Source organism: Xiphophorus maculatus, chromosome 5 (assembly GCF_002775205.1).
Source record: "Xiphophorus maculatus strain JP 163 A chromosome 5, X_maculatus-5.0-male, whole genome shotgun sequence".
In the NCBI taxonomy this organism is placed as follows: Eukaryota; Metazoa; Chordata; class Actinopteri; order Cyprinodontiformes; family Poeciliidae; genus Xiphophorus; species Xiphophorus maculatus.
The window spans coordinates 32,605,798-32,854,079 of record NC_036447.1 but is presented as its reverse complement, the minus strand read 5'-3'; the positions used below and the strand labels follow the sequence as shown (position 1 = coordinate 32,854,079).

Genomic DNA, 248,282 nt, shown 5'->3' with positions numbered 1-248,282 from the left:
TGCTTCAATCTCCGCTCCACCTGCCTGTCATTGTGCCCTTGGGTTAGACACCTCACCCACCTTGCCTGCTGGCAGGGGTCAGAGGGCATGGAGGAACTTTACAAAAAAGCCACTTTAATTTGATTAAACATACATTCCAATTCATTTTAGTTATCAAACAGTATATTTAGTTTATTATTCAAATTTATTAGGTTAAATAGCTTGTTGGTGCTGAAAATGCAGTGAAAATCAGTGGTTGAATTAAGACAATTCTGCACAGAAAAGTGTCTCCTTTGGCCAACAGTATTGCTGTTTCAGCAATTGCTGCTTTTTCTGATCAAAATCAGCTCACAAAGTAGCTTCTGGTTCCAAACCTGTAGAAATCCCTTTCGGATGTTTCCAGGTGAATAAACCGATCAGCGGCTGTGTCTGTTTCTGGTGTGATGAGCTGCTTAACTTGCTGTCAGGCTCTCTGGCAGTTTGTGTGCTGCTTTGCAGTGGAGCTGCTGTTGGAGCAGCATCTTTTCCGGGATGATTTCCCCCCACTGGATCAGGCTTCCACTATCACAAGAGATATTTGCAGACACACGCTGCACTTCTGGAGCATTCTCTCACCAACCACAGTGGGCAGAGTTTTCTGCGGACCTTTAATGTAAGATTAGCTAAATGAGAATAGAATAGAATAGAATAGAATAGAATAGAATAGAATAGAATAGAATAGAAGTACTTTATTCATCCCAGCAGGGAAATTACTTCGCAGTTACAGCATAGAGACAAGACAAGAGACAAGACACAATAACAACGTCCGGGTGTTGAGTCTGGAGTTTGGCTGCGGTAGAGCTGATGACGTCACAGGCCACTGCTGCATCAGCTGATGGGGGAATGTAAACAGCGATCAAAATGGCGGACGTAAACTCCCTCGGTAAATAATACAGCCGCATTCCCACAGCCAGAAGTTCAATGTCCGGGCTACAAATCTGTTCCTTCACGTTAACATGACCGGGATTACACCACCTCTCACTCACATACAGTGCAATCCCGCCGCCCCTCTTCTTCCGACTCTTGGAAAAGTCCCTGTCCCCAGCACCAAGGAAAATCCAGGGACCTCCACGCTGTAGTCCGGAATAAGCGAGTGCAGCCAGGTTTCCGTGAAGCAGAAGATACTGCACTCCCAGTACTCCTTCTGGGTCCTAACCAGCGCCGTGAGTTTGTCTGTCCTATTTCCCAAAGACCTCACGTTCCCCACAATAATCGCCGGTACCGCTGGCCTGCACCGTCTCCTCTTCTCCCTCCGTTTAACTCCAGACCTGCAGCCCCGTCGTCTCCTCCGTAACTCCTCCGGGACCACAGGCCCGTCTCCGGGCAGCAGCAGAGGCCCACACAGCGCAATCAGCCGTTCACGCGAGCAAACAATGCCGCTACTCCGCTCGGCGAGGTTCTCCGCAACAAAGAGCAGAAAAAGCAGCAGAAGAACGCGGAGAACATCGACAGAACCACATCCAGCCACTGTGGAAAGCCCAACCGATGATCCATGGGTTCTTCAAGCACGGATCCTTAATTGGTTACAGCAAATATACACAGATTAACACACACGACGGGAGAAACTAGCTAAATAGTTGTCCAAATGGCTGTCTCTTTAAGGTTGCTGCTGCTGCTGACACAAAGCTTCTATAAGGGACAGATAAACCTTAATGAGATGATGATTATCATCTGGTCCAGTCACTGGTGGTTTTAACGGTGCTATGCCTGCAATATCAGAATTTCACCACAGGCTGAGATGTGGATTAAAAACAATCAGAAAGACAGATCAAATCTAGGATAAGTTTTTCCCTCTGAACGGGGAAACACTGTGCAGCAGCCTAATAGACACAAATCAAACATCTGTTTTACCTCACAATAACAGCAAACAACAAAGATGTATCTCAACGTTGTCTAAAATATCTGGGACAAATTTACCCACAGGAGGCTGCAGCAGCTAATGTCTCTCTCTCCATGTGGAGGCACTGTGCATATGGCTGTGTGTGTTCACGTGTGTGTCACTTGTCATCAGTTGTTGGATCTCCCTGGCTGCTTTTCATCTCCTACTTCTCCCTCCAGCAGCTTTTCTCATTCGATTCATACTTACTATCTTTGAGGAACTTATGCAGGACTTTCTGATCGACAGAAACATTTTGTGCATTTTTTACTTGCCCTAACACACGCACACGCACACACACACGTGCACCTCTGCATGCCTACACACACATATATGCACACACACAAGCCCACTTTTTCACTACTCTCTATACTTCACTAGGACACTGCGAGAAAGAAAGTGTTCATACAACTTTGACAGGAACATTTTCTGTCACACTGAGTGACACTCAGCAGAAGTGGAGGGAAAACATAAATAATCCCTGCATGACTCATTGGTCTTGATTTTAATCAGCCCAGACCCAGAACAGTATAAATGTCTCAAGTTCAATTATAAACATCACCCCTTGAAAAAAAGAAAAAATCAAAATGTCATATAAAAAATTTACAAAAGATAAATTTCAAGGAAATTGTTTTTTTGTGTCTAGGTTTTTTTTCAGTGGACATAAAAAAAATTAAAATAAAATTTTTTTTTGTCCAAATGAGTAAATGAGTAGGTTGTCATCATTGATCCTTTATTTTTGAGGAATAATAAAACACCATTGCACAAATATTGATTAAAAATGGTTAGTATTGGAGTTAATAATCAGATACAAAAATGTTTTGGAGGAATTTTTTAGTTTCTGATACTATTACATAATTAAACACTCCCCGGGTCAAGGTGACCCACGAACATTATTGCTGTACCTCAGAAACGAACATAACAGGAGGGTTAAAACAGAAGGCAAATGATTCTTTTCGAAGCTGCTTCATGTGATAAATATAAACCTGCGTAGCTGCTAATAATCATTAGCTGTGTCACCCAGCTAACCATATAATGTCATCTCCTAGATTAATTATGGTGATTAGCTGACGGAAGAATTGGCACTTTTATTTTAAAAAAAAAGTAAAGACCTTTGAAAACTAATAAATTGTTTAAATTATGATTTCTGGGCCAGTTTAATTTTCGTCTTGATTTTGTCAAATCATAATTTTTTTTAATTCTAAATTTTTATTTTTACTGCCCAGAGCGTATTTCCAAATGGGACCCATAAATGTTTGAAATATGATTAAAATGAGCTCCCATACAGGTGTTCAGGTCTGATGTATGTCAGCTTTGGTCACTATACTGTAAAACATTTGAAGGTGGTTAAACTTGAAAATGAAAGTCTGCCTTGAAAATTAAAGTACAGTACTTAAAGTTTATGAAGTTGATTTAACAACAAGATGCAAGTTGTCTAAATAGTTTTAGAAGTTGTGACAGTTCATTAATCTTTACTTGTGAGTTTTAACTTAGTGCTGCAATTTAAACCAAGTAAATAGACATAGACAAATTTTATTGTCCTTCAATTGTACATTTAAAAAATTACACATTGAAAGAAATTTTGTTGCAAGCAGGGCCATGCAGAGACCTTTGGAGGAGCGGGGGCTCAAATTTAAAATAGGGGCACATTGATCAAAGACTCCGTACAACAACATAGCAACAACCCATATTAATCAAGAATCTAATTGGATCCTACTATATCATTGCCATCATGTGGGGAAATGCAAAGCAAATCTAGTCTATATTTTCCCCAACAGGTATAAAGTTTCTGTTTCTGCTGCTGACAGTCCTGGAGGGCTGAGCTGATCTGACACTGTAGCTGTTAAACAGATCAGAGGAGAGAAGTTATGAAGTTATAAAATAAGCAAAATTGCTGCCATTTTAATAATTAAGCCCTAATAATATCTATTTAACCTCTAGAACAACCTGGCTGTAGACTGATTTATAGATCAAAACGCTCAAAGGGGTTAACTCTATATAATAGTTTGATGTTAGCACCTCTGAGACCTAGAATTATAAGACTGAGATATCAAGGCAAAGAAAACTCAGTAGCTACTGGTAGGGGCCACTCAGGGGCCTCCAGACATTCAGGGGCCTCCAGACATTCAGGGGCCTCCAGACATTCAGGGGCCTCCAGACATTCAGGGGCTTCCAGACACTCAGGGACCTCCAGACATTCAGGGGCCCCTAGAAATGGTTTAATTGTAACACAGACCATAGAGCTAAACCTGTAGCATCATTTATAGAGAATGACAACGTTATTACATTTTATTTAATGCATTCAGTTGAGAAAAATAAATAGTACATTAGGATGTAATTAGGAAGTTTACTTTGTAAAAGTTTAAAGAATCATCTTGATAGTTTGATTGTTGTGTTACCATGGCTACAATATGGTGTAATCTTTGTGTTTGAATTGGGTTTGTTCACAAATACATCACAGCAAATAACCAATAATCAGTGATTGATTTTAAACTCAGCCAATAAACCTGATCTCCCTCTCACAGACTTCACCTTATCTATATTTAAATATGTTAGTGATGCTGAAGTTCTTAGTAGGACGGGTTCCGGAGGGAGGGGGGTTCTGTCTAAGGCTCCATATTACCTTGGGCCCTGCATGAGCAGCCACTGCGATGCGCATCTCTGGAATCTGCTTGGAATCTACCTGGAATCTACCTGGAATCTACCTGGAATATACCTGGAACCCCCAGTGGCATTTTGATTCATTTAATTGTGGCATGTTTGGCTTTTTGCTGCGGTTTTAATTATTGCTACAATATTTTCTCTGATGTTTATTTTGTGAACTCTAAATGTTCTGGGCCGAATCTTCCTTTAACACTTGAGGTTCTACAATAACGTCTATTTACAGCCCAGAACCTCCAGCCCAGATTCTGTCAACAGCGGCTTTAACCCGCCTGGTAGAAACGTTAAGGAGAAGCAGAGCAAACAGAGAGCAGGTGGTACCGGGTGGTACCGGGGCTTTGATCTGCATTGCGACTCGCGGTGACAGTCGGTACCGTGTCTTATATCAGGATGTCTGATATAAAGACAGATATTCTTTACATCTGTCGGTGGACCGACTCAAGCTGCCTGTAGTGAACCGGGCTTTTAGCAGAATGATGAAGTTAAAGTCAGAAGTTTTCTCTGCAGCCGAAGCATTTCTGTGTTTAGGGGCGAGGCGGGTTTTGTCCTGCTATTGCAAGGACGATTATGAAAATATAAATAGAAACAGTTTTTCTAACGTCAGCTTCAGACCTACGTTTTTATTCACAAACCAGTGTATGAAAAAATATTCTTGCCCATAATTTGATAGTTAGAGGACACAGATCCGCCCCTTCCTATTCACCATGGACCTGGAGTCTAAACAACATAGAGGCTCTGAGAGTCATTATTAGACTGAGGGCAGCCAGACTAGTTAATTTTTACTAAATTATTATATTTAGCTAAATATTATTGCTGAGGGGCACAAACAGGCCTTCTGACATACAAATTAAAAATAAAAATACAATTTTTTTGAAAAAAAAAAAACAACAAAAAAACTCAGAAAGGGCACTAGGGGCATCAAGGATAAAAAGGGCAGGGGCTCAAGCCCCTCTCGGCCCCCCCTCTGCACGTGCCTGGTTGCAAGGCTCCAATATAATAAATAAATAAGTAGTAATAAAAGTATTGATATAAATATATGCAATGAAAGATTAAACTAATGGGAGTTTAGTATCCTTATGGCATGCGGGATGACGCTGTTGTGGAATCTGGTTGTTCTGCATTTGAAGCTGCTGAACTTTGTCCCAGAGGGCAGCATGGAGAACAAACTATACTGAGGATGGAAGGGGTCTTTTATAAATGCCCGAGCCCTGGACAGGTAGCGACTCTGAGCTGTGTCAACGATGGAAGGAAGCTCAGTCCCAATGATTTTCTCAGCTGTCCTCATCACTCTCTCCATACGTTGCAAGTCAGAGGTGTTGCATGATCCAAACCAGACAGAGATGCTGCTGGTCAGTATACTCTCTAGTCCCTCTGTAGAAAATGGTGAAGATGGGAGGAGGGAGGTTTGCTCTTCTTATCTGACGTAAAAAGTGCAGACGTTGCTGAGCGTTCTTCACCAGACCAGAGATTTGGTCTGGTGAAATTTCACCAGAAATGTAATGTGTCAGTAATCTGTATCCCCAGGAATTTAATGTTCCTGACTTGTTCCACTGCAGCATCATTGATAAGAAGGGGTGTGACTTGGCTGATTTTTCCGGAAATCAACAACAATTTATTTGGTTTTGTTGACATTCAGGATTAGATGGTTTGCATCACACCAGTCCACCAGATGTTTCACTTCCTCTCTGTTGTCGTCCCTGATGAGACCCAGCACTGTTGTGTTGTCCGCATACTTAATGATGTAGTTCATACTGAACCTGGCTTGGCAGTCATGGGTCATCAAGGTGAAGACCAGTGGACTCAGCATACAGCCTTGGGGGGAGACAGTGCTGAGGGAGATGACCCTTGAAGCTTTTTTACCAACCCTCACAAACTGGGGTCTGTCTGTGAGATAATCCAGCAGCCAGTTACACAGGGGGGTGTTGAGACCAAGAGGAGCTAGTTTTCTCACCAGGTGCTGGGGGATGATTGTGTTGAATGCTGAGTTGAAGTCCAGAAACAGCATTTGCACATGAGTATTCTTCTCCTCCAAGTGTTTTGGAAAATTAATAAAAAGTTAATGCAACTTACTATTGTATGTTTATCTTTCACAAACTCACATTTAGGTTCAAAATCTAAAACTCGCTAAATTTATTTGACTTATAGAGAATCTTGCCCTTCAGCTGCACTAAGCTCCAGCACCAGTGTATGTGTGAGGCTGTGAAGTGAAGTCTAAATCAGCCGGAGCCCAGAGGACGTTGTCATGGGATTCTCCATGATTGATCCGGGTCATCGATCACTAATCAAATTCTCCCTGAGTCCATGTGTGGCTGCTATGATGGCACTTCCCCATATATAAGGTCATGATGGTCACCACGGAAACGCATCCAATGTGCACCCACAACAGACTGATAACATTTGGCCTAGATACCCATCCTCAGCCGATAACACGGTGTGTGTGTGGGCGTGCTGGCGTGTGGGTGTGTGTGTGTGTGTGTGCATGTCTCTGTGTGTGTGTGTGAAATATGGTTCATAGCTGCAAGGAAACTTATAGAATTGGAAATTTTAAAAAAAATCTTTTTTTACCCTTCAACTTGACTGCCGGGTCAAATTGACCCGAACTGTATCTATATAATATGTAGACTGGGTGGGGTGGGGTGGGGGGGGGTGGGGGTGGGGAGGGGGGTTGCAAATGTGTAAAATGAATGCATTTTCAATTTATATGTAGATTGCACCTATTAAGATAAATGGACAGTTTCAAGCAACAAAAATAAAAAAATAAATAAACTTACAACTATTTAAAAAAAAAGATTTTTTTTTTTTTAAATAAGCTTCTCAGGGTTATGTTGACCCTCAACATAACAGGAGGGTTAAATGTTAGATTTTGAAACGAAACTTCCTGGGCAAACTCTTATTTTGACAGTAAGCCCCCTCTGCCCGTGTCTGCCTGGCTTGACGCAGCTCTCCTAAACTCCGGCACCTAAACGCCGCGTCGCGCGGACCCAGACTCACGGGGAGGAACACCCTCGCTTCTAACTACACTTTACAGTTTAAGTAAAACTTGTGCTTATTATACACCTGCTTCCTTTTTTCGCGTTCTGATTCATCTTTGTCATCCTGCTGACGGACTGAGTTTGGATACTGGCAGAGGGCGGGAGGAGGAGGCAAAGGAGGCTGACGGCTGTCAGATGGAGCACCGGGCTCCTGGATCTCAGGGCGCACGGCGAACCCGGAGTGAGTGAAGCCGGTGGGTGGACGCTGCTCCCCGGTAAGAAGCGCTGGCAAAGTTTTCATCATTTTTGCTGCTTTTATTTTCACTTTTCTTGCTGCGCTGCTCCGTGTTCAGCACAACAGAACATTTCTGGATGTGATGTCGCTCTTTGTCATTTGCGCTCTCAACAGAATGGATTTTTAGAAATTGCAAGTATATGCAATAAAATTAGTCCTTGATCTTATTACGGAGAGGGTGCGTTGGTGTGTTGACTGCCTGAATCATGGCAGTATTTAAAGATTTTGTTTTGAAATAATGACTTTAATTAGAACCAGAATCATCATTTCATTCCATTTGTTGCATCATAAATGTCAGGCTTTCAGAAAGATATGGATTCCTTTTTTTTTGGATATAAACATGTGTTGTTTTAGCAGATGTGGATATAATTTTGATTTTACTCAGCATGACACACTTTTCAGCTCCTGCTTTAAAATTTAAGGATAATAACTGATTGCAAAATTATTCCACATTCCTAAAATAAAACCACCTTCAGGGTGAGGTTTTGTTGATGGATAAATATACAGTATTGTGTTTTGGAGAGTTGTATCAGGAGAGAATTTAATTCCATCATGGCCAGACTGTCAGCAAGGGAGGCTTGTAATGTATTTCAAAAATAATTTTCAAGGCACATCAGCCCATTTTCAGGTAGAAGAAATTACTTCCTTTTTAAATTTTCTGTTTAATTGATGTTTACCCAACAGTCACTATTGAATAACAAAAAAGCTCTCAACTGTTCAGCCCTGGACTCCTTTCATTGTAAAAGCTTAGTTCTCATAACAAACTGAGTGAAAAAGGAGGGATAGTGGTGAATACAATCTCATTATTTTCATCAAAGATGCACACACAGAAGGACTCCTCTTTAAAGTCAGAGCTGGCTTGCCAGCTCTCCTGTTGGACTTTTTACACAGATGCCAGAGAATGCTGCCCTGTGCTGTTTTGTCCAAAATAGTTCAGATTTTTGTTCTAACTTCTTAAAGTCTTTGTATCTTTTGAAATGATTTCCCCCCCAGAATCTCAGGGGACCCATAAATGATGGAAAGAGCATTTGGCAGATCAAACATAGGCAGCGTTTGCTATGTGTGTAACCATGGCAATGTGGGTGTGTTGTAGCATGTTCCACCTTATATCTTCTCCCGCCTGATAAACATTTAAAGGGATATTAAAAGTAAATGATTCCCATGTCATTCAGTTTGACATTTCCTAGATTATTTCAGTGCTTAGTGGAATCAGTACATCTAAAAATTAACCATGGGCTGGAGTACCTCATCAATGTCAACGCAGTTCATTTTATCCTAAATTAGCAGTCAGTGAAAAATGATAACTCTCATCATCATCCTCATCATATGAGCAGATTTATGCAAAAGCTTTCAGTTTTTATTCATTCTTTCACTTCAGTGTATTTTGGGGGGATTTTATGTGATAGAGGAAGACAAAGTGCTACCTATTTGTGAAACAGAACTAAAATAAACTTGCTTAGGTCCAGCAAATAAATTAATTGTCCCAAAAATTATGGCAGTGAGTGATAATATATTGTTAACTAATAACATAAGAAAGCACACCCTGTCAAAGATCAATAAACACATTTCTAAAGAAGATTTAACAATGGAGCTGGAAGATTTTAGGTATCCAAAATAAATAAAACATAAGAAATAAAATGGATTATAAAGACTCTAAGTAATCATTAGGCTCAGACAGGGAAAACAGGCAAAACTGCCAGTTAGGACTTTAGTGAGAAAGTGTGGTGCAGGTTTTTCAAATTAATGTCTTTTAATAAAGCCTGACTTCTTTTTTAACGAACGTTTGATTTTAGTTAACAGAATACATGAATTAACAATTCAAATATTTTTGTGGTGCTAGTGGAATCTTTTTGACAGTACTCAGACAGGAAGTTAGCAGAGACAGAAGGATGGAAGATATGAAGCAGAGGTCTCAAGGTCAACCCCAGGACAGCAACTACTGTATACAGAGCACTGATTTACTGTAACGCCACGCTACAAAAAATAAATCCTGTGACAAAGTTAGCATCTAAAAATGAACACTAATCAGTGTTAGTAAGTGTTTTATAACTAAATATAGACAGATCAAGTATTGAATGCAAAATTGAAGTTAAGGTACTAACTTTCCTAAAATGATTGAAGTTAACAGCATGTGATGTAGAGCCAAATAGACTCTCGCATCCAACAGTGTTGCTGTGGCTATGCTGGTTTTGCTTTGAAAAACAGTTTCAGTTCCCAGTGCCAGCCTTTGTTCTCTTTTGACAGGAAAAAAAGTTGACAGATACATGATCTTTTTTATGTCCAGATTGTTTGGAGCTAGTCTGGATTAAAAGCCTCAGCAGTAATGGCCTGGTGTTTCACAGATGTGTACGAGATTACTATGAGTGCTTCCTGTTGTCATCTCTGACCCTGTTTGCACTCTTGCACATCATTTAGTTTACTTCTGTTTAGATCTGTGTATGTCCACGTTTCCTGGACCGGATTGCTGCTGGGTGGATGTGAGGGAAACACAGTCGAGTTTGGTGTGGAGACAGCAAAACAGATGAATAAAGCCTGCAGAGGAGGAACAGTCTGATGGTGCCCATTTGCCCCCTTTTGTAGGTTCATGCTGTTCACAGTGTGGCCATGACGGGCACCCAGGAGCCAGACCTGCGTGAGCAGCATGAAGGACCAGCGCAGGAGGCAGAGGATGAGGAGGAGGAAGGGGAAAAGATAAATGTGTCATTGGAGGAAGAGTTGGAGAACAAAGGGGAGGAGAAGGAAAAGGAAGAGCTGCCATACCCCTCCTTAGCACCAGTGGTTCTGTTGGCTCTGACCCAAACCAGCCCTCCCCGCTCCTGGTGCCTTCGTGTTGTCTGCCACCCATATCCTTTACTATTGGAAATACTCCTTAACATGCTCACAACTCTTTTTATGACTCCACTGTCTCTGTTTCCGCTCTGCACTTCCTCAGAACTGGTGTACATACAAGGTAACAAGCGCTGAGATGTTTATGTTCCCTTCAAACACAGCAGAGGTGGGAGAAAGGTCAGTGCCGTACATATGTGTGTGTTTGCATATAGATGTGTGTTTGGAGGAGCTCAGGTATTTCCCTGGGCCCATTACTTGTAGAAAGACACTGCTGGGATTTTGGTCCTGATTGCAGGTTTCCATAGTGACAAGCCCTAATGAATCTGCAGGGTTACAGCTACCTGTCAGTTGCATTGTTACTGTCCTCTATTTATATGGCAGAAGGGGTTACAAATGATGAAGAAAACTCATGCCAGCTCACAAACTTGACTCCACTGCTGTCTTTATCTTCTCACCTCCTGTTCCTTCTTGCTGTTTCTCTACCTCCATCCAGTTCCACCCATAAAGGTGCTAGAGTGTTTGGGCCCGGTTATCGGTGCTCAGGGGTGTGTGTGTGTGTGTGTGTGTGTGGGTGGGTGTGTGCGTGTGTGTGTGTGTGTGTGAGTGACCAGTAATACTGTGAAGCGTGTATACACGTCAGCAGGACCTCAGGGATTTGTTGAGGCTGTCCAAATTGAATATTTTCCACAGCTTATGACTTTATGAGCGCTTGTCGGGGTGTGTGGGCGTGTGTGTGTGTGTGTGTGTGTGTGTGTGTGGGTGTGTGTGTGTGTGTTGTTATACGGTTGTTGTGGCATGTCTGTGGGTTACTGCACCAGTCAGCACTTTGTGTTCTCCATAAAATATAGATAGATAATTGCTGAATAAATAAAATGTACACCAGGACTAAGAGGAAAAAGAATCACTTGCCATCATAGCATGGTTGGTGGCAGCAAGAATCACTGTGAATGAAATGACTCTCATGGTTGTAAGTTTTTTTCTGGTTCTAGTGATGCAGAACCAGAACCACAAGACCTGAGAGGTCTGGAAGGTTGATACAACAACAGCAGATCTTTAATGTATTGTGGTGCTAAGCTGTTCAGTGATTTATAAACTAACAACAGTTTTTCAAAGTCTATTCTCTGAGCTACAGGGAGCCAGTGAAGGACTTTAGAACTGGGTTGATGGGTTCTAACTTCCTGGTTTTAGTGAGAACATCAGCAGCAGCGTTCTGGATCAGCTGCAGCTGGACCATTGATTTGTTGGACAGACCTGTGAAGACGCTGTTGCAGTAATCAATGCAATAAATGCTTGGATGAGTTTCTCTAGATTTTGCTGAGACATTAATCCTTTTATCTTGGAAATGTTCTTTTGTGCATTGACTCTAGATCGTTCCTCTTTAGATCCAAACATAACTTCAGTTTTGTTTTTGTTCAGCTGGAGAAAGTTTTGGCACATCCTCAATTTTCTTGGCACTTATATCTATTCTAAGCATCTGTTCAGTGCTTGGATAGGTTTTGTCTTCTGGTGACATTGTAATGCAGAGCTAGGGATACATTTTTCCATGCACCTTCATCTTTCACCCAAATCCAAATACTATTGAAAATCTGATATTTTATAATTTAGCTGTATTACACACTGGCTCCATCAATAAATGGGCCAATTATCAAAATACCTTAAATGAGCGATAGTAGCTCATTTTATTATTTTAAGTTTCAAAACTATTTCCAAGTACAGTTTGTTAACTGAACCAGTAACATTTAATCAAAATTGCTCACTCTCAACAGATACAAGTACAAATGATCAACTGGGATGTACATTTTTACCATACACGTTTTTTTAAATTGTAAAAATGTATTTGTCAACTTCTTCAACTTGTTTTTCAAAAGAAATGTTTTAAACATTTTTGTGCAAAATTTGCAACAATATTGCGTTGCGTATATTCTATCCTGTCAGAAGAGAAGAAAATGCATAATATTTTACAATCACAGTAAATAGGCTATGTCCATGTCCTGGTCTTTTTCTGAGAGCTACAGTCACTTGCTTAAAATGAGTAGGGCCAGACTGAGTTTATTTTTTTATTTTTTTGCTTGTTTGTTTTAAATATGGCAGAATAGTTGTAATGATATAAGAATAAAGTCAAAATGTTATGAGAACGCAACACCATGCTGCATTAAAATGAGGAATACTGATTGTCTTGTAAAGTTGTTGGTATCGATCTTACAAATAAGGAAATATTTAATCTTTTAACACATCAGAATCAAATCATCAGCCTTTGAAGCCCGTAAGGGTGTATGGAGAAAAAAGAATCCCAACTTACTTTCTCAAGATCCCAAGAAACTTTATGAAACCTCTCAAATCAATCTTCACCAATCTTCATTTATGAAAAGGCTGTTTGTACAGTTTCTGCAGTGCTGGTAGTGGCAGTGGAGTCTAAGCGAGAGACACACAGGATGATCTATGTGTTCTATGGTCTAGAGATGTCCCAGATGAGGATATTATGCTAAGAGATATGAGGCTGAAGTTGGTTTCCGTTTGCAGCTTAAGATTCTGGAATAGCCTAAAGAGCAATTCCACCTCTTTTTTTCACTGCCTTCGGTATCTTTCATCTACTCTAGTTAAAAAACTTCAACACCTAGACTCTTCAAATCTGGATTAGATGATTCTGCTCTACTAGCAGAATATTAAAAACCTAGTGTGGGATTTGTGAAAGCTTTATTTGATTGCTCGTACAAATGACTCGATGTCTTCTGGAGAGAAATATTGAGAGCACAAATGTAGGTCCTCTGGAAGTTGCACTCTTCTTTTTTCTTGCGGGAAGCGATCCAGACCCACCTCACTATTTATTTATTTTTTTATTATAACCAACAGTGACACAGTGTGATATTGTCTAAACTTACACCAAACCCAATATGATAAACAACGACTTGCGTAATGTTAGTCTTCCTGTGTTTACCCTGTAGATTCCACTATAGAACAGACCCAAGCGTCTCATCATCCCAGCATGCATTATCCAGGGGAAAAAATAGAGAAATTCATGAGTGAAAACTAGGAATGCTCCGATCAGGTTTTTTGCTGCTGATTCCGATTCTGATCACCCATGATCATTGCCGATCATCTGGATTGACTGTTAATTTTTCACTTCAAGTATAAATGCTACTATGTGATCTGGCAAAATTAAAAATGATCTGGTAATAAATTCACCTAATTTAGAAATAAACAGGTAAAATATCTGCAGGTACAATAAAGCAGAAACTCAGTCAAAAGGACAAATGAAAAACTTGTAAAAAAACGAGTAATGAGTAAAATATTTAACACTAAGGTTCTCAGTACCATAAATTATACATGAGTCAAATTAATCTCACAACACTGCATATGTCAAATAAAATTAAGTAAAAAAGGAAACATTTGTTCAAAGTAAAATACAGGTTGCATCAAAATAAACAATCCTGAGTCTCATAGCAAACATTTTAATACATATGTAAGTATTACATGTTGCAGCTTTAAGCAGATGTTTGGTGGAGAGTTCACTGCCGGGTGGAGCAGAAACGGTGCTCCATCTGTGAAATATTACTACCAGTAGCACGTAGCAGCGGTCCAACAGCAAGAGCAGAACCAACATCTTACACAGCTAGATCATTGACTTTATTTATCGGTGTATTGGTTTAGCTTTCTGACCGTCATGCTCTTCCGGGTGTTGGTAGTTGTGCACTAGTTTACCTGCTATCTGGCCGCTCCAGATGTCTATTTTTCCTACAGTGAGCCTCAATATAGTCATGCTCGTTTAAGTGTTTGTTTTTTAAATGTCATATTAGATTCGTTGTGTTGATGCATTTCAACATGCTTCACCGCCGAGGTCATTTTCCGTCACATCACGCAAATGTCCCCATTCACTCTCATAGTGTTATAGTTCCTCATGACATTGCTTAGGATTTTTGCACAGGCAGGCTGCGAAGCGAGTAGCCTGATTGGTTTTGGTGATCGGCAACAAGATCGGAAATTGGCCAATTATGATTGGTGTCACCTCTAGTGAAAAATATAATTAAAGATATAAAATTTATGATGTAATTATGAGTTTTTACTCAACGTTTTGTTAACTAAAAAACAACAAATTTTCAGTTGGCAGGAAAATTACAACATATTTAGGCCAACATGTAAACTAATTGTGGATCCCTTTAAAAGTGGTCCAAGAAGAAACAGTGCTGGACCAGATCCGAGGCTAATGTGCCTCGAAAGAAGGCTCCCCACACGTATGTGGTCCAATCCAACAGATGAACAATTGTATCATTAAGAAGTGAATCAAAACACACAATTCATCAAAGTTTGTGTGTAGGGCTGCATATCTGCAGACGAGTTGGGGTGACACTGGTCACATGTTCTGTAAGGTGGATGTTCTTAGTTGGCACCTGTCAGTTAAAGCACCTGGATGACAAGCCAGTGCAGGGAGTGTGATGCTTTGGGAAATGTTCTCCTGAGAAGCTTTGAGTCCTGCCATCGCTCTGGATGTCTCTATGACATGTATCAACTTCAGAAGTATTGCTACAGACCATGTGCACTTCCACAGAGTCAATATTCCCTGAATGCTCTGGACTTTTTAAATTTCCATACCATGAAAAAAAAAATGGTTCAAAAATAGTTTGAAGTGTTCATCACTTGTTAACATGTTGATTTGTCATCTAACTTGGACACATAAGTTCTCTCCAACAGGCTTCACCTCACAACTTACAATGCCTAAAGGATTTATTTGCAAGTTTTACTTTTGACCACATCATCATGTTTATGCAGAGTTTCCAATTCCAAGCTGTGTAAACTTGAATGCTTATTGAATATAAGCATATCAGCTGATGTGGGGCCTAAGCAGATCAACACTCTATATCAAGTTGTGCGTAATTCTTCTTGTCAGGCGAAATGGGCCAGAAAAGAGACTCTGAAAAGTCCAAAGTTGTAGAAAGTCTTTCAGATGGATGCAGCACTCTTGAGATTACTAAGATATTGGGGCGTGATCACAAAACCATCAAACATTTTGCTTCAAATAGTCAACAGGGTCGCAAGAAACGTGTTGAGTAAAAAAGATGTAAATATTTGATGGACGATAAATTGTCCCAGAAGTTATTGCGATAAATGATAATATTCTTGTTTCAAATAATATAATGGTAACAATGGCATAATAACACAAGAACACATTCTCAAAGATCAATAAACTTTAAATTAATATGAACAATTGACACTGGAACTAGAAGATATTTTAAGTATCCAAAATAAACAAAACAGAAACAACAAATAAAATGATTTATGAAGCCTCTGTAAACAAAATTATCCTCCAAAGAGAGGGAGGCTAGAAACCAAAACACCAGACTGAAAACTTTGTCAACTAGTTGTTGGAAGAAGGAGAATGAGAAGAGAGAGAAACTATCAATCATGTAAGTGATTGAGTTTGTTTTAATTCATTATGTGATTAGTTGATATATTGCTTATTGTGACATTCCTACCTGTCCCTCACATTGTCGTTATTCAGATTCAGAAAGCTGACTGTCCCATTGTAACTGAGGGTGTTTTCACACCTGATAGTCCGGTAGACTCGGTTCGATTGAGGACCAAAATTGCAACATTTATTACATTTTCAGCTGCTGTAGTTCACATTTATACCGTAGTGTCAAGCGATTCAAACTAACTGAAAACCTGTCCCCCCCGTCGCCTGTGGTGACGCTGCACTAAGAACTACTGAAAGAATCGACACAAAGCCTCTGAAGACGTCCAGCGCAATTTCCTTCTTCACAAAATGTAAACAAAAATGGAGCAGTATCAGATTTGAGCAGTTCTAGGATTTCTCTATTGATATACATTACTGGTTTGCTAGCAAATTTGTCTTTATTAGTTAATAGTTTAGCAATAATTTTATAATTTGTGCACCACAGCAAAAAGGAAAATAAGCTGATAAACAGGAGTAAAACAACTTCTCACAACATTTGTTAACCGCAGAGCAGAGAGTAATATATTGACCAGAATGCCTTGCGCTGTAGTTAGCTTCCTGCTTTGGAACGGTCTCCAGTGCAGTTGCATTCTCACTGCCTTCCAACCCCATCAGAGTTGACTTCAGCCGACCGACACCTAGATTTTTAGGAGGATCAGGGTTCGCTTTTTTAGTCCGTTTTGGAATTCAAATTTGTACTCACACTCCCCAAACGAATCGGACTTTCTAGACAAACGGAATAGAGACTCATTAAAGTGGGCTAAACAGGGCTGGTGTGAATACACCCTAAGTCAGTGTTACAGATGAATGCAGTTATTGTTATAAAGATTTTCCCTACAGGGAAAATGTGTAATTCTCGGAGAGATTACGTTGCCTTGTTCGAAATTTCAGCTATGATTCTTTTAACATTTAATGTCTCCTGAATATTTTATTTTGAAAAATACCGAAATAACTTCTGCAGACTTCCTGGTCATATGTGGTTTAAAAGATAATTCACTAAATCTCGTTTAAATGATATTTATGCAGAACAGATGTGATTGTGTATTATGAAGGTTGGTCCAGTTGTGTTTGAAATTGTCAAATTTGAAGAAAGGGGTTGTTTCTTGCTTGGTACCCTCTTAACCCATGATGATGTTAAACTATTATTTTTTTTGATGTAACTCATAAGTGTGAACCTTTATGGTTCCTGAACAACCTAACCAATATTTACTTTCACTTGAGGAGGACAGCTAGTTGACCCTAACCCTGTATTGTTAATTTTTTTTTTTGTTACCATAACTGAGTTTTCTAACAAGAACTTCAAAATTTAGGGAATGTGCTTAAAAACCTGATTCCGTGCCCCAGTAAGCGGTCAATTTAAATGAATCTGACCATTTTTGCCATAAAGAGTGGTAAAACATACACTCAGAAATATGCCAGAAGATGCCACTTGTTAAGGGACATTGAAACAAACATTATTGGAGGTGTAGGTATATATTTTAGATATCGTGCATTTTGGCTCTATGTTGATGAAAGAAAATCCACAATAAATTCAAACTTGTACCCCCAGGTTTGTGTTTTAAAAATAATTCAAATTTTATGCAGTATTATCATTACACTCTAAAGAAGCATTTCAAATGCATCAGAAAAGGCCAGCCCTTCTACAAAACATGTCTTTCTGAGCGCCTGAAAGTGATGAAAATATCTCCACAGCACCCCGCTGAGTTGTTGCCATGGACGCATCCCAGGTCACTCTACTCTCACTGTGTCAGTACTAACTTACACACATTTGTAAGTTAGTACTTACAGTTGAGCAATGGTGCACTCCCTAGCAAGCGTGTGGATTCACAAGTGAGGAAATGCCTGCATATAAACAAGGGAATCTCCCCAGGAGAGGCTCTTCGGAGGAATCACCTGGTTGCTTGGAAACAGTGTAGCTCTGCCCAGACGACCCAATTGCTTCTGCTTGCAGCTTTATTTTCGTCAGATGTTGCCCAGCTCTCTCTGTCTTCACAGTGCAGTTAATGGAAACAGCCTCATTTTATTATGCATGCTAAACAGAGTTCTTTGCTTTACACCTTTTCTGTCTGCAAGCATAAATTACTGAGTGATGTGGAAGGAAACCAACGAGGCTGGAGTTTGTTCAACAGAGATAAAAATGTGTTTAGGCTCAGATAAAAGGTGGATTATCACTGATCAAAGTCCTATTTCTTCTTTCTTTCTCATACCTTGTTTTTCTTGCATATTAATCACCGGCCTCCTTGCTTTATTTCCCAAATAGCTACGCTACTTTGAATCCTGTCTGCATTTGAGTTTTTTGTATCACTTTTGTATCACTTTTGTTGGTGGTGAGGATAGACTTGGTCAGACCCAGGATGAATCGCAAAAGTGAATTTAATGATGAACTATTAGTAACGAAAACCAGGAGGCACAGGAGAGAGTGGTGGCACAGACTCTGTAGACACAGGGATGTGAAACAGACAACAAGGACAGGAACCACAATGACAGCGAAGACAAAACCATGACAAGGATCCGGTGGGAAACAAGAGACACAGGTGGGGTTAAATACATGAGGGATAAATCAGGGAAACGAGACATCTGGGATCAGTTAGGGGGTAGACAGGACAACACAGGGTCTAAATTAAGTAATAGAAAACGCATACAAAACCCAAATCCCACAACTATTATTTTTTTGTGATGTACCAAGTATTTTTTTCCTGAAACAAAACAAAGTTTATGATAAATATCAATGCCAATTTTATGAAATTCCCTTTGCTTAAAAACACTCCAGTGTCCAGTGAAATCAGTCAGACCAACTTGCCTTCTGACACAAAACCATCCTGATTAGGTCAAGGGAATCGAAGTTGGAGCTTTCCAAGGAAAAAAGTGACTTCCTGTTTTGAGGGGGCAATGCTTTGGTGATGTCACAGATGTAACCCCTCAGGTTATATATATATCACTCTTTTCTCCCCTTAAACAGTAGTAATCACGTTTTCTTAATTTGGTAAGTGTTTTACACTCACATATTGTTATTTACTACCGCCAGTAAATGCATCAGTTTTACTTGGCTCTACCTTACTGGTCAGTCAAGGGCAAAATCAAGTTTAAGCAATTTGATTGGTTGTGACGGACTGGGGTGAGAACGGTACTGGAGGTGTACGTGCCGCTGCTACGCACAGTCAGTCAGTCGGCCTGCGGCCGTTCATGGACGAGGTTGGACCTGTGCCGTTGTGGACTATTATATTTTTTTTATTGCTAACCTTTTGGAGCTACCAACTTTTCCTGAACGCTTTGCTTGGTTTTTCGAGCCACGGATCCGGACCACGCTCAACGTTTTGCTTGGATTTTGGAGCTGCAGATCCGAACCACGCTCGTGAGCCGGAACGGACGGTGGGACCGAAGTTGGAGCAGTTTTATTGCCGTTCGTTTAAAACTGGTAATCCATGGTGGGGTGAGTAACCCATTCCTCGTGGTTGTTCTGGGAGCCGCCATCATTGGAACTGCTATTCCGAGGACGAATGCTAACAGAGTCTCCTCAGGCCTGCAACGTTTGAAAAGCCAACGGACTGCTTTAATAACTCAAGAAACTGAATAGTGTGGTTGATGCCAACAGTATTTGTATTTCATACATTCAGCTTTATTGTTTTTGTTTATTGAATACCACTTGTTTAAAGGGGTTGTTTTGAACAGTTCTGGTTCTGAGACAGCACAGTTGCACTAAGTGTGCTTAAAATCTTATTACTAATCTATTGGGGTTGTAATATTGAGTGTAGCACTTCCTGCGATTAATATCTAATTAATGGGTGGGATACCTTCTGTGCTATTGTTCCATGGTGCTGAAAGTTATCTGTGCTCTGTTAATGTGCATTGCCCTTGGTTTATTACTGACCAGTACGGTTTATTAAACTGGTACATATTCAACTTTACCATCTTCCTTCCTTATTTTAGTATAAGGTCACAGTCACACTGCATTTAGATCTTACTTATAGCTATCTTAGTCTTGCTCTTGTGCTCAGTTACGCACTCTATTCACTACATATATTGTTGCCAATTAATACATTATTTTCTCATTGTGAGGTAGTTGATAGAGTGTAGGTCAGAGAATCTGGGCGCTGTTCATAGGGGAAAACTAGAACAGTGGTTACATAAATGGAGGCACCGCTGGGATATTAGACCGAGTAACTGTCCTACAATCAAGACTAGAAGAACTATAATCATACCACAATGGCCAACTCATCCCTCCCACTACCACCGTTAGAGCTTCAGACCTGGTGCAGCGAATCAAATGTAAATCCAGCTTATGCAGTTGTCGTGAGTGGAGTTCCCATGGACACCAGTATTGCGGATGTGGAAGAGTTACTGGAGACAGTTAAAGCCTTCGGCAGAGTACGTGTCCGAGCCCAAAAGTCTGTCCCTCAACTGAAAACTGACATACTGCTGTGTGAGTGTCGCAATCCAGTTGACCCTAGCAAAGCGCCTCCAGAAATATTCCCCCACACGGGTGAATTACCGTGGAAGCTAACTTTGCTTACTGAACCTGCGGAAGAACCAGACGAGTTTGCCATAAAACTAAAAAGACTGCTTGAAAGTGAAGGAAAAACATTAGCAGATATTGAGCCCTTGCTTTCCCAAGAGTCAAATCTGAAACAGGAGCACCCTTCATCTATTATTCGGGCTGTTGGAGAACTGTTGGAAAAAGTGAGACCCCCACAGGAGAACAATGCATTTCGCCGACTACGAGTTTTCTCTGGAGTTACTCCCACCCCTGCTGGTGAAGAGACACTTGAGAATTGGTTGGAGCAGGCACAATTAATGCTCGATGAATGTGATTGTTCTGCCAAAGAGAAGCGGAAGAGGATTGTTGAGAGTGTAAAGGGGCCAGCGCTTGAAATAATACAAGCTATACGCTGCAATGATCCAGACACACCCCCTCAAAAATTCTTGGAGGCAATTGAAAATGTATTTGGCACCACAGAATCAGGTGAAGACCTATATTTTGCCTTCAGATCTATGCAGCAAAACCCAAATGAAAGACTTTCAGATTTTGTTAGAAGGCTGGAGAAAGTTCTCACCAAGGCTGTTCAAAAGGGTGGTGTCCCTCCTGCCCTAAGAGACCGTGCACGAGCTGAGCAGCTGTTACGAGGTGCTGTTGAATCTGACATTATGCTGCTGCAGCTGCGGCTAAAAGAAAGACTTCACAATCCCCCATCCTTCATGGCACTGCTAAGTGAGGTACGTGCAGATGAGGATCAGAAAATGCTAAGGCGGCATACTACCAGTGTGCGACAAGTTGGCGCAGCAGACCTAAAGGCACCAAAGCTCTCTGAAATGGATGCCCTCAAGGATCAGATAAAGGAGCTTCGAAGCCAAGTACAGCAGCTAACAGTAAAAGGACAAGATAGCCCTCACCTAATTGGAGGAGTGCCACAAGCTGTGGCTGCACGTTCTAATCCTGAGATGCATGTGTTAAAAGAACAAGTTCTTAGTCTCCAACACCAGTTCAGCCAACAAGCTACACCACCCACGGCTCCCATACCTCAGCCAAGGAACCAAAGAAATTCTTGGCGTAAAGATAGAGAACCCACAAAGTTTGCCAGAGAGGGTTCCAATGTATTTTGTTACCGTTGTGGCGAAGATGGCCACATTGCCACCAATTGCACCTGTCCTGAAAACTCTTCCAAGGTCATCCGAAAACTAATTCAGTCAATGCAAAAACTGCAACAAAGTCAAAAGAGAACCAGCTCACGGTCTTCAGAGCCAGAAAGAAAAGGTGGCCAAGTCACTGTGAGCCAAATTGGTCCTCCCACACCCAACCAGATACCTACAGGTCTCATTGGGGCACCAACAGTAGGCCAAATTATTATTGAAGGCCAGCCTTGTGATGCCTTAATGGACAGTGGCTCCACTGTTTCTATTGTATTTGAGGGCTGGTATACCCAACACCTATCCCACTTACCATTACACCCCATTTCGAGTCTAGACCTTTGGGGCCTTGGCCAGAACAGTTACCCCTATAAAGGTTTTATCGCTGCTCAAATACAGTTTCCTGAGGATATTGTAAAAGGTGGGTCCCGGACAGTCTTGGCTTTAGTCTGTCCAGAACCGAATGGTCCCGAACAGCAGCCAGTGATTATTGGCACAAATGCACGGACTTTCATTCATGAGCCACAATCCAAAAGGGCATCAAAGAACAACAAGGTGGCACAAACTATGCGGGTGTGCACACAGTCCATCCAAAAGTCACCTGTGACCCCAAACAGAGCAGCAGCTTTTGTGAAATGGGTTGGACCTGGGCCTCTAACTATACCCCCTGGTTCTGGACTTACAGCTACATGTAAAGTGTCCTGCTCAGAATCTTTGGAGGACAGCATACTGGTGATTGAGACACCTGTTACCAGATCCCTTCCTGCAGGGGTGCTAATGCCCTCATGTGTGCTTTTGTCCATGGACATGGATGCAGAACAATTCCCTCTGTTCCTGAAAAATGAAACGGCCAAACCCAAGTCCCTTCCTAAAGGCACGGTCATAGCTCATGTCCATAAAGCTGACATAGTCACCCAGATACAGCCAAGCCAAGTACCCCACCAACGACTTGACCCGACAGTCTTCAATTTTGGTGACTCCCCCATTCCTGAAAACTGGAAAGTCCAACTATCACAAAAGTTGGCTGAGCGACCTGAAGTTTTCTCTCTGACCGAATGGGATGTTGGACTTGCAAAAGGGGTTGAACACCACATCCGACTAAATGATTCTAGACCATTTCGAGAACGGGTAAGACGCCTGGCTCCCGCAGACATTGATGATGTCCGTCGACACTTACAAGAGCTTCTTGCTGCTGGCATAATTAAAGAATCTCGTTCACCATACGCCTCCCCAATTGTAATCGCAAGAAAGAAAACTGGCAAAATTCGAATGTGCATTGATTACCGCACACTTAATTCCAGAACCATACCAGACCAATACACACTTCCGAGAATAGACGATGCCTTGGCCTGCCTCACTGGGAGTCGCTGGTTCTCTGTGCTCGACCTTCGCAGTGGCTATTACCAAATTGAAATGGCAGAAGAAGACAAAGAAAAAACTGCATTCATTTGCCCATTGGGTTTCTACCAATTCGAACGCATGCCTCAAGGGATCACAGGTGCCCCTGCGACATTTCAGAGATTAATGGAGAAGGCAGTAGGCGATATGAATCTCCTCCAGTGTCTAGTCTACCTCGATGATCTTATTGTGTTTGGTCGTACTCTGGAAGAGCATGAAGAGCGACTTCTGAAAGTGCTCGATCGCCTGAGAGAACAAGGGTTAAAACTGTCCATTGATAAGTGTCAATTTTGCCAACCCCAAGTCAAATACGTTGGTCACATCGTGTCTGCTGCTGGCGTCGCAACAGACCCTGACAAGATAAAGGCAGTGGCGAATTGGGAACCTCCAGTAAACCTAAAATCACTGCAGTCCTTTTTAGGGTTCTGCGGTTATTACCGCAAGTTCATTGCCAACTATTCTGCCATAGTCCGGCCCCTCACAGATCTTACAAAGGGTTACCCACCAACACAAAAGAAACAAAGGAAAAATGAGCGCATTGTCACACCATACTATCACCCTTCTGAGTCATTTGGAGAGCGATGGACGCTAGAATGCACTGAGGCGTTTCGAAAAATTATCCAGTGCCTCACCCATGCCCCAGTCTTGGCCTTTGCGGACCCTACCAAGCCGTACATCCTTCATGTGGATGCCAGTCTTGACGGGCTTGGAGCGGTCCTTAATCAGGAACACTCTGATGGCTTACGCCCTGTTGCATTTGCTAGTCGCAAGTTGAGTCAGTCAGAGAGAAACTACCCTGTTCACCAACTAGAATTCTTGGCGTTGAAGTGGGCAGTCGTGGATAAGTTCCATGATTATCTTTATGGGGCCCGCTTTACGGTGAGGACAGACAATAACCCCCTCACTTATGTACTTACAACCGCCAAGTTGAACGCAACTGGTCATAGGTGGCTAGCCGCACTTACCACTTACGACTTTGACATCCAATACAAACCCGGCCGGGATAATGTGGATGCTGATTGGTTGTCCAGAAATGCAATCGGTGATGAACTCGGTTGGAGAGTAATACCCCCCTCTGGAGTTAAAGCTCTTTTCCACCCTGTGGACAGTACCAAGTCCTCAGAGCACCCAGAACGGCTTATTGACCAACTGGGGGCCACACCGAGTGCTGTTCCTGATGCATATGCTTGTTTTACTCACCTGCAGTTAAGTCCTCTGGAGAGACTAAGCAAACTGGACCTGGCCAAAGCACAAGACCTAGATCCTGTAATAGGTCCTGCCAAGAAAGCAGTCCAGGATGCGGTCTGGCCCTCCAACAGACATCCTGACTTATTGCTTCTACAAAAGGAAAGTTCAAAACTCCTGATGAAAGATGGCCTGTTGCATCGAAAAGTTTCCAGGCCTGCCGGCCTCCAGAACTTACAACTCGTTCTCCCAATTCAGTTCAGACCACAAGTACTCAGGGCTCTTCATGATGAGTCAGGGCACCTTGGAGTTGATCGCACAGTTGAGCTACTGAGAGACAGATTTTTCTGGCCCAAGATGGTCTCCGATGTGACAGACTACATCAAGAATTGTGGCAGGTGTGTTGCCCGCAAGACCCTACCTCGACGGGCTGCACCATTACACCAAATCACAAGCAATGGCCCTCTCGACCTAGTCTGCATAGATTTTTTATCTATTGAGCCTGATTCGAAGGGAGTGGCCAATGTTCTCGTTGTTACAGACCATTTCACCCGATACGCCCAGGCCTACATCAGCAAAGATCAAAAAGCCTCAACCGTTGCCAAGATTTTGGTTGAAAAGTTCTTTGTTCACTACGGGCTGCCTGCAAGGATTCACTCTGATCAGGGGCGTGATTTTGAGAGCCGGTTAATCAAAGAACTTCTACAAATGTTGGGCATAAAGAAGTCTAGGACAACTCCTTATCACCCCCAGGGTGACCCCCAACCAGAGCGTTTTAACCGCACACTCCTATCTATGCTGGGCACGCTCAATCCCTCTCAAAAGCAAAAGTGGAGTCAACATATCAGTTTGCTGGTTCACGCTTACAATTGTACGCGGAACGACGCTACCAGTTACTCACCATACTACCTTATGTTTGGTCGTGAGGCTCGTCTGCCAGTTGACCTTTGCTTTGGTACATCTCCAGATGGCACAGACCACCAAAGTTACCTTCAGTATGTTGAAAAGCTAAGAGCAGAGTTGCAAAAGGCTTACAAACTGGCACAAGAAGTTGCAGACAAGAACCACCAGCGCAACAAAAGATACTATGACACAAGAGTAAGAAATCAAGTTCTAGGACCAGGAGACAGAGTACTTATTCGAGCTACAGGTGTACCTGGCAAGAATAAACTTGGAGACAAGTGGAGCTCAAGCCCCTATATAGTGGTTGAAAAATTGCCAAGCCTGCCGGTTTACAAGGTAAAGCCAGAAAGGGGCAGAGTCATTGTCAAAACCTTGCATCGTGACCATTTACTACCTATTGGGCACCTGGTTCGGTTTCCTGTTGATCATGAAAAGAAACCAGAGTGCCACCGACCAGAAACAAGGTCCTCAGCAGAGACCAAGACGAACAGACCTGATGACAGTGCAATGCAAAGAACTGACAAGGAGATCATGTCTGAGACGGAGGAAGACGATCTGTGGTACCTATCCACTGCTCAAAGAGAGTCTGTTTCCCAAGCACTAGATCTCCTTGCAGATCACTTCAACCGCAGAGAGTCTGCTGTCACTGCAGACCCAACACTAACTTCAAACAGTGCTTGTCCAACAGAGCCTATGAGTGCTATTACTGTCTCAGAGGCTGAGGAGGAACCAGAGGTTAGGCAGCTGCCTGACGACCCTGTGGCGGACGCAGGTCTAGCTGGGGGAGCGCTCCCTTTGGCTAGTCAGTCTGAAAGCAGTGCAGAGCCCCTCAGTGATCATCAGTCACGTCGAGAGATTAGACCAGTCATTCGGCTCAGTTATGACAAGCCTGGACATTCCATCGACAAGCCATTTGTGATAGTACACCGAGGAGTGAGAATCACCATTGGAAGAAGGAGCCATGCCCCTGTGTTCCAGTGTGTGCCTCCTGCAGTTTAGCTGGGGTTTTCTGACAAGTAATTTAGCCACCTAAGGGTAAATTGATTTGTTCTGCATAGATAGTCCGATGAGGGCATCTGGACTTTTAGAAGGGGGAGGATGTAACCCCTCAGGTTATATATATATCACTCTTTTCTCCCCTTAAACAGTAGTAATCACGTTTTCTTAATTTGGTAAGTGTTTTACACTCACATATTGTTATTTACTACCGCCAGTAAATGCATCAGTTTTACTTGGCTCTACCTTACTGGTCAGTCAAGGGCAAAATCAAGTTTAAGCAATTTGATTGGTTGTGACGGACTGGGGTGAGAACGGTACTGGAGGTGTACGTGCCGCTGCTACGCACAGTCAGTCAGTCGGCCTGCGGCCGTTCATGGACGAGGTTGGACCTGTGCCGTTGTGGACTATTATATTTTTTTTATTGCTAACCTTTTGGAGCTACCAACTTTTCCTGAACGCTTTGCTTGGTTTTTCGAGCCACGGATCCGGACCACGCTCAACGTTTTGCTTGGATTTTGGAGCTGCAGATCCGAACCACGCTCGTGAGCCGGAACGGACGGTGGGACCGAAGTTGGAGCAGTTTTATTGCCGTTCGTTTAAAACTGGTAATCCATGGTGGGGTGAGTAACCCATTCCTCGTGGTTGTTCTGGGAGCCGCCATCATTGGAACTGCTATTCCGAGGACGAATGCTAACAGAGTCTCCTCAGGCCTGCAACGTTTGAAAAGCCAACGGACTGCTTTAATAACTCAAGAAACTGAATAGTGTGGTTGATGCCAACAGTATTTGTATTTCATACATTCAGCTTTATTGTTTTTGTTTATTGAATACCACTTGTTTAAAGGGGTTGTTTTGAACAGTTCTGGTTCTGAGACAGCACAGTTGCACTAAGTGTGCTTAAAATCTTATTACTAATCTATTGGGGTTGTAATATTGAGTGTAGCACTTCCTGCGATTAATATCTAATTAATGGGTGGGATACCTTCTGTGCTATTGTTCCATGGTGCTGAAAGTTATCTGTGCTCTGTTAATGTGCATTGCCCTTGGTTTATTACTGACCAGTACGGTTTATTAAACTGGTACATATTCAACTTTACCATCTTCCTTCCTTATTTTAGTATAAGGTCACAGTCACACTGCATTTAGATCTTACTTATAGCTATCTTAGTCTTGCTCTTGTGCTCAGTTACGCACTCTATTCACTACATATATTGTTGCCAATTAATACATTATTTTCTCATTGTGAGGTAGTTGATAGAGTGTAGGTCAGAGAATCTGGGCGCTGTTCATAGGGGAAAACTAGAACAGTGGTTACACAGAGCTCGAGTTAACGGAATATTTTCTGTATTTGACCGTTTTTTTTTTTAAATGACAAGAAAAATTGTCGAGGCGGCTGATCGGAGCTGTGGCCGCAAGGTTGTCGGTGCCTGTCGCGGCGGCAACCCTCGAACCCGTTGGTGGACACCGTCGGTGAGGGATGCCGTCAGGCTGAAGAAGGAGTCCTATCGGGCCCTTTTGTCCTGTGGGACTCCGGAAGCAGCTGATGGGTACCGGCGGGCGAAGCGGCATGCGGCTCGGGCGATTGCTGAGGCAAAAACTCGGGCGTGGGAGGAGTTTGGAGAGGCCATGGAGAAAGACTTCCGTACGGCTTCGAGGCGATTCTGGTCCACCATCCGGCGTCTCAGGGGGGGAAGCGGTGCAGCACCAACACTGTTTATAGTGGGGATGGTGTGCTGCTGACCTCTACTCGGGACGTTGTGGGCCGGTGGGCAGAGTACTTCGAAGACCTCCTCAATCCCACCAACATGCCTTCCACTGAGGAAGCGGAGCCTGGGGACTCTGGGTTGGGCTCTCCAATCTCTGGGGACGAGGTCGCCGAGGTGGTTAAAAAGCTCCTCGGTGGCAAGGCTCCGGGGGTGGATGAGATCCGCCCGGAGTTCCTTAAGGCTCTGGATGTTGTAGGGTTGTGTTGGTTGACGCGACTCTGCAATATCGCATGGACATCGGGGGCAGTTCCCCTGGATTGGCAGACTGGAGTGGTGGTCCACCTGTTCAAAAAGGGGGACCGGAGGCTGTGCTCCAATTATAGAGGGGTCACACTCTTAAGCCTCCCTGGCAAGGTCTATTCGGGGGTACTGGAGAGGAGGGTCCGTCGGATAGTCGAACCTCGGATTCAGGAAGAGCAGTGTGGTTTTCGTCCTGGTCGTGGAACACTGGACCAGCTCTACACCCTTGGCAGGGTCCTGGAGGGTGCATGGGAGTTCACCCAACCAGTCTACATGTGTTTTGTGGACTTGGAGAAGGCGTTCGACTGTGCTCTGACTGGGAGATGTTCAAGGCAGCAGCCACTTACAACGACCAGATCAACATCGATGAGTACACCATGACTTTGTCAGCCTACATCAACAAGTGCACAGGGGACGTCAGCATCACTAAGAACATTATCACCCGGGCCAACCAAAAACCCTGGATGACTAAGGAGGTACGGGAAATGCTAAAAGCATGGAACTCAGCCTTCAAGTCTGAGGACAGCGAGAGCCAACTTGAACCGTGCTATCAGGTTAGCAAAGCGAACCCACAGTCGAAAAATACAGGAGTTCTTCCACGACACCAGCAACACCAGAAGTATGTGGCAAGGCATAAAGGCGATCACAGATTACAATCCATCCTCCCCCCCAGTGGGCGAAGTTGATGCTGACTTTCTCAATGGACTCAATAACTTCTTTGGGAGGTTCGAGGCACTGAACAGTACTCCGGCAAAGAAAACTGTTCCCCACCAGGAAGAGGAGGCACTCTGCCTGGACACAGCCGATGTGTTGAAGACTCTGAAAAGAGTCAACCCACGGAAGGCCCCAGGCCCTGACAACATACCTGGGCGGGTGTTCAGGGAATGCACAGGTCAGCTGGCTGGTGTCCTAACAGACATTTTTAACACCTTACTGGACAAAGCCACAGTGCCAGCCTGTCTCAAAACTGCCTCCATCATTCTGGTGCCGAAGAAACCTCAAGCCACCTCTTTCAACGATTACCGGCCTGTGGCACTGACTCCCATCATGATGAAGTGCTTTGAAAGGCTGGTAAAAGAACACATCGTCTCCAGACTCCCCCCCACATTCGACCCGTTCCAGTTTGCCTACCGCCGAAACCGCTCTACTGAGGACGCCATCTCCTCCGCCCTACACCTGAGCCTGGCTCACCTAGAGGAGAAGAACTCTCATGTGCGGATGTTGTTCCTGGACTTCAGCTCAGCGTTCAACACAATCATCCCACAGCATCTGGCAGGAAAACTGGGACACCTGGGCTTCAGCACCCCCCTGCGCAACTGGCTGCTAGACTTCCTCACCGACAGACCTCAGTCAGTCCGGATCGGACAACACACCTCCGATGTCGTCACCCTCAGCACAGGCTCCCCTCAGGGCTGCGTCCTGAGCCCTCTGCTGTTCACTCTGATGACACACGACTGCGCCCCCAGGTTCGCCACCAACCACATCGTGAAGTTCGCGGACGACACAACGGTGGTGGGCCTCATCAGAGACGACAACGACCTGGACTACAGAGAGGAGGTGGAGCAGCTGGTGGACTGGTGCAGAGACAACAGCCTGATCCTGAACGTTGACAAGACGAAGGAGATGATCGTCGACTTCAGGAAGAACCGGCCCAGCCACGCTCCACTGCTCATCAACAGCTCGGCTGTGGAGGTGGTCAGCAGCACCAAATTCCTGGGGGTGCACATCACAAACGACTTCACCTGGACTGTGAACACCACGTCTCTGGTCAAGAGGGCACAGAAACGCTTGTATTTCCTGCAGAGGATGAGAAGAGCACACCTGCCCCTGCCAACCTCAAGACGTTCTACAGAAGCACCATAGAGAGCATTCTGACCAGCTGCCTCTCTGTGTGGTGTGGAGGCTGCAGCGCTTCTGACTGGAAGAATGTGAGGAGAGTGGTGCGGACAGCAGAAAGGATCATCGGGGCCCCCCTGCCCTCCATTCAGGACATTTCATCCCAGCGCTGCGTGTCCCGAGGCCGAAACATTGTCAGTGACCCCTCACACCCCCACCATGGACTGTTCTCCCTGCTGCCCTCTGGAAAGAGGTTCCGCAGCATCCGGTGCAGGTCCACCAGGTTCCGAAACAGCTTTTTCCCACTTGCCATCAGACTGCTGAACTCTTAACTGGACTGCACTCAAAAACTGGTCTCCACTTTATACCTTGCACATGTACAGAGCTAAATAACTTCTATTTTACTGTCATTCCTGCACTTTATATTTTATATTTATATTTATATTCCGGAGTAACCTCATAACATTGGAACCTCAAAACATTATTCTGAGCCGTATGCAACGAAATTTCGTTCTGTATACACCCTGTGCATGCAAAATGATAATAAAGTCAGTCTAAGTCTAAGTCTAAATATTTTCTCACACACTCTCAAATTAAAATGGTTTATTTAACAAAGATTTGCCATGACCAAACAAGACGTTAAACGGCACTATGGAACAGTGAACATGTAAATGTAAACTCAGAGCCCAGAATATGACCAAAAACAAATTCTCAAAAATAAATAAATAAAACTGGCTCCAAATAGTAAACTGCAAGACAATACCACCAGAGCTGGCCAACATTACCCTGGTGGTATTTATAAAGGTTTGAGAAACACTGCTATGGTCAAATAAGCTTTGAATGGGAACAACATACTGCAAACTCAAAGCCAGGATACACTCAAGAGAGCATAATTCTCCGATTTTGGTGGGAAGAAGCAAAATGTTTTACAAAGTCATCCACGTTGAGGGTATGTGCCCTCCTTGACTCAACACTGAGAATGCCAAGATGATGCCAAGATTTTCCCCCAGGCTTTGAAAACAGCAGTAATCAAACCACTTATAAAAAAGAACAATCTGGACAAATCACTACTGTAGAACTACAGGCTGATCTCCAACCTCCCATTCATCAGCAAAGTTATTGAAAAAGCTGTGTGTAAACAATTAACTAGCTTCCTAACTATAACCAACCTCTTTGACTCCTTCCAGTCTGGTTTTCGTGCTCACCACAGCACAGAGACCGTCCTCGTAAAAGTGTTCAATGACATCCAGATAAATACAGACTGTGGCAGAACCACAGTGCTGGTTCTGTTGGACCTCAGTGCAGCTTTTGACACTGTTGACCATGACATATTACTGAATCGACTGGAGAGTTGGGTCGGACTCTCCGGTCCAGTGCTTAACTGGTTTGAATCCTACATAAAGAACAGGGGTTTCTTTGTTTCAATTGAAAACTTTTCATCAAAGAGGTCAAAGGTCACATGTGGGGTACCCCAAGGTTCAATCCTAGGACCCCTTTTATTCAATATTTATATGCTCCCACTAGCTCAGGTTATAACAGGAAATAATATTAGCTACCATAACTATGCAGATGACACACAGCTCTACATTACGATGTCACCAGGTGACTCAGAGCCCATCCAATCACTGAACAGATGCTTAGAACAGATAAATGTGTGGATGTGCCAAAACTTTCTCCAGCTGAACAGAAACAAAACTGAAGTTATTATTTTTGGACCTAAAGAGGAACGATTTAGAGTCATAGATCTAGAGTCAATGCACAGCTTCAGTTATTACAACTGAAAACCAGCGATCAGGCCTGAAACCTGGGAGTAGTGATGGACTCTGACCTGAACCTCCAGAGCCACATAAAGACAGTTACAAAGTCGGCCTTCTATCACCTGAAGAATATTTCCAGGATTAAAGGACTAATGTCTCAGCCAGATCTAGAGAAACTCATTCATGTGTTTATCTTCAGTCGTATTGATTATTGCAACAGCGTCTTCACAGGTCTGTCCAACAAATCAATCAAACAGCTTCAGCTGATCCAGATGCTGCTGCTCGCGTTCTCACTAAAACCAGGAAGATAGAGCACATCACAAGTTTTAAAGTCCCTCCACTGGCTCCCTGTAGCTCAAAGAATAGACTTTAAAATACTATTGTTAGTTTATAAATCACTGAACAGCTTAGCACCACAATACATTAAAGATCTGCTGTTATTGTATCAACCTTCCAGACCTCTCAGGTCTTCTGGTTCTGGTTCTGGTCTGCATCCCCAGAACCAGAACCAAACGAGGAGAAGCAGCTTTCAGCATCTATGCACCACAAATTTGGAACAAACTTCCAGAAAACTGTAAAACAGCTGAAACACTGACTTCTTTTAAATCTCGACTAAAAACCCACCTGTTTAGAATTGTATTTGAAATGTAATCAATTACAAATTTATGGATGGAACTTGACTTAATGCTTTGTTTTGATTATTGATTCTATATTGCATTGTGTTTCTGTGTTTGTAATGATGTAAAGCACTTTGAAATGCCTTGCTGCTGAAATGTGCTATACAAATAAAATTTGATTGATTGATTGATTGATTGATTGATGACTTAACCTGTCATCAGCCATAGTTGTTCTAAGGTGGTTTTTGATCAGTTTTAGAGCAGAAACACTTCGCTCACAGGACGCAGTACTGACTGGGATAACAACTGAAATCTTACAAAGTCTAAGCAGCTCATGAAAAACCTCTTTATAAGGTTCCAGGAACACAACAAAGTCAAGTAAAGTAGAGGGTCTCTCTAACCCACCTTTTTCTCTCCTCAGAAGAAGCCGTCTGGTTTGGTGAACCTCATGTTTAAGATCTTCTAGATCTGACTCAAATGTCTGTCCAAAAGCATACAGTGTTTCCTCTTTCAAGAATAATGGGCTTTTTGGGACTAGAGACTGAACCCCTAGCATTATCTCACAATTCTTCTGTGAAAAACGCCTCTCAAGCTCAGCTGTGAGACAGTCAAGTATCTGATAAAAGACACCTCTGTTAAAATCCTCATTACTTTGGTCACTGTGCCTCTGTCCTACAGTAGTCATTACCAGTGAGTCCAAAAACCTGGAACTGGCCTTAGGCTGTCTCTTGCTGAGTGGCAGGGTGCTTATTTTGCAGCTTTCTACTAGTTCTTGAGTGTCCCTCAGTAGTTCACCAAAGCAAGCTTCACTTCTGTAGCTTTTCAATGTGTCTGTCAGGGAGCCGACTAAATCTACGGCTTTTGATAAATCAAGATTGCTAGATTGAAGCATGTCAGACAGGATTTTGATATCCCCGAGCACTTTACAAAAAGTAACTAAAAGTGCTATAAACTGAAAATCAATCTGAGCCAAAAGACCCTTTGCTTCCACTTTTCTATCCCCACTGTTATTTTCAAGGGAAATATCTAGCAGAAGCCTCAAAACCGCTGGAAGCCTGTCTCTCACATTGCGACATGCCAGGTATCTACATGCCCACCTAACATCTATTAGTCTCTGGAGCTCCCTAGGCTTCTCTTGTGGATGCAGCTCTTTTTGGACAGCAAGCCACTTGGTGTGAACAGCAGAACCAGTTACAAATTTATAAATATTCTGAAGAAGAGAAAAATAGTCTTCAGCTTCAGGCACTGACTTTACCACATCAACAAGAACGAGATTCAAACAGTGTGCGTTACAGTGTACGTAAAATGCAAACTTGGCATAGTTTTTAATGCGTGCAGCAACACCTGAATGCTTCCCACTCATCACAGAGGCACCGTCATAACCCTGTCCTACAAGGTTTTTTCTGTAGTCCAGACCATGCTTCTCCAGACACCCCACTATCATTTTGGTCAGACCCTCAGTATCCAAGCTTTCTGCCGACTGAAAGTGAAGGAAGCTTTCATGTATGGCACCACTGTAATAGTAACGAACTACTAAAGATATTTGTTCTTTCTTTTGTAAATCTCTAGTCTCATCTGCCAACACACTGAACACCTCGCTTTGTTTAACTTCAGCTATGATTTCTTTTGGAACCATTTCAGCCAATCCCTGCAGAATCTCATTTTGGATTTGGTGGCTAGTATACTTTGCATTGCCATGTGCATCTAACCTTCTCTGCACAAAGGGGTCATGCTTTGCAATTTCATTCAAAATGGCTAAAAAATTGCCTTTATTGTCAGAGTCATCAGACTCTGTCGTTTAATTTAATTTATTCTAAGTTATTGGGGTCACAGTCAATGGTTTTTGCCACTACAGAGAAAAGGTTAGATGCATTTATCTGCTTTATGTGTGATGAAATCTGGATTCACAATTCAAGGTGAATATTAACTAAACCGCATTAAAATGTAGCTGAATAGCCTATGTTAATATGATTACAATTTGATGGGTAAAAATAGAACATGGGCATTTTTTTTGTGTTGTCGGTCGAGATGACGGATAACAGAAAGGTCAAATTGCACCAAAATTGGCATGACATCACCAGAGGTCGCACCAGACTTTTTATGTGAAAGTTATGGAGTTTGGTTTTCTTTGGTGTGTTCAAGTTTGCCGCTCAACCACGCCCCCTAAACATGCTCAAAAATCAGGGATGGTCAGGGTCCCTGCATACTGACCAAAGATGAAGCCGGTAGCTCAAAATCTCTTGGAGGAGTTTGTTACAGTTCAAGGTGTGTAAACATCAGATATTGTCAAAATTTGCCCATTGACCCGGAATGGCCAACTCCATGCATATTTTGAGGAATCCCTCCGAGAGACTTTTTTTTTTTACTTGGGGTACTCTACACAGCAAATCCAGCAGGTCTAAATTAACTCTGTCAGATTTGATTTCAACACTTTTAAAGTGTCTATATGGGTCCACACCAGAATGTGTTAATTTAACTCTTTTTGGAGAGTTGGTACCTTAACTCACCTTAGGGGGCGCTGAAGAGCAGTTTGGCCATGGACACTTTTGATTCCATTACAGTCCCTTAATTTCACGCAGTTGACAATTTTGGGTAAAGTCTGGTGAGTTTTTGAACATGTTTAGGTCCCCAAATTTGTGATTTTGGGCAGAAAAGAAAAAAAATCCTGCAATTACAATAGGCCTTTGCAGCGCTTTGCTGCTTGGGCCTAACTGAGTTTTTATATTTGAAATCTAATTTAGCCGAAGTTAGAATGATTTTACATTTTGTTTTTCAAAATAAATAATTAGATCCTGTTACATAACTCTTTTTATGTACAAAATAAAATAAAGTCATATTTTAGCTGGGATGCGAGTCTTGCTGAGACTCACATCCCAGCTGAGGACTCCCAAACTCACTAATTGAATGGAACTGATTTTGGAGAAGTTGCTAATTTCGGTTCAGTGGAATGACCAAACTAATTTAGATAATTGGTAACTGAGATGTATCGGAGAGACTTTAGGGAAGATTGAAATTTATAATCTACCCGACCTCAGACATTCTGTATCTGAATTGGCTTTCCCTGGCCTTGGAAGGCATATTTCCAATCTCATTGAAGATATGTAAACATAACGCTCCTTCCCACTTCAACCCCCATGTTATCCATGCAGCGGTGGAGCTGAGCGCTCCCAAGGACATTCCTCGATAACAACATCTTATCGGACTTCTGCCGGCCCATCATAGGGCCATGTTTTCACTCAGGTTGCTGACCCTTCACTCAGGTCTTTGTTTTGTCCTTGGTTTTGTCTGAATGTTGCCATGTGCCCTAATGTGTCCTTTCCTCTTTCTATTTATACTTCTCTACCAACCCTGAATAGGAGCATCTAGTTTATTTATTTTGGATCAACAATATTAGCTTTTTCTTCTTTTGCTCTTTCCTTTGGTTTGTTATTTTGTTTGTATTTCTTTTTAATTCATGTAAAGTACTTTGTATTGCCTTGTTGCTGAAAATGTGCTATATAAATAAAATTACCTTTACCTTTAGTGTTATGATAAAGGAAAAAGGAAGATAATGTTAAAATTACTCATCAATAATGAGCATTACTACTACTAGAGAAAACAAAAACAAACAGAAAAACAACTAATAATACAATAATAACAATGTTAAGTATAATAAATAGATGCTGTCTGCCCCTGAGCAGACCTCCAAAGATCAGATGGCACATCACAGTGAACCCAGACCACAACCAACCAAACCATCAGTCCAGAGGTCCCCACCCAGGACATGTCAGCCAAAGAATGATAGGTCCACCTTGTGTGCTGTGTTTTAAACCTTTTGACATTCTGTGCATCCCCAGTCTTGTGTAATGCAGTTAAAAGAAAGACAGGGCAAAATGGGATGTGATCCCGGCTTAGACCTTTCTTACCCTATTCTTTGTGTATTCTGCCTCTTTTTTTAAAATTGTATTTATTCATTAATTTATTTTTGTGTTTATCTCAAGTTTTATTTCATGATGTAATTGGAAAAAGAAATTAAATAAAGTAAAGAAAGAAAAAAGAAACTGTATGACTTTCCAGGGTGAAAAATGTGAAAATTCTGTTGTAGATGAGTTGATGGCATGCAGCTTTTACAGATTTATATTTACACCACACAGGACAGAACTTATTCAGCGCATAAAACATGTTTCAAGTTCAGGCACTCATTCACATGTACCAAACAACTGAGTTCCTTCTTTTTTATTTCTGATCACATGAAATCTCAAACTAAATCTTAAAAGCTCCCTATTGGGTATTTCAATGCCATAATTTGAGACATTACAGTTAAAAACTTGAATGTATTTCCCTGAATTTAGTTCCATCCATCATTCTATGAACTCTGACCAGTTTCTGCCTTGATAAAAATGATTCTGTGGTGAAGTAAATTTAACATAGCTGAATCTGTGAAATCAACAATAAGAATTCAAGTTAGACATTAAAATCTAGCATTGAAATCAAAAATATTTGTTCAACATACAAGAGATTGTAATTTTTTCAAAAAATTATTTGTTTAAATACTAAGAGAATATCTTTTTAAGTTCACCCACACAACAAAAAACAATCTTGTTTTCTTTACTGTGTTTCATTCGATATTTCAAAACACCAAATACTACCCATAAGCCATCAGAATTCCCAAGCACCAACAGACCTTATGATCTGAGCTAAGAAAAGTCATTAAGTTGCTTATTTGGTTTTGGTACAGTAACACAAAATTTAAGTTATTTTAGATTAGCAATACTGAAACCACAAAACATGTTTCTACATGTTGCATTAATTGATTTAAAAAAATACATTTGTTGATATATGACCATAGGGATTGGCCATCAAGGTTTCCCACAATGCATTGTACCATCAGCAGCAGCAGCTAATTAAACCACTTTTTTGTCACAAAGATTAGTGTTAAGACGTTGAAGGTGAAAAGGTAGTTCATCAAGAATGAGGCTACTTTTAGAGCAGTGGAGCGCTTAATAGCTAGTTTCTAGCATTTACATTTGTATGAAATTGCACAATGAGGGACTTTTTATGACACACCTGTTCTGCCTGATGGTGCAGCTTTGTATATGATTGTGTTTGATTTACTGAAAAAAATGAAACTACCACTGCTACCAGAAAAACTCTGTTTTCTGTCAAAGGTTGAGCAGCGAAACAACTGAGAAGCAGGACATAGGAACTGTTTCAATTTTATTTAAATAGTTTCTAGTTCAGAAAAACCAGGCTTTGGTTCAAGCCAAAGAAGAAAGTGCTGATTTTCATTTAGAACAAGCACATGCTAGCAGCAGGCAGGATTGAGACATGTTTTCAAACTCATTCCCCGTCATCATGGAAACCACATGAAGAAGTTCATATAATGCAGCTTTTAAGTTGAGGGATATCGATCTGGCAGTACAGATCGATAGCTGCTGCACGTAAGCTCGGCGTGAACTAATCCATGGTTCGGCGTTGGATTTGTTAATAATAGCAGATTTATTAACGAGATTTATTAAGGATGCAGCCCTCTGCTGCTTCCTAATGGAAAACCGAGAGTGGCGGATATACCACCGGCTTATATATCTAAGTTTCCAGTTTTGTATTTTATTTTGTGGGAGCGGCTTATAGTGAGGTGTGCTCTATAGTCCGGAAAATACGGTACAAGACAAAATTAAGTTCACTTTACTTGGATTTATTGTTTTCATGTAACAAAATAAGAAAGTACTTTAAACAAAGAACGGCCTTGCTTGATAAACATAAATAAATTTTGCAAATAGTTGCCTTAGTTTTTTTTAAGTATGTAGGGTACGATATTTTTTATCAGTGTGTGTCCCTGCAGCATCCTCCAGTATGATGCTGCCACCACCATAATTCACAATGGGAAAGGGATGTGTTTGCCTCCACACGCTGTGTGTAATTCAGTGGTCTCATCTGGCCAGAGCAGAATTACACTAGACATACATCCAAAGCTATCTGATGGAATAGTTTAGATCAAAGCGCATTCATGTGTTATAACTGCCTACTAAAATCCAAATTTCTTTCTTCCCACTTAACAATTATGCAGTACTGTGTGTTTTTCTATTATCCACGTTTGTTGTTGTGGGTGTGAATAATTTTGTAAGGCTCTGTTTGTAGGAAGAAGCCACAAATCCTAGCAAATCCTCCTCAAAGTAGGCTGAGCCAGTCCTGCCAGCCAATTAACCAGATTCCAGAGAGTGTTTCTATCGTTACCAGCTGTCACCCTCTCAGGAGGGAGGAGTCAGACGACTTATTCTGGCCCAACTTCATGTCATCATGTGTAACACACACACACGCACACACGCACACACGCACACACACACACACAAACACACACACACACACACACACACGCACACGCACACACACACACACACACACACATCCCTCCCTTCCCCCCAGACCCTCCACACACACACACACACACACACACACACACACACTGCACATGGAGGACTTTGAACTTAACTAGGTTATGTTTAATCAAGTCTGTGTGAGGCTGGGCAGAGATGAACATTAAACCCTACACATATCTTCATATCTTCTGACTGCCACACTGGAACCACTTTCTCCTTAGATTTCCACCTTATGGAATCCAATCCTAGGGTTAATAAACTTATGGAGGTTATTAATTTTACCAGTTGGCTTCATGTATGCTCTATGAATAATTCACAGTTTTATTATAGATTATAAGAGGTTGACTTGGAATTTGCTTCATGTTTAAGGGGTTAGTTTGTGCAAAAGTTCATCCTTAATAAAAAGAAAAAGTAACAAAAAAAGAATTACATGAAAAATGATTACATACTTCTTTTAGTGAGATACATCTATTTATGTTTTATTTGAAACAAGTTCTTTCTGCATAAGTTTTACAAGGATGCTTTCTTTTGTTTCATCAGTTTAGACAACTTGTTTTAAGAAAATAGCTTATTTTTCATAAGTGCTATAGTTAGTGTTGCACTCACTGAATTTTCTTCAAACTTCTGTATTTATTACATTGTGTTAGGATCAGATGTATAGTCAAGAGATGAAATACTAGTTTTTGGTCAACAAAGACAAAATATATATATTTAAAAGATTTTAGTCAATACATTTTACAAAAAGCATAGTTTTTAACATTTGAATTGTTTTATTATTATTATTTGTACACAAAATAAGTGAAAAACAGCTAAAGTCCAAAAGATGGAATTTCAAAGACCTTCAGAGAACCTGAAAAGCTACAAATGATGACACTTAAGATAATACTATAATAATAATAATAATAATAATAATACCACCATCGCTTCAAGATGTTTAATTGTAAGTAATAAAAATGAATGTAGTTTTAAACTTTTGCACAGAATTATAGGGAAAGTTGCATAAACATTAGAAATCATCTGGTTCTCATACTTCATGTGAGCTCAGTCATTTGGAGAGCCATTTCACAGACCTGTCTTCTTTGTGGTTAATGCACAGAAAGCACACGGTGTCACAAAAACAACCCAGTTCAGTGGAATTTAATTCACCCAATTTAACCAAGAGTGCTGGAAGATTATGTAATTGTTTTGAAACAGCAGCACAAGATTTTTCTTGCTAAATTGACTTCAGTGTTTCATGGTAAGACATATTTAACTCAGAGTAGCTACCACACTTCTTTCAGGTACACTTGTTAAAAAAGCATATAGGAAAAATAGGTACACATTTTCTAATTGAAAGACCTAATTTCACTGAGGTAAACAGATGATGAGAAACGGTAGCTAACAGAGATGTGCTGTAATGTTTGTTTTTGTGGACATTTTTCTAGATATTTGAAAAGAATAATTAATAGTGTAAGGAAAAAATACAATTTATTTTCTTGACAAAGAGCTGGAAACAAACAAAATCAGAAAATTTTGACATGCATTTTTGTTTCGATCCCTTTACTCTGACACTCCTAAGTCTAAGAGTAAAGGGTGGCTAGGTGGCCAAGTGTGGATTTAGGAAACACCTATTCAGTAGTCAGAGGTCACCTGTGTGTGGTTCTCTGAATCTTTCACTCTGGTTTGTATTAACTTTGGCCAAACATGATCATAGAGATAATAAATGCATGTTTTACGGTTTTTTCATGTAATGTTTGTATTAAAGCTCCACCACAGAATGACACTAAAACTACATTAGCACTTTTTAAATCTATCTGTCCTGTCATTGGGATGGAAACAAGTTTTTCTTTCGTGCATAATTTTCCACAAATACCAACATCCTTTAGAAACAATATACCCAATTTCTTTATATTGTTTTGCTAGTATTGTTTTTCTTTACTTTAGAATGTAAAAATCAAATCTTCTAAAAATTTAACAAATTTTCCACAGTAAATACTAAACAAAATTTCTAAGTTGTCTTTTGTTATTTTAACATTTGCAGCTCTAAATAAGGTTTGGAAGTTTGACATGTGCTGAACCTACAGAGGCTCTGAAAAAGACCAGCAGATCTGAGGGAGCAGAAGATTAGTGTTATGATGTTATTTCCATCATAACACTACTGCAGTTATAAATGGGTAGAAATCTGCATAACATTTCCCGTTTAAGGGTTTAAAGTGGTGTCAGTGGAAATGTCTATCTTCTAACCTGTGTTTCACATTCTGTTCTTGCTGCTCCATCCAGACGACCTTTCTGTCCCTTTGGATGATCCTTTTAACTTAATGAACATTGCACATGAAAACCATCCCACATGCTGGCCTTGGCATGTGTATCCAAGCCAAGGGAAGGGGATTATGTCAGAAATATCAGGTTGATGTGATCTGATTTGATTTATAATGTCTGCCTGACCTTTATTACCTGTGTTAGCACTCAACGAGAGGGAGTTCAGAGGCAGAGGAGAGCCAGCAGCAGTGGGAAAACAAAGGCCATGCTACATCTGCAGTTGTTTACAGTTAAAAGATTAAATTTGAAGCTTTTATAATCTTCTCTTCTGGAGTCTTAAACCCTTTTTGTTCACTTCATCTTCCCTGCCTCCTTCTTTCTTCACTGCTCTCGTATCTCTGACAGTCATCTTCTCCTCTTTGCCTTTTCATTCTCGCTGCTTATGTTAATTATAAAGTGTGGTTGTATTTTATCTATCACAGCCAGATTCAGGTTTCTGATAGAGATTAGAATTCAATCCAAGGGCGATAATATACAGAGATGCAAGAAGAGGACAAGGGTGGCACAGAACGGATGCTTTCTGGAAGGAAGGAGAGTGTAGATGGTGAAAGGAAATATATGCGGAAGTCATACGGAATAAAGATGGGAAATTATGCAGTGCTATATAAAGGAAGAGGGAGAGACGGGGAGCAAGAGGAGAAAAGCACAGAAAAAAAATTTGGCCAAAGACAGGAAAATGAGAAATGAAGGAGACAAAGATTGGGTGAAAGAAGAACTAAAGGAAAAGAAGCAGAGGGAGAGGATGTTTTCATTTCTCATTTGAAAACTCCCTTCTCATCTGTCACTCACACTTTGGCCTCATCTCGATCCTGGGTTTAACAATGCGAGCATGTCCACGCTGTGACATGTCGACGTCAGAGAAGGGAAACCGCCTATCGCCTGTTTGTGTTGTGTTTGGTTGGAGCGTGCGTTAATTGTGTTGTGTTCCAGACAGGATGCGAGCGGATCGTGAAACTCTGGAGTCAGTTCCCACGGTGAGACAGGGGTTCCCATGGCAACCAAAGCAAAGGGAGGACACTAGATTTACCCTCACTCTTCCCCTCTTTTCCATCTTTCCTTCTGTTTCTGTCACTCTGTCTCAAGGGTGATAAAGGATTGTAGTCTCATTAATTTTTTCTGCCCTCTTGGGAGCAAAGTGTCCTGGAAGGAGACTTTGTGTGTGTGTGAGATCACAAGTGTGGTCGAATGTGTGTATGCGTGTGTGTGTGCTGTGGGCTTTATGTACTGTATGTGTCCTTGCTTCTTGAACACATTCCTGCCATCCATTGAGTTAGTGCTCATATTTGTGTGTGTTCAGTCCAAACCCAACACATTATTTCTTTAACTTTCTTTTTTAGACTCATTTCAAACTTCACTGCCGTTCTCTTCTGATGCTCCTTCTGTCCTCCAGTTTGGCAGCAAACACTCAGCACTTCTGGGAAACTGACTTCCAAGTATGCCACCTTTTTCATTTTCTTTTGATAGTGGTGAATATTAAACATTTAACACTGTTCTGTGTGAATTTATGCTTCCTGAGTGAAGCTAACCATGAGAAATTTATATCAATTCATGATGACCATGAATCTCATCAGTTCTTGAATTTTATAGATTTTTCCTCCCTGTTTTGACAAAAGAGGAAACGTACATCTGCAGATGTTCTTTAAAGGAAGAATGAGATGCACATTTTGAATTTATTGTGGATATACTTTAAGCCATATGGTTCCAAGGCTCAGATGTAACATACGCAGCGAGTGACTGAGGGTCATTGCTCGTAACGGAAACCCTGTAAATTCTAGACACTAACAGGTACCATAGAATTGCACAAAAATCCGTGAGGGAGGACAGAGTCCGTGCTCGAAATTCCATGAAAGAGGTGTATGGAGCCTCGTGCCGGAAGCCCATTGAAAGGCTGTTTACATCGTTTTAAACTGTGATTGTGAGCATGAGTGGGAATAAAAATACCAATAGGTATTTCGTTCCATATAACACAGTAGAAGTGTAACAGGTAAACATTTTATGGATGCAAAAGCAAGAACCCACTCCTTGATGACATAGTGTTTCTGTGTTTGATATGATGTAAAGCACTTTGAAATGCCTTGCTGCTGAAATGTGCTATACAAATAAAGTTTGATTGATTGATTGATTGATTGATTGATTGATTGATTGATTGATTGATTGATTGATTGATTGATTGATTGATTGATTGATTGATTGATTGATTGATTGATTGATTGATTGATTGATACTCCCTCCACAAATATTTGTATACAATCAGAGGCACCGCCAGGACTCTTGGGCCCCATGACAAAAAATTAAATTGGGTCCCTCCTGCGCACCTACTGTTACAGTTTCTTGAGTCTATCTGACCCATCATAAGCGTCACAATTTTAAAGGCTTGCAACTGCCTTCTTTTCTTTGGTCCACTACTGATACTAGCACAATATTTACTGCTAGTGAATTTTACATGCAACAGTTCTGCATACAGTAAGCAAATAGGTTGCTTAATCTTTTATTATTATTAGCTATAATATGTCTCTCCATCAGCAACAGTCATAGGCAAGGTGCAAAATATACATAAAGCAATCCAGATTTCTCAAAAATGCTGTAAAGGTGCATTTTGTTCAAGCTGCAGTATATAACTTTAATAAAAAATGTTTCTCCATATCTGTTAAAACTGTCACCATGTTTTGTAGGATTATCTGGACTGACAGGAGGGTATTTTTATTGTTTATAAAGATTGTTTGAATTTCTGTCAGTAATAAATATATTTTTTGTTGTGTAATTCTAAAAAGAGCAGAGAGACAGGAAAAATCGCTATAGATTCCCTGGAATTATGCTAACTATCTTGTCATTGAACACAGTGTTCAATGACAAGATAGTTAGACATCCACAAGATAGACATCCAAGATAGTGGATGTCCAGATAGAAACTGCCTTTTCTGTTTTACGCATCTTTTCTCTACTTGTGTCGATAATAGACTTGCCTTTGGATGAACTTGTGACTGATAAAAGTCATACTGTTCTCTTTGTTAGTATAGTGGTCAGTATCCCCGCCTGTCACGCGGGAGACCGGGGTTCGATTCCCCGACGGGGAGTGAAGGTTATTTCAGGTCCCTCTTGAAAATGAGATCTACATCTCAACGGGGTTTACCTGATTAAATAAAGGGAAAAAAAAATTGTAACACAGGGGAAGAACCTGGATTGTGACAGAGGACGTGGCCCTAAAGCCAACTATTAGACTTCTCAAATATTACCAAGTAGCCTAGGGTCTTCCAATTAAAAGTACCCAGGTAAGTCTGGCTTAAAAAGATGAAACAGAAATAGTATACAAAATATATTTTATTTATACATTCTTTTACAATATTAAAAATATACTTTATTATTCTAATTTAAAACCCAATAAAGCACAGGAACCCAGGACAACACCAGAAGCAATCTGAGACATAAACAAAAACAACTGCAAACCAAATTAGTAGCAACGCAAATTAATGACACAAAATAACGTTAAACAAAAGACAAGTAAATCTCACATTGCATCAACCCAGTCCTATAAAGCTGTGCCCACTGAGCTAATTCATAAAAAAACAAAAGAACTGTTGTTCTGGTTCTGTAGTGCTTGTGCTACAACTCCAGCTCTAGAGGACGACCTATTAGCAAATTAACTGAGAGCATCAAAAAAATGCACCGTGGTTAGCGCATAATATGCAACAGCAGCAATCTGTAATACCCAAAAATGACAATAAAGTGTCTGCCGACAATAATAAAGCCATGTAAGGTAAAATGGAAAACTGATACCTTAATCAGCCACACAAACGGGTACATTCAGACACTGCAGTGAAAAGCCCCGAAAATTCTTCCTAAAAGGCAATTAGAAATCACGTCAGAAAAACCAGTAGCAACAATTTAAAAAGCAACCTGACATTACACAGAACTAGCCACAGGTGACATCAAAAATCCATTTAATCCATTAATAAAATTATTTTATTTTTAGATAGAACCAAGTTATTGTGGGCAATGGAGCATTACTGAAAGACTGCAGGGAGCTGATAGCTGTAGATAACTGCCCTGACAGCTGGAGAGCATGGAGCTAAGAGTAACATGGAAAACAGATCAGTTTGGATCTGAACTGAGATCAGCTTCATGCAGGTCAACAGGGATAGAAGAGCTGCTAGCTTACAATTACTTTTCTAACACAGCAATAACATGTCAGGAAGACATTTTTTCCCGTTTGTAGTCTTGTAAACTCCTCTGGCAGTTCAGGACATTAAATTGAAGTTAATGGACCTCTGAAGCCTGACTGGAGTCCTCTTTCTACAAGTCAGAGGCATTAGGATAAAATGTGTGCAGTTCCTCATTCTCAGCCCCCAAAATTCTTCCTAAAAGGCAATTAGAAATTTCGTCAGAAAAACCAGTAGCAACAATATAAAAAGCGACCTGACATTACACAGAACCAGCCACAGGTGACGTCAAAAATCCATTTACCCTACCAGAAGCACACATATCCTGGATCCAAATCCTGGTGCAGCAGCCCGACGAGCATGGCGCCAGCGCTCATCCGACAGAGATCCAACTGCACACCACAATCGACCTGACTCTCATAGCTTTCCGGGCACACTGCCCATAGCGGCCCATATACACTAAGGAGCCCGACAATGCTGTGAAACGGAAGTGAAGGTGGGGAAACGGGGCATTGGTGTATTCAAGGGCCCGAAACAGGTGGGAATTTACAGCCATTTCATGTATGCACTGTTCTCAACTAATACACCACCCGGTTACACAATGTATGTATTTCACACCCGAATGTATTTGCTTTTTGTGAAGGGGAGAAGGTGAGGTGAGAAGACACCAACGGTTGTACTTCATTTTATTTTTGGTTTTGATTGGAAGACATTGAGAAGAAGACTCAAGACTCAAATCATTTTTTCGCCTTTTTCTGCTGACTTCCACATTGGTGACCCCAAACATCTGAGAAGATTTGAACATGTTTTTTAACGAGAACTCACCAGATGCTGGTGCTTCTCCGCCAGCTGTGGTTTCGAACCCAGTTTCTTTCCTGGCAGCCGTTACTCTAACCGTTATCAAGCTTCCAGAGTTCTGGCAGCACAATCCAGAACAATGGTTCCAGGATGTGGAAGCCCAGTTCCATCTCTGTGGGGTATCCACAGATGAGAACAAGTACTTCTATGTAGTTGCTGCGATGGATTCCGTTTCCACCCGCCGTCTGATGGGTCTGCTGAGGAACCCACCAACTACTAACAAGTACAGCTGCTCAAGGAGAATCTGCTTCGGCTCTACCAACTGTCAGACGCGGAGCGGCTCTGAATCTCTCTGAATGGCTTCGGGGATTGCAAGCCCTCCGAGCTGGGTAGGGTTGGGTTAGCAATAGGGTTAGGATAAGGTTAGGGGCCAACCCTAACCCTACCCCATGCTGGCATTACTTTGCTCGGGAGATGCTTCCTTCCTTTTTACACATCTGTTTCTGCGCCAGCTTCCTCCATCTGTTCGCACCGCGCTGGCCAGCTCTCCGCTGATCCGGACAAAAGATTATCGCTCCCTGGCTGAAGAAGAGGACCAGATTTTGTTGGCTTCCAGGCACTACAGTATGAATGCATTTCTATCAGGTGTGACTCAAGGAGAGCCAGAGCCTGTCGATGCCGTGGCTGCGGTAACAGAGCGACGGAAGGACTTTTGGATTGAGGTTGGTGACTGTTTTTTTCAGCAGACATCAGTTTCAGTGGGACTTTGTAATAGCTTCTGTCTTTAACTATTTTGGGTACAGATTTTGTGTGTGCTTTTAGGTTATTAGCACATGTTGCTAATAGCTGCTTAATAGATGCTGTGTCTTTTGATACATACCCCTGTAAACTTGGCGGCCATCAACTCCTCACCAGCATGCTTGCCACAGGTGATGAGTATCAGCGTCTATTAGCAGAGTTCCCATCTTTAATGGTTTTTAATTTTCTGCTACCATGGCAAAGCATGGGGTGGAACATTGTATACCTATGGTTGGTCCACTGTTTTTTGCGCGAGCATGCTGCCTAGACACCGCTAAGTTAGCGATAGCACAAGAGGAGTTTGCAAACATGGAGCGTCTTGGCATTGTTCGGAGCTCCAAAAGTCCATGGGGATCTCCGTTGCGCATGGTTCCCAAAGCAGACGGGGGTTGGCAACCCTGTGGGGATTTTTCGGCGCCTTAACCCTTTCATGCATGAATTATGATCCTTTGTGTTAGAATTTTTTTTCCATTTTAAAAAAAAATTTTTCTTAAGGCATAAAAAAAGGTAGGAAAATGTTTTTGTAAAATATATATATATATATATATATATATATATATATATATATATATATATATTTTTTTTTTTATTTTTTATTTTTTACGTGATCAACTGTAATTTTGTCCAAATACAAAGTTGTTATTTGAAAAATACATTAGTAGTATTGTTCCTTAGGGGTTATCTGATGTCACAATATTTTCTTTTACTTGCAAGAGTCATCTACAGTAGAAGGAGGGACCGGGCCGGTTCTCATGCATTTTTGTCTGTCGGCCATATTGTATTTAACAGAAATAATTTCTTGCATTTGCAGCTGATGGCCAGTAGTTGATGGTATATTTTATGATGCATTAGTGTCCACTTCAGTGGTCTGTGTGCATTTATAACATAAAAATCCACAGGAAGCACAAGAAAATGGCTTTTAGATAGCTGTCCACTGTAGTGACCGCTATGCATGAAAGGGTTAACAACACAACCAGTAATGACAGGTACCCAAATCCTCACATTCAGGACTTTTCTGCCCTCCTGGCTGGAGCAACCATTTTCTCTAAGGTTAGGGTAGGGTAGGGTTAGGGTTAGGGTAACATGTTTCGAACATGTTACGAAAATGTTAGTAACATTTTCAGAATAAGTTGCAATCAAATTGTCATTACACCCAGTTCATATTATAACAGTCCAAGTAAAATAATGTACAGTTGACATTCATGCACCTAGTGAGTATATATGAAGTATGTTGTCATACTGAAATGCTACCATGGCGACGACCCTTAACTCTGTACCACGTGGTTCGAGCGAGTGAGCATTCTTGCCATTCTGCTGAACTGTGTGACTCTGGGGATGTTCCAGCCTTGTGGACACACTCCATACTTGCTACAGGTAAAACACAGAGTCCCACTCACACGCACACATGTACTTAAATGAAAAATAAATTACATACAGCTTTGTAACTTTATTAACAAACCTCGATTGTCCTTCCGCTAATCAGTTCACACTAATCCTCTGTGCGTGTATGTGTGTGTCTTGGTGAGTAGGCTCTAGACGATGGGATCTTTGCATTCTTTGCTGGAGAAATGGTGGTGAAAATGGTCGCTCTCGGGGTAATAGGTCAGAAAGGTTATCTAGGCGACACATGGAACAGATTGGACTTCTTCATAGTTATTGTGGGGTGAGTATCCTGCACACACACATACACACCCCCACACATCTTACCACACACCAACATACGCTTGACATTTAACTGGCATTAAACAAGTGTCTAAACTTTACACAAACACACACATACACACTTTTGGCTCTTTGTTAATGTCAGACGTGTGTGTGTGAGGGAGGGTGTGTGTGTGTGTGTGTGTGTGTACCATGTATTTAATACCTTGTGGGAACAATATTCTTGACACATTACGTTGTGAGGACCAATGTACCTTGTGGAGACCGTAGCCTGGTCCCCACAAGGGAAATGACAAGGGAAATGATGTTTTTGGGTTAGGGGTTAGGTTTAGGAATAAGGTGTGAATTGAGTTTTGGTTAGGGTTAAGTATGTAGAAATGAATGAAAGTCAATGGAAAGTCCCCACAAAGATAGCGTGACAAACATGTGTGAACATATTTGGAGATGTTTGCGAGTGTGTGATAGCTTCATTGAATGACAATTGCAGAACTTGGTCCTCATAGGGAAGCAGACCCTGATGAGTTGTTCTTTCAAGGCTGTGTATCCCAAAGAAAGAATTCCCTGTGGGCTTCCAGGGTTTGCCAAGGTCAGGCTGATCCAGATGCCAGTAATGATTTGGTTCCCCCGTTGCAGAATGCTGGAGTACTCTCTGGACGGACACAACGTCAGCCTATCAGCCATCAGAACTGTTCGGGTTCTCCGCCCACTGCGAGCCATCAACAGAGTTCCCAGTAAGCTTAACTCCTCCTTGTTTTTCTGGCATTCAGCTCATTCATAATGTGCAGTATATTTATTGCTTTTCTCTAAGTGAAACTGTTCCCCTGTGGCTGACAATAACCAGTGACCTTAGTTCGTCTTTTCTAAAGGTTGTATCATGATTTCTAAGCTTATTCTTTTCTTTCAGAGTGTAATATAGTTTTTTGTGCAACAATGCCCAAACCAAACAAAGCCATTCCACAACCTTAAGTACCTGCACTGTAAAATCTAATTAATTCACCTTACGTAATAAAAAATGTGCAAACTCATTGCCTCAAAAAATTAATCAAAAATTAACAAAGTAGGATTAAGGTTAGTGGGTACGTAAACCTCATTTATTTTAGGTAGGCAGTACTAAATCTTCTCTCATACACTTCTTTGACTTATTAAGGTTTTATTGGCTCTTGTGGTCTTAATTTGAAAATAGTCAGACAGGAAAGTGGGTATTGAGGGAGAAAACATGTGGCAAAGGTCATCAGGCCAGGACTCAAACCTGTGACAGCCGGGTCGATGACTAAGGCTTCCATATGTTGGTTGTGCTCTGCCCTGCACCACCACAGCACTCTTCTCTCCCATGTCACGGAATGACTAATTAGACTTAGACTTATTTTATTGTCATTGCACAAAGAAACATAAGTAAAATTGGCAATGAAATGTCATTGTTTGGCTACCGGAGCACACACAGAAACACAAGTGTGCCTATAATTACATAATAAACAAATAATAATGTATTACTAAATATATATAACTTAGTATTTTCAAGCAGTCTCAGACAGTTTTAGTGATGGGATTGTTGAGCAATCTGATGGCCAGTGGGAGACAGCTATTTCTGAGTCTGGCTGTTCTGCAACGGATGCTACGGACTCTCCTGCCAGATGCCAACCGGATGAACAGACCATGGAGAGGATGGGTGGAATCAGAGAGGATCTGGATTGCTCTGGCTAAGCAGCATCTGTGTGCAATGCTCTGGATAGGGAGGAGAGGAGTCCAAATGATCCTCTCCACTGTCTTCACCACTCTTTCCAGAGACTTCCAATCTGAGGCCTTGCAGCTCCCAGACCAAATGGAGATACTGCTGGTCAGCAGGCTCTCAATGGTTCCTCTGTAGAAGGTGGTGAGGATGGGAGGTTGGAGGGAAGCCCTTTTCATTCGTCTCAGAAAGTGCAGGCACTGCTGTGCCTTTTTCACCAGTGAAGTGATGTGAGTTGTCCAGCTGAGGTTGTCAGAAATGTGAACCCCGAGGAACTTAATGCTGCTAATGATCTCCACTGCTTTGTCGTTAATGAGGAGCGGTGTGTGGTTCGGTCGAGACCTTCTGAAGTCGACAATGATTTCTTTTGTCATGTCGACGTTCAGGAGCAGGTTGTTTATTCTGCACCAGTCCACAAATGTTGTACCTCTTTTCTGTAGTTCACTTCATCGTTGTCCTGAATTAATTCCACAATTGTTGTGTCATCTGCATATTTCATGATGTGGTTTGTGTTAAACCTGGGACGACAGTCGTGAGTCATCAGGGTAAACAGCAGCATAAAATATTTTATGCTAAATATTTTATTAGTAAGGTGTTTTTGCAAGGGTCAGTACAGCTTAATTCAGTAGCAGAAATGATCAAATAAGTAAAATCAATCATCTAGTCTATCTTTCCCTAATTCTGACACTGAGAACTAAAAAGGGAACCTTTAAGAGAGACGGACGGAGTTTGACGTTTCGAACCCCAGACCTGGCCTGATGATGAAGAAGGTATTGCAGCAGGAGGAGAAAGTTGATCGGCGAAGGCAGGGATCTCTGCAGGTCTGATGAGCTTCTTCTCCACATGGATGATGAGGTCACACAGGACTTGCAGGAAGGAAGGCACCAGTTCTTATTCTTTGCCTTGGTCTTTGTCTTTATCTTCATCTTTGTCTTTGGGGTCTGAACCCAGCCAATGAGAGAAGTGCGATTTGAAGCCACAGGTTGTGGGCCTGATGGGTTGGTCCCCATGCGCAGGACAGTCTTCGGCTCTGTGGCCCCAGCTCTTCTTCAGCTGCAGAGTTCTTTGTCCATCTCGATCTTGGCTCGAAGCTGCCTGGAGGATCCAACCAAAGGTTCCTCTTTTGCACCCACCTTTTATAGGGTTTATCCACCCTTTTGGTGCGTTTGCATTGGCTAGCACTGATGCTGTGCTTGTTTAATTGGCAGACTGCTTGGACAGATGATCTCATATCCATCACTGTCTTAGAGACATTATGTCCTGATATCTATGCTAATATCTCAGGGTTGTGTTAAGGAAGAATATTTAAAATTAACTTTGGACAAAACGTTTGGCTCTCTCTTCCTTAATCTTCCGGGTCCTCTCAGCAGGCGGCATGCAGGCACAAGAAAACAACAACACTGCGTGTTGACGTCACAGAATCACAGAGTTTAATCCCATACAAGGCAACGCATGAATCAACAACAAAGCTGCAGAGGAACAGAGATATGCATTCTTTACCTTATACAAACAAAGACAGACAAAAACAAAGACAAACAATAAACAAAACAAAGACGCGTCTTTGGAGAGAGCCGATGGAAAAAACAAAATGGTGGCAGCTCTCTGAATTTTTTACTCCTGACACTAAGTCTTATACTGAAGGTGTGTCTTGTCTTTTTAATATATTCACTTAAGGCGTTCCTCTAGTTGACCAACTGGAAGCTACCTTGGACACTCAAAGAAACTTAGAAACTCCCCCTAATTTACGCCAAAGATCAAAGGCCATTTGCTCTCTGGTAAAAACAAAAGAGCCAACAGCTGCCTCCTGACCCCCTGGGCTCCACAGTCATTTGGGTACAGAGAAGCATGAGATAAGATTTCACAGATACCTGTGAAATCCGAGGTCTCTCCCATTATCTCTCCTTACATAAATTCTCAAAGAGACTTACATCCAGTAATTTTGGTTCAATGAAAGGTTATCTTTACAAACCCCAGTTTTGCTCCTCTACAGTCAGCACCTCAAAAGACTGAGTCCTGCCAAAAATAACACATAAAATCAACAGAACAAAATGAGGTATAATTCCTGAGCAATTTTCTAATACTAAACAAAACATTTTCATTCAAACAATTTCCATTTGATTCTGATATAGTCACAGATAGTACAATTTTCAAATACATTCATCATTTACTAGATTAGTAGTTTTAAAATGAGATAATACAATCTTCTATGTTGTATTCTGTTTTTACACCATCCCAGATGTTAGTTTCTGGAAGGCTTTTGATCTGCTGTGAACAGAACAGACTTCTCTCCCCCAAGCTCCAGTGATTCTGCCCTGCAGGATATGCTAATTGTATGGCCTCCTGTGCTCTGGCCGCACAGCGGGAGGCCCCATTGAGAGATCTGCATTTGGCCCCTGTTATCTGAATGCTTGGTCATCTGGTTTAATTTTGAATGCTTAACACAAACCTGTTCAAAATAAAGAAATTTGTTCAAAATAAGAGTGTTCAATATACCTTTTACACATGCCGTAAGATTAACTGTATTAAGCACTAAAAATAATCATTTTTCCTCAACAGTTGCTCAACCTCCTATGTCCATTGCCTGCACGACCTTTTATCTGAAACGTTTACGTTGTTCAACAATCTGTTTCTAAATAAGGCGTTGATCATCTCTGCTCTCCTGTTAGTTCCCCTTTTCCCCTTAACCTTTCACCTTTCACCTACCATCTACCTCCAACATATCAGTGATGTTTAATTGCAGTTACACCTTTTTACACCATTTCAAGTTCAATGTCAAAATCACATTTATGTCACATTTATTTTCTTTAGCTTCTCTGACTTAGCTTTCATTTATGATTTTATAACCATAACTTATTAATTATCCTTATTATAATCTTAATGTGAGTTATTACAGATGTTTTTCTGAAAAGAAACCAAGAATAATCCATGATTCTAATTATTTGATACCAGTTACAGTTACAGTTACTTGTTTTTCTTGTAAGTGTTCCCACAAACGTAAATGTAAGTATTATTACAAGTAAACCAATATTAATATAAGTGTTTTACTTTGAATCTTATCCAATTACTCAAAATGTTTAGATTTTCTTCTTTAAAACTTTCATGCTTTGAAATAAGGAATAGTCTCAGCTATTTTTATAAATCTGCAGGCTGGAAACTTACTTCCTCTTTTTCCAGGAAACCTGCTCTTCCTGTTTCATGACTCGCTCTGACTGACTGACTGTGATTTATTATGATTAGATAGAAAAAAGTTGAATTAAAGCAAAGTTTGCAGGAGACAAAAACAACACACACAACCAGATTTATTTTATTGACATTTAAGTCTACTGTTGGGCCTAGATGTCACTTGAGTGATTCATTTTAAAGATAACTTTATTTATTATTACTGTTAAACTTGAATCTCCAGCATGGGGAAATGGGATGAGCTCGGGTTTTCTTGACACCCCCTCCACGAGGTCAGACCTTTCACATGCTGGGAGTCCATCACCCTCCTGCAGTTCGCCGTCCTCATCCCCTGGAAAGAGAAGATGTTCGTCTGGGATGTGAAGATGCAGATTCTTCATCCTCAGTTGTCACAAAGGGCTCAGTATAGTCATCAAAACTCCATTTCTCTTGAGAACATGCTCCGCTGGAAATTCTGCAACTTGTTCTTCGCTCTCAGCGGCACTGCAGCACCCCTGTTATGCGCCGGCTGCCAACCCAGTAAAGATACAACTCCGCTCTGGAACCACTGTTGGTTGTCACTGGCTCCTCCACCTGGATTCCGTGTCTCTTCAGCTCGTTGAAGGCTTCCCGAGCACTGGAATATGTGTGGGTTCCTGATTCCCAGTAGATCCTTGTGTTGGTAAACGGTGTTTCAAAGCGTATGCCTTTTACCTTGAGCACTTTCTTGATAGCGATATATTCTCTGCGCTTCTTCACTATCTCAGGTGCATAATCGTGGTTGTAGTGTATATTTGAAGAGCCCATCTGGACCTTGCCTTTTTTCCACACTTCTCTTGACATCTCTTCTTTTGTGGAAAATTCCGAAAAGTTGACATTAATAGCCCTTGGTGGTGAGTCGGGTGGGGGTTTACTTGCCAGAGTGCGATGTACGCGCTGCATTTTCAAGTCAAGGTCCTCCAGTAGTTGTAGCTGGCTTTTCAAAAGCGTCTCAATTAGGCCTGTCACGATAGCAAATTTTGCTGAGCGATTAATTGTCTCAAAAATTATTGCGATAAACGATAATATTGTTTGAAGACCTTTTTACACTGATTTAATGGAAATGACGTAATAATGCATGCGGTTTCTTGTCAAAGATAGATACACTTTATTTTCAAAAGAACACTTAAACACTGAAACTGATAAACAAAATAAACAAAACAACCAAAACAAAAAAAAAATGGATTCTCAGTCTCCATTAACAAAAAATGTACTGGAAAAAAAACTAAACATAAAGCCAAAGTGGAAATAAATACTGCATTCAACCAAAAGAGTGCAGATTATGAAGTCTGTATATTATGTTGCCCTTCAGTAATAATTAGATTTAAATAGAGAAGATGGGCACATCGACTACCTGATGCAATAGTTCACACTACACGATTTTTTGCTCCTATTTTTCCCCTTATGACAATCTTAAAACGTTGGTCTTTCTAAGATTGTGTGGTGTGTTATGGTAGATCTTCGTTGCCGCTCCGATCCAAATCAGGGGTTTTCCCCGACTGGGATCTTAACGCAGCCTGTTGAATGTGACAGGTAGCCAATCAGAAAGCGCGGATTCTCCTCCGTGTTTTCTGAGGGGAAATTATGTTGGGGAATCCCAAACAGCTGACATGGCCCAAACAGCTGACATGGCTCCAATGTCCAGCGGACATTGGAGATGATATGTGGAAACAACATTAATGTTTATTCAACATGCAAAGAATATAGAAATGACAAGGGGAGGAGTTGGAGCGAAATTGCTACCGCAGTTGATAAACCCGGTAACTTTTCAGCTGTTCTTCGTTACGTGACGGAAATAGGTTATAATGATTTTCATTCAGTCAGGACTTTACTCTGACACTAGCCACATGCATTGCAGGTAGATTGTAGTAAAGCATTGATTAATGCCTGGTTTTAAAATTAGTTGACTGAACTTGTAGCCATTATTTGTGCCCATTGTTGGACACCACATGGCAGGACCGAACCCGATCGAACCGTTATACCAAGGATTTCTGTCGGCTAATGTGTTGTCTGTCAGGTTTTAAAAATGGGCCGACAATCAGCCATGTGTGTGCGCTGGGCTTTACACTAAGGAAATGAGGAAGGGAGGAGTCAGTGGAGAGCACCGGAGTTGAGCCTTTTTTCATTCAGTCGCATTAGCTGAAAGAGAAAAAGGTCGGAAGAGATGATAATGCCGATAATTAAAATGACGTCGATAGCTTTAATTTATCGTACGATTAATCGATTTATCGTTTATCGCGACTGGCCTAGTCTCAATATACTGTGTGGTGGAGTTTCCCTCCTGACCCCAAAGCCACCTATGTTGTTTCTTCTCTGAAGGGACTCTAAATCAAGCACTGTAAGCTGTGTTTTCCTCTGTTGTTTGATGCAGAAGCACAGCGCCTTGGTTGCCTCCTATGCCCAGTTATCCATTTGATGAACGCGGGCCTCCGCCTCGTCAACCCGCTCTACCAGGCCCTGTACTCAGTGGCAATACTGTCCAGCTTACCGTTGATCTCATGTCCCAAATGGTCAATGTTTTGTTGTAGCTGTGCATTATCCCCCTTCAAGACAGTCTTCAAATCGTCAATAGCCTTAAGTATTCCTTCCAAGTCCATGTTCGTTCCAGTGCTCTCAGCTCCCGAACTAGCCACGTTGTCACTAACTTGATTCAGACGCGTGTTAGCTTTAGCGACCAGGGTGCTTTCATCCTGAGCTTTAGGTATCTTTATCGATGTTTTTTTTTTTTTTTTCCATTTTTTTCTCCGAAGAGTTTTTGCGGCGCTAGTGGCTCGTATTTTTTCGACAGTACAGTCATGGCCAAATGTTTTGAGAATGATTCAAATGTTAATATTTACAAAGTCTACTGCTTCAGTTTTTATAACGGCAATTTGCATCTCAATCTCGTTGTAACTTGTTGATGACAATGACAAATAAATCTTATCTCATCTTATCGTATCTATATACTCCAGAATGTTATAAAGAGTAATCAGCGTAACAGCAATTAATTGCAAAGTCAATATTTGCCTAGAAAATGAACTTTATCCCCCAAAGCACATTTCAACTTCATTGCAGCCCTGCCTTAAAAGGACCAGCTAACATTGTTTCAGTGATTGCTCCATTAACACAGGTGTGGGTGGTGATGAGGACAGGGCTGGAGATCAATCTGTCATGATTAAGTAAGAATGACACCACTGGACACTTTAAAAAGAGGCTGGTGCTTGGCATCATTGTTTCTCTTCTGTGAACCATGGTTACCTCGAAAGAAACACGTGCAGTCATCATTGCACTGCACAAAAATGGCCTAACAGGAAAGAGAATCACAGCTAGAAAGATTGCACCTCAGTCAACAATCTATCGCATCATCAAGAACTTCAAGGAGAGAGGTTCCATTGTTGCCAAAAAGGCTCCAGGGCGCCCAAGAAAGACCAGCAAGTGCCAGGACCGTCTCTTAAAAGTGTTTCAGCTGCGGGATCGGGCTACCAGCAGTGCAGAGCTTGCTCAGGAATGGCAGCAGGCAGGTGTGAGTGCATCTGCACGCACTGTGAGGCGGAGACTCTTGGAGCAAGGCCTGGTCTCAAGGAGGGCAGCAAAGAAGCCACTTCTCTCCAGGAAAAACATCAGGGACAGACTGATATTCTGCAAAAGGTACAGGGAGTGGACTGCTGAGGACTGGGGTAAAGCCATTTTCTCTGATCAATCCCCTTTCCGATTGTTTGGGACATCTGGAAAACGGCTTGTTCGGAGAAGACAAGGTGAGCGCTACCACCAGTCTTGTCTCATGCCAACTGTAAAGCATCCTGAAACCATTCATGTGTGGGGTTGCTTCTCAGCCAAGGGAGTCGGCTTTCTCATAGTCTTACCTAAAAACACAGCTATGAATAAAGAATGGTACCAGAATGTCCTCCGAGAGCAACTTCTCCCAACCGTCCAAGAGCAGTTTGGTGATGAACAATGCCTTTTCCAGCATGATGGAGCACCTTGCCATAAAGCAAAGGTGATATCTAACTGGCTCAGGGAACAAAACATAGAGATTTGGGTCCATGGCCTGGAAACTCCCCTGATCTTAATCCCATTGAAAACTTGTGGTCAATCATCAAGAGACGGGTGGACAAACGAAAACCTAGGAATTCTGACAAAATGCAAGCAATGATTGTGCAAGAATGGACTGCTATCAGTCAGGATTTGGTCCAGAAATTGATTGCGAGCATGCCAGGGAGAATTGCAGAGGTTCTGAAGAAGAGGGGTCAACACTGCAAATATTGACTTGCTGCATTAACTCATTCTAACTGTTATTAAAAGCTTTTGTTACTCATAATATGATTGCAGTTGTATTTCTGTATGTGATGACAACATCTGACATACACACATGAAAACCAGAGGGCAGCAGATCATGTGAAAATATAATATTTGTGCCATTCTCAATACTTTTGGCCATAACTGTAGGCAGACAGGAAAGAGGGTGAGGAGAGGGGGGGAAACATGCGTCAAAGGTCGTCGGGACCGGGAGTCGAACCCGCGACGTCCACCTCGAGGACTAAGGCCTCCAAACGTGGGGCGTGCTCACCCCCTGCACCACCACATCTCGCCCAATCAATGTTTTTTTTATGGCTTGACGTGTTTCTCCTCCCACTCATAAGTTATTTTGTCGAAACAGTGAGCAGATTAACGAGTTTTAAACGGGAGTTCTTGATATTAAGGTGGGAGAGAGGCTCTGACGCAACCGTCTGCTCCATTTGCTTCTGGAAGTCACTAGAAGATGAATGGTTTTACTACCCATGCCCTGAGCCACACCAACATACAGGTTCCACTCCTGAGAAGCACACTGATGTGTTGGCAGGCCCTGAACCCACAGCAGCAAGGAGAGGAACAAGGCAAGAAGAGGAACAAGAGACAGTGTTACACCTGGAGGAAGATCAAGTGATGCCTGACCTGCTAGTTGAAGATGGAGCACCTGAACAACTGGAAAATTGTGGAGATGGCGCTCTGCTACCACCCAGGTCAACTCCTTTATGTGAGAACCACAGTGGAGATGAGCAAGTACAAGATGGGCCTAGAAGAGAACAGTGACCACCACAGGGATTCACTTATGATGAACTTGGTTATCTAGCTTGTTACAGTTTGGGACTTTAAGCAAGGTCTACATATTGGCTTGACCCAGTGCACTATTATGCACCCCTTCAAACAAGGTCTATGTGGCCAGAGCAGGTCCAAATGTCCACATACCATCTTGTGTTTGTGTATGGATGACTCACCTTTTATGGAACGTGGAAGCAGCAGAGACTTGGCATCAGCACTTAAAGACATTGATCAGGCCTAGTGCCTATGTATGGACTAAGTAGATTTGGGTTTTATGGACTATGTTTGTCATCTTACTTCCTATTATTGAATGTTGAGGATGACATTTCTATTGAAGGGGAGTGGTTACAAAACTATTTCAGAGGTATTTCTACCTGTTGCTCATTGCACTTCTCCTCTCCCCAAGTCTGTAGATGCCAGGTGTAAAAGTGAAACAAAGACAACAGTCACTGTTCAACTTCACAATCAACCAGTATTTTATTCAATCAACCAAACACATAAAATCACACCAACACCTCAACATGATCATCAGATAACAAAATCACACAAAACAAACAAACAAAAATAAAACATTAATCATCTTTAGGAAAACACAAAGATGTGTCTTCAGAGAGCACTGTGTGGACACACGTCTCACATCAGCGATTTGACTAACTGTTGCAGCTCACATATATTTGTACCTGGCTATGTCCAGGTGATTCTTTTCTGTCTGGGATGTCCAGAAGTTCACTGTCAGGAAAAGGGCTCTTTCTGAGTCCAAGTAGGACGTGATGATGGGCTACTGCTGAACGCAGGCAGCGCATGATGATTTGCTGCCCAGAGACAATGTAGGTGTTATTTTACACAAAATATTCTACACAAGGACGTGGGACCGAGTTTATCAGCTGTCTGGTGCATTCCACTAAGCTATCCTCCCTATCTTCCTAAACTGCCTCAGACTGGTTTCTGAGACCGCACTGAGCTCTCCTCACCCCTTCTATGACCCTGCACGTTAATAATGATGCATTTTATTTTATCAGTGCCTTTCAAAACACCCAAGGACAATTTACAACATTAAAAACATAAACTAAGCAGTACAAATAACAATAAATAAATAAACAGTTAAAAATGGCTACAAAATACAAAGCCACAAAATAACTAAAAAAAGTGAGAAGGCTAGCTTGAAGAGATGAGTTGTGATTTGAAGGTCAGAAGAGAGTCAATATTAAAGATGTTACAGAGTTAAAACAGCAGATGTGATTACAAAGAATTAATACACATGCCATAATGAAAACATTATGGTATGTGGTCAGTTGGAACAACCATAGACCATTTATGATTAGTACGTATATCACGCTTGAAATTTTCTGATTTTTGTACACCAAAATGAATCTTAAGGTAAGTTTTATTTCCACAAACATTGCTGCCTTTACCCTCACAATAGCAACAGGTGGGGGAGTGCTAACATTACACTGTTCCTATTTTGAATAACATTTAGCAGGAAGTAAACAGAAACAAATTGATGTCTTCTTGCCTTGGTGTTGATGCTGTGTGTGTTTTTTAGGTATGCGCATCCTGGTGACCCTCCTCCTGGATACACTTCCAATGCTGGGCAATGTGTTGGCCCTCTGCTTCTTTGTCTTCTTCATCTTTGGCATCGTTGGCGTTCAGCTGTGGGCGGGGCTACTGAGGAACCGCTGTTTCATGGGAGAGGATGTCAGAATGTGAGTTTGTAGAAAAGCCAAGCAGACATCACAACAAAAAGAATGTACCAGTCTTATTGTCTTGAATGAATTGATACATTGTGCTAGAAAACACTTCCACTCTATTTCCGTGTTGATATCACAGACAATCTGATCATGTTTGTGCTCTAATCAAGTGTGTTTGAGAAGCATCTATATAAATAGAAAAATCTATAGATTTCTCTATTTCTCGGATGTTAAAAGCACCAGGAAGGGCAAATGAAAGGAGTAAGGAGGCCTAATTCATGTTTTGTTTCTGCTTAGTAAGAGGTTGAGTCTCAGTGTCTGTCTGTGGTGTGAATCACATTATCACCGTCATGCTCAAACACTGTTGGATTCCTTTACACCGCTACTCTGTCCTGTTATTACTCATAGGTTCAGAGACATGGTCACATAACATCCGGTAACATCATTTTCACCTCGTGCACTCTGATTTCCTCATCTGACTCACATAAAATCACTCATTGAGATGTATCTCTGCAGCTGCTAAAGCTGCACCTCAAGAATTAATTTGTGTCACAAACTGGCTCAAAGAAACTCAAAAATAATGGAGCCATGGTGAGGATTTCACATATTTTGACAATAAATGAAGACAAAACAGCCATTTAATTTTGGGAATCAGCAGGCTCATTGGGATTCTCCACTCAGGTGGTCCTGGTGCAAAGAGGATATTTAGGCTAAAGTTTATTTTAGAAGCTCATTCACATGTGTCACAGAGCAGGGAGAAAGTTTATCAACATAAATCCCATTGTTTTCCTCATTATTCCTGCAAAAAGATACCTTAACATTGGCAGCCCCTAGCCCAACATGTGAAGGGCTATTGTTGTGACTTGTTCAAATGTAAATTTAAACAAGTCAAAACATGCTTCATGAATGGGACCCACTTTTGTTGATTCAGTACAACCTGTGATGGCAAAACCAGCTTAGTTCCCCCTGTGGGTCTGATCAGTGTCTTCACTGAGCCCACTTGCATAACGCGATGCAAGTGGGCTCAAAGTGACACGACTGACAACACAATAGCAGTCATGCTATCAGGCTCATTAAAACTCATTACAATTAATCAGAGTAGCAACATATTTAAATAAAAATGTGTGAAGTATTTTATTTGATATAGGCTAAACAATACAAAGATTATTTACATTCATTTTTTACAATACAAAAATAACCTCAAACAGGCTCTGCTTGAGCATCATCCAACCAAGTCACCCAGGAAGAATCACTACTATTTTGTTGTAGTCATATAAAACATATCAAAGCATCATTTTACTTGCAGTTATTCACAATTGAAACAACAGCATGCTGTTTTGAACAAATTAAATACATGAAAAATGGTAAATACAAACACAACAGAGACGAGGAATGATCCCTTATTTAGCTTGTTACATCTGTCCTACTTCACAAAGGATTTACTTTGAACAGCGGTGTTGAAGGTGTCTTACTGAAGTAATTATATAACTTAATGTGAAAAAGGTCTGCAGACTTTTCTGGTTTCAATAAACTCCTACTAATTAATCGTCTTCAAGAAAACAAAAACTCATGCTTATGTGGCTCAGTTGTCTGTAAAGTCAGAGTTTTTAGATGTTTGCAACAAACAATTATTTTCATCCCTCTTTCTACTCTTCAGGGCCCAAATGCAAATATATTATAGAGGTCTTATTACTTAGAGGCAGAGGTGTGACCAAGTCACTGTGTTGCAAGTCTCAAGTAAGTCTCAAGTCTTTGTCCTCAAGTCCGAGGCAAGTCTCAAGTAAAGACAGGCAAAAGTCGAGTCAAGTCTCAAGTCAGGAACCTTTAATTTCAAGTCATTTCGAGTCGTTTTTATTGATTTATTTTTTTAAATTTGCAATTATACATAAAATTCCAATAATAGACCATTTGTTCGTTTTAAAATATGTATTTATCTCAAATGATAGAACATGTGTAGCTGAACACAAAGTATAAAAAACATTTTTAAATTGGACCACTTTATTGCCCAGTTCTGTTAAACTTGATATTCAATAAAAAAAGACAAAAATGCTGACATTTCCACAGCACAATACAAAGAACCATAACAGCAGTTTTTTCCTCTTTTCTCTGACCTGTCAAAACAATATATTGTCAATATAATTTCCCAACGTAGATGTCTTCAAATACACCAACCATCCTTAGATGATACTAGACCCGGCTCATCATCATGATGGGACAGAGAGACTCTGTTCCCTGTGTTCAGGTCCAGAATCTGCTTTCTGTTCCGGAGCCCCGCTCACTATCCACCGGCTTCCTGAGCTAACACGGTGCACATTATTTGTGGAGGCATTTGAAGGACCGGATTTATGGTAAATAATCACCAATTTAACCCGGAGTACACATGCTAACGCCAAGTTAGCTATAGTCAACTATCTTACAGCAAAAGAAAAGCGCCACCTACCGATCTTTGTGAAGCTTCAAATGCCGGACAAAGTTGGACGTCGTGGCATCTCCATCCGAAATTCTCTTCTTGCATGTTTTACAAGTTGCAGTTTGTTTTTTAGTCGAAAGTTCATAACCTACGTAGCCAAAAGAAATTACTCGCGGAAGCATATTCGAGCGGTTATTTCGTATTTCGTTCCCTGAGCTCTGTAGCTTTGCCGCGTTTTTTTAAACATCCAAATCCTGTTAATTTGATTGGTTGTGCTGCAGCTACGTACACATACATACATAAGGAGAGAGGAAAACCATAGTGACGGTCTGCGCATATTGATACGGAATGAGTGAAATGAATTAATGACGCCACTTTATAAATAATGTGTTTTAAATTTTAAGACTTTGAGTAAAAAATATCAAGTCTTTTCAAGTAAACAGCTTCAAGTCGAGTCAAGTCCCAAGTCAATGGCATGAAAGTCAAAGTCAAGTCCGAGTCTTTGAGCATTTTTTCAAGTCAAGTCTCAAGTTGTGATTTTAACGACTCGAGTCTGACTCGAGTCCAAGTCATGTGACTCGAGTCCCCACCTCTGCTTAGAGGTCCTGTGCTAAACATGAGCTAGCTTATCATTTCTAGCTCATGAAATTATAAAACTCAATTTAGTGGTTTATTAGAGTAATTTAGTCCAGATTTTCTTGGTCTATATAGTGCAATTTTAATGCTTTTCTAAATCTAAATTGTTCCTTTGAACCAAAAAAAACATATATAACACATTTTTTATTTTTAATGAACAGCATAAAGACTTCTAATAAGCCAAATAGAAAGTTTAGCATTATTAATGGTGGCAGTAAGTTGCCATGGAGTTGCCAAAATGCTGCCACATCAATGCTAAGTTAATGGAGAAGAAATCAATTCTTATATAATCCAGTGTTGTCAGGTTTTATAAGGTGGCTCTGCCATAATACAGGATCAAAACTCAAAAACTGCTATTTAATTTAGGAATTATAACAGGTCAGACTAAAACAACAACCACAGTTCACCCTCCTGACACAGACTGTCAGACACGACCCTGATCAACAGCACCATCATGTTTCTGGGTCATTTTTGGATCCACATGCAGAATGGAGTGAATGGACTTTATTTACATCAACATAATAAAGTGAAAAATTACCTAAGCCCAGTTTAGTTTTCAGTTTTCTGAATGGGTTACATCCAGAACCATAATAAATGGGACATTGACCAACACATTTGATCTTGATGATGGCACTCATCAAAATGTAAAGTTTGTATCTGGAAAAAATGGCATTTTTCCAGAAACAAAAGTTTCTGTATCTGAAAAAAATGATCTGGAATATGCTATAACAGTGTTTTTAGGAAAACCTCCAGGCACACTAGTTTTTCTCAATGTTTTACAAATAAGGATAACAACCTTGACAACATAGAATAAATAGCTCCTAATTTTAATAAACATTTTTTAAGTGTGGGGTCTAAATTGTGCCATGTGATGAACTGTCCAGGGTGACCCCACCTCTTGCCCATTGGCCACTGGACATAGGCACTAGCACCCCGCCAGACCCCACTAGGGATAAAGGTGTAAGAAAATGGATAGATTAGTCTAAATTGGCCAAAGAAATTGCAGAGCCCACAGTAACTGAAACACTAAATGATGCATTATTAAGTAGGAATCCAGATTGCAGATTGTTCTCACAGTAGTGGAAGGAAAAGAAAATATAGATATAGTAAATAGATGGAATAATAAAAGGTCAACTGACTTTGATGGTATTGACACGGTATTAATAAAGAAGGTGATTCAGAGTTTTGTAAATGAGAAAAGTGGTTTGATATTAAAATTTTCACTAGATTGAGACATAACCAAGTTTATATTATTTTGGAATTGTGAAGGGGATACATAGTAAAATTCACAGAGTAAATTTTACTTAATTTGAGGAAAATTTTACCCTAAAAAAGACATTTGGTCCAAGTCTAAATAGAGTAAAATTTTATTGTCATGGAAGAGTTGAAATTATGGAGTAAAATCAACTTTATTTAGTGCAAAAACTTTAATCAATGCGATGAGAATGTACTCAAAATTGATTAAAAGTGAAGCCGATCTACCATATTTTCACTCCAAGTAGGATATAATTTACTCTAAATAGAATTGCATTTTATTCTAAGTAGAGATAACTCTTAGTCTGACTAGAAGAGAATTTTACACTAAATAGAATCAAATTATATTCCAAATAATGTAAAATTGTGCTCTGAAAAATACAAAATTTTACTCCTAAGTTAATTGAAAGTTATTCCATGAAGTGCTAGACTAAAAAACAGTTAACACTAAATTAAATTCTAAATAGAACCAAATTTAACTTTATTTCACTCACTATGCAATTATATTACAGCTATTATACACTGCTAAGTTTGTAAGAGTATAATACATAGATCAGAAATCACCTGTTCTTATCCTTTAGTGTGGATAGGGAAGCTGGTCAAAGTATATAGATGTAGTGATCAAAACAGAGGACCCAAAATTTCAGCAAGACACAATAGAAAAGCAAATAATTTATTGAGAAAAAGAGTATGGGAGAGGAGACCACCAGCAGCCAAACTGGGAACTACTGAGGACAGAGAAACAGGTTAGTGACTTGTACTCTTGGTGTCAAAAGCTCAATAAGGAAAGCCACCAACTTTCTCAAAATGCTGTGGGAAACTGAGACATTCTTGGTTCCTCAGGAAGGTTGTGGTGAGAAAGCAGGGGGGAGAAGTCATCTCAAGGAGTGTTGGTTGTTGAGAACAGAACACTTCAGCAAGATGGTGGAGACTGATCCAGAGCATCAACACTGGTAGCTCAATGGTTAGGGTAGCAGCAGTGTTGTATAAAGTACTGAAATCTCAGAGTCAAGTAAAAGTACAAGTACCTCTCCAAAATATGACTTTGGTAAAAGTCGAAGTCACTGACTGAAATGTTACTTGAGTTAAAGTCTTAAAGTATCTGAAACTTCTTGTACTTAAGTATGGAAACTACTGTAAAAATGGATGTACTCAAGTAATGTAATGAAAAGTACAAGTAAAAAGTAAAACAAAGCAAATGCAGTTTGAATGACATTTTTTATATTTTGGTAAACTTGTCAAATACACTTAAAATAATGTACACAACCATGTGCAGGCAAAATTAAACCTGCTAATAGATATACCTGCAGGCATCATTTAGTTAAGAAAATTAGGTGCTTTACCTATAGCACAAGGTTAACTTAACCTGCTTTACAACTGAACCAGCTTCTTAGTATACCCTCCAGGACAGAAAATACAAAGTTTTTGTAAGCCTTAAGTTTTCCCTTCAAGTAAGGTCAGTGCTGAAAATGAGAAAAATAAATAGTACAGAAAATGTGGCCAACATGAAGAAAAAGAGCTGTTACGATTACTCTACTTCACAAATCAGTGAATCAGTCAATCCTACAGTCAGTAGGTGGTGCACACAACTGGTCATTATGCAAAAGAAAAAAAGAATTGGGAGGGAAATGCAGCTTATTGGCATCTGTAAACCTGGTTTTGAACTTGCATGCCTTTCCTATATTCGTTAAATTTAGTCTAAATTGCTATCGCTATGGCTTCTGTCCCCCCTTGAACAGAGGAGTCTAGGTAGCCTGCTACAGTCAACATTAAGCCTAAGCTAAATACACCACGTGTGGAACTGAAACAATGCCAAACAAAGTTCATTTATGGTCAAGATTTCACAATACAGTAGTGCCTAGTGACCAAGCTATAGTTACTGAAACAGGAGGATTATAACCATTTCATAAGACGTTACCTCGATGTGTTTCTTCAAGTTGGACGGGGAGTTTTTGTAAGATAGAATTTCCACATCTTCGGGCAGGAATAACATAAACTGCATGCGGCACGACGAATCTTTAACACCCACGAAAGAGTATATTGTGTTTAAATAAGGCCATGGGCTCTCATCACCAGCTGGTGGTTCCCCTGGAGCCGTGTCCGACGTAGTTGCAGTCGTTGTGGTCTCCGTCTCCTCCTCCATGTGGCTGCTGCTGATTGCGAGACTTGCTTTGTGTTTAATGGGAGAAGCGAAACAGGTGTATCCTATTGGAGGTGATGAACAAGCCCAGGCAAGTAGGATACCGACTTTGTTCGGTAGCCTACTTGCTACTTGCTAATCAGTAGGTGAGATCAAAACACTTTGTTTCTTTCTCTCGCTTTTTTGTAACGAGTAACTAAACCACACATTGAAAATGTATCGGAGTAAAAGTACGCAATTAAGTTCGGAAATATAGTGAAGTAAAAGTGAAAGTCATCAAAAATTTTCATACTCCAGGAAAGTATGAAGTACTCCAAAATATACTTAAGTAAAGTAGTGAAGTATTTTTACTTCGTTACTATACAACACTGGGTAGCAGGTTATAAACCCAGGTGAAATCAGAACTTGGAGGTCAAGAGGCCAATGCAGGGGATGGACCAGGGAGACAGAAGAAGGCAAACTTATCTGAGGGTCAGATGAGAATCAGGAGTCAGGGCAAAGAAACAGGTCAGGCATGTGAAGGCAATCTCATGCAGGAGGCAGAAGTTGAGAGGCAGAAACATGGTCGTGTCCAGAAAACAGAAGCCAGTGGAGTATCTGACGTGAGCCAGGCAAGAAATCCAAGAGACACAAACGTGGTAGTGATCGTGGTCAGGCAAAGGAGGAAACACTGGATATATACTCACACTAAAGTTTTTCAAAAACCTGGCACCGTCTGCCTGCAGGAAGCTGGCAGAGGGTGGATGACATCAGCCTGATTGTGCTGCAGCACAGCAGCATACAGGTGGACCTGATGAACTTGATTGTAGAGGTGAGAGCTGAGAAAGAAAACAGAGCAGGCAGACGGGCCAGAATCATAACAATATAGGGAATTAAATATGGGACAATCCTTTGAATGCCCCTCTGTACAAAGTATTGACCCAGGGGAGCTGAGTATGAATGTATGTCACACTTGCAGAATTATAAATGTAAGAAAAAAATGTCAGGAATCATGCAAAATTTTCATTTCACTTCACAAGTATACTCTACCTCTTCTCTAAAACTGGTCCATGTCTTTGTCTCCAGCCCACTTCTCATTGGGATTCCTAGCTAGAGACTCCAGTACCTCCAAAACTGCAGCTGGGATCCAGATGAGAATGTGCAAACATGAACATATTACTTCCATCCTCCACTCTCACCATTGACTTTCCATTTCCACCAAGATTTAAGTCAAGATTTCCCTCCTGAAGCATCAATGCATCTCCGGAAATGCCCCAACCTGTATCAAAAAACTACTTACCCCACAAAACACAACTTGCTCACTCCACTCCACCCACTCAAACCTTCTCCACATCCCCAAAACCAAACTGAGGACCATGTCGCTCCATGTCTATGGAACACCCCCTGACACTCTGAGGGTGCCTCAATCCACTGACTGTTTAAAAAAGACTCTTTTTTTCCCTTAGATATTAGTTTTAATCTATTTATTTAATTAATTAATTTTATCCATTACAATTGCCTGTTTTGCTTTTGTTTCCTTTCCTTTGAGATCTAAAGATATAAAGGACATTATAAATCAAATCTATTATTATTATTATTAATATTACATTGTATTGGTCTATCACATAAAATTCCAATAAAATACAGTTTTGTGGCTGTATTGTGAAAAAAAGTATGAAAGTCAAAGTTGTGTGAATACTTTTGCAGGGCTCTAATAACCCCACAAATGATAGATCCTGAGCTGCATGTTATTGCATTGTGCTCGCTGTCACTTTTGTATTATTTGCAGACTTTTGCTGTAAAAGTCAGCTTAAAAGAATGGTCAGAAAATGGGTGTAAAACCACCTGCCAATGTCCAAAGAAGAACTTATTCTTAAAGCTTGGAAAAAGTTGCTATAGATGAAAGCAATTTAGAAAGATTGAAAAAAAAATAGAAGTAGAGTTTGTCATTTAAAAGTTTTATATGGTAATGTTATGATATCCATTTTTTTTCAGGAGATACAACATCACCTTCCTGAATGGTTATTATCAGCCTGAAGGCACAGACGACCATCCGTTCATCTGCTCGATGGAGAGGGAAAACGGGATGCTTCGTTGCTCTGACGTGCCTCGTCGTCGTGTGGGTCGGACCTACTGCTCACTGGGGCCTGAGGAAGCCCACTCAGAGACAGGGCTGACAGTGGACGGACCAGTGTCATGTGTAAACTGGTACCAATACTACAACCAGTGTCAGGCAGGAGAAATAAACCCCCACAAAGGAGCTATTAACTTTGATAATATCGGATATGCATGGATTGCTATATTTCAGGTGAAATCTTTGAAGAATCTATCTGCAGAAATTGAATTTCATTTCTTATTAAAGCTGCACTATGTAACTTTTAAAGACAAATATTTTTTGCATATTTGTTGAAACTGTCACTATAACAGTATGTTGTAAGACAGACTGTCTGAGAAAAAAAAAGTAGCTTTCTGCCATCTCCCAGTGTTCCCAGTGCTATCTAGAAATAATTCATTTGAGTCAGGAGGAGGTTCTTAGTGCTGTCAATCACTCTCAGTGTTGCACTGCTCACACCCCCTCCTCTTTTCCCCCCTTCAACTCTGCTAGCTTCACCTAGAAAAGATTGTGTGAATGCTCAGTTACCATGGCTACCAATGATGACAAATAAAAGGTTTTGTAGGTTGTTTCACCACCATTAGCACATGGAGCAGCAAGTTGACTGACAGCACTAAGACCCTTAGCCTTGCTCTAATTGGTTGTTTTGTTTGGTACCAGTTGGAGTGGTGCATTTCTTCAGACAGCAATGTTATCTCAGGAAGATGGTGGAGGAATTCAAACTTTTCATACATTATTTGTCTCTTACTGTCAGAACATGATGACAGTTTTCACAGATATGTAAAAAAACATATTCTTTATATAAGTCACATACTGCTGCTTTAACTTAAACTGGTTACTTTTGACTTCAGGTAATTACCTTGGAGGGTTGGGTGGACATCATGTACTACGTAATGGATGCACACTCCTTCTATAACTTCATCTACTTCATTTTTCTCATCATTGTAAGTACTAAGAAAACCACAAACACATTGACAATGCTAAACTTGTCCAAAACAATTGTTTTCTGTGTTTCCCACACAGATGTTAAAATCCTAGGTGTAGTGTAAAATAAAAATTGTTTGTGTTGTTTTAACACCACACTGTCAGTGTAGCTTCTGACATATTTGGATTTTAAATTCGAGTGTTAATTGGTTTGTTAATTGTTGCTTAAGCCATGCCTTTGTGTAACGGCTGCAGAGTGCATTCTACTTTGTGTGTATTTAAAAAGCCAACATTGCAAACTGTACTCTAAAAAGTGTTTTTGGCAGTAGTTCATCTAATGGACTTTTTTACATTAATCTAAATTAGTTAATTTGGTTTTTTGATGACAACTTGATTTTTGTGTTCAGTTAACCTAAAATTTACAAATCTAAACGAACTTAAATTAACTTAAAGGATCTTTTTACTTTGACTTTACTTGAAACAATTGAGTTCAATGCCAGTTTCGTATCCCATGCCTGACCAACTCAATTAATTAAGAATCCAATCTGCGTCGGCCGCATTCATATCCTACATCTGATGTCATGACTCAAGTTTCATCAGGGACAGATCCTGTACCAACCAGGTGCTGCGGTGGTGCAGGGATAGAGCACAACATAACAGACATAAGGAGGCCTTAGACCTTAGATGCGGCTGACGCAGGTTGGATTCCCGGCATGATGACCTTTTTCCTCTCTTTCATTCCCCACTTTCTTGTCTAACTACTCTCAAATAAGGGCTACCTGAGCCAAAAAAAAAAAAAACCCTGGTAAAATAAAGAGATCATTTATTTATTTCCTTTTTTATTTGAGGTAAACTAAATGAATTGAACATGTTGGCCTAAATATGTTGCCATTTTCTTATTACCTAAAAAAAATGCTGTATGTGATACGTCAAAACTCATAATTACTTCAAAAATATACATCTTTTGTTATATTTTTCACCCATGGAGGTCGCCATTTTTTCTATGCAGGAAGGCTAACTTTACCCTAGTAGTTGTTTATCATATTGCGTTTGATTGGTATAATTTTAGATAATGCCACACTGTGTCACTGTTGGCTGTGATTTAAAATAAAAATAAAAATTTATGCGAATTTGGATAATTTCCCACATGAAAGAAAGGAGAGCGCAGTGCAAGAGCCAAGTGGAACACAATCTGGAGCCTGGACATTTCTCCAGAACACTTTCAGTCATTTATACCAGCAGAACTAAGGAAGGCTCGAACAGCTGAAAATTTTTTGAGATGCTAACAGGAGCTACACTATACTATACTATACTGCCTGCAGTACTGACATCACCGATCCAACCAGACCCATGGAGGTCTGGTGTCAGTGGTAACAAAGTCTGGTGTCACTGTTACCACCGACACCAGACCCTAAACAGCACAGTTGTTGCCGAACTGGACACAGCGCTACAGATGCTGGGAGAAACGTCAAAGACAAGTAGCGCTAAAGGAACTATTAGTACTGGAAATGCGAATGGAGCTAGAACACTAGCTAGAACGCTAGAACGGAGCTAGAGTACTGAATGTGAAAACACTACCAACACCAGAAGGAGTTCGGACCATAAGAACCGGACACAGAGCTATACAGTAGAAGTACTTATCAGATCACACAGTCCGACCAGAGGTAAGTGTTTTATTTATGAAGCTGAAGGCAGCAGCAGCAATCAACAGCTCCTAAGGCCAACTCTGTCCTGGGTCGTTCTCTGAATTTGGTGCATTTTTGTCTCACAGGTTTATCTCAAAGATTTTCATATAATACAAACCACAATTTTTGAGAAAATCAAGAAATGGAAATATCCATGTGTCTTGGTAATATAGCATGCAAATATATTTTTAAAATTATGTTTTGAAAAATGTTATGGGTTGTTGAAGCATAGAGGTCAGCCAAATGAGCATGTCCCCACTGACCAATGTTAATTTTTCATTGAATATAAAACAAATAAAAATAGCCAGTAACTGGAAGTTATTTCTACCATTATAAACATTTTTGGTATACTTTAATCTAAATAAAAGATATATGAGAAAAATACATGAATTATTTATAAAATAGTACTTTTTAATCATGTCCCTCTTACGGGGTTTTGTTCAACCCCATAACAGTATACCAATCCCTCCTTTTTATAAATAATTGTTCAGTTCAATTTCCTCAGCACCCCAGAAGTGACATCACTTAAGTCTTTTCCTGCTCACACTGTAAAGAGAGTTAAATGTTAGTATAGTATTTTACCTATATTTGATTATTTGTGTCCATAGATTGTTATCGTCAGGCTCAACCTTTCAACACCGTTATGCATGTAAATGATATCTATTGTTGTTTGGGAAAAAGGAAAGAATTGTCTTTGAAAAAATATATTAATTTCATTTTTCATCATATCATATGTTGCTCCATACCCCAGCTAATGTGGACTTAAGGAAACTTATAGCAAAAATCTTCAACCCCGTAACAAAAACAGTGGTTTTGTTACGGGGTTGAAGGTTGAACCTTTCTTAAGCTTCTTAAGTGTGTTCAACTCCGTTACAGTGTGGTCAACTGTTATAGTTGGTTCAACCCTGTTGCTTGATACATTATTATGATTTTTTTTACAACAGCAAATATCACACTAATATTTGTTGGATTGTATGCAAAGTTTAAAGAATGAAACATTAAAAAGTCTGATTTAATGTTTATTGAAAGTGTATTTTCATGATTTATGAAAAGCACTTTTACTTCAAGTTGCCATATTCTACTTATCAGTCTATTATTATTCAGAATCAAATAAAATATACTTACAATTAGTTATTTTAATAAAGGGACAGGTGATTACAAAGGAACTGGAATAATTAGTTTAATTATGTTATAGAGTTATACTCATAGAGGAATGAAATTGTCCCATTACGGGATTGAATTTAAAGCAACCTAAATAACAAAGAAATTCATAATTATGTTTAGGATTTCATGCGTAAAGTGGAAAACATATTTTCTTAGTGGTTCAAATAGTCCTTCAATAGATGCAGTGTTCAAAAACAATTTTTTGTGGTGTATGTATTGTGGTATACACCTCTAGACCCCAAAATGTACCAACTTCAGAGAATCACCCTCCTCTTCCTCTGTTTGGTCCTCCTCATCTTCATCACCTCTTGTTATTTCTATGTTCTGATTGATTTCAATGTGCTCCAGTTCAAATTAAAAAGGCTTAATAACTTTACTCATCACTGTTTTGACTGAAGTGAGTCAGGCAGTTGGACCATTACACATCATTTAGCATTCCTGTGACAATATTTTATTAAAAGCTATATATTAATCTATTATTTTTACATCTAAAATAAATATTTCCCAAATAAAGTCTAATTTTATAACTAATCAAGGATCCCTTTAAATTTGTCATTTTAAACAGACTTAATGAATTGAGTTTTTAAAAAAAAATTATTAAATTGAGTTGGATAAACTTAATTTACTTGTTACCAAATTAAGCAATTCAATTAAGTTGATTCAACTCATTTCTTTTTAGAGTGTGCTAATGTTAAGCCTAAAACAGAATGTGGGGATTTCTTTTTAATTCCCTCATACAAATTGTTTGTTGTCTTGAGAAAGCTGTACAATTTGTGTGAAATTACCCACAAAACAAAAGATTCGCCTTCTTAATTTGATTCAAGTCGAATGTCTTGAATAGGCAAATAGCCAGTTGGTAGCACTGTTGGCTAGCAGCAAGAAGGTTTGACTCCTGGTCTGGGTGTGGCATTTGCATGTTCTCTCTGTGCATGTTTGGGTTCTCTCCAGGTACTCTGGCTTCCCTCCCACAGTCCAAAAACATGACTGTCAGGCTGATTGATCTCTAAATTCTCTTTGGAGTAGGTATTACTTTTAACATTATATTTAACACCAACACCATTGCAATGTTAATGTGACACCCGGTGTTGTTGAATATTTACCAATGTCTTGTGTGAATTTAACAAAAAAAATGTGTGTCAATCTTTTAACACTTTCACAGACGTTATTTTAACTCCAGCTAGCGGACACATATAAACATTTGTTAGTGTTAAAATTAACACTGTGGGTGTTAGGGCTGTGTAATTATATTGATTCTACGATATTTATTTTTTTTTTCCTCGGAAGGTATCGATTGTTCGTCCTTGAGTATCCATACGCTATACGTCTTTTTTTTTTTTTTTCTTTTACCCCTCCAGGGGGTTTTTGTGGGCTCTAGTGTCTCTTAAATGACAGTAGGCTGACAGGAAACGGGGAAGGAGAGGGGGGAAGACATGTGGCAAACGTCGTCGGGTCCGGGAGCCAAACCCGCGACGGCCGCGTTGAGGACCCAAGGCCTCCAAATACGGGTCGCGCTAACCACTACGCCACCACGGCACGCCCAGCTATACGTCATTTTAACATGTCTAATTTGTGACGGCATAGCAGCAAGACTCCGCCTCCCTGAGTTTCACTTTCAACTTATGCTTAAAGTGCACATGATAAACTACACACGAGTTTTTAAGTTGTGTTAATAGGCCAAGTAAAACCGGAGTTATGCTAAAATATGTAAACCATATTTTTCCGAATGTTAGAGAAATGTCAAAAATCGGCTTTTCTGGCAGTGTGAAAGGGAATGAACTTCCAAATGTAAGAAATGAATCGCAACATTAGATTCCTTTATTATGGGAAATCTCAGATCTTCAACCAATAAATAAGGGCTGTATTTTGTTGCAAAGAAACAAAGTAAAGTTGTGCAAGTAACCGTGAAAGAGAAGCGGAATGGAGTAGCGGCACATATGGAGTAGCGGCAAAAGCAGTGAGATCGCAAAATCAATGCAAAGTTTGGATATTGGAACGATCGGTGGCATCCACTTAGTAATTTGTTTTTAGCTTAATGGTTGCACACTGTTATCCTTTGTTGTATTTTCTACAGCTACACTGTTATCCTTTGCTGTATTTTCTACAGCTAAATACCACAAAATGCCCAGTAAAACTACCATAAGACATCTTTACAAGTAGTTACTGTAATTTGCATTGCATTATGGGTATAGTACATAGTATTACAGTAACTTACTGTATGTTTTGAATTTGCAGTAATTTACTGTTTACACATTACAGTAGTGGTACTGTACTTATAATATACAGTAAGAATTATATTTGATTCCCAACGGTCATCATACACTGTTAGCCTTTGCTGTATTTTTTACAGTTAAATACCACAAAATGCCCAGTAAAACTACCATAAATAGGGTGACCATATTTTCAGTTGGGAAAACCAGGACACGTTGTAGCGAGGGGGGGGGGGGGGGGGGGGGGTCTGAAAGCGGGGAAACTCTTTTGTAAATAGTAGGTAAACATACATTTGCGCTTTCGTATGTTGTTGGCGCACTGACAGCCACGCTATCTATCTTCTGATTAAGAACAGGGCTGCCCGCACTGACTCGGCTCAGGGATTACGTCACACGCAGGGCCGTGCGCAGTGCCCTAGTGCCTGTAAATATACTGCTCAAAATAATAAAGGGAACACTTTAAGTGTTAAACACCTGTTTAAGTGTTCCCTTTATTTTTTTGAGCAGTGTATAATGGTCCAATGAAGGTAATTTAAAAAACAGGACATTTCCTCACTTTCTAAAAAAAACCCGGGACGCCCGGGACAGGACGTGAAATACGGACATGTCCCGGGAAATACGGACGTTTGGTCACCCTACCATAAGACATCTTTACAAGTAGTTATTGTAGTTTGCATTGCATTATGGTATTAAGGAGGAAATTTATTAGGTTAGCTTAAATTTTGAAAAAAGCATGGCTCTCTTTTCCTCCTGTTAGCCCGGATCGCAAGCGGATGCCGTCACGGCTGGAAAAAACAGACGGCGAGGCTCGATGACGTCACAGAGATACAGAGTTTAATTCAATAGAAAACACCGTATGAATTTAACAAGAAAACTTCAGAGTACAAAAATACATTCTTTACCTGAGACAAAAGAATTAAAAAGAACAAAGGATCCTTTGGAGACAGCTGTTGCTTAAAAGCATAACAGGACAGTTGTCTGAATTTTATTGTTGCGCATTCCCTTTTTCTAGGGAAGGCGTTTCTCTTTGTTAATATATGCAAATAGGGCGTACCTCTGTTTTGACCAACCAAGAGCGACCTTGGAAAAAAACTTAGACCTTCCCCTGAGTTTTAATGACAAATATCAAGAGTCATTTTAGTTATTAAAGTTATAAGTTATTTTCACAAAACCTATCTTGCTCCTCTGCAGTCAGCTTCTCCAAAGATTTGACCCTTTGCTTTATCACAAACAATAATGAGATAGAAGTCTTTTTAACCTGTAAAACATAACATTCAAATCATTCTCTTTTGATTCCGATATTGTCATAGTTAGTACATTTTCAAATACATTCGATTTACTAGATTAGTACTTGTAGCTTGGGTAATATACTTTAATCTAACACACTATTACTACCAATATTAAAAGGTATATCAGAAATTAAACCTTAAGTGTTCCCAAAATTCCTAAGTTGTGATCAACTCCAGATGCAGCTCTGAGCTCCTGGGAAACCCCTGACCTCTGACCTGTGAGCCGGGGAAGATATTCTTTATGGCCTACTAATTTAAAGCCTTTCAAGAGCTTTGTGTTTTATTGCTGCTCTAAGTTACAACCCTGCCAGGAGAATGTTTATCTCTGATCGTTTAGCTTGCCTCAGTTTGTCCAAATAGGAATGTTGATCTACTTAAACACACATGGCATTAGCTTAACTATATTAAACAATCAAAAATAGCCATATTTCCTTAACAATTCCCCCTGTTGAGGTCTGAGAATTATAGGAATCAGACCTCACAAACAAATCGATTATGCCTTCTAATAGAAGAACTAAAACTACGTAATATACTAAATGAAATACCAATTCCCCCTGGTCAAATAGAACCGCCCAGCTCCACAACCCCCCCATCAGCAGCTCCCCTAAAAAGCATCTGATAGGGCGGTGGCGGTGGTGGGCCGCTGCTCCCCTTCTCAATTGAAACTGCAATAAGCCTAATAATAAGCGAGCGTATACACGGAACACAGCAGCATCCGCACGTGACTATTACGGCCACAAACGTAGCCACAGAAACTAACAATGACATAACAATCCCTTTCCACTTACCAAACATAGTAGAGAACCACCTGTCCAAGCCGCCATCAATACCTGAATGTTCATGCATAGTGTTACTCAAAATTCTCAAACCTTCCAACGCTCGAGTGACAGATCCATCAGGGGCCGTATTGTTCGGAATGAAAGTACAGCAGCTCTCTTGGAACATAAAACAGACTCCACCCTTTTCGGCCAACAGCATGTCCAGCGCCATCCGATTTTGAATTGTCATTAAAGAAGTAGGAGCTAACTGCTCCTTCAAACCCCCAACAGCATCCCTGGTTAGATTCGCTAGCCTCAAAAGATTATAATGGACATAATTTATCCTATCAACATTTTTATTCGGCGTGATAGGAAAAAGAGCTGATAACACTGGTATATTTTCAAAACCTGCTGCAATTTGATCCGCCAATTTATATTGATCCGGGACCCCTCTCGGCACGCCGATGGCATCTACATAAGTGGGAGAATTAGTAGTCAAATCAAATGCAGTATCAGAACGTGTATTACGCACCTGTCTCTTGTGCCTCTGAGTCTGTAAGGTGAGCACCTGCTCCGGTCCTACAGGATCAAGTCTTTCTCCCACCACCATAAGTGGCACAGCCAGGCGAGTCATGGCACATACTCCAACAGTCTTAGGAGGAATACGCACATATAATCTATCACCCCCACAAAAATAATAAAGTCCAGCTCTTGCCCAACTCCCGATTCCGGCCGCTGTCAAAGTAACATTACACCAATCACTAGAAATCTGTCCTAGATTGAAATCGGGCTTAAGATGAGTAAAATTAAAACACACATACAACCCTTTACCCTTAACCGGAAGAAAAGTTCCCGTCTGAGTATAGTTATTAATAGGTGGATATATTTTGGCAAGCGCATCACAATTTACGGGATCTGCCTCAGTTGTTAACCTCAGCATGCAATTAAAACCCCAACTATCTCCCAAGTGTAATGGGGCAGGCTCAGTAAACAAATGAGGTCGAGCTGTAGCACATGCAATGCAGTTCCCAATATTAGTTTCCTTAGCCGTTTGAACCATCCAATTCAGCCATAAGTTTTTTTCCCTATACCCAGTCGCTGTTTGAATGATGTCCAATGGTGAAACTGCTGTGTAGTCAATCTTAGCCGCATGCTGATCCGGAATTTCCATATCCCTGTCTTCCTCCCCCTCAGGTCTGACCATATTAATTTTAATAACCCCAAGTGGATCTTTATCGTCCACTGAAGCACCTAGAGTCAAATAAACAGCTGAATCTGCCGGATACTGTTTAAAGAAAACATCGTGCATCGAGGAAATGGTTAACACCAAAGGATTTTTACCCGTCGCTGGAGAATGTCTTACAGTCCCTCTTCTTATGGTAACCTTGTCATATTCAGTGACAGATTTATGAGCATACGGTGGACTCCAACTTGATCCCACCCATCTGAGGGCCGATTTCCAAGTGGGACACAAGTGTCGAATCCCAGTTTCCTGAGTAATACAATGTCGCTGGAAGGTCAGATCACCACACAAATACACAGACGTCTTCTGCCAGGATTGAGGGGTCGACCAGCAGCGACGAATTACCTCACACAGATCAATTTGATAATTAGTTACAGTACCCAGAGTATAGTTCAACTCAATCCCACGATATTTAGTGAGGCACTTATCAACAGGAGGTCTCAAAGAACGCTCCACACGAACAGTCGCATTTCCGCAAGACACTCCGCACTCGACAAAACTCGGTCGGAGATTAAGTGTCTGTGAGGAAATGAGTCCACTCGTGGATCCTCCGCAAACCCACATTCCCAGCAAATTGAGTTCAAGAAACACACCCAGCAAAAACTTCCACTCCCAGTTCATGTATCTTAAGATGAACCCCATCCTGCAAACCTGTCAAATCTAATCCTGCGTTATTCAACAATTTTAATACTCACCTTTTAACCGCAAAGTTTCACCGGTAAAATTAAACATGAAAGGCACTTATCATTCTACAATTATGAAAAAATCATAAACTCAATTATCATAATGCAACTCAAAAACACAGTACACATAACACCCCAAAATGTAAAAAATGCAAAAATAAGACTAAGATATGCATATAACACTAACTAAAGAGTGTTCTGGAAACTTAAAAATACTCGCCACAAATCAAAAACATGCAGAGATAAAGAATTATACAATATTTTCTTCTTTTTTTTTTTTTTTTTTTTTGATAGTCTGTAAAAAACAAAATATGAAATCTTCTTCAAAAAATGATAAAAATTACGCGCAAAGACGAAAGTTTTTTTAAAGTTCGCAAAAACGAAAACTCGCAATAATATGAGTTAATGTGGATCTTCTTGTAGCCTGATCCTCCTCGGTTGGAAACCTCAAGTTTCCACCTTCACAGCCGTTGCTCACTGAAAATTGGATTATTATGCCAATATAACAGTGAGTTTTTAAGGAGAGTATAAAATCTCCTTCTTCCTCAATGTAAGGACATCGGAACAGGATTATTATGCCCGTCCGAGCCTTTTGAACTTTGAATTTCAGGAACCTGAAGTGGTTGTGGCAGGAATTCCTGCTACACTCCCTCCTGGAAGCGCCTGGCGTTGCTCCTCGTCCGAAGATTGAAGTCGAAGCTCGTCTTGTACGTCTCGGAGCGCACGCTGTGGCTCCTCGGCTGCTGTGCACTGACTCCAATGAAACCAGGTGTCTCCTTTCCCTTGTAGACGAACAGCATGGGACGTCCTCTCCACTACTCGGTGTGGTCCGGTGAAGCGAGGTTCAGACCACTTCCGTTTGATGACCTTCAGGCGCACCCAGTCGATTCCTGGAACTGGTCCTGAAGCTGGACGCTCCTGTGCCGTCTGGTATTTTGCAAATTCCGCAGCCAGACTCTGTAACTCAGTAAAGAAATCTTTATGAGATAAATGTGCAAGTTCACCTTTCCATCCAGGTACGCGACTCCCAGGTCCTGGAAAAATCCGCCCGGTCTGGAGCTCGAATGGAGAGAACCCTGTTGTTTGATTAATAGACATTCGAACAGACATCAAAGCAATAGGCAAGGCATCTACCCAATTTAATTTGGTATGTGCACATACTTTGGCCAATTTTTGTTTGATAGTTTGGTTCAACCTCTCAACCTTGCCTTGTGACTCAGGATGATATACTGTACCGAAAGAATGCTTCAACCCAAGCAGCTGCTCCACTCTCTGCAGATCTTGGTTCCTAAAATGAGTGCCGTTATCTGATCTCACCTTCTCTGGAAATCCATGGGTCGGAATGTAATGATTGATCAGACACTTTATGACAGTTTTGCTGTCCTCCTTTTTTGCTGGCCACGCCTCTGGCCAGCCCGAGTATGCATCCACGCACATTAATACATACCTGTATCCTCTGACGGGTGTTATCATGTCTGTGAAATCAATAATTATTTCCTTACCCGGTTGTGTAGTACAAGGGAAATGTCCCACTGGTGGCCTAATAGTTGGTTTTGCGTTGTGTTGTCCACAAATTTCACATGTTTTCACATATTCCTTGACCATGTCTCTCAAAAATGGATGCCACCAGTGCTCTAGATTTTTTAGCATCTGTGCAATACCCACATGTCCGAGTCCGTGAGCTTCCTGGAAAACCTGGAGTCTCATATTTGGAGGAAGAATTACTTTACCATTTGGTCCCCGCCAGAGTCCTTCATTGCAGACGGCACCTCTTGCTCTCCAGACTGATCGTTCCTCAGGTGACACGGTTTTCTGATGAGAAATAATTTTTTCAAAGTGATTTTGTTCGACCTGTTCAAGTTCAGTACTCACCATCACAAGAGATGTCAGGTATCCCGCTGCCCTCTTAGCGGCCTCGTCCGCGGCTGCGTTTCCTACTGCAACTCTGGTCTTGCTCTGATCATGTCCCTTGCATTTAATCACAGCCACAGACTGAGGCAACAGTAATGCCTCCGCCAATTCTTTCATTTCAGTTTCATGTTTTATGGGCTTCTGTGTTGCAGTCAAAAATCCTGCTCTGAGCCACTGAGGAAGTTCCACATGTACAGCGCTAGCCACATAAGCTGAATCACTGTAAAGATTCACCCTCATTCCCTCAGCCAGTTTCAGTGCTTCGACCATTGCTTTTACTTCTGCCCTCTGTGCCGATTGGGCACCCTGCAGCTTTTCTGCCTTCAAAACACGAAACTCACTGCCCAAGTCTTCCACTATCGCATATGCTGCTCTCAAACCGTCTGTGTCATGTTTAAAACAGCAACCGTCTGTATAAAAGTTTTTCACATCTTGACCTTCTAGAGGAGAAGCTTGTAGGTCCGGTCTTATCTTTTCTTCCTTCAGTACTAATTCATCACAGTTGTGTGGCTGTCCATCTTGCATCCTGTCAGCCATATTCGCTCCGATATGCACAAAAGTTATATTAGGTGATTCCAGAATTTTGCTCAGTTTTTGTTGTCTCAATGTAGTTAATGTGAAATGTTGTGAATTCACATATGCCACCACGCTGTGTGATGTCATAACCTGTAATGGATGACCCATCACAATGTGTGCTGTCTTTTGAATCATTTTTCCCACACCTGCTGCATGTCTTGTACATGTCGGATGTCTTTTTTCCATCGGATCCAACATTGCGCTGACATATTGGAGGATTCTCCTGTCTCCCCCTTTTTTCTGAAACAGAACTGCATTAACCGTCAGTTCTGTAACAGAAACATCCAAATAAAAGGGCGAAGCATAATCTGGGACAGCCAACTGGGCAGCAGCAGCCAATTGCTGTTTCAAAGAGATAAAAGCATCTTCCGCCTCCACAGTCCAAGTCAAAACCTGGTTGAGCTTACGAGTCCCATGCTCCCTGACTAATGCCCGTAAAGGGTCCGTCAAACCAGTATAGTTAGGAACATAGTTCCTACTATATCCAGTCAAACCAAGAAAGGACAGCATGTCTTTCACCGTGTGTGGTTTAGAGTGATCAAGAATAGCAGATTTGTGACTGGCAGACATCTGAGTGCCAGTCGCAGTGATAGACCGCCCCAAGAAAGAAACCTGCTTCCGTGCAATTTGCAATTTAGACCTGCTCACTTTAAAACCTCTGTCAGCAAGGTGTGACAGCAAACGTCGCGTGGCCTCAATGCAGGACTCCAACGACTGTGCTGCAAGCATGAGGTCATCCACATACTGAATCAGAGTCACACCGTCTGGTAACGAGCAGTCTGCTAACTGCTGTTTCAAAACCTGATTAAAAAGCCCTGGGGAGAGAGCAAAACCCTGAGGCAAACGTGTATATCTCAGCTGCTGACCCCCGTAGGTGAAAGAAAACACGTCCCGACATTCCTCAGCCAATGGGAGACAAAAGAAAGCGTTAGCAAGGTCCACACAGGAAAACCAAGTCTGAGAGGGATCAAGGTTAGTTAATGCAACATGAGGATTAGGGACTGGCACCGTAGGGGTCAATAAAACAGAATTAATCGCCCGGAGATCATGTGCCATGCGGTATTTACCCGTCCCTTTTTTCTCAACTGGTAAAATAGGAGTGTTCCAGGAAGAGGTGGAAGATTCTAACACACCAGCCTCCAGAAGACCCCCAATTGTTTCCGCCAGTCCCTCTTCTGCCGCCTGCTTATGAGGATACTGAGACCTCCAAATAGGAGGGCCCGGTCGCAAATCAAAAGTGACAGGTGTGACATCAACGAGCCCCACATCCGTAGGACCCGTTGCCCACAGACATTCAGGCAGAGAAGCCAACATTGCAGCTGCAGTTGGATGATCAGTCAACTCCCTGCCATGATGCCTAGGAAGTTGAAGATGTTCCAAAACTACAGTATCGACAGCAGAACACTTTATTCTGTAGGTGTTTGTAGAAGGAGAGAAAAAGAGGTCTGTATTAACAGTTGCCTGCCAGTCTGAAACCGCCAGGGAGCGCTTTACCACGCCCCCTAGTTCCATGGCCTGATGGCCAGGATGGAGAGCCAAAGAAATATGTGGAACAGCTTCGTCTTGCATTTTATACCAAAACGACTGATCTTGAGTCAGATTAACAGCTGCAGCCACCCCCTCCGGTGCCACATAAATGTCCTGTGAAAATACAGTCCAGTCAACACCGGCTAAATGTGTCTCAAACTGCTCCTGGAACCATTCAGTCTGGTCTCGGTCATAAAACAAAGTAACATGGGGCAGATCAGGGGTCGGACCATACGGAGCAAGCGCTTGAATCCAGGGCTTCCAAAGCAGAAAACAAGATAGTATTCCAGCATGGTCAGTCTTTTCCGGCTGTATACGCCCCCAGTATATGTCAGCCAGTTGCTCCTCAGCTTGTTGCAGCAAAAACTGTCCATGGGTATAAACCGGAGAACAGGCGTGAGACGATCCATCAGGAAAAGTGACAAGTAATCCATCAGGCCCACACAAAATAGTTGCCCCCAGAGCAATCAACAAGTCTCTCCCTATTAAATTAACGGGAGATGAGGGGGAGCATACAAAAGGATGTGTCACTTTCTGTCTGCCCACAGCCGTGTGCAGAGGCGTGGAGAGTGGCAGAGTCTGTTTCACCCCAGAAAAACCAACCACTGATATTGTCTGATCAGAAAGTTTATGTGAAGGTATGACAGCATTCATGGTGGAATATGTTGCCCCTGTATCCACCAAAAATGGTAATGTTTGTCCATCCACTGTCACATCAATCAGGGGATCTGCCAAAGCTCCCTGACATAGGTTCTTCACCGGGGTGTGTCAATATTGTCCAGCCTGAGAAACCTGTCCCGGGCGCTGCGGAAGCAATGCAGCATTCGGAGTTTGTTGTGATGTCAGGTCCGGCAACGCACCATCTGATATATAGTGAGGGCACTGTTGAACCCAGTGACCCTCCTCCCCACAATAGAAACACCTGTCTCTGCGTCCACCCCTTCCTCGCGCGACCGACACTGCAGGCCTACCCCGTCTGCCCCCACGCCACCCCGGAAGACCAGACCGAAAACGTGGAGCTGACACACCAGGACCAGTATGAAACACCGGAAGAGGAGCCCGTGCAACAGCTGCCAACATAGCTCTAACCTCCTGTCGTTCCTGTTTTGCAAGATTAATTTTCTGTTTAGCTTCTCCTATTTGAAGTTTCAATAATTGATTCTTAAGATCTTCCTGCTCTCTCTCCTTCTCTTTCTCCTTATCCTGAAAAATCTGCATATTATGCAACAAATGCAATTCCCACTTCGCATGGTCACAAGATCTCAACTCCGGGTTTGTCCCCATTGAAGCAGCGACAGAAGTAGGGACACCATTTAAAACAGCTTGACGAAAATGTTCCCTCATTAATGTAGCAACAGCTGGATGAACCCCAGACTGTCGCCTCCAGATATCTATGGCTTTATCTAAAAATACTTTTGGGTGTTCTTTGGAATCCCAGAAAAACTTTGGAATAAGTGACAGCGACAAAGGGGGAAATATATCCCTCAAGGCCGCACCCACAGGAGTCAGAACAGCTGTAAGAGGCGTCTCATCAGGGCAGTGCATAGTTCCCGCTGACAGCTCAACATCACGGCAATTTGTTGTCGTTGTTGAACGACTCAAAATTGCCCTGAAATCCCCCAATGCTAAGGTCAACCCCCCTGTCAGTGATTCTAATGCATGTAACCAAGGAGTAGCACCGTCCACCAAAGATGGTAATTTTTCAATAAGGGTCTGTAAATCTCCAAAAGAAAACGGCTTGTATCTGTGTCCTTGGTGGGAAACTATTAAAGGCATAGCATAATGGGAAGAACTGTCAGAACTTGCTGACAGAGCCTCAGAATGAACCGATCTATTTGAAAGGTCTGTGTCCCTATCATCCATACCCCCCTGTGATTTCCTGCCTAAACTTAAAAGTCGTTCCTGAAAAGCAACAGCATTAGAGGTGGCACCGCCTCTCCGTGGTGTGCTCATCTCACGAGGGGAGGGACTAACATCCCTTCTCTGCATGTCACACAGATTACGTCCGCTCCGAAGCTGCATCGGTGCGGAGGTAAACTTCACATCATCTTTCAAAACAGGAGGAGAAGACACTGAGTTTCCCCGAATGGGTGGGGGCTCCTCAACCAGACGGCCAACCAGTGACACATCTACATTCAACTGAACCTCCCCCTGCTCCCCCTCATCTGAGGGAGAGACTAAGGGAGGTGCAGGGCTGCTGAACTGACGTGAAACCTGAGCCACACCTGAAGAAGTCGCCAAAGGATATCTAGAAAAACAAAATTTTTCACGTTGAACCCGATCCGCCATAGGAAGACTATCAGAAACAGAGCGAACACCAAGAGGGGACGCCGGGCATGGCGTCATTAAATCGGGATCCTCCCGCGCCAGTGGAGCAGAAGAACTCTGAGGAGGAACCCTCAGAAGATCCCATTCCGCTGTGCCCCTCCGAACATCCAACACTGGATACAGCCCCGTGCAAGAGGGATTAGTGTCATTATATGGAGGCGGGAGCGAAGCAACAGATGGATTAAACTTCTGTTTCGGCCGGTCAGAGGAAACCCCCGAAAGATCAACCGGGGCGTGTAATGAGTCCGAAGCCTTCGTAACCGAACCCTTTCCATAAAGGTGATCCGTCCCCTGCCAACCCACCAGAAGTCTAGCCCACAACTGTCTCTCCTGTTCCACGTTCTCCAACTTCTTAATTAGTTTCTTTCTGCGAAACAGAGTAGCCCCATCCTGTTCACCACGCACCGCATCCCTATCAGCTGAAGCCTGATTTAGACAGGCATTCAAAATTAAACCTAACGGCTTTTCAGCACTTAGGAGTTCATTGTTCATGCTGACCGCATTTTCCAACCTGTCTTTCAATTCATCCGCCGTCACATGAAGCGAATCCAGACCAAGTTGTTTGTCATAAATATTAATGAAGTCAGCAATCTGTTCCCGTAGTGTCGTCCACGGACCTAAACCATACGAATGAGCAGTGTCATCTCTCCGCAACACCGTTGCCATATTTATATTAGAATAAATACAGCAGGAACAACGCAAATCAGCACACACACAGCGCTTTTCAAACAACTTAACACTCCGCTCAAACACACAGCCAGCCCGAACTCGCGCACGCGCACACACACGGCCACACAGACACACAAGCAGAGCTCTGCACAGTCAAACGGCCTCGTGTCGCGGCAACAAGCACAGATCGCCACACACAGGGAAACACAAAGAAACACAGAGAAACACATAGACACAGAACACAGTTTTTGAGAAAAAACAGGGGGGGAAATAAAATAGAAAATATAAACCCGGCGCCGGTTACAAAAATATAAGATGCATCATTTTACCCGGGTGCACTCAGTCCTTAATTCTACCACAGAAAAGGTGATTCAACCTGCTTTTAGTCCTTAATTCTACCACAGAAAAGGTGATTCAACCTGCTTTTAGTCCTTAATTCTACCACAGAAAAGGTGATTCAACCTGCTTTTAGTCCTTAATTCTACCACAGAAAAGGTGATTCAACCCAGACACAAACTTTCCCAATTTTTTCGAAGGGACAGAAATAAGCCTTCAGGAAAAATTCACTTAAAACCTAGCCTTATAACAGCGGTAACGTTAATCCGACTGCTTGGACCTGCCACGGTCCTCTGTTCCTGTGTCTATTCAAATCTATTAACAACAAAGTCTTTTAGAAGTACCTTCATACATCTGCAGTTTTCCATCCCTGTAGTCACACACCAAAACAGTCAGCACCGATCGTCCACGTGTCGCAGACACGGAAACAAATCAAAGAGTCTTACCCGACTGTAGCGTTCGAGCCGAACCGGGCCAGCGCGTGACGGAGCCGCTCGCTCAGAATCCGCAACCGAACGAGCCCCCAAATTATTAAGGAGGAAATTTATTAGGTTAGCTTAAATTTTGAAAAAAGCATGGCTCTCTTTTCCTCCTGTTAGCCCGGATCGCAAGCGGATGCCGTCACGGCTGGAAAAAACAGACGGCGAGGCTCGATGACGTCACAGAGATACAGAGTTTAATTCAATAGAAAACACCGTATGAATTTAACAAGAAAACTTCAGAGTACAAAAATACATTCTTTACCTGAGACAAAAGAATTAAAAAGAACAAAGGATCCTTTGGAGACAGCTGTTGCTTAAAAGCATAACAGGACAGTTGTCTGAATTTTATTGTTGCGCATTCCCTTTTTCTAGGGAAGGCGTTTCTCTTTGTTAATATATGCAAATAGGGCGTACCTCTGTTTTGACCAACCAAGAGCGACCTTGGAAAAAAACTTAGACCTTCCCCTGAGTTTTAATGACAAATATCAAGAGTCATTTTAGTTATTAAAGTTATAAGTTATTTTCACAAAACCTATCTTGCTCCTCTGCAGTCAGCTTCTCCAAAGATTTGACCCTTTGCTTTATCACAAACAATAATGAGATAGAAGTCTTTTTAACCTGTAAAACATAACATTCAAATCATTCTCTTTTGATTCCGATATTGTCATAGTTAGTACATTTTCAAATACATTCGATTTACTAGATTAGTACTTGTAGCTTGGGTAATATACTTTAATCTAACACACTATTACTACCAATATTAAAAGGTATATCAGAAATTAAACCTTAAGTGTTCCCAAAATTCCTAAGTTGTGATCAACTCCAGATGCAGCTCTGAGCTCCTGGGAAACCCCTGACCTCTGACCTGTGAGCCGGGGAAGATATTCTTTATGGCCTACTAATTTAAAGCCTTTCAAGAGCTTTGTGTTTTATTGCTGCTCTAAGTTACAACCCTGCCAGGAGAATGTTTATCTCTGATCGTTTAGCTTGCCTCAGTTTGTCCAAATAGGAATGTTGATCTACTTAAACACACATGGCATTAGCTTAACTATATTAAACAATCAAAAATAGCCATATTTCCTTAACAATGGGTATAGTACATAGTATTACAGTAACTTACTGTATGTTTTGAAGTTGCAGTAATTTACTGTTTACACATTACAGTAGTGGTTCTGTACTTATAATATACAGTAAGAATTATATTTGATTTCCAACCGTCATCATAGCTGCTTCATCGTGGTTCCCTGTTTCTGTATTTTTACTCCTTTAGTGGTTAACATATTTTTAAGGCAGAAAGAGAGAATGTACTTTTGTTTTTTTCACATCCTAGCTAACATTAACATGCAGTTTATCTAGCTACGTCATCAAGCGTGGCTTCGCTTCCAACTGTTTTCTGATGACGTTTGTTTTAAACTCCGAAGCTTTTTCTCTCCAAGTGCAAGTGCAGCTCTGTCTCCGTGCTGTGGGCTCACACTGCTTCAGCTCTTCAAGACAGGTAAAAAACCACTTCTTAGAAAACTGTTTGAAGCCAAAACCTAGTCTGGAAATGTACATTTTAGATGGAGTTAACGTAACTTATAGCATCATGCTATAACTTAGCATTATAGCATGAGCTCGTTTGTGCTGGTTAACCTGGTAAAATAACGCTACCTTTACGTTACTAACTCTGGTGTTTTATATAACTGGCATATTGCAACCTTATAAGTTACGTGTCTGTAAATGAGGTGAAAGAAAGGAAAATATGATGTTGTTATTTTTTGAGCTGGTTCGGAATTAACATTAGCTAATGTGCTAATTTTACCGTTGAAGGTTTAAGCTTGACTTTTGCCGCTTAATCTTCCTCGGGCGGCTTTGGGTTGAGATGAGCTCAGTGCTGAGCGTCTGTTAGCATTGTTGCTACATCCTTTGTCGAACAATATAACCTTAACTGATAATTGATCCTCCCCCCCTTTTCTTTATTTTACATGTAATGACTGTTCATTTGTTTAAACCATGATCTTGCAAATGTTAAAAGTGCAGATTAGCTACGTAGGTCAGCAAGGATGAATTTCTAACTTTGTTCTTTTTTTTCTTTTCTTCAGATGACTTTTTGTTTTAACTCCCAAGCTTTTTCCCTCCAAGTGGCTGTGCAGTTCTGTCCTGCTGACTGCTAACATAGCTTCATCTCTTCAAAAGACAAGACAAGAGGTAAAAAGCTCTTCAAACATATTTGAATCCACAAAATAGTCTGGAAATGTAGAGGAGCAGCTAACCTAATCTATAACTTTGAGCTTGCTACAGCTGGTTAGCCTGCTAAAGTACCATTACATCTCCAACATAGTGTATAAGAGTCTGTAAATGAGGACAAAGGTGAAAAAAATTAAAGTAGTTTCTGTTATTTTTTGAGTTTGTTCAGCCACAGTGGCAGGTGGACAAAAAAGTTAATTTCCAACCCTGGTTACACATAAGGACTGTTCACATGTTTAAACCATGCTCCTGCAAATTTAAAGTTAAGTCAGTACTAACAGGTGCAACTATGTACAGGTGTAAATTCTGCAGCATTTGTACTTCAGAATTTACAGAATTTTGTAGTCATGTGAAGAAACATCAAGACACAGCTAATTATCGGTTTGCATGTGGAATAGAGCAATGTCCTGCTTCCTTCAGAACATTTTCTGCATTCAGGTCCCACATGCACAGGAGTCACTGCCATAGCAGAAGTCAGACTGAACACTTGTGGAATGTAATGCTTTAAAAAATGCATTTAGCCCCACAAACTGTCATTCACATCCGCTGTTTCAGAGTGGTAGCAGGATGTAGGGGTAAAGTCTAGTCTAGTCTCCGGGATGAGGTTCTCAAAAACCTGTTGTAATCTGGGTGAACTGGCCCTTTAAATATAAATTACTACCAGTAATTCATATTTAAGAGAGTATTCCTTTTATGTTTTAAAGGTATCTTCCACCAAGATGTCTGTTGAAATGGAAATGACCTTACCCACTACACCAAGGGTAATCATGCTTGGTAAGAGGAATATTTTCTATCACTATAATTTTTTCGTAGCAATGTATGTAATTGTTATGGTAGTCTGTACTTTTACTCACTAGCGTTAGCCTGACAAGGGTTTGTCTATTTTAGGAAATAGCTTGATGTCTGCAACCCGGTGGATGGTCAGTATGGAGGAGAAGGTATTTTTCCAGCCTGAGCAACTACATGACTTTGCCAGCGTCCTTGCTGTCTTTTTTGGGTCATATTCTGTCTTCAATCTGGAGTATTAGGAGTCAGCATCCACCACGCTGGAGATGATACAATGGCAAGTACTCTACACCAAGCCATTTATGAATTAAATTTAATGACAGTTTGACTGATGATGAAGAACCATAGCTGATTGCTGTATTGTACGTCTTCATTAAAAAATACAATTAATATATTTTATTTCTGTTAAAAGATTCTTTGTGAGGATCAATCCAGATGTTGGTACCAAATGCACAGCCAAAGTCGGTACAAGCCGCAAGACGGGAAGTCTTGTCAAGAGGAAAGTAGTCAGTGTCAACTCCCAGATCACCACCTTCTTCCAACAACTTGCTGAATTTGAATGGAGGACTTCCAACTAGGTAAGTATTTTACCAAATGTAAATGTTTATTATTTTGTTGTCTTTTCCTCCTATCTTGCATGCTCTGACTTTACTTTAGCCTTTTTAATCTGATTTTAATGATTATTTATAAATGCCATGTGATTCCTACACAATAGCCCTTTAGAGTAGCCTGCATCTTTTCTGTGTCCGTGGTAAAAAGTGGATGTCGCTGCATCTCTTAATAAATCACAGAAATGTATAAGTGTGTAGTCGTTTAAGTGTGGTGTATTTTTATACTATGCAGTTTTCAGTTTATTAGGCACACCTTTGCAGTAATCCGTCAGCACCAACAAAATGACTAAAAAGATTGTTGTACTTCATCGTCCCCTTGGGGACATTTGTAGTACGCAATCTTTTGAATTACTGAAGACTGACTGACTGCTTTTGCCATAAACAATCCAAAAACCTGAAGTGAAGCCAGTCCTGCTCATTCTTTATGCAGCTTCTATTATCACTTCAGTCCAATTGATTTTTTTTAAACAAATTATCAACTTAATGCTGCTTTATGACAAAGATTTTATGCATGTGAACATTGTCACTTCAGCTAAATTTGTCAACTTCCTGTCGATTTGAAAATGTAGATAACTTCCTGACCATCTCATGACCTCCCACATTGTCTGTCTTATTCTTTACAGTTCAGCTTCCACAAGATGGATCCCACTGATTTTGTTTGACGAATGGAATAAAAGTTCTTCTGATGTAGGAAATGTGTTCTATGGTTTTGTTGTTTTACAGCACATTATATTGTATTGTGACATTGTTTTTTATGACATTGCGAATATGTAAATGGATTTTATTTCTACAAATCTGCTGAAAATAAATACCTGTTATTCACAGTACTTGGACTAAAATTTCTTTTATGAAATTTTTCGGTTTATGGTAAAATATTCTTATCTTAAAGAAATGTAAACTTTAATTTACAGTAAAACTCTGACATTATGTTGTGAAACAAGTTTACAGTAGACCAGCTTTACTATAAAATACAATTACTGTATTATACTAGAAACTACATTTACAGTAATGCAGTTATAACTGTAAAGCACATTCACAGTAAAAATTAACTGTGAAATATCATAACAGTAAAGGTACTGTAGAATGGTAATTACAGTAACTTACTGGCAACACTGTTGCCAGTAAGTTACTGTAAAATTACAATAAAAGGTCTAACAGTGCATGTTCATGCCAATAATGTTATAAAACTGTTACTTGCAACTTTTTATGTCAGTTTAAGAAATGTACAGTATATATTGTAATCCTAAATTATAAAAACCATTCGTTATGAATATTTGAGAGAATATTTTTTCACAATAAAAAAATTAAAATTTTTTGAAATCTGATTTTATGTTTTTCTGTTCATCTCTGCTCTCCTGTTAGTTCCCCTTTTTCCCTTAACCGTTCACCTTTCACCTACTATCTACCTACAACATATCAGTGATGTTTAATTGCAGTTACACCTTTTTACACCATTTCAAGTTCAATGTCAAAATCACATTTATTTTCTTTAGCTTCTCTGATTTACCATTCATTTATAATTTTATAACTTATTAATTACTCTTATTATAATCCTAATGTGAGTTATTACAGATGTTTTCTAAAATGAAACCAAGAATAATACATGATTCTAATTATTTAATACTAAAGTTACAGTTACTTGTTTTTCTTGTAAGTGTCCTCACAAATGTACGTGTAAATATTATTACAAGTAAACCAATATTAATATAAGTATTTTACTTTGAATCTTATCAAATTACTCAAAATGTTTAGATTTCATTCTTTAAAACTTTACCTTTAAAATAAGGAATAGTCTCAGCTATTTTTATAAATCTGCAGGCTGGAAACTTCCTCTTTTTCCAGGAAACCTGCTTTTCCTGTTTAATGACTCTTTCTGACTGACTATGATTTCTTATGATTAGATAGAAAAAAGTAGAATTAAAGCAAAGTTTGCATGAGACAAAAACAACACACACAACCAGATTTATTTTATTGACACCTAAGTCTACTGCTGGGCCTTGATGTCACTTGAGTGATTCATTTTAAAGATAACTTTATTTATTATTACTGTTAAACTAAAATCTCCAGCATGGGGAAGTGGGATGAGCTCGGATTTTCTTGACAGACTCAAGGTCCAAAATGCAACCACAATATGTCCAAAATAAAAAAAATAAGTGCAATCATTTGCATGTTGAGAGTCTACAGAAGCTGATAATTTCCTCACTCAGCTCCCAGATCACTGTCGAAACTTTGAGTTTTATGTCAAATCCACATGAATTAAATGACAAACTAATTTTCTCACCACATCTTTGTTTAATTTTGTCCAGCTGTAGACTCTAAGTCTCTGTCCAATCAGAGCCAGGTATTGTGTAATCGGTGATTTTAATCAGTTTTCAGTTAATACAATCCAAGTCTATAGAACAGTCACAAAATGTCACCAAAATCACTCTGTCCCTCTAAAATATTTCAGAAAAATCTCAAAAGCATATCGAATCGTAACATTTGCCTTGTATTGTGATATATATTGTATCCTGAGCAGAATATTGTGTATCATATTGTATTGTATTGTGAGGTTATTGTATCAATACAGCCCTAGTGGGTGTTAATTTTAACACAGATTTTTTTCCTGTGCAGGTGGGCTCCTTCTTTATGATCAACCTGTGCCTGGTTGTCATTGCCACCCAGTTTTCTGAAACAAAACAGAGAGAACATGCCTTAATGAAATCAGAGCAGCGCGCCCGGCAGCTCCACCAATCAGCTTCCACACTGGCCAGCGACAGTCAGCCCGGGAGTTGCTACGAGGAGATCATCCGCTATCTGGCCCACCTGGGTCGGAAGGCATGGCGCCGGCTGTCACGCTGGATTGTTTGGACTCGCCTGCGTCTCCGCTGCTCTTGTGTCTGCCAGAAAGAGGCCTGGTCGGCTGGAGGGAGCGGAGTTGGGGAGATGAATGGACTCGCCAACCGGCACTCAGGCCATGCCCCCAATGACTTGTCACACCTTCATCAAGTTTATCATCTCCATCACCAGCAGCATCACCATCATCAGCTGCAGCAGCCTCAGCCACAGCTGGCCATCAGCAACAGAGGGACTGGCCTTAATTATCCCTTCATATCGTCCCTTCTCAGTCACCTGGATGGAAAGGACCGGGACCAGAAGAGGGCGGTTGCTTTGGATACCATCAACAGACTGCCACAGCTGGTGCTCGAGCATGGTGAGTGGATTGAGTGTGTGTTTTTATGTTTGAGAGCTCTCGCATGATACTGAGGGACTTACAGAAGTGGAGGATTTCAAAAGAAAGAATGTTTATACCAATAATTTATTTACGTAACATAACTCATATTCATCTATTTTTGTTTGAGATAAATATGATAGCAAGTTTCAATATTCTTATTTTATAGGTTCTTATTAGTGGTTTTAGGTCAGTCTGGTTGCTGTTTGAATTTAGGTTGCACGATATCTCTGGTGGTTAGGAAGTTTGTCTCAGGTAGAAGGTCCTGGGTTTGTCTCAAAGTTTCAGGATGTAACTTTAACAAACATGTTTTTACATATTTGTTCAAATTATCATTATGTCACGTATCAAACATCCTCATCGCATAATTAACAGTCATGACATGATGACAGTCTTAATAAATATGGAAAAACATTTTTGTAAAAGTTACAAACTGACATTTTAACCTTTGTGTGAAATTTTCTATTTTTTCCTTGCACAATAGATAGATTATCCCCTGGTAATCAAGTAGCCATGGGCCAGTATGAGATTATTATTTTATAATAATGTAAACAAAAGTGTCACAGTTTTGGATTATTTGCACAAAACTTTTAATCAAAAATGTATATTTTGATGTAATTGCTTTCATTTAAAAGATAAAGACAAAATTATCCCTATTGCTGCAATTAAAATGAAAACATATTGACTGTTACAATAGTCAATATTGACTATTGAGTAGCATTTCATAATATTGAAATGCAGTTTTCAATAGCAGTTTAGATCAAATCATTGTCATATCTGCAACCATCCATCTCAAGGTAACTGAAGCTGAACATATCACTGAATATCTTCCAGAACTGGGAACTTACTGTTTAATCAACATTTCACTGAAATCCAACAGAACAAAGGAAAAACAACCTACATTCTTATGAAATAAAAAGGTTCTGGTTTTGACACAAATGAAGTTGAAGCATTGTGACAGTTTTGACCTCTACTTTCCCCCCTCTGCCTCACCACAGTGAAGTCCCTCACGACCTTGCAACAGGATTTTTTCATGGCCATGATCCGCTGATTCCTGTGAAATCCAGTCATGCTGCAGGTTATTAAAGCAGATCTTCAGCCTCCTTATTGTGGAACATTTTGAAATGCACTGAGAGGGCAAGCAGACTGCTTAACTCTCAGTAAGATATTCTAGCTCAGTGGTGCCCAAAGTGGGTCCTGGAGGGCCGGCATCCTGCATGTTTTAGTTCTCTCCCTGGTTTAACGCACCCGGATCAAATGGTGGCTCATTAGAAGGACTAAGAAGAACATTTACATGCTGAGGAGGTTGTTACTACCACCAGGGAGAGAACTAGAACATGCAGGATGCTGGCTCTCCAGGACCCACTTTGGGCACCACTGTTCTAGATGTTAGTCGCAAAGAAGCACAGACATATTCCTTTTGTACATGACTCTGAAGGGTATGCGAGTATGAGTCCTTAGTCTGTAATAAATGGAATGTTGGGATCTGGGCTTGTTTGAATTTGGCTTTGGATTTTGTCATTTTTGGTGTTCCTTAGTTCTATTAAGGCGCTTTTCCAGTAGCCCGTCTCTAAGCGGTTCGGTCGAGGTCCACATCGGTACTGTTCAGGTAGTGAGCTTTTCCATTTATATGGTCTGTTCCTTCTTGTTGTGGGCGGCCGTGGGCGCAGGAGCTGTGTTCAATTCTCTGCTGATGACCTGCAGCAACACTCAGCAAAGGAGGACCTCGAGGTTGTAGTTCTGGACTGAAATAAACCAAGATATTTAATTTTGTCTTAAAGACATGTAGTACTGTGGCCCAAACATAAAGATAAAGACTCAGATCAGTTTATTGTTTTGCAGTACAGGCTAATATAATTTCTTTCTCACACTATTTTTATATATGTGTTATACATACCTTTTGGATTTATGTAATGCAGTCATTACATAAACAAATAGCCACGCCTGAAAGTTTTTTTAATCCAAAGGAAAAATAAAATTCACATCACAAGCTACAATTAGTTCTGGTTCACATTGTCAGCAGGAAAATACAGTCCATCAGAAAGCTGACGAGTTCTGTTTCTCTCCTGTATTACTGCCCTTCTTAAGAGTCACGAGCTGCTAGCAGAGCTGCTAAATCAAGATAATTCAGCTGCAAAACTTATCGCATGTGTTCCTGGCACTGATTGCGATTAAACTCATAACTGTACCTCCGGTCTTAACAGCTCTCTGATAGCAAACTGCATGTCTGCGGTCCAGACAGGTGTTTTCAGTGATGTAAATAACAAGCCAATCAATTAATGTCAATCAAATGATTTTGGTGCCATACCCTGATCGGTCCTACTAGTACTACCCAGGGGCGATTCTAGGATCTGACCTTTAGGGGTGCTTAGCCCCCAGCAGGGCTAAGACCCATGAGAAGATATTCATTGGTGCAGTTTTCTAAATCTAACTGCTTATTTACATACATTCACAAACAAAATGAAGAGACATGTTGTCAGTAATTCTTATAATAAAAACATATACCTCTAAAGAGTAAAATCAGAGAAACTTTAAATTTTTTCCAGAGTTGTATAAACTCAGTTTGAAACAGAATCTGTAGACCACGTCATACCTGCCAACATCTGCTAACATTAATGAGACACAAGCAGCTGTGGAGTGACACAGTCCTAGTGGGGTCTGTTCCCCTGGAAATTAAAATAAAATCTACTCAAAACTATGCATTTCCAGTCATTTGAAGAACATTTTGCTAAATTCATAGGATTAAAAAACCTAAAACCAGTTTATTATCAAGGTAGAAGGTCAGATTAATGACCAGTTCTCACTAGTCATTAACCTGATGTTATGTTTTGCGTTTTTCTGTGTATTTATTTCGAGTTTCTGTCTCTGAGTCTCCCTGTTGTCCTGTCTTACTCTTTGATTTCTCCCAGGTGTGTCTCATTTCCTTGATTACTCCCTGTGTATTTAACCCTACCTGTGTTCCTTGTTCCTCGTAGTGTCCTTGTCTACCTACAGTCAGTTGTCGTCTGATGTGTTCTCAGTCCGTCGTCGTCCATTCGTTTAGCCTGTCGCCTCCTGTGTTGAGCCCAGGTCTTTCACTCAGCAATGCTGCCTGGCTTTTGGACATTTTGTACTGTTTATTCTTCATTGAATATCATTATCATCACTGCAACCTGGTTCCACCTCGTCTGCCTCACCATCCACCACCACAGCTTATGACACCTGAACTTTATTTGAAAATCATACTTATCCCAATGCCAACAAAACTCTTGGTATTGATGATAGATTTTTAGACAAATTGATGGGAGAGAGAGGATGCAATTGACAGAAGGAAAATACATCAGCACACCACATAGACAGCCCCGCTCATAAAAGATAATCAGTAAGACGTTAATCAAATAAATATTTCGCCTTTGCTTTATTCCGCGGTGTAAAGTTCCAACTAAAACACTGAATTAACTGCGAAGGACTGATAACTGAACGTTTCCTGCTCCCTTCACTCACACCTGCAACCTGTTTGCTCCCACCTCCTTTCTGCGTTTGGTCCATCCTCCAAACACACACAACCCGACAATAGGAACTGGCCATAGAAAGGACCATGCAGGACTTGCTTCTCCACTACCTACGTGCCAAATTTCAGATTTTTATGAGCTACAGTTTGTCCTGTCTCACATTAGGAGTGTTGTAGAGCAGTCTGGCCTCGCCCACTTGCAATTCCACTAGAATCCAAAATGCTTAGTGACAATTTTGGGGGAAGTTTGGTAAGTTTTTGAATATGATAAAGCCTCCAAAAACCATGTACCTTTTCAAATAAAAGGAAAAATAATAAGAAATCCTGCGATTAAATTAAGCCTTCGCAGCACTTCGCTGCTGGGGCTTAATAATAAATCTAACAAAAACAGAGTTGATGGGAATTGACGTAAGGATCCAGGGGATTGTGAGTGAGACTGAGGAGCTTAAATACTAGGGAGTTGTAAAAACCTGGGCTGATGCATTACTTGATTACAGGTGTGAGTAGTTAGTAGTGTTGGCCAAATGAAGCTTCATGAAGCAATGAAGCTTTCCAGCCCTTTGCTTTGCCCAAAGGTTCATTACTTGATGTCATAGGGACATCTGCTGCTGAAACTGTGACCGCCTTGTCACTCAGTTAGGTCATACTTTTAAAAAATTGTAAATGCAATATTGTCACAAAGTTTTTGTCAAGCTCATGTTTAGTAACAGGAGAGTCAGTTAAATCTTATTTAATTGTAATCTTTTTTATTTATTAAAATGACTTGTAGCCAAATTAATACTGTTGACTGTCAGTAATGTTTTAGTTTATCATAGACTGATCTGAGAATAAAGACATTTGCTGTTTTAGTGTCTTGGGAGTCCAGTGCTTGTTTGGGATTCCAGAATTTTTTTTTCTCTTTTTAGCAGATATCCAGTTGGCTCCAATCCCTTATATGTAGCTACACACAGAATTTTAAGTCTGTTTCTGCTGTTCAAGACTAATATATCTTTGCTGATAAAACTACAAATAATAGTGGAAATTTCCAGAAGGTGAGGATTTTGGAGGTGGAGCAGTCCATGCTGAAATAAAAATAAAATTAATGAAATTATTTTTATTTAAGCATCTTATTGTGAGCGATCATCTCAAAGTATTCCCAGATGTCAGAGATTTTCCTCTTGTTGGCTCCATTTCAGACAACCAATCAAGTTTATTTGTGTAGCACATTTCAGCAACAACAAAAACACAAAAATATAGTCATAATAACACATTACATTTTGATGAGTGAAATCAAAATCACCAATCTGTTGGTTGGTGTTCCTTTTATTTCAGCCACTGCTGATGACAAATCACGGCTGCTCGTGAACTTTTACAGGGCGACGATCAAGAGCATCCTCTGCCTCAACATGACTGTGTGGTATGGTAGCTGCACAGCACTGGAGAGGAAACAACTGACACGGGTGGTGAGAACAGCACAAGGCATTGTGGGATGCCCCCTCCCAGACCTGGATTCCATTTACACAGACCGGGTCAAGAAGAGAGCTGGATCCATAGCCATGGATCCCAGCCACCCGGGCCACAGACTGTTTGTGCCGCTGCCATCAGGCAAGCGGTACAGGAATATACGGACTACAACAAATAGACTGAGAAACAGTTTCTTCCCCACAGCCGTCAGAGCCATTACTCCCTGCCGCCCCCCCCTCCCACACATATCATAACCTCGCAGTCACACATACATATCCCCCACCCCCACACAGCCATGTTGTTCTGTACTTTGCACTGTCACATCATCTGTACTTTGCCATAATTGGACCTGCTGCTACTTCTTTGGTGTGGTTGAGTGCCTTTAGTTAATTTTAGTTGTATATATTGTTATTATTATTATTGTGTGTTTGTTTATTTTATTTATTGTATATATTTGACTTTTTGCACGGAAGTTGCAATAGAAATTTCGTTGAATCCTGTTCAATGACAATAAATGCTATCTAAATCTAAATACTCTCCTCTGATGCTCTGACGAGCGACCACATTACCTACAACAACCCATGAAACAGCTCGGCTCATTGTGCTTTTATTTTGAAAACCGACACGCAAAATGAAGCAGTTACAGTATGTATCCCATGTAATATGAGGCATCATTTGGTGTCAGTCACGTGGTTTTCAACAAGACAACACAAGCGTTAAAGTGGGGTTTCATCTGACATGGCCCCTTTTTACTCTGTACACGCCTCAAAGCCTGGATTCAGACATCCCACCTCTAGTCTCCATGCAGGAGCCATGAGGAGGAAGGAAAGAGAAAGTGGCACTGGGGAACAGGAAGTAATATAAACCTAATCAATAACTTTGACTAAAGCAACATGATAACCTGGAACAGAAAATAACTAGAAGCAAGAAAAATTATAACTAGAATCACTAAGTAAGAACAAAAGTAGAAAACAAGGCCACTAAATAGAAAAACCTAAGGAACACCAAAAATGACAAAAATCCAAAACCAAACTCAAAAACCCCACATCCCAACAACTTTACATGTTTTACAGGGCAAAGTAATGCTAGCTGTTGTAACAGACAGTACAAGACAGGTTAGATAACAAAGAAAATGTACATCATTTTTTTATCTAGTTCAGCAATAAATAATAAGTATTTCTGGGGTACTTTCCATATTTATGAAACAGCAGAAATTACTCAGTAGATCATGTAATGCACTACTGGTGCATCTCAAGATAGGGCTCTTCCCCTCAGCAAGAGTTCTAGAAGTCCTACTTCTGGAAGAGAAGTCAACATTATCTGTAGACACAGACCACTGAATGAGTATATTGGTTTCTCTATATCTGCCTTCAGTGAAACATGAATTTGTTAAAACTGCAAAGACAAGTGAAGCCCTTGTACTAGATAAGTGTTTGTTGTTATGTTATCAGAGCATTCCTCCCGAGCGGTTTCTTAATGAATTCTGCTAAAATCTTAGCCCACCCAGGAACTCACATGCTTATATATACACACACAAACATTGATGCGCACACACACACAGATACATGCCTGCAAACAACCCTTTTCTAATAAAACATCTCTCCCTCTGTGCAAACTGCCCAAACTCCACTTTGGATTTTCATGTTATTGTCTCTATAAAATGAAAAGACAGTTTTTGGGAGAATATGTTGAATGACTAAATGTCCCCATGAGAGACATTTAAATATGGCTTTTCTCCATGCTCTTACCACCTTTAATTAGGAGTTACATTTTCTTTGAATCTATCATTATGACTTGATCAGTTGTTCCTGAATTTTTTTGAATATTCCTTTGTGTTTTTTAGGGGGGGAAGGGGCTGCTTTTTTCTTGTTTTTTGTTTCTGTCCAGGCCTTCTACCAACATCTATGGAGTGAAAATAGTCTCAAAATATACCTGTGTGCGTGGGGGTGTGTGTGTAAAAACATCCTCTAATTAAGTCTTGAGCCGGAAAAGGGTAGAGTGCCTTCTCCGGGTCAGGGGGGGTGTCCTGCCCCAAGTGGAGGAGTTTAAGTATCTCGGAATCTTGTTCACGAATGGGGCAAGAAGGGAGCGGGAGGTCGACAGGCGGATTGGCGCAGCGTCTGGCGTCAAGCGGGCGCTGTACCGGTCCGTCGTGGTGAAGAGAGAGCTGAGCCAAAAAGCAAAGCTCTCGATTTACCGTTCGATCTACGTTCCCACCCTCATCTATGGTCATGAGCTTTGGGTCATGACCGAAAGAACAAGATCGCGGATACAAGCGGCCGAAATGGGTTTTCTCCGTAGGGTGGCTGGGCTCTCCCTTAGAGATAGGGTGAGAAGCTCAGTCATCCGGGAGGGACTCAGAGTAGAGCAGCTGCTCCTTCTCATCGAGAGGAGCCAGTTGAGGTGGCTCGGGCATCTGGTCAGGATGCCTCCTGGACGCCTCCCTGGTGAGGTGTTCCGGGCACGTCCCACCGGGAGGAGGCCCCGGGGAAGACCCAGGACACGGTGGAGGGACTATGTCTCTCGGCTGGCCTGGGAACACCTCGGGATTCCCCCGGAGGAGCTGGAAGAAGTGGCCGGGGAGAGGGAAGTCTGGGCCTCCTTTCTGAAGCTGCTACCCTCGCGACCCGACCTCGGATAAGCGGAAGAAGATGGATGGATGGATAATAATAATAATAATGAAGATTTACCTTCTGTGGTTTTTCTTTTCATCAACTATGACCAACTAGTTTCAGTCCCTGCTGATGAAAAACATTTACATAGCATGATGTTGCCACTATTGTACCCCAAGATTTAATCCCAGGATTCCACTTATTCAGCATCTACATGCTCCCATTAGCTCAGGTTATAACAGAAAATAAGATTAGCTACCATAACTATGCGAATGATACACAGCTCTACATTATGATGGCGACTGAGAGCCCATCCAATCACTGAACAGATGCTTAGAGCAGATAAATGTGTGGATGTGCCAAAACTTTCTCCAGCTGAACAAAAACAAAACTGAAGTTATTATTTTTGGACCTAAAGAGGAACGATCTAGAGTCATAGATCTAGAGTCAATGCACAGCTTTAGTTATTACAACTGAAAACCAGCGATCAGGCCTGAAACCTGGGAGTAGTGATGGACTCTGACCTGAACCTCCAGAGCCACATAAAGACAGTTACAAAGTCGGCCTTCTATCACCTGAAGAACATTTCCAGGATTAAAGGACTAATGTCTCAGCCAGATCTAGAGAAACTCATTCATGTGTTTATCTTCAGTCGTATTGATTATTGTAACAGCGTCTTCACAGGTCTGACCAACAAATCAATCAAACAGCTGCAGCTGATCCAGAATGCTGCTGCTTGCGTTCTCACTAAAACCAGGAAGATAGAGCACATCACAAGTTTTAAAGTCCCTCCACTGGCTCCCTGTAGCTCAAAGAATAGACTTTAAAATACTGTTGTTAGTTTATAAATCACTGAACAGCTTAGCACCACAATGCATTAAAGATCTGCTGTTGTTGTATCAACCTTCCAGACCTCTCAGGTCTTTCGGTTCTGGTCTGCTCTGCATCCCCAGAATCAGAGCAAAATGAGGAGAAGCAGCTTTCAGCATCTATGCACCACAAATTTGGAACAAAATTCCAGAAAACTGTAAAACAGCTGAAACACTGACTTCTTTTAAATCTCGACTAAAAACTCACCTGTTTAGAATTGCATTTGAAACGTAATCAATTACAATTTTATTGATGGAACCTGACTTAATGTCGTGTTTTGATTGTTGATTCTATGTTGCATTGCGTTTCTGTGTTTGACGTGTCAAACACAGAAACGCAATGCTTTACATCACATTGTAAAGCACTTTGAAATGCCTTGCTGCTGAAATGTGCTATTCAAATAAAATTTGATTAATTGATTTGATACAGACTGTGCATTTGTTTGTGAGTAAACTTAGTAAATCAGCAGAGGATCAAACACCTATTCCCCCATCCACAGAAGGAAACAGGGCCTGACTCATGACTTTTCAGCGTTACTGTACTAGTCTTATATCCTGTCCTCCCTGGTGTGTGCACAGGTGTGTCTGCTGGTTATCCCTCTCTACCTCTGCCTGGCGAAGCCTCTGGAGATTCCTCGGTGTGTCCTTACTGCGTCTACTACAACCAACTCAGAGAACATCCGGATGAGCAGCTGGAAGACCCTCTTCATGGAAACTTGTGTCACATCGACAACCTGTGTCACAATGACAGTCCATGCCAGTGTAACAGCCCGCAGCGATCTGAGTCAAAGACAAGCATCTGGAAATGCGGTTGGCTGAGACTCCGAAACAAGTTAGAACTTATTGTCTGCAGCAGATACTTCAGCAGAGGAATCATGATTGCCATCCTCATTAACACGCTGTCGATGGGCATAGAGTACCACGAGCAGGTGAGCCATTAGATTGCTAGCATGTTTGTGTTAATGTGCACGACTCAGTGCGTGGCTCCCTCAGACTGAATGTGACTCCTGTCTGACTGACGCGCTAATCGCCTTGTGTGGGAAAGTCAACAAATTTACCCTCCAATCAAAACTTACAGCACCAAGCATATGGGATCTGAACACCAGTGTGCATCCTTGGCTGCACACTGGTGTATGCAGGAGATGGGGAAACTCATAAGACCTCCAGTGTTAATTAAAGTGTGACCCTGGGAAAAGAGTGAGAGACTGAGTAGAGCGGAAATAGAGCTGAGTCGCAGGAGAAGGCAGGAGTGAAGGGAAGAGGACAGATCTGACATCCTGATTGGCTGAATGGCAGACTGTGGAAACGAGGGAAGATTTCATTTGCCATTCAGCCTGCTCCTCGACACATCTGGATGGCCATAGCATACTTAATGTTGAATATTTAACAATAACAGCTGCCTCATTTTATCCTGTTTCTATGCCTGGATAGTCAGTATAGAATAGAATAGAATAGAATAGAATAGAATAGAATAGAAGAACTTTATTCATCCCAGCAGGGAAATTACTTCGCAGTTACAGCATAGAGCCAAGACACAATAACAACTACCACTGAGTAGTAGTTGTAGATAAAATAAAAAATAAAATATAAAATGCTATAAATTGTAAAAATATAAAATACTGTTAATATAAAAAGCAACTTAGAGCAGTCCTTGCAAAGATTCAAAAAATGCAGATATGTATATGTAAATATATGTACAGCAAGTGTGCCACAGTGCAGTTGTGCAAAATTGGACTGATTAGTGCAGAACAATGATTTAGCTTTTATTGTACAGTGAGATGGCATGTGGCAGGAAGGATTTCCTGTATCTGTCCCTACGACAGCGGAGCTGGAGCAGCCTATGTGAGAAGGTGCTCCGCTGTCTGTCCACTATGTGGTGGACAGGGTGCTGTTTATTGTCCATCATAGACAGAACCTTCTTCAGTGTCCTCCTCTCCACCACAGTTTCCAGGGACTCCAGCCTTAGTCCCAGTACAGAGCCAGCTTTCCTGATGATTTTGTCCAGTCTATTAGAGTCGCTGGCTCTGATGCTGCTTCCCCAACACACAGCAGCAAAGAAGATGGCACCGGCAAGAACACTGTGATAAGAGGTCTCCAACATCTTGCTGCACACATTGAAGTATCTCAGCTTCCTTAAGTAATAGAGTCTGCTCATCCCCTTCTTGCACACAGCATCAGTGTTAGATGCCCAGTCCAGTCTGTTGCCGATTACAACTCCCAGGTATTTGTAATCCTCCACCTCCTCCACCACTTCCCCTTTGATCTTTAGTGGCCGTGAAGGTATCTTCTTGCTTCTGAAGTCAATCAACATCTCTCTGGTCTTACTAATGTTGAGCCTCAGGTGATTCTGCTCAGACCACTCCACAAAGCTGTCCACCAGTGTCCTGTACTCCCCCTCCCCTCCATCCCCTATACACCCAACAACCGCTGAGTCATCAGAAAACTTCTGTAGGTGACATGACTCAGAGTTGTACTGGAAATCAGTGGTGTACAGGGTGAAGAGAAAGGGAGAAAGCACAGTTCCCTGTGGAGCTTCTACATCACTGACCACCACACCAGACAGGACACTGCCCAGACGGACAAACTGTGGCCTGCCTGTCAAGTAGTCAGTAACCCAGGAGATCACTGAGTCGTTGACACCCATACTCGGCAGCTTCTCACCCAGTAGCAGAGACTGGATGGTGTTGAAGGCACTGGAGAAATCAAAGAATGTGATTCTCACAGTGTCTCCTCCACCATCCAGGTGCGAAAGTGCTCTTTGCAGCAGGAAGATGACGGCATCGTCAACTCCTAAGTGGGGCTGGTAGGCAAATTGCAGGGGGTCTAGAAACGTCCTCACCCGAGGCCTCAGCTGGGCCAGGACCAGTCTCTCCATGACCTTCATCACATGAGATGTGAGAGCAACTGGTCTGTAGTCCTCTGGGTCGGCTGGCCTTGGCTTCTTGGGAACAGGAACCACATGTGATGTCTTCCACTGCAGCAGGACTCTCTCCAGCCTCAAGCTCAGGTTGTACATGTGTGCCAGTACAGGGGACAGCTGGATGGAGCAGGTCTTCAGGATCTGTGTTGTAATGCCATCAGGTCCTGCAGCTTTCCCCTGGTGTAATCGCTCCAACTGTCTCTTAACCTGGCCTGTAGTCACCGTTAGCTGGGGGTAGGTGTTGTTGTCTGCAGTGGAGATGGGGGAGGGGGACGACGGGGGGGATGAAGGAGAGGTGGTGTGCAGGAGAATGCCGGTAGGTGGGTTGAACAACTTGGGGCAGTGTGGATGTGTAGGGGGATGGTGGTGGAAGGGGAGTAGCAGGAGGTGAGCTAAACCTGTTGAAAAACTGGTTGAACTGGTTTGCTCTATCCCGGCCCCCAGATGCCTGTGTGTCCTTCCCCTTCATCCCAGTGATGTGCTTCATTCCTTTCCACACATCTCTCACACTGTTCTGCTCGAGTTTGGACTCAAGCTTCCTCCTGTAGTTGTCCTTGCATGTCCTCAGTGTCTCTCTGAGTTCATGCTGGACTCTCCTGTGCTCCTCCTTATCTCCAGACCTGAAAGTCATCTTCTTTTTGTTTAGAAGTGCCTTCAGGTCACTGGTAATCCAGGGTTTGTTGTTGGAGAAGCAGCGCACGGTCCGGGCTGGCATGACAGTCTCCTCACAGAATCTGATGTATTCCGTGATGCAATCGGACATGTTGTCTATGTCCTCCCCATGAGGCCCACAGAGCACATCCCAGTCTGTCGACCCAAAGCAGTCCTGCAGTGCCTCAGCTGCCTCCTGTGTCCACCTCCTCACCGTCCTGATGCGCACAGGCTGCCTACTCACTAGAGGGACATACTTGGGAGTCATCCTTACCAAGATTTGGTCCGACCTGCCAAGGGGGGGCAGGGCTGTGGCGCTGTATGCATCTTTGGCATTAGCATACAGGAGATCCAGCATTTTGTTTTCCCTGGTGGGACAGTCAACATACTGCTGGAAGTTGTGTAGAGTTTTGTCCAATGAGGCATGGTTAAAGTCACCTGTGATGACCATGAAGGCGTCCGGGTGTTGAGTCTGGAGTTTGGCTGCGGTAGAGCTGATGACGTCACAGGCCACCGCTGCATCAGCTGATGGGGGAATGTAAACAGCGATCAAAATGGCGGACGTAAACTCCCTCGGTAAATAACACAGCCGCATTCCCACAGCCAGAAGTTCAATGTCCGGGCTACAAATCTGTTCCTTCACGTTAACATGACCGGGATTACACCACCTCTCACTCACATACAGTGCAATCCCGCCGCCCCTCTTCTTCCGACTCTTGGAAAAGTCCCTGTCCCCAGCACCAAGGAAAATCCAGGGACCTCCACGCTGTAGTCCGGAATAAGCAAGTGCAGCCAGGTTTCCGTGAAGCAGAAGATACTGCACTCCCAGTACTCCTTCTGGGTCCTAACCAGCGCCGTGAGTTTGTCCGCCTTATTCCCCAAAGACCTCACGTTCCCCACAATAATCGCCGGTACCACTGGTTTGTGCCGTCTCCTCTTCTCCCTCCGTTTAACTCCAGACCTGCAGCCCCGTCGTCTCCTCCGTAACTCCTATGGGACCACAGGCCCGTCTCCGGGCAGCAGCAGAGGCCCACACAGCGCAATCAGGTGTTCACGGGCGTAAACAATGCCGCTACTCCGTTCGGCGAGGTTCTCCGTAACAAAGAGTAGAAAAAGTAGCAGAAGAACGCGGAGAACAGCGACAAAACCACATCCAGCCACTGTGGAAAGCTTAACTGATGGTCTATGGGTTCTTTAAGCACGGATCCTTAATCGGTTACAGCAAATATACACAGACAAACACACACGACGGGAGCTGCATCTGCAAGCAGCCAGCTGTGCCGATTCCAAAAAAAAAAAGGCTTCACAGCTATGTGATGGAATAACTTCACTAAATGTATGAATAAAACCTGTTTTTCAGTTACTATTTAAAAACTTTACACTTCAAAATGTAAAAATGTCCATGTGTGAGTATTGCAGTTCAGGAAAACACCTCAGAGAAGTTTTAATCTTCTGTGAGCAGCTTTGTGTCAGGCCAGCATCACTGGGCACACTCAGAATCCAGCTGCATGTTTACACACCATTGCTGCTTTGCATAATCTGTGAGAAAAATCCATGGCTGTGTTCATAGAAATAAGGATGTGTTACTCAAGCCTGTGACATAAAGCATCCTACTCATGTGTCTGGTTTGAAATTGACACTTTTTCTCCTTCTTCAAGTTAATCATCATGATTAATTTTGAAAAAAAAAGACCAATGTGTGTCAATCACCGTCAGTGTTTTAATCATTTTTCAGTAATTATAAAGTTGACATCTTATTTTTTTACTTAGCAGCCTATTGGCAATTAGCATGATTACCATGATTAGTGTAACTGGCAATACAAAGCATTCATTTTCTGTGTTTCTTGGTAAACATGTACATTAACTGCAACATTTCTAAAAGGGTGCTGGCATTGCCATAGTTACCATGTTTCATAACAGTGAAAGGTTACAAGTTCAAAAGGATAAAGTACAGCAACTCTGCAGTTTCCAGCCTTCCTGTCAATTTTTTCATTTTTAAACAATTTTAGAAACAATGTCTTGGCCAAGATTGTTTGCTCCGTCAAGGAATTTGTGTTTGGTTTTCAAGCACTGACATCATAGAATCATTAAGTATAAAAACAAATTATTGTTTTTTTAACACTTCAGTGATACCTGTTCTGTGGCCAACAGGTATTTTCCTGGTAGATATTAATTATTCCTGGTAGATATTAATATAGCACATTAATTGGCCAGAAAAGCAACCAATTTGCTGGTCTGTGTTCTGGCCTCATTAAAGCTGAAATCAACAGATTCCAGTCACCAAACTATTTTTCTGTAGATCTCCAATATAAATCCCTTATAAATTATATACTGTACTTATCACAACTAATTAGAAAATGTGCATTTGGTCTTTTTAAAACAAACAAACAAACAAACAAAAACCCAATGCTTCTGGTCTATATTGCTTGTCGTCCTGTGTATTTTCTCATGAATGGTGCCACATTTGTAATGAAAATGCATTTATGACCTGACCAACAGAAGTGAATATGTGGGTTGCACCCAGAGGTCGCCTTTACGGAATATTTTTCGTATTTGACAGTTTTTGTTTGTTCGTTTGTTTGTTTGTTTTAACCACGGGAGAATTTAAAACCCGCCCATCATTTGACAGGTTATAATTAACACCTCTGACTGATGCACACGGACAGACATTATAGACTTTAAGTTTACTCAAAGATTTCACCGCAGAGGCAACTAAAATCAATCAATAAAAAAATCCTTTCTGAATATCTTCTCATGGACTCTGAATTAAATCGTCTTTCTGACCGGAGCTGACCGCGTGTTGAAGAGTTATGGACCGGACGCTTTGGAGCGTCTGGTTAGGAAGCGCGTTCCAAACCTTTGGTTGAAACGGCGCGTAATTCAAGTCTCCATTACAGACTAGAGAAAACTAAAGACAATGCAATGTTGTGTTAAACCATTTATAGTCTAAACAGAGGAGCCGGCAGTTTATCTTGAGGAAATAAATAAAAGTGCAGAAGTTAATTAGACCGTAACATGCGCAGTCTGCCGCTGCGAAGAATGAAACTGAACTCATCCTGCGGTTTTAACTAATGGAGCTGGAAGACGTTTCCCTCCCGCACCCATAAGGAGAGCGGCGTTCTGGAGGAGCGCGGCAGACGTAACATCTGTCTGTTTCGGTGAAGCGAAACCACGCAAAAAGATCCTCGTAAAAGCGCACGCCCGGACCGCACAGGGTAAAAGGCTCGCAGAATTCAATTGATCGGTTTGGATCAGACAGATCCTACTGACTGATGAACTAGCGCAGATTTCTCTGCAGATGCGGATCAGGAGGAATTTATGAAGCTGTGCGTTCAGACGTCAGCTGGTGAAGTGCTGGTAATTTAAGTGAAGTCGTTTAATTTAATTTATTCTAATGTAAGATTATTTATTTTTCCTTTTGAATTAATGTGGTTACATACAAGATCAGTTACTACAGTTGATCCAAAGCTAAGGAATTGTGCTGTGCCTTTAAGAGGAGCCGTTTCTTTCTTCTTCGTTGGTTGTTTTTAGGTGTGCCCGAGACCGGTTCTGTTCTGTTAAAATGGAGGTTGAATAAAAGTCTGGACAGCTACGCTATTCCCTCTCAGTGTTCTGCTCTTTCTCCACCCACGAGCTCTTATTCTATGGTAACACCGATTTAACTCACATCGTAGTGTTACTCTAAGAGAAAAGGTTAGATGCGTTTATCTGCTTTCTGTGTAATGGGATCTGGGTTCACGATTCAAGGTGAATATTAACTAAACCACATTAAAATGTAGCTGAATAGCCTATGTTAATATGATTATAATTTGATGGGTAAAAATAGAACATGAGCATTTTTTTTGTGTTGTCGGTCAAGATGACGGATAACAAAAGTCTAGTGCGACCTCTGGTTTCACCTGCCAAATCCCATCTGCTAACAGCTTATTATGCTGTTGCCCCTTGTTTAGTGTCACTTATTCAGTGACCAGCAGTTATGTTACTTGGGTTAATATTTTGTTGTTTTGAAAACCTTTAAAATTTGCACTGATTTATTCAGTAAATTTTTAAGTCTGACTATTTCGACCGGAGATGATTGCCACACATAAGAGTTATCCTGTGTCTGTGGGTCTGTCCTATTTCAATGTGCAGAAGAAGAATATGCAGCAGCATGCATCTGTTCCCTGTAGAGCCTGTAGGGGCTCAGCACTGCCCCCTACCAGTATGGCGTGGTACTTTCTACCTCACCATTCGCATTTTCACTGCACATCTAGGGCTGATTAGAAAGACTAAATGTCAGACGCATTCATTCACCAACTGCCTGCTTCATTCAGTGCATGTGACACAGCATCATCAGTAATGAGGCACAGATCATCACTGCCTCGCCTTGCCCTTCTTACATGTACTTGAACAGGTAATGTATACATTTTCCGATTTTGTTCACATAAGTTCTAAAATCAGAGAGAAAACGATCAAATTCAATTATATAACAGTCATGTGGACAAATTGAATCTCTTTTATCATTGTTAGTTACTCTTTATGATTAGGACAGGGCCTCCCCTGACTACATGTCACTGTTTTACTGGATTCCTCAAGTTCTCAGTAACTGCAGCAGTGTTAACACAGTCCTAAAGTATAATAATTCATCAAATATTCATTAGAGTTGATTGCTATTTTCCTTTTAAAATCCCTTGTATCTGCAAATAAATTATTGTATGTTTGCTGTTATTGAAAGAAAAAAAAAGGTTAAAAAAATATACGTGATTTAATTTCATTTACAGCCATTTCACAGTGACATTAGCACAGTTACATTCAGCCACAGCCATATACATATCTCTGAAGTCTCCCGTTTTGGCAGGAAACCACAGTATTTTACCCCTCTTTTCCACCGACCTTCCCTCTTTGTGTTTTCCTGTTAGTTTCCCATAGTATGGGCTCTATGCACTACACGCTTATGCGTTTGATTATTATAGTAGAAGAATTTCCGGTTCACCGGAGACAATAGCGGGCCACTGTAATTTCAAAAATAATGGCTAAAAAACCCCACAAAGTTGTTACTCAGTACCACTACTTAAATATTGTGTTGACAGTGAAGTTAAGCTGGTAAAATTATTAGTGGAGGGCAAAAACGATATTCTTTTACTTGCCATCCATTGCTGCTCTGCCACCGTCGAACAATTCTGCTAACACAATGAAACCTGAGATGTAGATATTTTTTATCTACTTTTTTCTCTGTATCGGCTACAATGCACACACACTCTTTGCCATAGCAACTGACTGACAAGTCACACCAGTAATTCACTTTGTTGCTCATCTCACTTGGATAAAACCTAATATCTTCAGAGGCAGCAAACCTTTCCAAACCAAACTTGTTACTGATGGCCAAGTCCTCCATCTGCCTCTGGAGTGAAACAATCTCAGATCGGAGTTCTTCAATTGCACTGAGGCCTAAATCCAGGGGCGCCGCCAGGAATCTTGGGCCCCATGATATAGAATAAAATTGGGCCCCCTTTTGCAGCTTCTGTGACAGACCCATCAACAGCGTCATAATTTTAAAGGCTTGCAACTGCCTTGCTTTCCTTGGCTACTGATACTAGCACAATATTCACTGCTAGTGAATTTTACATGCAACAGTCCACATACTGCATGCAAATAGGTTGCTTAAATTTTTATTATTAGTTTTAGCTTACCAAAATCTCTCTCTCCACCAGCAACAGTCATAAGCAACATGCAAAATATGCATGGAGCAATCCAGACTTCTAAAAAATGCTGTGTAGTTGTATTTTGTTCAAGCTGCAGTATATAACTTTAATAAAAAAATATGTTTTTTATATTTGTTAAAGCTGTCACCATGTCATGACAGTTTGCTATGAAACAGATAATCAGTGAAAAGATCAATCTTCTCCACCTCATCCCTGAACTGCTATTACTAGCTAAAGTAATGTAACGTTCCACCCAAAAACAACCACTCAGAACCAGGAGGAGGGTCTTAGTGCTGTCAATCTACCTCATTCAATCACTACTAAATGTGCTAATGGTGGAGAAACAACTTTCCATACAGGAAGGGGGTGTATACTGGTATGCTGGTTAGAGCTGCTGCTGACTGACTCATCTGTTGTTTAGTGTGATAAAAGGTACAGGGGCAAGTTAAATATATCAATATGTTGGTACACTTGTTCCTTCATTCATTATGTGAAATGGAGGCAAACAGTAGTCTGTAGCTAAGCTAACTATGCTAAATGGTTGATAATCTCACACAGTCTACCTACCTGTTTTGGAGGAAAAACTGGGCTACAAATTGACACTCTTGTCTTTTTCTCTCTTTATCTCTTTATTTATTTATTTCTTTTTTGAAAATCTGACTTTATTATTTTTCTTGGCAGCATAGTAACTACCACAGTCATTCTTGTCTTTTACCAACTGCTGTTGGACACGGTCCGTCACCTTCAAACCTCCAAGCAGGAACTTACCATTTCATACAGATCCAGGGGGGTTCAGGGCAAACATGGATATGTGCTTTTTGGTCTGGGAGGGGGAACATTAAATTTTACTGCTAAAAAATATTTTAAAAGCATGATATGATTAATTTTGTTAACAGGGCCCTCGATTTTTTTCTATTTCTTTAAACCCCAAAAAACAACAACAAAAAATAATAATTTGTGGGGAGGCCCTATTGACCAGGGGCTGTGGGAATTGTCCTAACCTTTCCCCCCTATATGGCGCCCATGCCTAGATCCAATCCACCTGGCACTGCAAAGGCAAGCAGTAGTTGTGGTCAGGACCTACAACTTCTACGTCCTTCTCCTTTGGGGAATCTGGACGCTGCCTTTGTTCCAAACACCACAGCGAGGGATCAGAAGAGAGAGATTATTCCATTCAAAAAGAACAAGAACAGCGCTGGTTAAAAACCCGCGCTGTCCTTGTGGGTTTGATGGCTCTCTCATTTAATGGCACAAAATGAGAGAGACCTTAGTTTGATTTGTAATCACAAAATTACCCTTTTGAATGTTGACAATCCATTTTTTCCTCAACTCATCCTCTTTAGGGAATAAAAAACCCTCAAAGTAGAGTTGCATTACATTGGCACTGTACACTTTGGGATGTAACAGTGGTAGATTAAAAAGCTATTCTATCTTATTTTTAATAAAACCTTTGTTTTTTCCATGTCATTCTCCAATCAAATAGCTAATATGCACAAAAAGAACAAGTCTAAAAGCCTACCACTTACCTTTTATGACACTCAAAAACCTAGATCGTACTATAACCAGAAGCTTGAAACGCATAATATTTTTATCCGGAAATTTGTCACGCTGCTCCATGCATATGTAGCCCATTATAAACATTTTAAATAAGACTTTCTGAGAAACTTTGATGAACACCTGTCTCGGACACTAATGGTGTGTTCCTGTTTATTTCTTCATTTTTGTTTCTCCCCATGTTCCTCACATCAGCCGCAGGAGCTGACAGACATTTTGGAGATCAGCAACATGGTGTTCACTAGCCTCTTCAGCCTGGAGATGCTTCTTAAGATGCTGGCTCTCGGCCTCTTTGGCTACATCAAGAACCCTTACAATAGCTTTGATAGTATCATTGTTATAATCAGGTAGGAGGAAATATTTGGTTGTGCATTTGCAGTGAAATGAAAAGTTTTATATTAAAACTTTGTCATGTTATTGGAAAATCATTTTGATCGTCACTTCACAGCTCCACAGCTGCCAGTACAGGGATTTTGACTGAGGTGGCTAAGCCAAATGGTTGAACATAGGCTCCAGAGGGCCTGTGTGCAATCCATTATGTAGTACGAGAAGATGAATTATGAATTTGTGTTTACTGCATTCTTTCACGCTTCTCTATTTCCTTATAGAGAAATGAGTGAATCAGTGTTGAAACAATGTTAGGCAGAAACATCGAATATATTGAAGCCTGACATTGAAACAACATTGAAAGTGGTCAGTGACGTACAGTACATGTTGAATCAATGTTAGGATTTCAACCATAACTGATACTATATCAATTTTGATTCAACCATAATTTGAATATGGAGCTATACACATTTGTGTTGATTTTATATTGAATCAAAGTTAAGTAATCAATATTGATTCATGTAAATGTTTTGGTCTGATAGGTCTAGATCATAACATACCATTAAAAGTTTCTTCAGTGGTGATGTACACAATTTTGGCAGACGATGGGTATTGTGTAATTCAAAATTATCTTACATTACATAATATATTTCCAAAAATGTGTGTATGCAAACTTAAAAAATGACATGGCATTAATATTACATTTTATTTAATAAAATAAGAATAGTTATTTTTTTAGTTTTAATAATAGGCATAGATATGTAAACATATTTAACTCTTTTTTGACTGTCAGAACAACAGTCTATTGTCCATGAAAGAAAAGCGTCCATGAGGTTAAGCCTTGTACTGTATGAACCAGGGAAACTGTAGGTGTTGTCACTTTGGTTTTGTGATGCCTTCCTCCCACTCTGGCACATACTGAAGCCACTTCTTTACAGTTTTGCTGTAGTCTTTCAGTCAATCTTTGATCAAACTGCAAAAGGTGATTTGTATTGTAGTATGGAAATATATATATATACAGAATAAACTTCAAATAAACTGATACAATTTTTTATTAACTACAAACATTTCCAAATAAGTTGATTAAATTTATTCAAAATTGTCCATATGCTGATAAAGATCCCGCAGAATTAGTAATGCCCCAGTTCTTTGTATCCAGTTACCAATCTAAGAATCAAAAGACTGAATCACTGATTAGCAGGTTTAGATCAGTGTTTATCGGTTCCGGTTCTCACCCCCCTCTGCCTTGCATGTTCCAGGCATTTCCCTTCTGCCACACGTGGATTGAATCTGTGGGTGATTACCAGCCTTCTGCAGTACTTGATGGCTGCAGAAGAGGTCATGCAATCATTTGAATCAGCTATTCTGGAACAGAGGCACATCTAGCTATATTAGTAAGCATTTCATAACAAAAAATGAAAAATAAGTGATTTAAAATTATTTAAAGCCCACCTGCAACAGCCAGCTCTACACTTCCTTGTCTATCACATGTTCTCCCTATAGAAAGCAAGTGATAGTAGCCATAAATTCAGTTTTTGAGTTATTATATGTTACACGGAAAATTATTTACTCTTTTGCCCCTGAATGAAGAGATTGTTTTTGAATCTGTGTTTGCCAGTGGTAGATATATATTCCAGTGTGAACTGTGTATTTCAGTGTGTGGGAGATTGTGGGTGAGGCCGAGGGAGGCCTATCAGTACTGCGTACCTTTCGCCTGCTGAGAGTTTTGAAGCTGGTGCGCTTCCTTCCTGCTCTGAGGAGGCAACTGGTGGTGCTCATGAAGACCATGGACAATGTAGCCACATTCTCCATGCTGTTAATGCTCTTCATCTTCATATTCAGGTATTTGAAAGTCTCTTTAGCTTTATTTATACATAATTAGGCCAGAGCAGCTAAGTGCTGTGAGGGCCTATTGTAATCATAGTGTTTCTTCTTATTATTACGATTCTTCCATCAAATGAATTGGCTTTTTGGGGTCTTTATCATATTCAAAAAGTCACCAAACTTCACAGAAAATTGTCCCCCAATAAAAATTTTCAGATTCTGGTGGAATCGCAAGTGGGCGTGGCCAAAGTGCCACAGTGAGTAGTCGGGCAATAACTTTTTAGTAATGGCAAAATAAACATTAAGGCTGTGTTGGAGATTTTCCGTTCTCCAGCTTGGTTCATAATGTATGAGGTTCAAGAAGAGTCGGCGAGTTTAAATCATTAGTCCAGTTTATTAAGGCCAAATTACAGTATTGGTCCACTGTCATGCCTCCTTATGGGAAATAGCAAATGGTGCCTGACAACAGGTCTGATTACTTTTCGAGAGCTTTATCTAAGCTGGGCCCTTAAGACGGCGTTCCCTTATGCTAGTGTTTTGTCAACCTTTTTTGGGCTAACCCCCCTATCCATTATTCAGGTTTCCTACTGCCCCCCACTCAAAGATTTTGTAGGCTACTTTGCCTACAAATATTTTATTATTAATATTACTATCATTATAATTGATGTTTTGATTTTTATGGTTGTTTCTGTGTTTATCATCAAAAATAATTTACCAGACAACAACAAAAAAAGCAATGTGAATAGAAATTATTTTTACAGGCATTTAGGAAAAATGCAATGAACAGCGCAGGATATGCTGGTCAATATATTACTCTCTGCTCTGCGGGTTAAGGGAGATGTTGTATTGGTTGTCATGGCAACGGCTCTGTATGCAGACACAGGAAGCGAGAAAACCCAGAATATAAATGGTTTAAAGTTGTTTCACCTGTTTATTAGCTTAAATCCCCATTGCTGTGGTGCTCTGCAGCTGCTGTCATTTTTAAACCTTTAATTAATGACAAAAACGGGACTAATTGCCTCATTTGTTTGAACATTTAATCATCAATTAGGATGACATATTTCATATGTCCCATATATGAAATATATGAGTTACGGTTTGTTACAGTTTGACAAACTAATAAAATTAACAGCAGGAACTATGTAATTATTCACCAATATAAAAGAGCAATTTGCTTAGTCCTCTCTTGCATCTTGATAGAAACCAAACTGCTTATAGATTTATATCAAGGGAGAATACTTACAAACATCAGCAATTTCCTCAGTTTTCATTTAAACCATGTTTATAGAAATCAGGTAGTAAATGAAGGCACTACAATCATTTTGTGACAGATTCCTGCTCATCCCACATTGGAACACCCTGGTTTAGTGGACAGACTCACCATGTAGTAATGGCGCCTGCAGGAGCGTCGCTAGCGTTAGCGGCTAACAGGCGATGTCCAAACCAGTAATGTATATCAATGAAGAAATCCTACAACAGCTAAATTCTGACACTGCTCTGTTTTCGTTTACTTTTTGTGAAGAAGGAAATTGCTCTGGTCTTTTTCAGAGATTTCGTGTTGATTTCTTCAGTAGTTCTTGGTGCAGCGCCCCCCACAGACGGGGGAAACAGGTTTTTCAGTTAGTTTTAGTCTTTTGACACAGTGCAGTGTGAATGCAAACTACAGTTCTAAAAATGTAACAAATGTTGCAATTTTAGTCCCCAATCGAACCGAGTCTACCGGTCTATCCGGTCTGAATGCACCCTAAGTTTATTTTGTTCTTCATTCATTTCCATTTAGTTTTCTTTTATTAGTATTGTTATTTTTTGGTTTATTGTTATCTCCCCGTTAGTTTCTTGTTACTAGTTTTATTTTATTGTTTATTGATTCTCACCACCAGTAATCTTCACTCATCATGCCATTCACTTGCTGCACCATTTAATCATGTGATTTACCAGATTTTCCACTCATAAGGTTTTGATTTTTCACTGTTCAGCACGGCATTGTTTGTGTTAACCTGTGTTAAACTCTATAAATGAACGCTCTCTATCATGGTATCATCCATGGAAGGATTTCTTTATTTAAATGGGTTCATTTTTCTGATGGACACACAGTGAGGGTATCATGATTTTAGTACACTTTTTAATATAAATAGCTACTTTGACATGATCACAGTACTACCAAAACATATGTACAAAATCCTCAATAAAACATAAAATATTTGAAAATCAGACACCAGACAAGTGAATCACAGCACCGTCATCAGCCGGTGTAACGCTGAACTGACGTGGTGAAGCTACCAGTAGCAGGAGAGGCTAACAAACACTGAAGAGAAGAAGAGCTGCCATCGATACAGTTGCAGCCAAGCATGTTTTATTGTTACACAATACCGTTTTAGTAAGTTGCTCAAAGTCTAAACTGGTATTGTTGTGCATTTAAGGGGTAAATTTGACCTTCGAGCAAACGCCCCCCAAAGGAATAGCAGCGCCCGCTTTTGTAAATGTGTCTGCCACGTTACCTTACGTAGTCATTTCCTTAATCATTCGTGTATATATGTGCCTACGTGTGCATGTATGTATGCGTGTGTGTATGCGATTATGCAAGCAGGTAAAAAAGATAGAATTATTTATTCCCAACATCTGAAAATACAAAAAAACATAAAACTGTAACGGACTGATTGTTCTGTTTTGGTGTACTTGCGTACTTTATTGTATGAGAAATGTGTTTGAGGTTTTTTATGTTAATTCCTGATACACTTGAATGTAATCTGTGCTCTATGGGGTCATGGAACTGTTGCTTGTTAGTTGCCATGGCAATGGGTCAGCGTGTGACGGTAAACTGACACAGACTGAGAAAAATAGAATATAACTGGTTTTAAGTTGTTCTCCACCTGTTTTTCTACATCCCTGGACTAAATGCCTCTTATCTTCATAGTACGTAGCAATACTCAAAGCAGTCATCAAACAGGATGAAATATTTTAATATAGCTTAGGAGCCAAAGTTTGTTCATGTTAAACCATGGCTCCTACAGCGGCAATGGCCTATATGCAGGGCCGGCCCAATGCATAAGCAAACTAAGCAGCCATTTAGGGCCCCAAGGCCACTAAGGGGCCCCCTCAGTGGAGCTGATTTTTTAAAAATAATTTCTATGTCATTATAATATCAAAAACACACAATTTCATTATGAAGTGATTTGTTTTAACAATAATATATATTTGATAATGTATGTAGAAATCATTATTTTATGGATAAAAAGAAAAAAAGTGCTCTTGGGGACCCCTGGTGGCCGCGGTAGATACCGCACGCTTAGCTGGTAAAATGAGCTGCTGTGCAGAGCATCCAAACGTCCAAAGCTGCGGTCAGAAGTTAAGAAAGCAAAACTATGTCTCAAAAAAGGACTTATCCTTCAGAGAGGGAGAAAAGAAAGAGGACAAATAGAAAAAAAGCCAAGATAAAGGTTTGTTTTAATGTGCCTTGGTAATGTAATGTGAAAGATAAGCTAAAGATGGCAGCGCCCAAAAAGGACTGCGGCTGCATGGGCTCTCAACAACTTGAGAGTATTTGAGCAAAATACGCCGCCTAAAACGCTACAAACTTTGCATCCACTCAGTAAGTTAGCATATGATCGCCAGCGTCTGCTGGAATTACGATCATCAAGTGATTTCAGACTCATAAATACGACCACTCTGGAGTGTTTACGTGACCTCGGAGTGCTACGGAAGCAAGATCCAGCGGCCCGCAGCGCAGCGGACTTGCCTAGCAGCACTAGCCGGAGGAGGAGAAAGCAAAGGCGGTGCGACCGGCAGCGGAAGCGCAGCTGTCGAAGTGGACTAACAGCTAAGCTAAACGCTAACCCCCACAGATCGCCGCTTCCGTCCATCTTCCTCTCCAACGTCCGCTCTCTGGACAACAAAATAGACCATCTGCAACTGGAACTGTCTTCAAAGAGAGAGTTGAGGAACTGCTGCGCTCTCATTCTGACGGAGACATGGCTCAACTCGACCATACTGGACAACATTGTTAGCCTGGAGGGGCTCGCTACATTCCGCGCAGACAGGAGCAGCGCTCTCAGCGGTAAAACCCGAGGAGGGGGGCTGTGTATTTACATCAACAACAACTGGTGTAAAAATGCCATGAATGTCGCCAGTTACTGCTCCCCGGACATTGAGCTTCTGACTGTTAACTGCAGACCATTCTACCTGCCCAGGGAGTTTACTGTTGTTAGCATCACTGCTGTGTATGTGCCCCCCAGTGCTAACACTAAAGAGGCTATGAGTGTTCTCTACCGGACCATCAGTGAGTTGCAATCCTCACACACAGAAGGCGTTTTCATCATTACTGGGGATTTTAACCAGGCCAACATGAAGACTGTTCTCCCTCACTTCAACCAGTATGTGGATTTTCCAACCAGGGGAGGAAATACTCTAGACTTGGCCTACACCAACATCAAAGAAGCATTCAGAGCAGCCCCCCGCCCCCACCTTGGCTCTTCAGATCACCTATCTGTTATGCTTGAAAAAATTCTGGATAATTGCAACAATGTAATGTTTTTAAAATGTTTACAGTAACAATAAAATTTTTCGAAAGAAAAAAAATCTGTTATGCTAATTCCTGCATACAAGCCCTTGCTGATCAGAACAAACCCTACAGTGAGGCAGGTGAGAGTGTGGACTGAGGGGGCCATGGAGGCACTTCAGGACTGTTTTGAGTGCTCTGACTGGGAGATGTTCAAGGCAGCAGCCACTTACAACGACCAGATCAACATCGATGAGTACGCCATGACTTTGTCAGCCTACATCAACAAGTGCACAGGGGACGTCAGCATCACTAAGAACATTATCACCCGGGCCAACCAAAAACCCTGGATGACTAAGGAGGTACGGGAAATGCTAAAAGCATGGAACTCAGCCTTCAAGTCTGAGGACAGCGAGAGCCAACTTGAACCGTGCTATCAGGTTAGCAAAGCGAACCCACAGTCGAAAAATACAGGAGTTCTTCCACGACACCAGCAACACCAGAAGTATGTGGCAAGGCATAAAGGCGATCACAGATTACAATCCATCCTCCCCCCCCAGTGGGCGAAGTTGATGCTGACTTTCTCAATGGACTCAATAACTTCTTTGGGAGGTTCGAGGCACTGAACAGTACTCCGGCAAAGAAACTGTTCCCCACCAGGAAGAGGAGGCACTCTGCCTGGACACAGCCGATGTGTTGAAGACTCTGAAAAGAGTCAACCCACGGAAGGCCCCAGGCCCTGACAACATACCTGGGCGGGTGTTCAGGGAATGCACAGGTCAGCTGGCTGGTGTCCTAACAGACATTTTTAACACCTTACTGGACAAAGCCACAGTGCCAGCCTGTCTCAAAACTGCCTCCATCATTCTGGTGCCGAAGAAACCTCAAGCCACCTCTTTCAACGATTACCGGCCTGTGGCACTGACTCCCATCATGATGAAGTGCTTTGAAAGGCTGGTAAAAGAACACATCGTCTCCAGACTCCCCCCCACATTCGACCCGTTCCAGTTTGCCTACCGCCGAAACCGCTCTACTGAGGACGCCATCTCCTCCGCCCTACACCTGAGCCTGGCTCACCTAGAGGAGAAGAACTCTCATGTTCGGATGTTGTTCCTGGACTTCAGCTCAGCGTTCAACACAATCATCCCACAGCATCTGGCAGGAAAACTGGGACACCTGGGCTTCAGCACCCCCCTGCGCAACTGGCTGCTAGACTTCCTCACCGACAGACCTCAGTCAGTCCGGATCGGACAACACACCTCCGATGTCGTCACCCTCAGCACAGGCTCCCCTCAGGGCTGCGTCCTGAGCCCTCTGCTGTTCACTCTGATGACACACGACTGCGCCCCCAGGTTCGCCACCAACCACATCGTGAAGTTCGCGGACGACACAACGGTGGTGGGCCTCATCAGAGACGACAACGACCTGGACTACAGAGAGGAGGTGGAGCAGCTGGTGGACTGGTGCAGAGACAACAGCCTGATCCTGAACGTTGACAAGACGAAGGAGATGATCGTCGACTTCAGGAAGAACCGGCCCAGCCACGCTCCACTGCTCATCAACAGCTCGGCTGTGGAGGTGGTCAGCAGCACCAAATTCCTGGGGGTGCACATCACAAACGACCTCACCTGGACTGTGAACACCACGTCTCTGGTCAAGAGGGCACAGAAACGTTTGTATTTCCTGTGGAGGATGAGCAGAGCATTCCTGCCCCCGCCCATCCTCAAGACGTTCTACAGAAGCACCATAGAGAGCATTCTAACCAGCTGCCTCTCTGTGTGGTGTGGAGGCTGCAGCGCCTCCGACTGGAAGAACGTGAGGAGAGTGGTGCGGACAACAGAAAGGATCATCGGGGCCCCCCTTCCCTCCATTCAGGACATTTCATCCCAGCGCTGCGTGTCCCGAGGCCGAAACATCATCAGTGACCCCTCACACCCCCACCATGGACTGTTCTCCCTGCTGCCCTCTGGAAAGAGGTTCCGCAGCATCCGGTGCAGGTCCACCAGGTTCCGAAACAGCTTTTTCCCACTTGCCATCAGACTGCTGAACTCTTAACTGGACTGCACTCAAAAACTGGTCTCCACTTTATACCTTGCACATGTACAGAGCTAAATAACTTATATTTTACTGTCAGTCCTGCACTTTATATTTTATATTTAGATTTATATTCATATTTTATACTGTATTTTATTTTATTCTGGAGTAACCTCACAACATTGGAAGCTCAAAACACTGTCCTGAGCCGTATGCAACGAAATTTCGTCCTGTATACAACCTGTGCATGCAAAATGACAATAAAGTCAGTTTAAGTCTAAGTCTAAGATTTGTAAAGCTGCTAATAGAAAATTAGCTTGAACGGTCCAGTTCAACAGCCAAGCATTTATGCTAGCATCTTTGTGTTTGTGTGAAACTGAATTTAAACTTTAAATGATTCTCCTGCTTGGCTCTGTATATTTCTGAGGTATTTTTGGCTTCAAAACATCGTGTTTAGACTTAGACTTAGACTGACTTTATTGTCATTTTTTATTGTTCTTCCTGAAGTCGACGATCATCTCCTTCATCTTGTTAACGTTCAGGATCAGGCTGTTGTCTCTGCACCAGTCCACCAGCTGCTCCACCTCCTCTCTGTAGTCCAGGTCGTTGTTGTCTCTGATGAGGCCCACCACCGTTGTGTTGTCCGCGAACTTTGATAACATTTGATAAGAATAATTAAAACTTGTCAATGTTTGACATTGTCTAGCAAAATGTTTTTATGTCAGGCTACATAGCTGCTACATCGATGAGCTGCTCTATGCTGTAATTTTCGGATATGTTGTTTGCTGCTGAGCCTAATCATTTGTGGCTAAAACAAACAATATTTTTACATTAACTAAGTTATGTGAAACTCCTGTTAAAGTCATTTGAAGGCTCAGAATCAGTCTGGTAGCAATCCACATTCTCAGGGGAGAAAGGCTCACCGGGTATAAATTAAATATTTAGCTATTGGAGTTATACTTAAGAGAAATTTATTTAACCAGAGAATGTCATAAATATGTGTGTAGAGCTGCACCGATTGCAGTTTTCTGGCCGATCCCTGGTTACCGATCTTTAAAAAGCCTGACCTGCTGATTTTCGCCGATAACGTTTTGTTTTTTTTTCTGAAATGTTGCAAAATATAGCAAGAAAATCACTGAGTTGGCAACAGTGAATATTGTTAACTGTAAACGTGCAGACCTGACCTGGTGGGCCGGTCTGTCAGTCAAACCTCTCACTGCAGAACAGAAGAGGACAGAGACTGATTTTTATACCTTTGCTGACGAAGATTAGGAGATAAGATGGGCTTCACTTGTAAGTTTTGACCGATCACGATCCCCCAAAATTAAGGAAATCGCTGCAGAGAAATCAACTGGTCGATAAATGTATCCTACATTATACATGCATAGAATATAATGTAAAACAGCACTGCCAGAGATGCAATAAGCTTATAGCAGGTGTGTGAATGATCTAATGATCGGACTACTGATTGCAGCCAGTCCACAATGTTAGCAGAACTAGAGGGCCCCATGCCACAGACTTCCTTTTTAGCACTTCCACATTTTCTCGCCACATACAACACTTCCGGTGCGCAGGCAATAGCATGTTAGTAATGGCTCCTCCGTTGCTGCAGGACTGTTAATGATGCTTATAGAATTATTCAGATGTCCTTAAACGCTCCAACAACAACAAAGGATTTAAACTGGATCTGTCAAAACTTCAAAGGTAAGTTAATTAATGATACTTTTACGGCTGGAAAGTGAAGGTTTTGGACTTTAATTTGACAGGCCAGTGAGGTTTGGATCGTGTTGCTCAGTGTTGGTAGAATAGAAAGATGGATTAATTTTCATAAATAGCTGTTATTAAACTACCGTGCTTGGTAACGAAGGGGCGCTCCAACTGCATGTTAAGTGTATTTTATATAGTTGCAATATAAACAAAAACTAAAGAGTTGCCACCGAGAATTTCATACTCGGTGTAACACAAACACATTCCTGACCACACATTGACTTACCTTGTGCCAAATCGCTGCCTCTGTTCTCAGCCTCTTCCCATAGCAGTGAATTTCCTAGCACATTATTTTCCTCCCACAAATTATTCCAGTGAACGAAGCACGAACAGCTCCCTTTTAACCACCGTCTTCCCATTTCTGACGATGGATCTTAAATATCCTCAAGTTTGAAATACCCGGCAGCTACAAACCGTGTGTTCACTTTAGTGGCTAAGTTTTGGATATGATCTGTTGTCACCTTGATATCAGCAGGAAAATGAAAAAACTAAGCACTGGATGGTACCGGCTAATTGCTGAACACAACGGCACACAACAAAACTCAGTTGTTATACCAGTAGCTCGCATGTACACTCAACAAAAATATAAATGCAACACTTTTGTTTTTGCTCCCATTTTTCATGAGATGGACTCAAAGATCTAAAATTCATTCCAGATAAACAATATTACCATTTCTTTCAAATGTTGTCCACAAATCTGTCTAAATGTTTGATAGTGAGCACTTCTGCTTTGCTGAGATAATCCATCCCACCTCACAGGTGTGCCACATCAAGATGCTGATCTGACATCATGATTAGTGCACAGGTGTACTTTATACTGCCCACAATAAAAGGCCACTCTGAAATGCGCAGTTTTGTCTCACAGCAAAATGCCACAGATGTCACAAGCATTAAGGGAGCGTGCAATTGGCATGCTGACAGCAGGAATGTCAACCAGATCTGTTGCTCGTGCATTGAATGTTCATTTCTCCACCTTAAGCCGTCTCCAAAGGTGTTTCAGAGAATATGGCAGTACATCCAACCGGTCTCACAACCGCAGACCACGTGTAACCACACCAGCCCAGGACCTCCACATCCAGCAGGTTCACCTCCAAGATCGTCTGAGACCAGCCACTCAGACAGCTGCTGAAACAATTGGTTTGCATAACCAAAGAATTTCTGCACAAACTGTCAGAAACCGTCTCAGGGAAGCTCAACTGAATGCTCGTCGTCCTCATCGGGGTCTTAACCTGACTCCAGATCGTCACCGTAACAGACTTGAGTGGGCAAATGCTCACATTCGATGGCGTCTAGCACGGTGGAGAGGTGTTCTCTTCACGGATGAATCTCTGTTTACATTGTTCAGGGCAGATGGCAGACGGCGTGTGTGGCATCGTGTGGGTGAGCGCTTTGCTGATGCCAGTGTTGTGGATCGAGTGGCCCATGGTGGGGTTATGGTATGGGCAGGCATCTGTTATGGATGAAGAACACAGGTGCATTTTATTGATGGCATTTTGAATGCACAGAGATACCGTGATGAGATCCTGAGGCCCATTGTTGTGCCATACATCCATGAACATCACCTCATGTTTCAGCAAGATAATGCACGGCCCCATGTTGCAAGGATCTGTACACAATTCTTGGAAGCTGAAAATGTCCCAGTTCTTGCATGGCCAGCATACTTCACCGGACATGTCACCCATTGAGCATGTTTGGGATGTGCTTGACCGGCGTATACGAAAGCGTATACCAGTTCCCACTAATATCCAGCAATGTTGCACAGCCATTGAAGAGGAGTGGACCAACATTCCACAGGCCACAATTGACAATCTGATAAACTCTATGCGAAGATGATGTGTTGCACTGCATGAGGCAAATGGTGGTCACCCCAGCTACTGACTGGTTCTGAGTCCCCAGACCCCCAATAAAGAGACCCGTGAAGAGAACACCTCTCCACCGTGCTAGACGCCATCGAATGTGAGCATTTGCCCACTCAAGTCTGTTACGGTGACGATCTGGAGTCAGGTTAAGACCCCGATGAGGACGACGAGCATTCAGTTGAGCTTCCCTGAGACGGTTTCTGACAGTTTGTGCAGAAATTCTTTGGTTATGCAAACCAATTGTTTCAGCAGCTGTCTGAGTGGCTGGTCTCAGACGATCTTGGAGGTGAACCTGCTGGATGTGGAGGTCCTGGGCTGGTGTGGTTACACGTGGTCTGCGGTTGTGAGACCGGTTGGATGTACTGCCATATTCTCTGAAACACCTTTGGAGACGGCTTAAGGTGGAGAAATGAACATTCAATGCACGAGCAACAGATCTGGTTGACATTCCTGCTGTCAGCATGCCAATTGCACGCTCCCTTAATGCTTGTGACATCTGTGGCATTTTGCTGTGAGACAAAACTGCGCATTTCAGAGTGGCCTTTTATTGTGGGCAGTATAAAGTACACCTGTGCACTAATCATGATGTCAGATCAGCATCTTGATGTGGCACACCTGTGAGGTGGGATGGATTATCTCAGCAAAGCAGAAGTGCTCACTATCAAACATTTAGACAGATTTGTGGACAACATTTGAAAGAAATGGTAATATTGTTTATCTGGAATGAATTTTAGATCTTTGAGTCCATCTCATGAAAAATGGGAGCAAAAACAAAAGTGTTGCGTTTATATTTTTGTTGAGTGTATAAAGCTACCCTGGATCAAAGTACCACTAGTTGGTTCCTAGCTGAAGCCATGAGTGGATGTTTCACTGCCCAACAGGTCATGGATGAGATTTTTTCAGGAGCCCAGGAGGAACAAGAAGATGAAGATGGGGAGGAATGCAACCCAGAGGATGATGCATCTTCAGATGAAGAAGAAGAGAAAATCCCTTAGGCTGATGGAGAGACATTTTTGTCAAAGAATGGCAAAATTGCATGGTCATCATCAAATTTAGACAGCAACCAGGGAAGAACAGCAGCATCAAACATCATGAAGATTACTCCAGGGCTAACAAGATATTCAGCTACCCATGCCCGGGACATTTCATCTACCTTTCTCCTGTTGATTACACCAGGTATTGAAAAAATAATCCTGAAGAATACGAATTTGGAAGGTTCCCAGAAATATGAAGAAAACTGGAAAAATATGGATGAGACTGACCTGTGTGGATACATAGGGCTTTTGAGAATAGCAGGTATGTATAGGTCCAGTGGCATTACATATAGTCTCTGGGATGCAGAGAGTGGAAGGGCAATTTTTCATGTCACAATGCCGCTGAAAATCTTTCACACTTGGTCAAGAATTCTGAGATTTGACAACCATGAGTCAAGACCAGCAAGGCGTGTGACGGACAAACTGGCAGCCATCAGAGAGGTCTGGGACAAGTGGGTTGAGCGTCTGCCATACCTCTACAACCCTGGGCCTGAAGTCACAGTAGATGAGCAGTTGGTTCCATTCAAAGGTAATTTTTTATTTTCACATATGCAATGTTACTTACCTGAAATGTTTTTTTTATTTTATTGTGATGTAACATCCTTCATTTATATAGTTTTCTGTGACATTCACACTCAGTGATTGTAATCTTTTTTTTCATCAATAGGTCGCTGTCCTTTCTGGCAGTATATGCCGAACAAGCCCGCAAAATATGGCATCAAAGTATGGGTGGCCTGTGATGCAAAATCCAGCTATGCATGGAATATGCAAGTGTACATGGGGAAGCTGCCGAGAGGAATACCAGAGAAGGACCAGGGGATGCGGGTTGTGCTTGACTTGACAGTTGGACTGAGGGAGCACAATGTCACATGTCACAATTTTTTCACCTTCTATGAACTTGACCATCAGCTCCTGAAAAGGAAGATGACCATGGTTGGCACTGTTCGGAAGAATAAGCCTGAACTCCCCCATGCACTCCTTTCAATAAGAGGCAGAGCTGTCTTCTCATCAAAGTTTGCCTTCACTCCCACCACCACTCTTGTTTCTTATCTTCCAAAAAGGAACAAGAACGTTTCCCTGCTGAGCACACTGCATAAGACAGCTGAAATCAGTGATCGTGAGGACAAGAAGCCAGACATCATCCTTGACTACAACTGCAATAAAGGAGGTGTGGACAACCTCGACAAGGTTATTGGAATGTACAACTGCAGAAGGATGACTGCACTCTGCCCCCTGGTCATCTTCCATAATATCATTGATGTGTCCTCATATAACAACTTTATGATATGGCAGGAGATCAACCCTGGATGTCAGGGAAGAAAAACAAGAGAAGCATGCCCCTTGAGCACTTGGGAAAGGCTCTTGCATTGAGAGAAGGGAGTGTCTGCCCCACACAGAAGCCTCTGCAGCCATTGTGGAAGCTGTTCAGGGAGCTGAATCTTGTCCTGAGCCACCGGAGGCTACAGCTGGGTCAGTCAAAAGAAAAAGGTGCCAGCTCTGCTCCTGAAAGAAGGACTGCAAGACACAAGCTGTGTGCTGCACATGTGGGAAATACATCTGCAAAGTCCATTCTCATGTTCGCAAATACTGTTCTGCATGTGCTAAATAGAGTTGATGTTAAAATGTTTTTGCAACATCAAGCATTTGTTGTTTTGTTATGAGAGAAGTATGTTTGAAATTCACTTCCTAAAAATTTAAAAGAATAAACTGTTGACAAAAAAGTCCCAGATTGTTGAATTTTTCCCCTTCCAATATATTTAATTCAAAAGTAACTCCTTCACATTTATATAATAGCACTAATAAACCTTTACTGTGTAAAAGAAAATTATGACGGTTTGTGTTAAAAAAAAAAAGTATAATACAGGTCACTGTTGGCCATGTTTTTGTATTGTGTAACAAAAAATATACAATGAAAAATTTATTAAATTGAGTTGAATTGATAAATAAGTTGTTTCATCATTCAAAATAGATATTGGTTTTAAAATTCAATTAAGCTGGTTTATTTTGGGGCTTTGGTAGGGCGGGTCATTTTTGACCCAGAGGACAAGGAAAGTTAACAGAATGTTAGGACCGCACGAGGGTTAACAGCCATTCCAGGCGATTGACAAAGACCGGTAATCAGCAGAGATTGGCCTCATGGATTATCGGTATCGGAATCGGCAGCAAAAAACCTGATCGGAGCATCCCTAGTTGGTACACACTGTAACTGGTATTTTAGCACATTTGTCCATGCAGATCTCCTCTAGAGCAGTGATGTTTTTGGGGCTGTCGCTGGGCAACGCAGACTTTCAGCTCCCTCCAAAGGGCTCTATGGGGTTGAGATCTAGAGACTGGCTAGGCCACTTCAGGACCTCGAAATACTTCTTATGAAGCCACTCCTTCATGGTGGTGTGTTTGGGATCATTATCATGCTGAGGTATGGTGTTCTTTGGATGCAACTCAGCATTCACTCTCTTCCAAACACTACGAGTTGTGGTTCTACCAAACAGTTCTGTATTGGTTTCATCTGACCATATGACAATTCTCCCAATACTCTGCTGGAACATCCAAATGTTCTCTAGCAAACTTAAGACGGCCTGGATATGTACTGGCTTAAGCAGGGGAACGTCTGGCACTGCAGCATCTGAGTCCCTGCTGGCATAGTGTGTTACTGACAGTCGCCTTTGTTACATTAATCCCAGCCTTCAACAGGTCATTCACTAGATTCCCCCGTGTGGTTCTGGGATTTTTGCTCACCGTTCTTGAGATCATTTTGACCCAATTTGAGATCTTGTGTGGAGCCCATGATTGAAGGAGATTATCAGCGGCCTTGTATGTCTTCTGCTTTCTAATTATTGCTCCCACAGTTGACTTCTTCACACCAAGCTGCTTGCCTATTGTAGATTAAGTTTTCCCAGCCTGGTGCAGGTCTACAATTTCGTTTCTGGTGTTCTTGCACAGCTCTTTGGTATTCACCATAGTGGAGTTTGGAGTGTGACTGAGGGTTGTGGACAGGTGTCTTTTATACTAATAAGTTCAAACAGGTGCCATTACCACAGTAATGAGTGGAGGACAGAGGAGCCTCTTAAGAAAGTTACAGGTCTGTGAGAGCCAGACCTGCTGGTCTGCTTGTTTGTTATCGATCAAATACTTATATACCAGTATAATTTGCAAATACATTCTTAAAAAACTCAGAAAATGTGATTTTCTGCATATGCTTTCTCATTTTGTCTCATAGTTGAGGTCTACCTATGATGTCAATTAAAGGCCTCTCTCAGCTTCACTGGGAGAACTTGGACAGCTGGTGGTTGACTACATACTTTTTACCTCCACTGTTTTTAGTTTTGGCTGTATTTTTTGCACAAAAAAGGCATTCCAGTCACATAACTGTGGGTGCATCAGCACTCTCCTCTTCCCCCCACCAACTTGTAACAAAGTTACATCCTTGAGTAAAATACTACAGTCCACAGTTTCATAGGCAGCTGAAAGTTCTAAAAGCACTAAAACAGCAGAGCTTCCTGAACCAGCAGTTAAAAGAAGATCATTACAAACTCTTATAAGGGGCTGTCTTTGTTCTATGGTGGGATTTAAAACCTGAGTGAAATTCATCAATCTTATAGGCTGCTAGAAATCTCCAAAGTTTGTGTGTATTTAACTCATGATATAACTGTGTGATGCAGGTGCTTTCTTGTCTGATTGTGGTTTGCAGCATTTTAGGAATGCATCTGTTTGGCTGTAAGTTTGGTTTGCGTCAAGAAAGCGGAGAAACTTTGGCAGACAGGAAAAACTTTGATTCTCTGCTTTGGGCAACTGTTACCGTGTTTCAGGTAAGACAAACTTTAATGTCTCACATGCAGACAGAGAGAACAAACACATCAAGTGCTTGTACATCTTTTTTCTCTTAATACATGAAGTCATCAGTTGAAAACTGAATGTTATATTTACTCAGGTTATATTTTTCTGATTCTAAAATTTGTGTGATATGTGAAACATGTGACAAAAAACAAAAATAGAAAAGATCTGTTAGGGAGCAAATACTTTGTCACAGCAGTGTATATTGTAGATATAATTTTGCAGTGGACATGAATAACATTCAAACTGTATCTGCTAATTACCTTCTCTGTTATTTCATTTGCTCTAGTGAGGGAGCAGTCATGCTCTTTTTTTCCTTGCAAAATATTAAAAAAACCTCCCGGTGGGCAGGTAAAAATTCCTTCACAGAGGCAGCAGTAAAACACACACTCCATAGGAGATTATTCTAACACTTTCAAAAACTCGTTACTGTTCAAATGAGAAGAATGCAAATATTTTCATGCTTCAACCCCCCAGATTTCAAATTAGCCTGTGTTTGAAGTAATTTAGCGTGTGCTTTTTTCCTTACCCTATGACTTCTGAAAGCTCTTCTCTAATCTGCAGATCCTCACCCAGGAGGATTGGAACGCTGTGCTGTACAACGGGATGGCCTCCACCTCTCCGCTGGCTGCCCTCTACTTCGTGGCCCTCATGACGTTCGGAAACTACGTACTCTTCAACCTGCTTGTTGCCATTTTAGTTGAGGGTTTTCAGGCTGAAGTAAGGGCAAAGATGCCGTTTTTATTAGAGCTACTTAGAGAAAATGAACCTAATTGCGCTCTGTTGTGCTAATGATACCAAAGCTTCCTGAGAGCTGTCTCTTTCATCACTCTACCCTCTCTTATTCTCTCCCTCCTCTCTCTGTGTATCTGTCTTTCTCACCAACATGCACACACGCTGACAATACTCTCCTGGTCAGGGTAGAAGACTGATATCGCTTGCCGTTCACAGCTGGTGTGCTTTTGTTGTTTAGTTTCCATCTTTTATGTCCATCATCCGAGAACACTTGCCCTCCATCATGCAAACACACATGCATAGATACCCTTTGCCAAAGCTGTCTGCCTCAATCTTTGTGGTGTGAATTTTTTTTTTTTTCCAAAATATTTTTATTAGAATTTTCTGCTTTATAAACATACAAGAAAAGAACATGAAAAAAGAGAAGAAAAAAAAAAAAATTAACACAATGCCGTCCCTCCCCCCACCCCAAAAATAATAATAAAGAAAAACACACAAAACCCTAGGGCTCACTCTCTACACAAAAAGAAAGGAAAAGTTGAGTTTACATGTCACATTGTTCGATAAAGTATAGGAAGGGGGACCAAATATCATCGAAGTCTTCAAGTTTTCCTTTTGTTATACAAGTCAGTTTTTCCATTGCCAGGTTGTTGCTCAGTAGTTTGATCCATTCACTTATCTTTGGTCTTTCTGGGTTCCTCCATTTCAGAGCAATCAAATGTTTAGCCTGCAAAAGGCAAAAACTCATAAGCTTCTTTCTCTTTATAGGTACTTTAAATCCATCTGGAAAAATATGCAGTATGCAAAGTTTACTGTCCATTGAAACATCCTGTTCAATCAAACGAGAGGTGAACACAATAACCTCCTTCCAGAAAGCTTGAAGTTCCATACATTGCCACATACAATGAAAAAGAGTACCCTTATCTATATTACATTTAACACACACATCAGGAATATTTGAGTTGAAATGGTGAAGTTTTATAGGAGTGATATATGTCCTAAACAACCACTTGTATTGTAATAGTCTAAACCTTGTGTTAATAATTTGCGTTTGTGCCAGTAGACAAGAGTTGTTCCATTCATCTTCAGAGATTTCAGTTTGCAGATCTCTTTTCCATGCTTGTAAATATGAGAGACTATTTTCTTTTAAGGCTAAAAGCAAGATATTATAAAATTTGGAAAGTAAACCCCTACTCTGATTGTGGTGAGTGGCTAAATATTCTATGGTAGAAAGTGGAGGTTCAGCAGTGGATTTCAGTGACGCAAAAACAAAACTTCTAATCTGTAAATACTTAAAAAAATGTTTTTGAGGCAGACTGTACTTATTTGCCAGCTGTTCAAAAGACATCAAAACTCCTTCACTATAAAGGTCCCCTATTTTATTTACGCCTTTATTCAACCATATTCTAAATCCTCTGTCTGCTCTTCCTGGTTTGAATCTATTATTTCCCCAAATAGGTGATAGACATGAGAGCTCGGACACCTCATCCAAAACTGAATGCGAGTGGTGCCAAACTGATATTGTGTTTTTGAGAAAAGGATTTTTGGTGTTTTTTAATAGATGTTTAAGATCTGCTGAGTAAAGATAGGATGTCAAAGATAATGTTAATAAGTTGTTGTGGTGTGAATTTTAATTAAATTCAGTAAAGCTATATTGGCGTGACTACAGGAGATTGCTGCCAAAGCAATGCACATAACTCAACTAGGGAACACTGGAGATTCCCTCTGTCTCCCTGTCTGTCTCCTGTTCTTTGTCTCTTAATCCCTCCCAAGTTTCTCTGATCTTTAGACAACTCAGAAGTGTGTGCAACAAAGGGTTGATGGTGATGGTGATAAAGATTGTGATGACAGGTGACATCTCGGTGGATGTGTGCCCCTGTGTGTTACAGGGTGATGCCAACAAGTCAGAGTCTGATGATGAGAGGCAGTCGCTGGGCTATCAGGAGGAGGAGAACCTCAGAGAGCTCTATGCTGCAGGTAAAAGATGGTTTTGACAATTTGCTTTTACAAGAAGTTTTGTCTGACCATTGAATTACAAGCACTACATAAGCTGTCCATTATGCAAGTTGGTTTGCAGATCAACTTCCTGGTGATGCAATTACATTACATAGATTATATTACATGATGTTTCATACAACAGGCAATCCTCAGTTAAATTGAAGAAGCATCTCTGGTCAGTTGATGTACTGTATGTGACCATCTAAATCAGCTGCATGTGTCACCTTCTCACAATCTGCAGATAAAAAAAAAGATTATAATGATGTTTTGTTTCTCCTCTGCTAGAGGTGGGTTTTTTTTAAATCCTCTATTATTTAATAGAATTTGTCTGTACACCAGTTTTCAGTGTGAAAACTGCACACTCTTTTATATATGAGGCCTCTGATGTATAAAGCCGTGTGTGCGTATGCACCTTTCCTTTGTACATCCTTATTGCTTACCCCTGCTGTAGGTGAACAAATTGAGTTTGTCAGTAATTATAAATATCTTAGCTTTATTCTAGATAAAGAGCTTTCTTTTAAAAATCACATAGCAAATTTGTTATGAACATTGAAAATGAAGATTGGGTTTTATTACCAAAATGGATCTTGTTTCTCTCTTAAAGCTAGAATAAAATTGGTATCTGCAAAGTTCCTGCCACTCCTGGATTATGGAGATGTTTTATATACATATAATGCCACGAAAAAATGCCTTCAATCATTGAATACTGTGTATCATTGTGCTTTAAGGTTAGTAACCGGTAGCAGGCATCTTTTGCATACAAATCACCTATGTGAGTTGTATGCAAAAGCTGGATGGCCTCCTTTAAGCGTATGGAGAAACCATGGGCGTAGGTTTGGGTATGGACGGTCGTGACATGTCACGACCAATATTCAAGGGATATAAAATAGTCCTGACCAATTTTTGCCATATTAATTAAAAGAACATATGTATTTTTTAACAAAAACAAAATAAATAAATGAAAATCTACATTGATTAGTTAATATTTCAATATACTACGCAGTGGTAGCATTCATTTTAAAATTCGCTGTTATGAACTATGACGACCCATGCCGCTATTGGCTCAAAGAACGTGGATCTACGTTCTTTGATTAGCTGCACCAGGCGGCGGCCAGCTGGCCACACGCGGAACGGAAGCTTGGTCCATGGTGCTGAAAGTGAACGCGTCTCCTTCTGAGTTTGACATTTATTATGAGTCTCCGAGACCATGTCGCCACCAAAAAAGAAAAGGACAACAGACATTAGAAGTTATTTTGCTACCTCGGCTGTAAGTACAGTGAGGGGACCCATAAGTTAGATATCTATCACGCAACGCATTTGTTGTAAGTCCGGTGTTCAGTAAGGTCAGCACTGAATGTGAGGTAGAATAGGTCTGTTAATTATGTAATATTTTTTCACATAGGATGCTCAGACAGCAGAGCAAGGGGCAGAGCAGAACGATGGAGAGGTGGCTGGAGCTTCAGGGGGTTATTAAGCCAATGTGGTGCCCCCCCCACTGGTCAAAAATGGTCGGTGCGGGGGGGCGGGGAGGGGTTGGTTGGTCAGTAAGTTGTAAGGTCCCACCAAAACTTAGACCAAACCTATGCCCTTGGGAGAAACAATCACTTGATGAGCCTGATTTATAAAACTCTACTCGGCATGGCTACAGCATACTTAGCCCTAGTGTGTGAGTCTGAAGCGATACAGTTGATGCTGACTCGGGGTCCGAGCAGACCCCGGCAAGGCAAAAACGAAACAGGAGCTCACACATCGCAAACAACAACAAAAAAAAATGTACTATGTATTTTGAACATTTTTATGGGTTGTTGAAGCATAGAGGGCAGCCAAATGAGCATGTTCCCACTGACCAATGTTAATTTTTCACTGAATATAAAGCAAATAAAAATAGCCAGTACATCAAGTTACTTCTACTAATATAAATATTTTTGTTTATATTATTACAGCTTTTTGTTTAGATATTTTTACCCAAATTAAAGAAATATGAGAAAAATACACAAATTATTTATAAAATAGCACTTTTTAATCCTGTTGCTCCAGTTTTGTTCAACCTGTAACTGAGGATTTGTTTTATTCCTGTGTGTTCAGTTTCTGTGTTCTGTTGAGTTTCTGTGTTGTCCCGTCTACCCTTGATTGATTCCAGCTGTGTCTCATTCCCCTGATTACCTTCTGTGTATTTAAATCCACCTGTGTCTCTTGTTTCCTTATCGGGTCCTTGTCTGTTCTGTCATGTTATTGTCATCAACAGTAGTAACCAGATATTGAGCCCCTAGCCTTTGCTCACCCTTTGCTGCCTGGATTTTGGATTTTCTGTTCTCCCTCGTGTTTATCATTAAAATCATTCTTTCATTCTACAAACCTGGGTCCACTGCATCTTCCTCACCAAGGACCGCAAATCATGACAGTAACAGCCTGTAACACAAAGAAAACACACTAGCTAGCTAGCCAGCTGGTGCAACCTGGCGCTGCTACAGTGATGTAGCTCAACACCAAACACAAACACCCTACCTAGCTAAAGCTAGATTCCGGCATGCAGCCAAGTGAACACAGTTAGCTAGCTCCACTGTCCTGTCCATAACACAGAGGAAGCCAACCAGATCCTTGTTATGAATTAACACCACCGACATAAATCTGTGATATATCTTCATCATTAGGAAGGAATGCCACTCTCAGCATGTATTTGAACTTCTCTCTTTTATTTACTTCAGCGCAGCTCTCTTTTTAACAAATTCTGTAGCTTTCTGTGTACTTCTAAACCTGCTCCTTAGTCGCATCTTTTCGGGCCTGATACTGCCTGTAGTGGCATGGGGGTGGTAAAACAACTAATATAATTACATCACTAAATCAGAATAGAAGAAAGACTTTATTATTTATTATTCATTTTTGGCATTACTGGAACCGTAAAAAATAAATTCTCTACTAAATAAAATTCTTAATTTTCTTCATGATATAGAGCTATTTAAATGACAAACAAGACCTTAATACATTATAAATAATATCTATATATCTTCATCAATTATGGGGGACAAAAGAAATTGTAAAATACCATTTACAATGTATATAAGAAACTTAATTAAGCAAAAGTCAATAACAAACAAATTACACTCAACAAAAATATAAACGCAACACTTTTGTTTTTGCTCCCATTTTTCATGAGATGGACTCAAAGATCTAAAATTCATTCCAGATAAACAATATTACAATTTCTTTCAAATGTTGTCCACAAATCTGTCTAAATGTTTGATAATGAGCACTTCTGCTTTGCTGAGATAATCCATCCCACCTCACAGGTGTGCCACATCAAGATGCTGATCTGACATCATGATTAGTGCACAGGTGTACCTTATACTTGCGGCTGCTGTATTATCAAACATGAAAATGAGCAGAGTCCAAACAACCCGTAACGTTACTACACTCAACAAAAATATAAACGCAACACTTTTGTTTTTGCTCCCATTTTTCATGAGATGGACTCAAAGATCTAAAATTCATTCCAACCTTACAACTGGGCTTTGTAAGGTTGGTGAAGAGAGTGTTTATTAAAGGACAACACTGTGGAATTCCCAGTACCAATGTGGGTGTGAGTTTTTGACCGTCCTGACAAGTCTGCTGCCTCCTCTCCTCCCTTAAACACAGCTGAAGCGTTACACCGTTCAGAGTAAGACATGACACTTCATGTTCTCAGTGGGCGTGGCTTAAGTGATATAATCTTTTGACCATTGCGTATTGTAGGGCACCCGATGATGATCAATCGCTGAAAGTTTGGTGCCTCTGTGAATTTTTGTGTAGGAGATACAATAGTTAATTTTTTGATGCTGAGTAGGCAAACTTTGACCCCAGGCAACCCCCCTTCAGCATGTACAAAAATGCAACACTTTGAAAACTTTTAATCGGCCATGCCTTATGAACAATCTGACCGAGTTTGAAGCCAATCGATTGAAATCCCTAGGAGGAGTTCGATTATATGCGAAGGCTGTAAACGGCCAAAATGGGGTCAAAATCAGAACTGGGCAGATGCAGAAAACTGACCAGTTCCAGAACTTGATCACAGATAAGAGTGGAAAGAACCATAGAATTTTGAAACAGTTTGAACTTGTATGTTTTTTATGGTGTGAAAACTACCAGTTTGCAAAAAACTTCCAAATACTGGCACATCTCCTCTGTAATTGTGTAGTTTACCCTTCTCAAGTTATGGGAACAAGAACAACAACTTAATTGTACTTAAGTTGTGACTTTAACTGGGCCCTTCTGACATGTTTTGATCAATATCATTCCAATGATGCTCTGGTTGGATGTTTGATGTTCATTTACATTTCTCTGCAAATCTCCTTTAGACTCTCCAAAAATAGCCTCCAACTGTGTGTGTACAGTACAGACCAAAAATTTGGACACACCTTCTAATTCAATGGGTTTTCTTTATTTTCATGACTATTTATAAGGCAAGAAATCCCACTTATTAACCTGACAGGGCACACCTATGAAGTGAAAACCATTTCAGGTGACGACTTCTTGAAGCTCATCAAGAAAATGCAGAGTGTGTGCAAAGCAGTAATCACAGCAAAAGGTTGCTACTTTGAAGAAACTAGAATATAAGGGCTATTTTCAGTTGTTTTACACTTTTTTGTTTAGTGCATATTTCCACATGTGTTATTCATAGTTTTGATGCCTTCAGTGTGAATCTACAATGTCAATAGTCATAAAAATAAAGGAAAGTCATTGAATTAAAAGGTGTGTCCAAACTTTTGGTCTGTACTGTATATATATATATATATAATAACTATATCTATCTATCTATCTATCTATCTATCTGTAAATTTCTTAATTGTGTGACAATTAAGAAATGGAAACTTCAAAAGCCTTAAAACTACAGAATTAGAATAAACAACCTGAATACCAGCTTGATTTTATAAAATTCAATCCATGAAATGTGACCCGTGTTGTTTGTGGATTTATGTATGTGGACAATTAATCTTTCTGTGATCTAGTTTTTGGATGTTTTCATGATAATTTTCCCTGTTTCTTTTCCTTTGTGAATGCAGAACTAAAGATCCAGGCTATGATGCTGAGCCCCAATGGTCTCCTGAACCCCAAAGCCTCCATGCCTCACCCCACTCCTCCTCCGCTGCCCATCATCACACACACTACAGCCACGCCCATCATAAACTCCAATCAGTCTCGCAGGCCAAGTGGAGTTTCCATGGAGGTCAACAGTTCGGAGCAAAGGTCGCTGGTAAGGTTGGACAAGATCATATTTAATATTTCTACACAGCAGTTCAGGTTTATTAAAACTGTACAAGAGATAATCCATTTTTAAAAAAACAAATAAAGTTCTGTTAATGTTAACATACATTTCTAAATTCTGCAATGAGTTTTTAGAAAAAACTAATTTCTTTTATTCCCCTAAAACTGTTATTTTTGTAAGTCTGGGGACATTTGAAACATTTGCCAATGTAAATATTTTGAAACCAGTCAAAGTCTTTTTGCTGGTTTTTTACTACCATCAAATATTGATTTAGTGAACCACGAAACCCTCGAGAAAGAACGGACACAATGTTCTCCTTAGTTAAATACCGCTTTTAATGGTTTGTGTCTCAGGTGAGTTCATGCACATGCCTTTTTCTAAATTCAAACCATAATTTCCAGTAAAGCTGAAATTCTTGCTGCAGATTCTTGCTCTTCTGGTCACAGAAAGATTAGCAAATATAAAGGCTGAACCCATCCTGAGTCACAGTAAACTGCATAGAGTTCAGTCTCTTTACAACTTTGTGTTTTCTGCCCTTCTAGGGTCTGGCTGTTAATCACTCAAATACAAGAAATGACTTTAACATGGATTTTTATCTACTTTGTCTGCTTAAGTAAACTTCTGACACATGTTTACGTACCATTACACCAGTGGTTCCCAACGATTTTCTGGGCCCCCCTATGGATTACAATAAAATCCATAGGGGGGGGGGGTTTATTGTCCCCCTATGGGGACAATAAAATCAACCGGGCACACACATCGTTCAACCAGACATAAACCTATACACATATTTTGTCTTCAAACTCCACTGAAGTTTATTTCACACTTCAAGTTGCAACAAAACAAACTACAAAACATCTTTACAGTGAAACACTTTTGTGTAACTGTTTTTGGGGTTTTTTTCATCCATACCGCTTTCCGCGCTCCCTCTGCAATGGCACTGCGCCCCACCCTAGGGGGCACTCCCCACACTTTAGGAACCACTGCATTACACTGCAGATAGCCTGCAGATACCCTAACCCACAGGTGTCAAACTCCAGTCCTCGAGGGCCGCTGTCCTACAGCTTTTAGATGTGCCACAGGTACAAAACACTGGAATGAAATGGCTTAATTACCTCCTCCTTGTGTAGATCAGTTCTCCCAGCCTTGCTAATGACCTAATTATTCTATTCAGGTGTGGTGCAGCAGAGGCACATCTAAAAGTTGGAGGACAGCGGCCCTTGAGGACTCGAGTTTGACACCCCTGCCCTAACCCTAAGCACAACAAATACCCTATCTGTGTCATGTCACCAAAGGGCTTTTTTTGTTGTTAAAAATTTGCCTAAGCAATGTTTAAATGATCCAAAGACATGAAGGCTAATTTTAGTGTTAATTTGGTCTAAATGTGATTTATTAAATTTAGTTTAGAAGAAGTACACTTGTTTTAACCAATATTGACAAACAAAAACAGCAGAAGCAGCTGTATGTAGCTCGGCTCATATCTGAGTGACATAATCATGCACCTTCACATGAAGGAATAAATGAGAAATGAGAAAATACAGTCTTTTTCCATGTATTGATATTATTACATCAATGTCACAACTAGAAGAAGGATTAAATGAGTTTATTACTGCTGAGTTGAGTGAATCTGTAGAGTTTCTGCTGATGCTTTCTGACAGATATTTTACATCTGATTATGAACCTGACCACTGTCAAACTAGGCAGTTTGCTTGGTCTAAACCAGTGCTTCTCAATTCTAGTCCTCAGTCCTGCTCTGCATGTTTTAGATGTGCCTCTATTCCAGAACAGCTGATTCAAATGATTGCATGACCATCAAGTGCTGCAGAAACCTGTTGATCACCCATAGATTCAATCCAGGTGTGTAGCAGAAGGGAAACATCTAAAACATGCAGGGCAGGGAGGCCTGAGGACCGGAATTGAGAAATACTGGTCTAAACCAAGATGAAATACAGTTGTTGCTTAGTGGATGTGTTGAATAATTACATTACCCAAAAATGTAACATAAACCTGAAAAATGAAAAAAAAAAAATCTAATTCTGTCCTGTTGTTTATTTCAATTTTGAAATATTTGATTTGATCTTGAAACTAAAAAACATAAAAACAAACCTCTTTATTGAATTATTATTTTTTATGTCAGGTGTATTTATGGCAATATTATATTTTCAATAATATGCATTGTCCCATTCAAATAAGAAATCAATTCAAATCAATTCATTCCATCCAGGAAACCGTGATGAAGACAAAAGGTGATAAAAACCAAATGTTTCCTCACCAGGTAAAAACTAGTTGATACACTGCCTGGCCAAAAACAAAGTCGCCACCTGGATTTAACTAAGCAAATAGGTACAAGACTCCTATTGGATAAGTACTGCATAGGCGATTATCTTTCAGCTGGCAACAAGTTATTTAACCCCAGCTGATGCAAGGAGTAACTCCTCATTTCTTAAACAACCATGGCAAAAGACACATCCTGTGGTCGTGGAAAAGACGTTAGTCTGTTTAAGAAGGGTCAAATCATTGGCATGCATCAAGCAGAGAAAACATCTAAGGAGATTGCAGAAACTAGTAGAATTGGGTTAAGAACTGGCCAATGCATCATTAAAAACTGGAAGGATGTTGGGGAAGCATCGTCTTCCAGGAAGAAATGTGGTCGGAAAAAAATCCTGAATGATCATGATCGGCGATTACTTAAACGTTTGGTCAAATCAAATCGAAGAAAAACAACAGCAGAACTCAGGAGTATGTTTAATTATGAACGCAAAAGCATTTCCACACGCACAATGCGAAGGGAACTCAAGGGGTTGGGATTGAACAGCTGTGTAGCCATAAGAAAACCTCTAATCAGTAAGGCTAACCAGAAAAAAAGGCTTCAGTTTGCTAAGGAGCATAAAGATTGGACTCTGGAGGAATGGAAGAGGGTCATGTGGTCTGATGAGTCCAGATTTTCCCTGTTCCAGAGTGATGGGCGTATCAGGGTAAGAAGAGAGGCAGGTGAAGTGATGCACCCACCATGCCTAGTGCCTACTGTACAAGCCTGTGGGGGCAGTGCTATGATCTGGGGTTGCTGCAGTTGGTCAGGTCTAGGTTCAGCAACATTGTGTGCCCAAAGAATGAGGTCAGCTGACTACCTGAATATACTGAATGACCAGGTTATTCCATCAATGGATTTTGTCTTCCCAAATGGAACGGGCATATTCCAAGATGACAATGCCAGGATTCATCGGGCTCACATTGGGAAAGAGTGGTTCAGGGAGCATGAGACATCTTTTTCATACATGGATTGGCCACCACAGAGTCCAGACCTTAACCCCATTGAGAATCTTTGGGATGTGCTGGAGAAGGCTTTGCGCAGTGGTCAGACTCTCCCATCATCAATACAAGATCTTGGTGAAAGATTAATGCAACACTGGATGGAAATAAATCTTGTGACACTGCAGAAGCTTATTGAAACAATGCCACAGCGAATGCGGGCTGTAATCAAAGCTAAAGGCGGTCCAACAAAATATTAGAGAGTGTGACCATTTTTTGGTGGCGACTTTTTTTTTGGCCAGGGAGTGTATGTATATATACACGCTAATACGCTAATAGACTGGACAAAATCATCAGGAAAGCTGGCTCTGTACTGGGACTAAGGCTGGAGTTCCCTGGAAACTGTGGTGGAGAGGAGGACACTGAAGAAGGTTCTGTCTATGATGGACAATAAACAGCACCCTCTCCACCACATAGTGGACAGACAGCGGAGCACCTTCTCACATAGGCTGCTCCAGCTCCGCTGTCGTAGGGACAGATACAGGAAATCCTTCCTGCCACATGCCATCTCACTGTACAATAAAAGCTAAATCATTGTTCTGCACTAATCAGTCCGATTTTGCACAACTGCACTATGGCACACTTGCTGTACATATATTTACATATACATATCTGCATTTTTTTTTATCTTTGCAAGGACTGCTCTTAAGTTGCTTTTATATTAACAGCATTTCATATTTTTACAATTTATAGCATTTTATATTTTATTTTATCTACAACTACTACTCAGTGGTAGTTGTTATTGTGTCTTGTCTCTATGCTGTAACTGCGAAGTAATTTCCCTGCTGGGATGAATAAAGTTCTTCTATTCACCTGCCTCTCTTCTTACCCTGATACGCCCATCACTCTAGAACAGGGTAAATCTGGACTCATCAGACCACATGACCCTCTTCCATTCCTCCAGAGTCCAATCTTTATGCTCCTTAGCAAACTGAAGCCTTTTTTTCTGGTTAGCCTTACTGATTAGAGGTTTTCTTATGGCTACACAGCTGTTCAATCCCAACCCCTTGAGTTCCCTTCGCATTGTGCGTGTGGAAATGCTTTTGCGTTCACAATTAAACATACTCCTGAGTTCTGCTGTTGTTTTTCTTTGATCTGATTTGACCAAATGTTTAAGTAATCGCCGATCATTCAAGATTTTTCTCCGACCACATTTCTTCCTGGAAGACGATGGTTCCCCACCATCCTTCCAGTTTTTAATGATGCGTTGGACAGTTCTTAACCCAATTCTAGTAGTTTCTGCAATCTCCTTAGATGTTTTCTCTGCTTGATGCATGCCAATGATTTGACCCTTCTTAAACAGACTAATGTCTTTTCTACGACCACAGGATGTGTCTTTTGCCATGGTTGTTTAAGAAATGAGGAGTTACTCATTGCATCAGCTGGGGTTAAATAACTTGTTGCCAGCTGAAAGATAATCGCCTATGCAGTACTTATCCAATAGGAGTCTTGTACCTATTTGCTTATTTAAATCCAGGTGGCGACTTTTTTTTGGCCAGGCAGTGTATATATTTTTTACCTGATCAATAGATAAAGGTCATTTCAAATATTTCAGCAGGGTTGGCTCTTTGGTATCAAATTACAAAAAAAAACTAGTGATGGTCTGAAATGTTTCTGGATAATTTGAATTTTTATCTGTATAGCCTTAGAACACTATATCCAGGAATCTATCTAGGGTAAAATGAAAATGCTGAGGGAGATATCTTCCAAGTTATTTTTCTGTCCCTGGAGACTCTGTGGGACGGCAGTGCGGAGAGCCGGCGCTCCAGTTGGACGAGCAGTGGCAGAGCTCCCAGCCTGCACCGGAGGAGCCAGTCGGGGGAGATGGAGTCCCTCCTGTCATGCTCCAGCCCCAGCAGCAGGGAGCAATCTCTGGACCAGTCGGACCACCTGCAGGTTCCCATGCTGCTCTCACCAGACTGCAATGGCACCACCTTTCACCTTCCAGAGCTGGGCTATGACAAGGCCACATCATATTTCCACAGTGATCTTGATGAGGAAGACACTGAAGAGGTGAAAGAAAAATAAGCAATTCCTTACACCAAATCAGAACATGTTAAACCACGTTTAAGCAGAAATATTGATTAAAAGTTGCATCCTGAGGTGAGTTGGGATTTTTAGCAACTTGAATATTAACATTTATTTGCAGCAAAAAACCTTTCAAGACAATGACCATTTAATGAATGTGTGCTATAAAATAACAAAACATATTCCATGTATTGGTGCATTAAGGCATGCAACCATTCTGTGACTGATGGTGTGTGTGTGTGTGTGTGTATTTGTGTGCTTTTTGCAGAGTTTATGTAAGAGGCTGAAGAAGATGCTGGAGCCATATGAACCTCTGTGGTGCAGAGAGCATGAAGAGTGGTCACTGTATCTGTTTGCTCCACAAAATGAGTAAATGAACAAAAAACAACAGAGAAAAGAAATACCGCACACACTCATGAAAACAAACATGCCACCGATAGTCTCCTGAGTAGTCTGAGTGGTTAAACTGCAGCAAGTATAAACATTCACAGTGAACTTATCAATCTTGTAGCTAACTCTTAGTAATTCAATTATCACTATTTTCAATTCAAGAAAGTGTGAGTGTACACTGTGTGTGGACACAGTGCTGTGAAAGAATTGATCCTTGTGTTTTGTGTAAAGCCTGGAGATATAGCTGATGTTGTTTTTCTTCTGATTGTCTCTCTTTAGGCTGAGGCTGTGGTGTCAGAAGGTCATAAGTCACAAGATGTTTGATCACATCATCCTGCTTTTCATTTTTCTGAACTGCATCACCGTAGCGCTAGAGAGGCCTGATATACATCCTAAGAGCATGGTAGAAAACACACACAGACACACACATTTGCACAATTAAATGTGAGTAATGTCAAAGGATCATCACAATTAACCTCAAAGTTCAACTTCCCATTAATGGCTGTAATCTACAGGTCATAGGAGCTGAGATGAATTCCACATTGTTCTGTAGTTTTTAATGACAACATTTGAGTTGTTCATTTTGCAGGGTGAACTCAACCTCAATGGTTTTATAATAATACTAATAATAATAATAATGAATTTAATTTGTAGCACACTTTTTATTGACAAAAAAAAGTGCTACATCCGTGTAATCACAGAGAATAACAGTCAAAGCATGTTTTAAAAAAATGATAAAAGTTAAAACCAATGATAAACTCATGCAGATATAGAATAGGCATGTTTAAAAAGAAAAGTCTTTAAGCTTCTTTTAAAGTGAGCCAAAGATTGTGGAGCTCTTATGGTCAGAGAGAGGTCCAGAGACGGAGGCAGCCACGCAGAATGGCCGATCTCCCATGGTCCTTCATTTAGTCTGTGAAAGGTGGAGAAAATTACTGTTCTGTGACCGTAATGAATGTGAAGATGAATATGGAACAAGAAGGCACTTCAAATAGTCTGGTGAAATTCCGTTTAAACATTGATGAGTGTAGTGGCGATTGTTTGTCAAACCAAACATCCAATAAAAGTTCCATCAGCCACTATAAGGCACTGGGGGTCCAGATTCTTCACGCAGGCCAAAGAAGTTTAATGTCCAAACTTGTTGATTATCTTGGTTGCTTTTATTTTTTCTTTTCAGCAAAAATTTACAACGTTCAAACTTTCCTTTGGTCTCCTGTCTACTTCTGTCGCTCTAATAAAAACCATAGGCCCCAAACCCAATGCCTGCTGGTCCTTTACCAGGCCCCTACACTTATAGAAAGTGGAATGACCCACCTTACTTCCTGTCTTCGAAAACAAACAAATAATAAAACAAAAGATAAATAGAATCAACAATTATTAACCTGCAAATGAACTCTGCAAATAAAACAAAAACTAGAAATTTAAGAATAAACTAACAAAATTCAAAAGGATAAAGAAATAAAGAATAACTAGCTCCAACAATGAGTAATGAGAGCAATCTTATATTTCTATAATTATAATTGTATTGATTACTGCAACAGTGTCTTCACAGGTCTGCCTAACAAATGAATCCTCCAGCTGCAGCTGATCCCAGAATGCTGCTGCTGATGTTCTCACTAAAATCAGGAAGATAGAACCCATCAACCCAGTTGTTCAGTACCGGGTTTTTAAATTTCCGCACTATAAGGCGCACCGCATTATAAGGCGCACCTTCAATGAATGGCCTATTTTAAAACTTTTTTCATATATAAGGCGCATAGAATAGACTCTACAGTAGAGGCTGGGGTTACATTATGCATCCATTAGATGGAACTGTGCTAAAAGGAATGTCAACAAAATAGTCAGATAGGTCAGTCAAACTTTATTAATAGATTACAAACCAGCGTTCTGACAACTCCGTTCATTCCTAAAATGAATAAACAGCTGTTTTATTATTTTCCCCAAGGTAAAGTAAGTGACGTGGTATTCGTTTGTGTGCGGATGAAGAGATTACGCCTTTTCATAAACCGAAAGCACCAAGAAGGACCGCCTCTAAATTCATTGATGTTAAGTTAGCATGCTAGCGCTGTTGCCTTCATTCGAATAGTGATTGTACTGACACTTCTACTTGCTGCTCTCTGCTCAACAACCCACTTTTCGAGTTTGTCCTCCAACTGTAGCCATCTCGCTTTGTTCCCTCGGAAACTCTGTTTAGTCTTCTTTACTTGGCGCAGGTCATCTGGTTGCTTCCTTAACTTCCGCACCATTGATTCGTTCATGTTAAATTCTCTCGTTGCTGCTCTATTCCCGTGTTCTGCTGCGTGACTGATTGCCTTGAGCTTAAACTCTGCGTCGTAAGCGTGTCTCTTAATAGGAGCCATTTTGGCTCTTTACACAAACACACAAATGGAAATGAAACGGCACGCTTCACGCAGACATATATCTTAGCGTGCACTGCGCGTTTCTTCTTCTACGGGGGAAAATGAAGTCGGCGGCTGCTTACCGTAGATGCGAGATCTGTTGTGGCTCAATATTGGTCCATATATAAGGCGCACCGGATTATAAGGTGCACTGTCGGCTTTTGGGAAAATTGAAGCATTTTAGGTGAGCCTTATAGTGCGGAAAATACAGTATCTTTGCAGGTCTTTAGGGGCTTGTTCAGCTCTGTATGAGTCTTTATGCATATGTATGGTTTTCACGGGTATTTACGGGTCTGCATTGGTCTGTATGGCTCTATATTGGTCTTTGCGGGTCTGTATGGGTCTGTACATGTCCCATATGGGTCAGAACCATATGGGTCTGTAAAGGTGTTTGTGGATCTTTACTGGTCTGTGTGGGCGTATGCGTGCATGTGTGTGTGTTTGTGTGCATGTCTGCGTGCGTGTTGTGGAGATTATCCTTTCTCCATTTAGATTTTAATGTATGAGGCTCAAGAAGAGTCAGTAAGTTGAATTCATGAATTCCATTTATTTTTCCTCTGTTGGAGAGAACAATTTCATTTTGCCTTGTGTGCTTCTGAAGTGCACAAGGTTTTACCACATACTGAAGATAATGGGGGGGAAAAAGACAAAATGTTTCCGTCTGCACAGACTGGGGATTACTTGATTGTAGCGGATGATCTTATTTTGAGACCAGCGATCACGTTTGTTCGCTTTTGTGTCCACTATATCGGCTATGGTAAGTAAGGTAAGGTAATTATATTTATATAGCATATTTTCAGCAATAAGGCAATTCAAAGTGCTTCACATGAATTAGAAGGAAATTAGACTTAGACTTAGACTTAGACTGACTTTATTGTCATTTTGCATGCACAGGGTGTATACAGAACGAAATTTCGTTGCATACGGCTCAGGACAGTGTTTTGAGCTTCCAATGTTGTGAGGTTATTCCAGAATAAAATAAAATACAGTATAAAATATGAATATAAATCTAAATATAAAATATAGAGTGCAGGACTGACAGTAAAATATAAGTTATTTAGCTCTGTACATGTGCAAGGTATAAAGTGGAGACCAGTTTATGAGTGCAGTCCAGTTAAGAGTTCAGCAGTCTGATGGCAAGTGGGAAAAAGCTGTTTCGGAACCTGGTGGACCTGCACCGGATGCTGCGGAACCTCTTTCCAGAGGGCAGCAGGGAGAACAGTCCATGGTGGGGGTGTGAGGGGTCACTGATGATGTTTCGGCCTCGGGACACGCAAATACAAGACACCTCGGGACACTGAGAAATACAACAAAACAACAAACCAAAAGAAGAGCAAAGAAATAATAAAACAAAAAACTATAACCCCATGTCTAAGAATAAGTAGTCTGTGATTTATAAACTGGTAGGGGTTTCTCTGGATTCTTGTTCTGATAATGTTGAGCAAAGGTAATGAGTAGTTTCGCTACATAAACTAAAGAGTTTCTCTGGATTCTAAGTTGGCCTTTCTTCAGCTCATTATGTATCTTGTTTCTGTCCAGGCTCAAAGCGAAATCTACTTTGACACATTACCTTTGAAATGTCAAATGCGTCACGCTTTGTGTCAGTGAATGCTCTCATACATGTGCCTGTGTGTGTATTTGTGACAGGAGCGAATGTTTCTCAGCGTGTCTAATTACATCTTTACCGTCATCTTTGTGGGCGAGATGATGATCAAGGTGACTATAACAGAACCCCTTTACTGCATAAGTATTTCACTCATACAACTTTTTCGCTCATAAAAAAAGTCAATTTTCCTCCTGGGTGGGGACCAGAGAAGCTTTTATGTCTCATACTTTTTTATTATTGTTTAAGTAATTCAGTTGGATTTGTGTATGTCACCAGGTTGTAGCAATGGGCCTGTACTTTGGAGAAGGTGTGTACCTGCAGAGCAGCTGGAATGTGCTGGATGGCGTACTGGTTTTTGTGTCCCTGGTGGACATTCTGGTCTCCATGGCATCAGCAGGTGGAAATCGAATCCTGGGCATGCTGCGAGTCCTTCGCTTGCTTCGCACCCTGCGGCCGCTCAGGTAGAGCGATGGAACAGTTCCTCGTGTGTCTACTACACTCACATCCTGAAGTACTTCTTCTATTTTACTACAAGCCTGTGGCAAAGTATTTGACCTTGGCAGACTTCTTTTGTTCTTGCCTTTTTTTTGTCTCACTTTAATATTTCGGCTCATCAAACACATTGAAACATCCATCCATGATAGTGTGAGTAAATACAAAACTAAGTTTTCAAATGATTGTTTAATGTATTAATAGAAAAAAGTGGTCCCTATGTGCCAAAAGGCATTTGAGATAGATGAGTGTGCCTACATCTTTGTTTTGAATGGTTTTTGACCGTTAGTTGCCAGTTAAAGGCTAAACTCGTTTGGGGCCACAACAGAAAACGTTCAGCCACTTTTTAATTTCCTCTGGGATTTAGGATCCACCAGCAGCATCTGGTCAGCTGACCTGAGGGACGACCAGGCTGCTGGCCAGATATACTGGTGCAAGGCCATTAAGAGACCTGAAAACAAATAACTTTCAAATTGATCCTGAAATAAATAGGCAGTCAGTCCAGAGATGCTATCGCTGGAGAAATGTGCTCTGGTTTCTTTGGACCTGTTAAAAATTATGCCGGTGCATTTTGGACTAGTGTAACAGTGTGACCTGGCTAATTCCTGTTAAAAAAGAGTTGAACTAATCCAACAAGGAGTTCATAAACATAGATTACTAATTCCCAGTCTCACCTAAGAAACAGAGAGATATCTTTGATGAAAAAAGGATGATTCTATAACATCCTTATAAAATCATGGGTGATAACCTTCTTGGTTATCAACCAGGAAGGTGGGTGCCTTTTCAAACACCTGAGATGCTGACAGAGTCAAGAGGTCAGTACAGAGGGAACTGGTGGGACATTTTGGACTAATTAAATCATTCGGTAATTATTCTTGCTGGAGTCCCAAAGTCTTAGATATATATTTTTTTAACTTGTTCCATACTGATATGTCATTGACTTTTCTTCTGAACAGTTCTTGAATTTCTTTAGTCCAGAGAGTGACCTGTCCTTTTTCAGATCTTATATCCTACTTCATGTTGTCTGATAGGTTTGATGTTAGTGATTTCTTAAATCAGGCAGTAACCGGGCCTGAATGTGGCTAAGGACATTGAAACCAAAACATGGGCTTAATCACAGATGACTCATGATTTGGTTGAAATAACTTTCTTCTCTTAGTCAATGAAAACATTTTAGAAATTTGCTTCCTGTATTTACTCATGCTATTTTTGCCTGATATTAGAATTAGCATATTAAAGTGACAAACAAAAGCAGAATAAATTTTTAGGAGGACAAATTTTTCTTCACAGCACTGTACACAAGTGTTGCTTTTGTGTTTTTTTCAGGGTGATAAGTCGGGCTCCAGGTTTGAAACTGGTTGTTGAGACCCTGATTACATCTCTTAGACCGATTGGGAACATTGTTCTCATCTGCTGTGCATTTTTCATCGTGTTTGGAATTCTGGGAGTGCAGGTAAATACATGTTGTTTATTCTTGTTCACCTTCTGTTTTGGATAAAACTTTGTCAAAATTACAAATGTAATAGTTTTTTATCCAAAAAGGCTGCTAGAAGAAAGATACTGTTTGAGGGGTTTAAAATAAATGAGGCACAGCTAAGAAAGGCTTCAGGTAATAAAAACTGAGACAGAAAATTGTGAGGAAATGCAAATGAGTTGCTGATTATGCAAAAGACTCTGAAGTAATTAAAAAAGCAGTGACTCTACAGAAGGATTGTGCTGAGAATGTTTTCTTTAAATTGGATTTTAACCATTTTAAGAAATCAATAATTTATCGAGTAAAGCTTTATTTCGAATTATTTCTCAAAAAATAAACTTATCACTAACATTTAATTTTTATATAAATATTATTTTAAACAAAAATAATTCAATCAATCAATCAATTTTATTTGTATAGCACAGTTCAGCAAAAAGGCAGTTAGCCCACCAACTGCTTTGAACAGTTAGCCCCGTGAAGGATATGAGGTTTTTCATGTTTACATCCTAAAATCACAAAATTAAAGTCAAAAATACATCATACAGTCACCAATTCTAGAAACTAGTATCAAACATAATATTTCGATGAGTACTATCATAAACATTATCAATGCACATCATACATATTCCTCAATGTTCCATTTATTATGATTTGTGGTGCATGGAAGCTCCTCCTTTGGTTCTGGCTCTGGATCCAGAGCAGAACAGAACCAGAAAACCTGAGAGGTCTGGAAGGTTACTACAACAACAGCAGATATTTAATATATTTGTACATATTTAATGTAATGAACTATTTTTGTTTATTTACAGGTTAAAGTAAAAGTTTTATTCTCTCTCAGTTTTCTTTTTCTTTGCTTCCTGGTGGATAAATGTTGTTTCTAATCCTTGAAGGAACCTAGATTAATAGCTTCGAGGAGTTGGAGCTGAATGTCTTTGACTTTGACTCGTTAATCATTAATTTTCCATCCAGTCTATCTGACCATTAAGCGTTTGTTCTAAAAGTGTGGAAAGTGGATGAGAGTTGGCACTTAAATCACTCTACTCAAAATTTCACAAGATTATAAAGTACTGAATTAGTTCTAGTTGTGTCTTGTTTGTCAAAACATTTATGAAATCTTTGGATCAGTAAAATGTAATGATTTCTTTACTTATTTAAAACTTTGAGATTTAACATCCTTAAAAAGAAACATTTAATGGGGTTAATTTGCTTTTGGAATTAAATGCTTTTATTGATATTCCATTTGTTAGATTGTTTCAGGCCATAGATGCTGGAAATAACTGATTTCTTCAGCATTTCTTCCACTCTGGTTTCTGCAACTTTTAAATGTGTGCTTTCTACTAAACATCTGATTCAGATAAATGAATTAAGTCAGCTTTTCATTTTGTTCAGCAGATGAGTGGTTCTGATAAATCAAGGTACACCTGGCTTGCTGAAACTACCGGCAGGACTGTGGACAGATTGACCTTGTATAACCATTTTCTAGTCACACTAGCAACTCAGATTACTTTTATACAACAGGTTATGTTCACCCATCCACACATATTCATACAATAGCAGAAGTTAACTTTAGATTCAGCTTCTTGCCCAAGGACACTTCAATAGTTGAACTCAACCTGCTTATTGCTACATAACTACTCATCCTCCTGATCCACAGCTCATGATTTAAGTTTTCTTGAAGAACCAGTACTTGGAAATACTGGGTCACTCCAATATTTTAACATATAAAGTCAAGGCAGACCAGAACTAGAACCATTACACCCGAAAGATCTGGAAGGTCAGCAACAGCAGATCTTTAATGTATTACAGTGCTAAATGTTGTGGAAAAAATTTATTTCCAAGCACTGTTAAATGAACTCACTTAGTCAGGTTTATTTGTATATTGTGCACAATACAGAGAGCTTGTAAGACAGTCAATAATGCAGAAGTTCCGAATGAAAAAGCTCCCCCAGACAGAGTCAATACATAGGTTTTATACCAGTGATAAGGAATCCAATACATGGGAAACAGTCTGGCTCCCATGCAGCTGCAGGAAAACAACTTCCAGTATTGTGTGTGTAGCCCAAATGGGTTCTTTTGGTGAGAGTTCACAAGCATTTAATATAACATGATCAGCAGATGTCAACTTATAACAATTTTCCCACCACAATATATCACCTGAATGACATTTCCAGGATTAGAGGACTAATGTCTCAGCAAGATCTAGAGAAACTCATTCATGGGTTTATCTGTAGTCATATCGATTAAGTAACAGTGTCTTCACAGGTCTGCAGCTGACCTGGAACGCTGCTGCTGATGCTCTCACTAAAACCAGAAAGATAGAGCATCACCTCTCACTACCTGTAGCTCAGAGAATAGGCTTCAACATACTGTTGTTAATTTATAAATCACTTAACGGCTTAGCACCACAATACATTAAAGACCTGCTCCAGACCTCTCAGGTCTTCTGGTTCTGCTCTGCATCCCCAGAACCAGAATCAAACATGGAGAAGCAGCAATCAGCTTCTATGCACCACAAATCTGGTACAAACGTCCAGAAAATTGCAAAACAACCAAAACACTGAGTGCCTTTAAATCTAGACTAAAAACCCACCTGTTTGGAGTTGCTTTTTAAATATAATTAATAAAATCCGATGTGTGTTGATGTCAATTGACAAAATATAATACCTAAATTGTTGACTGTGTGTTTTATGACTTCGCATTTTCGTGTTTTTATTATGTAAAGCACTATGAAATGCCTTGTTGCCTAAAGGTGCTATATAAATAAAATTTGATTGATTGATTGAGAGGAAGGGTCCTAGGATTGAACCTTGGGGTACCCCACATGAGATTTCTGTTTGCTTCAATGAGAACATATCCATTGAAACAATGAAATCTTTGTTCTTTATGTAAGATTCAAAGCAGTTGAGTACTGGATCAGAGAGTCCAACCCAACTAGAAGGTTGGGTTGGACTGAACTGGAGAGCTGAGTCCAACTCTCCAGTCTCTTGAACATGACAGTGTTCATGTCATGTTCAACAGTGCCAAAAGCTGCACTGACAGCCATCAGTGTGGCTGTGTTTTTTCCACAGATTGTATTCATGGATGTCATTGAACTCTTTGACCAGGTCAGTCTCAGTAATTTGGTGATCACAGAAACCAGACTGAAAGACATCAATGTGTTCAGTTATGGAAGGTATTTTACTATTAAAACAGTTTTGTCAATAATTTTGCTGATGAATGGAAAGTTGGAGATCAGCCGGTAATTCTGCAGTAGTTATTTATCCAGATTGTTCTTTTATATCAGTGGTTTGATAACTGCTATTTTTAAACCCTGGGGGAAAACACCTGATGAAAAAGATGAGTTTACTGTTTGAATCAGATCAGATGGAATGACAGACAGAACTTTTTTAAGGAAAGTTGTGGGTATGATATCAAGACACCAGGAAGAGGAGCTTAAGTGATTAAACCGTGCCTCATCACAGATGATCATAGAGCAAGCCACTGTTTATAAGGCCCTCCATCCATGGCTCCATCTGCTCACCAGCCGAGCTTCAACCCACCTCGGCCACTTCTCCACTTTTGTTCTTTTGGCTCCTTCAGGATTTCATCTGCTCTTTGGCCTCCACCACCAGTGTCCAGGTCGCCTCAGGAAGTCGTCTTTAATCCTCATTCTAATCAGCTCATCCAAGTTTACTGCCATTCACAGTTCCCATGTCTTCTGCCTGAGACAGAGCGCCAAATGTAACATCACAACTAGGGAATGAATGTGACATTCATTCATGTCAAATAAAACTTTCTAACTGCAACTCTTTCTTTGTGAGTCTCTTCAGGTTGAATTTTACTTTAGCTAAAAATTTACACTACTCACAAAGATTTTGAGATGTTTGGCTTTTTGGTGAAATTTATGGAAATGTTTAATGCGTCCACCACAATAATATATTGTGAAAATACAGCTTTTAAGACAAAAAATGTCATTGTCTCAGTAATGTGTCATGTGCCCATCGATTACAGCTTGACAATGTCTCATGCTGTTCAAGTTGATATTGTCTGCTGAGACATGTGGTATCCCACTTTTCTTGAAGGGCAACCCAAAGGTCACTAATATTCTGGTGTACAGAGTTACAAGCCTCACACGGCGATGCAGCAAATTCCAGAGGTTTTCTATAGGATTTAGGTCTGGAGAGAGTTCAGGCCACTAAGGTATCTTAGTCTCCAGTAGCCATTCCCTAATGATGCCACCTTGATAAAATGCAGGATTGTTGTCCATGTAGATGAAATTAGGCCTGTGTTGTTGATTCTGGGGCAGAAGGACTGAATTAATGACATTATTCAGGTTGTATGTGCTTGTCAGTGTATCATTCACAAAGGCAATGGCAGTTCTGTATTGATTAGACAAACCTGGCTACATTACACCAAAGGCTGATCTGGTGACAACAATTTGCATAGTGCTGTTCTTGACGTCTAGAACATCAGTGGCAGTGATCCTTTCTGGTCAGCATGAATCAACTTTCAGTGAACAGCACTGAGCACCACTGGTCTCTGGTCCAGTGTAAATGCTCCCTGGCCTATGGAAGACAATGATGCCTCTGTCTGGTGGTGAGGTCAGGTAACCTTGCAGGTCATGCAAGATTACCTGCAAAGGTAACCTTGCAGGTAACCCTTGAAACTGTTTACTGATGTAAACAGTTTCAAATGATCTAATGTGACACCTAGGTGCGTCTCACTTTATATATGGCTGGAGTTAATTGGCATTTATCATCTGCTTCATGATAAAACCAGCATCATTGTGGGATAAGGGTAAAGGACGTCCACTTCTATACCTCTCTGACTTTTCCAAACTCTCTGTTGCAACCTGCTGATGACGCTGACTCTAAGTTCAGTGGCCACTTCAGTCTGAGAACATCCTGCTTGAAGCCTTGTCATGGCGAGGTACTAATGCTCAAGTGTTAAGTCTTGTCTTGATGTGAACATGAGAACAACATGGTGAGGACTGTTTAAATACCTGTTCTGATGGGTCATTTATTGGTGAAGCCATGGATCATACACTTGTGAATTTTGTCCTGATGCTCCTTGTTAGAGAACAGGAAGTTGTGCACAAAGTACTAAAACATTCAACAGTTGGGCAAATTAATTCACAAGTTTAGAGAACATCACATCAAGGTTGCCTGAAAAGGTTTGAAGACAATGTAGGGTCATCCTAAAATTTTACCATGAAGCCTGGTTTCTGGATAAAAGTACAGAGCCCTTTAGGGGACATGGGGAAAAAGGTTTCTTTTGCGTTCCCTCGCAAAACTTTTGCGTTCCTTCGCAATATGCTTACTGTAATATTTGCTGGTCTATTTTGTATACAGTCATATATGTCAATTTAACATTTCAAATATATACACATTTACCCTCGGTGAAAAGAGTTTATTATTAACTGGTACAAAAAACTGATTGAAAATTGATGTATTCACTGCATGTTTATGTCTGTTTGCGCAAGGTTGAAATGGAACTGCACATGAAAATGGCCCTTTATTAACCATTCAGTGTTGGGAACTGGGATTTTTGCTCTTTGTGGGGATTTTCTGTTTGTTTGCTGCTTCCCTCGTCATCCACCAGATGGTGCCTAGAGGCTGCACTACCTGGAGGGCGTGTCTGCTGACTGGAGTCAGCGCACCTGTGATCTATGACATCATCATCTAAGTATATATGAGGAGCGGGCTGCCAGCACTTCGATGCCTGACTGTTTGCTAGTTATGGTACTCTGCACCCCTCTAAGTCAACTCTCTGACTTTCTCTGAGATTATTTCTAGTAATATTTTCCTGTTGCCTCTCTCTCAGGTGTTTCATCGTGGTGTCTTGGATTTTACCCACTGTGCAGCCCGAGTTCCTGACTTTCTGGTTTCCCCTCATGACACCGTGAATTTTCCTACTGGTTGCCCGAGTCCCTCTCCGCCTCTGCTGAAGAATCGTTGACAGTTCCTGGTTTCATGGCTGGCAGTCGGATTGCTCCTCGCCTCTCCTCTCAAGAACTCACCTGTCTGCCCTCCACCACAGCCTCTACCATCTACCTCCCAATAACTCCCTGTCTGGATCTCACACTGGAACCTGGATCATCTCAAGGACCCCTGTAAAGAGACCACAATCAAAGAGAACACAGTAATTCCCCCCTTGCGGAAACGCACCATCACACTGAGTAAGATCAGTCCATTTTTCCTCTGAAGTTCATTTGTCCGATACTTCTTCAACTCAACTCCCATTGTCTTCAGAGTACCAACGACCCCGACTTCCATCCACAGGACAAGAATCACCATCCATCCATCCATCAATCCATTTTCTTACACCCTTGTCCCTAGTGGGGTCGGGAGGTGCTGGTGCCTATCTCCAGCTAACGTTCCAGGCGAGATGCGGGGTCACTTTGGACAGGTCGCCAGTCTACCGCAGGGCAACACAAAGACAGACAGGACAAACAACCATACACACATACTCACAACTAGGGAGAATTTAGAAAGACCAATTTACCTTACAGTCATGTTTTTGGACTGTGGGAGGAAGCCAGAGAACCCGGAGAGAACCCACGCATTCACAGGGAGAACATGCAAACTCCATGCAGAAAGACTCCGGGCAAGGAATCGAACCCAGGACGACAAGAACCATACAGTTTCACATTTCATCATTGTCAAAATAGACTTTATCTGATTTCCTGTTCTCCTGATTGTGTTCTGTATGTGAGCAAAAAGATAACATGACATTCAGACTACCAACACAAAAATGACACAATCAAAACTGTCAGATGACTTATTACCCAGTGAAAATAACTCAAATAGTCCAAATAGTTTGGATATATTTTTTCCTTTCTTTCCTACTTACGAAAAGTTTCCGTTTATATCATAGTGCGTTTCTATCGTAAACAAAAAGATATAAAACTTCAGATATTAACATACATGAGAAAACCTTACAAAAACCCTATATAATTGAAGAAAGTACAATGGCCACCATAAGAATGGCTTACAGTATTCAGTTATGCCTCATGAACTGATCAGTACATTATTGTGAGAGAGTGCAAAATCTATTGCGAGAACGCAAAAGAAGAAAAAAATCCCCCATGTTCCCTGGGGGCTCCGTTTAAAAGCCTCTAGCTTTTTGTGAGTAGTATATATTCAGAAGAAATGATGCTGAATGCTCCACAGATTTATTCCTGACCTATCTGCCTTTTCTTAATGTGTGTTGTATAATAAATCTTTGAGGCTGATATTCATATGATTAAATTGGACACAGGTGGTGTTGGATTCTGGGGTTTTGGGGTTTTTTTTGTGTCTGGGTCCTTTTTTCGGCTAGTCACTAGCCTTCCACCAGATGGCGCCACAGTCTGCTTTTCCTGGCGGGGCGTGCCGACCTCCAACACACCTGTTCGGCATCTCCTCATCATCTCTGGAGCTCAAGAGGAGCTGACTGCCGGTTCTTCGATGCCTGAGTGTTTGCCAGCAATGGTAGTCAGAGCCCTCCAGCGAAAGCTCTTTGTTCACTTGCGTAACTCCCGAGTAATTCCTCTCGTTGTTCTCCTCCTCCAGGTGTCCTCCTCGAGACGCTGTGTTCCTTTATTAAGGGAATTTTTCCCCCTAGTTTTCCGGAACCCATTCCCTCATGACGCCGTGGAGATTACCCACTGGTTGCCCGAGTCCCCGCACCTTCCCTTGGAAACGCCGTTCGTCAGTTGGAACACTCCTCTGTCTCCAGCCCGCCAGAGCCTGCCTGTCCGCCTTCTGCTGCCAGCTCCTGGACCCAGCTGGTTCTCAGATAATCCCGGACCCATTGAGAAAACCCTTTGGACTAAACGACCTCGATCCAACAGTTAAACCCTCCCGGACTTTCACCATCTACTCTGCAAGTAAGATCAGTCCGTTTCTCATTCCCTCACTCCCTTTTCCGACGCCCTCGAACTCACCTTCTCTCTGTTGCCTCCATAGTGTGCCGCATTTCCTGAGAGCCGTATTTCCTGGAGCAGACGCACCTCTGCTGATTTTCTGATTATTCAATAAACCATTTTTACTGATTATCCGTTTCCCTGTGGTGTTCTGCATGTGGGCAAGAAAAGTAGACCCCAACATGACAGAACACTCAGGCCAAAATCCTAGCCCAGCAGACGCCATTAGGAAAACTCTTACAGAGCAACGTGCACTATTACAATCCCATGAATCAGCCCTCCAGGAACTTAATACCAGATCGAGACCAATCGACGGTTGAACGAATTAATGAATTTTTTGCAAAACTCTGTTCCACAGTCTCCAGCTCCCGAACCTACCCCGGCTCCAGATCCAGATCCTCCAGTCTGTTCCACGTTTTCGGAGATCCACCCACCGACGCCAGAAAGATTTTCTGGGGATTTGGACAAATGCAAAGGTTTTATTTTACAATGTTCCATAATTTTCAATCACTGTCCTCAAAGTTTGTCCATGATAGCGCCAAAATTGCCTACGTCCTTTCTCTCTTGTCGGGCCAAGCGCTGAGTTAGGCCGAGGCCAGGTTTCCCTCGCTCACCGATTATGGTTGCACCTTTGAGGAATTTTTAAGAGAGTTTAAGCAGGTGTTCAGCCACGATCATAAGAAAACTTTTCACTCCAGAGATTTATGGAGAATTAAACAGGGACAGCGAACGGTGGCCGACTTCGCCATCAAGTTCAGAATAAAAGCAGCAGCTTCTGGCTGGAATACCGCCTCTTTAAAGAGCGCGTATTTTCACGCTTTGAATAAGTCTATCAAAGACGAATTAGCCACGCTCGACGAACCAGCAACCCTAGAAGAGCTAATAAGTCTAACATTTCGCTTAGACTCAAGAATACGATCCAGAGCTAAAGAGAGAAATTGTAGAGACACTCCCGTAAGAGTTTCTGCCGCTTCCTTACCTCTCAGATCCGATTCAGCTCCTCCCGGCTCTTCAGAACCTGAGCCTATGCAAATCGGCCGAACTCGCCTCACCCCGCAGGAACGACATAAAAGAATGACCTCTCGCCTATGTCTTTATTGCGGGCTCCCCGGTCATTTTATCGCTCACTGTCCTGAGCGGTTAAACCCTCAGGTCCGCCAGTAGGGGCGAGGAGGGTGGCGGACCATCAACAGAATAACGACTCTCCTCGCTTGCTATTACCGGCAACCCTGATCCATGAGGACCAATCTCTCCAGTTGTCCGATTTAGTCGATTCAGGTTGTGAGCAGGACCTAATTCACCACTTTAGTTCAGCAGTTGGCCATCGAAACCATTCCCCTCACCGCTCCTCTTCGAGTCACCGCTATCGACGGCCAGGCCCTTCCTCAGATCACCCATCAGACCAAGCCTATACAATTAGTCATTTCCGGAAACCATAGAGAATTTATTTCCTTCTTTGTTTTTCCCTCAGCTAACTCCCCTATAATCCTCGGCTTCAATTGGCTTCAACGACATAATCCTCACATTAACTGGGCTAACCGTCATGTCGAATCGTGGTCCACGTTCTGTCACTCATCCTGCCTCTGTTCTGCAGTTCCACCAGGTCCGTCACCGGCTGAGCCGAAACAAGTGCATCCTCCCGATCTGTCCACAATTCCACCTGAATATCACGATTTAGCTCCAGTTTTCAGCAAGGCCAAAGCTCTGTCTCTTCCTCCTCACAGACCCTATGATTGCGCAATAGATCTCCTTCCTGGTGCACCTCTTCCTTCCAGCCACCTTTACAACATTTCCCGACCAGAACGCGAAACTATGGAGAAGTACATAAAAGACTCATTAGCTGCCGGCGTTATCCGCCCGTCCTCCTCTCCATTAGGGGGGGGTTCTTTTTTGTGGGCAAGAAGGACGGCTCTCTCCGCCCTTGCATTGATTATCGTGGGTTGAACCAGATCACTGTAAAAAACAAGTATCCCCTGCCCCTGTTGTCCTCCGCCTTTGAACCGGTCCATGGTGCTACCATTTTTTTCTATATTAGATCTCAGAAATGCCTATCACCTACTCCGTATTCGTCAGGGGGATGAGTGGTAGACGGCATTCAAGACACCCCTCGGTCACTTCGAATATCTAGTCATGCCTTTTGGCTTATCGAACGCCCCAGCATTTTTTCAAGCTCTCGTCAACGACGTTCTGAGAGATTTTCTGAATGTTTTCATTTTTGTGTACTTGGATGACATTCTCATTTATTCCAAGAACCTCGCAGAACACAGACAACATGTCCGGCGCGTCCTCCGACGTCTACTGGAGAATAAACTTTTTATTAAAGCGGAGAAGTGGGAGTTCCATAAAGCATCTGTCTCCTTCCTGGGGTTCGTTCTAGAAGGCGGACAGGTAAGGCCCACGGAGGAGAAGATCAAGGCGGTTTTGGACTGGCCCATTCCCGAGACGCGGAAGCAACTTCAGAGGTTTCTAGGCTTCGCTAACTTCTATCGCAGATTTATCCGCAACTACAGTCAAACTGCCCAACCGTTAACAGCTCTAACGTCCTCCAAGATCCACTTCAATTGGACCCCAGAAGCAGATAAAGCATTTGTGAAACTCAAGAGTCTTTTTTCCAGAGCACCTGTGCTAGTCCAACCAGACCCCACGAAGCAATTTATTGTTGAGGTTGATGCTTCTGATTCTGGGGTCAGGGCAGTGCTCTCTCAAATTTCTGCTTCTGACAACAAGACTCACCCGTGTGCTTTTTTCTCCCATAGACTATCCCCCCCGGAGCGCAACTATGACGTGGGTGACCGCGAATTGTTGGCCATAAAGCTGGCCTTGGAGGAGTGGCGGCACTGGCTGGAGGGGGCGGAACACCCAGTACTAGTTTGGACTGATCATAAAAATTTGTCCTACCTCCTATCTGCTAAGAGGCTCAATCCACATCAGTCCCGCTGGTCACTTTTTTTCTCTAGATTCAACCTAGCCATTTCCTTTCGTCCCGGTTCCCGCAACATCAAACCCGACGCTTTGTCCTGAGTCCACTCTCCAGACGACACTGATAAGGTTCCTGCCTCTATTCTTCCCCCCAGTTGCACTGTAGCCGCAGTGACTTGGGAAATAGAGGATTTAATTAAACAAGCCCAACAATCTGAACCTACCCCAGAGTCATGTCCGTCTAACAGGATCTACGTTCCCTCCACGATTAGAGCCCGGTTTATTAATTGGATTCACTCCTCCAAATTTTCAGCACACCCAGGTATAAGCCACACCATTGCCCTTATTAACCGCCGGTTCTGGTGGCCGTCAATACACAAGGATGTCAAAGAATACATCCTGGCCTGCTCCATCTGTTCAAGGAACAAACCGTCCCATCGACCTCCTTCGGGCTACCTCCAACCTCTACATATTCCCAGCCGTCCCTGGTCCCATATATCCATAGACTTCATCACTGGCTTACCTCCCTCCAAAGGTATGACAACCATACTCACCATCATTGATCGTTTTTCGAAAGCCTGTCATTTAGTTCCTCTCAGGAGGTTACCCAATGCATTTCAGACCGCCCAGTTGCTCGTGAAACACGTTTTCTGTTTGCATGGAACCCCGCAGGAGATCCTGTCGGACCGCGGGCCTCAGTTCATCTCCCGGGTCTGGAGGAGTTTCTGTTCTGCGCTTGAGGCTAAAGTCTCTTTAACTTCAGGTTTTCACCCTCAAACTAATGGCCAGACAGAGCGCATGAACCAGGAATTAGAGTCGACCCTCCACTGCTTCACATCTACTAACCCGTCTGACTGGAGTCAATTCCTTCCATGGGTGGAGTATGCTCATAACAGTCACACCTCCGCTGCCACAGGTTTTTCACCGTTTGAAGTTTCCTTAGGATACCAACCACCGATGCTCTCCTCTGAGGAAAAGTACATTTCTGTGACTTCTGTGCAACATCACATCTGTCACTGCCGAAGGGTTTGGAGAAGTACGGTCCATGCCCTCAACCACAAAGCGGAGCAAAACAAGCGCCAAGCGGATCGCAAAAGGATCCCGGCCCCCGTCTACACTTCAGGTCAGAGAGTATGGTTATCCTCACGTAACACACCGCTGAAATCCATGTCGAAAAAACTATCTCCCAGGTTTATCGGCCCATTTGAGATCACATCGGTAATCAGCCCGTCTGTGGTTCGTCTTCACCTCCCTTCTACCATGCGCATACATCCAACCTTTCACGTTTCACAGATTAAGCCCGTACAGGCCAACAAGCTGTGCCCTCCTTCCGAGCCCCCTCCTCCCGCCCGAGACGTTGATGGCCATCCGGCCTATTCTGTCCGCCGGATCGTGGACTCCCGTCGGCGGGGTCGTGGTTGGCAGTACCTCGTTGACTGGGAGGGCTACGGTCCGGAGGATCGTTCCTGGGTCCCCGGTTCATTCCTTTTGGACCCGTCGCTTATTGCTGATTACCGTTGTTCTCTCCCTTCTTGTTCGTCTTGGCCGCCAGGTGGCGACCGTTGAGGGGGGGTACTGTTGGATTCCGGGGTTTTTTGGGGTTTTTCGTGTCTGGGTCCTTTTTTTGGCTAGTCACTAGCCTTCCACCAGATGGTGCCACAGACTGCTTTTCCTGGCGGGCGTGCTGACCTCCAACACACCTGTTCGGCATCTCCTCATCATCTCTGGAGCTCAAGAGGAGCTGACTGCCGGTTCTTCGATGCCTGAGTGTTTGCCAGCAATGGTAGTCAGAGCCCTCCAGTGAAAGCTCTTTGTTCACTTGAGTAACTTCCCGAGTAATTCCTCTCGTTGTTCTCCTCCTCCAGGTGTCCTCCTCGAGACGCTGAGTTCCTTTGTTAAGGGAATTTTTCCCCCTAGTTTTCCGGAACCCATTCCCTCGTGACGCCGTGGAGATTACCCACTGGTTGCCCGAGTCCCCGCACCTTCCCTTGGAAACGCCGTTCGTCAGTCGGAACACTCCTCTGTCTCGAGCCTGCCTGTCCGCCTTCCACCGCCAGCTTCTGGACCCAGCTTGTTCTCAGATAAGCCCGGACCCATTGAGAAAACCCTTTGGACTAAACGACCTCGATCCAACAGTTAAACCCTCCCGGACTTTCACCATCTACTCTGCAAGTAAGATCAGTCCGTTTCTCATTCCCTCACTCCCTTTTCCGACGCCCTCAAACTCACCTTCTCTCTGTTGCCTCCATAGTGTGCCGCATTTCCGGAGAGCCGTATTTCCTGGAGCAGAAGCACCTCTGCTGATTTTCTGATTATTCAATAAACCATTTTTACTGATTATCCGTTTCCCTGTGGTGTTCTGCATGTGGGCAAGAAAAGTAAACCCCAACATGACAGGTGGACTTAGTCAAGATTTTATTTAATCTGATAGTAGAAAAGTGTTTGAATAAAATGTACAGATTTTACAGATTTTCCTTTGTAAAAAAATTTAAAAACCGCATTTCATTTTTCTTACTCTAAGCTAATTTGAGTTAGTCTGTGACATAAGCTTTCATTTAAAATACACTGAAAGTTGTTATTGTGATATGACAAAATGTGAAAAGGTTCAAAGGAGTATACATTAGTTTATATTTTTAAGGATCCTTACATTATGCAAATATTCTCATTTAATGTTTACTGTGAAATGAATTCTTGATACGCTAATGCTGACATTTAGTGTCTTATTTCTAGGAATACAGTTTACTCTGTAATAAGAGCAGATTCTGCAGTGAATGTGCAGAGAGCCTTTGTAACAAAATGTGAATCTATGAGACATTGCTTTGCATTTTGCTGTAGCCCAACCAAACTGATCCTGGAATCAGAGTTACAGTACATGTTTCTTTGTGCACTCTCACCTTTGTGGGTGCAGCTTTTTAAAGGCAAATTCTTCTACTGTGATGGGCTAAATGTCAGCAATATCACCAACAAAACCGAGTGTCTGGAGGCGGGTTATCACTGGATACGACGGAAATACAACTTTGACAACCTTGGACAGGTTTGTCATACCTCCACACATCTTTGCTTTGACACATGCAAGTGTAAAACTGATGGCACTGATTTCTATTCACCTCACTCATCCAGGCACTGATGTCGCTCTTCGTGCTGTCTTGTAAGGACGGCTGGGTGAGCATTATGTATGACGGCCTGGATGCTGTTGGGGTGGACCAGCAGGTGAGGAGAACACTGGCTGATACAGAGGTATTCAGAGATTTTTGACAGTTAATCTTTTTTTAGTCTTTCACTCCTTTGAATCTGAGTGTTTGACTGAAAGGAAGTAGAAATGTTTCAGAAGAGATCTGAGGATGTGTGAGGGGGAAAAGGAAAAGACAAATACATGTGACAGTGCTGGCAGTTTCACTGCTGAGTCAGGGCTTACATTGTCTTGTTTACACTTCCCCAATCTCCTTCTCTCCTCCTCTCCCCACTTTACTCACTCGTTTGTCCTCCTGTTCAATTGAACTCCTCTCCTTTCTTCTCTTACTCTGTGTTTCTTTTTGCAGCCAAAAAGAAACAATAACCCCTGGATGCTGCTATTCTTCATCTCGTTCCTCCTCATTGTGAGCTTTTTCGTGCTCAACATGTTTGTGGGTGTGGTGGTGGAAAACTTTCACAAGTGTCGGCAGCAGCAGGAGGAGGAGGAAGCCAGGCTGAGAGAGGAGAAACGACAGAAGCGGCTGGAGAAAAAGAGGAGAAGTGAGAAAGCATTAGGGTGGTGGGTTTATATGAATTAAAAATATAATGTCAGGTATAACTTAGTGATACATGCTATTAAAATCTTTTAAAATAAAGATCTCAAAAGTATGTGTTTAGCTTTCTCTGTTATGTCTACCAGCTCACAAATCTAAAGGCTTAAATGTTTACACATTCTTCTTCTGCCAACAGCATGAGGTATGTCAGATTGGATAGACAGCATCTGTGCACTTTATTTTTCTACTGTTGTCCCAGATTCACAAGTAGAATTTAGGTCAAGACTTTTGACTAGGCCATTTAAATTTAAACATTTAAACATCATATTTCCATATGATGTAATGCTTTTTACAGGGTGTGATGGCCTTGTTGTTTTCAGGAGACATCACTGATATGATTTCCTACACATTTGACCTTAAAAACTTAATTGAATGGATATGTAGTGCTCTGTGTGCAAAATCTTTTTATTTCTCTACACACTAATTACTACATTACTACTCAGAACTGACACACACTTATTTTTATTTATTTATTTCTCCCCCTCACTACCACATTGGTGACTCACTCTGTCCACTCTTTCTCTGCAGTGCCTTCCTTTCAGTCAGTGAACTGTCTGGCAGCAGATAGCAAGGGGTTTCTGCCCAAAGACACCTTGAGGTGCCACAAAGAATGTGTGTGTTTGATGGATAGGATTAAATTCCTAAGGAGGCACTTTTAGTAGGCACACTCACACAGGCAGCGGAGTGCCACTTGGCACCTGTTTCATCAGTGACTTCATATCCCATATAATATTTTTCTTCCAGAAACATTTTAATGTCTGTGTGTGTGTGTGCGTGTGTGTGTGTGTGCGTGTGTGTGTGTGGGCGCGGGGGCGTGTGTGTGTGCATGCACATCACAGGAGCCCTGGAGAAGCCATATTATGCTGACTACTCCCCACTGCGGCGATCCATACACACAGTGTGCACCAGCCATTACCTGGATCTGTTCATCACCATCATCATCTTCACAAACCTCCTAACTATGAGCATGGAGCACTACAACCAACCTCGGGTAGTCATGGCAACTCCTACCACTATCTGTCCTGGAACCATAGTAATTAGAAGTACAGGTACAGCAGACCCACATTGGTCTTTCTTCTTTACAGTGTTGCTTTTTCTGTGTCTGCAGTACTTGGAGGAGATCCTGAAGTACTGCAATTATGTCTTCACTCTGGTGTTTGTTATTGAGGCAATTCTGAAGCTTATCGCTTTTGGCCTGCGACGATTTTTCAAAGAGAGGTACTCACAAAGACATAGTTTAGGATTACTGATGTGGGGTTCTGCTGAAAGGCTGTAAACAGTTAGCATCTTTCCTGCAGTAGATAACTCGCTTGTTTTCTCCAGGTGGCCCTTTGTGATTGGTCAGACATGATCTTCACAGATCCTCATAAATATGTGTATGTACATTGATATTAAGATGATAAACAACTTTACCAAAAAATATAAAGACAGAAGTGTGATGTTTTGTATGCATTCTTTATGAAATAAAAATAATGCCACTACTAAAATATTCATACCTTTTTCATACACATATATAGAGAAACTCCCTTCAAAGATAAAAGAAATGTACTATTTTTGGTTTTAGCTTTAACAAGTGGCATATATTGTGTTCATTATATTTCCTGATGCCACTAACTATATTTGTTTAAAGTGTACTTTAATAGTAAAGTATTGTTAGTACATGACACATAATTTGAGCCACAGTTTATGTCTCGGTTACATGAAGATGTTTGATTAAGTAACATCACAACCATTTCCAAACTTTTTCACTTAGCAGGCTAGACTACATTAAGTCATATTCAATAAATTAAAATATTCTAAAAAAGTAAATTTATTTCAATAAATCCATGAGTAAAAAACATATCCATTGATTGCACATGGAATGTTTTCATGCCCTTGTAATAATAGAAACATTTAGTTTTACTTAGAAACTGTGGAGTACTTATTACTTTTACAAATTTAGAGCACACTTAGAAAGTCCAGAGAATACTTATACTTATCTAGCATCCCAGAAGTCCAGAGGATTCTTACTTGAACTTATTTAACAACCCAGAACAGGGATTAGAACTTGGAACCCAGAAAAACTACCTTAACAACTACTTTTTAGACTCTTATTCTCCCAACCCAGAAAAGGAATTAGACCAGAGGATACTTACTTATACTTCTTTACCAACCCTGAATAGGAGCATCTAGTTTATTTACTTTGGATCAACATTATTAGCTTTTTCTTCTTTTGCTCTTTCTTTTGGTTTGTTATTTTGTTTGTATTTCTTTTTAATTCCTGTAAAGCACTTTGTATTGCTTGTTGCTGAAAATGTGCTATATAAATAAAATTACCTTTACCTATGATAATTTTTCTACTACAGATTATGGAAACATGGGATCTTAGATTAGAAATTATATCAAACCAATAAAAAATAATACAGAAATGTGGATTTAGTAAACAGTATGTTTAAGGCCTGCTTACAAGTTGTTATTTTTAATATGTACCTTTAACCTGACAAATGAGCCTCAACAGAATGCATATTCTAATACTTTTGATATTACTGTATATCCATACATATTAGCAAAGTAATGTTGTGTCAATTCAACTAAGGATGACCACAAAGTTAGAAAACACACAATTTGTTTTAGTAATGTTTTGCTTATGTTGCTACTTACTAAGTCGTCTATAACTCTCTTTCATCTATCAGCCTGTTTCTGTCTTTTCTTCCTCTACTTTATTTTTGCTGTTCAACATTTGTTGCTGCAGAGGTCGAAGTTACAGTTAATACATGCAACATGTGTAAGTTTTGCACATTTGACAGCATTTGCCTTTCTTCATTAGCCTTTCTCTTTTGGCTTTCCATTCTGAATCCTCTAAGGAACTCATTCTACTTGGCATAATTACTGCAACACACTTTAGATACACTGGGCAACTGGAAAAAGGATAGGGAGGGGAGACAAGCATGCAAAGGCGAGGATGGAAGGTCAAGAGTTGTGTTTTGGCCAAACAAAATCATGGTTAAATCATGGTAGAATTAGACATTTATGGGTTGGTCAGTTAACATAAAAATAAAAGTGTGCCGGTCCATCAGCCAAATCCCCAGTGTTATTTGCAAACATGATAATGGTTTAAAGATTCATTAAAAAGCATTTGTGTAAACTGTCATGAACTTTTGATCTCCAGCTTTGGTTCTAACCTATCTTTGGCAAGTCGTTAACTTTAGCTTCTGTAGGGGCGTGCTGTGGTGGCGTAGTGGTTAGCGCGACCCGTATTTGGAGGCCTTGAGTCCTCAACGCGGCCGTCGCGGGTTCGACTCCCGGACCCGACTACATTTGCCGCATGTCTTCCCCCCTCTTCTTCCCCGTTTCCTGTCAGCCTGCTGTCATATAAGGGACACTAGAGCCCACAAAAGACCTCCTGGAGGGGTAAAAAAAACAAAAAAACTTTAGCTTCTGTGACTCAAGTATTTTCTACTGCAGGTAATATTTGAAGTGCTTTTAACCTTTAAACAGAACCTCACTTAAAAATCCCAGGATATCCTTTTCAGGGTGTAGAGTTTTATGTTTTAATGGTCAAACTAAATGCACTGTTGTGATTAGATGGAACCAGCTGGACTTAGCCATCGTGTTGTTGTCCATAATGGGAATCACGCTGGAGGAAATAGACCTGAGTGCTTCCCTCCCCATCAATCCCACAATCATTCGGATCATGAGGGTTCTCAGGATAACAAGAGGTAACACACTCATTTACTGTAACAGAAAGACACACACGCACACACCCCTGCACACATAGTGATGTGCAGTGTGACTGCCAGATGCTGACATGTTGTGATATTTTAGTGCTGAAGCTGCTGAAGATGGCCACAGGGATGAGAGCTTTGTTGGACACAGTGATGCAAGCTCTGCCTCAGGTAAGAAGCAGGCCTGATGCTGTGGAGTGAAAGCAGCTCAACTGGTGTCCAGAACTGATGATTTGTCTGCGTGGTTTACAAACACCACTGATTCCTTCAATCAGTTGGCATAAACCTGCATCACCAACAAAGCACTACAGCAGCAATTAACCTAAGGCAATTTAGCTACAGGCTGATTGCCAATCATTGACTCATGTTGCATTTATATCTCCAGCTTGATTATGTTTACACAGCACACGGATTCATTGCTCCTTTGTTTTGTTACCAGGGAGCTGTGAAAAGATAAAAATATGAGCTGGTCTAATTAAAAAGACGACATCAAGTTATAGCAATACTAAAACATCCAAATTAATTTATGTATTTCAGCAGGACATGTGGAAAAGAACCAGAGAACCTTTTTTTTAAACAAATTAAACAGAATTTGCTTGTTAATTCATATTTATTAATAAATATATTAATTCAAGTTTTTTAATATTTGTTAATTTCATGATTATTTTCGATAATTAATTTTGCATTTCACTTTACCTCGAGCTCCTAATTGTTTTTGTTTAAAAAATTTTGTGAGCAATCTGTTGTATGTACTCATTAATTAATAAGTCTGATCACGGATCATTGAAAAAAAAATCAATTAACGTCTTTTTTTTTTTAGAAATAAGTATAAAAGCCCCAAATTAGTGTCCAAAAGAAGTTTTGGACTTAATGGTTTGTGAAATTGAAAATTTAGAAGATTTATATGCAGGTAATTTTGTTTCACATTTATTCAATCAGACTAAACTCAACTGAACTCATCTCAATAAAAAAAATAAAATTGTGGTCAAAATCTTTGGAATTGTAATGATTTTTTAAAAAACATACCAAAAAGGTTTTGTTTAAAACTATTTTTTTACTACAATCACTCATTTTTGTATCATGAAGTGAAAAGGTTATTAGTAAAACAAACTTTTATTTGTGCATGTCAGAAGAGTGATAATCCTCCCCATCTTACGTCTACGGAATCCACTAACATCAAAAAAGGTAAAATGGAGCAAGAAATGGCAGACAACATCGTATAGGAGATAAAGCTGGCTATTATAGTAAGCAAGGATCTTCCCTTGAAAAATGTACGGGTGATCTGAAGAGGTCAGTTCAATTTCCCTCTGCTGACTTGCAAAACATCAAAGAAACAGTGAAGACTACAGTAAAGAGAGTTGATACGGCTGAACAAAAGATCAAAATTCTGGAGAATCAAGTTGTCGAGCTGGTGCAATATAAAAGCCGTTGGAACTTACGTTTGAAGGGTTTGCAGAAAGCTGAAGGAGAAGTACTGAGGATGAAAGTGATTGACATCTGCCAGATCACTTCCAAACCACAAAGAAAAATTCTCGGAAGTAATCGATTCAGTGCACAGGCTCGGAAGATCAAATATGACCAGGGCTCAACCCCAACAGAGGGGGGGTTTAGCCCTCGCTATGAGGCATTACCGGGATGCTGTGTAAAATGTCCAAAAAGGAGGACTACCTGACTCAGAGGACACTGAGCTTCATGGAAGACCTGACAGCGGAGGATCGCGACAAAAGACCTCAGCTGTAATCCATCATCCATAAAGGCAAAGAGGAGAAAAAGATGGCATATTTCATCAGAGGGAGAGCATTTGTTCAAAACAAGGAAATATTCTAACGGATATGTTTATTTTTTTAAAGGGAGAATAGCTCTGATGTGATTCATCCAACTTTAGAGGAGTTAAGTCACTGTTCTGACTTTCTTCTATTGTTACTACTAAATATTTCTACTATAAAATTTATTTCAGTTAACACTCAACGCTTAAGAGACATTACTAAACAAAAAGCAGTTTTTCTATATACAAAGAACTTTGATAAATATTTTTGTGTTGTTCGGGAATCGTGTTCTACTAATGATGATTACAACTTTTGGAAATTGCAGTGATGGGAGGACTTATTCCATTCAGCTGGAAATCTAACTTTTAAGCACAAATTTAATTGAAAGGTTATTGTTGATAGTTATACAGTAAGTTGATAGTTTTCTGTTATTATAACCATTTTTTTTCAATTGGAAAGCATGTGTGGTTACTCAAGCATGAGACAAAACAAAGAGTTATTTTAAACACTGAATAATTTGATTCAAAGTAATGTTGAAAGGTTCTTTCATGTTAAAATAATAATAATAAAGAATTCCTGGTAACTTGTTTTTATTTGATTTCATAAATGAAAGAGGCATTATTGATATTTGGAGATATATCTACCTAATAATCCAGGTAGAAGAAACTTTACATGGACAAACAGAGCTGGTTCATTACATTCTTGAATAGATTTTTGGTTAATTTCAGAATCCCTTACTCAACTGAACTGTAAAACGGAAATTATGCAGACAATCTTAACAGACCACAAAGCAATTGCATTAACTTCAAATGCCAAACAAACCAATTCAGAGATATCCAGTCAATCAGACACTTAATAGCTGTCTCTTACAAAATGAAGCTCTAAGGGAAGTAATAAGAAATAAAAATGTAGAATACTTTAGGACTGCTGCAGAGGAAGGGAAATTATCAAAAACAATGGGAACTTTTAAGTGCTAAGAATTTGTGTTAAGGTTATAGAATTTGGTTGTAAACAGAAAAGGGAAAGAAAAGCAAAAAATACTTTAATAACTAACCTTACTGCTCTATCATCCATTTTTCCAGAAAATCTATTTGAACCACAGCAAACAGAACTCCTATTATTACAACTAAAACCAGATCAGTTATACATAAAGCTAAACGTGTGTTTGTGTGATCTAGAGCAAAATGGTTTGAGGAGGGTCAGCAGAATTCCAGTTACGTTTTTAAACTAGAAAAAACTAAGCCAAAATAAAAATTATATAAATAGACTCTCTTCAAATGGTAATTGTAGTGAGATATCCAAGATCTATGAAAACTATTATAAAATCTCATATATCTCAAATATACTCAGGTACTCAAATTAATGATTTTTTAAGGATCTTGGTGAAAATAAAACCATAGGAGAACTCAAAAGAGAATTAGGAGTTGACCTCCTGGAATAATTAGAGTCCTGACCTCACATCTGCTCCATTTCAAAGTTTCTATTAGTCAAATTGTATATTCCTTATCTGTCCAAACAGAATTTTTTTTCCACTCACATTTTGGTCCAACTTTGTGCTTCTGACACAAGGAAAGGAAAGGAGGTTGAGTCAAATTGATCTTTAATGGTGCCAGATTTCTTCCGCAAAAACAACTCCATAAAAAGTATTTCCTTTCTTTAGTGATTGTTATTAAACATCTCTCCAAATCTGAATTCCTTCCTGACTTCTAGGTCAGATTAACCCAGTCTATTTGACACAATACATTTCTTTTAGGTTAAAACATATCTTAGTGCGAACCAACCAAACAACATAATTTTTAACTATTAATATAATTATATTCCTCTACAGTCACCAGTCTGTCGCAGGGCTAACACATGAATTTTCTAATTTATTCTCTACCCAACTTGCTCTCTTTTTATTGAATATTTTTACAGAAAGTATACAGAAAGAACAACTACCACCCACACTATGCCAACGTCTAATTACACTAAAACCTAATTATCCCTAATAATACAAAAAGATGTACTATTATGGTGTTAGTGGGTCGATGCCGATGGGCGAGAAGCGCCAATTGGATGATGCAGGTGAGGCCATAGAGTCTTCCAGTTTGAATTTACGCCGAGGCCTCATTTCAATCTGGAGAGACTTAGTCGGAGAAAGACAGCGTTTAAAAAGGTTTATTGACATGCATGAATTAAAGTTCTTTGGCGCTCGGGGCCCCGGCTGGACATCAAGCTGTGAATTATCTGTGTAGCTGTCCTGGGAAGCGGGTGGCAGGGGCAGACTGACTTTGGATGGGCATCTCTGCAAAAACTACATAAATGAAGGAAAGCACAACTGGGGATTGAACAAACGCCTTCATTAAAAATTATTACAGATGGGCATGTTATTATGTACCTGCATCTTCCTTCTGTGACGATCGAGCGGGGCAAAATTAAGGAGAGGATGCAGAGGAGCGACAACGGAGGGACTAGACTTGAAAGGGCGGGAGGGACAGAAGGCCCTCTGATGACCCTTAGTGCCTCACTGGTGGCAAGCGACAGCTTGAGTGAGCATGATGAGGATTTACATGTCCAGGGTAAACCAATTAATACACTGACCGGAAAAGGGAAAGGACTGCAGTGGCTTTGGTTGCGAAAGCTTTGTGATACTGATAGAACAGTGACTGCGATTAGAGCCAAATAAGCGTCTATCTAATTCGACTCTACGTTTGGGGTATACAGAACAGATTACATCTCTACAAATGCTGAATGCAGCTAGAAACTGTCTGATGGATAGATCTTTCGAGAGACGGGGATTTGATGTTTTCAGAATAGCAGTGAAATGTTCGGTCGAAGCAACGCATTGATCGACTTCGGGAGAGGGCAAGAGGATGAAAGCGAGATTTACGTACTGCCCTTGAAGTATTTTTGTACAGAGTCTGGGAGATATCTTTGAGTATAAATGCGAATAAGGTGCGCTTGATAAGGAAGGGAAGGGTTGGGAGAGGAGGAGAGAACTAATGAGCAGCGTGAAAGAAGAAAGAGAATAGAAGGAAAGAGTCTTACCTAGAGGGGGCACAGGACGGGCGTTGCAAGGGTAAAAGCCAATGAAGGTGGTTGAAGGGCAGGCTGAGGGATGACGGGTGCGGAAGTAAAGGGAACTGAGGACGTGGCGATGACATCTGGAGTCCTGTGGTGCAAGAGAGATGAGAGTGAAGATATGGAGTGCTAGAGAAAGTCCATGGAGGTGACGAGCGAAGATGTGAGGAGGCGCGCTTGGGCGGAAGTAGGGGGATAGAGAGCAATGACCTGAAGAAGGGCGGGAGCATTTGGGATCGAATTTGGGGCATGAGCGGTAAGATTTCGAACTGGATATGAGGAAGGTCCAAGTGAACATGAGGCAGACTGAGAGGAGGCGGGACAGCCCCTGTATTGCTTGGCAGGAGGACCAGAGGACTTGCTGGATCTCTTTCCACTGACGGGAGGTGGCAGGGGGAAGGTTGGAGGAGGAAGGAATGGAGAAGAGTCACCGAGTGGCAAGAGGGCAGCAAACGAGGCAACTTGAGGAAATCGGAGGCCAGAGGTGAGGAAGATGCCTTTAAATCTGAGGATGGAGATAGGGGACAAAGGATCTGGGGGCATGGCCAGATGAGCACTGTGGCGGGTGGGGGAAGAAGTGGGGGGACCAGGGTCCCCAAGAGAAGCAACCGAGGAACTGGGTGGAATATCGAACTCAAAGTCAGACATGGAGAATGCGTGCCAATTTGAGCGCAGCTGGAATGCGGAAGACGCCATAGACAGAGGTCCTTATCAGCAGGAGCTTGGTCGGTGATTGGCCGTGACGTGGCTTGGTCTGGCGTTGATAGGTTGATGACGATGGGTGAGACACACCGATTGGATGATGCAGGTGAGGCCAGAGAGTCTTCCAGTTTGAATTTCCGCTGAGGCTTCATTACTTCAGATTGAGATATTTCTCTTAAAAATACACAAAGAGTGAAAGAATAAAAGTGTGCAATAAAACACAAATGTATTTATTTATATTATACTGGGAACACAGGCCACAGGAAGGAGGTTCAGTCTGCTGGTCAAATTGGGAGAAGTCCAATGAGTTCTGAGATATCGTGGTACAAAGGCTAAAGCCAAGTGTGTCAACACAAGGGTATGAATCTGATACTCTGCCCCCCAAAGCAGGGTAACCAGAAGGTGTCAGCAACACCACCTTGGGATTGTGCCCAAGGAAATAGATCACCACTAAGGCACTTAAGGTTTGTGACCAATGAGAACAAGACTTTATTCCACCAAAAAAATAGTTACATTTTATTGTTCCATGTTTTAAAAGACAATTAGAATTTAAAGAACCACAATGGGAAGGGAAGTTAACAGTAATGAGGCCTACCAGCATGGGAAGGGCAGTCCAAATGTGGGGAACTGGTTCCTAAAACAAATGAATAAATCCAAATAAATCACCCCAAGAACTTGTTAACAGACACTCGATTGTGAAGAAATCCCAACACCTTGCACAGCACACAGGTCCAGTCTCCCTGGATAGCCCCCACCGCCTTCAGCTCTCAGCCTGGAGACAGATGGGTGGGATTAAACAAAGCGAATACAAAAAAAAGAAAGACACTACAATTTAGACATGAACAAGTGCAAAAATGAGGTTATCCCTAACCTCGGACATAACCAGTCATTAAAAATCATTGCTTCAATTGAGTAATCAACAAATCCAAGGCTGCTACCCACAGCAAGGCCGGAGGCCACACAGAACAATAAAATAACCCAAAATAAACACATTTAAACAAAAAGCACAATAAGAAACCAAACAAAACAATTGAGAAAACGAAGCACAAAATAAAAGAAACAAAGCAGCAGGGTCTCCAGCAAACTGCAGCAGTATTATATCTGAAATGAAGTTACAGATTAATAGGTGATTTTGAAAAATGGTTGAAGGTAAAGGAAGCCATTGTCACTTACTAGAGCTGGATGACTCCACCCCGACCAGAGAGCCCCTTTCGGCCCAACAACCGGAGGATCAGCTTGCCAGTACTTTCTATATATAGTTGTCATTTTTTGTGCTATTGAACTGCATGGGTGCGCTAAAACAATACATACCCGTTTTATGTTGCTAAACTGAACTGGGGAGGGTAAATTACAGCCACACCCCAGTACCAAGCAGGAGACTCCAGGCAGTTTCTAAATTTAAACAATTTAAGTTAACCAACTGAAATTGCGGATCTTATACAGGAGGAGAAACATTACTTACTGATGTTAGAGTTATGGCCACTGCAAGCTAACCAAGCGACCTTCCTACTGAAGTGCGACCAAATGCAGGCATAAAGAAAACAGGTGCTCCTCACCCATTATGAGGTAATTAGGTGCCAGGCTTCATCCTACTATACATGGACAAAAGAGAAATTAGCAAAAAGTGTAATAGAAAATACTGTACATATCTGATTCCTTCACATTCAGAAAAAAGATATTTTTAAGCATGTTGGGCAGTGACTCATAACATCTTTATAGCATAGTTAAATACCGACATTGTGAAGCTGAGCTGTGAAGCAGAGAGTGAAAAACAGCAACTCCAGCTCTGATCCTGTCTGACCTTTCCTCACAAAATCCCCTGGTCTTTAAAGCACTTCCCCTCTAACAGCAGTTTCTCATCAGCTCTCTCTCATTAGAAAACACAGTATGAAAATGTTAGCTATGCTAACAATCAGTGGTTACTTCGGGTCAATTTAGCTACCGTACATAGAAAATATTTCTCGGTGGTTTAGAAGCGAGTTTCTGGCTGCAAAATCAAGTAATTCTGCTCATAAAAATTATGTTATTTTTTTTCATCCTTACCTGTGAAAGGTAATGACAATGAATCCAGTTTGTTTTGTAAAACGGTTGAAACAAGCCCACACAGCACATGACTTGGGAGCTCCGATTGCTCTACTGCCACATACAAGATGGCGGCAACATAATGTAGGACTCAGCGCTCAATGAGGCGTCTACTTCATGTCTATGTGTAATATGATCAAGACACAGGTTAAGAAACAGGTAAAATTGAAACTGGACTTTGCACGTATTAAAAGACAAGATTATAAATCTATTTTAGATCTAGCTAAGCTGCTGTCCAGACTTTTTTTTGTCCTTCTCCAAAATTAGATGAGAACTTATGAAGCTTCTTTCCTCTTAGATACAGGAGTCCTCCATGCAGGTAGTCCAAGTCATCAGTGAGGCTCACTAGTGCATGTCATTTTATCCATGATCCCTTCCTGCCTGCCCACGCACAACAATTTCTTTGAAGCACCTTATTGCTGTGAGGGATCAGTCCCTGCTCTTTGCTGAGGTGTCCAAGTATCTTCTCTCCCCCCAACCCCCAGATTCATCTGTCAGTTTTTCTATTACCTTATTAAACATCTCCACTCCTCCTCTGATGAGGCATAGCAAATCAAGAGTGAATTGAGTTAGAATGAACAAGCAACTTTGAAGTTCATCAGGGCTGGATCCATGTTCTGACTTTGCATTTATGTTTTTGTTAAAATGAAGTCTGACTCTATTCCAGATGTTTTCCTGTTAGTTTTTAAAGAAGTCCTAAACATCAGCTGAAAAAGGCTTAGTGGCCTTTGCCTTCTGCTTTATTTCTATATTTGTTGGCGCGTTTGCATCTTTCTCTCTTGATGTTTGCTGTTCATGTCTCACTTTCTGTGTGTCATATCCTTATATATCTGTTTGTGCGTGTCATGTGTCCGTCTATAGGTGGGGAATCTGGGTCTGCTCTTCATGTTGCTGTTCTTCATCTATGCAGCTCTGGGAGTTGAGCTCTTTGGAAAACTGGGTTAGTGTGTGTGTGTGTGTGCGTGTGTGGGCGTGTGTGCGAATTTGTCTGTGTGCACATGTGGTGGTGCACTTGAGTGTGTGCATGCATATAAAACCGGTGTTGAATCGATAATGAGAGTGTGCCTCAGCTGACACTGGTGTCATTTCTGTGAATTGCATAACAAGAACAAATTTTTGTTGACTTGCAAATGTTAATTATGACAATCAGAGCTCCAGTCTACAAAGAACAAATTTTCTTCTCCCTCCTTTCCCTACTTTCCCACATTTATCACCCGTAATGCTTTTTTTTGTCCTCTTTTAGAGTGTTCAGATCTGAACCCTTGTGAGGGTCTTAGTCGGCACGCCACCTTTGACAACTTTGGCATGGCTTTCCTCACGCTCTTCAGGGTTTCCACTGGAGACAACTGGAATGGGATTATGAAGGTTAGATCTGTTTTGCCCCTTTGAGGATTTACGATAAAATGCAGAGTGCATATTTGTAACCATGCACATTTCTGAAAGTGAGGAAGGCGATGCATTACGCAGAGAGCACATCACTGTTTTTATGACAGAATAGGAGCTGCTGACATTGAAGCATGGATAACTCCTCTGACAGACACACACTGTAGATCATGTTCAGTTCAACATCCCCCCCTGTTGGAGAAGGCTTGATTCATCATTCAGATCAACTTCAAAATCCTGAGATTATGATTATGTACAACTGATGCAGACCAGGAAATTGAGATATTCATTCTGGATACCACAGATAAACAGCTCGTAATTTATTTGCTAACATTAAATTTTATTATTTATATCCAGACTATAGTGGGACCACAATCAGTGTATTTTTTTTCTTTCACTGCGGAAAAAGTTACATTTTTATCTGTTTAATGTGGTGACATGATGTGCATCCTTGGTTCAACTTGTTTAAAATAATTTTAACCGAAAGAAAATAAAATACAATTGAATATTCTCTCATTATTATCATTATGATGCCAATTTTTTGACACCACATGTTAAAATGACAGACGTTCATCTGACCTAGAGATCTGGAAGACGACTCTTCTTTGTTCCGCCCCCGCAGCCAATGCACCAATCAACGGCTAACTCCAAACCAGCCCGGTCTGGCCGCCCTATTGCAATCACAACTCTTGCGGTTCCAGGGAGCATGATGGTACCAGGCTGGAAGTGCTAATGCAAAAACGATCAGCCCTGCTTTGAAGCCAGACTGGCCCGGGTCGGTCTGGGTCTGGCTGTGCAGTGCATAAGGGTTGTGTGTAGTTCAAACCTTGTTACCTTCCATGGCTGGGCCCAGCAAGAGATTCACATTCATTAGAAAATCAAGATTCCAGAGTCTAAAGCAAAAGAGCTAAAGCTTCGAATCTAGGCCTACTTGTAAAGGTTTTGTTGGTCCAGCACACTTGGATCAAATGGCTGAATGACCATAGAATAGTCTATTCTATATATTTGAACAAATAATAGACAAAACCAAAAAAATATTTATTTTTAATACAGCAATGTTAACCTAATGAAAAGTATGCTCAAATATTTGCAGGCAATATTTGTTTCGGGGACTGCATTACTGAATCAACTCAGCGTGGCATAAAGGAGGTCACTGAGGTGTTAATAGAATTCAACTTTATTGTCATTGCACTGTCACAAGTACAAGCAACGAGATGTAGTTTGCATCTATCCAGAAGTGCTCTACGAGATATAAATATTTATTTACGGATGTACAAGACTATGTATGTATGGACTATAAGGGGTTATAGCAAGAGATATAGATATTTTGTATAAATATAAATATGGGAGCTATATGCACAGATTATACAAATTATACAGAATATACAAGAATGTTAGGGAATGGATTATAGATAAATAATGGCAGATAAAATTTACAGGTTGTATATGTGTGTGTGAAGAAAACAGTCCGTGATGTGTGTGTGTGTGAGGATAGTCCATGTGTTATTGTTGTATGAGAGGATAGGGGAGTACAGTCCTTATAGTTTATGTTTTATGTCAGGAGGCGTTCAAAAGCGTGACAGCTGTGGGAAAGAAGCTGTTCTGGTGCCTGGTGGTTCTGGTCCATAGGCTTCTGTAACGCCTCCCAGAGGGCAGGAGGGAAAAGAGTGTGTGTGCTGGGTGAGTGGAGTCCTTTGTGATTTCCCCGGCCCTTTTCAAACACCGCTTCTTGTAGATGTCCTTGATGGCAGGGAGCAGTGCCCTGGCGATATACTGGGCAGTTTTCACCACCCTCTGCAGCGCCTGCCGGTCGGAGACAGAGCAGTTCCCGTACCAAGCTGTAATACAGTTGGTGAGGATGCTCTCAATGGTGCAGCGGTAGAAGTTCGTGAGGATCTCTGAGGACAGGTAGTTCTTCCTCAGGGTCCTCATGAAGACGAGGCGCAGGAACTTAAAGGTGTCCACACACTCCACCACTGTCCCCTTAATGTGGATGGGTGGATGTAGGTCAGCGTTCCTCCTGAAGTCCACGATAAGCTCCTTGGTCGTCTCGGTGTTCAGCTGCAGGTTGTTTTTGTCACACCACTCAGCCAGACGGTCTACCTCCTCCCTGTAAGCGGCCTCATCATTATCTCTGATGAGGCCGATCACTGCGGTGTCGTCTGCGAACTTGATGATGGCGTTAGAGCCATGGACAGGTCTGCAGTCGTAGGTGAAGAGGGAGTAGAGGAAGGGACTCATCACACAGCCTTGTGGCACTCCGGTGTTTATGATGATGGTGGATGAGAAGTGGTTGTCCAGCCGGACATGTTGAGGTCGACTGGTCAGGAAGTCGAGCAACCAGTTACACATGAGTGGACTGATGCCGAGGTCTGTGAGTTTGGTAATGAGTTGTGATGGGATGACAGTGTTGAATGCTGAACTAAAATCTAAGAACAGCAGTCTGGCGTAAGTGTTCTTACTGTCCAGGTCAGAAAGGACAGAGTGTAGCGACTGCACTCTGACTGCACTCTATAGAGACTGCGTCCTCTGTGCTCCTGTTCTGCCTGTATGCAAATTGGTGGGGGTCTAGTGTGGGGGGGGAGACAGGATCTGAGGTGTGCTAGGACCAGCCGCTCCAAGCACTTGGTAATGATGGGGGTAAGGGCTACCGGGCGGTAGTCATTGAGTCTGGTTGGGTTAGGATTCTTGGGGATTGGGACGATGGAGGTAGACTTGAAGCAGGTCGGTACCACAGCGCGGGCCAGGGACAGGTTGAAGATGTCCGTCAGCACTCCTGCCAGCTCCCCAGAGCACGTTCTGAGGACACGTCCAGGTATGCCATCAGGACCCGCACCCTTGTGGGATTTAATCCTGCTCAGAGCTGCTCCTACATCAGTGGGGAGGAAAGTCAGTGGCTGTTGGCCTGGGGTGGTAGCTGCTTTGGTTGCAGTTGTGGTATTCCCTCTCTCAAAATGAGCATAGAAGTTGTTAAGTTCGTTGATGAAGGAGACATCAGTAGAAGCGGGGGTAGTATTGGGGTTCTTGTAGTCTGTGAGAATCTGAAGGCCTTGCCACATACGTCGGGGGTTGGCGTTAGAAGAATGATCCTCCACCTTCCTTTTGTAGTGGTGTTTGGCCTTCTTGATTCCCTTCTTCAGCTCAGCCCTGGCTGCACTGTAAGTCTGTGCATCCCCTGACCTGAAGGCGATGTTGCGGGCCGTCAGCAGGAGACGAACGTATCGGTTCATCCAGGGTTTCTGGTTGGGGTACATGGTAATGCGTTTGCAGGTGGTGACACGTTCTATGGTGGTGGAAATATGGTTCAGTACAGATGAGGCGTACTGATCCAAGTCTGTATGGTGGAAAATAGTCCAATCTGTATTCCTGAACCGGTCCTGGAGCACAGCGTCTGAGCCCTCTGGCCACACCTTTACTGTCCTCACGGTAGGTTTCACACGTTGGATGAGTGGTAAGTACCGAGGTGTGAGGAACAGGGAGAGATGGTCTGATTGTCCGATGTTGGGGAGGGGTGTCACATTGTAGGCTCCAGCCAGATTGGAGTAGACATGGTCCAGGGTCTTGTCTCCTCTGGTGTGGCAGGAGACATGTTCGTGGAATCTGGGAAGAACTGTCTTCAAGTTGGAGTGATTGAAATCACCTGCAACAATAAAAGCAGCCTCGGGGTATTTGGTTTGGTGTTTGCTAATAGTCGCATAGAGTTCTTTCATACCTAGCATGGCATTAGCATCCGGGGGGGTGTACACGGCAGTGAGGATGATCGAGGTGAATTCCCTTGGGAGGTACTAAGGTCTGCATTTGACCATTAAAAACTCCACATTCTGTGAGCAGTGACTCTCGGTAGTAGCAGAGTCTGTGCACCAAGCTTTGTTAATATAAATGCACAAACCTCCACCTCTGGTCGTGCTGGAGTCATCTGCTGTCCTGTCGGCTTGGTGTGTGTGGCGTCCACTTAGCTGGATAGCATTGTCTGGGCAGCTGTTGTTTAGCCATGTTTTGGTGAAAAACATGACATTTGAGTCCATAATCTGTCTGTCACTCGTGATGGATAGTCATAACTCGTCCATTTTATTAGCCAGAGAACGGACATTGGCGAGGAAAATGCTGGGTAATGGGAGCCGATGTGGTGTTAGCTTTAGCCTAGCTCGCACCCCTCCACGCTTACCCCGCCTTTGTTTACGTTCTCGTCGCGGCCTGCGTACCCTTCCACCCGGCCGGGAGAAGTGAGCAGCCTCCGGTGTTCTGGAGATCTCTGGGATGAGTCGGAGATCGGCGATCATAGAGTCAAAATTGTAGCTCCAAAGGTCCAGAAGTTCGTGTCTGCTGTAGTGCAGCAAAGCTGTGCAATTCCGAAAAAAAGTCCAGTCATGAATAGATAAAAAACCACTAAAGAGCAGATTCTGGAGAGACGCTGAGACTCGCGTTGTTCACGCGCCGCCATCTTGGTCAATATCAACATGTTTAATGAATTTATATAACATGAGCTTACTATTTTAAATTACTGAAATGAATGTCTCAATGATCTATTTTTTATTGAGATGGTCCTCAGTTTGTTTCATTATCCTCTCCTACTTTCTTGCCTCTTTGTTCAGGACACACTGCGAGAGTGCCGTCCAAACGATCGCCACTGCCTCAACTACCTGCCCTTGATCTCCCCTGTCTACTTTGTTACCTTTGTCCTCACGGCCCAGTTCGTTTTGGTCAACGTGGTGGTCGCCGTTCTGATGAAGCACCTGGAAGAAAGCAATAAGGAGGCTCAGCTGGAGGAAATGGAGGAGAGGAAAGAGAGGGAAAGGGAGGAGGTGGCCCGGCGTCTCAGCTGCACATCGGAGTTAGAGATGAACATGGACACACCTGTCCAGGTAACATCCAGGTTCCCTGGATATAGTTGGTGAAAGACATTGGGGCCAACTACCAATAGTTACAGTGACAGAGGCATTGATCTCATCGGCCAGGTACAAGTGGAAGACAAGGAATGTTCCCATGGAAACCTGAGGCGAATGGGACGAATACTGTCTCTCCCCAACGACACTTGCGTCCCGCCTCTCAGATTCTCCTCTTACACTCCCATTGGCCACGAGTCCATCTGCAGCTACAGCTACTCAGGTAATTAGTTTTTTTATGGCAGCCTAAATTGTGAAAGAGCATTTAGAGGCCTCCAGCCACTACAAGGACCCAAGATCATTGCTTCTGTAGACAGCTTAGATGTAACAGGAAAGACCATCATTGTAGACGTAAAGAGGTATTTAAGTGATTTTTAAGATTCAGGACACAATATTCATATTTATTCCATCTAAGTTTATATTTTAAATAAATTTCAGAACCCTGGGTTGTTTTGAGTTGTTTTTGTGTTTTGATTATGTCATTCTAGCCCTTTCATGCATAGTGGTCACTACAGTGGACAGCTATCTAAAAGCCATTTTCTTGTGCTGCCTGTGGATTTTTATGTTATAAATGCACACAGACCACTGAAGTGGACACTAATGCATCATAAAATATACCATCAACTACTGGCCATCAGCTGCAAATGCAAGAAATTATTTTCGTTAAATACAATATGGCCGACAGACAAAAGAGCATGAGAACCGACCCGGTCCCTCCTTCTACTGTAGACGACTCTTGCAAGTAAAAGAAATATTGTGACATCAGATAACCCCTAAGGAACAATACAACTGATGTATTTTTCAAATAACAACTTTGTATTTGGACAAAATTACAATTGATCACATAAAAAAAAAAAATAAAAAAAAAAATATTTTTACAAAACAAATTTCATACCGTTTTTATGCCTTAAGAAATTTTTTTTTAAAAATGGAAAAAAAAATCTGACACAAAGGATCATAATTCATGCATGAAAGGGTTAATACCATTGTTTCTTAGTTCCTTATTTTTGATTAGATCAACCTTGTGTCTGCTTTACTTTAGTTCAGCCATTTCTCAATGATTATAGTTTATTATGTTTATTGATTCCTTGTATCTAGTCATAAGTTACTCTTAGATTAGTTGTCCTAGTTTCCCTGTTGTGTGCTCTCCCTTGCCCCCATTCTATTTTTGGTTACAAAAAGTGATTTTTCTTCAATTTGCTAAGTAATGTTTATTAAAATGTTAGTTGGATCTTATGACAATATTTTACCCCGTGTGTAACATTTTGTGTTAGAGAAAAACACAAAATTAAAAATTAAAATTTCTACAACCAAAACTTACTTTTAAAGTTGAGAGGAAGTGTGTTTAGTTCTACCTATTGTTCCAATGTTTTGTTCTTAAAAGCCCCAAATTCATATGATCTCCATTTCCATAATAAGTGTATGTATACCTTTGGAGACTCCTGGAGACCTATAAGTGCTCTTTGTTAGGAATCTAAACTCAGATTAAAATGTCAAAACTGTAGAACTTTTCTGCCAATTAGCTTAAAATTAATGTCTAAATAACACATTAGGAATCAATGTTCAGACATTAAGTCAATGCTAAATGGTTCATACTTAAGGTTGAACTCTACAGGCTCTGTTCTGCCAATGAAAGCCTTCAAGGACATTGCCGTAGGAGTGTTTGTATGTGTTAATGTAAAACAGGGAGGTGAAAGGATGTTAAAATGTGCGCACACAAGTACTGAAAGTTCCAACCTTGACTACTACACAGGCACAAAGTCGTCTTTAGTGTGGAATGATTAGTAACGTTGGTGGCTCAGAAGGTTAAGTGTGCAATCAATAAGAGGATCTTTGGTCCACTTCCAACTTGGTATTTGGTTTTACATTGAAATATGAGCTAGATGTTCACTTAATGTCTCTGAGCAAAGTAGCTAATGGAAAACAAAATACTCTTTCTTTTAAACCAATAGAACGGAATTTGGAGTGTCTTCTTTACCTGTTGTTTCTCTGTAGACTACCTGTGGTACTCAGATGAATTCAAATGTCTGTAAACTATAGAAACCCTTATAAATAACAAACAAATATAGCATTAACAGTATAAATTCAGTTCCTGAAGACAAATCATGTTTCTGTGTGCATGGTTTGAGTTCAGACTGGTGTCAATGTTCTGTGTGAATCAGGATTTCGGCTCAAATGAGTACATGAGTATTTTAAATCAACAAAGCTTTCTTTTTTATCTGAGAATTTTGAACCATACTAAGTAGTAAAAGGCTGCTATAAATTAATGACCTTCAGGGCAAATTTTCTCTACCTCATGTAGAAAGATCTCCCTAATAGTTCCTGTTGAGGATAAAAGGGTTGTCTGCTTTGTTTCTATTACATAAAACTCTGTTTCTCTTCTGTCTTGATTAGTCTCTTCTAACCTTTTCATTCTGACTTTTATGAATGTAAATATTGCCAAAATAACAGAATGGGCATCCTGCTAGTAGAGCTTTTAAAATTGCTGTCCCATTGTGTGTTGTTTCAAAAGGAATATAAGTCATTTTTTATTTTATTGTTTTTATTCTTTGTACTTTAAATAAGCTGCTTTCCTTGTTTTATATTTTTATCGATCTTTGAGATCCTAGCAGCTAAATAAAGATGGATCCAGCTTTTGTTGCAGGTTGCAAGTCTTTTAGGTTGTTTCTATTACACTGTAAAAAGTGTATTTGGGTTGCAATTCGTTTTATGGACTTATTTATATTAATCTCACTTAATTCTTTTGCTTTAGTTGTGACAACTTGCTTTTTTTTGTTCAGTTAACTTAAAAGTTACAAATCTTTAAAGGAACTTTTTACTTTGACTTTACTTGAAACAATTAAGTTCAATGTCATGTTCGTATCCTTCATCTGACCAACTCAATATATTATGATCATCCAACTCAATGAATTAAGTTATAAAAAACTTTGCAAATTGTGTTTAACATGACAAATTTAAGTAATTCTTACTCAAATCATTATTTTTTCCTAATAAATAATTCAAATCTCTTTGACTTAATTCTACCAAAGGTCAACTCAAACTTTTAAGTTGTTTCAAACTAAAACACTAAAATATCCAAAATGACATTATCACTCACATTGTACCTAAAATACAGCTTGAATTTAAATTATTTTAAATTATGTTTTAAAATGGTTTTTTTTTCAAAGTAATTCAATTAAGTTTATCCAACTTAATTTATTTAGTTGGTTTACCTTGACAAATCTAAGTCAGTCTTACTCAAATCATTTAGTTTACTTCAGATAAAGAAGTAAACTAATAAAGGATGACTCTTAAATGTTTTTTTGGCTCAGGCAGTCTTTCTTTGAGAGTAGTTAGACAGTAAAGTGAGTAAGGAATGAGAGGGAAGACATGCAGCAAAGGTCATCATGCTGGGAATCCAACCTGCGTCGGCCGCATCAAGGACTGAGGCCTCCTTATGTCTCTTATGTTGTGCTCTATCCCTGCACCACCACAGCACCTGGTTGGTACAGGATCTGTCCCTGATGAAGCTTGAGTCATGAGGATATGAATACAGCATTGAACTTAATTGTTTCAAGAAAAGTCAAAGTAAAAAGTTCCTTTAAGTTAAAGATTTGTAACTTGTAGCTAATCGAATACATAAAAGTTGTAATAATTAAGCAAAAGAATTAAGTGAGATTCATGTAAATAAGTCCATAAGATGAACTGCAGCCCATATACACTTTCTAAAGTGTTCTCTAAATAGTATATTTTTAGAGTACATTTTTTAGAGTGCACCTTTATCAGTTTTCTTGCTGAACAGCTTGATGATGGATGGATGCATTTTGAAAACTGCAATATAAGATCCCTGTAAAATATGTAACTGTAATTTCACAATATTGGAAATATTTTAAAGGGTATAAATATCTTTGCAAAACACTAATAAAGAAGTTAAAAATAATTTGGAATACTGCACACTGCAAAAACACAAAATCTTACAAAGTATTTTTTGTCTAGGTTCTAGTGCAAATATCTTTGCACACTTGAGTAAAGACAAAGATAACTTGCAAGTAAATTTTCAGCAAAATATGGGAGCTTGTTTTGAGTGAATAATTCCTTAATATTAATGAAGAAATATTAGTTTCATTGGCAGCTTATTTCACATAAAACATGGGAAAAAGGTCTTGTTATAAGTGAAAAAATCTACCAGTGGAACTGGTACTTTTTATCAATGTTCAAGAATTATTGACTTAAAGCAAGCACCTACATCTTGCTGAAAAGTTACTTTGTAAGTTAGTTGGATCCTATTTCAAGTTTACAAAGATATTTGCACTAGAAAGCCAAAGTACTTGATAAGATTTTGTGTTTTTGCAGTGTATGTCTGATTCTTGGGTCATTTTCTACAGGCTCCATGTCCTCTCTGGGTTCCAGTGCAGGCAACTCTCTGCTGCAGGTTCCAGGAGCTCTTCCTGCAATCAGCCACGCTTCACTGGGCTCTAAACATAGCCCCAGGCCCATCATCTGGCTCAGCACCTCCCAAAACATCGACAGGCAGTCTGTACACAGACTCAGTCCGGCTGACAGCATGGAGGGCCACAGGCTCAGTTCAGCTCAGCGGACAAATAGGCACAGACTGAGCTCAGCTCACAGTATAGATGGATATAGATTCAGTCCAACCCGTCGACTGAACAGACACAGACTCAGCTCCACTCACAGTATGGATGGATACAGGCTGAACCCCGATCTGATCGCAGACCGGCCGAAGCTGCAGTCCAGCCACAGCATGGAGAGATGTCCGTCTGTCAGGCTGAGTCCTACAGAAGGAGAGAGCAGACGTTCATGCTGGCTAAGTCCTGAAGAGAGTATGGACAGAAACAAGCTCAGTCCCACCTATGTTCCAGAAAGTTCCATCCTAAAGAAACCAGCATCCTTCCGCTCTGCAGGCAAACAGTTAAGGAGACAGGTACGTCATTTTCTGCTGCTCTCTCTTATTAAAGTCATATTTTAGTTCTTCACTGATGCACAGAAATTTTACATTTCATGAAAGAAACGAAATCCATTAAAAATGCTTAAGCTTTAGGCTGTGATTAAACTATTCTTTGCAACAAGGCTTTCCAATTTCTGAAGAAATTGCTGAAAGTGCCTGGCTTTTGTCCCTTGCTCACTGTTGCAATGTTTGAGCTCAATCTATCAAAGCTCTGCGTTTCGCCTGCCATGGCAGGGTTAAACATAGCATTGCATTTGACTCTGACTAAAGACCTACTCACACTTCCTCACCCTGCATATTTTAAGTCTTTTCCTGCTCAAACCTGGTTCAAATGAACGAATTGGACATGAAGGCTGTAAAAGACTTCTTAATCACACTAATATTCCAGAAACAGGAAGATGCACCTCAAAGACCAGAGTTTAAAATGTCACTGAAACAGTAAATCCACTTACATGATTTTAAAAGTTGAACTACTGTGCTTTCATTCTGTGAACACAAAAGCTTTTAATAATAAATATGTATCACATACTACTATAAATTCCACAGCATTGCAGAGTGTTTCTGTTTTCATGTGTCAAATTGGGTTAAATGCCAGGGCCATCTTGTGATGTAATGAGGGTAAGTCAAACCTGTTGTTGCGCAACACCCCCCCTCCCCCTCCTTTCTCTACTCTCTCACTCTCCTACTTCCTCTTCTGAGAGGGGAGATGTGCTACCAGCTCTCCTTCTATCGGGTTAATTGAGTTTCCTAAATCTGCTGGGATTTACCCTGTCCAGAACTGAAGTAAACTCTGTTTAAGCTGGTTTCGAGAAACGATTCGCCTGGTTTCTGACGGCCTCCATCCAGGTGTCCCACCCTTCTTCCCCCTGTGAATTAGCCAGACTGAGCAGCCTGCAGCCAACTAGTTTCACAGAGCACACCTGTTAACGGTCGCTCCTTCTCTATTTTACAACTTGCATTTGTTATTGAACCAGGTAGGTTTTAGTGACTCGGGCGAGTCCCAAGGATGATGTTTTACATATGGGCTACCAGCAACCTAAAAACATTTTCCACTTCTTCCTCTCCAGACTCAAACATCATAGCTATTTTACAACCATCAAAGAACTTTAAGGTGACTCATTAACTGAATGTCCACAACATCTTTTAGATTTTCTTTATGCTAAATATTTTATTAGTAAGGCAGTTTTGCAAGGGTCAGTACAGCTTAATTCAGTAGCAGAAATAATCAAATAAGTAAAATCAATCATCTAGTCTATCTTTCCCTAATTCTGACACTGAGAACTAAAAAAGGGAACCTTTGAGAGAGACGGACGGAGTTTGACATTTCGAACCCCAGACCTGGCCTGATGATGAAGAAGGTATTGCAGCAGGAGGAGGAAGTTGATCGGCGAAGGCAGGGATCTCTGCAGGTCTGATGAGCTCCTTCTCCGCATGGATGATGAGGTCACACAGGACTTGCAGGAAGGAAGGCACCAGTTCTTCTTCTTTGCCTTTGTTCTTTGTCTTTGCCTTTATCTTCATCTTTGTCTTTGGGGTCTGAACCCAGCCGATGAGAGAAGTGCGATTTGAAGCCACAGGTTGTGGGCCTGATGGGTTGGTCCCCATGCGCAGGACAGTCTTCGGCTCTGTGGCCCCAGCTCTTCTTCAGCTGCAGAGTTCTTTGTCCATCTCGATCTTGGCTCGAAGCTGCCTGGAGGATCCAACCAAAGGTTCCTCTTTTGCACCCACCTTTTATAGGGTTTATCCACCCTTTTGGTGTGTTTGCATTGGCTAGCACTGTTGCTGTGCTTGTTTCATTGGCTGTCTGCTCAGACAGATGATCTCATATCCATCACTGTCTTAGAGACATTTCCTGATGTCTGTGCTAATGTCTCAGGGTTGATCAACCTCCTACAGGGGTTGGACAATGAAACTGAAACACCTGGCTTTAGACCACAATAACTTATTAGTATGGTGTAGGGCCTCCTTTTGCGGCCAATACAGCGTCAATTCGTCTTGGGAATGACATATACAAGTCCTGCACAGTGGTCAGAGGGATTTTAAGCCATTCTTCTTGCAGGATAGTGGCCAGGTCACGACGTGATGCTGGTGGAGGAAAATGTTTCCTGATTCGCTCCTCCAAAACACCCCAAAGTGGCTCAATAATATTTAGATTTGGTGACTGTGCAGGCCATGGGAGATGTTCAGCTTCATTTTCATATTCATCAAACCAATCTTTCACCAGTCTTGCTGTGTGTATTGGTGCATTGTCATCCTGATACACGGCACTGCCTTCAGGTCCTCCAGAATGGTTCGGTAGTCCTTGGCAGTGACGCGCCCATCTAGCACAAGTATGGCGCCAAGGGAATGCCATGATATGGCAGCCCAAACCATCACTGATCCACCCCCATGCTTCACTCTGGGCATGCAACAGTCTGGGTGGTACGCCTCTTTGGGGCTTCTCCACACCGTAACTCTCCCGGATGTGGGGAAAACAGTAAAGATGGACTCCTCAGAGAACAATACATGTTTCACATTGTCCACAGCCCAAGATTTGTGCTCCTTGCACCATTGAAACCGACGTTTGCCATTGGCACGAGTGACCAAAGGTTTGGCTATAGCAGCCCGGCCGTGTATATTGACCCTGTGGAGCTCCCGACGGACAGTTTCGGTGGAAACAGGAGAGTTGGGGTGCACATTTAATTCTGCCGTGATTTGGGGCAGCTGTGGTTTTATGTTTTTTGGATACAATCCGGGTTAGCACCCGAACATCCCTTTCAGACAGCTTCCTCTTGCGTCCACAGTTAATCCTGTTGGATGTGGTTCGTCCTTCTTGGTGGTATGCTGACATTACCCTGGATACCGTGGCTCTTGATACATCACAAAGACTTGCTGTCTTGGTCACAGATGCGCCAGCAAGACGTGCACCAACAATTTGTCCTCTTTCGAACTCTGGTATGTCACCCATAATGTTGTGTGCATTGCAATATTTTGAGCAAAACTGGGCTCTTACCCTGCTAATTGGACCTTCACACTCTGCTCTTATTGGTTCAATGTGGAATTAATGAAGATTGGCCACCAGGCTGGTCCAATTTAGCCATGGTTGGTCCAATTTAGCCATGAAACCTCCCACACTAAAATGAGAGGTGTTTCAGTTTCATTGTCCAACCCCTGTATGTCCATTGCCTGCACGACCTTTTCTCTGAAACGTTTACGTTGTTCAACAATCTGTTTCCAAATAAGGTGCTGATCATCTCTGCTCTCCTGTTAGTTCCCCTTTTCCCCTTAACCTTTCACCTTTCACCTACCATCTACCTCCAACATATCAATGATGTTTAATTGCAGTTACACCTTTTTACCATTTCAAGTTCAATGTCAAAATCACATTTATATCACATTTATTTTCTTTAGCTTCTCTGATTTAGCATTCATTTATAATTTTATAACCATAACTTATTAATTATCCTTATTATAATCTTAATGTGAGTTATTACAGATGTTTTTCTGAAAAGAAACTAAGAATAATCCATGATTCTAATTATTGGATACCAAAGTTACGGTTACTTATTTTTCTTGTAAGTGTTCCCACAAACGTAAATGTAAGTATTATTACAAGTAAACCAATATTAATATAAGTGTTTGAATCTTATCAAATTACTCAAAATGTTTAGATTTTCTTCTTTAAAACGTTCATGCTTTGAAATAAGGAATAGTCTCAGCTATTTTTATAAATCTGCAGGCTGGAAACTTACTTCCTCTTTTTCCAGGAAACCTGCTCTTCCTGTTTCATGACTCGCTCTGACTGACTGACTGTGATTTATTATGATTAGATAGAAAAAAGTTGAATTAAAGCAAAGTTTGCAGGAGACAAAAACAACACACACAACCAGATTTATTTTATTGACACTTAAGTCTACTGTTGGGCCTAGATGTCACTTGAGTGATTCATTTTAAAGATAACTTTATTTATTATTACTTAAATCTCCAGCATGGGGAAGTGGGATGAGCTTGGGTTTTCTTGACAGGGGATAACACAGGAATGTTGGTGGCCCATGAAATTAATGATGAACACGTTTTGAGATATTTTTAGTAATAAGAATAATTGTGAATTTCAATAGAAAACGTTATAAGTAAGGGAAAACAGAACAGTTAGAAAACAACTATTGATACCATTTAAAAATGTTTAAAAATGACTAGACACATCTTCAATAAATACTATCTGAGGGAGTTGTAGCCAAAATGTAGAAATGTTCAACATAGGAAATGATTGAAAGAATGTTAGGGTTGTGTAGTTAAATTTGCTGTTAGTAATTACTTCAAGTGAACTTATTGCTTTACACTTCTGTTAAGGTGCCCATGTTTTGTTAAATTAGTTTTTATATGTACATATGTATGATAAACTTATTGTCAGTAAATTGGTTTTGATAAAGTTATGAATAAATCATGTATTTTATGTAATTTGCTTGAGGTTTGTAATTGAAAGAAAAAAATAGTGGCTGGTGAAATGTCTGAGTGGCCAGTAATAATTTCCACCCCCGAGTGTAACTCTATTTATTTGAGACATATTGTTCAGGAAGCAAAAATAATTGTTTCTGGGGAGGAAGGGTCTGACAGTAAAGGGTCGGAGCTAAATGGTAATAAACAGATCTATGAATAATTTATTTCTGCATGTGTTCCAACATATGAATGTTCTAAGCATGGTGTTCAGTCACTAGCCTTGATAGTCCTCCTATTTTCACATCTTGCGCTTGATTTTTCTACTTCTGATAACTGTATAGTATTTCCATAATCATTTACAGTGCAGAGAGATTATCAGTTAACGTCACGGTGTGTGTGTACTGTATGTTTCCTGCAGAAAGAAAACAACCATATTTTATTCTAATTATTTGAAGTATTCACATTTTTGTAATCCAAACTTTTTACTTAGCTGTGAAATTAGATCCCTTTGGATCTCACCATTGTCAACACTAGTTGTCATGGTTTTACTATCAATGTTTTACAATTAATAGTAAAATATTAGGTCCCTTTTTCAGATTCTTTGTATGATTGTGTCATGTTTCTGACCACCAATATTCCTGACTCAATGCAAAGCAATGTGACACACAATAAATCACATGATGTCCAGTCCAGTAAAGTCCAAAGAACTAGGAAAGAAGTCTAACACTAGACATAAGGAACATAATTAAACTAGAGTTATGAAAAGTAACAGACACAAGAAGCAAACGAGGAATCACTAGTAAAGGACTAACTAAGGTAAAACAGAGAGTTTTACTGATAATTTGCAGGTAATTTGTCATTCTAATTAGCAGGTAGGCACATGAACATGATGCACGGTTCAAAAATAATAAATATATTTAAGGCAATAGCCTGCCACTCTTTGTATTGGGTTAAAATTACCAAGAGATAGATTATAATGAAGGTAAAACAGAAACAGGACTGATCTAATGAAAGAAAGAAAATAAGGAACACAGAATAACAATTAGACTAAAATCAATAAGGCAAAGACCAATCTCCAAAACAATTAAAAAAAACAGGACCTGACATATATTTTGTCTGAAATTGCAGCTTCAGAAAAATGTCATTTTATACATTCATTCAAGCAGACATTTATGGGGAGAACAGTTTGTGTAGACCAGGGTCACTCAGGTCCAGTCTTCAAGAGCCTGCAACATTTAGACACATCCTTCCTCCAACAGACCTGACCAGGATCAGCTCTGAACAGGCCTGTTAACGAGCCGTTCATTTGATTCAGGTGTCGGAGAAGGGAAGCATCTGAACGTTGCAGGATGGTAGCTCTGGAGGACTGGACTTGAGCAACCCTGTACAGTGTACAGGGTGCTACAACAGCGACCCTGTTGTAACACCTTACAAAATGGATGGATCCACTTCTCATCATTTTTTTAAAGGATTTTTGACATATTTGCTAGTTACACACACAACATAATTTTTGCATCATTGTTTTTGTGGACAAAATGTATAATTGTTTTGATTAAAACTTCATGCTTAAAGAACTTAGTTTTGAATAGTATCCAACCCTATGCAAAACAGAAAATATGAAAATGGTCAGAAAATATTTTAATTAGTATTTATTTATATCCTTTTCTACAGATGCTTGACAAGTATGAAGAAGCATAGATAGCTTTTTAAGATAGTGATGTGATAACTTAGTGAGTTTATTTCATTATATGTGTGTGGGGGGGCGGGGGGGTTGTGTGTGCATGTGTGTGTTTGTTGTTTTGTCCCAGGCGGCTGTGCGCTGTGACTCCCTGGACCAGAGTGGCTCAGCTGATGACCTGGCAGAGACCTGCTTCACTGAGCCCCCGGCCGCCTCCTCTACGCCGTGCCAGAGATCGTCCAGCGTGCACACACTGAAATACACTCACCCCCAGAGGGTGATCTCCTGCAAGAGCCACAGCCGGAGCCACAGTGAGACCACCACCCATGAACACGTACCTGAGCAGGCCAGCTGTGGCTTGCAGCCAGACACAGAGGCAGAAAAGAGGCCTGTCAGCCCTCAGGGCCCATCCAGTTTGAAGGTCACCAGCACTGAATCCATCCTTTCTGCTCCACTGCTTAACCACAGAGCGGCCGGGTCAGACCCCGCCCCCACGCTGGATGATGCTGATGAGGAGGTCGATGGTATGAACGGTTCGGTCACTCAGCCTGCTGCCGTTCCGAGTCTCGGGGAGCAGCGGAGTCGCCTCAGTCACACGGCTTCGCCCGTCTCAGGCAGGAGCAGGAAGCACCGGATGAGCCCACCGCCGGGTGACGAGCCGGTCACTGAGGCCACACAGTTTCTAGACAGTAGTTTTGAGCTGAGGAGGCGGACTCTGTCGTTTGATGCCACCACCGTCTCTCCTAACCAGCAGGAGGGCAGCTCTGTGGAGGACATAAAACCAGAGCCAAACATTCTGCTGAACTTCTCATGAGAGGCACAAAAGCTTCAGACTGAAGCAGGAGTGTTTCCTGCTGTTTCCTCCTTCCTATTAGATTTTCACAGTGTGTGAAAAGAAGTCATGATGTGTGTACAATTGAAGAAATCTAAGGACTGTTTGTGCTTCAAGCACACAAAAATGCATATGTAAAAGAGAAGTTTCTTTTTCTTCTATCATAATCTTAGCTTTAGTTCAGGCACAGTAGCGGCCCGGCTGTATTTACAACCTTCCTGTTGCTTGCTCTCCTGCTGTTGCCATTAGTCATCCTTTCTCTACAAGCCTAGGCCAGAACACAACACAAAGATTGTGATGCTTATTATATACAGTGCCTTACAAGAGTATTTTCAACTTTTCCGCATGTGGTGTTACAAAAACAAACTACAGTGTAGTTTGTTTGAAAGTAAAGTGTCATTTTACTTTGTGGAGTAAAGTATGCTGTGGGAGAGCATCATGCATGATGCTCCTGCCACCATGTTCCAAAGTGTGGAAAGTTTATTTATATGCTCTTTATTTCCCACCACAAATAAATTTTGTTGGCCAAATAGTGAACTATTAGTCTTACTTGACCAGAGCACTGTTTTTCCTCATTTGCTGTATCATCTTCATCACTTGTTGCAAAATGGAAGTATGACTTCTTACTGCTCTCTTAAACACAGTCTTTCTCCCACCAGAGCTGTGGATCTTTGCAGCTCCTCCAGAGTTGCTGTTGGCCTCTTTGCTCCTTCTCTCAATGCTCTCCTTCAAACCACTCCATAATTTGTACCTGTTTGCTGTAATCTTTGTGATGCTGGTGTTCCAACTAATGTTCTCCAACAAATCTGCTTCTCAGAGCAGTGAATTCTGATGAAGTTATCTGCAAGTGGACACTATTTACCTGTCAGATGATTGCTGGGGGATGACTTGTTGCAATGGGTTTCATTAATTAAAAAAAACTGAGTACAAAAGCATGCAATATTTTTCATATTTTCATAATTAAGAAGTTTGCTTTTAAAGTCACTGGTAGCCTTTATGCAACAGTAGCTTCATAGGAAGAAGGGCAGAGAGAAGAGGAGGAGATATGCAGCAAATGACCCAGACAGGGTCATGGAACCAGGGACCACTGAGCTGAGGACCAGAGCCTCTGAGTGGTCTACCAGCAAGTGGTCCCCCAACTAAGAAGATTATGAATCACTTTAGCTTCATTGTTATGTATGACTTTGTGTTGGACTGTCAAACAGACTCCCAATCAAATACATTGAAAGACAGTATGTGGTTTTGAATAAATGTGGAAAAATACATAAGATTTAAATACTTTTGCAAGGCACTGTATTTTCAGAAGTCTATGATTTTATTTTAATTAGATATGCATCAAGAGACCAAAACGACTTATTAGGTATAATCCAAGTCAAAGCAATATATATGTTTGTGACTTTGTCACATTTGAGAAACTTAAACCCCAAAAAGATCATTTCTAGTTGATACTAGTCTGTTGTTCAAAGTTGCAGTATGTAACTTTTATGATTTTTTTAATATATGTATTTGTTGAAACTGTTACTATGTCATGACTGTATGGTGCGAAACAGACAAGCTGTGAGAAAAATCAAGCTCCTGTGCCTTCTCCCAGTGTCAACTAGAAACAACCAGTCAGAACCAGGAGGTGGGTATCAGCGCTGTCAATCACCTCTCTGTGTGCTGCTGCTCATCCTCCCTCCCTGTTACCCCCTTGCTATCTGCTAAACCACAGCTAGCATAGCCAGTTGTGAATGCTAAGGCTAGTTAGCATGGCAACGAAAACAGCAGATAGACAGTTCTTCTGTAATGTAAGTTGTTTCTCTGCCATTATCACATTTAGCAGCGAGTACATGTGGTGATTCATAGCGCTAATACCCTCTTCCTGGCTCTGATTGCTTCCTTTTGGTCAGGAATGGTGCATTTCTTCAGATGGCAATCTGAAGAAATGCCATCACCTCCACCTCAGGGAGGAGGTGGAGGAAATTGATCTTTTCACAGATGATCTGTCTCGCGGCAACCCTCGAACCCGTTGGTGGACACCTTCGGTGAGGGATGCCGTCAGGCTGAAGAAGGAGTCCTATCGGGCCTTTTTGGCCTGTGGGACTCCGGAAGCAGCTGATGGGTACCGGCGGGCGAAGCGGCATGCGGCTCGGGCGGTTGCTGAGGCAAAAACTCGGGCATGGGAGGAGTTTGGAGAGGCCATGGAGAAAGACTTCCGTACGGCTTCGAGGCGATTCTGGTCCACCATCCGGCGTCTCAGGGGGGGAAGCGGTGCAGCACCAACACTGTTTATAGTGGGGATGGTGTGCTGCTGACCTCTACTCGGGACGTTGTGGGCCGGTGGGCAGAGTACTTCGAAGACCTCCTCAATCCCACCAACATGCCTTCCACTGAGGAAGCGGAGCCTGGGGACTCTGGGTTGGGCTCTCCAATCTCTGGGGATGAGGTCGCCGAGGTGGTTAAAAAGCTCCTCGGTGGCAGGGCCCCGGGGGTGGATGAGATCCGCCCGGAGTTCCTTAAGTCTCTGGATGTTGTAGGGTTGCGTTGGTTGACGCGACTCTGCAATATCGCATGGACATCGGGGGCAGTTCCCCTGGATTGGCAGACTGGGGTGGTGGTCCCCCTGTTCAAAAAGGTGGACCGGAGGGTGTGCTCCAATTATAGAGGGGTCACACTCTTAAGCCTCCCTGGCAAGGTCTATTCCGGGGTACTGGAGAGGAGGGTCCGTCGGATAGTCGAACCTCGGATTCAGGAAGAGCAGTGTGGTTTTCGTCCTGGTCGTGGAACACTGGACCAGCTCTACACCCTCGGCAGGGTCCTGGAGGGTGCATGGGAGTTCGCCCAACCAGTCTACATGTGTTTTGTGGACTTAGAGAAGGCGTTCGACCGTGTCCCTCGGGGAGCCCTGTGGGGGGTTCTCCGGGAGTATGGGGTACCGGGCCCTTTGATACGGGCTGTCAGGTCCCTGTATGACCGGTGTCAGAGTCTGGTCCGCATTGCCGGCAGTAAGTCGGGCTCGTTTCCGGTGAGAGTTGGACTCCGCCAGGGCTGCCCTTTGTCACCGATTCTGTTCATCACTTTCATGGACAGAATTTCTAGGCGCAGCCAAGGTGTTGAGGGGATCCGATTTGGTGGCCTTAGGATCTCGTCTCTGCTTTTTGCAGACGATGTGGTCCTACTGGCCTCATCAGGTCATGATCTGCAGCTCTCGCTGGAGCGGTTCGCAGCCGAGTGTGAAGCGGCCGGGATGAGGATCAGTGCCTCCAAATCCGAGGCCATGGTCTTGAGCCGGAAAAGGGTAGAGTGCCTTCTTCAGGTCAGGGGGGGTGTCCTGCCCCAAGTGGAGGAGTTTAAGTATCTCGGGATCTTGTTCACGAATGGGGGAAGAAGGGAGCGGGAGATCGACAGGCGGATTGGCGCAGCGTCTGCCGTTAAGCGGGCGTTGTACCGGTCCGTCGTGGTGAAGAAAGAGCTGAGCCAAAAAGCGAAGCTCTCGATTTACCGGTCGATCTACGTTCCCACCCTCATCTATGGTCATGAGCTTTGGGTCATGACCGAAAGAACGAGATCGCGGATACAAGCGGCCGAAATGGGTTTTCTCCGTAGGGTGGCTGGGCTCTCCCTTAGAGATAGGGTGAGAAGCTCAGTCATCCGGGAGGGACTCAGAGTAGAGCCGCTGCTCCTTCACATCGAGAGGAGCCAGTTGAGGTGGCTCGGGCATCTGGTCAGGATGCCTCCTGGACGCCTCCCTGGTGAGGTGTTCCGGGCACGTCCCACCGGGAGGAGGCCCCGGGGAAGACCCAGGACACGCTGGAGGGACTATGTCTCTCGGCTGGCCTGGGAACGCCTCGGGATTCCCCCGGAAGAGCTAGAAGAAGTGGCCGAGGAGAGGGAAGTCTGGGCCTCCCTCCTGAAGCTGCTACCCCCGCGACCCGACCTCGGATAAGCGGAAGAAGATGGATGGATGGATCTGTCTCATACCACACTGTCACAACATGGTGACAGTTTAAAACAAATATCTAAAAAAACAGTTTTTATAAAACTTACATACTGCAGCTTTCACTAGTTTTTTTACCCAGTGAATCTACCTAACTTTTGTAGTTTTATTGTATAGTAATAATCTTCTTGATATTTAAGTGAAGAGACCAACTTGATTTCTTATCCTTCCAACAGTTTTCAAAGCTAAATCATAGAAGCTATAATTGCATATTTAATTATTAAACCTTGAACATTTTTTCATGTAAACAATTTTTAAAAAGGTTCGAGAAAAAAACTTGTTTTAAAAACTTGATGTATTTAAGGATGGCCTTCAGCCTCTATTTATCTCTTACTTCTCGACCAATAGTATCACCGTATGTTCATTGTCTAAAAATCTGAAACACTTTTATATTTTTTAAATTTTTTTGTAACAGACAGGACTGGATAAGCCCAGTCCCCATCATCCTGGAAAATCTATGTTGCTTTTTGAACCTTTCAGATAAAATCTTGTGGTATGACCTGGACTTTAGTTGTGTCTACCTCTTTTTTTCCTCCCCTGCTTCTGTCTATTTGTATCTTAACTTTTTTCACTCCCCGTCTCTCCACATCTTTGTATTCTCAGGGTACAAGAAGTTCAGACACAGTTGAGTGTGAAATATGTCAGTGGAGCTTTGCAGCGTTAGAGTGCCCCCTGTTGTCTGAAGTTGGAGCTTGCCCCTATTTCTCTTCATTGTTTAAAGGGAGACAGGTGCTTTGATGGAACTACAAAAGGGCTTACGTAAGTGATGAAAAAATGCTTACAGTTTGTAGAGAAGGTTATATTTTATTAAAACTGCAGACATGATAAAAGAAAGCTGCATTTCTACATTTCTGAATGTCAGTTTACCAGCATTATATCAGCAAGGGATACACAGTGAGCTGTACATGAATGGACAGAGCTGGAATAAAACCTCTTCCTCTCTGACTTTTGTCTGACTCTTGTTTCTCCTAAAGATTGTTAGAAGACGATCGTCTTGATCTAGCATGTGCCCTGCAATCTAAAAATACTACAGAGACTCAGCAGCTGCCTGCTACTGCTAATGAATTCAGCACAGCTCTATCTAATTATGGACTTCCAAGCAAATGTGGATTGGTATGCCTAACCTCAGATGTCATTCACAATACATAATTAGATTTAAAAACTGTTTCCAAGATTGAAGGAACCAAAAATTAAGAAAGAAAAAAATATCTGAAGATCATGTGAACACAGGCAGAATCACAGTTTTGATTGTGGTGTTGACAAGTACAGTTTATTACCTTTTTTTTTACCAATTCAACAAATCACAATAAAATATTTAATCACATTAATATTTCACACTGTCAAGAAACTATTTTCTTCAAGTTCTGCTGTTTCTTGCATTCATCTCACAATATGTTGGTCATACCTTCAGCTGCTGGCTGACCAGCCTGAGTTTAATGAAGAGCTACAAAGCTTCCACGTCTCTCCCACTGTGTCCATTCATAAGGCAGGTCAAGCATCATCACTGGTCTACATCTATGTTAATCTACACTTCACCCAATAAGCATGCAGCCAGGATGTTGCTCATTGTGAATCTGAACATGTGTTTCCAGATGTGCAACAGCATATGGGTGTTAAGTGAGTAAGTACATCTGTACTCACGTGCATCAACATCTCTGTGTGTGTGTGTGTATGAATAAGCTTAGCCAGCAGTTGCCATGGTGAAAATGGATCTAACTGCGCCCTAGAGGGGATGGTAAAACCAATAGGGTGGGCTCAGTGTGTTGTGTCGTACAGATCAAATCTTCTCTTTTTGAGTTTCTAAAAAGCAGGAGCCACCGGTCTATGCTGTGTGAGTTTCTGGGGGTCCAGGGTTTCAGTGAAGGGCGCGGCTTGGTAGGGGTTGGTGGTAACGATGGTGCCTCCGTTGGGGATGGGGTAGGGAGTGGCTCGGATGTTGTTTGGAGGAGGGTCAAGGTGCTGCCAGGTGAATAAGTTTGTATTGCTGCCAGTTAGGTAGCGCCGAAGAGCACTTAGCGTCAACACGGCCTGTTAGTAGCACAAACAAGAATGAAAATTAATGTTAATGTCAAACGTTCAGAGGAACATTTAACGAAATTAATTATTCCTAAGATGTTGCAGGTGCAACAATATGAAATGATAAACTGAGATAAACAGTAAGAGACAAGGCAATGTTTAATCATTAACTTTTGTAAGACTAAGAATCTTAAATAAAGATAAACGCATGAATGAGTTTCTCTAGATCTGGCTGAGACATTAGTCCTTTAATCCTGGAAATGTTCTTCAGGTGATAGAAGGCCGACTTTGTAACTGTCTTTATGTGGCTCTGGAGGTTCAGGTCAGAGTCCATCACTACTCCCAGGTTTCAGGCCTGATCGCTGGTTTTCAGTTGTAATAACTGAAGCTGTGCATTGACTCTAGATCTATAACTCTAGATCGTTCCTCTTTAGGTCCAAAAATAATAACTTCAGTTTTGTTTTTGTTCAGCTGGAGAAAGTTTTGGCACATCCACACATTTATCTGCTCTAAGCATCTGTTCAGTGATTGGATGGGCTCTGAGTCCAACCCTAACTCGGGCGTGGGAGGAGTTTGGAGAGACCATTCCGCACAGCTTCAAGGCGATTCTGGTCCACCGTGCGGTGTCTCAGGGGGGGAAGCAGTACGGCACCAACACTGTTTATAGTGGGGATGGTGTGCTGCTGACCTCTACTCGGGACGTTGTGGGCCGGTGGGCAGAATACTTCGAAGACCTCCTCAATCCCACCAACATGCCTTCCATTGAGGAAGCTGAGCCTGGAGACTCTGGGTTGGGCTCTCCAATCTCTGGGGATGTGGTCGCCGAAGTGGTTAAAAAGCTCCTCGGTGGCGGGGGGCGCTAGTGAGCACCGTATGGAGTAGACGTGTTTTTCCGGGCTCCTCAATAAGAAATTACAAGTAATTTCTTATTTATTTTGATTTTCCACTCATATTTCGGTTCCCCTGTGCTTCGACCATCTGTCTTGACATTGAAGATGACTAAACCCAAGGCAGATAAAGGTCTCTTCTGAAGCAAGATAAGGCTTCAGAAGAGACGGAGACGGAGCAGCACGTGCTGGGGCTAGCTAAGCAAGCTACAACCGTGGCGGGCGCTGATTCAGCATGTGAGCATGATGCGGGATCCGCTACCGTCCTCGCGGCAATAAATAACATGAATAAGATAATGAACGATAGATTTAATGATCTTGAAGCAACTCTCGCTTCGACCCAAGCAATGTTATTAAACCTTGTTGACCGGATTAAAGAGGTGGAAGATGCTGCATCCAATCACGAGGGCCGCCTTTCCAAGCTGGAGGGGACCTGTGCTAGGATCCAGGCAGAGAACGAGGCTCTCCGCGTGAAGGTGATCGATCTTGAGGCTCGGTCCAGGAGGCAGAATATTAAAATTATTGGGTTGCCGGAAAAGATCGAGGATGGACGTCCTAGAGATTTTCTGATGAAGCTCATTCCGGAACTGCTTGGTGTGGATCAGTTTCATACACAGCTGGAGGTGGACCGGGCGCATCGGCTGGGAAGCAGGCTGCCTGGTGATGGCGCGCGGCCGCGGGTAATGATAGCACGAATTCACTACTTCCATGTGAAGGAGACGATTCTTCGACTGGCCCGTCAACAGTTCCCCCTCAGTTTCAAGGGGAAGCCGATCTACATTTTCCCTGACTACCCAGCAGAGGTGATGAAGCAGCGGCAGGCTTTTGATGCGGTGAAGAAGCGGCTCCAGGATTCTGGAGCGAGGTGCGGGGTCCTGTATCCTGCACGCTTGCGGGTCACCGTTGGCTCTACAGATAAGACGTTCTCCTCGCCGCGGGATGCAGAGATCTTTGCACAATCCTTACAAATTCACTGAGTATCTGGAGGTTAGAGCCACTGTGGTATGTGCTCATTGTTTTGGGTCATTGGGGACCGGAATAGCTTTTCTAACTGTCATAAAGTGCGGATGTAAGGTGGTGAGGCAGACGCAGATGGAACCAGGTAGATGAATGATGATGATTTAATGAACATAAAATCCAAAACAGTCCACAAACACCGGGCAGCACGGCCGAGCGGAAGCCAGGGCTCGACGCCGGTAGCAACCGGTTACACGAAGGGACTAGACGCCACAATGAGACGACAGCTAGACAGTATGATGCGAACAAACAAGGACCCGAAAGAGACGCAGACACACAGGTGGCATTAAATACACCGGAGGGTAATTACAGAAACAAGACACACCTGGGAACAATCAAGGGGAGGACAGGACAACGAGGAGACTCAAGGACACAGAAAACAATAAATAAATACACAGAAAAACCCGGAACATGACAATAACAGCTGAATGTTTGTACCATAATCTCAGTCTGTCAAATTTGAGTGGATAGAGGAGCCTTTTTGCGGAGTTAGTTCGGTATTTGTATGGCCCATACTGCCCGGCTTCCTCTATTTTGCTATGTGGGGTTTTTATTCTCGCTTTGTTTGGGAAAGTGGGATGGGGGTAACTTTTTTGTTTGGTTTTCTTGTTCAAAAAGTATTTTACATGTTGCAATACACTGTCAGGCTAACACATGAGTGCTTTGAGGCCATTCTGTTGAAAATTTTCTGTGTACCATAACAAGTCATTACAGGATGGTGGCATAAACTTTACCAGTTGGAATGTCAGGGGTTTGGGGCATGTCCTAAAAAGGGCTAAAGTATTTTCTCACTTAAAGTCCTTATCAGCGGACATTGTATACCTTCAAGAAACACACATAAGACCAGGCAGGGAGAGGTTATTGAGATGCAGTTGGGCAAACCAAATTCTCCAGTCTACTTTTTCAGGTAAAGCTCGAGGGGTGGCAATTCTGATTCGTAGAACAGTTCCTTTTAGACATATTTCCACTGTGACTGACCCAAATGGTAGATTCATATTGGTAACGGGCTATTTATACTGCTTTCATGTCACGCTTCTTAACGTATATTGCCCTAATTTTGATGACCCGGGCTTCTTTAGAAAAATATTGAATTTGCTTCCTGACCTGGCTGATACTCATCTAATTTTGGGAGGGGATTTTAACTGTGTGCTAGACAACTACCTGGATAGATCAACTCAATCAAGGCAGCCTCCCTCCTCCTCCTCTGCGGTTTTGAACACCCTTATGACCTCAAAAAATCTGGTTGGTGCCTAGAGGCTGCTGCATCCGGTGGAGAGGGATTATTCCTTTTTTTCAAATATGCATAAGTCCTATTCAAGAATAGATTACTTTCTTCTTGACTCTAAATTAATATCTAATGTAATATCTTCAAAATACCATACACTTTTAATCTCGGACCACTCTCCAGTCTCACTGACTCTCGACCTTAACCATAAGAAACAACAGTACTTCTGGCGCTTTCACCAATCCTTGCTATCAGAGGAGACATTTTGTAAATTGACCGGTGTCAGACGAAAACCACACTGCTCTTCCTGAATCCGAGATTCGAGGAGACCGAGCTTTCATCATACCGCCCTATTTCATTATTGAATTCTGACATTAAAATCTTCGCTAAAGTACTGGCAAATAGACTAAATAAACATATTTCCTCTATTATACACCCGGACCAAACGGGCTTTGTTCCTAATAGGTTCTCATTTTTTAATATCAGACGGTTAATGAACATTATGTATCATAAATATGACAGTAGGTTTAAGGGAGCGGCTCTTTGCCTTGATGCTGAAAAGGCATTTGACCAACTGGAGTGGCCCTACATCCTGACTGTACTTGAGGAGTTTGGGTTTGGTGATAAATTTGTGTCTTGGATTAAAACAATGTATGGTCATCTATCTGCCTCTGTCCTTACAAACCAGGACAAATCAGAGCCCTTTCTACTACACCGGGGGACCCGTCAGGGTTGCCCCCTTAGCCCCTTGCTTGAACAGAATTTCTGTCTGCATCTCAAAGTTTCTTGATCTTAGTGAAACTTGCAGAGACTGCCAAGGTTAAAAGATAAAATTCAATAAGGGCATAATGGAAGCTTCAGATACCTATCCATCCATTATCTTTACACCTGATCCATAGTGGGGTAGCTGGTGCCTATCCCCAGTTGTCAACAGGTGAAGGGTGGGGTCACCCTAAACAGGTCGCTAGTCCATCGCAGAGCAACACAGAAACAAACCAGACAAACAATCATGCACACACACACATCCCTAAAGAGAACTTAGGAGATCAATCTAACTGACCATCAGTGGGAGGAAGCCAGCGTACCTGGAGGAACCCACCATTCACAGGGAGAACATGCAAACTCCATGCAGAAAGACTCCAGGCTGGGAGTTGAACCCAGAGCTTTCTTGCAGCAATGCTACCAACTGCACCACTGTGCAGCCCATCTTCAGTAACCATTACACTATTTTTATCCATTCTCTTGTAAATCTATTAAAATTTATTAGTTCAAAATTTGTTTTCAGCTATTGATTTACTTTCTACACTTTCTACATTGATTTACTTGCAGAAAAAGGTAAAGAGTTATCACCAACAATGGGTGAGAGGTGGCATACATCCTCCACAGTTAAACAATATATTGAATAAATAATCATGCATTTATTTAATGATATTTTTATTTGTGAAACTGTAATACTGTTGGTTATTCATACCACTGGTGTGTGAAAGTGTGCTCAAATATTGGACAACAGAAAAAGTGGGGGGAGTTTTAAACAAAAGCCTTTGATCAACTTGAGTGGAAGAAAGAAATGTGATTCTTTCCAATAGCATCAATAAGCAAAACAACATATGGTGGGTTAAATGCACATGGTGATGAAGATGATGAAAACAGAAAGAAAACATTATTTACATTAATGTGTAATGTGCCATAATGTGAATAAAAGAGGTACAGACCCAGCTTAGGATTGAAAAGAAGCAAAACGTGATAATAGCTCTGGCAGCGTCTGAGCCCTGGGCCAATGGCAGCTCATCTGGAGATGTGGCCTGCCACTGATTGGCCAGAAAACAGAATCCAACAAACCACAGGAAGCTGGCCACTCCTGAAGGAAAAAAACAGGACTGTATTTATTTTCTTGCTTGTATCACCCCACAGTCAGCTGTGTCACATTTTTCTTTCTTTTGTTCTTTAGGTCAATGTATTTAACAGGCACTATGTGCCATTTTATAGCACGATCGAGTAACTATGTCACCTTCAATTGTTATAAAAGTGCTATATATATCAAATGACTTAAAAGAAAATTGACTTAATAATTTAATGGCTTGAAATTGGGTCACTTGTCTCTTTAAAAACTCCTGTTCTTTTCTGAAACTCCACCCACAGGAAGTCATCATAACATCTCTCCTCTATTAACCCTTTAAAAACGTTTTTACCAATGTTTACATAGGAACATAGTAACCCCAAACCCTTGCTGGAAGATAGTAGTTCCAGCAAGGGTTTGCTAATCGCTGCTGGCTAGTCTGAAGGAGCTGAGAGAGGGATGCTCTGGTTGGTGGAAGCTCAGTTTGGAGACTGCAGCTCTGAGGAAGAGCCTGGCCCTTGAAGGTGGTTCACCCAGGTGTTTTGCACAGTTGAATGGTTGCTATGGAGTTTAAAGAATTTCTCAAAAATTCTTTAATTTTTGGCAACACTCCATGTGTGATTTTAATGAGAGAATAACATTATAAGATGATGCAATGTTCAAAAAAGTAGATTTTACTTTTTACTGCTTATTTTACTGATTAGATTTTTTTGTTTTCTCTTATCACTTCGCATAAATCAGGAAGACTTTGATCTCTACCAGAAAAGATGAGGTCGAACAGCACCGCTCGTTTTCGGTCCTTGAGGTTACTCATAGAAGGGAAGTAAACATCCAGGATCAGGAAGCAGGTGCTGCCAAGGAAACAGGCCACGCCCACAGTCATGCCATAGTTACAGGCATGAGCATTTTTGTTAAAGACGCACAGTAAACGTTCGCTGCCGATGTTGATGTAACCCTCGTTCACTATGCAGCTGAACACCACGATGGAGAAAACCTGCAGAAAGAGAAAAAGTATCATCTAAAAGACGTCACTGATGGATGACACCCACAGAGACAGTTATGAATGCTTGATTTCCCAAGCAGATCGAAATACATATCAGCTCTCAACAAAGCAATGAGGTTTGAAAGCACCCAAAAAGAATCAGTTCAAAAACAACAGTTCTTTTGTTGGAAATATGCTAAAGATGTTCACAAAGTCGCCCTTCTATCACCTTAGGCACATCTCTAGGATTAAAGGACTAATGTCTCAGCAAGATTTAAAGAAACTCATTACTGCCACAGTGTCTTCACAGGTCTGGCTAAAAAGAAATCAATCCTCTAGCTGCAGCTGATATAGCTGATGTTCTCACTAAAACTAGGAAGATAGAGCACATCAACCCTTCCTCGGGTTCCCTGAGGAAACTCAGAGAATATAATTGTATATGCACCACAAATCTGGGACAAGCTTCCAGAAAACTGCAAACCAGATGAATCACTGAGCTCCTTTAAATCAGGACTAAAGACTACTTTGCTTGCCTTTGATTAATTATAACAGGAACATGGTTTCTCTTTATTTTGCACATAATGTAATGCTTCTTATTCATTTCTTGTTTTTCATGTTTTACCATGTAAATCACTTTGAAATACCTTGCTGAAATGTGCTATTCAAATAAACTTGGCTTGACTTATTTATACATAATGTAATTTAATAGTGTAAAGGAAACAATACAAAATTTTGAGTTTGGGTTTGGTTCCTATGATTAATTAGCAACTTGTCCTGAGTATGCACTCAAAAAAAGAACTCAGTGAAATGTTGAACTAAACTTAATTGGGGCCTGACTTAATTGGGGCATGCATTGCATGGGAGGCAGTGACTGTGTTCTACAATAAGTGTAGAACACTTATTGTTCTACACCTAATAGAATGTCTCTTTAAACTTTATTTATTAATAATCCATCACCGTTAATGCTGCTTGTACTGCTGCGAGAAATCCCACAAAAAAGGTATTAAAATGTGCGGCTTGATCCCAACATGAGGGCTATTATTTTATTGGGGTTTCGAGTAAAAATGGCGACGTAAAAAGTTAAAAACGAGCAAAATTTTCAACTGCCGAACTTTAGTGTGTAACTGACACCAACTGCTGCTCCGTTAGAGTGAGAAATGGAGTGGAGTTTTGACCCCAAAACAATTTTGAAATCGCCTACAAAAATCGCTCTATTGGTATCAAAGTCAGTCATGACATTGCACCGAATGCCTGCTCCCGTAAAATGTTTTCAAAATTTCTCTAAGGCTGATGGTTTTCTGTCAAGGTGCTTCAGAGCAAAATCATGTGACAGGGAAAACTCAGCCTCCCAGCCATTTATTTTCATCCTTTTCTCAAAGATTTCAGAGCTCAGCGCACACCCTCTCTCTATCATTGCTGTTATTACTGTGAGTGAGCTACAGAGGTGAATCATGGTACTATTGGAGACGAGAAATAGTCCTCTCATATGCTTCATTGGCCTTACGGTTCCTGAACGGGAAGGAGTTGCTCGGACTGTTTTTTTTTTCAGAAAAACTGACTGGGTGTCTCACAAAGATAGAAATATTTCTCCACCTTTCTGTCTCACACACACACACATATGACAGTGGTCAGAGGGCTTAGCTCCCATTTAGAACTACAATGATGGCTGAAGGTTAGAACTACAGTGATGGCGGAACTCTCACTTACTATAGAGGAGGGCTGAGTTGACAGGTTAGAACTACAATGATGGTGGAACTCTGAGTTGAGCAGAATGTTAGAACTACAGTCACGTCAGAATGTTTTGGACATTGTTTAACCAATTTAACCCAACCAATGTTACACATGGGATTATTTTGGCCATTTAAAATGAAGCGTACTGAAAATTTCAAAATAAAAGCCTTGACATTTTTTACATCAGGTAATTGCTCTTTTGGGCATTATATAACTGATTTAACCCAACCACTGTTACACCTGGGATTAGTTTGGCCATTTAAAATGAAGCATACTGAAAATTTCAAAATAAAAGCCTCAATATTCCTCTCAGGTTAGTGCACCTCCTATAGCGATGCAATAATATTAGCTTATATTACCTTTACATGTTCAGATGTTCAGAAGTTTAAGTAACTTTAATAATACAACTGTATTATAAAGATATTTTTAGTGCAAATGTATTTGTGGTTTGTAACTGAGAAGTTGAAGTTATAGAGAAAAATCCTAGAGGAGTTTTGTAACTACAGTTTTTTCAGTCTTTCAGAATTACAAAAAAGCAGTTACATTTCTACAGATTCCTAGAATCTGTAGAAATGCGATTCTAATGTGACACACTAGTATTTTTGTCTTAAATACTAGACACAAATTGTATTCTTTAAGTCACACTTTTAAAAAATCTAACACTTAAAGTTTTGCCCCAAATGATCCAAAACAAATAGTGCTAATCTGTTTTGCACCATTTATTTGTTTAGGCACCCATGCCAGAACAAAGTTACTTGTGAATATTAGTTATTAGTTGACAACATAGAAAGAACCTTCTGAGTTGTCAAATAGTCAAAGTCACCTGCCATATCCTTATGTCATAAAAGTTAACATAAGGGAATAGACCCACTTTTCCTTCCAATTTGCTCTTTAGTGAACATTGTTTAGTATTGTGAAGACTAATGAAGATGGAAAAAGTTTATTAATATGGTGACTGAAACCAGAGTGTATATATTTGCATTACATATATAATGATGAAGTGATTCTGTTGTGCTTGGCTGTTTGTCATGTGGCTTCAGTGAGGGATTGTGGGTAGGATTTATGTTTGTTGTTATCATTTCAGTGAATTGTTTGGCATTCTTCTTTTAGTGCAGGGGTCTAAAACTCCAGTCCTGGAGGGCTGCAGTCCTGCAACTTTTAGATGAGCCTCTGCTGCACCACCTGAACAGAATAATTAGGTCATTAAGGCTCTGGAGAACTGATCTACACAAGGAGGAGGTCATTAAGTCATTTCATTCCAGTGTTTTGTACCTGTGGCACATCTAGAAACTGCAGGACTGCGACCCTTGAGGACTGAAGTTTGAGACCCCTGTTTTAGTGATTAGTCTGTTCCTCTTAATCATTATGTGTTAGTTTGTGTTGAATTATGCAGTCGAGTAACCATAATTTTGAGAGAGGTAGTCATCATAAAGAGATGTGTGTTACAGAGACGGCCTTGAAAATGCCATCTGATAGAGGATTCTTGTGTTATAAGAAGGGATGAATCTTCTCTATATATAGCTGCAAGATATATAACTTGGCAGATGCCTTGTTATATGTGATGCTGTTTTATTACTAATAAATGTTTGTTCCACGGAACGTGTGTCGTAATTTTCATTTATTTAACTACACTGTGTGGAAATTGTAACTAAGACTGAACTAAGGCTGCTATATTAATTAAAACTATCCATCCATCCATCCTCTTCCGCTTATCCGAGATCGGGTCGCGGGGGTAGCAATTTCAGAAGGGAGGCCCAGACTTCCCGCTCCCCAGCCACTTCTTCTAGCTCTTCCGGGTGAATCCCGAGGCGTTCCCAGGCCAGCCGAGAGACATAGTCCCTCCAGCGTGTCCTGGGTCTTCCCCGGGGCCTCCTCCCGGTGGGACGTGCCCGGAACACCTCACCAGGGAGGCGTCCAGGAGGCATCCTGACCAGATGCCCGAGCCACCTCAACTGGCTCCTCTCGATGTGAAGGAGCAGCGGCTCTACTCTGAGTCCCTCCCGGATGACTGAGCTTCTCACCCTATCTCTAAGGGAGAGCCCAGCCACCGTACGGAGAAAACCCATTTCAGCCGCTTGTATCCGCGATCTCGTTCTTTCGGTCATGACCCAAAGCTCATGACCATAGATGAGGGTGGGAACGTAGATCGACCGGTAAATCGAGAGCTTCGCTTTTTGGCTCAGCTCTCTCTTCACCACGACGGACCGGTACAACGCCCGCTTGACAGCAGACGCTGCGCCAATCCGCCTGTCGATCTCCCGCTCCCTTCTTCCCTCATTCGTGAACAAGATCCCGAGATACTTGAACTCCTCCACCTGGGGCAGGACACCCCCCCTTGACCCGGAGAAGGCACTCTACCCTTTTCCGGCTTAAGACCATGGCCTCGGATTTGGAGGCACTGATCCCCATCCCAGCCGCTTCACACTCGGCTGCGAACCGCTCCAACGAGAGCTGCAGATCATGACCTGATGAGGCCAGTAGGACCACATCGTCTGCAAAAAGCAGAGATGAGATCCTAAGGCCACCAAATCGGATCCCCTCAACACCTTGGCTGCACCTAGAAATTCTGTCCATGAAAGTGATGAACAGAATCGGTGACAAAGGGCAGTCCTGGCGGAGTCCAACTCTCACCGGAAACGAGCCCGACTTACTGCCGGCAATGCGGACCAGACTCTGACACTGGTCATACAGGGACCTGACAGCCCGTATCAAAGGGCCCGGTACCCCATACTCCCGGAGAACCCCCCACAGGGCTCCCCGAGGGACACAGTCGAACGCCTTCTCCAAGTCCACAAAACACATGTAGACTGGTTGGGCGAACTCCCACTCACCCTCCAGGACCCTGCCGAGGGTGTAGAGCTGGTCCAGTGTTCCACGACCAGGACGAAAACCACACTGCTCTTCCTGGATCCGAGGTTCAACTATCCGATTAGTTTAATTAAAACTAATAAAGAAATATTCAGTCAGTTAAGTTGGAGCTGCAAAGTATTTTTCATTGATTTCACTAAATACAGTTAAGTTCATATACTCCGTTTCGTTAAAATTGTTTATATAACTGTATTTAGTAAATTGAACAAGTTATTTTTCATGAATATTCTCTGCTTCTTGCCCATGGACTCCTTACCTCCACAATAAGTTGATTAAGTGATAAAGTGATGAAGTGATGCTGTTGGTTCAGTAACTAATGTCATCAATCCATTATGATTGGAGCCATTGTGCTTTGTTTATGCATTTGTGTCAAATTACTTTCAATCAGATCAGAATCATTCTTTCTGTTAACTTCTCTTTTGTTGGTAAATTTATTTTGTTTTATAGCTACAGGGACTGCTCATATTATCACAGTAATGTCTTGTGAAAATAAAATTCTTTTTTTCTTCAGGTTTCTTTCAGTTGGAAATATTGGTTATATTATTTTAACAATGAAAGTGACGTCACTTTGAAAGCTGGAGGCTATATCTAATGGAGAGTTCTTTATAATTCTCTAACAAAATGATTAATTATTAATGTCCCACTACTTCATCCATGAAGGCATCAAAAGTCCTTTTACTGATCTGTCAAATGCATATGTCCCAGAGTTTCTTCCGCTCGATTTAGCTTTTTCAGTTGTTCTTTTTTATTCAAATGTACATTTTTCCAATGCACTTCTGTTAAGCCGTATTAAGATGAATAATAAGAGATAACACAGACACATGATGACTCACAGCTGCACGGCATCACATCACAATGGGAACAAGGGTTTCATCCCGAGCAGAAGCTTTATAAAACGTAAAACCTTCTTTCGTTGGCTTCTTATCGACAGAAACAGAAAAATTCAGTTCCTCAAATTGAGATTTTGTCTAAAAACATAACTGAAAAGCTGGATTGGAACGCATCACGTTATCGCAAAGCAGAAAAGCAGAAAGGGGAGCTGCAGGTAGGCCCGTCCATTCATGGAGACCCGCAACACGCATTTGGAAGAGGAGGCTTACCCACGATAGCAGTCTGAGGATGGTGCGGGGATGCGTGAAAAAGGCGACCGGATCGAAGGGGACTCTCCCGGCCTTCATGGCTCCATACGGGCTCGCTGTCTCCATCCCTCCGAATTTCAGCTCCCTCAACGAGGCTGAGAAAGCGAGAAGAGTCGGTGTGAGAGCGTTCTTCTTCCAGGAACAAGATGAAGTCACGGCGCGTCACCGAGGCTCATCTCAGGCTGCAGCATCGCCGCTCCGTCTTCAGTCGACTCCAACACCTCCATCTGAACAAATCCACGTTTGCCTTTCTGTTTTTGTCTTGCTTTATGGACGTTGGTATTTTTCTATTTAAGAAGATGAAGGCGAACCAAGATCTTCCTGTAGTCTAAAGATTTCAACATATCAAAATTGCCCTTACAGAAAAAGCATAAGATTTTTACCTGTGGAAAAACGATGTACCACATGTGATGTGATACGAGTCACATGAAAAACCACATATATGTTAAGTTGGAACTTTTCATGGTAAAACCAATTAAAAAACAAGCAAATAAAAAACATGTTCACATGTTTCACATGTTCACTCGAGAAATATGGTCACATGTTCCATATGTTAATAGAACATGAATCACATGAACAAAATACTTGATCACACTGGGAGCATGTCACCCTTGTGCATGGAAAAAGGGAACCACATGTGAACAAGTGTGACATCTATTAATCTTCATTATGTACATACTTTTTATGAGTTGTAGTGACACCCAGATTGGACTCATAAAGTTGTGCAACTACCTTTTTATGCTACAAATTAAATTTTCTGTGGACATTTTCAGATTTCAAAGTTTTTCTTTTGCATCTGACTATTCATATGACCATCCATCCATCCATCCATCCATCCATCCATCCATCCATCCATCCATCCATCCATCCATCCATCCATCCATCCATCCATCCATCCATCAGCAACATTCAAAAAAGTTAATAGGAGTGCACAGAACTTTTTGAATTGTCATCTTCACAAAGTCTTTGGTTTTTCTTCTGGGTTTGATTTGTACATTCTGGGCCGAAACATGTTCATCTCTTGGACACTGAACCTATCTCCACCTTATAACCACAGGTGAATCTCCAATTAAATGTTTCAGTTAAGCTATTGGGAGTTTCCAAAGCCATAACATAATCTGGGCTTTTCCCCTCACAGTTTAAAGGCCATTCTTTATGTAAACTTTTGATTTTGAAGACAGAAAATAAATAAATCTGACAAATTATCTCATTATTTAGCAAATAAAAATACTTTTGTTAATTAACTAACCTAAAATAAGTGACATTTGGTCTGATTTAACTTAAAACTGTGAAAAAATTGTGTTTTTTTTAAGTGGTGTACATAAATTTCTGGTTTTAACTTTTTGTCTTTTTATGTCTCTGTGTCTGCAAAAACAAATAACAAAACTTCCTTAATGAAGTTCATATTTGCCCATTTCTGCCAATACGAAGGAAAAGACCAAAAAAAAAAAACCCAGTAAACTAAATTATGATTTATTCTTTCATTTTAGGTTATTCCAAAACATAAAAAATAGAGGAAAATCTAAAGCACTTTGTTTGCAATATATAACCTAAAATGTTATTGGTTGTCAGAATTCAATAGCTGAAGTCTTTATTTGATAATATTGGCCACACAGTTTGTAATCTGTATCCTAAGATTTTTCTGGTCATCAACAATTGTCAATATCGGACAAAGGAAACCTGTGTATAACGCTGGGGGTTGAGTTCCGTGTGGGTTTTGGGCAGTTCCGACGGTTATCCACCAGAGGGAGCCACTGGAAAATGCTTAGGTACAATTTCAAGTATTTCAATCAGTCCATTTTCAAGTACTGTTTACTTGAAAATGGACCTGCTGAGTAACAGCAAGAGCACAAGAGGAGAGTTGCCAGTCCTCCGATGGCAACTAGCTCCTCAGTCCAGCGACTGAGTGTTAACCATGGTACACTCAGTACTCTGTGCTGAAACCCAGTGTTTGATCTCTGAGATTTTTGTATTTTGTGACTTACATTTAAGATCTCCTTTTAGTGTTGGCCAAATGAAGCTTCATGAAGAAATGAAGCTTTCCAGCCCTTTGCTTTGCCCAAAGGTTCATTGCTCAATGCTCCATTCATTACTCAGTAGTGACATCTGCTGTTGAAACTATGACAGCCTTGTCACTCCAATCATACTTCCACAAATTTGTATATGTAATACTGTCAGAAAATTTTTGTCAAACACATGTTTAGTGACAGTAGAGTCACTTAAATCCTATTTAACTGTAACCTATTTTTAGTTATTAAAATTATCTCTAGCTGAACTAATCCTGCTTTTTGTTTTGTTGTGTTTTCTTCCATGTCAGAGAATAAAGACATTTGCTGTTTTAGTGTCTTAGGAGTCCAGTGCTTGTTGGGACAGACATTCTTTGTGTTTTGATTTGTTTCCTGAAAACCTAAAATTCTTCAAAATCCTCTTTTTTTGGATGTCTACTTGGCTCTTTATATTTAGTCATGTGCAGAATTTTACTCTTCCAGCAGCTTTAAGTCTGTTTCTTCTGTTCAAGAAGAAACAGACTTATATAAGTCTTGCTGATCAAACTCCAAATAGTGAAATTTTCCAGACTGGGTATTTGGGGAGGATGGAGGGATTAATTCACAATAAGATTAATAAACCACAATAAGATTTAAGAATCATAATGTGAGCGATCATCTCAAAGTGTTCCCAAATGTCCATTTCAATCATTCAATCTAGTTTATTTTTGAGGCACATTTCAGCAACAATGCAGTTCAAAGTCATAAAAACACAAAAATATACATAAAAACTCAGTGCAGTCAACAATTAAGAAAAAAAGTAAATATTACATTTTGATGAGTGTCATCATCAATGCACATCAAATATGTTGGTCAGTGTTCCTTTTATTTCATCCATTGTTGATGACAAATACTCTCCTCTGATGCTCTGATACCACATTACTTACAACAACCCATGAAACAGCACGGCTCATCATGCTTTTATTTTGAAAACCGACACGCAAAATGAAGCAGTTATGTGTCCCATGTAATATGAGGCATCATTTGGTGCCAGTCACATGGTTTTCAGCAAGACAACACAAGATTCTAAGTGGGGTTTCATCTGACATGGCCCCTTTTTACTCTGTACACTCCCATCTCCTTTAAAGGTCTTCTCAGCAGTGCTCTGTGCTGCCTTGGTTTCTCAGCAGTGCTCTCAAGACTGTGAAGTTCACACACCATGACTGGCAACGTCTTGCTCCTCCTCCATCAAGCCTGTGCCGCGTAACCTGTTCACCCTCCAATGCTATTACCATCCAGCGACCTCCACCAGACCGATTCATGGATCCCCAGCTCCCAGTGTTGCACAACTCTGGATTAACACCCACACAAGGACTTGTACCCTGGAACCCAATCACTTCCCCCCAGGCAGACTCACTTCTATCTCCATCAGTAAGAGTGTCATTCAAAAACACATTTATCAGTGACTGTTACCCATCATTCATCTACTCGGTTTCCATTGTTCTGGCTCACCCCGCATCGCCAGGCTCCCGGACAAAGATGCACATTTGTTATTCATTGATTGTTCAGTAAAGTTAACATTTTCTCAGTGACTCCTGGAAGTGTTCTGCATGTGGGCCAAAAGCATAGCAAAAAAACATGATAAAAGCATTTTCAAACAACAATTTAATTTATTAAAGGATCCAAAACAACCCACTTCTGCATGAAAATATCTGTTTGTGAAAGTTCTTAAATCAGATCATTAAAGAATTGGACCATTGAAAATCTTTTAGCCTTACGTCATTAAACTCTACCTTGAGTCGGACCCGCCACCAACCCTAGCACTTAAGAGATTTTCTGATTCTACAGGTCTGGTAGTAATAAAATGAATAGAAAATGTGGTAATTTGCATTTCATTCTTGCTTTAACTATTTTTAAGCTTGATTTAGATGTTAATAAAGAAAATGTAATAATATATGGAAATTATTTGCTCAAACAAAGTGTGATTCTCTAAAACAGAGGTCATCTGCAAGGTAGAAAATACTTTTTCACAGGAATGTGGTTCAAGTAAAAAAAAAATGTTTTAAAAAAATTCTTAAAAGCCAAATGACGCATACAGACATTACTTTGAGTTGCTGTATCAAAGCTCATCTTTGGGTTTGGTTTTTTTTGTTTCTTCTGTCTTGAGAGTCTCTATGTACTTCATCCTGTCTTCATCCTCCTGGAATAACATGGAGTAAAAATCTCATTTTCCACAGAAAATATTTCAGATTTCATACTCCTAAAAACTGCTGCACAATTTACCTTAACTCTGTCTCTTTTGGCCTTTTTCATCTCTTTATCCATAAACCTAACCAAGTTTTTTATGTTCCTTTTCCCAGTATAAACCACCACCTTGAAGTCACAAAAGAAATATTCAATGCTTTGTAATTTGTAAACAGGCAAAAAAAGAAAAAAAAAACATTCAGATGATTTACTGCTGAGAATATTGCAATAAATGAACCAGTGAGTAATACATACCCTCTCAGCGTACAGAGCAGGAAACAGGCAGAGGGATGGGTAGGAACCCTGCATTGACATGTTGATATCATTGGCCGAGGCGTCGATTTGAGCAATGACCACATCCTCCCAATCCTTGACGACTTCAGCCAGCTCCTCCCACAGTGGAAACACGGCACGGGACATTTCACTGTATGCCAGATCTGGGATCCAACAGACATAGGGAGCAACAGTCGTCAGTTATACACTACACTGAAGAGATGAAGAAAACCAAGCATTAACTCCTCACAACTAATCTCAAGCATTTAATCAGCATGAAAGGGTGATGATCTATAAAAAATCCCTCTCCAACCTTCTTGAATAGTGGATCACACTAGACACTGACAAAACACTTTTACCAGTAAGACTTTTTGGCCGACTTATGGTTCATAAGTAGGAACCATGCTTATGATCCAAAGTTTGGATCTAATGCTCAGAAAGTCAAACATTTACCGGGAACCAACTGCTGACAAATGTTGTTGTTCTGGTAATATAGTAATTTGACATACAAGCTAGTCAGCACACATTTGTGTTTGCTAGGTCGGAACCATAAACTTTTATTGTCATTTTGAAGCCAAACAGAGGCGCAGTTGGTAGCACAGTTGGATTCGATTCCAGGCCCAGGGTCTTTCTGCATGGCGTTTGCATGTTCTCCCTGTGCATGCGTAGCTTCTCCGGGTACTCCGGGTTCCTCCCACAGTCCAAAAACATGACTGTTTACCTAACAGTCTCTCTTTTGTGACTTTCATGCTAATTGGTCTCTCTAAATTCTGTGAGTGTGTGCGTGCATGGTTGTTTGCCCTGTCTGTCTCTGTGTTGCCCTGCGACAGACTGGCGACCTGTCCAGGGTGACCCCGCCTCTCGCCCGAAACGTTTGCTGGAAATATATATATATATATATATAATCAGTGACGTGCAGTCAAGTGAAGCAGAGTGTGACGGAGTTCTATTATGACTTGGTCAAACATAAATGACTGGCCAAGGTCGGAGATCACTTTAGTGAAATTTATTAAGCTTTTCTACAGGTGAACAAAGATGGCAGGTGCAGAATATATACAAAGGACGTCCAAGGCAGGTTAAAATCAGACAAACAGCAGTATCTTCATTGTCAGAGTCCATCACCTTCAGTGCGACTTCTCAGGAGTCTAGCCACAGACTGCCTCCCTGTGGAGCAGAGACCTGCTTTTAAAGCCACAGCCTCTGTCCACAGAAAGTACAAACAAGCAAACAAAAACTAAGCAATTACTTCTAACTCAAATAAACTCTTAAAGTATAAAAAAATAAAAATAATAATAATAATAGAAAAAATAAATAAACTTCTAATCAAAAATACAATACTCAATTTAATAGAAAACACTCTGTACGTTCTGATGACATCACTACAATTTTATTATTTTCTCTTCAAAATTGCTGAATTTTTGCATTTTCCCATTCAAATGCTCGGAAGCGCAGCTGGTGAGGCAGCAGCGAGCTGAGCCTCACCTTCGATTGCGCAACCTCTCACTGACTGCACTGGCTGCCATTCTATGAGAACATGTTCCTCCTGTCTGTACATCGCCAATAAAATGGTTAAAAAACATTTAATATATGAACAGATTTTCCATAATTTAGCTTATGTATATGTAGGGCAGTGGCTTAAATATGTCAGCAGATGCCACCAAAATGTTAGATTTGTTCTTTGAGTTGTGGAAGTCGGTGAAGTGTGTCCGTTGAAGAACACCGTACTTGGCGTCTGTTACGGTGCGCTGGCAGTACAACGGTCAGTATTTGCTTTGAATTCTGAAGGTAAGCAAAGCTGACCGCCAGCTCCTCAATGTAGTCAAATGTTACTTTTAATGTCCAAGTAGTTAGTTTTGTTTTGTCTTTTTCTTCTTTTTTTTTAATATATGCTGTATCTGTTAAACAAAAAAAGAAAAGAATGATAATAATAACTGCATTAATGTGACTTATATTGACACGGAGTATTTGCTGTGAATTCTGAAGGCGAAGCCGCTGCGCTGTCGGTTGGTCCGAATAAACGGTCTGAACCACAATCTCAACCGCCGTGTGTGTCCGATTTATGCCTCAAGTTTCCTTCCGACAACCACCATTAAAGAAAACACAACGCAGAGTCTAAGGAACAGCGAGGTGTCGTCTCACACGGACAGGGTTACATATATAATGTACAGTGTTTCTTTTTTGTCACCAACTGCGTGTGTGTAACCAAAGAATAGAATTTACTCCGGTTCAGATAGCAGTTTACCATCAACCAGTTATGTTTAATACAAGTCACTGGACACATCCAACTTCATCTTAACTCGGTCACAGAGTTTACCTGGAAAACAACAACAAAAAAACAAAACAACATTCACTCCAAACATGAGTGGAATATATGCATTGTGCTTATTTCACTTAAACACGCTTCTGAACTATGTGGGACAAATTATATTTGTCTCAGTAGCAAGTCCTCTCAATGTTAAAATAAAATAGAATAAAATTTAGATCGCAAAGAATCCTTTCAGGGTCCTTGGTAGAAAAATAAAATTTAAAGAAGCTGGCCAGCAAAAAAAAAAAATCATATAGAGCTCTATATTTTTGTGTGTGTCTGATGCATACAAAGTAGATAAATGAAAGAGGTTGTCCTGACTGGGATGGCAACCCAGAATGACGATGGCAGGAGTCCACAGACACGGAAAACTCAGCAGGCTCTCTCTCTTCCTCCGCAGGCACAAGAACACCTTCCCAATGTTCCTCTCACCGGCCACAATATTGGCCACAATAATGCACCAGCAGGAAAACATTAAAAGGTATAAAGAAGTCGGGCGATATGCAGAAGGTAGGCAGAGACCAGCATGTCTCTGCTCTGCAGAAGCTCTGAAACTCGAAGCCCGGGAATTCCCCTAGCAACTGCAGTCGGAATGCTGCCGTAAAGTAATGTCATACTTTGCTCTTAAAGGGACACCTACCCATAAAGTAAAAGCAATACAGAAAAGCAAATAACACAGAATAGACAAATAAAAATACAGCTGGGTTACATGTAACGAGTTTCATGTGCTGAGGAGCGATCAGAAACGGCAGAGAACAGATTCGAGGTGAGGCAGGCAGTTCTCTTGCCTCATGGCAGGGGGCGCTCATGATCCCAGACATTGTGACTCCACAACTACAGAGTAAGAGACAGTAACAGCGAGCTAGCTGTAGTCAAGTGCAGCAATAGTTTTCTCCTCGTACCACAGCAATCACTTATTAATAATCGCAAAATAAACATTAAGCCTAAAACCATACTACTGCAATGGACTGAATGTTCTGCTCTTTGTATGGGAAATATTTCAGTGTGTTTTAGGGGCATTGTTGTCAGTTGCTATGGCAACAAGTCTGTGTGTAGCCTGGTCAATGCAGAGAGCGAGAAAGAAGTGGTTTTGAGTTGTACTAAAACGATTTTTCCCTTTGCTGTGGCGCATAGCACGAAATTAATGACACCTAAATTTCCAAGTTTCATTGAGTTAATGGAATTATTCTACCACAACAGTGTGGCTATGGATGACATGTAAAAGAATTCTTTTTGCCCTCCAACTTTGTCCGCATGCACGAAATTTCCTTATGTAAACAATAACATGCAGGTGGTCTACATTTGTATATTTGATTATGATGAAGTCAGTGCCTAACCAGCTATGAACCTCACGTCACTGATAATTAGATATACATAATTAAGAGATCACTTAAAATGATCTCTGATTTTACTTTTAATAGCTATATGTTTGAGTAAAATGAACATTGTTCTTTATTCTATGAACTACCAACATGTCTCCGAAATTACAAGCAAAAGTTTCGTATTTGTTTGCAGAAAATGAGAAATGGTCAAAATCACGAAAAAGATGCAGTGCTTTCAGACCTCAAATAATGCAAAGAAAACAAGTTCTATTCATTTAGAAACAATAATACTAATGTTTTAACTCAAGAAGAGAAATCAATATTTGGTGGAATAACCATGAGGCTTTCAATGGGATTAAGTGCAGTGACCTCCTAATTTTTTCCATATACACACTGCTCAAAAAAATAAAGGGAACACTCAAATAACACATCCTAGATCTGAATGAAAGAAATATTCTCATTGAATACTTTGTTCTGTACAAAGTTGAATGTGCCGACAACAAAATCACACAAAAATCATCAATGGAAATCACATTTATTAACCAATGGAGGCCTGGATTTGGAGCCACACACAAAATTAAAGTGAAATAACACTACACGCTGATCCAACTTTAATGTAATGTCCTTAAAACAAGTCAAAATGAGGCTCAGTATTGTGTGTGGCCTCCACGTGCCTGTATGACCTCCCTACAACGCCTGGGCATGCTCCTGATGAGGTGGCGGATGGTCTCCTGAGGGATCTCCTCCCAGACCATTCCATTGTAGGTTTTGCTTTATGTTTGGGATCATTGTCTTGTTGGAAGATAAATCTCTGTCCCAATCTCAGGTCTTTTGCAGACACCAGCAGGTTTTCTTCCAGAATGGTTCTGTATTTGGATCCATCCATCTTTCCATCAATTTTAATCGTCTTCCCTGTCCCTGCTGAAGAAAAGCAGGCCCAAACCATGATGCTGCCACCACCATGTTTGACAGTGGGGATGGTGTGTTCAGGGTGATGAGCTGTGTTGCTTTTATGCCAAAGCATTTTGCATTGTAGACAAAAAGTTTCATTTTGGTTTCATCTGACCAGAGCACCTTCTTCCACATTTGGTGTGTCTCCCAGGTTGCTTGTGGCAAACTTTAAACGAGACTTTTTATGGATATCTTTGAGAAATGGCTTTCTTCTTGCCACTCTTCCTGCGTATGACTGATTGTTGTCCTATGGACAGACTCTCCCATCTCAGCTGTAGTACTCAGTAGTTCATCCAGTGATCATGGACCTCTTGGCTGCATCTCTCATCGGTCTTCTCCTTGTTCCAGATGAAAGTTTAGAGGGACGTCGGGGTTTTGGTAGATTTGCAGTGGTCTGATACTCTTTCTATTTCAATATGATCACCTGCACAGGGCTCCTTAAGATGTTTAAAGGTTGGGAAATCTTTTTGTATTCAAATCCGTCTTACACTTCTCCACAACAGTATGTCGGTGTGTTCCTTGGTCTTCATGATGCTCTCTGCACTTTAAAGACAGCCCTGAGACTATCACAGAGCAGGTGGACTTGATTACACACAGGTGGATTCTATTTATCATCATCAGTCATTTAGGACAACATTGGATCATTCAGAGATCCTCACTAAACTTCTGGAGTGAGTTTGATGCACTGAAAGTAAAGAGGCTGAATAATATTGCACACCCCACTTTGCAGTTTTTTATTTGTTAAAAAAGTTTAAAATAACCAATAAATTTTGTCCGAGAACAGGGCAAATAATTTGTAAACCCTGAGATGGAGGTGACACGTATGTGTATTAGAAATTGTCCCTGTAAAGACCTGACTCTCACTTTCAGGTCCAAAACTATTGATAGGTGGTCAGTGTGTGAAGTCCTGGAGGTGCTGAATGAGTACCATGCTGAGGTGAGCTGTAAAGTAACTTCCCCAGTGCACCACGAGAAGACAGTGGACATTAAAGTGCACAAAGCAGAGGTGGACCATGGCTTGGTCCCTACACACAACAGTCAGGAGTACTCCCAGACACACAGCCCTCAGTATGTCTCCCTGACAGATGTAATGTTCATGTTAGAGAAGGTTCTGCTGCATGGAGTCTCTGATCAATCACATGTAAGAAGGCGAACTCCACCCAGGTGACCTGTAGACAATACGGACATAATTGATGGTTTCACGTTTAAACCACGCATTATTTGCAAAGCTGACAACCACAGTGCCTTGTCGCATTGCTGAGAAAATAGGCTCTGTTTCAAGTGTTATGCTCCAGGCCATTCACGCCACAACTGCCCAACTAAAAGAGCTGCCCCATAGCATCAGGAAAACTGACTGGTCTGCACACAAGGGAGGCAGTGCAGATGAACTCAATAAGCCTCCCATCAATAATGAGTTTCCAAAAATCCAAGATAATGCATCCCTCTATGAGTTGTACAGTAGTACATTGATCCCATCCAAGAAATTGATATTCCAGGGATCCCTCAGAATAGCAGAAACTAACAGCCTGTTTTACACACCTGTGTCTGTACAGAACGGCCCCACCCTCAAAGCACTGTTAGACAGTGGTTCAATGGCTTGTACAATAAGCGAGTCCTCTGTTCAGTCCCTTTTACAGCAGTGTCCTGACATAACGAAAGGCATGGCTGAAGATTATGTCATTATAGGCTGTGGTGGACAACAGGTTTTCCCCAAAGACATGTATGACCTTGATGTCATGGTTTATGGATGCAGGATGATAATTCCAACAATGGTTGTTTCAGGCCAGACAGAACAGGTGATTCTTGGCAGCAATGCCATAAAACACATTCTAACCCAACTAAAGAACACTGACAGCTACTGGAGACTAGTTTCCGCACCAAACAACGGCCAGACACCTGACCACTGCCAATTTCTGTCACTACTATCCAACACAGAATGGGGGGGACAGTAGGGACAGTGAAAGTCAAGAGTTGTGTGACCCTGAAACCACAGAGTGAACACCTTGTCTGGAGCAAGTTACCTGAGTCAGTAGTGATGTCGGCAGGCAGTACAGTGATTGTTGAGCCAACACGGTCTAAAGCTGGGACACATCTTTGTTGGCAGAGTTGTCACTCCTCTTTGGGGAGATCGATTTGTGCCTGTTAGGGTCATCAATCCTACAGACACAGTTGTAGTACTGACAAGAAATGCCAAATTAGCAGATGTGTCTCCATGTATTGCAGTTGAAGACCTACCAAAAGCTGACAAGATTGAGTGTAATATGCAGTGTGTACAGAGTGAAGTTGTGCAGCCAAGGTCAGAGGAGGACATGATGCATGCACTGAAGGCTCTGGGTCTGCAAGACATTGACCTGAAATCATGTGAAGTGCCACTGCAGTGGAAAGACAAGCTCCTTGACTTCATTGTGCAGCATGAGTCGATCTTCTCCCCTCACAAGAAGGATTGTGGAGAAACTAAGGGGGTTCATTCACCACATCCGTCTTGTTGATAACAAGCCATACCGTTTACCCTACAGACGCATACCGCCAAGCCAGTATGAGAAACTGAGAACGACTCTGAATGAAATGGAAGAGAGAGGCATTATACAGAAGTCAAACAGTGAGTATGTGTCTGCACTCGTTCTGGTATGGAAACCAAATGGTGACCTCAGAGTCTGCACTGACTTCAGATGGCTCAATGCGAGAACTGTGAAGGATGCTTACCCACTTCCACATTAAGCTGATGCTTTGGCTGCCCTTGGTGGTAATGCGTTCTTCTCAACGATGGACCTGACATCAGGCTTTTATAATGTCCCTCTTCACCCTGATGACAAAAAATATACAGCATTCTCATCCCCATTTGGACTACATGAATACAACCGCCTGCCTCAAGGCCTGTGCAATAGTCCAGCTACATTCATGAGGATGATGATGTCCATATTCGGTGATGAGAACTTCACAAGCCTATTGTGCTACCGTGATGATCTGATGGTTTTTGCACCTACAGAGGAAACCGCACTCCATCGCCTACACATGGTTTTCTCCCGCCTTAAAGAACACAATCTTAAACTCGCATAAAAGAAGTGCTTCTTCCTAAGGCGGACTGTGAAGTTTCTTGGGCATGTTGTCAGTGATAATGGTGTCCGAATAGACCCTGAATAAGTGAAGACCATAAATGACATCCAAATCACTGACCTCATGCAGTCTGATGGAAAAACACCTTGCCCTAGCAAAATCAGATCTTATCTAGGCATGGTGATGTACTATCAAAGCTTCATTGAGGCATGTTCTGCAAAGGCAAAACCACTGTTTAAGCTCACAGCTGGACTGGATGCTCAAAACAAGCACAAAAGAGGTCGCACACCTGTCAAAAAGAAAGGTAATGTAAAATTGACACCTGCTGATTGGACAGAAGCATGCCAGACTGCTTTTGAGACATTGAAATATGACCTCATGACAAGTGTTACTCTAGCCCACCCAGATTTCAAGGCCTCATTCATTCTAGCTGTCGACATCCTTTGATGGGACTGGAGCTGTCCTGTCACAACTACCGTCTGGTGGAACAGTGGACAGGCCAGTCGCCTTTGCAAGTAGAACTCTTTCATGCTCCCAACTGAACTACCCTGCACACCGCCTTGAATTTCTTGCCTTGAAATGGGCAGTATGTGACAAATTCAGCCATTGGTTGAAGAGCAGACACTTCACCATATGGACTGATAATAATCCATTGACATATATTCTGACCAAACCTAGACTTGACGTGTGTGAACAGCAGTGGGTGGCAAAGCTTGCTGCATATGACTTTGACCTGAAATACATCCCTGGCCAGGGATGGGCCAGGGATGGGCCACAGACACCTTGAGCCGTGAGCCGTTTGTCCAGTCATGTGTGGGTCATCGCCTCATATACCACGCCATATACCTCGCTGTTGGACCAGGTCAACAGTGTGAATGACAGACTCATACAGGATGTCTTCAGAGTGTCCAACAACTGTCAAGCTGTTGTAGATGATGGTAGTGAGATTCCAAATGAGCCAGTCCAAGATACAGTTCCACCAAACACAAAAGGCTCAGTCTCAGCAGAGGAAGTTGCTGCCATCCTCAATGTTCAGTCCAGCGGAGGTGTGAGCCTTATGATGGGCACTGGTGTTGACTCCAATTTTCTGCTGGATGAAAACCAGTCGTCTGCATTCCCACAGAGCCAGCTTGTCAATTGGCAGGAGGCTGATGACACAATCAGCAGAGCCATGTACTATGTATGGAGACATAGAAGACCTACCAAACGTGAAAGGGCTAATGAATCACAGAGCGTGAGTAAGCTGCTGAAACACTGGACCAGACTCACCATACAGAATGGCATGCTGTACAAGGCAAGGAAAGATCCTCACATGAATAAGAAAATCCTCCAATTCATAGTACCTGACTCAATGAAGCAGAAAGTTCTCCATGGTCTCCATGATGCAGCGGGTCACCAAGGTCAGCACCGTACCTTGTCCCTGGCGAGGCAAAGATTTTTCTGGAGTGGCATGGGCCGTGATATAATGAACTATGTTCGGTCCTGTCAGCGCTGCATTGTAGGGAAGACACCAGAACCGCACAGCCGCACTTCAAAACATAGCCACTACTGAGCCTATGGAATTAGTCTGCATAGACATTTGGACTGCTGAGCAAGGAAACAAGTCTGTGGATGTTCTAGTTGTGGCTGATCATTTCTCCAAGATGGCACACGCCTTCCCCTGTAAGAATCAAGACTGCCAAGGAAGTTGCTCGTCATCTCTGGAACAACTTCTTTCTCATTTATGGGTTTCCTCGCCGTATACATTCTGACCAAGGGGCCAACTTTGAGAGCAAGCTAATCAAAGAGCTTCTAGAGATGGCTGGGATACAGAAATCCCATACAACCCCTTTTCACCCCCTGAGGAATGGTGTCGCAAAGAGATTCAACAGGACTCTGGGAGACATGATCAGATCCCTTCCCCCTCAGCCAAAAGCAAAGTGGCCACAAATGCTGCAGCTACTAACCTTCTGCTATAACTGCACAGAGCATGGACAACAGGGTTCGCACCATTCTACCTGGTGTTTGGAAGGATCCCTCGTCTACCTATTGATGTGATGTTTCAACATGCCCTCACCAATGATACTGTTGTCAACTACTCAGACTTTGTTTCTCACCTAAAGAAAGATCTACACGAGGCTGCTCAGATTGTGCAGAAAAACAGTCTCAAGGAACAGACTCGCCATGCCAAGCTATACAATCGCAAGTTCAAGGGATCACCTCTCATCATTGGAGACAGAGTACTGATCGCCAACAGAGAAGTGCCGGGGAAACGCAAGATTGCAGACAAGTGGGAATCTACCCCTTATGAGGTCATATCATATGACCCCTTATGATATGGGGTCATAGCCTGATATCAATGTTTACAAAGTTAAGGATGTCCTAACGGGCAGAGAGAGAGTTGTCCACAGAAACCTACTTCTCTCTGTTAGCTTCTTGCCATCTGAGAGTACTGAGGACCATGAATCTGACCATGAATCTGACAGTGCTGCTGCTATGCATGGAAGTGGTCTATGTCCAGATGTACCTGATGTTAGGGAGGACAGTGATGTCCGCACAGTCAACTGGCTGATGCAGCCCGGCGATGACGGAACCCATTCAGATGATGACGACTCACTTGACCGGGGATCCTGTGCTGCCCAGTCTGACTCTCTCTCAGTTGTTACATCCAGTCCAACCAGTCACCCGATTCCTGTCCACAATATTGACCACTCAACAGTCAATGATGTAGAAGATCTAAAACATTGTCCAGACATAGTAACAACCCCTACCAGTGTAAGAGCGGAAATATTCCTAATAGGGTTGTTTTTCGCTAAGGAAATCTGGCACCAAAGAAGGTCGATTTGACCTGGCTCCCAGTTCCTTGTGTGTGCGAAGCCGAAGTGAGACGGAAAGAATGTCTGAGAAATAAACTGTTTGGATAGATAAGAATAATAATGGGCTTGTTTTGCACCTTTGAAATGGAGCAGATGTTGGAGGTCAATAGGTCTTAACATTCCCAAAGAAACTCCAATACACACTCATTTGAAAGCTGATAGAGTTTGTGCGTAAGGACACACGTCAAACACGGGCAGTAATGCTATTGGTCAAAACTTACCAACTTACACCAATGAAAATGAGATTCTATAAAACAGACTGACTAAGAATACAATGAGATTTTGGGGAGACAAGATTTTGACTTGTACTGTAAGTTGATCTGTGGAACAGTGTAATAAATCTCCTCCCGCCGTGGCCTGCAGTTGAAGAACTCGTCTCTGAGTATTATTCTCATCTATAATATAATTAAGACCTTTTCTGATCCAACACCAGCTCTGTCCATCCAGACGTGCCCTCTCCTGACAAACTCCTCGTAGACATTGACGCCCCTGTGACAGCTGCTCCAGACACTGCCATTCCAGACTCCTTCACTCAGATTATTTCCACACAGCTGGACCATCGTATTCTTAGGGACCGTAGTTCCATTAGGCCCCCCAGACGTCTTATTTGTGAGATGAACAATCAAACAGTAGATGAGACTTCTTTATCTGCCATATCTGTTAGTTCCCTGATTCAGTTTTTTCAAATGCATTTTCAGTTCAGTAACAGAGTTAGGACAGTGTTAAGCATAGAAGTGCTTGAGTAGTACTTTTAGGATCACAGGAACATTGTTTACATTTCAGAGGCGTAATGGGTACCTTTGAGTCTGTGTTTAGCTAGGAGTTTGATTGCCTTCTTTCTTTACATACTCCTTTTTGGGAGAGTTTTTGAACTGACAAGTATACCCAGTTTTGTTCCTAGTGTTGCACACTTTCTTTTTGCTTTTCCCTTAGTACACCCATTTTTTTATTTGTTTGTTTGTTTTTGTTTTGTTTGATTTGAAGCATTACTTTTCATATTTAGCAGAATTTCAGGGGAGTGTATGTAACGAATATTAGATATACGGGTGAAATTCTTGCTAAAATATGTTTTGTAAATATCTTCGTATGTATTTCATAATTGTTTTGTGATGAGTGGTGTTTGGAGCCCCCTACTGGTTGCCTATAAATACGAGGGGAAACCGGAAATTCCACACAGACTGTTTTGCGCTCTGCTATGGTAAGTCATCAAATCCGGTTCTCCTCTGACTAGTATTTGTGGTTTTGTTCAGGGACTAAATTGGAGGTTTGTTGCAGTACACAGAGTGACTGGTGGACCAGTAGGGGAGGCTAACTGCGCTGTTTGTGTCAACTACTCATTACAGGTAAAAATGTCAGTAATTTAATGTGTCAGTTATGTTTGTCAGTTTCAGTTATGTTTGCTAATTTGTCAGTTTGTTTATTATCTGTTTCCATGACAACGACACGGCCAGCTTTTTTTTCTGTGAAACACCACAGGGTGCTATTTAGTAATTTAATAACTAATTTTGATTGCTGTCTGCATTTATTTTTCTGAATTATTTCATTTATAAAAGAAAGACCAAATTGTATAAATTTTATTTTAAAGATGTATCATTTATCAAAACCACTATACAATCACATGTCAGAGAAAAACATATTGTTAAACTTCATTGTAATAATTATTTGTAAAACACAGACTGTTTTGCGCTCTGCTGTGAGTGACTGGTGGACCAGTAGGGGAGGCTAACTTCGCTGTTTGTGTCAACTACTCATTACAGGTAAAAATATAAAAAAGTAAACGACTTAAAATCCAACCAACATTCCTCCGTGTGTGCATGACGGGACGGGTATAGGAGAAGCTGTTATATACTGTATATATATACAGTATATATCAACTCTAGTGGCCTTCATTTACAAGTAATCTGAAAAGAAGAGGTGCAAAAAGGGTACCAAACTAGGGACAGGTCTGTAGCCTACGTATGGGGCCCCTGCTCTGACCACTACATCCTGAAACCCAAAATCTTTATTGATTGAGTAAAGCTTCTTTGTGGCAACACTAGGCAACAAACACTACTAATAATGCTCACTAGTCAAATTATAAGATCAAAAATGTCAGTAGTGCCAGTAATGTTGAGTGAGATCTTGTGTTAACTAGTATAGTACCTTCATTTTCAAGTTTGACCTAGTGAATTAAAGAGCTTGTTTCTAATTATTTGTGGTCTCATAACAATCATTCCCTGTAATGCTATGAATTGTACCTAAAAAGTGTTAATAGTAAAAGTATTTACTTAATTAGTGCTATAAAGCCTTCAACCAGTCCAACAAAATTCAAATTCAAAAATACTTTATTAATCACAGAGGGAAATTAAATGTTGTAACTCATTAATTCAGATTCTTCAAAGTGCCATTGAAGATGGTGATGGCTGTTGGCAGGGAAGATCTCTGGTGTGGCCTGTATTATAGCCAATCTGTCTTGTTTTCGCAGACAGTCTCATGAAGAGGATCCTCAGGGTTGTCCATAACTGTCTTGATTTTGTAAAGAATCCTTCTTTGCACCATTGTCTCCAGAGGTTCCATAGTCGTCCCTAGAACAGAACCAGCCTTCTTTATCAGGCTCTATCCGAACTATACCAGTGACTTTGAGTAGGACAGAAATTATCTTTATGCAATTCAAGCTTATTCAGCTGATGACTTCACAAAAGTAAACTACCAGCTAGATCAGTGGCCCTCAAATCCAGGCCTGGAGGGCCTGCAACTTTTAGATGTGTCTCTGCTTCAACACACCTGAGTCAAATAATGAGGATGTTAATATGGAGAACCCGACTGCACTGAGGAAGTGATTCAGCTATTAGAGTCAGGTGTGTTGGACCAGAGACATATCTACAAGTCGCAGTATGCCAGCTCCTGAGGTCTGGAGGTGAGAAGCCCAGTGCTAGATGAAGAATAAAAAAAAAATCTACGAACTTGTATTGATATCACTTAACATATTAAAAACAAGGAAGTCATTCTCCACAAAAAAGAAAAAATTCTCAGCAGATGTAGGTAATTCCTGAGCATCAATGAGCTTCAGAAGTAATTAATTTTTAAGTGATTTTATTTCAGAAGTGAGACTGACTAGAAGTTGATGACATGTGACCCTAAACAAGTCCAAACCAGAACTTATGGAAGTCAGAGTCATCACCAAGTCCTGGTGAAAGTTCTGCAGATCTGGTCGTGGCTGGGGAGCTTCAACGTGAAGTAGCTGAGAGACACCTTCATCGGGTCATGCAGCACATCTAGTGACACTATGGAAGAGAAAACTTGTACTGATTAATCCACAAAAATGTATATTGCAGTATATCTTTCAAAAAATCTGAAGTAATGATTGTCTCAAATCCATATACAGTATATGGTTAAACAAATCCAGTTTTGAGACTGAGATAATCCAGTTAAGTTTATATCAGCACTTCTTGCTTTTGAGACATGGCTTTCAAATATAAGACAGATCAGTCTGCTACACTTCAAAAATAATAGTGCTGGCGCAGTCTTGTAACAAAAGTGAAGTCCCTGTAGTCTTTACCTCCTAATTTAGAATGTTGAAAGGATTTTTTTTAAATACTATGAAATATAAACTGCATTATATTTGTATTTATTATGTATAAATGCTGGTTCTAGGTAGTGGGGTTATATTAATACCCACATGCTCACATGTAAGGTTGCGAAATTACATTCTGTTGTCTTGGTTACCAACAAAAATAACCGAAGTATCCACGTCGGTGTCCAGATCGCTCTTTCATGTAAAGTATTAGACAAGAACCCAAAGATATTACATAAACAATGTATGAATTATCATCTACCAGGTTTTTACATTTGTGTTTTTTGTCTCAGTATGAGCTGGGCTTTACTGGTTATGTCATAGATTCACAATGTCACCGCAGAGCACAGACAGAAACAACCAACTGACAATAAGACAGTAAAGGCTCCCACTAACAAAAAAATTTAAGAAATGCACATCAATGTGTATTTTAGAGATGGGTACATATTTTGGCAAATTGTATATTCAGCTTTGTATGATAAGTAAAAATAAAATTACTTTGTGTTTCTGAAAAGCATGACTTAAATGAATTATTACATTGCTATAATTTCTCATTTAAGGACTTGGGCTTTATAACAATTCATAATATACAAAGGCTATTATTATCTTGAATACATTCAACTATATGGAAAGACACTAGTCTGACGCTATTAGCATGCAGAAGTGCTAGTATAACTCAGTAGTACAGCTTACTCACTTACATAGCTAGCTTGTGATGATTGTTGCACAATTAACAATAGCCATGCTATAAATAGCTAAATATGTTAGATAGATATTTCACTTACCGCTCCTCTGTCGCTTCCAGAAGCCAGGCTGAGGTCTAAACTGTCAGTGCTTCGGCATGGACACAGCGGTGTTGGTAGATAGACCATTTATTTAAAAAAGGCATTTGTGTATTGAGACATCAGGGGAGTCTCAAAATTCACACACAGATGCAGTGCAATTCACAGGCCAAAAGCAGTTTATAAATCAAGAGATATTTGTGTTTGCATCAAAAATACAAGTCTGAATCTTGTTCTGTGCATTTGGGAATCTTGTTCTGTGCATTTATGGATCTTGACTTGTGCATTTGTGAATTATCAAAGTGTTTTAGCTCCATAAAAGAGCGGTTCAGAAGAATCAGATTATTCCTGAAAGTCACTTCCCTATGGTGACAGTGTTGTCCCATATACCACATGTCAGTCAACACCTCTGCACAATAATTCAGCGCAGTGAATTATTATAATTTTTTTTATAGCAAATGCAATTTGTCCCTCCACAGCTAGCTTTGCTAACCTCATGTCCACAGAGCTTACCTTTCTTTGAGCTTATTTTCTAAGTGACTGTAAAAGTTTGATGTAGTCCCCACCGTCTGTGAAAGCGAAGCACTGCTGAATTTACATGTCGCCACCGGATTTTTATTATTTATGTAGCGGGATTCTATTACTGATGATTAGACAGACATCTTCTGCCTCTCAGAGAAAACCACTGCGCACTGACTTGGAATGCCACGTGTGAGTGAAAGGGGGAGGCGATGGGTGACAGCGGTAACGTACACACATAATTAGTATATCAGGTTCTGGCTTGTATTTTAATCAGTATGTTCTGCGTCCATTATTTGACATTAACAAGGAATCATCATATGTCATAACAGGTATTAATTATCATACTTTTAAAAGTTATCTTTGTGTATTATTACATTACCATGTCATTTGTTTTTAGTCTTAACTGTGACAGTCATGAGACCATCATAATTGTGTCATTAATATTTTCCCTTACACACTGGAACACATTGGACTTTGAAAAGTTATGTAGCTTTATGGGTTAATATTACATTACTCTGTCATTTGTTGTTAATCTTAACTTTCTTCATTTAATTAATCCTACAATATTCCAGTAAGATGTCTTCAAAGCAGTAATACATTTTGCATTTGAAACATTACATTATTTAAGGCTTTGAGTAGGGCAATGTGCTAGCTCCACTAATGAGAGGCAGTGTATCCACTTTGCAGTCTGCCAAAAATATGAAGAAGTCTTCATCTTGTGAACGTACACTATAATGCCAAAAGTATTTGCTCGCCCATCCAAATTATCGAAATCAGGTGTTCCAATCAGTTCCAAGGCCACAAATGTATAAATAAAGCACCTAGGCATGAAAACTGTTTTTACAAATGTGTGAAAGATTGGCTCAATCTCAGGAGCTTGGTGAATTCCAGCATGGAACTGTGTTAGGATGCCACCTGTGCAACAAATCCACAGGTGAAATTTCCTCGATCTTAAATATTCCACACAGTCAACTGTCAGCTGTATTATAAGAAAATGGAAGTGCTTGGCTGAAACAAGCACTTCCATTGCAACAAACGGAATTAAGCCACAAAGTACACTACAGACCTCGTAACTTCATGACGCCTTCAGATTAGCTCAAGAACAGTGCGCAGAGAACTTCATGGAATGGGCTTCCATGGTGGACCAGCTGCATTCAATGCAAAGCTTCGGATGCAGTGGTGTAAAGCACGCTGCTACTGGACTCTAAAGCAGTGCAGGTGCGTTCTCTGGAGTGACGAATTGCGCTTCTCCATCTGGCAATCTGATGGGCGAGTCTAGGTTTGGCAGTTGCCAGGAGAACGGTATAAGTCTGACTGCATTGTACCAAGGGTAAAGTTTGGTGGAGGGGGGATTATTGTGTGGGGTTGTTTTTCAGGAGCTGGGCTTGGAAGAATGGTCAAAAATCTCCATAAACACACTCTTAAACCTTGTAGACAGCCTTCCCAGAAGAGTTGAAGCTGCTCTAGCTGCAAAGGTGGACCAGCATCATATTGAACCCTATAGCTTAGGAATGGGATGTCACTTAAGCTCATATGAGTCATGGCAGGCGAGTGAATACTTTTGGCAATATAGTGTACCTAACACAAGTTACAACGGTCAACCAGACTTCCTGTGTGAAAAGAAGCAGAAGTAGATCACCTAATAGACATATGAGGTGTATATGCATCTCATTAACTTTAAATAAAATTTCTTTGAGAAAAAACACTGACTATATTTTACATTTCTCATTCTTGGTAAAGTTAGCTTTCAGCAATTCAAGCTAATGGTAGCTTGCTGGAAGTTAATGTTATTCAAGAAGACATCTTCATGTTTATGACAGGTGTTATGTCATGTTTGACAGTGTCATGTCAGTCTTATGCACACCTCTTTTTCCTGGCCTTTTTCTGTGAGCTATATTTCTTGCTTATGATGGAGTATTAGGGCCGGGCTCTGTGTTTTTGATTTGTGTTTAAAATACAAGTAAAGTTGGACGAGATAAAAGTCGCAATTTTATAACTTTTCACCATACTGCGCTAAATTGCGAAATACAGAGGGTCTTGTAAGGTTGTAATTGGTATTGGTTTAACAAATGAGTAAATACTAAATGTTTTAGCACATCACAAGCAAATTAACGACTTTCTTCCGGCAACGTTGCGCCTTTACTCTGCCAATATTTAAATTATTCTGTTAATACGACTTGGTTCTCGTATTATGACTGTATTCTTGTATTTGAAAATAAATGCAATTTATTGTATTAATGCAATAAATTTATTTTATTAGAGTAAGGCTAATCTCTTAGCCTTAATCTCTTAAAGATAAGATAAGATAAGATAAATCTTTATTGTCATTGTCGCAAGGACAACGAAATTCAAAGGGTGCCATCAGTCGGTGCACATGCCCAAAAACAAAAACTAAGAGATTAGCCTGGCCATAACTCCGTCATACTCTGCTGCCATTTTTCTTTCCACTGTCAAACTCCATCTCTCCTCTATGACGGTATCTATATTTCAAAAACATCCGCGCTTGTATCCTTCGCTCCGTTTTCTTCCCCCCTCTGCTCCGTTTACAACATTGCTGCGTATAGCTACTTCTACTGGCTTGAACAGGCAGCCTGTTGATTAGTTTGAACACTGTTGCCACCTAGTGACCGGAGGATTGTTTATCAGCTAAGCATGAACAAAGAAAAAAGTTAGTTGTTGGCAGCATTAGCTCAGCCGATGCCTCCCTCCAGGAAGCCACCAAACAGAATTCCTGTCCAACTCCAGCTATAATAAAGATGAAAAAAAGAAAACAGAAAGTTAAAATAACAAATAATAATGCCAATTAGATAATTCAAATCTAATGCATTCCAGATGCAAAAAACATTCTGAAATTTATTATTGACGTTTTACAAATTTCACAAATCAATTAGAATGTTTCACAAATGTTTTATTTATTCTGCTATTAGTACAGAATATTCTATATAGGTTTGAAATATCTAGGTGTTGTAGTTTTTAAAGTATAACACATTAAAATCCTCAAGATAGTCAAAAATTAAGTATAATTGCCCTTTAGCTATTTTCTGAATGAGAAGCTACATTCGGAAGCTATCTTCAGCTTCGACTGATAGCTACTTGTTGGGCACTATGTACATATCTATATGTATATAAATATATATATCTATATAAGCAAATACTGTATATAGATATATATACATAGCGCCCAACATCACATCATAGATAATCTAAACACTTAACGTTTACATAACATCTTTGTAAGATTGTCCCTGTTCGCTACGTCAGACATATATGAGGCATTATGGTGAACACATAAACGATTTATTGACTTACCTTTGAAGTTTTTATGAAGCTTGACAGATCCAGTTTAAATCCTTTGTCGTTGTTGGAGCGTTTAAGAACATCTGAATACAGTAATTCTATAAGCATCATTAATAGTCCTGCAGCGACAGAGGAGCCATTGCTAACATGTTGTTTCCTGCGCACTGGAAGTGTTGTATGTGGCGAAAAAATGCGGAAGTGCTAAAAAGGAAGTCTGTGGCTATTATTTTGGCTAGCCAATATAGCTATATATATATACAGTATATATAAAAAAAAAAAATTCCCTTCTCACCCACCGCGGGTGGTTCTTTTCCTCTGAGCTCGGGTTCTCTACCAGAGGCCTGGGAGCTTGAGGGTTCTGCGCAGGATCTTGGCTGTGCCAAGGACTGCACATTATATATATATATATATATATATATATATATATATATATATATATATATATATATATATATATATATGAAATATAGGCTAGGCTAGGCTATATTTGCTAGGCTATTATATATAAAGTCCTGCTTCTCGCGACCCCCTCACACTTTACCACACTCCCCGGTGGGAGTGCCCCACTATTTGAGAAGTACTGAACTAAAGTGTTACTAGTTGCCTCCCGTTGGCTATCAGGTTTTTCAACACCAATAATCCCCCCACCAAGACTGTCTGAAAATGCTAAGTTATGTGTATTTAGCAATATATTATTTTTTGTATATTTATATGTTTGTCGGCACACTGTAAATTCCAGTAACCAAGTGATGACATTTTGTTGCCAATTTCATTATTGTGTCTTTGTGCAACGACAATACAATAAGTCCAAGTATGTACTTTTTTTTAGTAAGACAAAAATTTCTGACCATTTTCATGTAGGAGCTGCTCTGAAGATTTATTCAAACTGAGCTAGTACAGGAAAAGTTTTACTTAACATTAAAATTATTAATAAAGATTACACTCAGCTGTGAGTAAAGTTTACTTACAAAACAAGACAAAAACAGTCTTGTTGGGGTTGAAGGCTACTTTCTCCAGAGTCATTCCTACCAGCTCCTTAACGGGTTTCTGATCCCATCTTTCAGGAATAGGCTCACTCATCAACTTGGGCTGTTTAAAGCACATAAACATGTAACAATCAAGGCACATAGCTTCATGCCAAAATGCATATCTGAGTGTGATTTACCTTAGCCTTTCCTTCGAGGTAGGACTGGCAGAATTGTTTTATGCTCTCTACATCCAAAGTTTCAGACAGCATTTGATAGGTTATTTGATCTGTCAGATTTACCAATCGGATGTGAGGAGCATCAAAGTGCCGAACCCGGAAGTACTCCATGAGTCTGCCGTTACGATGTTCATCCACGTTCACCAAGACGAACAGGATCTGGGGAAAAACACATGAAAGCCCACTTTCAAGGCTCAGGAGACCAACTGAGCACTTTATGATGAATGGTTTGAAATGTGGACCAGATAAGATCTGGAGTAGACTGTTCTGTTCCCGCTTAATGACAGAAACGAGTTTGATGGTGAATATGCCAAAATCAGGAGCTTCAGATGTGAAAATCACCAAAAGATGATCACCTATCAATCAGATCTGAATAATAAAAAAGGCACACATTGGCAACAAAAAAGTTTGATAAGATAAACTGAGAAGAAAAAAGAATAAATAAAATAGTCACAACTGTGAGGAAAGTAAAACAAAAAAATTTACAAATGCAAGAGGAATTTGAAAACTTAAATTAAGCTATCAACATATTGGTATAAAGATTGAGCTTTTGTGATGATGCAGTGTTTAAGCACTTCCTTAAATAGAATTATTTCACCTTGAAAATTTTTGAAATTTAGGTGACTTTTAGAAAAGGGCATTTGTGAATAAAAACTTAGCCAGATGATGAAGTCATTAATATCATAATTTAACACTTCATCCCCTCTTACACCAAATTTTATTATATTAACTATTAAAAACAGAACAGATTTCTTGTACAAAGCCCAGTTTTAAAACTCTTTCTAAAAGCATTAAAGAAGTTCCAATTGAAAAAATTGGGTTGTCCAAATATGTCACAAAACACACAGGAATTTATATTTATATTACATTTCTCTTACAGAAAGCCATTAAAGGGAAAATTTCTAACAAAAATTTGAAATTAATTTCTTTCTTTTTTTGTGGAAGTAAAAAGAAAGGTATTTAGCTCTTATTTTCTTTAGACAAATCATCAAATTGGTGTCAGTGTTGCTTATGAATATCTTGTTAAATCTTGTGTACAAAGTCACAGCCATTCATACTGAGGTGGTTTTTTGAGTAACAGCTGAATATGTAATCATGTCTTCAATAGTCTTTAACAGTCTTATTTAACCTTTAAGACAGTTAAATTGAATGTTAGTACATTTTATTTATTTATTTATTTTTTTTACAAAATCATCATCTGATAAAAAGTTGCCATTGGAAATATGGCAGTGTTCACAGAGCAAGTTGTGTCTGTCACAAAAAAATCAGTTTTCAAATGTAAAGTAGTAATGTAATTATTGTTTCTCTCTACTGAACATGTGTGAATAATATCTAATTTTGCCCTGTATTCAACAAGTTGTAACAAAAAACATTTGGACACATATCCCCTGCAATGACTTTGGTAAGCAAAAATACCTATACTGTACATTTAAAATAACTTTTTTTGTTGTAGTTGTACTTTTTAGCAGCACAAATGTCTGAACAGTGACCAGTCCGGCATTTTGGATGTTGAAGTTGCAACACAGAGCATACTGTGGCAATTATCAAATTTCTGCGCGCTTGTAACCTGTACACCTGAACCCTTATTCACTTGGACTGAGTGTACACTTCAAAAGGTTGCAGCGCAAGTATTGGGCCTGAATGAAATATATGAATGTATATATATTGGTGAGCTTGATTAATCAACAAGGAACAGATGACTGATTAGAAACAGGCTGGAGGTATATGGGGAGAGAGCAGAAGGCAGGTACAGGGGGCTAGGGAGAGTACACAAACTGGGTAACTCGGTAAATGAATCTAACACTAACAAATAATTAGTCATAAGGAACATAATAGAGCTAAAGTAACTCAGCTCTGAACTATGGTAAAACAGAAGCAAAGCTAATCTAATAGAAGAAAGAGATTAAGAAACACAGAATAATATGAAACTAAAATGAAATCAAAACCCCAAAACAACTCAAAACAACTTCGGACCTGACAGGTAAAGAATGATTATAAAAAGGTCCAGCTTGTCAGAAATGAGAATTGAGTCCAGAATAGACTTAAGCAGCATACTGCATTTCAAAATTAAATGTAGACCCTGAAAAGAGAAAGTAGAGTTTAAAAAAATAACTAGTGGCTTCCTTTAACTAAAAATGTAACTAAAATTGTAATGTTTTCACATTAGAACCAAAGAACTTCAAAGAACTTATTGGGATTTTAGATGATGAACTAACATATAAATGGGATTTGAAATGGAAGGAAAATGATACAAGGTTAATTTATATATTAAATTACAAATTTAAGTAGTAAGCATTTGTATTCTGACTTATTTACTCTAATAGCCCTACATAAAATCCAGCATAACAAATTGCAGGTGTGTCATTTAGTATCTAGTATCTATGTCAGTGTTACTGTGAGACATTGGAGAACACCTTTTTGTTTTATACTCAGCTATATTCAAACAACTAGATAGAAAATGGACAAGACTGGTAGTGGTTAAAGGTTTAGCAGATGTGAGAGCAAGAAATTACATTTACTTGCATTGCTGCAGTTTTAAGTATTATTTTTATATATATGTAAAAAGATCTTCATAAAAGTTTCAAAAAATGTTTATATGTCCTGAAGTACTAATGTAACTACAGTAAAAGTACGTACCACAATTGTCACATCATAAGGTGACTAAGTTGTAACATGGTTGGTTCTGTGGATCCATTTTCTTGGATGTAAATGTAATGTTTACATTAAAATCTTTGGTTGGGTGAACAAACTCCTCACTAGGCTGTTTGCAATCAATCAGTAGTGCACTGCTAGTGAATAATTAGTAGCCACCCAGGTACACCCACAAGGAGGAAACAAATGCACCCAGTATAACACTCACTCAATCATTCTATTGGCTGAGAAGTTGCAAGGTGATGGTACTTTTTTGTTTCAAGGGCGAGCAGAGAGGTTTGCAAGTGGAGATTTGATTCAAGCAGAGACAAGTTTTGAGCACAAGGAGAAAGGTTTGAGAAAGTACAGTGAATATTTGAAAGAGAGCAGATGTTTTGAGTACACGTTTTGAAAAGACAGACATGAAGTCCTGATTTCAGACTGAAAATGTGTGCTCTCAACTTATGGCAGAAAAATTCCCCCATACAATTTTTCCAACAATTACTATGTCGTGAGGATTGATTATTTATGGGGTTCAAAGCATGGACCCCATAAATTGGGTTCAGGGATTAATGGAAAGTCCTTGTGATGGCAGAAAGACAGTAATACTATGCTTGTGTATGTACATAGGTGTGTGTGCGTATGTGTGTGTTTATACCTTCAGCCTAAATGCCTCTGCAGCGTTGTGGAAAGCAGAGAAAATCTCTCTAAAGTCCTCAGAGCTTTTGTTGACAAAGAGCAGGGCGTGGTTTAACACAGGTGAACCTAGGATCTGTGAGGCTGTCTGCAGGATGAGAGAGAGAAAGCATCTATGCACTCAACAGTCTAAAGCCCTTTTTGTACTGCAGGGTCCAGCCTGGCCCAGCCCGGCTCCGTTCGATCCGGTCCTATTGGCGCTATGGCCCTGGTCGTTTTGCATTGAGCTGGATACGTCACGTAAATAGATTATTGCTAAAGCTATCCAGGTGATCTCCCCAGCGACTGCAGAACAGTTTTCTTCTTGGGTCTCCCGTTCCATTTTTTCTGTGTGCGCTCATGAGCGAGAAAGCTGAGGGAAACATTTACCTCAGCTTTACATTTGACGAAAAAGAAAAATCTTATCTGAATGTCGTCTCTGAGCTGGACTCGCGGCCAACTAAACTACCGCTGCAGCAGGCGGGGTTTCCCGGCTGGAGCGACGCAAGATGCAGAAATCCCCTCGTTCACAACCTTTCCAACTTCTGATCGGTTCAACTGGAGAAATGTTATTTACATTTACCATTAAACTCTTTGGCTGAAGAGGCAATTGTAATCCCAGTTTAGGGTAAGAATAGATTATGACGGGAATTTATTGATGCAGCATATTGAAATGACAGACATAGAGAAAGTCTAGTGCTCCTCTGATCCAGAGATCTGATCTTTGTCCTGCCCCCGCAGCCCATGAAACTTACCAAGCTCCGCCCACAACCGACCCACGTGACCGCAAGTCTCACAAACAAAGCCTCGATGTTTCTATGTAAACATGACTCTTAATTCATCATTTCTCCCGGATTTTCACAATATATCAGCTACTACAATAGACAGAGGAACTAACAAGTTCATGTCATCTTTTTTGGATGAGATCAAGGTGTTTGAGCCATGCGATGCCTCCAACATTGTGCACGTCACAGCAAAATGCTTTCGCCCGATGAGGAAAACGGCAGACCCACACACCCTCTACATAAGGGTACCCAAACATTTTGAGACCAAGATCTACTTTTTCTCTCACCAGCCGGCTGAGCTCTACCTCATGACACGAAGACATAAAAATTGTAAATTAAACTCTATTGACTTATTTTATATGCGAATCAGTTATAGCAGAAATATTAAAGTGATAGAAAACCTAATGCAGTTTCTTCCTCAGTGAGACTCTGTCACTGGGAGGAGGTTACTGGTTTCTCAGTCACAAGCTGGTTGCAAACCTGAGGCCAGCAGGTGTCAGTCAGTTATGGTAGATCTGACATTTGGTTTAATGACTGAAATATGAGAAGCTACAGACTGATAGGAGGAACCAAAGAGCTCTGTAAAGGTAAAGGCAAATCTTCTGAAGTTGGTATATAATTAATTTAATTTCACATAATTATCGTGGTAGAAGCCATTTGCTTGTTAAAAGTTTATGAAATATATTTGTTCTATTTGATGTTTGAATGACGTAAACTCACAAACGAACGAGGTAATTAGTCCAACGTTTAGAAACTACAGCGGTTGTAATGAGCCACATCAAAGGGAAACAAAGGTAAAATAACCCGAACAGGTGATCAACTCAAAACCACTAGTACCTTTTTACTCTCTCTCTCTTTGTAGTTTAAGCACACCTGTTACCGTGGCAACCGCCTGCGCCCCGCAAGACGAGCAAAGATTACGTTAAAAACATAACATTCAGTTCGTTACGATATCAAGTTTCCAGGCTTGATATTTATTTCTCGATTATTAATCAGCGCTTCCCTGAACACAGCGATGGTTGATTGACTAGCTGTACTTGGTGCTAGAGTGGCTAACATGAGTAACAGTTTAATCCAAAGCTTTTTTAACAGGAAGTGTGTGTTTGTGAGACGGCCATGCACATTGTAGCCGCGCTACTACGTAGAATGGGGTTCAGCCAATGAAAAGTGGCCCCTGACCTTACTGCAGAGAAAATCTCTTACTTAGCTTACCACAGCTAAGTACAGCATAATGGCAGTACTGATACAACTTCTACACCTTGAAGCCTGTCTGCTACACATCTTACATTAGCTATACAGATCAATATGCAATGTGTCTGTATCTGACATACACTAAAGATTTTATTTTAGCAGAAAAGGCCAGCTTGTGACTGAGAAACCAGTAACCTCCTCCTTCCCAGATGATGACATGAACTTGCCAGTTCCTCTGTCCATTGTAGTAGCTGATATATTGTGAAAATCCGGTAGAAATGATGCACTAATCGAGTCATGTTTACATAGAAACAACGCGCTGCGAAGCTTTGTTTGTGAGACTTGCGGTCACGTGGTCGGTTGTGTGCGCAGCTTGGTAAGGTCCATCAACAGCTAACTCCAAACGGCCCGGTCTGGCCAGCCCAATTGGAACCACAGCTCTAGTGGTTCCAGGGAGTGGGGTGGTACCGGACTGGAAGTGCTAATGCAAAAACGATCAGCTGGGCCGGGTCCAGTGGTGCAGTGCAAAAGGGGCTTTAGATTCTTAGCACGGGGGCATGCTGTGGTGACGTAGGAGATAGCGCGACCCATGTTTGGAGGCCTTGAGTCCTCGTCGCGGGTTTGACTCCCAGACCCTGCGATATTTGCCACATATCTTCCCCCTTTCCTGTCAGCCTACTTTCATATAAGGGACACTAAAGCCCACAAAAGACCCCCTGGAGGGGTAAAAAAAAAAGATTCTTAACACGTTCAAATGAAAAACAACTCAGCAAAAGACTGGAAAATCCACTGATTAATTTAAAATTTGTCAAAGTCTCAAATGTCTTTCTCTTTTGGTTTCCATAAATTAAGTGCATATCAAGGATCTCTGCAGGTTTTCCAAAATTTTCTTTACCCTAAAATCTGTTTTCCACTGACTTTCAGTCCAGAACCATGACTGAAGTAAATGATGGTTTTGATCCTTTACGCATGGGAATACAATACAACAGACATCTTACCAAAGAGCCATCTGTAAACTAAATCTTCAGGCATCTTATCACACAACTCTATTTGTTCCTATGTTTTTATTGTATCTGGAAATCTTTGAAATGTACCTGGCCGTTGTATTCAGTAACTGGATCCATCTGGTAGACAGAGATGAAAACAACCAACTCCTCTTTAGGTGTATCTGGCCTCATCGTGTACGTCTGAATGAGCTGAGACTGAAGTACACACAGAGATTAGACGGCAGGAAGGATAGACATATAGAAAGAATCCCAAAACACCCCCCCGCCCCCATATATATATATATATATATATATATATATATATATATATATATATATATATATATATATATATATATATATATATATATATATATATACAGTACAGACCAAAAGTTTGGACACACCTGTCTAATTCAATGGGTTTTCCTTATTTTCATGAGTATTTATAAGGCAAGAAATCCCACTTATTAACCTGACAGGGCAGGTTGACCTATGAAGTGAAAACCATTTCAGGTGACGACCTCTTGAAGCTCATCAAGAAAATGCAGAGTGTGTGCAAAGCAGTAATCACAGCAAAAGGTTGCTACTTTGAAGAAACTAGAATATAAGGGCTATTTTCAGTTGTTTTACACTTTTTTGTTTAGTGCATATTTCCACATGTGTTATTCATAGTTTTGATGCCTTCAGTGTGAATCTACAATGTCAATAGTCATGAAAATAAAGGAAACTCATTGAATTAAAAGGTGTGTGCAAACTTTTGGTCTGTACTGTATATATAACATGAGCTAACTCATTCATCATTCATTCTAGCTTTTTGAGAAAAAGAATCAATAATCTTATATCACTTGACTGTTACCTATATTGTTTTACTAAGGTCATTATAGATGTAACAAAATAAATGAAAACATATTTTCCTAATATATAACTAAGTATAAGTATAAATATTTTAGGAGATAAAATATATTCTGGGAAGAATCTCAAAAAGTCCCAGATTAATGTGACATTCTCTGATATTGGAAAGTCTTATATTTGTGCAAAAAACTAAAAAGAAATAAAGTAAAAATTAATAGTGCATGAAAACATGTTCTATTAAACTTTTTCTTTTTGAATTTTAATTTCAGAAGTTTTTAGTATTTTATTGTGTTGTTTTCAAAATGCCAAAGAATATCTGAAATTACATTAGTCAGTTCTGAGTTTGGGGGTTTGTGTTATGCCTCCCCAGCTGAGTTTATATTTCCATACCCATGATGGCTCTCTTATGCTAACTACTTATTCACATTTTCTTTCAATGTAACCAGCTAATCAATTCAAAATGAAGCTTTTCTGTGCAGATGGTATCGACTTTTTCAAATATTTACTGTAGTTTTTTTATATATGTGTCAGGTTTATATATTTTTGTCATGACTATACTTTTTTGAGCAGCAGAACAACATCTTGAGTGACAGTATATTTGCTGATGACTTCATCATCCTGCGTCACAGCAAAGCGGATGTCAGGGAGGTCAATGGCTGCAGCGTAAAACACCTGAATGTACTCATGGTTCAGCTCCTTCACACAAACAGAGAAAGCTTTATATTTTGAGGAAATAATTAAAATTTGGATAGAAGAAATTTAAAAATGTGTTTGCTTACCTTGAAGAAACCAACCACTATTAGATCGTCACTGGCCTCTAATTGGCTCAGATCTGCAATGAGATCAGCAGATGTCCCCGCCCTCCTTTGCAGCCAAGTCAAGATGGAAGCTGAACTCTGAGGAACTTCATCATAATTCATTAAAAAACTTTCAATGAGTATATTTACTGACAGCAGAAAAAGCATAGTGGCTTTTTCAAAAAGCTTAAGGACAAAAATAACAATAAAACCTTTTCCATAATTCAGATTTTTGACTATGAAAATGAATAGAACTATTTTGAGCTACAAGTCTGAAACCAGCTCATTAGGGGAAGTTATATAAAAAAAGTTTTTTGAAATATTTGTTTTATATAAAATGTTACAAATCTGAAACAAATATGAACAAATGTTTCATCCATTTGTTTTTATTTTATATCATTTTTTTTCATATTTCTAAGTTATTGAGTTTATATTTATGTTTAAGATGCCACCCCAACTCAAATGCTGGCCAATGACAACATAAAATAATCACATAAAATAATAATAAAATACAAATACATGCTTAACATGTAATGAATATGAATATTAATCAATTATTTGCAAATTGATTTTGTACTTCATAACATGTACTTAATAACATTTAATTAATTTGTAACATTTATTTTTATGGGTTGCAAATTGTTTTTAAATGATCACATTTATGTGATCATAAATCATTATTTATGATTTTGATTATTTACATGTTTTTATATTTCACTTGGCCCTCAAAACTCTGAGAAAATGTTCTCTCTTTTGTTTACTTATGCACTCCAGCGGCTACTCTGGTTCTTGCAGGCAGAAGGAAGGGACTGGATCTTTGATTTTATTAGATCGACCTTTGTTCTGTCTCAGTTTGTGTATATGATTAGCATTTCTTCTTTTAGGCAAAATGTATTTTTATAAGTTTTAATGGGAGGGATGTACTTGTGATAATGACAGTAATGGACAATATGACCCAACTTAAAATATTGTTTTGCAGTGAGTTACTTTTTAGGGTTAACCCTTTGATATGCCTGATTCAGCAAGGAAACGCCTAAAACATGCAGGGCATTGAGCCTGGAGGACCAGGTTTGGGAAACACTGATTTAGAGCATAGTTGTAACCACAACAACCACCTCTTTCTATGCATTGTTATTTTAATGTGTTATTATGCTGTTAGTTTAAAATATATTTCTCTTTAGTAGTAGTTTTACAGGGTAACGTCTTGACTGCATTGAAATGTCATCTTACTGTCGGTTTAAAATGGGTTTATTAATGTTATTAGTGTGAAAGTTCACCTTCTTAATGTATAACCATTAACTGGATCTGCTGAGTAGCCATTAGTCACAAGGCCTCTAGATGGATTCTTTTTAGGCAAAATTATTTTATGTCTTATTCATGATAACTTGAAATGAATAAATATGTTTGACATTTCTCAAGCCAAACTACAGCTATTTCATTTTTAAAGAAAATGCCCAAAAATGTTGCATAAGCCACAAATGGCAATGTGTAACAGAAATATGGTGGCAGATACCAGGGCAGAGAGCCGGGTTGGTTACATCTCCAGAGAGGTAGAGTTTGATGCTGGGCTGTCCACTCACATGGAGCTTTTTCACCAACTCTTTTTCCTTTGTCACATCAATGACTGCCAGCTTGACCTCTGACCCCTGAAGCTCTGCAGCAGCAGCTTCAAATGCAGCTGCAACACGATGACCTTCTGATGTCAGTGGAGTGTCTGACAGACACACAGAGGGAAGATGAATGTTAGGAGCTTTTTCTCTAAGGGTGTTTCACACAAGTGTAACTTATCCAGCCCTGAAGGTTAAACCCAGCTGTGTGTTTGTGCGTGTCAGTGTGTGACTTACAGAAGTGCACCAACAGCTGCTTGTGTTTTTTCAGAGCCCTTTTGAAGTTCCCCTTTTCAAGCTGCAAAATGCCTTCTTTCTCTGGTATCATTGTGTCTCCCTGCAGGTCAAGTTGTGCGTTCGATGCAACGGACACACACAGACAGAGCATCGCTCCGAGCAGCAGCAACCCCAGCTTCTTCATGACCGACTAGCCAGTTTGACAAGCTGGACACTGGACGTCTTTCAGAAGAAAGTGAGACAGTGGACTTATAAAAGGTGGGTGTGTCTCTCTCTCTGTGTAGGTGCGTGTGTGTGAATGCTTTTGTTATCTGCTAACAGACTCAACAATCAGTTGCTTATTAACTTCTCTCCCAGAGGCCTGCTGTAATTCTGCTATTGGCTGCTGCTCATATCATATCAGTCCTAATATCAACACGTCCTTCACCTACCAGACTTTAAAGGTCAACAAGGAAAAGGAAACAACTACCTTATAATTCACAAGATGCATGGAAGCATAAGAAAATTTTAGTAAAACAATGGTCTTCTGATCATAAGAATAGAATAAGTACATTTATTCATAAGTACTGACTAAGCTGAGTTTACCCTTATCAAAATGATGGTCAATGTAATATCAAATTAACAGTTTCAGACAGATTTGCTTCAACCAAAATAAATACCATAAAATGAGCCTGAACAGTTGGTAGCTTTGTTGCTTTGCAGCAAGAAGATTCAGAGTTCCAGCTCCAGCCCAGGGACTTTCTACACAGAATTTGCAAGTTTGCAGGAATGGTTTCTCTCCGTGTACTCCGACTTCTTCCCACAGTGTTGGCGGTGTTAATACGTCCTTGTCAGTGGCTGCGCCAGGGGGGCACTAAGGGGTGCTACAGTTCCCCCTGGAAAAGTCATAGCACCACCATAAAATATTAATTTAATTTTTTTTCCCCATCTGATTTAACATTACTTATATGTAGGTGTTGCAGCATTTTCATCAAAAGACACAAAATAAAAAGAAATTATATACTGAGTTTAAAAAATAAATAAATAACCCCACAAAAGGATTTGAACTTTGTCTATGTGTATTATCACCTCCAGGAAACAATTGACATGTTGGCTCCTCCCCCATGCAGACGTGGATCAATTCTCCCCCTATCATTCCAGGGTATTTGTCAGCAACTGACCAATCGGCGGTTGCAATTTGTCAGAAAGTGTACATACCTTATCTAGATGAACTGACTTCGATAATATTGACAGTGTTTATTGTGGCGGCACTGGATTGAAATCAGGAATATTGTGCAATTTAAATTTCTGGACCCAAATAAGTTGCTCAACAGCGCCACCCTGGGAATATTACCTTCTTCTTAATGGCATTTTCCAGTCAATCCCAAGAAGCAGCATTCATTTATTTGACTGTTTTTTTCAATGTACTGTAATGTTTGTGGTTCATATTTTGCCAAGGAAATAAAATACTGCATATTTAGTTCCCTATGTCATATTTCACCAACCGTCATGCCATGCACAGACCATTCCACTCAGGTCTCAGGATCAAGTTATGTCATTTCTCTGGTGCCTTTACACATTTAAGGCTGATGTAATATATTTGCCAGAAACACAAAAAGTCACTATTGGATGTTTCCCCATTTACCTGAGTCAATGACTACCTGACAAACTGAGACTAAAAGAATCAGACTTCTAGCTCAAGTCAAAATCCTCTCTACCACAGAAATACTCTGATTACTCTGTAGTTGATGAGCTGAGTACTGAGAACTGCTGGATTGCTTGTGGCATGGCATCCAAATAATAATCTTGTCTTGAACATGAGCCAGGCAGAAAAGATTATTGTAATTTTCAGGAGAAACCAGAAATGGTCAAGCTCTAGTTCCATGATGGGAGAAGAGGATATAAGGCCTTGTCCACACATAGCCCACATAGATAAACTAAATAGATGTTTATGCTATTTGCCCTTTGATCCATGCATAACCTCTGTTTAAAAGCACTAAAAACAATCTTCCGGCTAAAGTGAAGATTTGTGAATGCTCCTTCTTTGTGTTTGTGTGGACACTGGAAACTGTTGATTCAGAGGTCAGTGAATGAGAGTCTGCAGCAAATAAAGCAGCACTGACGTCACATCAGCCACCAATTTTAAAGTTTGACCATGAAGTGGAGGAAAGATGGCTGATGTCAGAGAGGTGCTGATTTTTATGTTGGTTCAGAAACTTTTTACCTGTTTTTTTATAAGCCCAACTGCTCCAATATGTTGAGTTGCAAAGGACAAAGAGCTCTTGGAGTTCAGCCGCTTTACACCAGCTGTCCCTCCCAATCGAGGCACAGTGGCGTTCAACATCCACATACTGACTTTAACATGATTCCAGTCCACATTCTCTTGTGTTTTACTAACTTTATTAAAAGTAGTTCAACCTCTGCCTAAACAAATGAATCTCCAGGCACAATGTTTGATTCCTAACAGAAAGTTGTGGTGGTTTTGAAGGATTGTGATTGGCTGACATAGGGTTTAGCTCAGAGGCTTCTTCAAATCTGCTGTAATGCAGACCGCTTGGGAAGATCTTCCGACCTCTGCCGTCTCCATCTGCAGATACTGTTTGAAGAACCCTAGGATGAGTCACGACAACATAGCTTCAGCAGAATGGGTAGCAGACATCATACCTGCCCTTCACAATGTCAAATATAATCTGAAACTAGTCTGGTGTTTTGGTCTCTAGCTTTGGGTACTGAATATTAAGGCACACAGGTTCGGTTATGCATAGACTGAGACATCTGAGACAGTTTCAAATTTACAAAAGCTGTTTATTAAATTCTTTTAAAACACTCTTTTAAAAATAGTTCTTTATAACAAAAAAACTAAAGAAAACAGAAGAAACTACAGTAGCTGAGGTTACCGGCAGAAGGGGCCACTATAGGGACAGCATCCACCAAACACAGCAAACAAAAACCCTTTAAAGCACCAGACGCAGTGAGACAACCCAAACTCAGGAATCACGGCACACAGAAGAGGAAGACACCGTCACCGCACCAACACCGCCACCGGACCTCAGCAATTGTCAACAGAAAAAGACAGTTAATAAATGCAATAACCTTAAGCTTAATA

General features: G+C 41.0%; 4 protein-coding genes across 5 annotated transcripts; 2 read left to right on the top strand and 2 right to left on the bottom strand.

Annotated features, from left to right (window-relative positions):
- The first annotated feature begins 7,496 nt into the window (after nt 1–7,496).
- Nucleotides 7,497–195,416, top strand: LOC102224032 (voltage-dependent T-type calcium channel subunit alpha-1H-like). 2 transcript variants are annotated; one of them, XM_023333475.1, is made up of 35 exons: nt 7,497–7,802; nt 10,403–10,665; nt 48,109–48,202; nt 48,358–48,491; nt 49,124–49,221; nt 60,016–60,175; nt 68,575–68,887; nt 69,544–69,636; nt 92,711–93,290; nt 102,302–102,651; nt 112,723–112,874; nt 114,511–114,696; nt 129,556–129,673; nt 130,263–130,418; nt 132,323–132,410; nt 137,468–137,658; nt 142,711–142,992; nt 143,276–143,376; nt 143,677–143,800; nt 147,444–147,512; nt 147,679–147,863; nt 149,221–149,347; nt 163,081–163,206; nt 163,293–163,382; nt 163,712–163,904; nt 164,797–164,948; nt 165,066–165,175; nt 167,522–167,655; nt 167,762–167,832; nt 176,133–176,211; nt 176,515–176,636; nt 181,247–181,516; nt 181,610–181,760; nt 185,902–186,458; nt 192,707–195,416. In XM_023333475.1, exons 2-35 carry the CDS (start codon nt 10,427–10,429, stop codon nt 193,388–193,390), a joined length of 6,579 nt encoding a protein of 2,192 aa, XP_023189243.1. In that variant the 5' UTR covers nt 7,497–7,802; nt 10,403–10,426; the 3' UTR covers nt 193,391–195,416. The 2 variants fall into 2 exon arrangements, with proteins under 2 accessions (XP_023189243.1, XP_023189244.1); XM_023333476.1 differs by lacking the exons at nt 176,133–176,211; nt 176,515–176,636.
- On the top strand, nt 126,363–127,318 carry LOC102234077 (piggyBac transposable element-derived protein 4-like). The gene has a single exon (XM_023333478.1). It carries the CDS (start codon nt 126,558–126,560, stop codon nt 127,236–127,238), a length of 681 nt encoding a protein of 226 aa, XP_023189246.1. The 5' UTR covers nt 126,363–126,557; the 3' UTR covers nt 127,239–127,318.
- Nucleotides 195,417–197,381: 1,965 nt separating the features above from the next.
- Nucleotides 197,382–211,856, bottom strand: LOC102223327 (synaptogyrin-3-like). Its single transcript, XM_023334564.1, has 4 exons — nt 211,048–211,856; nt 205,126–205,360; nt 204,242–204,387; nt 197,382–199,412 (listed from the first exon to the last, which is right to left on the bottom strand). The coding sequence occupies exons 1-4, from the start codon at nt 211,150–211,152 to the stop codon at nt 199,185–199,187; spliced, it is 714 nt and encodes a 237-aa protein (XP_023190332.1). The 5' UTR covers nt 211,153–211,856; the 3' UTR covers nt 197,382–199,184.
- A 2,865-nt stretch (nt 211,857–214,721) lies between these two features.
- On the bottom strand, nt 214,722–245,477 carry LOC102223069 (protein disulfide-isomerase-like). Its single transcript, XM_014473940.2, has 11 exons — nt 245,198–245,477; nt 244,867–245,067; nt 243,336–243,460; nt 243,115–243,252; nt 241,810–241,917; nt 238,723–238,848; nt 235,395–235,592; nt 235,198–235,318; nt 215,571–215,752; nt 215,355–215,444; nt 214,722–215,271 (listed from the first exon to the last, which is right to left on the bottom strand). The coding sequence occupies exons 1-11, from the start codon at nt 245,379–245,381 to the stop codon at nt 215,191–215,193; spliced, it is 1,554 nt and encodes a 517-aa protein (XP_014329426.1). The 5' UTR covers nt 245,382–245,477; the 3' UTR covers nt 214,722–215,190.
- Between the last annotated feature and the right edge of the window lie 2,805 nt (nt 245,478–248,282).

Coding starts and splice junctions, on each gene's coding strand:
- LOC102223069 (XM_014473940.2), bottom strand. CDS start 245,381: ATGAAGAAGCTGGGGTTGCTGCTGCTCGGAGCGATGCTCTGTCTGTGT. Junction 241,918..243,114: donor TTGTTCTGCTGCTCAAAAAA/GTATAGTCATGA, acceptor TGTGTACTTCAG/TCTCAGCTCATTCAGACGTA. Junction 235,593..238,722: donor CAGAGGCATTTAGGCTGAAG/GTATAAACACAC, acceptor GTTTTTCCCCAG/ATCCTGTTCGTCTTGGTGAA.
- LOC102223327 (XM_023334564.1), bottom strand. CDS start 211,152: ATGGAGACAGCGAGCCCGTATGGAGCCATGAAGGCCGGGAGAGTCCCC. Junction 205,361..211,047: donor TCCTCAGACTGCTATCGTGG/GTAAGCCTCCTC, acceptor CTCTTTCTGCAG/GTTTTCTCCATCGTGGTGTT. Junction 204,388..205,125: donor GTTCGACCTCATCTTTTCTG/GTAGAGATCAAA, acceptor TTTTTCCTTCAG/GAGTGGCCAGCTTCCTGTGG.
- LOC102224032 (XM_023333475.1), top strand. CDS start 10,427: ATGACGGGCACCCAGGAGCCAGACCTGCGTGAGCAGCATGAAGGACCA. Junction 69,637..92,710: donor ACTTCATTTTTCTCATCATT/GTAAGTACTAAG, acceptor TTTCCTGTGCAG/GTGGGCTCCTTCTTTATGAT. Junction 142,993..143,275: donor ATGAGGAAGACACTGAAGAG/GTGAAAGAAAAA, acceptor TGCTTTTTGCAG/AGTTTATGTAAGAGGCTGAA.
- LOC102234077 (XM_023333478.1), top strand. CDS start 126,558: ATGCCGAACAAGCCCGCAAAATATGGCATCAAAGTATGGGTGGCCTGT.